Source organism: Parasteatoda tepidariorum, chromosome 3, assembly GCF_982258835.1.
Source record: "Parasteatoda tepidariorum strain Cologne lab strain chromosome 3, Ptep-v5.0, whole genome shotgun sequence".
NCBI classification, from domain to species: domain Eukaryota; kingdom Metazoa; phylum Arthropoda; class Arachnida; order Araneae; family Theridiidae; genus Parasteatoda; species Parasteatoda tepidariorum.
Window position 1 is genome coordinate 65,430,724 of NC_141757.1, and position 288,358 is coordinate 65,719,081.

General features: G+C 27.3%; 8 protein-coding genes across 16 annotated transcripts; 4 read left to right on the forward strand and 4 right to left on the reverse strand.

Annotated features, from left to right (window-relative positions):
• The first annotated feature begins 328 nt into the window (after window positions 1-328).
• On the forward strand, window positions 329-17,738 carry LOC107441978 (ADP-ribosylhydrolase ARH3-like). The gene is made up of 7 exons (XM_043047984.3): window positions 329-600; window positions 2,769-2,874; window positions 4,098-4,317; window positions 4,596-4,769; window positions 12,282-12,375; window positions 13,806-13,888; window positions 17,439-17,738. Exons 1-7 carry the CDS (start codon window positions 444-446, stop codon window positions 17,637-17,639), a joined length of 1,035 nt encoding a protein of 344 aa, XP_042903918.2. The 5' UTR covers window positions 329-443; the 3' UTR covers window positions 17,640-17,738.
• Window positions 8,515-40,327, forward strand: LOC107441976 (ADP-ribosylhydrolase ARH3). Of its 4 annotated transcripts, XR_011636729.2 has the most exons (8): window positions 28,192-28,415; window positions 30,178-30,283; window positions 33,540-33,759; window positions 34,202-34,375; window positions 35,572-35,665; window positions 36,396-36,478; window positions 39,583-39,837; window positions 40,194-40,327. XR_011636729.2 is itself a non-coding variant. In XM_087159471.1 (7 exons), exons 2-7 carry the CDS (start codon window positions 30,216-30,218, stop codon window positions 39,781-39,783), a joined length of 840 nt encoding a protein of 279 aa, XP_087015597.1. In that variant the 5' UTR covers window positions 8,515-8,591; window positions 30,178-30,215; the 3' UTR covers window positions 39,784-39,954. The 4 variants fall into 4 exon arrangements, 3 of the variants coding, with proteins under 3 accessions (XP_087015597.1, XP_015910882.3, XP_042903910.1); XM_087159471.1 differs by lacking the exons at window positions 28,192-28,415; window positions 40,194-40,327 and adding an exon at window positions 8,515-8,591 and having other exon boundaries at window positions 39,583-39,954; XM_016055396.4 differs by lacking the exon at window positions 40,194-40,327 and having other exon boundaries at window positions 28,194-28,415; window positions 39,583-39,954.
• A 4,138-nt stretch (window positions 40,328-44,465) lies between these two features.
• Window positions 44,466-119,683, reverse strand: LOC107441964 (putative ATP-dependent RNA helicase TDRD12). The gene is given in 34 exon segments (XM_087160136.1): window positions 44,466-44,617; window positions 48,478-48,562; window positions 48,645-48,804; window positions 50,601-50,714; window positions 51,873-52,375; window positions 53,895-54,159; window positions 56,079-56,192; window positions 56,273-56,423; window positions 58,749-58,947; window positions 60,067-60,303; window positions 61,207-61,581; window positions 62,912-63,052; window positions 64,208-64,395; window positions 68,153-68,290; window positions 68,431-68,665; window positions 71,409-71,464; window positions 71,467-71,521; window positions 73,277-73,408; window positions 74,421-74,609; window positions 77,657-77,776; window positions 79,627-79,690; window positions 85,024-85,364; window positions 87,104-87,319; window positions 87,431-87,473; window positions 90,437-90,555; window positions 92,293-92,411; window positions 97,083-97,238; window positions 99,507-99,562; window positions 100,447-100,566; window positions 101,198-101,245; window positions 101,336-101,418; window positions 101,814-101,963; window positions 110,962-111,036; window positions 119,546-119,683. Coding segments are annotated over 33 exon segments (5,169 nt in total). The 5' UTR covers window positions 111,031-111,036; window positions 119,546-119,683; the 3' UTR covers window positions 44,466-44,489.
• Window positions 119,684-119,839: 156 nt separating this feature from the next.
• On the forward strand, window positions 119,840-128,280 carry mRpL21 (mitochondrial ribosomal protein L21). Its single transcript, XM_016055384.4, has 6 exons — window positions 119,840-120,029; window positions 121,599-121,778; window positions 123,302-123,465; window positions 124,825-124,877; window positions 126,193-126,290; window positions 128,119-128,280. The coding sequence occupies exons 1-6, from the start codon at window positions 120,005-120,007 to the stop codon at window positions 128,223-128,225; spliced, it is 627 nt and encodes a 208-aa protein (XP_015910870.1). The 5' UTR covers window positions 119,840-120,004; the 3' UTR covers window positions 128,226-128,280.
• A 999-nt stretch (window positions 128,281-129,279) lies between these two features.
• LOC107441979 (adenylate cyclase type 2) lies at window positions 129,280-191,639 on the reverse strand. Of its 2 annotated transcripts, none has more exons than XR_006225820.3 (26): window positions 191,414-191,596; window positions 189,016-189,170; window positions 185,298-185,438; window positions 183,656-183,858; window positions 172,335-172,512; window positions 171,008-171,157; window positions 168,244-168,389; window positions 167,164-167,275; window positions 166,631-166,758; window positions 164,198-164,356; window positions 163,191-163,335; window positions 160,021-160,140; window positions 156,225-156,295; window positions 154,394-154,477; window positions 152,749-152,916; window positions 149,665-149,761; window positions 149,451-149,585; window positions 148,470-148,559; window positions 148,176-148,345; window positions 146,291-146,375; window positions 144,964-145,137; window positions 141,067-141,216; window positions 140,170-140,262; window positions 134,266-134,382; window positions 133,301-133,425; window positions 129,280-129,590 (listed from the first exon to the last, which is right to left on the reverse strand). XR_006225820.3 is itself a non-coding variant. In XM_043047931.3 (26 exons), exons 2-26 carry the CDS (start codon window positions 189,148-189,150, stop codon window positions 129,435-129,437), a joined length of 3,342 nt encoding a protein of 1,113 aa, XP_042903865.2. In that variant the 5' UTR covers window positions 189,151-189,170; window positions 191,414-191,639; the 3' UTR covers window positions 129,280-129,434. The 2 variants fall into 2 exon arrangements, 1 of the variants encoding a protein (XP_042903865.2); XM_043047931.3 differs by having other exon boundaries at window positions 134,266-134,392; window positions 191,414-191,639.
• Window positions 191,640-216,219: 24,580 nt separating this feature from the next.
• LOC107441997 (transmembrane protein 64) lies at window positions 216,220-233,530 on the reverse strand. Of its 2 annotated transcripts, none has more exons than XM_016055430.4 (3): window positions 232,518-233,530; window positions 221,473-221,634; window positions 216,220-218,383 (listed from the first exon to the last, which is right to left on the reverse strand). In XM_016055430.4, the coding sequence occupies exons 1-3, from the start codon at window positions 233,142-233,144 to the stop codon at window positions 218,165-218,167; spliced, it is 1,008 nt and encodes a 335-aa protein (XP_015910916.1). In that variant the 5' UTR covers window positions 233,145-233,530; the 3' UTR covers window positions 216,220-218,164. The 2 variants fall into 2 exon arrangements, 1 of the variants encoding a protein (XP_015910916.1); XR_015432588.1 differs by lacking the exon at window positions 216,220-218,383 and adding an exon at window positions 219,279-220,811 and having other exon boundaries at window positions 220,916-221,634; window positions 232,518-233,517.
• A 5,133-nt stretch (window positions 233,531-238,663) lies between these two features.
• Window positions 238,664-267,124, reverse strand: Prp4k (Pre-mRNA processing factor 4 kinase). Of its 4 annotated transcripts, none has more exons than XR_001583806.4 (20): window positions 266,976-267,124; window positions 265,171-265,734; window positions 259,401-260,003; window positions 258,364-258,471; window positions 257,463-257,550; window positions 257,028-257,129; window positions 254,851-254,968; window positions 254,699-254,757; window positions 254,048-254,135; window positions 251,901-252,048; window positions 250,671-250,808; window positions 247,441-247,594; window positions 246,964-247,078; window positions 245,202-245,440; window positions 244,728-244,932; window positions 243,569-243,701; window positions 241,595-241,663; window positions 240,346-240,438; window positions 240,024-240,089; window positions 238,664-238,840 (listed from the first exon to the last, which is right to left on the reverse strand). XR_001583806.4 is itself a non-coding variant. In XM_016055406.4 (16 exons), the coding sequence occupies exons 1-15, from the start codon at window positions 267,044-267,046 to the stop codon at window positions 244,729-244,731; spliced, it is 2,799 nt and encodes a 932-aa protein (XP_015910892.2). In that variant the 5' UTR covers window positions 267,047-267,124; the 3' UTR covers window positions 243,349-243,701; window position 244,728. The 4 variants fall into 4 exon arrangements, 1 of the variants encoding a protein (XP_015910892.2); XR_011636735.2 differs by having other exon boundaries at window positions 238,664-239,145; XR_006225816.3 differs by having other exon boundaries at window positions 241,570-241,663.
• Window positions 267,076-284,888, forward strand: LOC107441966 (nudC domain-containing protein 1). The gene is made up of 9 exons (XM_071180619.2): window positions 267,076-267,333; window positions 269,175-269,329; window positions 271,039-271,209; window positions 273,371-273,566; window positions 276,718-276,897; window positions 278,902-279,112; window positions 281,627-281,771; window positions 282,625-282,741; window positions 284,351-284,888. Exons 1-9 carry the CDS (start codon window positions 267,225-267,227, stop codon window positions 284,819-284,821), a joined length of 1,755 nt encoding a protein of 584 aa, XP_071036720.1. The 5' UTR covers window positions 267,076-267,224; the 3' UTR covers window positions 284,822-284,888.
• Window positions 284,889-288,358: the final 3,470 nt, after the last annotated feature.

A 288,358-nucleotide genomic window follows, 5' to 3' on the forward strand; every position in this document is an offset into this window, starting at 1 on the left:
AACTAAAAATTATCTAAAGTCTCATTTTCCTTAGGTCTATATTTAGACTTGCAATGACAGGTCTTCAAATGACGATTCTTATAATGATTCTTTTTTTAAACACAAGTAATAAGTCTGGTTACAAATACATGTATACAAGAAATATTACTCAAGAGAGTCTCAAAACACAATGATCCCGTTGTGAGCTAAATGGCTTCAAAATACACCGGAAATAGTAACCCGTAAGTAGGCAGTAAACAGCTTGAATGCATCCTAGAAAACACCATCCATGCAAGTTAGGTTTAAGCGCAAATTTTAGTGACGAACAAATTTTAATAAGACACTGTCTCAATCAATAATAGTAAAATTATCAATGGAATTGTAAAATTCTACTCTTGATTATATCTAATTATCATTCCCATGACATATCATAAAGTTATGTAATTTTTTTAAAAGATACTTCAATGGCGACTTCAAAATTTGAAACTGTTAGCATTACTGCTAAGTTTAGAGGATGCTTGGTTGGGGCTTTGATTGGTGATTGTTTTGGTGCTCCGTTTGAATTTGCTATCGTTTCAGACAAAAAGCTGAAAAAGTTTTTCACTGGAATTCTTAATGGAGGTAAAAATATGTTGCTCTGAGAAGCCAAAGAATTTTTGAACTTCTAATATATAAAAATAAAATATATAGCTGTTTGATTGGGTAGCTACGAATTATACTTCTATTTTTCTTCCTCGTTTTTCGCGTGCATCTGTTCAGAAGTCACAACTTGGTGATTATTTTAGCTCTGGTACCGATATGGTAATCATTCCAAATATTTCTTTGTGGGAAGATGGCACTTGGAGTCAAATGAATCTTTGTGGCTAATTGGTTTAAAATTTATGGTTTAACATAAAAATTACCTTTACCTTTGGGAAGATTTAATTAATATCCTTAATAAGTTATATGATATTTTATTTAGTATTACTTTTCATTTGTGTTAAAAATAACTGTTTCGAGTACTTGGCCTTTTATGTATGTCAGTGTTTCCCAATTCAATCTAAGCTGAGAGTCTCTTTTCCTTTCCAATTTTAGTGTTAAATCACTAAAAAGGGGGGATTATCACCGTAGTTATGATAAAAATCTCGTATGTTTATTTATAATTCTTTTATTTTTTATGTACAATAATGAATTTACTGATTGTAAAATGTCCACTTACCTTTGACTGTCTTAACCAAAAACTGCTATAATGTAATAATGGAGTTGGTTGTTATGCTGAAAATAAAGAAACATGTTTTCATTTGCCCGCTTTTACCTTTTTTTTTCCTTCTTTTCATTTTTATTGCTTCTGAAATTTTTCTCACTTCTCAAACTTTTTAACCAATGAATTGTATTCTGTAGATTTTTATTGAAAATTGTAAAGTTCCTTAAAAAATTTAATTTCAGTGAGGAATTTTTTCCACTTTGTGGCAAAATTCTGCTTTTTTTTTTTTTTTTTAATTTAGCAAAAAAGAAAATTTTATCTTGTCTTTTCAAAGAAAATTCGGCTTTCTCAAATTCTTAAAAAAAAAAGGATTTGTTTCTTACACTCTTTTTTACTATGTTAACATGATTTGAAATTACTTGTACACTATTTAAGGTCACATATTGCGATTGATATCAATGAGATTTAAATTATACATTGCAATTCTTATTCATATGATTCAAAAATCTCAAATTGGAATTCATATTCACACTTTAAAAATCTCACATTGAGATGTGTATTCATGAAATCTTTAAGAAACCTGTCGTAGAGATATTTTCTATTTAAGCATTGATATTATTTATTTATATATATATATTATATATTTTTTCCCCCTGCTAGAATTTCAGGTATTCTTAATTTCTGTTTTCAGCTTTTTTGGTTTTTTACATAACTCATTCCTGTTATTTAAAAAATAAACTTTTTGAGAAAAAAATAGTTGTAAGCTTTATAAATCTCCTAAAGAGACAAAAAGTTGCAGGTCTTTCGCACTATTAAAGATAAGCTAGCCTATTGACAGGTACAACTAGTCTGCTTTAAGTTTAACTCTGAAGTATGTTTGTTTCAAACAAAAAGCTTTTTTGCTTTATGACTTTTCAAAGTTGCTTTATATAAGGTTAATGTTTTCAATTATGTTATCATAATGTTATTTCAAATATAGTCTAACTAATGTAAATGTTATGAACTATATTAGATCTATTTATGGTAAAAAATATGAAGATTTTTATTGTTTAAAGTCTATGCTAATGATGCTCTAAAATAATCTATAGTTTTTTATTCTTTTTAATTTTTTACTCAAAATGATGTAAGAAGTAAAATTGTTCACCTTCACAAGATGCTCGCAAGTAGATAAGTAGATGTAATCAGTAAAATTAGTACTAGTATCCTTAATAATAAAATGTAATTGATTCTGCCATTTGTATCAATTACATTTTATTATTCTTGTTGAAAATATTTGTTATTGTTATATATTAGTTTAGGTTGTAGTTATTTTTAACATTTATCTTTTTTGTTCAATAACTAAAAATTATTTAAAATCTCATTTTCCTCAGGTCTGTATTTAGACTATAAGATGTATAATGACGTTTCACTACAAACCACATAATGTTCCAGAAACCACAAGTGGTAATTTCTATTAAAACCTCAAGATTAAAGAATATCAAAATCTTATTAATCTAATCTGTTTAACAATTATGTCAGATATTTTTATTAATAATTTTTTGTTTGATTTTAGTTGTGTATTCTTTGCATGTAACCTTTCTTGAAGTAAATATTCTTGTATTTACAGAAAAAAGAAGAGGATATCCTTATACAGATGACACTGCAATGTCGTTATCAGTTGCTAGATCACTGATTAAAAATAAGGAAATCTGTCCTATTGACTTGGCTAAAAGGTATAAATTTTTTTTAATTTCTTCAAAGTTAGCTGGGTCTAAAAATTTTTATAAAACTCATATTAAATTTTTTAAATTACTGCATGAATTTCAATCCTTGAGTTTCTCACTAAATTTATTTGACAAATAAAGATTTATTTTATTCCATGTTCTGTTTTGGTCAATAATAATTTTGTAAATATTCTTTAAGGAAACATTTCATGTGACCGATTTTCGTAATCTGTTGTTATTTCAGGAATGCGAAAGCAAATTTTTGTCATAAATTTTAGTATGAGGACTAATTTTAATATGTATTTCTGATTTTATTGCGTAATATGAACCTTGAGATTTGCTGAAATTATGTTTTTTACTTTAAATATCATTTTTATTTAAAGAATATGATGTTAAAATAATTGTTTGTAGAATTTTTTTGTTAACTAGAATTTTGAATATTTTCTAGAATAAATCTTTTGAATATTTTATATTATTCACATCCAAATAGATATTTTTAACTTCAGAAAACTTTGTAGACCTAACAATTTTTTTTAATTAAAAATTTTTTCATATTTGATTTCTTTCTGCCGTCGGCTTATACACCGAACACCAGAAATTTGCTATCTCATAATGAAAAATAGGGGAAATCTTTTGCACTGGGGTGTAGGGTAGTTTGATGTTTTATTTAAATTGATTTTTTTTATAGTTCTAGCATTAAATTAATAGTTTTTGTTTATAAAAGATCAAACATTTACTCAATTGAAAAAAAATTAGCTTTGCAGAATTATTTATTGTGTTGCAAATTGTTTATTTATAATAGCTCTAGAATTTAAAATCAGCTTTTGAAAAAAATATGTAAAGTTAGTTAACAATAAATTATGAATAAGACTTATGAATTTAAAATTTGAATTTCATTTTTAAATGCTGCTTTAATTTTCTAGAATTTTATAAATTGTGGTTGTATATATTTTGAATATCTGATTAGTACTTTATTTTTAATAGCTGCAATTTATAGCATTATATATATTATTTAATAACTGAAATTTATGTAATCACCAGTAATGAGAGTATTCTGTTTTATTTATATACGAATTGTTATTATTATATCACTTGCTGTGAAAATTTTAAAGTGTCTTTTCATTTAATTTATATTCCTTATTTATTAAATTCATTTTTATTTATTAAATATTTCCTAATAGTTTTAAAATACATGTTTTTATATTTAAATTGTTTCTTCTTCAATCATTTAGATTTGTGCATGAATATTTTACTGACCCTCAAACACCAGCACGATCATATGGCGGACATGTTCGGAATGTATTTGCGGCTTTAAAGAAGTCAAATTTTCAAGATGTGTTTCAACCTGCTAAAAAGCAGTTCAATGGAGCAGGATCTTTTGGTAATGGAGCTGCTATGAGAATTGCACCTGTTGCTTTATTCGTTCATGATAAAGATGAGAACTATATAAAAGTAATGCATTTTTATAAAACTTTATTTTAAGGCAAACTTTTAATAGTTTTGTGCTTGCAGAATATTTTTTAAAAATTGAATTATTTTAACTAATACTGTCTGACATTTTTACTCTTTTTAATTTGTTGACAACTCTTTATTTTATTTCAAAAAAAGTATGCATTATTGCGTTAAATTTTATTTTAATGTAATTTTTAAAAACAAAATATTTATTTTTATACAATTTTATTTCTTTTTTTCTTGGTTGCCGTTTAAAAATTTTTTATCTTTCTCTTCAGAATGCAGTGGAACAATGCTCTTTTGTTACTCACACTCATCCCAATGGCTATAATGGAGCTCTATTATTGTGTTTAGCTATACACTTAGCTCTAAAATTAGAACCTTCCAAAGAACTTGATCCTATGAAATTCATTTTGGATCTTGAAGAGAAGATGAGAAGCTTTAAGAACCAGGTGAATATCAGAAAGATTATAGAATGAAAGGAGAGTTTAAATATGAGTGTACAAAGACTTTTAATTATATATTAAGAATTTCTAGTCATCTTGATTATTTTTACACAATTATATACTTGTATTAACCCTCTTAGCATTAGTCCTAGCCTTCTCTTGCATTTAAAAAAAAGTGTTCAATGGAAAACAAGCATGTAAGAAGAAAATTTCCCAGAGGTTCCAATGCTTGGAGAGTTAATACACAATTTTAAATGTTATTGAACAATTGTGGCAATTGTATTAATTGTAGATTTAAAGTATTAGTGTTTAAATTACTTAAAAATAGAAACCTGATTTTAAAGAATCATTATATAATATACATCCTATGCTAACGTTAAGACAGATAATATATCTAGTACAAAGTCCCATGTCAGGATGTCCATTAACTCGACATTTTTTTACTATCAAAATAACCAAATATCTTTTCCTTTTTCAAGAAAGTTTCTTTCTTTCACATTTGCGATTTGTTAAAGAGATATTATTAACAAATTGTTTCTCTTTCTTCCTTCTTACTGCTTTTCATATACCTAAATATTATTCTACTTTAAAGTTGTTGAAAAGATGGAATCAGATAAGTTAAAAGAAAGTATATTTGAATGAGAAGAATAAACTATGAATATTAATGAAACTGAATATTAAAAGTTTTTAAAAAGAACACCTGCTTACAAACTTTGAGCTTTGTCTCCTTTTAAATAATAAATGTCTTTATTAAAAAAAATCTATGCAGTTCTGTTCCTTGCTTTATATTATATATATATATATATATATATATATATATATATATATATATATATATATATATATATATATATATATATATATTTTTTTTTTTTTTTTTTTGAAATTGGATTAATTTACTTTTGGAATATGAGGGGTTTTTTTATGTTATTTTTTTCTGATTATCTACCTAGCTAATTTCTTCACAACAAAGGGAAAAATGAAAAATTATGATTTATTCATGAATGAGGAAGTTTAAATTATTGTCTGCTCACTTTCATTTTTTTTTTAACCAGTCAGAAAATGCTGTTGTATAAAATTGATGTTAATTATCATGAATTAGTTATTATTTTTTTTATTGAATAACTCATGTTATGATGCTTGTTTATCTTAAAGTTCTATCATTCAGGAAAATCTATTTTCTGAAATTGCGGAAGTCCCAATGACTTTGTTTATTTAACTTTCCACTGTATATCATTAGTAGTAGAATTTTTCTTACATTTTTTTATTGCTATTTTAATTTTCTTTCGTTTTGCTTCCTAACATTTTCTTTTTAGGAATAATATCATATAGTTTATAAATTGTCTTCATTGCAACAATGTGATTTATATGCATACTATTTATGAATTGCATGTCAGGATTAAAATTCACATGATTTACAGATCACATGTGGTGGTATATGCATCGCACATGATTAATGTGTTATGTCTACCCAAAGAACTCTTTTACATCATTATGTACAATAATATATATATATACTACCCTACAATAATGGAAGAGACACTTTTTTTTTAAATATATATTTTTTTGAATTTCTCAAGAAATACTTCAGGGGTTTAGTTATTTTGTAATTTTAAAAGTGTTTGGCTCAAGTGATTTTTCATATTTTGCAATAAAGTTAAAGCTCTCTAGGGTTTTAAAGGCTGACAATAAACTACAGAGAAACAAGTATTTTTTTAACACCCTATGCCAAAAATCTAGCAATAAACTTGTAACTTGTATCAATTACTTTTTGCAATGACTGCATAAAATTTCATAAATATAGCTTAAATATTTAGGGAGATGTGAACATTTTAATGAAAAAGTAAATTTTTTATCTCATGTTTTTTGCTATATAAAAATATTCAGTAAAATTAAAAAAAATTTTTAGTAAATTACAAAATTATTGTTTTAAAATTTGAAGAAATTTGTTAAAAATGTGCAAGATACAAGCATTTAAAAGAGTTCTTTTGTACTATGCTTGTACAGAAAATTTTTTAAATTACTTTTTCATAATTTTATTGTGAATCGTATTCAGAATTTGATGGAAAAAATTCTATTTAAACTTCTTAAAAACGTAAAAAGTTGCAAGCAATTTTCTAAGTAGTTTGCTTGATTTTCTGGCATAGGATGTTCAAAAATACTTGTTTTCTTTCGTAATATATTGTCAGTCCCTCAAACCTCTGAAAATTTTAAACTTTATTGCAAAGTAAGAAAAATCATATGAATTAAATGCTTCTAAATTTGCAAAATAGTTTTTTTAAGTACTTCTTCCAAAATTCAAAAAAATATCAAAAGCTTGAAGTGTCTAACTAAAGTCAAAAACTAAAGTGTCTTCCATTGTTGTAGGGTACTATATATTTGCAGGTAGATTTGGATGATTTATGAAAATAATTATTAAATTTCTATTATTAATCAATATACTATTGTGCATTACGAAACCTACTTTGGTACACACTTTACATATATTTGATGAAGTAATTAATTTTGATGTTAATTAAGACAGAAATGAAGATTTAATTAAGGAAATATATCATTATTCCCCCTTTATAATTTTTTATTCTTTGTTATATAAACTCTTTTAAAATAAAATCATGCAAATTAAAAACATTCAGCAGCACAATCTTCTAAATATTAGCTCAGAAATGTTCTTTCTGATTTACTTATTGTACTAGTTTAATAAAATTTTGCTACTCACACACGTTACACATGCTGAAAAAATTCTCACTTTATTTAATTCAATTTTCTTCATAAAATTTATATATTTATTCACAATACATATCTTTATGTAATATATTAAGCCCAAGATTTTTTTACAAATTGAAATTTATGTGTTCTATTAATAATAAAATTTTTGTTTTTTACTCTTTGAGTATTAAAAAACTGTAATGATTGCTAAAAGACTTGTGATCCAGTGGTAAATTAAATTAAAAAGCAATTAAAAATAACTCATGTTGCCATTTTAAAAAAAATTTTATATTGCTCTATTAACATGACATTCAAGATTTTTTTTTCTAAAATATTTGCAAAAACTGCATAAATTGTTTAAAAATTATCTACTTTGAAATATCCGCTCAAACTGCACATAGTGGTGCAAAAATTAAATTTTGCATGAAACTTAGTCACTAGTCACTTCTTATTTATGTGGGCTAATAAATTCTCTTGCTTGATATGCTAACAAAAATAGTTTGTAATAATGTCACATTGCCTGTCAATTTGTCCAGATAATATATGCCAGATATCCGGCGGAATGTCAATCTCCAACTACCATTAGTTTTTGTTTATACATTTAATTTTTTGTTTTCAAAATCATTAGTTTTGTTACATTAATATTCCAGTTATTTTAATAATAGTTCATGATTTTTTTTTTGCTGTTAAAGAAAAGTTCAAATTAAATAAATTTTTAAATGACCTTTTGCCTTCTTTGTATTAATTCCTATTCTTATTTTCCTACTTTATCAAAATTGACCAGTATTAATTTATAAGAGTAAGTGTAACCAAGTTCTGCCAAAAAATGCTGACTAAAACAATTACTATTTCTGCATCATAATTTATCAATCATAAAAATTACATTAGTTTCAGTTTCTTATTCAATTTTCTTTGCATGATAAAAATATTTTCTTAAAATTATTAAAAATAAGCAGAATATGTTTTATTCCTTATTTAATGTTACAATTTTTGTTATAGTATTTAACGTATTTTTCTGTATATAATTTCAGGCTGGCTTTAATGCCAAATAATTGTAATATCTGGCTACTGTTGATTATCCGGCCAATTGGCCACATATCCCAGGGGCAATATGTTGATCAGGTATTTGTTGCATCACTAATTTTTAGTTTGTCGCAGCTAATATTTTAATAAGTTCTAAATAGCAAAGGTCATCTTATATTGGAGAAATTCATGTTTAAACTGTTATCTCATTAGTACTTTATTTTGTAGAACTTGATGGGTTATCTGTAGTGCAAATAGAAATCATTGGACACTTCTGTTGCAACGTATTTGAAACAACTCAAATTAATGCACGTATAGTTGATTTTCAAGAGGGTTGAAAAGTTTATTTATGACGTATTTTTTAAATGCTGAACATTAATAAAATTAATATCTACACTATTGACTTAACTGTCTAACTAATTTATATTTGATGCGGCAATAAATTTATATATTTTTGTTAGGGTTGGGTTTTTACCAGAACATGGTAAAAACTAGTTATTTACTGGTAAAATCCATGGGAAAAACCTGGTAAATACTATTAACCTATGTTTGTTTATTTACAGATATAATGGTTTATTATTTATAACTGATTGGAATATATATTATTTTCATATAGCAAATATTAATAATATAATATACATATGTGTATACCCTATTCTACAATAATGGAAGAGGAACTTTGATTTTTTGACATTTTTTTAAATTTCTCAAGAAATACTTAAAGGATTAATTTATAACTTTAAAGATGTTTATTTCATGCAATTTTTCATACTTAGTTATAAGATTTAAAGCTTCCAGACTTTTGAGAGACCGACAATAAATTACAAGAGAAAGCAAGTATTTTTGAACACCCTAAGCCGTAAAATCAAGCAATGAGCTTGTAATTTGCATCAATTACTTTAGTTGTTAATTGAAACAACTGCATGAAATTTCATAACCTAGAGTAAATACTTATGAAAATATGGACATTTTTATTTTAAAAAAAATTGCTTTACGTTTTTTTACTATAACTTTGTAAATATTCAGTGGAATCAAACAATATTTTTGAAGCAATTTAAAATTAATTAGAAAATTATTTATTTAAAATTATTTTTTTTAAAAAATTGTTAACAACTGCACAAGATATAAAGTATTTAAGGTAGTTCTTTTATCCTACGCTTGCACAGAAAAAATTAAAAAATATTTTTCTTCATTTTGTAGTGAATCGTATTTGGTAACTAGAGAAAAAAGTTTGATTGGAATAGTTTAAAATTTTAAAAAGTTTCAATAAATTTTCAAAGTAGTTTTTGTACTTTTTAAAACAAAGCTCCAAACCATCAGGGGTTTTCCAAAATTTCATTTTGTTTCATAAAACAAAATTTAATAACAAATGATAATACCATGCAATTATCATCCCTAAGCCAAAATGTGATGGTAAAAAGAAAGAAAACGTACTTCTATGATAGATGATCTCCCACAATGCTGTTCTCATTTTAATAACTCTTGTTTCGTAGTTCAAAATGAAATTTCAGGAAAACTCCTTTGAGCTTTCTTTTAAAATGTACAAAATCTACTTAGAAAATTGCATAAAACTTTTTACATTTTTAAGATATTTAAATCAAACTTTTTTCATTAGTTGCTTAATACAGTTCAAAAGAAATACTTTAAATACTTATGTCTTGAACAATTTAATTTATTTCTTTTAAATTTGAAATAAATAATTTTGTAATTAATTTTAAATTGCTCCAATGAATTGAAATATTATTTGATGAATTAAAATGATTTAAATATTATTTGATGAATTAAAATGATTGAAATATTATTTGATGAATTAAAATGATTGAAATATTATTTGATGAATTAAAATATTATTTGATTCCAATGTATTTAAAAAGTTATAGTAAAAAAAATGTGAGGCAAAAAAAATTAGTTTTTTATAAAAATGTCAATATCTCCTTAATAAATATTTACTCTAGGTTTATGAAATTCGGGTGTTCGAAATACTTGTCTTCTTTCGTAATTTATTGTATGTTTCCCAAACCTCTGAAAGCTTTAAATCTTATTGCTAAGTATTGAAAATCGCATGAACTAAACATCTCTAAAATTATGAAATTATCCTATAAGTATTTCTTGAGAAATTTAAAAAAATGTCAAAAACTCAAAGTGTCTCTTCCATTATTTTAATGTAATGTATATGCATATCAGCAAGTAACAAACCATTGGACAAGCTGTATGATGTAAAAATGCAATTGTAAATCTAATTATTCACATAACCAGTTGAGGCAAATCTTTTCAGTATTAAAATCTTAGAAAACTATTATATTTTCAATATGAGCCAATAACCATTAATTAAAAGTTAAAATCATATTTTCAAATCACATTATTGTATTATATCTCTCTATATCATAAATTTATTACAGCTGTATTTATATACAGAAAATAACTGAAAAAACAGAAAACTCAAATAAGCATAATTATGGAATTTTGTAAAAAGAAAAAATAACTTTAATTATATAATTTTTTTCTTTCTTTTTTCAAAAGGATAATTGAAACATTAAAAAGTATATAGTAGTGATAAGGGTATGGTAAAACAAGGAATAACCTTACCACTATTTTGTCATTTATTTTTATTAAATTTGGTAAGGAGAAAAGTATTTTACTTATTTCACTTTGTATGTACTTTTTTAAGATAAAAATTTTCCGAAATAATCATTTGTTACAATGATTTAAAAATATATATTAAAAAATTTATGTAATAAGTTTTCAAAAATTAGAAGAACAACAAAAATGAATATCAATGATGTATACATTAGAAATTAAGATAAAAGTGTTATTATTAAGTCAGAAGACAGGACCACTGACAATATATAAATTCACAAATGTTTTGTTTTGGTCATGAGTTAGGTTAATTTATAAATCAATATATTATAAACATTAAAAAAAATATATCTACGGCAAAAACAGGCATCGTTAGTGGTTTGTATAGAAAATCGTTCGAAAATAATACTAAAAGAAGCAGAAAAAAAAAGGACTGGACAAAATCGAAACAATTTTCAGACAGAATATTCTTTTAAAAAGATGAAGCAAGAAGAAAAATTAACTTAGTTATAATTTACAAAACTTTTCATTCAAAAATTAAGATAGATTTTTATTTTTTCTAATTTGCTTTTGTATGCAATCTTTTTTATAGGCATTTTTATAATAGCACAGCATTTTTAAAAGTGTTTCTGATAGACTGTATCTCATTTAACGTTTTATAGATACTTTTTTTGACGAAAAAAATTTGACGCAAATTTTGTTTTAATAATTAGGAGGATTTTTTCCTACTTTTTTTTTCACCTTTACAACTTAATTTTTTTTAATAGTTGTTAGTCAAGTTTTTATTCATCTTAAATATTTCTAATTGTATTACAGTTTTTTCCTTTTATTCTATACCAATAGTATAGTTAAGTTTTGATTATTTTTCAAGAATGACTGAACTTGTTTATAAACAAACATTAATGTTTAATAAAAGTTTTTTTTTAAAACAAAATTTGCTATTTGGCAGCGGAGTATTTGGTATGCGGCTGATTTTTTGGGTCAAATATTCGGTATTTGCCTGTTTGGTCCAATCACTATTAGTTACATCCCTGATAGCAATGTTTAAATTAGACTACAGACAACATTTTATCACAAAACTGCACATGAGCCTCAAAGTAGTAGTTTATCTTATCTGGTACATTGATTTTGTGACAAAAAATTCATAAATTAATTATTAATTGACTTTTCATGTATTTACCTAATTAAACAAATTATTTTTTCTTTAATTAGGGATTTGGACAGTACTATTTTAGCATCAAAGGAATAAAGCATTGTCTCGAACAGAAAGAGGATCTCACTCCCGTTGATGTAGCTTATCATTTAGGTTTGGACTTTTTTTTTTTAAATTCATCAATTTTTTTACTACTTTGTGCTGTAGCCCTGAAAAAAGTATTGAGCTAATATTAGTAAAATGTCTAATATATAGACTTAGAATAAATTAGGAAGCATACAATTTGTAAAAAAAGTGTTGTAAGTTGCATAATAATTGTAAAATTTTTTAGAGTTTTTGTAAGAAAGAAAATTTGATATAACTGTGAACAGCATTTTATAACCCTTTGTAAGCTTCATAAATTTTTCTGCTTATAAATTACTTAGTACAAATTTTAACAATTGGGTCTATGTGCAATTCTAAAGGAATTTAAGTTCATTTTAATTATCCAGGTCATAAATTATTCTTGTTTAAATTATAACCTTTATCCAACTATAGCCCTCAAAGAATGTATATGTGTCTATTAAACTAAATAATTTAAAATGATTGGTGATTGAACTGAGAAATAAGTTATGTACTTAAACGCAAAATTAATATTGGTGAAATGACTCTTATTCATTTAAGAGAAATATAAGAAATTGTTACTATTATTGCGCAATTGAAGCTTAATTTTGGTAATAAGCAGTACTGGCATCCTAGCAATTGAAACATTTTTAATCGGTACCAAATATACTAATGTAGCTGCAAAGATATTACCTACCTATATTAATGTATTTGGTATCTATTAAAGCTGCACCAATACTGTCAGTAATAGGTATTGCTGAAGTAGGGTTTTTAGTTCCTCAGAATGGGATAAGTTCTGAAGAAAATTATTTGATTGTGGTAAGCTGATTATTATGGGTTTGCTTTGAGAAACAGCGTCATGCTAAATGATACTGAATACAGTTTGTAATTTTTATTTTGATGGGATGGACTGTTAAAATGTGTTTTGTTTAATCTAATAATGCGAAGCCACTGGGGAAGGCACCAAATAATAATAAATCAAAAAAAAATTGGAATTAATTTGACTTCATTACTTATGTCTGAATAGACTTTTCAAATTTATGAATGATTTCATAGTGTTGATCACTGTTGATGTATTCATTGTTTACTCTTTTTTCACCCTATACAAAAATAACTATAATCAGCATTAACATTAACGTTAGGTAATAAGATAGCAATCAATAAGACTTAAAAAAATTGTGTCTTAATTTTCTTTATTACATACATTTAAGTGATGTATTATCCTGTTTTTATTATATTTGTTGGTTTTCATTATTATTATTCATTTCTATTATTTTAACACATTTCATTAAGTAACATCTGACTTTCTCAGTTTGTGTTAAATGGATGTGATTTGACCAAACGAATTTGATTTTAATTGAACCAAAATGTCTAGACGAAAATTTACTTAGATAAAAAACAAACATGTATCAATTTTTTTAAAAATAAGAAAATTTTGATAAATCAATAATAAATTTATAAAAATTTATTTTTGTAAACAGGTAATGATGTTTCAGCCTTGAGATCTGTTCCTACTGCAATTTATTCATTTCTCAGAAGTTTGAAACCTCTTCCATATTATGAGGTGAGTTTATTTTTAAATTTAATGTAAATAAAAATCATCATGCAGAATTTCAACTGTAATGTTGAAGATTTGCTTTTCAAATCTGCTTGTGGATTTATGTTACTTAGTCATGAATCTACAACAGGGGTGTCAAACTCAAAAGCTAACTCGGGCCAAATAAAGAATTCTTAACTTTAGGTGGGCCGCAAAAAAAAATTTATGTTCATAGAAAACAAATATTTTTATTTTGAATTGTAATAAACATATGTAAAGTTAAATTATTGTTTACGTCCTGGTACTTGACATCTCTTCTCTGGTACTATCTTTTCTATTTTGGGAGAAATTTTATCAGCCTATTTACTTTTAAAATTGACTCAACGTGAGTGTAATTAATACGGTTTTGGACAGGAGATTTATTTCCATTCATAACAGAAAATAATTGCCCTCTCTGATAAGTACTTCCAAACATGAAAATAATTTCATATGCGAATTTTCGAGTATTTTCAAACCTTGCCGGTAAATATTCATAAAATTCAGGCACACCCACTTCAATGACTTTTGCCTTCAAATTTGAGTCGCACTGAATCTCAATCATTTCCATTTGCATGTAACTGGGTAATGAGTCTATATTTATTGGGAAAATCGAAGAAAACAAGTGAAATTTGTCTTCCAAAGAATTAAAATCTTTAAATCTTGTTTCAAATTTTATTCTAAGATTTGAAATTTTTTTCTGCGTATTTTTGATACGATGCAGTATCAATTCAATTAGATTTGTTCTTGTTGCACATTGGGAAGTGCGTTAGATCTTTATTTTTCAATTGCCTTTCACAAAGAAATAGTTTACATTTGAATGCTTTAATTATGTCAAACATGTTCATAATGATCTGGTCCGTGCCTTGTAACAATAAATTTAAATCAGATAAGTGTTTGGTTATATCAGTCATAAAAGATAAATCTTGCAACCATATTTGATCAGAGTACAAGCTACACATCTTGATCTTTAGTTTGTAAAAACTTACATATTTCTTCTTTCAAATCCCAGAATTGTTTGAGTACCTTGGAGCAAGATAACCAACGTACCTCGCTATAGTAGGATAAACCTGAATATGTACTATCTAATTGATAGCTTAGTTAGACTCCATTTCAGCCAATTAGAATTTTACATTTTCGCGCGTACAATTTAAAATGATCCGTATAGTTTATAAATAAAGTATATTATAATTTTATATGCTGGTTTCGTTTCTAATTCGCATTTATATTTTTACTTTGCTTCGGATATATTGAGTGGGTCACAAAAATTTTCTTCCCCGGCCGCGAGTTTGGCACCCCTGATCTTTAATATTGGTAGCCTTTCAAGGAATAAAACACACGGAAATTAAACTCTTTCTCTTTCCTCTTCTAAACGTGTATTTCAGTATTATTGAACAATATATTACTGTAAACTATATCTAATTAACATAAATATACCAATGAATTGCTCTTGAAAAATAATTGCTGAATCGCAATAATTCTTTGAATTGCAGGAGCAATTTTGAACGTTATGTTTGATTATGAATTAAAAAAGAATGTGAAAAAAACTGTACTATGATCTTTTTTTTTCGACCGAATGCTATTTTTTAAAAAATTCTGTTCATTATAATTTTGCAATAATTTCATTAGTATAATAAAAAAATTACTTTTTTATTGAATGAGATGTAATTTTTTGTTAAGATTTTCATCACTTCATTATAGAATAGGATAATACTTACAATAATTTTTTATAAATCGTTTGAATCAATTCAATAATTTCATTTTATGTTATTAAAATGATTGATTTAGTGTAGAGGTGCACAGCCCGCATCCCGCAAAAGCTTACAAACAAAATTACTGTTTTGTTTTGTTTTTAGAAAAATAAAAAAAATTTCAAACATTTAGAAGCGCACATTTGAGTCATCACTTTATAATGAGCTAAATTTGCACTGATTCTATTGTAAATCTATGTTGTTCGCCTTTCCATTAGTTATTGCATTGAAATTTCACATGGTTTTAAAAGACCCAATATTTTTAATTTCGAATTTGAGTAATTTTTGCCAATTTCATCATAAATCCAAGTGACGTTTCGATCGTTTTTTTGGCGTTTATAATTATTAAAGTCCATATGTGGTTTTTAAGATACTAATGCATTTATTACGATTTGTGAGTTATAAATGCGTTTTTTTTTTGTGAAGTTAGTGTGAGTTATAAATGTTTTTCTTTATGATTTTTACTATCCCGATGTTACTATGACATGCGAATTTCTAATAACAAATATAACTATTCACGGTTTGATACAATTTATATGTGCATATTTCATTGTACAGATAAGTTTTTTTTTATCGTTTCATTCGTTGGTACCATGCGTGGTATTTAGAATTCCAATATTTTAATACAATGTTATTGTACCATGAAAAATTCGAAAACTTCAGATGCGTTATCTTTCCCTCTTTTTTTAGCTTTGACAAACTAATTATTAATTAAGTAAATCAAAAAGTTGGATTAATTATTGATAAAATTCCTTAAAGGTAATAAAACCTTTTGAGAACCAATCGTAAAATTGATATTTCTTCTAATCTCGCTATGGTTGTCTTCTATTTTGACATAAGATAGAAAATAAAATTGAATGTTTTCTCCTCCCACTGAGAATTGCAAAGATAGTAAGATACTCTCTCCTCCCTCGGAATGACATATTTGCCAAGGTCTTTATCAAAACTGGTGGGTGGATGTCACTTGTGGCAAATTGTGATCAACATTTTAATGGATATGTATGTATATATATATATATATTTATTTATAATAATAGTGTTGAGTCTTTTTTATAATAAAAATGGCAGTTTTTAGAAAAATCAACATTTCAAATGCATTGTTAACATGAAAAACTCTGCAATTAAATTAGACAAACATGGTAAAAACAAAATTTCCTGGTACAATCTCACATATCATGTTATCTCTTCAACAATACCGAATTATATATATGTTGTTTTTTTATAATATCAGTCATGGTCCTTTTTTTAAAATAAAAATATTAGTTTTTAAGAAAATCAACATTTCAAATTCATTGTTAACAAAAAAACTCTGTCATTTGATTATTGATTCATAAAAATAAAATTCAATCACAAACTTAGGCTACTATTTCTATGAAGAAATAATACATTTGAATTTCAACTTGGTATAACTTTAGTAGATATTGCCATTAGGAAAAGCTTACAAAAATACTTTAATGTTAATTAAGTAAATGTTATAGCCAATTTTATAAAATAAGAAAGTCTTGTTTAGAGGAGAAAATTTCCAAAAGTTTTACCTAAAGCTGTAACAGTAGAAGAATTAACCAAAAACCTTTCTTACATCACAGTTGCTATTTCAGGATTATCCTTTAAAAAACATGTTCATAGAGTCAAATATCTAATGAAATAAATACCTTCAAAAAAAAATTCCCAATGCATAATTTTTTTTAAAGAATGTATTTTTCATCCATCATATATTGTAACCCTTCTACAAACTGTACAAAATACGTATTTGTTAGTTTTTCAAGATAATAATTTTGTACCCTTTCCAGACCACAAATCCATTTATTCGAACCATCTACTTTGCTATATCAGTTGGTGGTGATACTGATACTATTGCTACAATGGCAGGTGCTATTGCTGGTGCATATTATGGTGATGACATAATTCCAAAAAATTTTAAGAAAGTTTGTGATAAAATAAAGGAAGTTGAAGTATTATCAGATGAACTACTAAAGGCTTCTCAAGCTTGAATTTGTTTTTGATGAATTTCATACTGAAAGAAAAGTATACATATGTTTTAAGGATTCTTTTCATACTGAATGAAAAGTATCATATGCTTAATTTAAGACTTATATGTATATTTTTAGATTTTATTTTTTTATTAAACTTTTGCTTTTAAATAAATTATTAATTTCATTTGTGCTTCATCAATTTGAAATTCCAGTGTTAAAGGCAGAATGTTTAAATAATATTTTTAAAGCAATATGTTAGTTTCTTTATTAAAAGTGTATATGAATTTTCTGTGTTATTTTCATTGAATAAATTTCTAATTATAGGTATGCATGATTAATCTGAAATGCTTATGTAAGATGTGGCTATTAAAAAAGATTTTTTTAAAATATCTCTTACTGAATAATTTCTGTTTTTAAAAGTATTGCCCTAAAATATAAGGATTATTAATTATAAATCTCAAGTGTAAGGGTTGTAGGTGTTAAATAATAAACATAAGAGGAAAATGAAACTCCTTCTTTTATTGGAGTGTCAGTTTGCAGTAGGTTTTGTTGTTATCACTTTTATCCTGTAAAATTACAATGGTTACTAATGTAGTGCAAAATGTTTCAAAGATTATGTTTGTTAACACAATACTTGGATTTATGATTACATAATAGAACCATGATAAATATGAATTCTATTCAATAAATTGAGAGTGAAAATTCAAGGAATTCTGATGAGCAATTTATTGATCTTAATCATGTTAATTAATCAAATTAATGCTTTAAATCCTTTCAAGAATTCTAGAAGTAGAATTCTTTATTTTAACATTGTGCTAGGATACAAAGCTTTGTTTATTGATTGTTTTTGTCTTAGCATATCCACCACATTCACCTAATTTGCTCATGTGCAAGGGGTGATCAAATGAAAAAGTACAAAACGACACTGTGGGTACAAATGTAGACTTCATTCAAAATATACACCATAGGCCTGAGCACAACGATCCCTCTGATGAACAAGCTGCAGGATTCCTTGTTCCCAGAATTCCTGTGGCCGTGACGAGACCCAGTCCTTCACAGCGTCCTTGAGTACGTCGTTCGAGTTGAAGCGCTTCCCTTTCAGATGTTTCTTCAGTGAACCAAACACATGTAAATCACAGGGCGACATGTCCGGACTGTAGGGTGGATGGTCCAACGTTTCCCACTTGAACTTGGCCAGTTCCATGTGTGTGACTCTGGAGAATGTGGACGCACGTTATCATGGAGCAGAACCACACCCTCCACGAGCATCCCCCGTCTTTTATTCTTGATGGGCCTGCGTAGGCGTTGGAGTGCCTCACAGTATACATAGGAGTTAATGGTTTTCCTGTGCTCAAGTTTCTGTTCTTCATACGGACTGCCGCATTTGGACGCGCTTTTGATAAGAGCCTCTGCTCTCTCCTGCGCATGCGGGAACCCGCGCATGCTCCGATCCCAGTTAGAGACTCCAATCTCATCCCGAGATGTCTCGCTACATTCTCCCATGGCGGAATATGCAAATATTTAACTGTTGCATTTTTACGTCGTTTCGTACCTTTTCATTTGATCACTTCTTGTTGTTTAAAACCAAGCTTAACTTAAAACAGGGTTCCCACACTCCTTTAAAGTCTTTAAAAACTGCTTAATTTTTATTTTGGAGAATAAGGGCCTTAAAAATGCTTAATTTTGGTTAAAGGTTTTTAAAAGTCCTTAATTTTTCATAATCTCTATGGTTGATAGGAACAATTTTTTAGTTAAATTTTTTCAAACAAAATGTTGTTCTTTTATCGCTTAGAATTAGACCATGCTTTGAGGGTAAAACATTTTAGAGAGAGTAAAACATTTTAATGAGGGTAAAACATTTTAATGTGGGGAAGGCGGCTGGCAAGGGGAAGAAAGCATGTCCTTTCATTAATATATTGGTTCTTTCATTAATATAGTCTGTCCTTTACCTCAAATGATACTCTATGAGGAGAGTGAAGCATTCTAAAAGAAAAGAACAGTATGGATCTACTGGTAACGCATCTGCTTAAGGGAATGAATTAAAGCGCTAAGAACAGAAGTATCAGAGAAAAATTTTGAACTAGAATCCATAATGAAAACTTTTTCCTAAAATCTTGAAGAATGAAATAAATTTGTATAATATTTCAATGCGTGATAAGTAACTGAAAATTTATATAAGGCATAAATTTTTTTAAAATTCATGATTGTACTAAACAGATTTGTAAGAAACAGGGCTTGAAAAATCCCAGCTCACCTAAGTTTTTCATCAAAAACTTGGGGTTTATTGGGTTTTTGATGAAAGCCAAGTTTTTTTTTCAAAAATACTTTTAAAAAAATTTCCTGAGTACTAAATAAGAAAACATGATTGGCATCTAACAAGAAAGTTAAATGTTTGGTAACTATTTATAATTTATTTTGTTGCAATGTAAAAATTTTTTAAAGTTTTAGATTGTACGCTATTATTTTTATTTCTAAACAATAAGCAGATTGTTACATAAAAATTTAAATCCACTCAACTTAAAGATCCTTAGATTTAAATAATTATTTTATTCAGTTAACATTACGACTTAATATACTGTTTTTAATTTTTGTTCAAATTTTTTGGTTGTTTTAAAATTAGTTCATGTTTTTCGCCGAAATGTTTAGTTACATTATGTAAAGTTAATTCTTAATAATAGGTTCGGCTAGAAATGGTTTTGTTTAAGTTCATCAGGAAAGTAAATATAACACATTTGCTGGTCTTGTAGTGAAATATAAAAACTTGTTGAAATAATTTTATCAGTGTTTTAGACAAATTTCTTTATTTAGGTACTCTTTTTTTTAATGTGCATGAAAAAAATTGCAAATCTTAATTTCTTCACTTAATTTTACAATTCAATTTCAATGAAATTATTAAAAATGGAATGCAGATTAGTTTCATAAGCTAACTTTTACAATCTGAATGACGTTAACTTTTAACAATCTAAAAATGTTTTTTAGAAAAAATCCGACCCGGTTTTGCAAAAATTTCCTGGTAATTCTTTGGCAAGCCCTGTTAATTAATACAATTATATCAGCTCTTACATTATACATAATAATGTTCTTTACATAAAATTGTTTTTTAGTATTTTTTTATTGAATGATTTTTTTAGGAAGTTATATTCGATGATAAACAATCATACTATTTTTAAAGTCCTTAATTTTTCAAAAAAGTACTTAAATTTTTCAAAAAAAAAGTCCTTAAAAGTGCTTAATTTTTGCTTTGTTAAAAGAGTGGGAACCCTGTAAAAAGAATTCTGTTATGGAAAGGAGAAAGTGTGGGAAACACTCTTGCAACAGCTAGTTGTTGGCCAAGGGAGTGATGGAAGTTAAGTATCCACAATTTTGAAACCCATGACATAGGTATAATGGTGGTAAAGTTGTTAACATTGCACATCAGTAACTTCAGACAAGCTGATAATCATTGATCTGCAAATAAATAGTCTTCTACCCACCACCCTAAGTAAAACCCTGGTCTTTCAAAATGACAGCTAAGTCATCATGTCTCAAAAAGCAAAAGTTCTAGAGCTTATAAAAGAAATCGTTTGCTTCCTGTACTGTTTTCAGCAATAAAAGATTTCTATTAACTCGTGTCGGTATAAGAAAGGTACCACCTTACAAAAATCGCACAAACTTTTTAAACTATTTTAAATTTTTTAGAAGCCACACCTCGTATATCTTTTTTAATGTTAAATAGTAAAAATTAAATAAATATTAACTTGTTCTATCTTCATATAAAAATGTATTCAATAAACCTTTAAGACTTCTATTGTATTTTAATCTTTTGTCAAAGTATTCATACATTTACAATCATGGTAATGAAATAGTTAAATGTTTTTAGATCTTTCACATTTCCATTTTATTTTTAGCAAATAAGCTATTACAGCTTTACCTGTCGCAGTACTTCTGTTCTTGTCTTAAGAAAATGTGAGTTTGAAAATGATAATTAGTAAAAATAATATAAATAATACTTTGTTGTTCTCACTGTAATTTAGACTGATTTTTTTTTATTTAGTAATTATTAAAAAAATCTCTTTTGCCTTTATTGTTTTTTAATCTGTAGACTAAATGTTCATACATTTAAAAATATGCTAATGGAATAGTTAAATGTTTTGAACTCTGTAATAATCAGATAAGCTTTATTTGCATAGCTTACACCAGTAGTCTTGTTGACCGATTCCAATCTAGTGAAAAATGTGAGTTTAAAAATGGCAATGAGTAAAAGCAACTCAAATATTGTCTTGCTGTCCTCACTTTAAATTAGATTGAAAAATAATTTTATCTAGTCATATATGCAATAAATCCTTTATGTTTTTGTTGCATTTCAATTTTTTGTCTAAGTGTTTGCACTTTTAAAAGTATGGTAGTGCAATAGTTAAAAGTTTTTAAATCTGTAACATTTGTATTTTATTGTTTAGAATATAAGCTATAATGGCTTAACCTACATTTGTAACTTTTTATATGCTTCTAATCTAGAAGAAATGTGAGTTTAAAAATGGTAATTCGAAAAAATAACATATATATTAACTAGTTATTCTCATTTTAAATTAGACTGAAAAATATTTTTTTCTAATCACCCATACATTAAGAAATGTTTTCAACATGTTTTGCATTTTTAAACAAATAATGCATCTTTATAATCAAAACCAAAGTATGGTTTTATTTTGAAGGTTTCATTGTTAAATAAAAAGTTTAGCTTAACATATCAAAGATAGTAACAGTTGTTTAGTGATATATATTAACTTTTTAACAAAACTTTCATTCATATTAAAGGTACAAACATATAATAGACTAGCCATTTTTAAATCCAATTTCTTTTCAATTTTCAAGCTTGACTAAAATAAAGTAGTTTCTCCTTTTTCTTACCAATAAGAAAAGTAATTGTTTAATCATTTATTAATTTATCATTTATTTAAGGTATTGAAAAACTTTGATGCAGAGGTTAAAATTACTAGGTATATTTTATTTATGTATTTTTAATGTATTTAGATGTTTAGATTCCTGCCCCTCATAATAGGACGGGTAGGTTCAATCTGGAAAATATATTCCAAATAGTTGAGTCTGGAGAGTAGTTAAAAAATTGAACCCCTTTATGATATTTTTACATTTGGCACATTTCTCTCTATATATATCGAAAACTTTGAATTGGAAGATTTTTGCACACAATTATAAAATTCGCTTATTCAAAGATAACTCCGGGTAAAAAAATAATTTTTAATAATCATTTATTATTTTATTTAATAATTATAAAAACATTTTGAATTATAAGGCATGCAAATTTTTACATTTTAAAGTAATATAATTTTATGTGTCAAAATGCAAATTGAATGAAATCGGTCTATTTATTCTGAAGAAATCAAATTTTAACTTTTTCTGGAGAAATCAAATTGTATGACTTTTTAAATTGGATAACTCAAGCAATTCGACTGATTTAAGTACATTAAGTACACCATTACGCTTTATATGGTGAGAGCTGAATTCAGACCACTCAATATTGCATGAGCTGTGTACAGTTCATGCAATATTGAGTTTTTTAAAATAATTAATAACGAGTTACATTGAGAAGTTTTTTAAAAAAAGGGAATTGAAATGAAACTTTCGTAAATGAGGTAGGAAAAAAAGTTTAATTATAGCGCACACTATATCTTAGTTTTCTATAAATTTTTGTTGCTAGAAACATTTTTCTAAAAATTTTTTTTTACAAATAAAGTAGTAAAAATTTCTAACCACCCAACACCACTATTATTTTTTTAATAATTGTTGAATTGTTATTTTTATTAATACTATGTACAAATTCATTATATGGAATAAAATTTATTCTAATGCTGAATTTCTATATCACTGTCCATACAATAGCAAGTAAGGACAAAACGCTCATAAAAAATTCAATTACTCATTAAAGTGTTTTGTTATGCAGCAAAACATTCTACATGAATTCTGACTATTTTTACATCGTTGAAATAATCTCCATAGTAAAAACCTTTCTTTGAAATAATTTTTGGAAAAGTGAACTAATCTGTTCTGATACAATTATTGTAGCAACTTTGTTTTTTATTCTTCTATATTTCATTACACCATTTAAAAAAAAAAAAAAATTAGCATTCAATTAATATAATGTTTCTTGTACATTAGGTTGAATTGTTTCGTTATCACACATATTAGACAAAGTCAAAGTTTTGAATCAAAACAATGAAAATGAAAGACCAATTTCAAATGATACTTTTACTTTATTAAAATGCCAATTTTTAGATTCTTCCTCATATTACCATTGAAATATAAAGCTAAATATTCACCACGTTGTATTCAATAATTCCTTAAAATTAACCAACATTAAATTTATGCTTAATAATTAGATTGGTTTAATTGAACGAGTTAATATAACTAGTATAACCACTTTACATATCTATAGCAATACATGCAGAGAAACTCACTCAAAAATAGCTTACAATGCACAATTTTAATTTCCTTATATGATTCATATTTTCGGAAATCAAATTTTTACAAAATCATAAAAATTGTTCACAAGTTTTTTGCACATCACATTATATGTAGCTAAATTTGACTTATACACTGTATTTGATGTATTTTAAAGGGTTTAAGCTGGCTCTCAAAAGAAGTGAGAATGTTCATAAACATATCCTATAACATATCAGGTTTGAATAAATGAATTACCGAAATATAATTTCACTTGCTCCTATGGATTATGGTCAGAAAATTTAGATACTCTCTATATAAATGTATGAATACAACTAGTCACCTGCATATTCTAAATATATTTATATATGTAGTGTAAATAATGCATTTGTACTTGTAACAATGCGATTAATTTATAATAATTTTCACTATTATTATACTTATGTATGCGTATAAAATGCACAGCTAAAACATTTATACTTATTATTGAAGCTGAAAACAACCGGTAAAAAAGACATAAGCACTTTTTTTTTTTTTTGCTTTGCAGCTGCTAACTATGACCCATTAAAGGGGCAATGAGTTACGTTGTCCGTTAGTATAAATGTCTTTGAGAAGATACTGTTTTCTTAACATAGAATACAAATATTTTTAATAAAGTATTGAGCAATATTTTCCAATAAATTTATGCTAAAAATATTTTTAAAAATTGATAACTTTCTTATTAAATTTTAAAATATACATTATTCAAAAAGAGATTTTTATTTGTAGACATTGATTTATTGATGTAAATTAAACCAAAATCGAGCATCCATGTTCACCATTCTTCCAGAAAAAATACCTTAAACCCAAATTGAGCCCTTTTCCTTGATTTTTTGGTATTTGAATCCAATTCTCAGTCACAGCTTTTCTCTGTTTTGTGGTCACCCAGCATTGCTATAAAAATGCTTATTTTATATTTCGTTCAAAAAGAAAACGTTGAAGTTTTAAATATCATTATGAATTGCTATTATTATATGTTTAGTGAAATAATGTAATGATTGTATGTATAATAGATATAATGAATTTATAAGGTATGAATGAATACACATACATATACATTTATAATAAATATATTTGTAAATGTATTTGAACATTCCAAATAAATATGTTAATGCAGAATAAATGTCGAACTCTTAAAATTTATTTCATACACTTTGAAAAGTACCAATAACTGAATCCTTAACAATTAATAATTGAAGCAAAATTACACATAATTTCTTATAGATTTCTTTTCAATTTGTTAAAAAGCCTAGCAAAGTACTGTAACAGAATGGATAAGGAGTGTGCAAAAAAAAAAGTGGGGGCCGTAAACTTTTATAATTCTTGATCACTATATGATGATTGGATTTTTAAATATTAAGATTTTCATCGAATCGATTTTAATGATTTGATGAATTAATCTAAAATATACTAAAATACTTGTGCAGACTACATTTTAAAGCAAATTGAATTAAAAGTAGGAGTCCAGTAAATGTTTAAAAGGGTAGTTGCAATCTAGAAAATCCCCATTCATTCGCGAACTCAACGTTTGCAAGAGAAATTATCCATGGATGAGCTATCTTTTCTTCTCTTTTTGGTGAAATTCTGCTTTTTATTTGTACATTTATTTTCGTTTATTTCTATATTTTGGTTTATTTATTCTTGAATTATTTTTTTAAATAAAAATTCTGCTTTCTTAAGTCAAGGATAAGTTTTTTCACTTGGCAAGATTCCGCTTTTTTTAAAAAATGAAAAAAAAACGTATTTTTTTCTTGGAAAAGTAGATTTCTTTAAAAAGAGTTCCCGTTTTTTTTATTTTTCTATCCCAGGAAAAGAAGTTTCTCCTTTTTAGGGCAGAATTACAAATCATTTTCGCTTAATGCCACATAGAGTTACGGCTGACCATTACCAAGCTTACTTGAATACCAACTCGGTAGCTTTATTATCTGCCTCCATTCCTTCAACTGCTTACTTCCCTGCGGATGACCCATATGGACCAAAGGTATAAGCCCCCACGAAGTTTATGTTCTGGAAAGCACTCCTATGCAGGGCCCGACTTAGCCTAATTGGGGCCCCCTCTACTGCACTGCTTCAGTAATGAAGAACCTAACTTTATGGAGGTATTTAAATTTTCACCTGATTATACATCTATAACAAGAAAATTGACTGAAACCTAAAATAGCTATAAAGTCCCCCCCCCCTTTCCAATGATCAAAAGAAATATCGTTCTGTCCGTATTTTGATTTTCTGACAATTCTATCTCCATCATGCCGAAGGCAGTTTTCTGATTGTTAACTTTGTCATCTAGCTGCGAAAAATTCATATCCTTGCTGACATTAGGGTGGAATTCAGCTGAATTTTTGGAACTCAGATGGCTCAATGAAGCCAATCCGACGCCTCTATTTTTGTAAACATAACGCATTTTGCTATATGTAAAAATGCAGGCTTTTAATTGGCCAAATTTGCCCAGCATAATTGCGAAAATTTAGCTGAGATCCGCACTAGAAAGCCATGGATTTACGAAATATAAATGGTGTTTTCTACACTAGAGAACGCTGCAAGCTCCATACCGCCTATACATCCGGGTTACTGTCTCCGGTGTATTTTAAAGCCATTTGGCTCACAACGAGAACATGGTGTCTTGAGATTCTTGCAAACGTGGTATGATTACTTATTACTTGTGTTTACAGTGCTAATGGTGCTAACGCTAACATGGTGTACAGCTTGCTAACAAGAACACGCAGAAATAACAAATTGAAAGGGACCAAATCAGGACTGCCAAAAAAGAGAGTTATTCAAAATCTAGCAACCATGCCACCTTTTCTTAACAATATACCTATAAATAACTGAAACAAATTTTCACTTCAAACTCAGCAGAATTACATAATAACATTTATATCTTATGAAATGCGGCAGATTTGAGCTCAGAAATTATCAATTTATTTCTTTTATTGAAAACAAAATTATCCGTTTGAAAATATCGCCTCGCAGAATAAGCTGTAGAAAGCAGTTGCAAACTTTTTAACCGGAACTAAAGCAGGTATAGGACTCGGGATTGTTATTGTTTACATTTATATTGAAAACACCATCCCAAGATTTTTTGGGTTCCTACGATAGATTAATGAGGAAGTTAACATAACTGTCGGATTCGACACTATGCTGATATTTTGTTTAAAAAAAGTTCATTAAAGAAGGAAACATAAAATAAACTTTCTATTCGATTTGGGGCCCCTCTGATGTGAGGCCCGGGGCAACTGCCCCTGTCTTAGTCAGGCTCTGCTCCCATGGTCCACATTTAAGTCGTTTCGTTCCTCCTCATAAGTTTTTCTTTATAAATAAAAGTTGCTAAATTCTCCTTTTTAATAATAGGCTGAGGAGCTTAGCAATGAGATCTTCACAATGTATATTATATTATATTGATACGTGTTAGTAACATAAATTGTGCGCAAAATGAGAAGAAAAAAACCCCACAGGAATTTAATTTTTCTGAATAAATATTAAACATACCTTTTTATAATGGATTCTGATCCCCAAAGTATAGAAATTAATTGTAAACTAGGATGTATGGTTCCAAAAGTTTAGACTCCTTAATATTAACTTTATTTGTTGTGTATTTCGCCATATCTCGAGAGGCATTTTGACCTGCTTCCTATTCAATTGACGTGGGTTACAAGTGGCGTGAAGCAGAACTCTATACTTATGGTAACACTTCGCATGCTTTCACCAGTACCGTGTGGAGAGTCATAGGAGAAGGAAGTACGTTATGTTATAGTAATTTCTGTCCGTTTTCAATTAGATTAAAAGGGTAGTTGTTTCAAACAAATGCCTTTCAAGTTAGGAAACTATATGGAACTGAAAACTAAGTATAGTTCTGAAAGAAAATGTCATGGAAATTTTAAAAAATAATTTTGGCAAGTAAGCGCGCAACATTTAAGAAAGGGAAAATATCGTAGTACACTCCTATACAATTGAGAAGAGGAAAAGAAAAGGGGGATGTCAAGACATGGAACCGATCTTTTCTCCAGATGGCGTATTCGAGTGTTGCGATCATGAACACCACCTATAGCTGCATGATCGAGTTATTCGAAATAAAGTTAGGTCAAGCGTAAATAATTTTTCAAACAAATGCCTTACATACACCTCGTAATTTTGATCTTGGCCAAGATTTAAAGATGTAAATGGCGACTTCAAAGTTAGAAACAACTGGGATTGCTGTAAAGTTTAAAGGGTGCTTGATTGGCGCCTTGATCGGTGATTGTTTTGGTGCTCCATTTGAATTTTGTACTAACCTTCCCGTTTCAGAAAAAAGGCTAAAAATTTTTTTTACTGAAATTCTTAATGGAGGTATATGAAACTTCACTTTCACTTCACTGTGGCTTGTCACTTTCATTATCACTTCACTTGCGCGTACAATTCAAATAAAACTCCCCAAGAATAAAATATTTCAATTAAGAGCATGTTCGAAACACGTCAACTGCCAACTAATGCTTATTTTGATTACCCAAAAACGGGGTGGGGGAGGTTTCGGGCAAAGTTTGCATTTTTGACTTTGTTTGAATAGAAGTCTATTAAAAATTTGTCAAATACTTTAACCACGTGTTTCCGAAATCCTGCTTTGAGCAAATTTTTAGTACCAGTAATTTTTATTGCCTAGTAAAATTTTTCTCAGTTCTCGAATGCTATAACAAATGAACTCTGCTTTATTGTTTCTTATCAGTAATCGCGAAATTGCTTAAATTTTTTTTATCTCGAAATCAATTTTTTTTAAAATAGTTATTAGATTGCACATTTTTGCAAATTTTATCATCATCACTGTTCATGGTAAAAAGATATTCGAAATTTTCATTGTTAAAAGTTAAATCTGATGGTGATTAAACCAAAAAAAAAAAAAAACAGTATAAATTTGATTTCTTAGAACAGAATGATTTGAAAAGAAGAATTAATCAGTCATGTTGCTGTTATTTACATTAATTTTATTTTATTGTTTTTAGCAGGGTCTGGTTTCTGATCTTAACAACTGGTTTTTGACATAACACATCATAAACTGTTGAACTTCCATAAACTATTAAATATCTAGAAAAGTTTCTATTCTGTCATTGAGCTCTTTTTATTAGTTTAATCACTGTTTAAATCATGCAATATATTTATATTACATTTACTAGTTATGATTCAAATGGAATTTCTTTCAAAAGAGATGTGGCTGCAGCTTGTGCACCCCTAAGATAAACTAAACAATATTTTTATCACAAGAAATTGCAACCTTTTGAAAGCATTGACATTTTTCATACCCACTAATGACAAGAGTCTGATAAAAAGTACAAACCTTTAAAAACTGAGAGGAAATTATGAAGATAGTATGTTATGTATTTCAAATTTTCAATGTCTGATACACAATGTTCTGATAATATCTTGGCAAAATTATTTTATATTCATCCTGTACCTGAGCAGTATTTATAAATCATGATTATAATATATTGCTGATAAGAAAACTGATCATAATTTACAAAAAAACGTAAATGTTTGTTTAAATCTATTATTAATTATTTTCAATTAATCATAAATCATCAAAAAATTAAATTGTTATCAATATTTTGTATAATTATTATAATATATTTCCTAAACCATGTTCATTTTAGTATATTATAATAGTTTTACTTTAATTATGTAAGCTTATTAACATTTATAATAGATTATGCTTTTCTACATCAAAATTGCACATTTTACTCTAATTGTCCAAACAATACAAAATTATTAAGGAACATAATAGATTAGTCACTTGAAGTCTTATAAGCACTTTTATTTATAATTATTTCATATTTATAAGGGCTAATACACCTTTTTTATTGTTAGATACTAAAGTTGATGATATTTATTTTTGATGTTTATCTGCCTTCTTGTCCAATATCCAATAAACCAATCTATGGGATGTACAATGTCTTGGATGTTTTACTAAGAATCACTGTATGACTTATAATCATGTCTTAATTTCAAAATTTAAATTTGAAGATCTTCTTACCAATCTTATTTTTTGACTAACAATTTTTTAAATTCAATATTAGTTTTGTTCTTGAAATTTTTTTAAAGTAAATATTTTTTATATTTTCAGAAACAGAACAAATTTATCCATACACAGATGATACTGCAATGACTTTATCAGTTACTAAATCACTCATTGAAAATAAGAAAATTTGTCCTATTGACTTGGCTAAAAGGTATTTTTTGTTTAATTTATTAAAAATGATCCTGTATTAGACCTGGTTGATATTTGAATTTTTAATATCTGCAAAAAAATATCAATGTATTGCGATATTTTCAACATAATTTATTTACATGTTTCTTATATTGGGCAATGTTTTCTTGCTCAAATGAGGAAAAAAAAATGTATTTTTTCTAAAACACTTTTAAGAATCATAATTTTAAAAATAACCAAGTAATTATGAAAGTTTAATAATTAATAATCTAAAAGATAGAAAGGACTTGGCTTTTGTGTTCATGTATAAATAAAAATACACATTTTTATGCATCAAATAAAAAAAATTTGGGGGGCGAGGGGTTATTCTTGATCTATCCAGAAAAACAGGTTAATCTATATCCAGAAAAACAGGAGAAAGAAAACAAACAATTTCAATTTAAAATTTTAACTATGCAAATTTTGGCAAAATATGTATTAATGATTTAATGTTACTTTCCTAATGTTTCTTTTTATTTATAGTTTGAGAGAGAATCAGAATTTAAGATAAACTAAATTAAACAACCAATTTTTTTTAAAAAACAAATTTAAAATTCTTGTAGCAAACAATAATTAATAATTAAACAAATTTATTAAAGAGGGTAAATAGGTAATTTAAGATAGAGATTTATAATACTATCTATCTTGAATTTCACTACTTATAAATATATATTTTTGGCATCATCAGCTCAGAAAATTTTTAATCAATTCTAATGAGGCTTTTTTTATCATGTAGGTAGATTGGATTTTTCAGAAAAAATCAACATTTAATATTAATCATTTCATTATTACCCTAACAAAAGAAATAGCATCAAGCAAAGCAAACCTTAGTAGCTTATCTACTTATATCTTTTAAGTATGAAACAAAAAAACACTGTGTAAAGAAAAAGGTTTTCTTCTCTCTTCTTCACGGAAGTGCCATCGTTCACATTTTACTCATTGGGTTACGATATAGTCAGTATATATCAAGTGTTGGTTTTTATCCAATATTCCATTGTCTGTATTTATTAAGTCTCAATATTTTTCCATAATTATTGCAAGATCAATATTTATCGTATTCACTATATATCGTAATAATTAAAAAATATTGATATTTCAGATATCCCAGCTCCATCATGCTCCTTAAATTTATGTATGAAACTCATTGGAAAATTCTTTAAGCTTGCCTAAAAAAAATTTGGCCATTGAATTTCTCATCAAAATTATTTGAGTGATGAAGATTCATTTGAATTTCATGTTCTATTTTTGCTGAAAATAATATGAATAGATTCTAAGGGAAATTTCATGTGTCCAATTTTCTTACATTCTTACTTGTTTTACGATATAAGCATCTACATAAATATCTCAGAAAATTAATTACTAATTTTGGTGTGATTTTTTACTAAAGCCTTGTTTTATTAAGAACTTTTTTTTTCCTTAGATATCATTTTAAAAAAATGACATATAATATTTTTCATTATTCTTTTATGGAACTTTAAATTCAAACACATGTTATTTTGGGTTTAGGCTTTTTTGGCAAACCATTTGATCAAGAGCAATAACGATCCCTTTACTTTAGTTTAATCAAAAGTTATTATGCTTGATAAATTTCAAATTTATTAAATAATTTTTCAATTGGTTTCAATAACTGAAGCAATATTGCAGTATTTTACAGGCCAGAGAAAAACATAGAATTTGATATTACAGGAAAAATTTAAAGAATATTTAATAATTTTCGATAACAGCTGGAAGGATGACCTTTTAGAATTGTTGATAAACAGACAATAAAATTCAAAGTAAATAATTTCCTCTTATTTCAAATATTTCTTTTGCTTTAAATATTAGGTTATATTGTCATTATTTTTTTAAAGTCTGCATCAGGGGTCCCCAACCTTTTTGCACCTGAGAGCAAATATCAGAATATCGGTCGAATGGCGGACACCATTTGTTTTTTCAAGATAAATTTATAATTGATAGACATAGGTAATAACACACACTATATATAATGCTGAAAAATTTAATTTTAAAAATTAATTTAACATAAGAATATAATTAGTATTAATATTCTTGTGTAAAATAAATGATTACTAAATTGCTTTCAAAATATACGAAGTATAAAAACTATTTATAAAATATATAAAATACAGCCAATGTGATCTTTGCATATTTTGAAAATAACTGAAATAAGAAGATTGAAATTTTTTTTATCATTTTATCATTAATAATTTGAAATGCATATCCTTTTCATTGTTTATTCAATACTTTGTTATTTGAAAAATTATGTAATTTTTTCCAAAAAGTAAAATTTTTTTTTATTGGAATTTTACTTTAAATAATATTGTAATGGCAACCAAAATCTTAAGTAAATAAAGGATTTTAGATTGAATCTAAACATAATTAAGAAATTCGAAAATGTGAAGAAAAAAAAACTTTAAAAAAAGTCCTAACTCTTGAAATCCGTTAAACTCTTACACCGAAACCTTGAGTTCCGCGAAACATCATTTGAGAACCACTGGTCTACATAACCAAACCATTATATCAAAAAGTGAAGTATAGAGACTGGAATAGAATAGTATGTTAGATAAGAGAGTGCAAATTTTTATTGAAGTTTATAGTGTTTGGAAAGAAAAAAAAAGAATTGTATAGCTAAAGTGTACTAGATATTGCCTAATACACTGTCAATTTGTTTAAAAACCAGCCAATTTGTCTGGATTTAGCTACTTATCGTCATCTGATTTCCAAGTAAGAATAGTTTGCATATGGTATTATCGAAATTTCTTTAGTTATTAGATTCACCATCTCAGTTATTTGAATCAAAATAACTTGGTATTAGTTATTCATTGAAATGAACTTATAGTGAAATAGAAGCACTGTGTCAGAAATGTCCAGCTGCAATGTTTTGCTTTTGTTGTTCAAGAAATAATCCATACATTTCTTGACTTATGAGTTCTTATATTCTTCATCGGGAGACTTATAAAAAATAACGAATTTTGGAACCATTCACTTATCTTAGGCACATTATTAGCAAATGCAATTAAAAACTTATTTAAATTTATGATTTCAAATTTTGTTTAATTTCTTTATCATTTTATTTAAAGGCAATTTGAATTATTAACAATTCAATAAGCACAAATTTGTTAAAGTGATAAATTGAAAATAAATTTGACAATGCTAATTTAATTTTGACACTATGTACTTACCTTGAAGTAATTGAAACTCTTTTTTTTTTAATCATTCGATTGAAATGATATTGAATTTAGATTTGTAAATGAGTATTTTACTGACCCTGAAACACCAGAGCGGTCATATGGTGCACACGTTCGGCATGTATTTGTGGCTTTAAGGAAGTCGAACTTTGAAGATGTGTTTCTTCCTGCTAAAAACCAATTTGATGGAAAGGGATCTTATGGTAATGGAGCTGCTATGAGAATTGCTCCTGTTGCTCTATTCGTTCACGACAAAGATGACGACTGTATAAAAGTATTGCATTTATTTTTCACTCTTTAGTTTGATAAATTTTTATAGTATGTTTGTCACTTTTAATATATTTTTGAAATTGAACAATTTTATGTCAAAATATTAACCTAATTATCTTTGTCAGTTTGAAGCATTTTTTTAAAAAAATAGTGTATTCTGAAAGCAGTTAATACTATTTTATAATGTATTCTGAAAACATTTAATGATATTTTATAATGTATTCTGAAAGCATTTAATGATATTTTATCCAAGCTACCAAAAATTAAATTTAAAAAGATATTAATTGTTATCATTAATTTTATAGTTATTTATTTTAATCAAAAATACTTATGGAAATTTTATTTAATATAAAATTTAAAAATTACATAAAACGTTTTATTTTAAGTAAAAGCATTTCTAATTTTTTTTTCTTAGTTGAAATTTAACTGTTTATTTTTCTCATTAGAATGCAGTTGAACAATGCTCTTTTCTAACTCACACTCATCCTGATGGCTATAATGGAGCACTATTATTGTGTTTAGCTATACATTTAGCTCTAAAATTAGATTCTTCAGAAAAACTTGATTCTATGAAATTCATTTTAGAACTTTTGGAAAAGATGGAAAGGATAGAAAATAAGGTAAATATGATACACTTATATGGCAAGCAAGTTTACATAAGAATATATGAAGGCTGTTAAGCTATATATTTTTTAAAATTTTAATTTGTCATAGTTATGTTCAATTAAACACATGAAACAATTTAAAATTATGCGGAGTTTTATAAATTGCACTTCATTTTTTAAATTCATATGTTTTACTGATTACACACTGTAATTTTTTGTATCACACATCACCCCAGTAGCAGAACTTGTTTACTGTGTCAAACTGCATTTGAATTTACTCTGCATATTCTTTTTCTTCTCAATGCAAATAACAAATTTTCAATATTTATAACAGATGCTGTTCTTTTTCTGCAAATTAGTGTAAATACAGTAAGTTTCTCGTTGTTTCATAGGCTCTGAGACATTCTGCTAGTGTTGGCACTGACTGTGACCCCATTTCATTATCTACATCAGAATAATTTTATACCTTTTCAGTCTCTGCACTATTTTTTTTTTAAAATTAACTCCATACCTCAAGATTAAATATTTTCATCAACTGATGCATAAACATCAAACCTTGTATATGAAGTGTTTTCCCCAAACTGTAACAAATCCTCATTTTGTTCATCAATAGCATCCAAAGTTGCTGTTTTTCTTTGAAAAACGGAGTAACCTAACTTTTTTTTCTTCTTCAAATATCAGTAAATTTTCTAACTGATAAAGGTGGGAATCACAGCTTCAGAAACAATCTAAACGAGTATTATGTTAATATTATAAGAATAGCAGTTATGTTGGGCAGGTAAAACATGCTGATATTTAAAGGAGAATGAAAGATGCATGAATAATGGATAGAGGTTCAAATGCATATCTATGTTTGAATGATTGATTTGTAATGATAGGTAAAATAATTTAAGATTTATGCATTATAATATACATGTTATCACCTGTAAGAAGAGTTTCTCAATTAGCTCTCTAGTTGACAAATATACAATAAATTTGAAGCTTAATATATAAATGAAAAAACTAAAGTTACTCATTTGGATGAGTCTTTTTAAGTTTTATGCTGAACCCATGTAGCATACATATCTAAACATACTTTATTTCAATAATGTTTTATTTTTGAATTATTATTTTTTACATTGCGACATTGAATTTGTAGGAAAAGGCATACAATCATTGATTATTTTACTTTTCACATGTTTATTAAACAAAACATTTCTTTCTTCAACTAGGGAAACAGTCCATACTGTGATAGCTTAAAGAAAATGAAAAATATTTTTGAAAAGAAAAAGGATTTATCGCCTCAAGAAGTGGGTGAAAATTTCGGTTAGAACTTTTCTGTTCTTTTAATATTTATTTGCTGATGTTGGGCTAATTTATATTTAATATAATAATGCATGTTGTGCTAATTTCATATTTGGATGATTTTAATTTACTTATTCTCCAGAAGTTCTTCAGATTTTAAAAAGTCAGTAGTATAATAATAATATTATGTTTGACTAAAAATTTTACTAAGGCATCAGTAGTGTGATTTACAGTTCAGAAGTTTTCACCATTCTTTAGTATATTAACACTTTGTTGACTGACAATTTTTCACAGAAACTATATCATATAAATGGCTATTATTTTATAATTGAATGTAGAAAAACATTCTAATTATGGATTTCATGCTCAAACGTTGTTGACCAATGATAAATTAACTCTACATTGCAATTAAAACTAGGAGTCACTCCTCATCTGTCAACAATATTTGGGCATAAAAAGACAAGTTAACTCATCACTTGTTAACAAAGTGTTAATATTTGTGAGAATTCGATTTCTTATTGGTTTTTATTATATTTAGTTGTTTTTATTATTTTACTTCATTTTATCAAAGCTACATCTTACTTTCTTAGATTGTGTTAAATAAATATGGTTTAAAAATTTAAAGCTTGAATGTCTATAAGAAAAAAAAATACACCTAAAAATTATTACTGATTTTTATATAAAAAAAAGGAAAAAATTTTTAAAAGGCATTCAATAATAAATTTTTTAAAAAAATTTCTTTTCTAAACAGGTAATTCTGTAATAGCATTGAAATCTGTCCCAACTGCAATCTATTCATTTCTCAGAGCTCAGAAAAAACTCCCAAATTACAAGGTAAGCTTAATTTATAATTTAATGTAAATTCAAATTTTCACGCAGAATTTATAATGCAATATTTTCAATACAAATTTGAATGTAGATTTATGTTAATTGATCATAAATATTGGTATTTTTATAAGGCGCAAAACACACTAAAATTGAGCTCAATTCTTTTCCCACCCCCAAGTATAGATTTCCATATTTATGAACAAATTTGCCAAAAATCTTTAAATGAACAATTACAGTCAATTTTTTTAAATCTTAATGCATTCAGAATCCCTCAAAACTCCAGAAAACTTTTATTACTTTTCTAGAGTAATAATTATGAAGTTATTTTTCGTTTCATCACTTGTGTTCATCTGCTATTCGTTTACAATTGTTGTGCTGTGAAAATCATTACGTTCTTGTTTTCTTTTTAATTTTCGTAGTTAAATACAACTATTTAAGATGGTAATTAGTTATGTCAGAGAAAAGATATGTATAATAAATTGTGCACTAATGTAATGAAAATGTGAGCTTAATGTTAAAAAAATATTGTTAAATATCAATGGTACCCACTGAAACATTGTTAATAGTTGACGAAATTTCCTAGTTCTGAATATTTAAGACTTTTTGGTTCAGTAAAAAAGGTGTTAGAATAAGCTCCGCATGCCTCATATTACTTATTAAAATTATGTGTTATAAATACAAAATAAATTTATTCTTTCATTTTTTTTCAACTTTGTTAATTTTAATTTTTAAAGTATATTTCAAATTCATTTCAGAGATTTATTTTCATGTTAAGTGAAAGAAATGTTGAATCAAATTTTTTATATAGAATAGTATTGGATTTTAAAAATGTAGAAAAACTCAAGTTATTTATTTATTTATTCTAGCTTGAATTTAATGCAGGGAATTGTCTTTAACACAGCAGTAGCCTTTTAAAAAATGCAGCAAAACATTCCATTCTTTCAAAATAAAAAAGTTTTTAAAAAAATTCATTTATTACAGTACAGTTTATTATCTTTATTTTAATTAGGCTAATCTATGTTAAAAGAGAATTGAAATCAAGCATATACATTTATTTAGTTCTACATAACAGAAACAGGAATTAAATTTTATAACTACGTATAAATTTTTTTTTTATTCTAAACGCCATAGCTAAATTCCTATTTACTCAAATAATAAATATGTTGGTAAAAGATATCAACAGTTTTTTCTCTTTAGCATTAGTAATACAAAAACATCTAGCTTAATGACTTTCGTTGAAAATACGTGGCTAAATTAAATTATATTAAGTAAAATTTTAGGTATAAATATAGACTTTGGTGATGATGATGGACAAATATATTTCAATGGCTCAGATTCGTGAAAATGTTATTTCCTTTTCGGCAATACCGAATGCGTAACTTGTGATTTTTTCTTTAAAAATGTATAATGTATTAATTTTACTATTTTAAAATTCATCTTTGCATTGACAAATAGTTTGTAGAAATAAGTAAAAATTTAAAAATAACCATATTTTGCAAATACTATATTGCAGAAAGAGCAATTAAAATTTATAAATTAAAAAAAAACAAACAATTTCCAACTATTGCAAAATTTCTATTTACCCAAAGAAAAATATTGAGAATAGATATGAGCGTTAATGTGTACTTAAATATTTAATATACAGTAAAAAGAAACTACATTAGTATATAATCTTTAGTCAGTAATCTTTCAACTCTAGTATAAAAAAAAAATAGATTACATTACCTGAATTTTTAAACATACACACAGAAATTGTAATGATACACGGATATTTTTCAATTTACTAGATTTATAAAAACACTGATTTGTTCCAATGCAATACCAAAAATTATCCACCCTCTAAATGTATACTATTTTTATCCAATCTGCAATTGATTTTAATCAAGTAATTAGGCTCTAATAAAGCATTTTTTTAAACTTAAAAATAAGAGGATTAAAATAATATTTTCTACGAACTTTAGCACCACTGATTTTACCCGAAAAGAAATGTTCGCTGGAAGTGTTGCATAATCATTTCTTCAGCTATTTTAGGATAAATAAACAAAACAGTATTAAGTTTTAAGAAATCTTTCTTGAACTTTGCAGACACTCTCAAAACAAACTTCAGGATAGAATTGAAAATAAAAAAAATTAAGAGATGCTTTAAATGTCCATTGCAGAAAAGCATTTTATTTAGAAGCAGTAGCATTACGTTGGATTATGATTAAATAAATTTCATGTAAAAAAAAATTCTCTGTATTGTCATTTAAATATATCAGGATATTTTGTCAAAGAAAAAACAAAATCTTTGCTAGAATTCTGTTTATCATAATTCTGCAGTATTTCCATTTGCATAAATGAAGAATTAACACTTTTCTTACATGAGAACGAAAGTAAAAAGTTTTAGAAGCATCAAGAATTTTTCATAAGTTGTCTTGAGTTAAATTTATAATTTCATTTTGAATTATTAAATTATCAGAGTAAAAAAGTTATTACTAAACTGAGGATATAAGCACTAAAATAAGTAGGGTCAATCAGGGCTAATAAGAGATTTGAATGTCTCTTATTAGTTCTGATGTTTTAAATTCTATTTTTTTAGTTGAATCTGGACCAAAATTAAAAAAAATACTATAATCAAAGTGTTAGTTTTGTATATCTGTTTATGGTTAAAAACATTGATAGTCTAAAATATAAAACTGAAAGCACATCAGAGCTTCATATTAACCTCCAACAAACAGGGCTAAAATAATACATCTCTGAAAAAAAAAAAGGTATTTCCATTGATGTGTATTTAACGCCAAGATTATTTCAGCACTAAAGATTTCTACTATTTTTAAGCACTAAAAGATAAAGAAGCAGATGCTCTAGCAGATGTTTTAGCAAAAAAAAAAAATTTTTTACCATCAATTTTGGATATTTCTTTTGAGTTCACTAAAATAAATACATTCCCTAAATCTATGAAATGATAATTTAAGGTGAAAACATAAGAAAAATAATTTTCTATATTTATATAAAAATTAACAGTTATCTCATTATATCTCAAACTAGCCCCTTTATTTTGAGTATCTGATATTCATATGTATACACACTAATGTATATTAACATAAAATATAGCTACAATTCTTTTCTAGAATACAAATCCCTTTATTCGAACCATCTACTTTGCAATATCAGTTGGTGGTGATACTGATACTATTGCTACTATGGCAGGTGCCATTGCTGGTGCTTATTATGGTGATGACATAATTCCAAAACAATGTAAGGAAAGATGTGATAAAATAAAGGAGGTTGAACAATTAGCAGATGAGCTACTGAAGGCTTCTTACGTGTGAATTTGTTTTTGATGAAATGAACTGAAAGAAAAGTATACTCACTCAAATTGAGAGGCTTGTAAATTTTTTGTATATAGTTATTGTTTTTAAGTAAATTATTAATTATAAGTGTGCTTTATTAGCTTGAAATTCCGGTGTAAAAATACAGCTAATAAAAAAAAATTTTAAGCATTGTTTTTTGTTTATTAAAACTATATATTAATTTTTCATTAAATAAATTTTTAAATATATTTAAAAATATGTGTGCATTATTTATTTTAAACTCCGATTTGAGATGTGGTTATTAAATGCGATTTCTTTTTCTCCCTTTACTGTATTAATCAATATTTTTATTTTGTACAGATTTTATACAAAATTTGTTTTTAAATAAATACTATTCAAAACTAAGAATTTGAAACCATATTTTATAGGTGTGATGCCAATGCCTCAACCAAAGTGTAAACGTGACTCAAAAGTGAAACGGCAGAGCTTATGAAAGAGGTATCACTTGATGACATAGTTTTAAATGTATGACTGTTGTTTACATAATCATACATTTAATAATTTGTTTAATGTTTTTAAATCTGTAACACTAGTCTAACTATAACAACTTAGCCAGCACAAATAGTCCTGTTGTTCAATTTTAATCAAGGAAAATCTAGTTTAGTTTTTCTCACTTTAAATTAGACTGATTAATAATTTTTTTTTTGTTATAGTGCTACAAATCCTGTTTGTTTTTAATCTTTTGTCAATATTAATATTTCAAAAATGTGTAGGGAAATTGTTAAATATTTTTAAATCTGTAACCTTTCTATTTTATTTTATAGCAGATAAGCTATAACGTCTTAGTCAACTTCAATATTCCTCTTGTCTAGTTCCAATCTAATGAAAGTGTCAGTTTAAAAAATTTTAAGATGTATTTTAAAAAAATTGGGGGGGGGGGTTAAAATTTTATTCTACTTTATAATCTATAGCAGAGGTGGCCAGCCTGCGGCTCGCGAGCCACATGTGGCTCTCGATAAATGTACCCAAGTTCTCTTTTCATTTTTGTGCTATTATATTTTAAAAAATTATTATTATCGTTCCGTATGTGTTTCAAAATATCATTTAAATTAATGAGAACAAATATGAAAGACTAAGTGCAACATTGTTCAATTCAAGGTGAGTTTTTGATTCCAATATAATTATGACGCAAAAAGCATCTGGAGAATTAGATTTAATAGAGATGCAAGAAGATCAAGCTCTACAATTAAAATATAAGTCGATGCCGATTACTGAATTTCAGAAATTTGTACCAGAATCGAAGTATCCTGAATAAAAAAAGGCTGCTTGTCGAATTATTTCAATATTCGGAACAACGTACTTGTGTGAATCATTTTATTCCACTTTAAAATTCGGTAAAACCAAACACCGATCAGTATTAACTAACCAGCATCTGAAAGAATTACTGAGAAGTGCTGTCACCAATTATTCACCAAATTTGAATGAATTGTCAAGAGAAGTAAAATAAATGTGTTTAATTTTTAATATTAAAATTCAATCCACATATTTTGTACTTTTACTTATTTGTTCTCAATAAATATAATTTATATAAATAAAAAAATTTTAATACCTCTTTTGTATACCTTTTAAATACGTATTTAATTGCGGCTCCCGAAAAATTTCAAATTTTGAAAAATGGCTCGACTATGAAGGAGCTTGGCCACCCCTGATCTATAGGTTCAATTATTTAGCCATAAAAGTTTAGATAAAATTAGAATATATAAGTAAAAGAATCAAAGTTATTTATTAAACTTATGTTATAATGGTTATAAGTAAATTCAGAAAATAATAAATGAATGTGTTTAAATAATTATAATTCAATATGTAAATTAATAATAATAAAAGATGGTGTCTCATAATTGTAGTGAGAGGTCTTCAATTAAGGCTATTGCTACTGTGTGTGGTTAAAAAATTTGGTTGTTGTGTAAAACTTTGTGAATTAGAATTAAAAATATTGAACATTTCAACACTGTAATACTTCAGGGTAAATATAATTTTAGTCAAGCTAAATATAATTTTAGTCAAGCTAAATATAAATTAAGATTTTGTTGGTCACTTTTCTTTTTTTATTAACTCCTAAACAGTCTATCTTAATTCAAGGTATAAACTGCTGGTTCAGGATACCACATGTTATTCAATGGAGATACTCTGACGTGATGAGACTAGATATTTATTAGATACTCTATTGATATTATATACTCTAATGTGATATTTCTTACTGATGTTGTGTAGATAGTGTTAAGTTTAGTCTACTGATGTCGTGTAGAAAAAGTATTTTTAAAATATTTCATGGTTGAAAAAATATACATTTTTATGTATTTTAATATAAATTTATAACAGACACAAAATGTAAATACTGCTCATTAAAATTATTTTGACTAAAATATTGCCCTATTTCATTAATAGAAAATTTTTTTTTCAAATATTGTTTCAAAATATTTTATGTTTAGAGATAACACATTTTTATAAAATTCACACAAAGTAATGTTTTATTCAGGAAGTTTCAGAACAAATTTAACCTAAAAATCAAAGGTCATCTGCAGTACAGTTGTATAAATCCCTCCCTTTTAATAAATTTTAGCTACATGAATAAATATTTATATTTAATATGCTTGCCATTTTTTAATCCTATTTTCTTTTAAATTTTCAAGTTCTACGAGGAAAAAGTAGTTCCTCACTATACTAATAACAAAAATAATTTTTTGATTATTTATTAATTTGTATTCATTCAATAAATATTTTAATGTTATTTTGCATTATGTCTTTAAAATTACTATGTGCAACTTTATTTACTGAATTATATATATATATATTTATTTTCATTTTTTACGGTTCATTAGTGTATATCATTTCTGTCAACTGGAGAGTGAGAATTATCTGCTTGTTGATGAATATGTCTTTCAAACTTATATTTTTTTGTTTATTTCTAAAAAAAAGTTGTCAAAATAAGGCAACCATTTTTAAGCAGAATATTTTATAATTATCTGGATAATTTCTCAATATTTTATATACAAAATATATATATATGGAGAATTTTTGTTATCTTTTCATAATTTTGTTACAAGGTCTAGTGCAGTTAATTTACTATACAAGTTATAAATTAATTAGTAAATCTGAAATATAAGGAAACTTAATATCATATTAAATTGCTATGTACACGTTAGTTAATTTGCAAGCCGTCATGATACAATTAGCTCGTCACCAGTGGTGTGAGCTGAGTTAGTTGATTGCAACATCACAGTGTTTATAAAAAAGACAAGATAGATACAAAGCTATGATTAAAAGATTTGCATTATAAAGATACAAGAAAAACAAAATACAAGAAAATAGAGATAATTTTGAAATATGGATAGATTAATAAAGAACAACTTAAAAGAAAACTATAATTAAATGAGAAGTAGAGCACAGAGTGCTACTTTAAAGGAACTCAAATTTTTTTTTTAAAAGAGATACAATAAAAAAACTTAGTATATTAACTTTAAGTTCAGTATACATACTAAAAACTAACAATAACCCATATACAACAAGAAATATTCCAACATTTTGATACTGCTGAAGCTGTTTGAAATCCATAGTTATATATAAAATAATCAAGCACATTTGGGCCAGTTTAAAATGCATAAGATATAAAAAAAAATGTATTACTATAGAAAAATAATCAAAAGTGTAAATTTTGCAATGAACACAAGACTGTCATGGAAAAGAATTATCAAAAAAAAAAAAAAAAAAAAAAAACTATTCTTATAAAGAAAAGCCCCGTAATAGTTTAACACAAAAAAGTAGAAAATACAGTTTTTAAAATTTACCATTAATAAAATTCTTAAAAGATTATTTAAGTAAAAATATTTTTAACATTTTGCTGCTGCTCAATTTATTTTATATAATTTTATTACATAACTCTAAATGTAAATATTTAATATGTCTTCACAGAAAGATTGATAAGGCAAGTGAAGAAATATAAATACCATACATTTCACTAACTATGTACAAGTCCACTTTTCAAACCCCCAAAATTTTACGAAACTCAGAAGCTTGACTTATTCACTAGTAAAGTCAGGCATTCATTGATCTGAAGATCAATGTATTATAAACAATGAGATAGATATTATTAACTCTGTATTAATTTACCCATTTCAAAAACCTGGGTTTTTGAAAAGGGTAAATAATCTAAATAGACATTATTAACATTATAAAAATAGCATTTGTGACAGGACGATACAAAAGGGAAAGTAAAAGATTCAGATACAGTAGATTGAGCAAGATACAGCCATATTTTGCCACTGAATAAAAGAAGAAAGAAAAAATTTAATTTATTGCGTAGGAAATCTCAGTCTACCTCTGAACTCAGTTCAGTGATGATAAATTAATAAGTTGTCATACAAAACACATTAATTAGCAGTCAGTAAACATTAATCATCGCAAATACCTAGAATCAAAATTTTATTAAAAATAATTTGATATATATTTTTGAATCTGTTATAAAATTTCTTCTCATAATATTAATCTGGTTATACATACAGGCACATAAAAAAGATCTTTTTTATAAAAAAATTATGCATATTTACAGTAACAACAGTTACAACACTAAAATATACCTATTTGACATTAGGTTAAAAAACATCACAAGATAAAAAAAATAAATAACAATATGTAAATGCAAATTGCACATCGTTACCAAGTTGCTTTCAATGCAGAGGATCAAATGGATCTTTATATTCAGCCAAATGTTTCCATGGTTGTACGTAAGTTTCTTCATCATCAGAAAATTCTTTGTCTTCCTCGTCATCTTCACAAGGTAATACTTCAACATTTTCTGCAATATTTTTAAAATTTCTATTTTAAAAATTTATTTAGAGTATTTAAAATTGCTACATTCCTTAATATTATAAATGGCATTAATTTTATTATCTAATTATATTTCAAGTTAATTCTTAGTATATGTAATTATATATACATATTTTTAAGTTAGATGAGTTTTTAGTTAAAGAAATGTTAAACACATTACGTTTTCATCACTATGTCACAATTTTAACATTTTTAAGGAAATTCAGAAAAATAAGGCTTTTAGTTCTTATTTTATTTCTGATTGTTTATGCAAAAATTTAAACGAAAAAAAAATGCTTACAATACAAAACATTTTCGGTTTATATTTGAAGTTTTTACAAGTGACCTAGCAACTTATCAATTTAAACACTACTACTAACTAAAATTTAATCAATGAAAGCTATAATATAAATCAATATCGCTAATAATATTTTATATTTATATATATAATTTAAAAGCTTACTTAAAAAACTTAACCAATTCATTTAAATCTACACAAAACAAGTAAATTATCTCTTAAGAAATACGTTTGGATTTTAGTTTTGAACCTATCATGAAAAGTACATAAAAATATTCTAGAAACCAGATAAAAATGATACTGTAATTAATGAATTCCGCGTTCGGCTGACCACCTGACCGGAACATCTGCTCCTGCACCCCAGAGCCCAAGGTTAAGAAAACTGAGATGGGCACAGTAGGCCTTGGCCCTCTGCGGGCTGTCGCGCCGCTGAGTTTAGTTTAGTCAGTAATTAATGAATGGTTCAAAATAATATAATGTGTAGCTGGGTGTCCGACATTTAAACAAAAGAAAGCTTATGCTGCCATTATTTCAATTTCTAAAGCCCATTAACCATAAAAACTATTCCACACACTTTATTTTATCTTCATTTAATTAACTTCAATAAAATTCATTAAAAATATTATTATTAGTTTCATTAAAAAAATATTAAGATGAATAAACTGTAAAAAGATGTGTTCTACCAAAGTAATTATACATTATGAATGGTTGAAACTTGCTTATTCATTCTTATTAACCATTTTCAGTAGTGAAAAATCAAGATAATTATATATAATGTAATGTTTCTTTTTAGCAGGAGTGGTTGGCACAATGTTTAAACAACACTAAATTAAAATGCAATTGAAAACAAAACTGTTATAATTAATCCTATTCCCTTACCAGAATCAAAATATTCAACTTCACCATTTTTGTATTTGTTATTCACAGAAAATAGTCTAACTGATTGACTAACAAATAACTGACCAATTCAGTACTTTGTCAGATGACTTACAAAGAACTTATTTATAAGCCAAGTATACATCTGTAAAATTCTTATTAGAATGAAACCAAGCTTAAATTAAAGAGCATGGTCAAAAACATTAGGTATAGGGAAACAATTTTCTGCAACTGTGGCACATCAAAGTTTTAGATCATTATTAAAAATGAAAACAGTTAAGAAAGATTTGTACACGAGGTCAAATTGTAAAGAGAACCAATTCACAGCTATGATAGAATGACATTTCTATCACAGCAGATGACACTTTTAATTTTCATTTCTTAATACTGAAAAATGAGTTTTTTTTGTGTGCTTTTAATTGAAAAATCTGCTCATTAAATTTTGTAACTATTTAAAATGTTACTTTTTTAGTTAGCTAAATATGATTTTTTTAAAGTTATAATTATTAATAAATTAAATTGCTTTTAAATTTCATTATTATAAATTGTATTAATTTTTTTAACTAATTGTTTTTTCTTACTTAAATAAAAAATTATTATTTAAAAAATTCGAATTTCCCTTTTAATTATTTATTCATTAATAATAAAAATAAGGCTTTTTTTCCCATTTAAGAAACTTAAAGTATTTTAAATTACAAATGTTATACAATAATTTATAAATGTTTTTATGTTAATTTTTAATTATAAGAAAAAAGAAGTCTTCTTCAGGAAAAAAATATAAATTATTTATTTAAAAAAAAAAAAAAACACATTTCTCAATCATTAAAAAAGTTCATAATTAATGAATTTTTGAAAGAAAAAAAAATCATTTATTCTTATTGAGAAAGTAAAAATTTTTTATTTGAAAAATTTAAGCTTTCACACAAAAATACATATTTTTCTTATATATATTAAAATAAATAAATAATAAAATAACACACTTTCCAGTATTAAAAAAATGAAATTGAATAGAGTTACCAGCTATGTTTTCGACTATACTCTTTAATTCACTCTTTATTTCATTTCAATAGAAATTTTACATGTGTACTCCCCTTGTACTTGGTACAAAGAGTGTGTTCTATTTTGTAAGCCCTGTGTACAAAACATCTTCCTTATATTAAGTTAGTGATGCAGAAATTCAAATTCTTATAACAACTACAAAGGACTTTTCAGGGACTTATCCCCCCTTCTGGTCCTCGATTTTCTTGGGGTCAATGGTCTGATGGACTTTATCTGATCATTGGAGGATAAGCTACAACAACAACAAGTAACTATACTTATGACATTAGTAGAATTTCTCAATAAAGTATGACATGAATAATAAAGTATGAGATAAATGAATATTGAGAGATCAAACCTTTTTTTTTTTTTTTTTTTTTTTACAGGTTTTAAGTCACTGGAATGACTGACTTGAAACTCAAGGTATCAGCCAAAACTTATTTCTAAATTTTTTTTATTAATTATAAATTTAGCTACTTTTATTATCATTTTTTTTTTACATATTTACAAACACATATGTATTAAAAACCTTTAACCATTTTTAAAAAACACCCAATTTTTATGTTTTTGTTAAACAACAATTTCTATTAAAATAATAATTAGAAATAAAAATAATTAGCGTTATAGATTCAGGGATGATTGTGAGCCCAACTCAAAAGCCTTGAAAATTTCTTGAGTAAAATCATTAATGATACATTTCTAAAAATGAATGTCTTTATAAATTTAAATCATTGATATTTCCAAAACATGAAATTCTAAATAAATTATAGGCAGCATAATTTTAATGAATAATTATTTATAAGTTTACTTTTATCTCTAATCACATTTATTATTCTACCACAAAAAATAAATGAAGGAGATGCCAAGTATAAATTCTAGTTCTAATATTTTTAAATAAAATATACAAGAATTTTTATACATAAATGTGATCGATGATTTCTTGAAACTTCTAGACCATTGGATTTCTGGAAACTTTCGGATCGCGGTTTGAGAAAAATCAGGATTTTTTCTGGAGCAAATCTCTGTAAATTTAATATTTAAAATGTTTTTCTAGTATATGATTTATTTATTATTTATGGTTTAAAAGTTAAATTAGCATTTTTTTTTAAATTTATAGAATGAAAAACTAAATTTTTTCTCCACATCAAATGGAATGGTGCTTTCTAAGAAACTGCTTAGGGTGATATTTAGATTGTCAAAAGAGATTTTTAACAAATAGTTGGAAACATTTATAAATTTATTTTAAGGCCACTTGGGAAATAAAATGGTTACTACATTATAGATTCAAGTATATTAGTCAAAACATATAATCCTAATAAAAGAAAACAGGATGGATGATAAGAAGAAAGAATATCAAATAATTAAAATCTTTTAAAAATCTGATACTTAAATAAAAGCATTTAAAATATTAATGAGAGAATATTAAGGGTATAAATATTGGTATGTTAAGGCCACTAATTTTTCAAAAAGAAAAAGCTAACTTTTTGCACCCAAGTAATATTTTGGTTTTATAATTAATTCAAGTTGTCTAAACATTGTATTTTCATGTGGGACAATGTAATATCTTATACAACCAATTGCATGATAGCAAAAACATTTTAATTGTAACAACTTGCTTAAGTTTAATCTCAAATTACCTCTTTGAACATAACTTCTTTCAGGAACTGGGTCCTCCGAATCAGAATCATCAAGGTGATCAAAATCATATTTAATGTATGGACACTAAAAGATCAAAATTTATCAGAAATGAAATTAAAGCATGAAACATGTTTTAAATAAAGAAGGTATAACAAACTCAGTGTACTTTTAAACTTTTCTGTATTAAACGAGGCCATTTGGAACGATCAGCTTTAAATATGGAAATATGCAAGCCAGCTGGAACAGTATTTGAGGAGTTTTCTTTTGACAATACTTTAGAGAAAAAAGCTTCTTCAATAAAGTAATCTGCTGTGTTTGTAGAAGACCTGAAACCAGATAAAAAATATCAGTTAAATGCAATGCTATGAACTCTAAAAAACATGAAACTTAGTTTAGATGTATATACACTAAAGAAGAATCTTTTTTTTTTTTTTTTGCATTTCAATACAAATTTTTTTTTTTTTTGGCACTGGTGGAACAGAGAGTGGTTACTCTTGAAAGGTCTTATTATATACAGAGTATCTGGTACATTTAAGATTTTCAAATTCATGACTAATTCCAAGAATTTTTCAAACGAAGTTATTATTTTCTCCAACAAAAACAAAACAATAAATCTAAAAAAACATTATAATGACATTAATTGAAATGATAGGTATAAATAAAACTGTTACACTTGGCATCTTCATGTTTGTAGATTTTAAATTTAAAAAATAGAGTAAAGAAAGAGTTGAAGCAATAAAATAACCGGAAAAAAAAGCAAATAATTATTTATTTTTTCTGAAGAATTATATTCTAAAGATATTTTTTCAGTTCACCCAAAAGAAAAACTCCTGATTTTTCTACTCTCATTTCCGAATGAAAAAAAATGACCAATTACTGGCTTGCTTCAGCTAGAATTTTAAATTTATAAAATAAATAAATAATTATAATAATTGTGAAATCACAAAAGTTTAAAAGAAAATTTGCTCTAGAAAGGTTTTCCTTTCATTTTTTGAAAGAACACAATTTTTTTAAAGAACATGATAAAAAATTTTTATAGTTTAATAAAATATGACTGTTAGTGGGGATTTTGTTACAAATTCAGATATTCGGAATACCAAAAATTTGGAGGGGGTAGTTCCATTTTAAAAATAAAATTTTTTGGCGACCTAAATCAATGACGTTCCATGATTATTTTTTAAAAAATAGTTAAAATTATGACATTTCATGACAAATTTTGCTCAATACCAAAATTCATGACTTTCCAGGTGGTATTTACTATATACCCTGTATATAATAAATTATACCATAGACAATTACTAATGTATGACTCAGAAATAATAGAGATTAAGAAAAAAAAAGTATGGAAGAAATCAAAGCAGGTAAGATCATATATTTCATATTTATCTGGAACCCTTTGACAAAAAAAAAAAAAAAGTTTTATTCTTTTTTTATTACATAGCAGCACTTTTTCCCTAATCAACAAACATTCCTGGCAATGAGGAGTCTTTAAATGGTGTAGTTGGAATAGATGTGAGCATTATTAAATTAGGACTTCAACAGTTGTTTATGGTTACAGCTAATTCCAGAGTTCATCATTTTTATTTTGATAACTAGAGTAAAATATTCTTTTAGTGTTTCTGAAATTTTTATTTCAAAATGAAATTTCGTTGCAATTTCAGGGCTTTTCTGTTTTGTTCGGAACCCTGTATAGATAGACAATTTTAGGATAATCCTGCATAAACTAATGATTTCAATTTATTAATTTTTTCTGCTCACGGAAAGGACTATATAAAATGTCTAACGTAGAAATGAAAAAAGCTAAATGAAAGGTGCTTACTCCCCCCCCCCAAAAAAAACACAGGCCCATACGTCCTGGTAAAAAAGACAGATCCTCGAAAAATTTAAAAATTTATCAGCATGCAGCCTCAGAAATAGAAACGTAATAATATACTAAATATAAGATACTATATACTGATAGGGTATATTTTATTAAAATTAAACAAGAAAAGTATTTTAAGAGCATTCAATGAAAAACATTAACTTGCTGAAAATAGTAACAAATATTTAACAGATTTTTAAAATACAAAAATTTAATTATTCTAACATTTAAAACTTGAAAAAAAATTTTTTTATTACTTACTTGAATGAAAATCCATTGTCATTTATATCAATTTCATATATTTTTAAATCTTTCATCATAATTGTCATATTTACTTTTTCTTTGGTATCCCACCAAACAATGTGAGGCTTCAATCTAGAAATAAGATTGGCCATAGTTATTAATAATCCTCATAGGGAGATAAAATATGGGAGTTTTTAACAATTAAATAAAATAAAATAATCTGAAAATTTTGAGCAAAAATATCAGCTCACGCAGCTTTCTTTTGCAATTTTTTTCCCGGTCATTGATATTATCAGGACCCGGTCATTTTATTTATACTAAATAAAATATTTTGTAATTTGTATTTAAATTTGCTTAAAGACTTAAAACAAAATTAATTAGTAATATTATTACTCAAATTTTATTAAAAAAATTCACAAACAAAAAAGTTTATAAAAATGCTCTTAAATGTTCAACTGCAAGCAGGTCAGTAACATAAGCTGTGGACAACCGTGTTTTCAGGTTTACTGCTCTGACCAGTAACTTTTTTAAAGGTTTCCAAACTTTACGTTTAATGTGCAAAAAATTCCATTGCATTTAAAAATTAATATGAATAAAAAAAAGTTCTGAATGTTTAAAATTTATTTGTCAACTGAAAGTTTAAATTTAAACTGTTTTGAAACATGCAGCGATATTATAGTTTGATACCACTCGTAATTATTTTTTTCTTTATTGTTCACACATTTTACATCATACTAAGAAACATACCTACATATATGTAAAATAAAAAGTTAAGAATTTCACTATTTTAAAAAGAAAAAAAAATCATTCTGTTATTTTTTATAAAAACTTACAAATAATTACTAGAAACTATCAAACTACTTTATTAGTTAAACTAATATTCACTGCTACAAAAAAATTAAATTTAAAGGAAAAAAATGTTTTTCTAGGCTGGTCGAAATTCTATCTTTAAAAAAAAGATCAATACATGACTGAAGAAAAATAAAATAGTTATGAGATATGGAACGACCAAGTTAAATACTCTAGCAAATGTTCAATTTATGATAATTAATCGTAAAATGTTAGGAAACTTGTTGATAGATCCGCAAGCAATAATTACAAAATAGATGTAAAATATGAATTTCTCAGTAATTAAAAATTACTGTGCAATTAAATTTTAAATTACTTAAATAACATACTAAAATATTCACTTCAACATAAATATTATATAATTCAAAATAAACTAAATGATACTTCAAACTTTGTGATTATAAGTAAATTTGAAATCTACTACTCGAAAAAATAAATTACATTTTTTTCCGGCACTTAGATCTTGTCTTCAATAATTTTCGTATGGAATCAAGTGGAGAAAGAGTTTTATCACAGGCTTTTCTATCATCAATATTTTCAGCAACCTTCAGATGATTATTATCAGTCATACTTGCTAAATCACAGGGTTTTTTCAAGTCAACATTTTTTAGAAGTTCTGTAATTGCACTGTCTTGTTCTTTACTTAATTGTTGATCACCAACTAACATCAGTTTAGCTAAAGCTACACAGAACAAAGCCCGATCATCTTTCTCGTCTGTGTCTAATTCTTCATCGGAGGAAGATACATTATATCCAGGAGGAATGTCATCCCAATATTCTTCTTTTTTCTCCTCTTCTACAGGAAAAGATATAGAACTGGAGACTCTTTCTTTTTCTTCAACTAAACCAGTTTCTAAGAGTTGATCTGATAAAGATTTTTCCCCATTCCACAAATCCACAACGTAATGATTACCACCAGTATAACTTGGAGATTTAGAGTATGCCTATAACAGAAGGTAAAAAATAACACTTGGGATAAAACTTATCACTTGCTTTCATAATATACAATAAGGAAATATCTTTGAACAAATATAAAAACAATATCATAAATTAAAGCAATTAAACATTAAAATTTATGCATTTAATTTTTTTAGAGTAAATAATTTAATCAAATCAGTAATTTTATTTGTTTATGTCATTTAATGTTGGAAGGTACTTGTTTTTCTAGTCAGCTCTATTGTTTGAATATCACTGTAGCTCCTACAGAAACAAAAACAGAAGTTAGCAAGTTTGTTATGGGAAGAAAAAAAAGACAGATGATGGAACTCACGTGCAATTAAATTATGAATTAAAAATGAAGATGTTAATCCACCACCTACAAATTCTGAAATGAAGAATGTGATGAAAGGGTTGAAATGTGAAGTATAACACTGTTCTAATGGCTTTAAAAAAACACTATAATTACGAACAATTTTTAAATGAGCTTTGATTAGGAGAAATTTAGGAAAAATTTTAGATAAATAACAATTGATGATTTTTATAAAATTATGAATAATATTTATATTTTAAAAGAAAATACAGAACAAAAAAATAAGGTGAGTTTTGTTTATTTATTTTATTAAATTTATTTCCAAACTCAATATTTGTGATGTGATTTGGTAAATTTATCTAATTTTGTGATTCATTTATTGTTATCAAAATCACTATGTCCCAAAGTTATAACATTAAGCAGACACTATTGTAACTAAAAGTATAATTTTTAACTATTTTTGAATGATAAAATATACAAAAACGACCAATATGTTATTTTTTTAAAAAAAAAATTCATACTTTCAAACTAGTAAATTTAATTAAATAAATAAATAAAAAAAAAATATTGCATTATTCGAGTCTGAAAAGTAAAATAATCCATGAAATAATTATTTATTTAAACTATTTTTAACCAATACGAAATTATTTATTACAATGTAAATTTTAGATTTAAATATTATTTCGTTTCCTTTCTATCAGTCTATATTACTCTTATTTTTATAAATAAATAAATAACTTAAATAGAAAAACTAGTTAGATTAGTATCTTGAAAACTATTTTCAAAGCTAAAAAAATAGCAGCATAAATAAATAAAAATTAATTTAGACACAGTTGTTTATAAAAACTTGATGGAATATAAACTTGATATAAGGAATTTCAGTAACTGCTTTACAATTAAGTGAAATAAAGTATAAAAAATATATTTCAGTGACATGAATCAAAATTTTAGACAGCATCATTGCAAATTAATGAATTATAATATGAAAGTTTCCTGTGCACGAGATAAAAAATTTATTTTGAACAGTCAGCAGAAATGACATAAGAAATATTTATATAGATTTAAATTAAATCCAGCTTGTGAAATGTATAAAAATGTACGCAATTAAAATAAGCATAATTTAATTTTGACATTGGTTAGTAGGGATTATAAATGTTGCTTCTTAAAGAGTATGCACCAACAAGAGAATAAATAAATATATACATATATGGAACCTTTAGTTGCAAAACTTTCATATCACCAGCATTATCCCGAGTGAGATTATAAAAGCTGTCAGTAGTTTTATCAGTCCATCCACCATGAACAGCTTGAACTCCATCCAATTCACATTCAATTGCTTGAAATGGCAGAAGCGAAAACTCAGGAAGCAAATTATAAATCAAACTAATTTTTGAATAGCCAGTATCACCAAAATCAACATAAAATAACTGCACTTCCTCTTTGTCCAACAAGATATCTATCACTTCAGCTCTATAGTATCTATAAAAAAGAATTTTATTATCTGTTAACTATTAAAACAAAATAAAATTTGGCTGGGGAAATTAAAAATGGAAAAATTTACAAATTAAACTAAAAATTATAATTTTTATCAATGGGAAATTTATACATTTCTATGTTCATGATATTTCAACAATTACATATTAAAGTATAAATAAAATTCCAGGGATCTGTCTAGGTTTTTCTGAGAGGTACCTATTTTGTGAAAATTTAGACATCATTTGTGAAAAATTAAAAATTATATTAAAAAATCAACACAAAAATATGGATTTATCGTTTCTTAAGGGGATACAAAAATAAAATTTTAAGAGAAAGTATTTTGTGAAACTACCGTTTTTCCTAAAGTTGAATTTGTGAAGGTACCGTTAAACGGTAGTAAATTCGGCCTGGACAGACCTCTGAATTCATCAAATTATTTTAAGAAATTATACACTATTTTAGGATATTAATTAGTAGAGAGGGATATTATTTTTTTGATATTATATTATTTTATTAAAATACTTATATTTAACAACATAAAGATTTCAATTTTTGACACAGATTTAGGTAATCCTTGAGTAATAAACCACAATAAAAATGAAATAAGCTTCAGAAAAATGGTAAAAAAATTTTATAACTATTTTTACAATTATCTGTGACATTGAAAATAAATGTTACGCAAAAATTTCAAATTATAAGAAGGCAAGATAATTATTTTTTTTTTGAAATAGCACAAGTACAAGTCAACAGTATTCCATTTTAAAATCCCAGTGATTAAAAATTGAGATGTAAAATTGTTTTAATATGAACCACGATATCAGATTTTTAAATTGCATGAATGCAAATCATTATGTTTAATTTTTAAACTATATGATTATGAATTCTGCTATACAATTTCAAATGGGTAAATGCAAATTCTAATTTTTAAATCACCTGAAAATGAATATCAATGTATGACTTTTAAAACTCGTGAATGTAAATTACAATGTGTGAAACACATTTAATCGGCATTTTGGTGAACCAAGAAAATCAACAATTTGAAATACTTCTTTTACTTTTCTAATCTACTCTTCCAATTCAGTATTTTTCATTTCTCTATAAAGCAGGTGCTACTTTACTTCAAAAAAATGCAAATATAAAATTAGCCACTTCCCTCCAACAAAAAATAAAACAGCCCAAATAATTCATCCTACAGAACAGCAAGAAGGAAAAGGAAGAAATGCCATTTAAGATTAACTCAATGAACGAGTTGGTTTGACCTTTGTCTTCTCCAAAATTTATATTGAGGAGTTTTAATTCAATTTATGAGATCTTGAGTAGAATATTCTTCAGCAATTGCTTGTGTTCAAAAGTATTGACCTCTGAAACTCTTTGAAGAAATTCATTTTAAATTTTTATTCAGAGTTTTACATTTTTACGCACGTAAATTGTTAAATTTTTTATTTTCCTTCTTTATAAAATTTTTTTTTTAAATAATCAGATTTTTAGTCTTAGGTAAGCATTCTAAACAATTTACAAAGATTTATATCTGAACATATTAGAGTGGCAAACATTTTCTTAGAAGAGTGGATATATAAATACTTCGCAACAAGTGGTAATATAGATTAGCTTTTTATAATATTCAATGAGTCAAATTTGATTTGATTAGAAGGTCAACATTTTAGATGGTCAGACTAAAAAAGTTTCCTATGTTTAAAAAAAAAAATATATGGAAGAATAATTTGGAGACCGATGATAACAGGCAACCTAGAAAAGTGATCAACTTTACAGGTTCTACTATACTGTAAATAGTAAACATAAGTAATTTTTAAAGGACTGATCCAATAATAATCACATTCAGTCATGTGTAGATAAATAAATTTTATAATCTAATTTCACTTAAAACTATAAAAGCGTAATTGGAGATAACTAAAAACACACACCTATTATCTTCACTAAATGGTGCAATACAATGCATTCCCTTTTGAAAAGTTTTGCATTTCTTCAACATATGGTTCTGTCTAAACTCATCTATTTTATCCAGAAGTTTATCTAAACTAAAATTAAAATAGCAAAGGTTTTAAATTCAGTTTGCACAAATTGAAGAAAGTAAAAATTAATGAGTTCTCTAAATTACCAATTAACAAATTTTTCTCTTTGAACGTAAAACTGATGAGGAGAAACTACACTAGAAACATAGACATCTTCAAGAAGATTCAGTTCCAAAAAAGCGTGAAAAATTTCAGTTTGTTCTGGTTCATTATAAACATTAACCTGTGTAGAAGTATCTAAAATAAACAAGATCAATTTAAATTGAGCAGCAATTCCCTCTTGATATAGAAAATCAAAAATCAGGAAATATTATTTTAAAAGTACAATTATTAACTTAAAGACACATTAAATGTCTAAAGAATATTCATTTTACTTTATTTGAGTATGATACAAAATTAAAGGAATCATCAGATTTTATTCCTCAACAAAAGTAAATAGTTTTAAAGGAAGTATTTATTCAATTAAAACACACGCATTAAAAACTTTACATTTATGCATCAAGCTTAACGCGAAAGAGTAGTAATTCACAACATCATTTTTCACTTATACACCTTCTTTGTGTAACATTCTGAAAGCGTAATTAGATACAAGTTACTATGCATCAGATTCAAGGCATAGATTTATTAAATTTAATAGCCATTACTCTTTGTTTATGTTTTTATAGGGTTTTCATGGTCATGGATCAATTACTCACTTGGCTTTTGTTTCTTTATTTGATGAATTAAAACTTTTTCTAAGTCTAAAATAATCAATGAAGTGTGTATTTGAATTTTTTAAAATTTCACTTAAGCTAATTAATTAGGAATAGACTGGGGTCTAAAATAGTAAATGCATATTTTTCGAAGAAAATTACAATGATTAGAAATTTAATGAGCCAATTACTGTATATAATAGTTAGTTATTTAATTCTAAGTAGTATGTTTTCTTTGGTGCACTGTAATTTCAAAATTAAAATAAGTCTAAAATACAGCTTTTCACTTTCCATATTTGAAAGGGCACCAACCAGACTACTTGGCAGAATCAATCAAGCTTTTTAACAAGAAAGCTCAGCTGTCAAAATATGAAATTATTATGCAGCTTAAGTGGAAAGTTGAGTTGCCATCGAAAAAACTTAATTAAGTTCTCTAAGTTAAAAAACAAAAATTATTCTCCTAACAACTAATATATATATTGCCTCAATACATGAATGACAATTAAATTACTATGAAATTCTAAAAAGTATTGTAAGTCAGTAGTTTTAATATGTTTATGTTGACACCTTGAAGGCAAAGGGAAAAAAATTATAAAATTTCAAAATTCTAATTTATGGCTATGAAAGATTAAAGATTAATTTTTCTATAATTTCAGTCGTACATATAGGGAAATAATCATTAACTTTCTTCCGTTCTGATGAAATATATTTCCCTCCTATGTATTTCCAAAAATGTTTAGGAAAAGAGACATGGGCATTCAAAAAGTTTTACTTTTTTTAAGAAATTAGTTGTTCTAGGTGAGTGTTTCCCAAAGTGTGGTACGTGAACCTCCAGCGGTATGGGAACAGTTTAGCGGGGTTACGCGTTCTTATGCGAAATATCTTGCAACAAATGAAAATTTCAAAAAATTTTATTTAAAAACAAAGCTAGCCATGAAAATTTACAATTACGTATTTTTCTATTGGCTATTTTTTGCAGAATTAGCAGTTAATAATTAGTGGTGTCAACAGCCAGTTGTGATTTTTAACTCTTGTGCAAGTTTTTATAGTAAAAAATGCATTCATTTTTTTTTATCAGTGGTACACAGCATTGTGAAAAATTTAGAAAGGGTACACAAAAGTAATAAGTTTGGGAAACACTGCTCTAGGTAGCTATAAAACATACTACATAACCATAACTTCCCATTACCCATTCCTTTTTGCTATATATAGAAACACGTGATGCAACTTGTGATCAAAGAGGGAAGAATGGCCAAAACTTGAGTCAAAATAAAGCCACAATTAATCTAATTGCAATAAAAAAGGTGATAACATTCAATGCCTTTTTTTTAAAAAACGAAGTTTTTATATAGAATTATTTTTGAAATCTTATTTCTAATCAGATCAGATCAAAGAAAATCCTCAAATTTAAAAATAAGTTTTATACATCAGTTGGTAATTGCAGATTTGACTTGGAACTTTTCAAGTACATAATATTTTGAATATTTGTGTTTTTATAATAAATTAATAATTTGTACATTTGAAACTAATCTAACACATATTTGGTAGTTTATTACAATAAATTAACAATATACAATTTTCATCTTGAAATGTTACCAAGAAGTTTTTCACTTATGGCAATCTTTCATATATATGCCTTTTTTTTAGTGAAATCTCTTATTTCTAACAATAAAACAAAATCCTTCTAGAAACCATATCTATTATTGAAAAAAAAAGCACACACACTGAAAGCTTTTAAATAAAAACTAAGAAATAAGGAAAGGTGAGGATTTATAAATGCAAATAACAATTTGTATCACTAGTAGAGAGGAAATTTAAGTCTATGAGTCTAAAAAATTAAACTAGCTTTTTTTATTATTTAAACACACACCTGCAATTTTCGGAAAGGATACTAAGCCTTCACAAGCTTTATGAAGCAAAGGTATATGCTGCTTATTTTCAACTGCATAACCATAATCCTTTAGTTCTTTACTAACTGTCATCAAATTTAAGTAATCATTAGCAAATATCAGTTTTTCTCGAAGAACAATTGGATTCAACCACAAAGTATTGTCAAGACAAAGAACAATCTAGAACAAAACCAAAAACAAATTTAATTTAAAGACATGGAAAATATATTAAAAGTTTTATATTACAACAAACTTACATTAGAAAAAAGATATAAATATTCTCTTTAAGTTGCCTTTTATATAACAAAAAATTACTTTTGATAAAAAAAAATTATATAGTTCTATCTATTTAACTATCTACTACAAGGAATAACCAACAAAATTTTAGCTAATTTTGTGTTTTCATAATAAAACAAACATTTTGTTTGAAAAAAAGAGAGATTAAACTAAAAACTTTTTTGCTAAATTTTATAACATTGAAAAATAATACAAGGCTTATAGCTGCCAAAAAAATTAATTAATAAAGAATAAATAAACAAAAACAGGCTTTGTTGGAGGTCAAAGAAAAAAATCTAATCATTTTTCATAAAATCAATACAATTATTGAAATAATATAGAACAGCAGACTACTTATAAAAAAAGCAAACAACAAACTAAAAGAAAATATAATTAGCTGTATTAAAGTACAATAAATATACATTTGCTCCTAAAAATTATAAAATATCTGTTTTTAATTTTAAAATTACTTTGCTTAGAACAGAAAGTTTTAACAGTTTTCAGTATAATTTTAAATGGTGTACTGAACAACTTATACCATAGTTTGAGATCAATAGATATTAAATTTTAAGCGCTATTGCATTACATAAAATAACCAGTCTCAGTTAATACTCTCAAAACTAATATTTAATTTAGATTTATAAATCAGTTCAAGATTTTCTTTATCAGATAAGTAGATTCTTATTGATCTTAACACAAAAGCACAGTGAATATGAAATTTAACTTTTTTAAACAAAAGTAATTTAGTGAATGATATCCTAATTTGCCATTTAGAAAATTCTATAAAATGAATACTTCACTGTTGATTAAAATTGTAGATTTTTAAAAATTATAAAAAAGACAAATCAACAATTTTTCTAGTATTAATTTATAAAAAAATGTTTCCTGCGTAAATTAACAAAAAAATAACAATCTTTTGCATATATATGCACAAAAATAACAATGTTTTTGTCCATTAAAAAAAATCGTAAACTGAAGGGGAAAAAATAATTATGTTTTAAAACAGAAATGTATGCAATTTACTTTTCCGTGAACTTCCTTTCCAAAGATCATTTTATGGATAAAGTGTGATGCTTGAAAATTCCAATCTAAACACGAATCTGGAGGCGTCATACCACATAAATATACTTCAGCAGCTACAGGAGCAGGCAAATCTAAATCTCTAACATAATACAACTGGCAGTTAGTATAAGTTTTGACCCATCCTTCATCTTGAAATCCAAACGTTATCTCTTTTGGTGATTCAGTAATATCTAAAACCTGAAATGAGGATTTTGCAATGCAAAAATTAAATTAAATCAGATTTAAAAATATACAACACAGTTACAGTCATCAAAAAATGTTCATACACACAATATTTTGAAAAATTGATGTAGCAAAATGCAATAAATTATTGCAATTTACGAAAAAAAATGAAAATATATTTAAAAAAAAAAAATCACCACTAAGCTTAAAATATTAAAAAATATGATTGAGAGTAGTCTTTTTAAAATTTTAACTATTTAATACTTGAAACAACAGTACAAATAATTTCACAAAAACAAAATTTTAATTTTTTAAACTACAATATAATTTATGCTTGCCTATTTGAAATTTTAAGTTTTACTTAATCTTATATATTCTTAAAATATATTCAAAATATTTTCACTTTTTACTGAAGATCAATTTTTAGATTTTCCTCTCTTTTTAGTAATTTTTTTACACACCAAATAATTTTAATAAGTATATTTCAAACATCAAATTATATCCATTTCATATTACATAAATTTATTAGTTATTTATACACAGAACAGTACAGAATACAACTTAATTACAACAAATTTTTTTTTTTCTAATGATGTTATTAGGTTGTGACATTAACTGTATAATTTACAAATCATTTTTAGTATTATAATCAATGACCAATGAGATTTCAATGCACATTTTCATCATTTTACAAAATCAAAGTAAAATATATAAATGAAAAATCTGAATTATTAACATTTATGTTCTTTTCACATATTTTTGAAGAAAAAAAAACATACCAGAGAGATAATTTTAATAAATATTCACAATAACATGTTGAGTTTTAAAAATAGTGATGTAGAATTTAAAAAATTTTAACAATCAAATTGCACCTTGAAAATTTTAATTTAAAAAAAAGAAGAGAGAAATTATCATTACCTTAACTCGGTAAAAAAGCTTATTTTTATCTTCAAGAACATATTGTTCACCAATCTTAACAGAGTTCACTTTTATTTGATTTTCTTCCATAGAATAAAATTTTTTCAACGTGAACCCGATTTTGGCATATGTAGCACTCATTGACACATGTTTGGGGTTTTCTTCACTGGGTGATATATACTTCAAAAGTCTGACATAGTAATGGGTGGCATCAAACACATGAGTTATTAGACATTGAATGTCACCTTCTTTAGGAATAATTGAAGGCCTATCAGCAACAGAATCAATATGATGTCGTGATTCACAATTAGATACACCACATTTACCATATGCTTTAAAATTAGAACATAGAGATACATCTGAGCTTTTCAAAATCTAAAAATAGAAATGTTTTTTAAAAGCATGATATTAATTTATGTCTAAAAATCTTACAAGTAAAATAATAAGGAGAGCTTTGCTTCATAAAAAATAAAGTTAGAAATATGTTTAATTTCTTAAATGTACACTTAGTTTCTCGATATAAAGAAAATTGATATGTAAACACACATTAACTCCACACCATTAAAACCAATGTAAACACTATTAAAACTACAGATAAAAGAAATCAATACATTTTAGTTTACACATAAAAGCAATTTGCCATTAAAGCAATTTATATTACATTTGCCATTAAAGCAATTTATATTACACATGTCAAAAAATAATTTTGCTTTAATGAGTTTTTTAAATTAACCACGGTGATTATAACCCCAGAAAAATTACTATAGTGAAATTTTAACATTTATATGTATGTTTTGACAAATTAAAACATTTATTAAATAAAATAATTGATATTTTTATGGAGAAAAAAAATTAAAATTAAAATTGCAATTTAATTTATATTAAACTATAATAATTTGTATTATAATTTAAGAAACATCTAAACATGTCTTTTTATCATTATTTCTTTTAGAAATATTTGAATTTTTTGTTATACCTAAGAGAATTAAAAAAAAATTTCACACATAAGCTTTTTTGCTAATTGGTGAATACAATTTGAGCTGCAATTTTCAAATAAATAGTTATAATGTTAATCAAGGTATAAACACATTTACGTACCTGGCTCTTCATCCTCAAATTTAAGCAATTAAAAACTAATTATTTAATTCCCCTGGTGTTTAAAAGGGTACTAATTAATAAAGAGCAATATTTAACCAAGTTCTACGAAAAAATTGAGAATAAGTTTTTAGGTAAAAAAAATAAATACATATTTTAAAAGACAGATATGAATACAATTTATCAAAAAATTACTTTTAAATCTATATCTAGGAGCAATATTTAAAACTGAGAGTAAAATAAAAAGTAGTTAAGTTCTGAAAAGAGAGACGCATCTATATAACATCTCTGAAAGCTACATTTATAGAAAATATGGTAGAATTGTTTGATATACTAATAAAACTAGGTTTAAGAATGCAGTTTTTATTCTTTACTTCAGTAGCAATTCATAAACTTTTCACTTAACATTATAACACAGCAAAAACATTACAATATTTGGTATGAATTATAAAAACTATTTTTTAAAGAAAAAAAAAAACTATTTTTTTGAATTTCGATTTTAAAGTTTCATAGACATCAGGATGAGTATCAGAGGAAATCATAAGCACCCTAACAGTCAAAAATTCAGACACACAAATTATTTAAATAAAAGTATTTAAATGGCTGTTACCTTTGGTTGTTTAGAAGCTATAATCTTCAGTTCTTTGGAAACCTCTACACCACTTCGACTGATGATCTTCAATAAAGCTGCAGCTTGATAAGAGCATTCTTGAGATATAAGAATATGAACACTGCAATCTGATTTGTAGTCCTTAAAAAATTAAAATTATTTAACTTATTCAATTGTACACGGAAAACAGAATACAACAATCAACACTTCTAACTATTGATACATAATTTTCCTCCTTTTCTGCAAATCGTGTTATATTTATGAAAAAATAAAATATATAATACATATATGTTTCATGGAGCAAAGTAATAGATAATAAAGTGCTTTTTAAATGATTTCCTTTAACTAAACATGTGGTGGGGAAAAAAAACTTATCTAAAAAGGTAAAGCACCTGTGCAACAGCCAGTTATGAGCCAGGAGGGCCATGGAGACTAAGGTTCCACACTTTGGTGACCAACGGCACCAAAGGTTGTTGTAATACGGCCAGCAGTGAGCACAGGCCGCATTTACTTCCCAGATAAGCTAGCAATAATTTCAATTAAAGCTGGGCGAGCTTCAAGTCGTGGGGATCAAACCTCAGTTCATCACAATGTTTATCTTAACCACTGAACCATTGTGATTCCAATTAATATATCTATTTCCATTAATTTTTTATTTAAAAAGTGAGTTCAAATGTTAGTTGCCTGTTATATTTACACAACTTATTAGTAAATTCCTAGTTAGACATATTTCAGTATACATTGTATATATAGTAATTCTAGTATACAAAGAAGTATTTTTCTAGTTCATATAATAAATGTCAAATGATTCTTAACACATAAATGATAGAAATTTTCTGCTTAAAGGAAAGAAACATCTAAAAATAAGCTCTGTTGTTAAGTAATTAAAAGTTTAAATTTATTTAGGGTTCCCTGTCATGAGCATTGCCAGTAAGTCACGAAAATATTTTAAATTTGTGTTTTGAGCACCATCTATGGGTAATAGGGATAATTGTATAGTACATTAAATAAAATTTCTTAAGCAGATCAGCAGTGACTTTATATTTGCTGGTAGCCCTCTATGATTAATCATCATTATTAGGTTTTTTAACATTCTATGGAGGCGGTGAATGCATTAAGTAATCTCAACAATAAAATATCTTAAATTTCAATTACTGGTTCCAATAATTATAGTATTATAAAGTTTTACTCTTTTGGAACAAATTATATAAAAGCAGCTAAACATATGCAATTAGGGCACCATCTAATTTAAGAGCAATATATAAGTGTGTGATATAAAATGGTACTTTTACATACTGTTGTAGTGGAGCTTTCAACAACACAGCCAAATCGGTTTCCAAACTGTGAACGGGATAATTCAGGAATGTCATAATGAATGAGATGGTTAGCATTACTAACAGGCATATCAATCAAAGCTGCATCAGTAATAACTAAACAATTAGGTACAGATGAGAACTGAACAGATTTCCAATCTTTAATAACCTCTGCAAAAAAGTATCAAAAGCCAGTATGTTAATTTTTTTCACAACCTTTATGAAATTTAAACCAGTTAAACAGAAAGGAAAAATTAGTTATAGGCTTTTCAGATTATTGTTTTATTCTTATATTTTATAACCGTCGTTGAACAGCCGACCCAATTTTTTGGGTTTATGATTACTAATGTTCAACTCTGTAGCCTTGTAATTTTGATCAGGTTGTACACAGAGATAGGCAATTACATTTTTTTTAAATAAAGGTTAAATTTTAACTTTCAAAAATTTTAAAATAAAACATTTTCTAAGTTAAAGTTTATTTTAAGGTAACAACATTTGGATTTGTAGACTGTTATTGAATGTAGTAATTTATGCCTAAGCAATTGCAATTATAAATTTTTTTTCTCCAAATTTTTAAGATTTCCTTTAAATTTACTTTGTAAATAAATTTAATTTTTTTCATATAGCTAACAAGCACAAATATCAAAATCTTCAGAAAATTGAAATTGCTAATTTATAAATTAAATATACAAGTCAAACCATTCCCTTCTCATAAAAAAATAATTCTTATAGTATTTCCATTAAACTTTTTAATTACATTAGTGATAAAATTATAATTTCTTAAAGAGCACATTTCAATGAAAACAATTGTATATTTTTCAGATTTAAGAAAACACTTTAACTTAAAAACACTTTAAGAAAACTTCTTTAAGAAAGAACATGAACAAAAATTTGAAATTGAACTTTAGATAATAGTAAGAGTAAACTTTTACTAATAAATGCATTTAATTGGTTTTAAGTGGCCACCTTTTGTAGCACTACAGAGATGCAAACAGTTATTAAATTTTCAGCAATAGGCCACAAGTCTTTTACCTTTGATCTATCTCATCATGCCAAAGCAATTGTTTTAGGGTACAAACTTTTATGCGGTTTAGTGCAGGCCCAAGACTCCGAAATTAACCACACTCTGTAATCCATAGGATTGAGATTTAGTGAGTAGGAATGCCATTCTTCATGTTGGAAATAGTTTGACAAATCAATTGGATCTTTCTTTGTATTACACCTTTTCCTAACTCATCATAATGTAAAATCAAAGTTCGCAGTTATATTATCTCATCATAACGTAAAATCAATGTTCAAGGTTATATTATCTATCCAAAGGAGTAACATACCTTCTATATAACTCATTAAATATTTATTTGAAGAGAAGGATTACAGGGGTAGCAGCAAAGTTTTTTAAAATTTTAGGGTAATTTTAGGAGCTTTTTTCAAAAAATTTTAGGGGTAATATATGATTTTGCTAGGATAAAAACAGATCACACGGTAGTTTATTACATAACAGAAGATTATTACAATTCATCCACACATATCATAAATAATTGCAAGCCATAAAATAAAGCTCTGAAATTTATTAAGTCAAGTAATGAAATCTCTAAAGTGTAAAAATGAAATTTCAACTTTACATATTACCTATCAGAAATTAAGTGCATAATTCAGGAACAGGCAAAAGTGAGAATAAATCAAGAGAAAAAATAAATTAGCACCAACTTGGATTTTTATTTAATTTTTACCTTCTTAATCAAAACTTTATTATTACCCTTTACCTTACTTTATTAAGAAAAACTATTGAGCGATATTATTAGATTTCAAACCAGCAATTTATATTAGAAGTTAGAGAAAAACAAATTAATCATGATCATTTTTCTAATACATTCTTGATATGATTTGTGAGATTCTTTTACTGCCTTCAATAGTGTTGTGGTGATCTTCAACACTCCTCCATTATTTTGAATGGTATCTTTGATTAGTCTAAGAGACATAATAGTATTCTCATGGTGACTCACATTAAGCAATGCTTTATTTATCGAAAACCTCTCTCAGGATCAGAATTCCCATGTGGCAAAATTAAAGCAGTTTTAATTAATGTAGTTAAATTCTTATATCTTAGATTATTGCTTTTTTATTTATATTTAGCCTATAACTCTAATTTTTTAGGAACACCAACAAAATTTTATCAAATTTTTAGGAATTTTAGGGTTTGCACATAGTTTTAGAAATTTTATGAACTTTAGGGGGAATGCGACCCTTGGGATTAATGCAACTAAACTTGTTTCTTCATTTCAATGATATGCAATTTTGAATTATAGATTCATCTAAAAATAGTCTTCATTAACTAGATACATAACTTTTTTCAACATTTTATTTGGTGTAAGGACTTGGGCCAGGTATTTTCTTAAAAACGTTGTGTCCAGCCAACCTACCTTGATTGCCAACGCCAGGTGTAATAGTAACGCCATCATTGGAAACAAAATGGTTTACTTCTACATGTCCGTAATTTTTATCAAGTCTTCTGCATTTATTAGAAATTTTTTCCTTTGATGAGATGATAGCAGAGCAAGAGAGTTCATCATTTTCACTATCTGATGAGGAAGACTCTTCCTTTGGAATAGCATATTCCTCATGGTTAATTATGAAATCATCAACTTTCGTCTCCTGAGTCATTTTCCGTTAGTGTTGAAAATATTCAAGCGCCTCCCTAAGTGTATCTTTACAGTTGTTTTTATTCTGAAACATGATTATTCAATAGAAGAGATTTCCAATGCATAAGTTTACATCAGTGCTGCCCGTCTTGCTATTTGGGAGGATTTGCAAAATAAAAATCCTGTGTTCTGATGACGCCATGGAAGTATTTAGCAAATTGTAGAATTAAGTTTGCACTCCCTTTCAGATCAGTAATTAACATTGTTCTGCCGTGATCTTCTCTGAACTACTCGTCAGCTCCATTCAATAGTAGAAAAACAACAGGATGAAAGATACAATTCCAATTCAAAGTTATGAACGATTCATACTTTATAATTGAATCTTCTTATCAATACCCAAAATTATTAATTTGTAGAACTGACATCATGATTTAAGAAATTTCTACATAACAAAAAGAGAAGAAAAAAAAGTAGAAGAAAGAAATATTTCTCATCCCTTATTAAAATGCAACACATACTTTTAGGAACTGGGTCAAAACGACATAAACACCGCAGTTTTAGGTATAAGTGTCAATAACTAAACATTCATTTAAGTAAGGCTCATAATATTTCCATGGTTTGTGATAGATAGAAAATTAGTAAAAGTCAAAAGTTTTTGTCCAGTTTTGTTTGTAACTTTCTGAGAAAAACGATAACAAAAACGATTTTAGGTCAAAATGACCCACTAAAAGGTTCCACTGTTTTTTGATCACACGAAAAGCTAAAATAAGTCCAAAATAATATTTATCAGGAAAATCAGGACAACTATGAACCCTGCTCTGTATCACTACAGAAGGCCACCACTTTAAAACCAACTGAATTTAGTTATTAGAAAAAGTTTACTCTTACTAAAATTTGTTAATTAATTTATTTTATTTTATTTAAGTTATACGAAAAATTGTTTGTCCAGGTTTTTCCAACATTTAGGATTTCAAAGATTACTAATTCAACATTGAAAAATCTGGATGCATATTTAAATGAGTGATGAACTAGGTTATACTAATATATATAAAGCGGGATAACATGTCAACTAATGTCAAAGAAGAAATTAAGGCTATAAATAATGGATTTTATACAGAAAAAATGAATACAAAGGGAAATTCATAATCTTTTGAAATATAGTGTCTCATAGATAGTAAAACCAAATGAAAAAGTCTAATAATAATTATTTTACAGTTTAAATATTATAAAGAAAGCTATAAATAATAGATTTTATATGGATACAATGAATTAAAAGGAAAATGCATAACCTTTTGAAATATAGTGTTCCATATCATCAGTAACTAAAAAAGATCTTATGCTTTCAAATTTTAAGTGAGAATGGACTTCTAGAGCTGCTTCTTTATCACTGGTGCAAATAATTGTCCTGACAGCGTTTTGCAAAATTTCTAAAAAAGAAAAAATACATAGATAGATTTCTTTTAAAAATCATTTGTTGTAAAAATATCATACAAAGTAAACATTAATTTGACAATATCAATGCAATATGATGCAATTTTATATTACATTAATTCAATAGCATACTTACCCACTAATTTATCATTCTTATTGTCAAAACAAACATGGCCAAACATGGGTATTTGAGCATAAATAGCCCATTCTAAAAATGAAGTAAATAACAAGATAGGATTGTTCATGAATTTTTCCACAAATGCTGATATACTTTTTGTCCATCTCTCAGCACACACAATGATTTGAAGCGAAACAGACAGTGGTACTCTAGATCGAATACTTTCAACAAATGTTAGCATTAATTTTGTTACCTATAAAAAAGAATTAAAATAATAACTAACTTGAAAAAAATATCTCAGCAGGGTTGCAGAAAATTATGAGAGCCTAATATTCCCTAGAACAATTTTTTTTTTGTCAAATTTCCCAAAATTATATAATTTTTTTTAAAAAAAAAAAAAAAAAATAACTTTAAAATATTTCTAAAAATTTGCATTTTGTTATAAAAATTTCACAAAAAAAAAAAAAAAAAAAAAAAAAAACATTAATTTGATGATAAAATTTTTTTTTGAATAAACTAGCATATGCTAAAAATAATAGAAATCAAAGTAGTCAAACCTTCAAGTGAACCTTATAGTGAACCTTCAAGGGATCGAAATTTTGGTTCACTATAACCAAGAGTTCACTATATCCGTTACGTAGGCAATTTAATGTGATCTGCTTTTCTCAACTTGTTTCTGCCATCGAAATTTTTTTCATGAGCAGAAATTATTAATTGCCTATTTTTCCATATGTTACAAACTGCAGATTTGGATAGTTTATATTCCCTGCAAATATCAGCTTGATTGCACCCATTTTCAATTTTTCTGATTATGTCCATTTTTTCATCAATGGAGAACCTTTTACGTTTACTGTTCGCCATAATTAAATTTGAGACAGTTTACAGGATTTTTTTAAACTGAGCTGAGAGCAAAAAGGAGTTGAAATGAGGGCCTTATCAACACATATTAGCGTCCAATCCTTCGACCAATAATGAATAATTCCTCATTCCCTCTGACAGAAAATGCATATTGATTCCACTGACACCTTACAGGTGCATCATCTGGCTGAGTTCATCTGCTTGGTTTGTTTAGGGATGGGAAAATGAGATAAAAGAAGCAAACAAGAAAAAATGCTTATCGCTACATCCCCCTCTATATTTGGTTTTAAAAATCGGTGTATGTATTAATTTTGAAGTAGAAATTTCAAAATTATCACACAAAAAAAATCACCCAAAGACGGAAAAAAGTTCATTATATCCAACTTCCTAACTTTTTTTGTTCACTATATCTACAAAAAATAACATTATACGTGTATAGCAAAGCACGGGATCGAACATTTCGTTCACTATAGTGGGGTTTGTCTGTATATTGAAATAGTAATAATTCACAATTATAATTTGCAAAGCCACCCATTTTTTTTTTAAATTTACAATAAAAAAATTTGAAGCAGTTTTACTTTTATTTAATTTGACCAATCTTTTTTCAGAGCTGCCTGAATTTCCCTCACATTAAAACAACTATTATGCAAATTAAGGCAATCAGTAGTCTGGTTTGATAATTTTTAAATGTGAAAAGGCAGTTGTACATAACTGTGAATTAAAAAAAAGAATACAAAAATATCCCTCAACTGATTTTTAAAAATGAAACACAAAGTAAATTTTACATAGTCATATGTGCTGAGCTTTCTAGGTGAAATTTCGATGATTTAAATCAGTACAGTAGAGAACCAATTATTCCGGATGCTCGGGACCATCGCTATCCCGGATATCTGAATTTCCCGGTTTTCTGGATCGACCAAAAAGTGTCGTTAATCGATGTTTTATCGAACCCGAAGTACATGGAAAAAGTGTAATGCATAAAGTAAGAGAAAAAAGAAAGGTACTCCTAACTTTAAAAAGAAAAAAAAAAATGGCAGAAATATAACATTTAAATTTGCAAGTTTAGACAAGAAAATCAAGTTTAAAAAATACAAAATTCTCATATTTTTTGAAAAAGATTACAATTCCTAAGTTAAATAATATAAACAAAACCAATGATTAAATAACGCAATATATTTCATACCTAATTATACGGGGAGAAACGATAAAATAAAAGGAAAACTTATTAATCTAAATTGAAACACTTGAAAATTGTCGAACCGAAACGATAGTTAAAAAAGGCACTAGCATAAATATTAAAACCCGGAACAAGGCAAGATCAACGGAATTCAAAAAAAAAGGAAAAAAAACCTAATGATAAAATTTATGAATAAAAAGAATTAATTAATTGAGTGCGAAATTTATCGCGAAAAGAAAAAAAATCAAACGTAGTGAAATCAGAAAAACAAAACTGCAATCTGCTTCATAAAATAAACCTATGTTTAAATTAATAAACAATTCTCCTTTTATTTTATTTTTTTTGTTGATAAAAACAAGAGTTTTAATTACAGCAGATGTGATTCCACACCAAGAAAAACTTGCAATTGATACTACACTTCCAAAGAATGAGAATTTATTCAAAAGAAAAAGATTTTATTTTTATTAGTCGATGTCAAATAAATATATTTTTCTCTTTTCTTTTTCTGTTCACTGATATGCATGCAATGCATTTTCCCCACCCCTCTCGTAAATCAAGCAGAAAACGAAATCAGCATGCCACACCCTTGAGTTTGATTGACGGCCTAAAGGAAAAAATAAAACATTTCTCCCTTCCCTGCCTTCAAGGTCACGGAGGAAATGACGTTTCTCTGGGTAAACAGGGGGGGGGGGAATTTCCCCTTCCTTACATTTTCCTCTACTCAACTTCAAGGATGAGTCCAATTTCTGCTTTTTTCGTTCTAGTTTAAAATGGCGGGAAAATCGAGCAAAATTTTTCCCGGTTATCTGGATACCGGTTCCACAAAGGTCCTTCACTGTATTTATCAGCTCCATATAGTTATATTTAACATCTTATTCTACTACATTACTTCTTTTAAGAATTTTAATCAACTAAATTTTCTGCAACTAACTCTTTACAATTGATGTGAGGTACAATTAACTGTTCCATCCTCTAAAATAAAATGACAACATAGAGATATCCACAGCTTTCTCTTTAAAATAGAGAGGATGGAACAGAAATTATAACATCACATCCACTTGTTAAAGTAGTTATCTGAAGAAAAAAAATTAGTTGATCTATAAAAATTTTAAAAGAAAGTAAACATGTAGTCAGAAATCCAAAGCATGTTAATTTAATTTTTTATGGGTGTGAATAAAATTTTAGTGAAAGGTCCTGTTGTGGAAAAGCTACTCAAAAATTTCCAACAAGGTAGCATGCTTGTGAAAATCTTAACAATATTACTGAAATAAAAAAAATAAATGAACGAAAAAAGAGTAATAAATAATGGTTGAAGAAAAAAATTTATTTTAAACTGGGCCTATTTAATATTGTACAGTATTGTGATTCTGATCTAATCAAAGTAAAATGTTTAAGTTAAATAATAACAGAAAAATAAATAGATTTTATAATTATTACAATATGGGATCATGGAATTAGGCAGTTCAATCGTCACTATGTGTACTACCTTATCATATTGGCAATTGTAATCCTGCTATAATAAAATTTGAATTTAAATTTTTTTACATTTTAAAATTATTCAATGAAGAGTTGATTATTCTAAAATTTGGACTCCTGTTTAATCCTAACTTTAATGTGATCCTGAAACTAAAACAAATGAAACATAAAATGTGATAGTAAAACTTCACAAGGAGAATCAGCAGTAGCAATTCCAAAATCTTTAACACAGTAAAGCAAAATCTGTTTTTACATTTTTAAATTAAGACAATATAGCCGTAAACCCAAAGGTTTTACGGCAAAGGTCTACTCCTAAAACCTGTAAAACCTCAGAAATACAGAAAATTTTTCCAAATTATGACAATAAAACTGACTAAAACAGAAAACCTAGCAAGATGTGGTGAAAGTCACATCGTAATAATAGTAATTCAAAAAAATCCATTTTCAAACATGGGGGAAATATGTAGCAATAACTGCTGAAAAAGTAATGGTCAAACCTAATGAATTTAGAATAAAATCATTGTGATTCTTGCAATGTCAAAAAGATATTACACAAATACCCAACTCAGAAAATGTGTCACAATATTATGGTATCAAAAATATTGGGATCTTAAAAACCAAATAGAAATTATTGTAATAATTGCCTAAGCCATGTAGATCTATGATGAAAGTAGTCACAAATCGAGTGCTTCCATTCCAAAAGTAATTACTCAAATGTGCATGTTGTAATACTATTAAACTATTAAAAACATTGAAATTAAAAAAAAAAAATAAAAAAAATTTAGCAATTACTGCTTGAAAAAAAAACACACAAGTAAAATAGAGGAACATAAGAAGAAATTGTCATAAATTAAGTGCCTTGAAGTAAGCAAATACCTGAACGCGTTATTCAAATGCGCATATGGTGAAATAATGTGAAAATCTGGCATAAACAACTGCTAGAAAGCTATTAAAATATCCCGAAAGTTTATGATGAATAAGAAACTTTAAAAAAAGGCTAACTTTAAAATTTTTTTCGAAAATTGTATGCTGTAATAATTTTTTGATAAAAAAATATCAAAACTATAAAAATCACATCAAAGTCAGTTGGAATAATTGAAAAATAATTTTGAAGCATGTTTATTTATGTTGGAATTAAACACATTAAAAAAAATTAATAATTTTGGGTTTTTGATTTTGACCTCTCTATTTAATTACATTAGATATCAAAAATTAAGAATTTTTAAACCTCTGAGCAGCCTGGATTTTTCAGATTTACTATACTATGTTTTCTAAACCAATATTATAGGAAAAAATAATAGCAAAAGTTATTCACAAAATCATAATTTTATGAAATACAGAAACTAATCTTACCTTAGCTCTTTTGCTTATGCCATCAGCAAAAAAAGTGACAATTTTTAGTTTAGATAACGCTCCAAAAGTGCAAAAATATTCATAAACAGCTTGAACTTTCTTCCATGAGGAACACAGTATTATAGCTAGGGGCTGAAAGAAATAACAATATATATATATATATATATGTATTTACACAACACGAATACATGCGCATACCCACACACATTACATATATATATATATACACATTGTGACAGCCTGATCTTAAAATCACATCTCAGGAAAGTAGTAGAAGCAGCCATTTATAGTCAAAAAATTTTCAAAACTGGAATTATTTATATATGCCATTAAATTTTCTTCCGAAAACAGACTTATGACCACTGGATACTGAAATAAAAATTTATTGTCTGTTTCCTTTGAACAAAAATAAGAAGCCCTCAATATGTTTAGTTCTAAGGCAAATAAAGTTTTCTTTCCCTTTTATAATTATTAAGGAATCAATGAAGAGAAGTGACTTTTATTTGTTGCTTAACCTTACTAATAAATTAAAATTGTATCACTTAATATGATTGATATCTTATTTAAAATCTGTATATGTAAGCTAATATTTGATTGCATTTAAACAAGAAAAATTGTGAAATATTATCTTATTACTAATGCGAAATACCTATTAAGTTATTGGAATCAGTCATCTATTAGAATCCAAACTACTGCAATCTGGTTTGAGCGTTATCACATTAAATGCCGTGCACTGTGCGTGTATAAGTATATATATATAGATTACATATGTATATATACACATACATAAACAAACAATAATGTAAGTTCTTATAATAAGAAATAAGAGCCGGGATAGCCTGGTTGGTAAGGCACTGGGCATACGTCCAAGAATTTGTGAGTTCGATCCCCGCCGGCTGAAGACCCCCATGTAGCAAATGGTGACTGATGTAAGCTAAATCTGTTGAGTCGCAAAGTCCTTCATGTTCTCGTAATAAATCAATACCTCTGGGAGTACTGATCCTTGTCTTCTGGATTGGTTCAAAATTACAAGGCTACAGAGTTGAAAATTAGTAATCGTAAACTCAAAACTGGGTCAGCTGTTCAACGACGGATATAAAATATAAAAGAAAAGAAAAAAAAACAGTAATTATTTAGTACATACTCCTTTTCCTTTAGGTATTTTACTATAAAAGAACCCATCGGTCATATTTGATACAAGTGGCAGAAGATAACCAACAGTTTTTCCAGAATGTGGTGGTGCAATAGCAGCTAAATTACGTGATCTATTCATTGAAGGCCAAACAACAGACTGTATAGAAGATGGACCATAGAAATTTATAGTTTCAAGAATCTAAAATGAAAGTAAAAAAAAAATTTCGTTCACAACATTTGAAGGAAAAATTACTGAAAGCAAATTTTAATCGTGATAGTACATTCAAGAATGTTAGTTAGAACATATAGAAGATAAAATAAACTGCCTGAATTAATTTTTAAATATGCTTGGTTCAATACTGATGTACAGGAAAACAATAATAATGAATTGCAAGAAAGTTTGATAGTTAGTTGATAATAGGTTACAGGCTAATCTGATTACATTTTTTTAAAAATGACACTTTTATCAAAGATCTTAAAAAATGTAACTTAATATTGCTAAGAATTTAAACTGGAAGTTTCTGAGCAAAGTCTTAATTAAAATGAATTAAATTTATATTTATGCACATTTAAAAAGTACTACTTTTATAGAAATTGTTGTAATAAAATTTCAATATGATTGCATTTGTAGTAAGAATTTTTAAAAAGATAATGTTATGTTTAAAAGTGTATCATCTTATGCAAAGTATTAAACTATTTAAAAAAAAAAAACTTTATAGGGGTGTTAAAATGGTTTCACTTTCCTTAAATAATAAGTATTTTTAGTTTGAAGTTCATGATTATTTTAAAATTATTATATCTGTACATATAGTATTGAAGAGAAAATTTTTTATTTTTGCAAACAATTATTTATTTAATAACAAACACTAATGCAAGCATATTAGATTTAAATAATTACATTTCGAATATTAGAAAATATTTTACATTATGTACACTAAAAAATAAACTTAAAAAATAATTTATAACAATAAAATGACGAGTTAGTGCTGTGTAAGTGTCTCTTTTATAACGCCAGAACTGTTAGTGCTATCGTCCTGAAATTTGGACAGTATTCGAAAAGGGTCATTTAAGCCCACATTTCTAAAAATGGAAAAAGTGGAATTTTCTTATTGGGCCACTTACAACTGACCACTGATGTAAATTTAACTGTACTTTCAAATAATTTCAGTGAAGTTTGCCAGCTTATAGGTGTCATTAATGAAGAAAAAAGAGTTTATTACACATTCTTTAATATTTGTTTCTTATTCATTATGTCAGATAAACTTAATGTTCAATACTTGAATATCCATAGGCAAACTAAATCATATATTAGTATTTCAAAAATTTATTTGAAACCTGTTGTGTGTTTTGTTTACAGTTGCACTTTTAAAATGCATTTATATAAAACTAAGTAAAATAATTTAAAATCAACGGTACTTTAATTTAAAAAAATGTCTACTAAAAGTAAAATTAATGAAAAAATTATATTAAATGATAAAAATTTTTAGTGTCAATGATGATTAATTAATTAGATAAGAGGTTCTAATTGAAATAAAAAAAATAATCAGTATACTAAAAAGCAGAAATAATGAAGGAAATATACTTATTCCTTTAGAAAACCATAAAAAAAAAAGCTGCTTACTAAAAAAAAGCCAAAATTAATGGAGAAATGTTATGAGTTCTTTTAAGAGAAACGTAAAAAATTTCCAAATTATTATTGATGCCAATGATGCTTATTTAATTTAGATAATGAGTATTAATTGAAATAAAAAAATAAGCTATATATTAAAAAGAAAAATTTATAGAAAAATAGCACCAAGTTATTTAAGAGAAGTTTAAAAAAACGCCATGCTGACAATCCCAGAAGCAGAAAGTGCCTAAAGCTGTGACGTACGTCGCAGAACGAATCAAGTCCTGCAGAACAATTTGTATCTTGAATAAGTGACAGCGTTTTCCCGCGACCTCCCCGTCAACCTGCCTCCGATAGTTTTGCAGAACAATCCCCAACCCTAATCTCATACATTCTTTTAAGGCAGCCCTTATTTTAATTTTCGGACCTTCATAGCATAGGCATTTTATTAATAATTCATCGTCATTGTCATTAGCAAAAGTTAGTACTTCAAAGAAGTGATTGAAAAAGTAACAAATCAAGAATGTTGGTCTTGGTTTAAAAAATAATGTAGTGTATCTGTGCATGATCCTGTATTTTAATAAATGAAAATATAATATTTTAACGTTAAGTTGACCTCTTTTCGCTGTGAAATGCTTGCAGAACATTTGTATAAATTAATAAGTCCTGTTGCAGAATATTTGAAAATATTCTGCTTATGGGCTGACAATGATGTTTAATTGATTTTGATAATAGGCAGTACTGGTATTATGGTAATTGGTGCAGCTTTAATAGTTACCGAGTATACTAATACAGGTACAATTAGTATATTTGGTACCTATGGAAACTTTGTCGGTATTGTGCAGTTTTCAGATACTGAGGAAAGATTTTTTTCATGGCCTCTCGAAAGAAATAAGAAGAAATAATTGAGGAAAATTTTCTTACCATGAGTTGACTAAGAGCAACATCTTGCCAAATGATACTGAGTATAGTTAATCTTCATTATGAACTAATGAACTATTAAAAATATCTTTTGTTTAACTTAATTATATATAACTAATAGGAAGGTCAAAAAATATTAACATATATATATAAAAAAAAATTTTACCTTCATTGATTGTTTCGGTTTATGCTTTTCAGTTTTGTGCATTATTTTATAGTGTTTTTCATCAACAATTTATTAATTGTTTACCGTTTCCAATTCGATTCCATTACGAAGCAGTTGTGCAGTACGGTATTGTGCAGTTTTCAGATACTGAGGAAAGATTTTTTTCATGGCCTCTCGAAAGAAATAAGAAGAAATAATTGAGGAAAATTTTCTTACCTTGAGTTGACTAAGAGCAACATCTTGCCAAATGATACTGAGTATAGTTAATCTTCATTATGAACTAATGAACTATTAAAAATATCTTTTGTTTAACCTAATTATGTATAACTAATAGGAAGGTCAAAAAATATTAACATATATATATATAAAAAAAAATTTTTACCTTCATTGATTGTTTTGGTTTATGCCTTTCAGTTTTGTGCATTATTTTATAGTGTTTTTCATCAACAATTTATTAATTGTTTACCGTTTCCAATTCGATTCCATTACGAAGAACAAATAATTCAGGTAGTTAAAAATTAAAAGGAAGAAAGAAAGAGAATGAAATTACTTTTCTCACTGCTGAAGTAAATGTTGTTTCATCAACAGATAACACAGGATTAGGAATGGCTTCTCCAATACATTTTGCAGGAACTTTAAATTTTTCCCAAATAGCCTTAGGGCCGAAATCCTATAAAAAATGAATTATAAAAGCTGACAGAAATAATAAAAAAATTATATGCAAACTAGTTGAGATTTAAAAAAATTAATAAAATTACTATTAATTGAAAACACTTTCTGGAAAAACAGTATTTTCTAGACTATAAGTATGTAAATTTTTTTCTTTTGACGTCTTAAATGTTCTCAATGCTTCTTCACCATCGAAAATTTCTTTTGCTTTCTTATCAATTTAAAGACTGTATATAACACAGCAGGGGTAAAAAAAAGAGCACAGAAATATAATCTTTGAGGTGATCGTATAAATCAATTATTTATTAAAACAGTGTATATCTCAACTCCATAGGTCCTCCTGCCCTACAGGTATGCATTGCTGCGAAACCCAGTTTACTTTCAAGGAGGTATTAACCAAGTTTCCTATCAAGAGATGGGCAGGTGTTAGGGGGTGTAAACCTAATTGTTAAAACAGACTGAGGTCTAAAAGCTCCTATTTGGTTTCATATGACTAACTTGAATATCTGCGTCAATGGGAAAATTATATTCATTTATTTGTAGCTACAGCTAGAATTATGTATTTATAACAAACTTTTTCACATATTCTTTTCGTAAACAAAAAAAAAATCTGTTTTAAAGTTTAAATGAATATCCTTGCAGATTTTATTATTTCTATATCTTTGAAAATATTCCAAAAACAATCTGCAATGTTAAACTTTGTTATTGGGGTACCCTTCCGGTAAACCGACAATTCTCGAAAACAGACATTTTTTTCGGTCCTAAGAACGTCAGCTTAACCGAGTTTTCATTGCATATATATATCTTTATATAATATAAGAAGAGAGTGAAATGATAAAAAATAGCCAATCACAGAACACTTGCGGTTAGTAACGCACAAAAAAAGTCAATTAAAATTGAGAACGCATGTGTGTGAAAAGGTATTAATTTTTTATAATGCTGCTTGCTAAAATATTACAATTAAAGTTACGATCTAAAGCTGAGTGGATCCAGGTTTTCCTCATTCATTTCAATATTGCTTTGGTTGTCATCAGCATAAAATTAACAAAAGTCGTAAAGGTATTGTTTTCCTTTAGATATTTTTGTATCCCTAATTTAAAGTTATTTTCCAGTACAGCTATTATTGGCAAAAATATTAAATTATTGTTGTAAACTCATCAAATTTGTTTGAACAATATAATGTTATAAGAATATAAATGTTATTTTTAAAAATGATTACTTTGAAAAATCACTCCGGTTCACCAAGCGATCTAATTGTTTATAATACTAATAGATAGTAATATTTGGATGTGAGAAGTAGAGGCACAAGCGTAAGCAAACAGAATTCCTTTTAGTAAATATATGTTAAGTGAATAATTTTAACTTTAGAAAAACTGTTTTCTGCCAAGAAAAGACAATTATTGTGAAGGGTTGGTGAGCGGCAGCGAACAGGGGGCTCAGCCCCCTAGTACATATATATATATATATTAATTTTTCGCAATAAAAATGCACTTTTAGAACTTTGATTTTTAAAATTGTAAAAATAATAATCCCTGAAAATAAGTAATGTGAATTTCTTCATTGATTAAAATTAAAGTCATACGTAAATCAAATACATTCAAATTTTAATCGAACAGGATTGGATTGGATTGAATGTAGAAGTTTTATGGCACAAGATCCAAAGGAGGATATGCTGCGCCTTTTAATCGAACAGAAAGATTATATACAATACAAAGAGAAAGACAAATTTACTACTGATTAATTTTTTTCATATTAAATCACCCTTTTTATATTTATTTTTTCATTTCATATTCATTTTTTTAAATATATAAGTAATCACCGTAATAATAAACAAAGTAATAAAAAGCTTACGAATGAGACGTTTGCTTCACAGTTGTTATTATATCTGACACTTAATTTTCTAGGACTAGAAGAGCTAGAAAGACAAGAGTTTAACAACTTGAGTTTAAATTATATCATATTGCAAAGGAAAATTAACCAATAAAAGAATATATCAGTTTTTAAGAAAGACAATAAAAATTTTCTCACATGATAAAAAAATTCATTTTACTAGAACTATCAATGATGAAAGCTGTTCTCAAAATCATCAAAACTTATCTTTCAAAAATTTAATCATTCCACATTTAAATCTAAAATTGATTTCATAATTTAAATTTGCTGTCCTCTGAAAAATCTTTAAAGGCTAGGAAAGTTTTATCTTCTAGTTTTTCTTTGTATTTACTATAAAAAGATTGTTTAAAATTGTTAACACACTTTAATATTGGAAGAATTTAATGCTTTCAAGGATATCTCATATATATTTTTCATTTTCTTTTTTGTTAAATTAAAGGAGCCTTATATTTAGTGATGTCATCTTTCAAAAGCAATTATCAGCCAACTAATGAATCTTTAGACTTTCCTTTCTGAGATGTGACAGGGAGCATAGTGCTTTTTGGATGAAAACAATTGTTCCAATTTAAAATATTGTAAATACTTTTCATTAAAAGCTAATGTTGAAGAATAAATTCAACATTAATCTTTTGCCTTACATTAAAAATTTGAAGGTTTTTTATTTTATCCACAAATTGTTAAATTTTAATAAAAAAAAAAAAAGTAGCTCAACCGTACCTCGCAATGTTGAGCTAAAATTCTCTACTTGAAAGCAATGGCATAGCATGTAGACCCACTAAAAGGCAAGTAAAAATTTGGAACTGCTAAGAAATTCCATGCATGATATTCAATCAGTCCAATATGCAGTTTATCAATTTTTGTACCATACCATTAACAAAACCTTTTTTTTTTTTTTTAAAGTTGACTTTAAAATTAGCTAAAGGTAGGAGAAAAAGCATTGAGCCATAAAGTAGAACAAAGCCTTCAAAGCCATGCTGTCAAGCAAGGTCAATGAGTACCCACATGCAAAAATTTCTCAATAGAAAAATGGGAGGGAGAACCATTTTTATATGTGGAACTGCAACTAAGTGCATTCATATGCATTTTATTGAAATATTGCATAATTAGTGGAAGATAAATGTATATCTTATCTTAAGAATATAAAACGCTTTATCTTTAAACAATTTTATAAAGCGCTTTTTTAAAGGATATCATTTTTATGAGAGTAGAATAAACCCTTTCCACATTTTAACTCAACTACTTTTTGTTAACATAATAAACTTTTTTCATGTTGTTCAATAACTAACAGTATTTAAAACAGAAATCATTCGACAATGTTGCAAATTAATTGAACACTAGGAATAATTAAATAAATAAAAAATATTACTTACATAAACACTCTTTTAAGTAAATCATACTTCCTATATACAGGGATGAGAGTAGTCAGAAAGTATAAAAGAGGAAATCCAAAAAACAAAAAGAAAGAAAGAAAAAAAAAGGAAAAAAAAGTATATATATATATATATATATATATATATATATATATATATATATATATATATATATATATATATATAAACAAAAATTTGACAAAAAAGTGCGATTTTTAAACTTGTAAACCATGTGAATATAAATCCCGATATGAGACTTTTAAATCACGTAAATATGAAACTCTACATCGAATTTAAAAAATGCGAAAATTCAAATCATGATTTTTTAATTTTTTATCATGATGCATAATTTTTAAATCGCGCAATATTACAACCACAAAAACGAATCATGATATTGGATTTTAAGCTCACGTGAATACGAATTGCTACATGGGGCTTTAAAAGCTCGTAAATACAAATCGCGATATTGATTTTTTAAATCTCGTAAGTAAGAATCGCACTGTGCAATATTTGAATCGCCTGAATAAGAATCGCAACGTTCAACTTTTAAATCAGGTAAATACGAAAATCGAGATTTGATAATAAAATCGAGATTTTAAAAATGCATAAATACAAAACACGATATTGGATTTTTAAATGTCGTAAATAAGAATCATAATATACGATATTTAAATAGCTTAAATAAGAATCGCAATGTGCAACTTTTAAATCAGGTAAATACGAAAATCGATGATTGATATTAAAATCGCGTGAATAAAAATCGAGATCTGAATTACGAAAATACGAGCTATCCAGCCGACGGATAAAAAATACGGAAAATCTTATTTTCTGTGCGTGAAATCGGAGAAAATAGCTAAAATAAGTAAAAATGCGGAAGGGTTAGCAGCTAGGGCGTAGATTGAATTTTCTGTTTATCTTTGAAAATCGTAAATAAATATAATTATTTTACTTTAATGACTGAATTTTAAAAAAAACGGGATATTTATTTTAAAAAAAAACGAAACTTTTAGAGAATCGGAGTTTTTGATAAAAAGGCTGAAATTCGAGAGACAAAAAAAATCTCATCCCTGTATAAAGGTCAACCAGTTTTATCCCAAGGAAATGATTTTTAGAGAAACTTTAGAGGGAGGAAAAGGGACTTCAACAATTTCCCTTCGCGGAAAATAAAATTCCTCATAAAACATTTTAACTTGGGCAAAAAAAAATTTCAGCGGAAATTAGCGGGAAAAATGGAAAAATCTGAAAAAAAAAGCGGAAATCCGCGAAAGAATCTCATCCCTGTATATATAGAAAAAATGTTTTTTTTTTATATCTTGGCTAAGAGAGTATTAGAAGGATGGAACTGCTTTGATTTTTGCTTTCTTTATTCTTTTACATTTAAATTAACATAAAATTGCTTTTTGTATAAAATTCAGTTTAAATAAAGCAGATAAATGAAACAACTGTAAAGACTGGATACAGCTTTGATAAAGTATAATGCAGGAAAGAAGAACTTTAAACGAATTAAAAACTTTTAAAGATCTCATGTGTGAGTCAATTGAGACTATTCCGTGAGTAACAATTTTAGAGACAGATAATTTTTTTTGTTACTACTTTATGGGAAAAAATATCAAACTTAAGTAATTTTTAAATAAAATTAAACAAATAAAAACATGAAAATGAACAAGAGAACCTAAATTAAATTGGCAAAACTGATGACTTTACAAAAATTAATTAGTGATTGATCCAATCGTTAAATAACTACCCAACTTTATTGATGATATAAATAACTTAAAGTTCCGTATGACTAATTTTTACGCATATTGAAAAAGGCAAAACAAAATGATAAGTTTTCAATTTTCCAACATTCTTCAACAAATAGTTTTTTTTTTTTTAAAGATGACATTGAAAAATCTTAGAATTTATTTATTTTGCCAACTTATCATTCTTGATTTCTTTTCCCCACTAAATCTAGCACACATCAACTAGCAAATGGAACAAGTATTCTTATGGACAGTGAAAATTGTAAGTTAAATCTTCCATGCCTTCCATGTATCAAATTATTGTTTTTAAAATTTTTTTTAAAAAACATGAAATTTCATGACAAATAATTTAAACATAAGAAAATTGTTAGTCAGTGCTAAGATTTACTATAATAAAATAAAGCTTGAATATTATATGAAAAATAATTGTTATTTATAAATTAAAGGTACATAACTTTTGAAACTAAACGGTAATTGAAAATTGCATTTTATTGAAGTATTTTTTTTTTAGACTGTTGAAAAATCATAAAAAATGTACTGAATTAAACTATTATACTAAATCTGAATAAATTCATTCAATGAGAGATAATGGGAATATTTTAAAATATTTATTAATATTATAATATCCCATTAATGAGCTCTTGCACCTTAAATCAGTAAGTACACATTTTAATTCCAATGTACGGAAACATGTACGTTAATAAGGCGCAGATGTTTGTTTAAAAAATAATACTATCAATACAAGGCTGAAAAACAGTGTTTAATAAACAGAACCAAATTTACATTTCGTGTAATTAATTTAACTGAACATGTGCACATACATACTATTTAAATCAATACTGTTGTATAGCAATACAAACATATCACACACATTATTAAAATTTCAAGGAAAAAATCTTATCCATAACAAATTTTACAGCAATTTTACAATGTAAAATTACTACTTGTTAATTTTTTATTAAATTAAAATAAAAACCAAGAATTTACAGTGGATTTGAAAGAAAATTTTCTGAAATATGAAAGAATATTTACTTTATGTGTCTACTTTGCTAGTAGTCTTTTTTGCATGCATTAATTAAATTGCCACAAAAGGCATTTTCGGTTGGCTATATGACAAGTATCATAATTGATCTTTTTAAGTGAAAATAAAATTAACTTGATTGGAACTTAGGAATAGTAAAAATAATAATAAAATCTACTAGAATAGATTTGAACAAGCAAGTGTCTGGTTTGAAATAGATCTTCAGAAGTAATCAGTGTGGAGAGTAGACTTTTTAGAGTGCGAAAAATTACTACAGTTCCTAAAATAAACTGTAAAATCAAAACAAAAATTTCCTTCCATAATGAAAAAGAAAACAATATCAAGATCTATTTGGCAGTTGTTTAAAAAAATTAATTTGCAAAAAATACATTTGGAAATCTTTATAAGAATATAAGCCAAGCTTTAATATCAACTCTTAAAAAGTTATTAGAAAATGACTAGACAAGTTTTATTTTCCTTTTACAATAAGAAGACATTCGAAGGCTGAATCATAATATGAGTCTATTAGTTAAACAAGCGATAAGTTGAAACAAAAGGAAGCTAAAAGAAACACTGAAGGCAAATGAAAAATCTTCGCACCAATGAAGAGTCTCGAGTAAACTGTGATCCTCACATCAAAATTACTCTTCCAAGATCAATTTTCTTACAGTAGACGGACAATAAAATGTTTTCCAGTACAAAACTACAAATGAAATTATTTACCGGCATGCATACATGAAATAAATCAATTGCATAAAATTACCTAACAATGTAATTAGAAAAAAAAGCAAATGAGACTAGCCATAGACTATTAAGCAAGTAGGAAAAAAAAACATTGATATTAAAATAAAAACATTTTAATCAAATAAAAAAAATAATTAATAAATAAAACCTAAAATAAGGTTGTATCATGCATTAACAGTTTGAAATACAGTAAATTAATAACATTATGATGAGTCTTTTTTATTACTCAGTCTTAAAAAAATAAAAGAAATGGGATAATTAGTAAAATGCCACAATCAGTCTTTAAAAAATATTATAAATGACACACCAATTGTGTTCACAAATTAATTAATAGACAATATAAATTAGAATTAAAGCCTAAATTCCAACTCAAAATCTATTGTAAACAAAAAAAAATAATAAATAAATAAATAAGTGCAGCGTGCATTTTTGCTAGTAACCAAGTAAAAAGTTGAGATGTCCTTTTTACACACAAACATACCTGCTTGATTCGGTCTCAGAAGAAATGTTTTTCTTTTTATCAGGATCAAGGGCACACTGCAACAAATCATCAGGATCATCAACATCTGACATAACACTTTTAACGAATTTTTCCAAAGAAACTGTGTTTTGATTGGTTGTTTCACTTCTGTTATTAACGTCTTCTTTGGGAGTCTCAACAATTGAGTTTTGATTAGGAGGAAAAGAGGCACTTCCAGACTGAGAATTACATTTGAGATTCGGAGAAGTAGATTTTCTTTTGGCTGACAAAAACTTTTTTATAGTATCAAGTTTTGAATGAGCATTTTGAGAAGGTGACTTAATATGAGATCTGTCAGTATCCTGTTGGAAACAAAATATATCATCAAAATTTTATCTGTGACTGATTAATTTCAGATAAGTTTATCAGTAACATATAATTTAAACATTTAATTTCAAAATCTTCAAAAACATTCTTAATGCTCTTTTGTAAAACAAAATAGATTATTTAATAGATTTTGTTACATAAAATTAATTTTGTGAATGAGATAGAATAAATCCAGATCTAAATATATTTTATACTTCCTAAGTAAGCTTTTATATAGATGAAGAAAATAAGGTTAATTTAAAATTTGTTTCTCTTACAGATTTAATTTTATTGAATCATAGTTTTGCACTGAAAGTATTTCATAACTAAAAGATACTTTTCTTTTTTACAAAATCTAATTATTAATGAAATGTTCATTATTTAGTCGCCAAATACCAAATATTTGGCACTTTATCAGGCCAGTACTTAGTATTCAGCCATAAAATTGCTATTCTTGCATCAACGGATACACATCGTATTCTTGGTAGAGATGCAACGGATATCTGGCATGCAGTATCTATCCGACTACTAGGCCGGATATTATGATTATCCGGCAGTAACATTTGGCTTGAAATAAAATATTGAGTAGAAAGGTGAAAATGAAATATATATATATAGATAATTCATCACAATGATGGTAGAAAATGTAATTTTAACATAAAAATCAATATTCTTTTCAAATATAATTTTTCTTATACTTATAGTGTTTATAAAATAAAGAAATTACACTTAAAATATGTAATAGGTTTTAGTTTTTATCTTGTTCACGCCTACAACAGCTATGTTATACTAACCATTGATATAAATATTCTTAAAGTATGTTAGTATTTTGAAAGTTATGTAATATAACATAGTATGTAGTATATAAAAATATGGTATACAATTACAACAGAATATATTTACTATACGGATATACATATTTATTATATTATAATTATATAATAGCCAACCTCTTTGATTTTTAAAATAAAATGAAATTGGCAATCTTATCAAATAAAAACATATAAATATTAACTAATAAATAACTAATTTCATTAACTTTTTTTTTCTCTAGTTTCACTTGATTTAAAAAATTGAAAAGATCTGAATGGTTGGCAGTTATATTAAAGACAAATATTAGAATAAAGTAATAATCGATCTGAGGAATTGTTTTATAAACACTCATTTTAAAAAAAAGGACTGCGACTAGATACCGGATATCCGGCTCAAAGATTGGCCGGATATCCGGCCAAATTAAGATCTGTTGCATCACTAATTCTTGGGTATCATTTTAAATTCGCAAAACAGTTAAATTCTACAATACTTTGTTTTCGAATAATACAAGCAAGATACAATAAAAAGAAATAAATTTTTGGGAAAGCCTATTATATAAAGAGGGTTATAGAAAAGTGTTACCCGAAGTGGGTAGTTGAAGATTTTGGTTTAGAAATTATCAGTAACTAATTAAATATGATTTAAGGGAGAAAAATCCAGAAATTATTATTTACACAAAAATTCTGAAATATATAAAAAAAAATTAACTATTCAATTGTCAATGTCAAATGTTAAAAGAGATAGCTTTCCTGCTCAACAGACTAGTTTTCCACAATATATCAAATTGAGCATTGCTCATCGGGTTAAAATATCATAAAATAAAAATGGCAAATATAAATGCAATGAAATATTTTAGAACAGGTACATGATTAAAATTGCGCTTATCAAGAGAAATATAAAACAAATGTAAGAGTTGAATAACCTTATTATCTTGCTCCGTACTCGAAGCCTCTGACGATTTTTTATTGAAGTCATTCGCCCCTTCAGAGCTACAAAAAGATTCTGGCAAACTTAAATCACTGCATTCAAGATCAACAGATGATTCATGACTTTTAACAGATTCTACATCTGAGCGAGCTGATAGAAAGGACTTGATTTGACGATATTTATCCAATTGCGAAATTTTTTTATTGGATTTCTAAATCAGGGGGAAAAATAAAATTAGGGAATAGCAACAAACTAGATCATATGAAAATTATTCAAATTAAATTTATTAAACACCACAGCCAATTTTACTGAATATACTTACAGGTACTTGATTAGTTGTAACCTGAGAAAATACATCTTTTTCCCTAAAAAAAAGAAGAAAAAATTTCCTTTTTCAGAATTAAAATTGTTGCAACATTTTCAGTATTAGTATTTTATATTTTTTCATAAACTTTCTAATTAACACATTAGATGATAAAAGAGACTAGGGAATTAAAAATAGAAAAAGTTTAGTACTGAGAGAGAAACAAATTAGTTGAGAATTCAAAGTTCAGTAGAATGAAGTGTTCTTGTTTTTATGGTGAAAAAAATTTGAGTCTGTTTTCATAGCTATTATTTGAAGAAAAATAATGCAAATATGAGGCGAATTTTAAGTATAACCACAATTTATATTAGAAACTTAAAATTAAAATTCATAGATAAATTCAGGACTTTTATTTATATATTTTACTATAATCTGAAGGGGGGGGGGGAAATGCAAAATACAGACAGGGTTCCTACTCAATTTCAAAATTAAAATTCCATGAGTTTTCCAGGAGAATTGAAAATTTCAGACAGCAATTTTGCTATACATGACAATATTTGCACAGAAACATAATATTTTAAAAATTCAATCAGCAACAAAACTTAAATTTTAATTAGAAATTTGACAAACATTGAATTTTATATTTAAAAAAATCACTAGGCAAAGAATTATCATGTAGGTTTTATAACATTTAAGCATATAAAAAATTATAAATTTCAATGGAACAGAAAAACAAAGAGTCACCCCAGTCATATATCTTGCTTGTAATTGAAAACCAAAATTAATATATAAAGAAAAATTAATTTTTAAAAGCTTATTTTTATTAAACTGCAAATATGGTTAAATGTAAGAAAAAATTTGAAACAAGAAATTTTTAAGGAAAAAGTATTTTTCACAAATTATTCAAATTTTAATTATCTAAAAATTTTATCCATGTTGCAAACAGAATTTTTGAAATAAATAAAACACATACTATTCTTATTTACTTTGAGCAGATATTATTTTTTTATTTATCACCAGGTTTCTTCCAGATTCTGGCTTAAAATTCCCACATTTTCTGGTTTGACTGTCGACCTGGGAACTATGGCAGACATATTTTTTTGCTTGATAAACTGATTTTTCATGCTAAGTTATTGGCTATACCTGCACAGCCTTGGAAAAATTAAATGGGATGTAGCTTTTGTACAAGCAAGTGTTACAAAGATAAAATTAGCACTTCTCCCTGAATTTTAAAATTCTTTATATTTGATTGCAGGAAGAAATTTTCAGGAATTTTTTTTTCTCAATATATAGTTTTAAGCACTTAATTTTATTTTCTTATTGAATGTAGAATATAATAAAAAAAATATATGTACAAAATGCATGTTGTATGCAAAATGTATGCATGTTTTATGTACAAAAGTAACATTTGAAAAATTTAAAAAGATTAAAGAACTTATATTTTAAAAAACTTATTTAATAAATTATTTTTATCAACACATAAAAGAATATATATATGTAGCAAACACTTACATATTCCTCCTTTTTTGCGATTTCTGAGTCGTAATCGCATAAAAAAAATTAAAAAAAACACTTGAAAACATCAGGGGTCTGTCCAGGGCAAATTTACCACTGTTCAGCAGTACCATCACAAATTCAACTTTAAGAAAAATGGTAATCTCACATAATGCTTTTAAAAAAGCAAGTTCTAAGATTCTTCTCCCGCTTCTTAAATTTTGTTTTTGTATCCCAGTAAGAAACGATAAATCCTGGGTCAATTCCCTATTTTGACTTTCAATGGAACCCTCTCACAGATTGCAATTTGAATTTCTCATTCAAGAAAATATTGAGATTTAAAAAATCATGTGGGAATCAGTGGCAAAAATTCCGAAAAAGTCGAACAAAAAAGTCTTATCTTCGTGTCAAAAAGTGACTAATGAATGCTCAAATTGAATTTTGAACGTCGTAATGATAAAGTTTTAAAAATATAAGAATTTTCAAAAAATAAAACTTTTAGAAATTCGTGACAATTATTGGTGATAAAACGACTGCACCACCTGGATTTACGACTATATCAATGCAAATTCAACATATCAAAAAGTGATTACTGAAATGCGAAATTTCCATGTATTTATAGCATATTAAAAACTAAATTGATCTAACTGTAACCAAATAAAACAGAGAACAAATATATCACTTGATTAAATAATTCTTCTATCACAAATTGGAATTTGCAACAAAATTGCTACTAATTAAAATATAATTTTTTTAAAAAAATTAGAAAAAAAATTTTTTTTTTCTAGTTAACAATCTTTTAAATATTTGCCACTTCGGAATTACTTTTTAGATTATCAATCTTGTGTTTGCCTGAAGCCTAAAATATTTTTAAAAAAATTTCAGTCTCATGTTATCAAACTTGTGTTTTTCTCCAAGTGGAAAAAAAAGATGTAATTGCAAGAGGATGAGAACTTAAAAAAAAAAAAAAAAGAAGAAGAAGGAGCTTGTGAAGGCAGAATAAATGTCTCATTAGTAAAATTTTGCATAAGTAATGAAATTTAAAATTTGGATTAGTGGAACTCTGAGAAAATTTTACCAGAATATAAATTATTGATTTGCGAAAGATTAAGATTACCAACAAATGGTCTTGTAATTTGTGGAATTTCATGAACTAAAGGAAGAATCACATGCCTGCATATATATATAGACCTTACTTTTTCTTGAATGATATGTAACTACCCTGTTGAATTTTAAGGAGTCTATACATCTCTTGTTTGAGAATTTTAGACTCTAGTAATATCAGTCTTATGTCCATAAATATTATAACAATCAATATGTTCCTTTTTTTTTTTTTTTTTTTTTTAAAAAAAGCAATATTGAAGAAAATGTTATAGAATATAAAAAATAAATTGTTTCTTTAGAAGTAGGATTACTATACAAAAATATAGCTATATAACTGCTTTTAGTATTGGTAAGTATGTCAATTGAAATAAAACACTAGCTTATTTAGAGTATTACAAATAATAAATACTGGTCATAATTAATTACCTATTCAATTCATCCATATCAACAGCAATGCGGCCAGTCATTCTTCTTCCAATTTGATTATTGGAAATATCCTTCTTCCTAGGCTCACAATTTTCAACTATTCCTTTAGAGGTTACTTCCTTAAAATAATTTAAGCATAAATTTATATTTAACAGCTGAAAATTATAATTAACTAATTGGAGCAATTGATATTAATTCTGGAATGTTGAAAAACGATATAATTATGACTAAAAATCTACATGTCTTTTTAAACTAATTTATTAGAAATAATCCAATCTATTAAAACGGGGTAGCTACTTAAATAGATGAACAGAATTCCTTGACTTTTCCAGGTTTTCCAGATAAGATATATTTTTAAAAAATTCCAGTCTAATATCACAGTTTGTACTGACAGTGCTGTTATCAAAATATACAGTGAACCACAAAATATTAATATCGATAATTTATAAAATAATATTGCATAAAATATAACACCAAAATACAGAGAAAAACTAGTAAAGACAACTAGTAAACTAGTAAAGAAATTTATCACGTAACAGAGGGAAAAAATATTATAAAAAATAATATTTTATCAATAATAATATTAAAAATAAATACTAAAGTTTAATTATTAATAAATTTATTAGTATCTCAGCAATACACAAATAATCCGCCTCACACAAAAATCTTTCTCAAAAAAATTAAAAAAATCTTTTTGAAAATACTAAATCATTTCACAAAAGAAACTAATAAATACATAAGTATCATGAACTGAATAGTAATTAAAATCTTATTTACTCAAATAAATAAAATAATAATTTAAAAACAAATATGCAAAATATGACAACTGGATAGGATTTTCTTTTTTAGTAATAATGTTTTTTCCTATTTCTATTTCTTTCTTTTTTGTATATTGATTAAAATATAAAAGCAAATTTGTTAAAAAGGAAGCAAATAAAAGAAATTTGACCCTTTAGTATAACAAAAGAATCAAAACACAAACATTATAGAGAGAAAAACACTAACAATTTATTAGAAATTTATGACTTTACTAAATGAAAGAGCTTAGAGTAAAAGCATTCAAAAATTTTTAATTAAAATATTGAAAATAATGTAAAAATTAATAGGGATTAAACCCTATTAATTATCCAAAAGTAAAATTATCCAGAAAGTAAGCTTTACAGTCCTTGAATCTTGCAGACAGGGTATATGTTAAAGAGTAAATTAGAAAACAGAAAATTAGAACAGAATGTTAAAAAAAAAACTAAATTTATTTTACTCTCTGTTATAAAATAAACAATAAATTAGAGATATAAACATAATTCAGAAATTTAAAAAAAACATGAATGATATTAAAAACAAGGCAGAAAAAACATACAGGGAAAAAAGAAAAGAAAAGGGAAAGTGGAAATTACGTAACTATCTTCTATTATCTTTAGATGTAAAACATAAAATAGCTGGAAATAAAAATAAAGGTATAAAAAATGCAATATAACTGTCCATTTATTATAAAAAATAAGTAAAAATTTGTAAAGCATACCAAGGGTTGAATTCTAAAAAACACTTTCACAAAACTCAAATTTGTAAAATCAGTCCCTTCACAAAATTCAAATTCAGAAAAGTGGCCTCTTTACGAAATTTCCCATTATAAAAATAACCTCACCAAATAGTTCTGCGGGGGATTCCCGGAAAAAACGATTGGTAACAACGTGATTATAAAACATCGTCATGAATCTAACGTGTCTAAATAATTAGATGGTAGATATTTATACAAAATTAACCCGATTACTAGGCCACTTTTTAAAAGAAAGAATAAGAAAAACAAACAAAGACAGAGCAATACTATTTGTAACAAAAAAGTTTAAAATATAAAATACCTTAAAACTTTTGGAAGAACTTGTAGAAGAAATACTTTCTGCAGAAGAATAGATTGGTAACTTAGCACACGGTGTTGGTGGACGAGACCGCTGTTGCACATAATTTTCTAATGTTATTACTGAATAAGAAAAGATAGAAACAAAATACATTACATTTATTCTGAAAATAAAATAAAAAAATTATTGACTAAAACAATCTAGTTTTCTAATGGCAATCGAAGAAATGAATATATTTTTATTTAAAATGCAATTCTTTTTTTTTTTTAAACATAAAAAAGAGGTAAATAACACTTACTACAAAAAAATCTAAATAATATAAGTTCAACTATTCTAAAATAGTTAATGTATTTTAACACAAACACATAAATATACAATAAATAATAGAAAAGGATTGAAACTGCAATTTTTTTAAAAGTAGTAACCTATATAAATGTATAAGAAGTTTTTTCTACCTGTAAAATACTCCCTATCTAAGACAGAAATATGCATAGATTTATAAAATGCAAACTTAAAATTATACAGAAAAATTATTATTACAGAAATACAACAAAAATTTTTTAACTATACCTCACCATAGTAGGAATGCTAACTATGTGCACTGAGCAAAAAAAAAGGACCACTGTGTATAACTTTTGATCTTTGATGATTGGATTTCTATGTTTTAGGACACAATCTTAATAGATCGAGGGGGTGACTCCAGGTATGCTAATTAATAAGTGCAGATGATATTTTAGGCTACAAAACAGACACAAAAGGGAACTTACTCCGAATAAACACGCCTTCTTTTCTACATATTCAGATTTCTGACACCAAAAATATAGCTGAGATCTGGGAAATATGGTCCCAATAGTTTGGAACCAGTAATGTTAATTTTACTTCCTGCATATTTCACTATATCTCAAGAACTTTTTAAGTGAATTTAAAATATTTTTCACACAATTATAAAATTCAGTTATCCAAAGGTAATTCCACGCAAAAAATAACTTTTATTAAAAATTTATTATTTGTAATATTTTAATTAAGAATGGTCGAAATTTTTTTTTTGCATCATTTTAAAGAATCTAATTTCATACCGCAAAATACAAAATTTGAGCAAAATCGGTCGAATAGTTCCTGAGAAATCGAATTTTAAGTATCTGACTTTCTTTTAAATTCAATTCAGGGCAAAAATTATGTCCTCCTTCACATTTTGTAAATAATCACAGCTTAAAAAAAAAAAAATCAAATATCATGAAATCCGTGGTAGTAATTGCCGAAAAAAAGATTCATGACGAAATCACGTGAATCGGACTCCTCAAATGCGTGTTTCGTTTCGAGATTATGTTGTTGTAATAAATAATATCAGATAAAAGAAAAATCGAATTTAAAGACTATGGAGAAATCAATAGCAATAGCTGCCAAAATTTCTATAGAATTATTGCCTTAAAGAGTAAATATTCAAATACATGATTATAATTTTCCATATTGTTAGAAACATATCAAGATATTTAAAATTCACATGAAAATCAATATCAATAACTGCCGAAAATACAATTGAAACATTACATCGATTTACAATACTATTGGCATAAATTGAGCGTGTCAAAAAGTGATTATCTAAATGCATAATTCATGAAAATTTCGGTTGAAAAGAAATATTTTTTTACTTTTCAAAAGAAAAATCTTTCTGCAAGAACTCAGTAACGTTCTGCGACAAAGTCGCTGTGCCACTGCGACTCTGCCACCGGGATAGAAACTATTCGACCGATTTTGCTGAAATTTTGTAGTTTGCTATATAAAATTACATTCTTTAAAATGATGCAAAATATGTCTACCTTACAATTCAAACTTTTTTCAACCATCATAAAATAAAATAATAAATATTTACGAAAGGTTAATTTTTGTATGGAATTATCTTTGGATAAGCGAATTTTATAATTGAGTATAAAAAATTTTCAGTATGCATAAAAATTTCTTGGGTTATAGCGAAATACAGTAGAGTCTCGAAAGTTCGAGTCTCAGAAGTCCGAGGTTCCGCTTAATTCGAGGTGCCAAATTTTACCACTAGCAACCAAAAGCGGTCTTCCCATTTCCTCTCGCAACCGAAAGAATGCAAGTGTTATTTTTCGTTTCTTCCTGGAAAGAATTTCAGTAAGCCATCACCTTTTGTTCTCTTTGTTTTGGAAGGTGGCTAGGTAGGGGTTGGTTTGAAAGGAATTTTCAAACCAGATCTACAAGAGTTTTATTCTTCCAAGTTCAATTGTACTAGTAGCTTAGATGCTAGCTAGGGACTCAATACACGTGCTTGATCCTTATCATTTTGGAAACTTATTGCTGTTGAAAGTGTTGCATTAAGGTGCCTGCTGCGAAAATGAGTGGAAAAAATAAGAGAAAATTTGTATCTATGACAACTAAATTGAACGCTATAAAAATATTAGATGCAGGTGAAACAATAAAAAGTGTTGCTACCAATTTGGGTGTTGGAGAGGTAACAGTTGGTGACTGGCGCCGCAATCGAATAAAAATTGAGCAGTTTTGTTCACAGAAGTGCAATGAGACTCCATGAGAAAAAAGAAAATTTATGAGAACATCAGACTATGAGAAAACTAGCAAGGCTTTATTTCTTTGGTTTACTCAACAGCGTAGCAAAGGTACTCCTATAAGTGGCCCTATTCTTCAGGAAAAAGCTGTGTTTTTCAGAAATCAGTTCAAAGAAGGAGAAGAAGATTTCGCAGCAAGCGTTGGTTGGTTAGACCGTAGGAAAAAACGATATGGTGTACGTCAACTAAATATTTGCGGTGAAATACTCTCGCAGATACGTCAGCTGTGCAGGCATTTCAAAAACGGATTGAAGACATTATATTGACGGAAAAGCTCACACCTGACCAGTTATATAACTGTGACGAAACAGGTTTGAACTTTAAGATGTTGCCCTCAAAATCCCTTGCTTCAAAAGAGGAAAATTCAGCTCCAGGTCACAAAAAACGGAAGGAACGATTAACTATTTTAGCATGCGCCAATGCATCTGGAAATCATAAAATGAAACTGACTGTGATTGGGAAATCTGCCAAGCCTAGAGCCTTAAAAAGCATCACTAAAGAAGCCTTACCAGTACATTACACAAATCAGAAAAGTGCATGGATGAATCGAGAAATTTTCAAACAGTGGTTTCTAGAACATTTTGTTCCAGAAACACGGAAGGCATTGAGAAAAAATGCCTTGCAAAGCAATTTTGTTTTTAGATAACGCTCCATCTCATGCGGATGATGATAAGCTACGTTGTGGTGAAATCCGTGCTATATTTTTTCCTGCCAATGTTACAAGTTTGATTCAGCCAAAGGATCAGGGCATATTGGAAAATTTGAAGAAAAAATATCGACACCGTTTGTTACAACATTTAGTTCAGTCTGATGATGAAAGTGTTGCGGATGTTTTGAGGAATGTAAGTCTGAGAGATGTTGTCTACTGGGTAGCAGATTCTTGGGAATAAGTTCAACCTACGACAGTAATTAAATCGTGGACTAAGTTTCTACCTGAATTGGTTACGCCTATTGAGAAAATTAATGATGATGATAGTGAAACAATTGTTTTGAAAGATTTGGTGAAGGAATTACCAGGCTGCGAAAACTCTAATGCAGTTGATCTAAATGAATGGCTAAATAGTGACGACAAGCTGGAAATAACAGACTCAAGTATTATAGAAATAATGGAAGATGAGGAAGAATATGAAACAGAAGAAAACGACTATCCGTTATCAGAAGAAAAAAAGTCTCATAGTGAAGATTCTGCAGCCTTAGAACTAGCCTTAAAATATGTAGAACAGCAAACTGAAGCCACCCCTGCAGATGTTTTGCTTTTGAAGAGTTGGCTGACTATCGCATCAACAAAGAGAAGTAATATACTGAAGCAACAAAAAATTGACAATTTTTTTAAATTGTAGAGAATCTTTTACGTCATTATACTAAAGAATAAAGGATTTTAAGGTAATATGCTCATTTTATTTAATTTCATTTGTAGTTGTTAAAAATTTTCTACTTTTTCGGAAAATCCGAGTTTTCAGTAATCCGAGGTAGTGACAGCCCCAATTACCTCGGATTTTCGAGACTCTACTGTATATATAAAGTAAAATTAACATTAAGGGGTCCAAACTTTGAAGTGCTCTCCTGACAAAATTTGATGTTGAAAATAAAAGCATGCTTATTCAAAGAATGTACGTCTTGTGCCTCATTTCATAATTTAAAATATTGTATGCACTTTTTAACTAGCATATTTGAGGTCACCCCCTCGAACCATTAAGATTAAGTCTTAGAACATGAAAATCTGATACTTAGATCAAAAGTTAATCAGGGTGGTCCGTTTCTTTATTGAGCACCGTACATTGATGAACTATAACGACCTCCTCCACATCTGCTAATGAACTCCTTTGGATGATGTAAAGGGCATGTGATTAAGTTGCAACGGTATTTAACTGCTGCTGGAGAATGTAAGCAATCATTCTTGCATTCACTCTAACGAGTGATGGAAAAGGCTACTGATTTAAGAGAATTTGACAGAGGGCAGATTGTAATGGATCGAAGACTTGGAGCGAGTATCACGGAACTGACATGACAGCTAGATTGGAACTGCTTAAGAAATTTGTACAACCTGCTTCCATTTATCTACCAATATCTAGTAGCATACATAAGGAAGGTTGCAGCTGTTTTTAATTAGAAAGGTGACACAACATATTATTGAGTAACTGGTCATAATGTTTTAGATCTTCAGTATGTTAAACATAAAAAAAAGTAAAAAGAAAAAACTTTTAAACATACTTAGTTCTGAACTATCAGGATAAGCACGAGCAAATTGTTTCCCAATCAGTTCATCATTAACGCAAATAACTTCACCATCACAAAGAGTAACATAAAGAGATCCAACAAGCATATTTTTTTCAACACCTTTTACTTCAATATATGCTTCCTCCATATCTAAGTTCAAGGAAGAAGGGGAAAAAAAGATTAAAAATAACTACATTTACAAAAAAAAAAAAGATTAGTTGTTTATTAGGGGTGATAGTGACACAAAGTGAAAAACCCTGAAGATTTTATGTGGTTCAAAAATTGGATAACAAGATATCAATTTCTATACTATTCATATTTAATATAACTCTTTGAACTAAGATTTATACTTAAATTACCTACCAATAAAAAATATCATACTTTTATAGCAATTAATTTAAGAAGAAAACTTAATTTTTGCAAGGATTGCAATGTTGGATTTCAGAATGCGAAAACACAAATCACAATTTTGGATTTTTAAATCGCGTAAATATGAGTCATGATGTGTGATTTTTAAATCCCATGAATATGACTAGCGACATTGGACTTTAAACTCACGTGAAAATGAATCACGACATTGAGATCAAAAATGTGCAAATACAAATCACGATATTGGATTTTTAAATCACGTGAATACAAAACGCGATGTACGAATTTTACTTAATTGTACAATAATTAAAAAATCACATGCCCTGCTCCTAGTTCCTAGACCTGGAGGGATAATACGAAAAATCTGGAATTCCAGAGTATACTGGAATACAATCATCCCTGTTTCATTACATATAGTCAAGCATTTTAAATGACCATTAAAAAATTACAAATACACATCAACCATAGAATACTAGGGCAGGCTATTTTAGTCCATTTATCCAACCACATCCATTGAACAACAAGAGAAAATGCATTCTGTGAAGCCACTAACATAAAAATATGTATAAAAAAAAAACTGCTTTCATTATAATTAATAGTCATATTGATTCTGCTTAAGAAATTTTTCTACATATTTTAAGGTTGAACAAGAACTTAATTTCCTAAAAAAAGAAAGGTAGCACAATATTTTAAGTATAGATGTTGGTCGGGTAAATACACAGTGAGTAGGGTATTCACAAATGGGTATTTACCTCCGCCTTAGATTAATACCCAAAATCAGGGTTTTTATAATTTTTTGTCCCTTATAAAGCACATAACCATCATTAATCTTGGTTATAGTTCTGGAAATAATACAACATCTTTTATTTTCAAAAATAAACAACAAAACTCAAAGATGTATAAATTCACCAAAATATTACAAAAAACTATAAATACTCTGCAGAGGAGAAAAGTTAATGTAAAAAAGTTTGCAGTCACTAAATATTAATGTAAAAAAGTTTGCATTGTGCAGTATCACAAACAAAACTTTATGTTAAGTGATTTATGTGAAGGTTAAACACTTTCCAAGAAAAAATCATTTTTTTCCAAGACAATAAAATCGAAGAAATGAATTATGAGAAGGATGAAATAGAAGAAACGAATGAGTGCAGGGAATAAGTTTAAAATTTCTTAAATGAGTTCATTTCTATCAGTTATATAAATTTAATATAAGTGATAAAAATAAAACTATAAATTTCATATCCAATTTTTTATTTTTTTAAAATAACTACAATAAAATAAATTATAATTTTTTTTTTTTAGTGTAAGTTTAAAATCATTTGATATTTTGTTTAAGCAGTTTCGTTCTGCATCTGATTAGAAGCAATAATAATTTAGGAGTCAGTTTTGAAACCATATGTATTGAAAATTATGAATAGAACTGTGAACTTTAAGATTATTAAACCACAGCTACTCTCAAAACTAAAAAGAACAATGATTCCAATAATTTACATATTCAAATGAAGGAATTTTTCCTCTTAGTAAATAAATAACTATAGACAATGAAAGGAAAACTTAATTATACCCTAAATATACATAGTTTTTCAAAAGCTCAAAAGAAAAACATAATCTTTGAATTTTCAATAAAATTCATAAATATCCAGGTATTTATGAATTTTGGGTATTTACATGGGTAAATGCCCAGGGTATTTTCCCAAAGCTATAAAAACCTGGGTACTTTATATCTTTAATTTAAGGTACTTTAAATACTTATGATAATTATTCTTAATTCTGGAATAACTTTCAATGAAAACTTTGAAAATTCAAATTTATATGCAGCAATCAGACTAAAAAATTTTTTCCTAGACATATCTTTGCAGGGATCCTAAAATCTTTTATAAATTCTAATTTTACAACCTGATTATTTTGATTTTTTCCCCCTAAAACAAGAATAACACTATATTCAATGATAGCACAGATAGAATTAATTCAATATTTAAAGTCAAAGTTGGAAGTATCAATTGCTTAAAAAGATTTTAAAATAAGATGTTTTGTTGAAAATAGAATTACCTCTTTTCATATTTGTAATATAAGATACAGAAGAAGGATCCCATGAATCTACAGGACTGAAGAAAAAAAAATCACATCAATAGCATTAACAATTAAATAGTTAAACAAAATTGGAAACATGAGAGAGAGAAAAAGCAATGATCCAAGCAAATTATGGCATGTCACCATAATTTTAATTCCATAATTTTAACAAACTTACCGCTCTTTCAAAAAATATTCAATTGATAATAAGAATTTTTTTACTTATAGTTACATTGACAAAACTGTTCACTTTTTGTAGAATAATGTAATTTCTCATTGAAATTCAATATATTTAAATAGAAGTCAGTTATTACTTTTTTAAAATTTATTATTACTTTTCATCTTAACTGCCTTAATCTGTTGCATTTCATTTTCCAATCAATAAAAGCAAAAGATATAACTAAACTTGAAAATAGATAATCAATAATTTAGTTCATTAACTTACATGAAAATAACCTTAGTATGACCAGCATTCACAATAATTCATTAACAAAAGACAGAGAAATCAGACATATGGTTGATAAAATCTGATGTCCCCGATAATCCTTTTATCCTAATCAATCAGTTAAAATTACAAAAATATGCAATTCTCCAACTTAAAGGAATTTTCTAAAAGTATACAAAAACCAAGAGAACTTTTAAAACAGGAGAAATTGCAATTATCCAGTAATTTACTAAAAATTCAGTTGAGTTGGTAGTTATATTGAAGCTAATAAAACTAAGGCAATAAAAAGTTCCAAGTGTTCATAATATCACAATTTTATTGTATTATTAAACAAATCATCACATTAAAAAGTAAAGACAGTTTAATTTGAATTAAGTTCAAATTAAATCATGAAATATGGGTAATCATGAAATATTCTATGAAAAAACAAAAATTCATAAATCTGGTAAAACATTCAAAACAAATATTACTTACCCATAAGATAGAGTCAAATCTGTTGAATTCACAACTAAGCTAATTGGTTCAACATCAAATAGTTTAAAAGTAATTGCTTGGAAAGGATGTGCCAAAAAATCAGAATTAATTTCATATACACTGAAAATAATAATAGTAATTACAAATAGTAAATAACAAGAGTGTGTTTGTTAAGTGCCATATTACACTATAGGTTTATAAATGTTTATGTTTATTCATAAACAAATTTGATATTCAATAAATCTATTCACACACTATTATTTGATTTTAATTGAAAACAATATATCCATTTAATATATGTTCATAAAAATATAAAAAATTCATAATTAAGTATAAAACAACTGCACAGCAACAAAAAAAAAAAATAGAATCAAGAACTTGTTTATCAAAAAACAAAAAATTCCAAAAAACAAAATAAAATCTATAATAAATCAAAAATTTATCATAGAATCACCTTCAACAATTTTAAGACAAGTAAGGTAAAAATAAAATTAGTACTGAATTTTTGAACCAAATCAGAGAGAAAAGAGGCTATGAGAAAACTGAATAGAAATTTAAATTAGACTCACACATTACATTTCTTGATTTGAATAGGTAAAACACTGGCAATATCAATGACACAAATATTTTTCAACAATATTTTTCAAAAATGGTTTAACTAGCAAAGCAAATCAAATTTCATCATTGTTGAATATAAAAATAAAGGCAATAACCAAATCCCAAAAATAAGACACTAATAAAAAAATCCTACCAAGAGCGAGGTACAGTGCATTCTTTCCCATAATCCAAAAGGTAAACTCTGTAATAAATGAAAAATATTGTTTAATTTGTGTGAATATACACACATATGAAAGCATGGCCACTGGTATTAGGCACAAACATAACTTACTTAAAAGTATATCCTCTTGTTGTATTAATTATGCTTTGAACTTGAGCACGGAAGAACTTCTTGTTAAACAAAACAATCACAATCTGAAAACAGTAAAAAATCATAAAAACAAATAAAGAAATATTATTTTATTGTATCTTAAAAAGTAAAGCATTTAGAAAATAATTAACATACATACATTTAAGAATTAAAAAAGAAAAGAATAGGAAAAAGTAAGATTAATTTTCATTGGATTTACTTCAAGAAAGCTATATTTTTTACAAAACTTATAATATACTTTTGTAGAGTGAAAGCATTTAAAACTATATATATATATATGTAGACAGCATTATTATACAATGTAGTAATGTACATTAATAACTAACAAATAAATATTAAATGCTAAGTTATAAGAAATTTTTTCTTCTCTTCTTTCAGAGAGTATTATGAATAATTACAGATGTAGAAAATGCATGATTCAATGCACATTTGCACTTACTGTATCCTTTAATGGAATTTGGCTAAATGGCAATTCTATAGATCTATAATAATTTTGCATCGTTTCTTCAACTTCAATAAATTTAATAACTTGAAGCGAGGCTCCGATACTTGCATATTCTTTAACAACATAATGTGCAGGATCTTTTACCTAGAGCAAAACATAAATGTTAATAAACTTTACTCAACGTCTACAAAATAAAAAAAAGGCTACATAACTAGACATTTGTTGGGAGAAAATTTCACTGTTATTAACCAATACATATGAATGTGCATACGTATTGATGAGTAACAAAGGCAGAGATAGTAGGTCTGCCTAACTGGTTTCTGCCATAAGAAAACATACGAATATCAGAAATGAGTTTGAAAATCTTAAATAAATTATTACTAAAATAATTTTAAAAAAGTTACAACCATGCTTTGTTGATTCCAATCAGCTAAATTTAAATCTAATGCATTTTTTCAAGATATGAGATATTATCAATTTAAAAATTTGCTAAGTGCTTAATTGGAGGGCTTAAAATTTTTATTGATTTATGAAGTTTTAAAATTTATTGCTGTGTTCAACTAGAAAAATTACATTAGTACTCAATGTCATTTTTATAATGATATTTTGAACTTTTATAACCTGTTTTGGATTTCTCCAAATAGAAACTAAGAACAAAGTGAAAATTTCATGTAATTTTTTAAATGTAGTTGAATGTACCATATCCAGAATGGGGGACAACATTCAGATAATAGGTCTTTAATGTAAGATAATAGGTCTTTAATGTAAAAAAAAAAACATTAAATTAATGCATTATATTTAAGAAAAAAATAACAGATGATTATTGATGTCAATTTTATACAACAAGGTTTCCTGACAGGTTAAATCACATTTAATCAACAAATTGTTAAAAATCAGGGTTTGAAAAAACCCGGGGATTTTTGAAAAAACCCAACCCGCCTGGGTTTTATTGAAAAAATCCGGGGAAAATTGGGTTTTATTTGAAAAAACCCGGGGAATTTGGGTTTTTTCATTTAGTGCTCATAAATTTCACTGTGAAAATATTTTTATTCATTAAATAGAGTTGTATAAGTAAACACTAAAATTTCATCTGACTTTTACCTGTATTAAAATTAAACTGGAATAAATATTTAATGGTCTTCCATGTTTTTATAATACGATTAATAGAAAGTGAAATTAAAATTACATATAATTATAAAGAGTATCAGTTACTTGCCCCTTTTTTCAAATATTTAGATAAATATATGCATTTTTAGATACATTTTAACTTTATAGTTTCAAAAGACAAATTAATCTTAAAATACATACACTAAAAAGCATACATAAAAAGTTATAGCTTATTTTTAAAATCAGAAAATAAAACTTTAAATTTGTTTATTATTGTTTAATGTATCACTTAATAAAAAAAAATTTTTGTTTGCTTTCAATATTTTTAAACATGATTAAAAGTAACAAAATAAATTGTATTCAAATGAAATCTTAATATTTAAAAAATTTTAAAAGTAATATTTTAATTTTTAACTGTTTTTTAATTGTGATAAACTTTCTCCAAATAGTTAAAAATTGTCAGCAGATGTTAAGAGTTAACTTAAAAAAAGGTCCATTTTTTCCCTTATTATTATTATCATACAACAGATTCAAAGAGTCTACATTTCTCTCTTAGATGGTGATACACTTTTACGAGTTTTGTAGCTTTATCTATTCTTAATCTATTTCGAAGTTTACTCTGCACCAAACCGAAAGTTGAAAAGCGTCTTTCGATAGAGACAGAGGATGCTGGTGCTGAGTGCAAATAAAAAAGAATTGACAGAAACTTTGTGGAAGCAATGAATTTTATTTACTTTTTTTTTTTTTTTTTGCCAAAATTTTCCACTATTTTTTGATGAAAACTGTTGAATAACAGTGTCGAGCATCATTGATTTTGGAAAGTATTCAGGATCGGAAATTTTGAATGCCATAACACGTGGCAGAAATTCTGGATGATGCTTAGAAAGACAGTTTTCTGCTAATTGGTCTTGTTCATCATTTAAAAATTGTCTCCTTGTTTCGAGATCCAGGATGCATATGCTAATAAATGATGTGGCTGAACAGCCTGATTGAATCTTTTTACAAAATGTTTATGGGGTTCTAATTCATCACACGATAGTAAGTTAATTCATATTTAAACAGCTTCTGAAATTGAAATGCTTTCTGATTGAAGCTTTTTTAAATCTTAAGAAACAATTGATATCTGTTTTTCCCAATTGATAGTTTATTGGTAAAGCCCAACATTATTTATTATGGTAAAGCCCAACATATCATTATTAGATTCATTTTGATGTTCAAGAACAATCTCTTCATATTTATGGTAATTATTGTCAAAAGTTTTTACCTGCTCACAATATGAATTCCACCTAGTATCATTTGGTCATCAAGCAGTTTTTTTTCATTTGCCCATCCATGTGCTTGATGCATATTTCTAAAATATTTGTTAACTTCAATGATGTGTCCAATGATAGTATTAGGAGATACTTCTTTTTGAACCAAATTAAAAAAAAAAAAAAAACAATTTGTGAAAAAAAACACCAAGTGGGTTTTTTCAAAGTGGGCCCACTTGGGGAACCCTGGTTATATGTATTTTATATTAAGTTTAAATAACGCATTATCACTACATATTTGAATCTTCTTTATTGTTAAGTACATTATGTTTCATAATTTTTTAAATTAGGAATTATAAAATATAAATGCAGTAACATAAATGGAACAAGTTTATTAATCTTTTTGTTTTTACACACATTTATTTACTATATTTATTAAACATATGGATATTACCTATTATAAAATTATAATCAGTAAATATTTATAATCAGTAAAAACTAAAATTTTATCTGACTTGAGTTAAATAAAAAACTAAAATAAATATTTAATGGTCTTACATGTTTTTATAATAAGGTGAAAGTGAAATTAAAACTACGTATAATTATAAAGAGTATCAGTTACTTGTCCCTTTTTTTTTCAAGTAATTAACCCTAGGAAAATGATTGCATTTTTAGATAAATAATTTTAAAAAGTTCTCTGATAAAAAGTTTTAGCATTTTTTTTTTTTTTTTAAAGCCAGAAAATAAAACTGTTTAAATTTGTTAATGTATCACGTGGTAAGAAAAGAAAAAAATTGTTTCTTTTCAATTTTTTTAAACATATGAATTAATAATAATAACCTGTTTATTAATATATAAAGCATGCAACAATATTTGAAAAATTGATCTTTCCAGAGTATATTATTTAAATTTTTATTTCATTTAATATCATTAAAATATTACTTTTTGAAAAAAAACCACTTGAAGTTTTCAATAGTAGGTACCTACTGTAAAATTATATGAAGATTCGAGTTTCTTTTACTTTACTAATATTAAAAACTTAATCATATAAATCATGCAACTCTATTTGACAAATTTATGCTGCACAATAAATTATATAAAAGTAAATGCGAAACAATAAGTTTTAGTAAAAAAAAAAAATGTTTTTTCGAAAAAACCCACTTATCGTTCCAAGTGGGTTTTTTCAAGGTGGGCCCGCCCAATAAAACCCGGGCGGGTTTTTTCAAAGTGGGCCCACTTGGCGAACCCTGTTAAAAATGAAAACATTTTTGCATAAAAAAATAAATAAAAGTGAGCAGAAGAAAATTTGAGCTTTCTCTTTCACGAATAAAGACATTTCCTTCTACTTTTTTATTTCAATTTGATGTGCGGAATTAAATTAGCAAATAATCCGATATAATTTATAAGTAAAACAATCTGCTTAACTTAAAGAAAAATTAATTTAAGACAGAGAAATTGATATTTAGATGAAAACATTCATAATTTGAAGCAAAATAAAGCTTGTTTGCTAGTGTTATTTTCAAACACTATTAATATGCAGCTTTTAAATATTCATAGTTATATTCTTCTCGGTGAAACAAGATTATTTTTCTTTTACTTGTATTTTAAACAACTTTTTTAATGTGCTTTTAGAGACAGAATAAATATTTAGCTATCCCAAAAGCAGCAACAATTACTAATACTAATTTTTTACTAATACTATTTTTTTTAACAAATCGTGAATATAGAAAAAAAAACTTATTTTTGATTGCTAAAAAGTGTCTAGAAAATAGACGCCAGATATAAGTGTTTGTACACTATACTATAAAAAATTTTATAGGTGAAAAAAAAAGAGAATAAAAAAAACTAAAATTTAAAGAAAAATCTACAAAATCAAAATTGTGACTTTTTTTTAATTTAGCCAGTTTTAGAGGGTTAATAATTAATGCATTTCTTTTCAGTTATTAACAAATTTGAAGTATACATTTCTATGCACTAGTATAAAATTATTGACAGTATGCATCTCAACATGGTAAAATAGTTTGAAACACATTATGATGTTTTCAATTATAAACTGCTGTTTGTAGAAAATGCAACACCATGAAGGAATCATCAGAATCAAATGAAATTCGCAGCAAATGTCAATTATAGGATATTATGCAAATTAATAAAGTTTCAGAGCCATCGCGCGTGCGTGGCGCGCGCAGCGCCCTCTGAATTGATGCTGAAAGCGTATAAATAAAGTGCTGTAGCGGGACGTTGAAAATAGTCTATGATTATTTGTTAGTGGCAAACGTTTAGTGAGACCTGAGTATGCCTCCACGACGGAAGAATAAGAAATTCAAGCAACTTACGGAGTTTGAACGAGGGAGGATAATCGGCCTTCGAGAAGGAGGATTTTCCTATCGCGCAATAGCAGCTCGTATGCAGCGGAACAGTTCCACAGTGATGCGAGTTTGGAAGCAGTGGACCGACGAGCACCGAACAACTCGAAAAACAGGCACTGGACGACAGAAGGTGACGTCAGAGCGCGATGATCGACACCTGCTCCGCATGGCGGTGAATGATCGCACAGCTTCCTCCAGGCAGCTGGCAGCACATTGGTCTACTGCTACAGGTGTACAATTGTCGGCTTCGTCAATTCGTCGTCGTCTGCTGCGCCGTGGATTGCGTGCAAGGGTGCCATTATACAGGATTCCCCTCACGGCGGATCATCGACGGCTGCGTCGGCAGTGGGCTCTTGAGCACAGAGACTGGCGAGCTGATTGGCACCAAGTTGTCTTTTCAGATGAATCACGCTTCAATTTGTGGACCCAGGATGGCCGTGTTCGTGTTAGACGTTATGCCGGTCAACGCTGCCTTCCTGAGTGTATTATTGAACGACATAGTGGTCGAACACCCGGAGTTATGGTCTGGGGTGCGATTTCGTATCATGGACGATCCAATTTGATACGAATTGAGGGTAATCTCAATAGCAACAGATACGTCCGTGAAGTGCTACAGCCCGAAGTCGTTCCTTTCCTTCAAGGCATCCCTGGAGCTATCTTTCAGCAGGATAATGCACGCCCACATGTTGCGCGGACTGTTAGAGACTTCTGTTCAGCACAACGCATGCAACTTCTTCCTTGGCCTGCTTATTCGCCGGATATGTCGCCTATTGAGCACGTGTGGGATATGGTTGGTCGGCGTCTCACTCGTGATCCGCGTCCTGCAGTTTCCAAAGACGAACTTTGGTTGCGCATACAAGCGATATGGAATTCTCTTCCTCAAGCAGATATTCAACATCTGTTTGACTCCATGCCACGTCGTATAGCAGCACTTATTGCAGCGCGTGGTGGCTGCACCAAATACTGATTTCGGACGCTTAATTTGTTTCTTTTGTTTTGAAAATTTCATCATTTATTTGTATCAGTACAAGTCGTTTCTGCATTAAATTTCATTTGATTCTGATGATTCTTTCATGGTGTTGCATTTTCTACAAACAGCAGTTTAGTTATACTTATAAAATTTCATTCATTATAAGCTACATTTTTTAAGCAGTGAAATCGCCATGAAAGTCCCCCTATATGTAACAACCTCCTATACTATAGGTGGAGAACCTGCGGCCTCCGCGAGGTTCTTGTGCGGCCCTTTGCCACCTAGTACAAAATGGTAGAGTTCGTTTCAAAAAACAACTACTGTACATCAACGCCATGACAGTTGCGCGAAAAATCCCGCCAAAGACTGAAAATTCCACAATGTTTATGTAATTTACATATCTAAAAGAAACGAATAATGTTCTATGTAATATTTATTTGAAAATAAATTAAAATTACAAAATACTATTTACAAAATTTGTTGGTTTCAGATCTCCCATTTGAGTGTCACACCTTGCTTTGGCTTCTCTGACTCGAATCTCTCAACGCTTCCCTGTTGCGATCTGCAGCAAACTGTAGTTAACAGTGCGTGCTTATAACAGTTACACGGCTTATAACAGTTGTTAAAGATATTATTTGATATTCGTTTTTTTATCCATCATGTCAAATAGTAAGAGAAGAAAATTAGGTGATGAAAACAGAACATTTAATGTAGAATGGGAGTTCGATTTTTTCTTTACTGCTGAGAAAGATAAAATGATGTGTTTGTTGTGCAAAACAGTTTTAAATACTTTAAAAAAAGCGAATGCAAATAAACACTATTTGACTCATAAAGAACATAAATATTTCGCTTTAGAAGGTGAATCAGGAAAAGCTGCACTTCAAAAGTTGAAAAATGAGAAGCATCATCAGCAGGCATCTTTTAGTGCCTTTGTAAATCAAAATTCCGCTGCAGTTGCTGTTACGTATAAAATAGCATATATACTTGGAAAAAGGGGCAAACCATTTAGTGACATTGAAATAATTAAAGAATGTATTGTTGAAGCAGTGAGTATGTTAGATCCAAGAAATGTCGACAAATACAAACAATTACCTCTTTCAAGAAGAACTGTAACAGATCAACAGCACGAATTAGCGCAAAATGTAACAGAGCAACTTTAAACAATTATACAAAATTAAGATGTTTATTTTTCAATTGCTTTAAATGAAAGCACTGATAAAACAGATTCGGCACAAGTTTTATATTTTATTCGTGCTATAACTAAAGATTTTCAATGTTACGAAGAACTACTTGCGTTGGGTACACTAACTGGAAGAACTCACGGAGCCGATATTTTCGAAAACTTCAAAGAAGTATGTAATAATACAATTGAATGTCAGTAATTTAGTCAGTGTCTGCACCGATGGCGCACCTTCCATGAGAAGCAAAAAAGAAGGATTCGTTGCTTTGTTAAAAAAGGAAAACTTAAACTTGAAAAAATTGATATCATTTCACTGCATTTTGCATCAGCAAAATCTTTGCACAAAATCTACCATTTTGCAAGACACTCTGGATAGAACCATTGCCATTGTCAACTATATTCACGTAAATGCAATGCGTCATCGTGAATGTCGGCAGATGCTGTCTTTAGATGAGGAAACGTATAGTGTTGACCTACCATACTACTGCAAGGTTCGCTGGCTATCAACAGGTCAGGTTTTGATAAGAGTTTTGTCTTTACGACGACAAATTTTTAACCTTTATCAAGAACAAGGAAAACAATGTGATCTATCAGATGAAGTATTTCTCAGAAACCTTGCATTTTTGTCTGATATGATGACAAAACAAAACAATTTAAATATTTGCCTGCAAGGTGAAACGAGGTATATTTATGAAATGTGGCAAAAGATCCAAGCGTTTAGAAAAAAATTATCATTTTTCAAAACATTGCTTTGTTGATCGGAAATATCTGCACAACACTTCCCGGAGCTAGCTAAAATGTTAAATGAGCAGAACTGTAAAAATAAAATATTCGATGAATATGTAGGTGTCTTGGATTGTTTAATAGAAGAGTATACTAAAAGATTTTGTGATTTTGACGAGCACACTCCTGCTATGAAACTGGCATTTGAACCACACTTAATAGATATATCGGAGGCTCCTGCAGAACTACAAATGGAGTTAATTGATTTAGGGGAAGATAGTATCATCAAATCCCTTTTTAACGCTAAAAAGGATCCCATAGAAATCTGGAAAAATGCTGTTGAATATCCATGCCTTCCAGAACATGCTCGACGTTTACTTTCCTGCTTCAGAAATACCTACTGTTGCGAGACAACATTTTCTCTCATGTCAAAAATAAAAACAAATTTACGAACGCAAATTACAGATGCACATTTAGAGGATCAATTAAAGCTGTGTGTTACGAAGCTTGATCCAAATATACAATTACTGTCAAACAAAAAACAAAGCCAAATAAATCACTAACTTAGTTAATAAAAAAATATTTTTTATTGTATTTTTTTATAATATTTTTATATTATTATTTTATATGTATATTATATTTAAAATCTTGTAGTATTATATTTTATTTTTTCTATACAATGCAATAAATTGTTAAATCTATAGAAAAACTATAATAATTTCACAAAAGTCACTTTCTTAGGTCAATCAGCTTATGCGGCCTCTCTTATTGCTGCCTAATTTAAATGTGGCCCCTAATGGTAAAAAGGTTCCCCACCTCTGTCCTATACAAACTAACATCCTCTATTTACGACCACTTTTGGGAAGCACTAAATTTTTCCTTATAAACTTTGTTTTGAAAAAAACCTTCAAAAGAGACCATCAAAACTGTTCCCAGCAACCAGGTAATTCTCACAACAAATGCAGAAAAGGTTGACTAAGGAAACACTAAAATGTCCAAAAAAAAATATTAATGAAAAAAAAAAAAGCAGATTAAAATGTTTTCAAAATATTTGTGTGAGACTCTTATTTATAGAGCTCTTTTAAATGATCTCTGAAAGAGATCTAGAACCTCATGCTGCAGCCAGAGTGCACTAAAGATGATACTATTATGGTTTATCTTTAGAGTTAAAAGTTAAATTAGAAGAAAGAAAAACTTTTTCTGAAGAATCTAAGCATCTTAAACAAACAAGCTTTAAGGCTAACTAATTTTAATGATAAATTAAATGCAAACTAAACAAAATTAATTTTTTATATATTTAAAAATATGTCTAACTTTTATAATTGGTGATTTTGTGTACAATAGAAGTGTACAATAAAAGAAGGGATATGAGTAGCTTCGCAGTAAATTTTATAAAAAAAAGGACAGAAAGCAAAGTTCAAACAAGTAATCTTACATCGATTATTGTTACAGTTATATTATTGTAACAGCGATTATCATAGCTAGCAAAGTTCAAATAAGAATTTTAAAATTTAATCACTTAGGAAATTGAAAAATGTAATCTTACATCGATTATTGTAACAGCAATCCTTCCAGACCTCAGGTACTGAGTCGATATAGTGCTTTGTTTGAACATCCTGACCTATTAACAAAAAGATGGCAGTTAGTACAAAATATTAGGTATAAACAAAAAATGTATAAACAAAAAATAATTTCCATTTTGGCACATGTTTGCATTAACTACAATTCCCAAGACACCAAAAAATTTTAAACTTACAAAAAGTGAGGAAAAAATGTTGGGCTATACTGGTTTTCCTAAGTTTCAGATTCTCCAGCTACATCTCAGGGTTCCCACTCTATGATGAGATTGAAATTCAAGGACTTTCCAGGACTTTTCAAGGACCTCAACAAAATTTTCAAGGACCTTAATCTAAGTGTCACTGATTAGAAGGTCCAGGATAATACCAGCACTATTTAATAACATATTTTATTCAACAAAACAACATCAACAATGGTATACAATTAACAAGCAGACAAACATAACATCTTACATCCAGATCTCGTACGTAAAGGCCAACTAATCTAGAAGTATTTGGGGGAGGTTATCCAATGGATGCGCGCATGCGCTAACATATAAGTTTCAGTTCGTATTTCTAAAAGTTTCACTTCGGATTTTAACTTACCACACTAAGACCAATTTTAAAAATTATTCTCTTCTATTTTACTAGAAGCAACAATGCTTCTTGTGGCAATAATTAATTTCCAATATAATACCTAAATGCTTTGCCTATATAGAGAGAAGAGAGTATATGTATTATGGACTAAAATTTATATTTTTTTAAAAACAATCCTACTGGTTTTACATATTAATTCACAAAATCATTTTCAGCACAATCTATAACTAATGGTAATGAGGTGTTAATGGTGAAATCCTTTAATTCTGTGTATTTCCATGTGAAGGCTGCATGAAAGACAGAGCTAAATCTTAGGTATTCCATATTCCATGACTATTCCATAACCCCCTCCTCTCCTCTATTAAACATCGTTTCTGAAATTATTCATCCATAATTTACACAACCTTCTCTAAATGCTATGCAGCAACAATTCTTTCTGAAAATAAAAATTAGAAGGAACATATCCCATTTTCACCATGTTTAAAAGCATTATTCGTTATGTGTAATGAATTGCCAATGAATATGACCTGGTGGGAATATTTCTCTTTTAATTCACACTGAAGCTTCTAATAGAATTTCCAATTGACATAGGGTCCATCCATGGATAATTGAAGTATTTTAGAGAGCTTTTAACCATCATCCATGCATTTGTAAAAAGAGGACAAAATATTTTCTGCAGTTCCATGACCCATAAATTGGGAGGTAAGATACTTAGTGCAAACTTTATTATCAATTCCTTACCATAATGTCCATCTGCTTAGATTGTAGAGACTGATTTAACGTCTCATCAAAGAGTACAGTGTAGCAATCAACATTCTTCAGCTCATTTATAAGAATCCCTTTGAAGTATAGTGCCAATCCAAAGGAGCCCAAATAGGTTCACTTTGTGGCACTACAAAAAAATTGTCTCGCTATACAGCTATCAGCAAACATTTTAGAGAACAATTTACTAATCCCTTCACAGGAGTTACATGAATAATTACTAGTGATGCACTTCAGACTCCAGAGAATTTCAGCATCAAGCACATTCCTTTTGACCAGATAAGAAGACAATGTTACCTCGGCCACTAAAGTTTCTGTTTCACATGGGGCACACAATGTTGAAGGAGTATTTACACCAGATGAATTAGATGTTGATGTCTTTGGAAAAAGAGAACTCAGGGCATGAGACTGCTTTTTTGTTTTACCTTTCTTGTTGACAGCCGAGATTCTCGCAGAATATCATATTTGTCATGTCAACAATAAAAGAGAAACGAAGTTTCTGAATAAATGAGTTTATTTAAAAACATTAGTAATAAAGAATGTCACAAACAGAGTGACGAAAAGAAAGAATACAAAATGATCTGCTTCAACAGAAGCTTAAATACAGATAGCAGGTGACGTCATGATCCACGCAAGAACGACCAACAGCAAATGAAAATAAACTGGCCGATCCCCGCAGACCATGATGTCACCGACGCAAGTTGAATGCATGAGATCGACGACGGAAAATCGAACCTCATACCTTTTAACTTCTATTATTTGTCTAACATGCGGCCCCCTCTCATGCCTTCAACTTTTACAAAAAAATACACATATACAGTTTATCAAAATCTTCACTAAACTAAAGAAATATTTAATTTCCTTAAACTAATACTTAAGCTGTTTCAGTCCTGAAACCATCCAAAAGATTAAACTTTCACAAATACTTTTGAACAAAAATTTTCCACTTCTAACTTGGTTAAAGGTTTTGTAAAAATGTCCGCTAAGTTAAATTTACTCTTAACGTGCTTAACAGCAAAAAATTTATCATAAATTAAATTTCTTAAAAAATGATACCTTACGTCGATGTGTTTCGTTCGACTATTTTCAATAGGTGAATGAGAAAAATCAATTGCAGATTGATTGTCACTAAATATAATACAATCACTTAAATTTATGTCCTCTAAATTTAATTCTCCACACTCATCTATTATTCGCTTAATCCATATTACCTCTTTGGCAGCGTCAGTTAAAGTCACATATTCTGATTCCATTGTAGATAGACTCACACATTTTTGTTTGAAAGTTTTCCAGAATATCGGAGTTTTATCTAAAAACAATATTATACCGCCTACTGATATTCTGTCATCCCTGTTAGCAGCGAAATCTGAGTCACAGTAACAATTAACATTTAATTCTTCAATATTTGATAATTTTAAGAAATAATCTTGAGTATTTTGAACATAACCTAATAATCTTAATAAAGTATTCCAGTGTTTTAAACCTGGGTTTTCTTGAAATTGTGACAATATATTTACCGCATAGGATATATCCGGTCTTGTGCGATTAGCTATATAAGCCAAACAACCCAAAATGCTCCGAAACGGCAATTTCGCCATTTCATCCACTTCGTTTTTAGAAGATGGACAGTCAGCTTTTGATAATAAGTTACCCTTAGTAATCGGCAACGATGACAAAGGAAATTTAAAGCTAGAAAACATTTTACGAACTTTTTGGATGTAACTCTTTTGATGTATTAACATCTCACCATCTTTTTGAACAAATTCAACACCTAACAACTTACGAGTTTTACCCAAAATTTTTAAATCAAAATTATCACCTAAAAGTTTAATAACACTGTCTACTTCATTTTTTGTTTTAGCAAAAATAATTATATCATCTACATAAATTATAAGAATTACATTTTTATATACATATGTACAATTACACCACTTCAGTCTTACAAACTTTAAATTTTCAAGTGTATTATCCAGTTCAAAAAACCACTCTCGACCACTTTGCTTGAGTCCATAAATAGCTTTCTTTAAATGACAGACGTGGTCTTGCTTATTTAAATGAACAAAACCTTGAGGTTGATACATAAATACATCCTCATTCAAATTTGCGTAAAGGTAAGCACACTTTATATCTAATTGGGAATGATACCATCCTAGCATACAAACTAATATTGTGAAAAACATTCTTACAAGAACAAAATTAACCACAGGACTAAATACTTCATCATAACTTTCACCTCTTATTTGTTTAAATCCCTGTGCAACTAAACGTGCTTTGTACCTTACAATTTCCCCCTTTTCATTTACTTAAGTTGTATAAACCCAACGGCTTCCCAAAATTCTTTTATTTTTAGGGGTTGGAACCAAATCCCAAACTTTTCTTTGTTTCATAGTAGTAATCTCGTCAGACATGGCTAATTTCCAATTTTTAACTTGAGGAGATTTTAAACAGTCTTTATAATTTTTAGGAATTTTTATTTCAATATGATTTGCTTCATGTTTTATATTATGATTAACCTGAAAATTTGAAACTTTACCCGAAAAAGCATTTTTCCCACTGAAATTAAATAAATCCCTATCATACTTAATATTGTTGCTATTGCAGTAATTTTCTACATCGTTATAGGATCTTAATCTCATATTTACTCCTTCAATGTTATAATAAATATCAGTTCCACTATTATCTGGACGGGGTACAGCTTTTCTAATCCATGAAATGTTTTTACACGGAATTAAATCGGGTTTTAAGCTTGAATTACCTATGTCTTCATCTGAAGAACTTCCGCCCAAATCGGGACGTTCCGGTATAAAACTAGCAAAATTGCGTTTAATGAATTTGGTGCCCAGTACAGCTTCCACACCAATTACACTTTCGTCAAAACGAACATTTATTGTTTCTACAAGTTTCCTTTCGTTTTTAAACCAAATTCTATAACCCTTCGTATGCATTGCATATCCTAACATAATCCCTTCTTTAGCTCTCATTTGAAGTTTATTACGCAACTGTTTTGGTTGACCCACAAATGCTAAACAACCAAATGTTTTCAAATGAGTGACTGATGGTTTTCTTCCACTATACGATTCAAAGGGAGTTTTAATTTGGTTTTTATGGCAAATTCTATTAAAAGTGTAAGTAAAGCATAGTAAAGCTTCAGCCCAAAACGCATCTCCTAATTTACTAGATTTTAGCATAGCTTTTACATTATCTAAGGCAGTTAAATTATAGCGTTCACTAACACCGTTTTGCTGAGGCGTATAAGCGTTAGTACGCTCAGCTCTTATACCTTCATTCTCAAGAAAATCACTAAATTCTTTATGGCAAAATTCCATACCATTATCAGTTCTAACATTTACAATTTTACAGTTTAAAAATCTTTCAGTTCGCTTTTGAAATCTTATGAAACTATCAAACACATCAGATTTCTTTTTAATGGGAAAAGTAGTAACTTTTCTCGAAAAATCGTCCGTGATAGAAAGAAAGTACCGACTTCCACCATGTGAAATGACGGGCATTGGACCACATAAGTCCATATGTAAAAGTTCCAAAGGTTTCTTAGACCTTATACTTAAAATTGGTTTAAACGAAATTCTTTTAGATTTAGCTAGTTTACATTCTATACAATTATTGTCTAAAAAATTGAGATTAGGTAATCCTTTCACACTAGAATTTTTACTTGTTTGAATTATATAATCACAATTTATGTGGCAGTACCTTAAATGCCAGATGTCTAAATCATTTGTCTGAACAGATACGTTAAACAATTGCTCATTCGAGTCACTAACACTTCTGTCAATAACTAAATCTTTATCAGGCTTAGTATAGGCATTTGGTTTAAAATAATACAAGCCATTAAATCTTTTACAATAGAAAATCTTCTCATTTACCCGATTATACACAGAAATACAATTTTTAACACCCACAAAATAACCTCCAGCTTTCTCTATTACAGAACCAGAAATAAGATTTCTTCTGAGTTTAGGAGAATACATGACATTTTGTAAAGTTACTCTGTGCATTTTACCATTTAACTTATTAAAAAATTGCACCTTTCCAATACCTAAAATTGGGCTCTCAATGTCACCTATGGCTAAAGACATAGAAGCATTTTCTACAGTTTCATATTCAAAGAATAAATCCAAATTATTACAAAAATGTGTTGAAGCGGCAGTGTCAAAAAGCCAACTTTCTTTCTCAATTTCATGACTCACATTGCCAACATTTGCTTCAACGATATAAAGACTATTATCTAAAACATTTGTAGTTACATTACAATAAGAATTATCACTTGCATTTTGTTTAAATTTACTCTTTATACTCTTTGAATTATACCTTAATTTTTGCTTACAATCTGATATTAAATTACCATATTTGTTATAACGATAACAAGGTCCTATCTTAGATTTATCACAACTAGTTTTGGATTTAGACTTAATATTAGCAGATTCTAAATTTCCCTTACTATTAGAAGAACCAGATTTAAACTTATTAGTTATGCTTAACTTTTCATTAAAACTTGAATTAACATTATAAGCAATATCACTAACATTATTTAAATCAAAATTAAGTTGCTTAAGTCTACTCTCCTCCAAAAGTAATTCGTCTAAAATGTTCTTAAATTTAAATTTAGTGTCCTCCCATCTATAAATAATCTGAACTATACCTTGAAAGTCCTTGGGTAAGTATCTTATAAGTTGGAATCCTTGGTATAGGTCGTCAACAGGATGTCCTGCTTCTTTCAATTGAGAAACCAGGTTCTTTAATCTTGCAGCGAATATTCCAACCTCTTCTCCTGGGGTGTATTTCAGGTCGAAGAACTGGTCTAGGAGTTGAATAACTCTCGCTCTCGTAGTCGGCTCAAAATGTTGTTTTAAAATTTCCCAAGCTTCAGCACCATCCATTGTCGCTGAGATCAGACTTCGGTATTCAGGTTCCACACTAAGAAATATTGATGTGTACGCTTTGTCCCGTCTCCAGAGGTATTCTTGACTTTCTTTTCGACTTGCTTCTGAAGGTAGGGCAGGCTCAGTTTTGGAGATAAAACTCCACACTCCTCGGTCCATGAGGATTACTTTCATATTTTCTTTCCACGTACTCCAATTTGACGAATTTAGGAAATCTATATGCAGGTTCGAAGATTCCATGATGAAACAATTATGACTTAAAGATTCTTTAAAAGCAAAAGGGAGTATCACTGCTCGTTCTATACTAGATACCAAACTTCGTAATCTTTAGCAGTAGCCATCAAATTTGGATGTGCCGACTTCAAATTCCGGTCTAAAATTCCTTAAATAAATTCTTACTGTTAGTTTTGTCAACTGGAGAAAAATTCTTTAGAAGCATCATATTTTCTTAAATGTGGTATTATTTTTCAAATCCACAGCACCTTGAAGTACTCCATAGCAAACTTGTGATTTAAGCTGACGATTCACTTCGCAAATTTGGCTGGCGGGAACGGCCCCCATCTTTAAGATTCTCCATTTGAAGTTGACAAAGACTCGTCTAAATCCAGGCTAATGCAAAACTAGATATTCAGGACGATAGAACATGAATCCCGGTTATGCCATAAACTCGGCCCATAACCTTGACAGCCGAGATTCTCGCAGAATATCATATTTGTCATGTCAACAATAAAAGAGAAACGAAGTTTCTGAATAAATGAGTTTATTTAAAAACATTAGTAATAAAGAATGTCACAAACAGAGTGACGAAAAGAAAGAATACAAAATGATCTGCTTCAACAGAAGCTTAAATACAGATAGCAGGTGACGTCATGATCCACGCAAGAACGACCAACAGCAAATGAAAATAAACTGGCCGATCCCCGCAGACCATGATGTCACCGACGCAAGTTGAATGCATGAGATCGACGACGGAAAATCGAACCTCATACCTTTTAACTTCTATTATTTGTCTAACACTTGTGTGATTTCAGAGCAGATTCTTCCATTTTCGCGATATCGATCTCCTTCATATATAATCGGCACTTGGCTCTGAACTTCTTTTCGGGCATCGATAAAATCCATTCTTTATAAGCTTGATTATCCATCCATTGGGGATTAAAATAGCATTTCCCAGGCATAACTAGTCTAAACTACATAACACAAATACAAAGTCGTGCCTTTGCAAATACGCTTTACAATAAAGTTTTGAAATGACGCAAACGTAAAGGACAAGTGCGGATGGTAAAATGGCAAATTTATTGAAAACTACAAGGTAAATATTGTTACGAAATTCGAGAGTATTCCAGTTTCGATAAGAAAAAAGAAGATCTAAGCATATGCGACAGAAGATGAAGTGGAGTCTCGCCCCGAACGCATTGATTGTCTGCTGTGCTCCGCGCGCTTGGCAGACACCAAGACGCTAGGCCCGGTTAGAAACGGTGCCGTTAAAAATCACGTGAGAGAGCTCGGGAACAAAACAGAAAGAACGAGAAAGATCCGCGGGTGTTTTATAAAAAGGGCCGCCGGCAGTATCAAGTTTTTCAAGGACCTAAGACGTTTTTCAAGCACTTTCAAGGACCTAAATTTAGCAAAAAAAAATTCAAGGACTCTCAAGGACCGTGGGAACCCTGCATCTGTATCAGTACAATCCATGACTAACTCAAAGGGTATAATATGCAGTCAAACCCTTACATATACTTACTATATACACTTATATTTTTTAACTTTTGCACATACAAAAACCCTTTAGGGATAGTGAAATATCACTGCCACGTGTTATACCGAAGTTGATTCTCTTCTGTGATGTCTCTTAACTTAATCTTTTAATTTATATATTTTTCAAGCGTTTTGCCTGACACTGACCAGTCATATTTTTTAACAGGTGTAAACAATTCTTTGCTAGGATGTCTTAAACAAATAGAGATTGATAAGGTAATCTTCCCAGGAAGTTGTCAAAACTTAGATTAATTAGGCGCGGGTACTAAAGTGAGTAACATGTTTATCTTCCTCAGTGCAGAAAATATAAAATTTTGATCACAAGATGTTGTTAAAATTAGATTATTAATTTAGGCATTCGAAACTAAAAACACTTCAGTGTAAAAAAAAAAAAATCATGGCTCTTCAAAGTTCTACTTTTTAACTTCCTCAAAAGTAACTGCACCATACACGTTAAAATTGCGAAAAGCTACATAAATTTATAATAATAAAAACTATAATAATCATGCAACTTCGGTTTTAATGAGCTTCTTAAGAGACAGAATTAATTTCGCTAACATACCAGTTAAAAGTAATTTGAACACCAGAATAAATTCTTTTTCTTTTCTACCAACCCATACTTATAATTCAAACAACGAGCATCGCATGCTCGAGTACGTTTTGAACAATATTATTCCATTTGATTTGTTTTTCTTCTTTGCTTTTAGCTTTCATAACTTCCATTGCATTGCCTTAGGTACCATTCAGACTGTATAAAAATAACTCCTGTATATAAATTTGGATATGCGAATTAGAACTTGATTGGATATTTAGCCGAGAAAGAAGCGAGAATAGCCCTTTTTGGCGATGTAACTGCAACTGTAGTTTTACTTAAAAATAAATAAACAATAGGTCCAAGAAAATTTTCATTTCAAGATTTAAACTAGATTTATTTAAAATATACTTTGATGGTTAACAAACTAACAATATTTTTTTCATAAACTATTGAACTAAAATTATCTGTCTCGCATTTGTAATAAAGATGAATACTTTAAAAGTTCTACTATGTGAGTATTTTAAATTTTCATATAAACATTTTATAAAGCTTATTTTTACTTCCCTTCTTTTCTACAGTCTCAAATTTTGCGTATATTCTATAAATTGTTTGTTCGTGTAATTCCTGAGTCCGTTTTTCGATTAACAACAAAATTGTTGTAATTACTGGAACATAGGTAACTGTATTATAATGAAATGTCCTTGACTTAGTGATTATTTTATCTGGGAAAGGTAATAATATTGTTTTTGTAAAAGTTTGTGATATTACATTTTCTAGAAACTGACTGGAAAAGTTTTAATGAAAGGATAGTTTTTTATTACTGAAGTTTCTAGTTTTTTAATAAAGGATATTTTTATATTACTTAAACAACTATTTACAAATTATACAATCATATATTAACAAACTAAGCATTTGATTAGATAAAAGATTAAATTAAGAAACTTACAAAGCATTGTTAAGCTGCTTATAAGATAATTTAAGTTACTTTCCTTTAATTCTTTGAGAGACAGGGGAAATCAAGATTTTGGCACACATCTTCGAAAGCCAGCTCTTTTGTATATTGTACAGAAATATAGAAATAGTTTCCACACTTTTAACTTCATTTAATGAGAGTTTATAAACTTGAGAAGGAAAGTGTAAGTGCTACAGTCGCCAATCTAACACATAATTTTTCATTTTAAGTTTTTGGAACTACATCATCATTTTTTAATTCTAGATTATTATTTTTTCCCCATATATATCAGCGTACCTAAAAAACTTGAAAATAAATAATTAAAAAATCTGCTAACATTGAAGCAAGATCAAATATGATAGATATAATGTAAATCAGAGCGCATGTTTTCTTTTTGTTTTAAGTTTGAAAAAAAAACTAATAAAATATTGTTATTACAGTTAATAAATATGAACTGTCGCTTAAAATTACTAAAATAATGCATTTGATATTTTTTTTATTGAATTTATAACAAGAAATTATAATGATCACGAATTACCCTGGTGATTAAAAATTACTACACTTATAGAGGGTAATGTTTGATGTACTTAACTGTTGTTAAATTTAATTTTTACAATAGATATGAAACAACTAATCAAAATCTTAGCCTTTTTATCGATGAAATATGTAAAAAATTACACAATATTTAATTATTTTTAAGAAGAGGAGAAAAAAATTTCTAAAATTTTGCATATTTAAGAATTTGTTTTATAAATGGCAAGTATAGTAAGTTTAAAGGATGCTTTATTTTATAAATTAAACAACCTATTACAATTAATCAAAAAGTCTATATTTATACTAAAATTACCTAGATTTCTTGTCCATGTTTAAAAATTCATCATGATCAATTTTTAAAATAAAAATTAGGGTGATCATTATTGTCCCATGAAATGTAATCAGGAATTATTCTGGTTCATTACCACATTTTATTAAGTATCATGGACATCAATTATACTTTGGTGATTTTTTGAAGCCCTTTAAACAAGTAAGGACCAAATAAATAGTAGGCACTGTAGGAAATTGTGTCCCATTGTGGATTAATTAAGTTAAATTATTCATTATTTAAACTACTTTTACTCATTTTTTTAGGTATGAGAAATGTGTCCAAGCTGTCAATAAACCAAGTGGTAAAACCTTCCTTAGTTCAATTTTCTACTGTCACATCAAAGGACAATATTCCTGAAAAAAGCAACAATATTCAATTTTCTAAAATTGCCAAACCTGTAAATGAAGAAGTGAACCCTGTAGAAGCTGAAATTATCACCAAAGGTTTGTGCTTCAAATTTTTTAAAACAGTGATGTATTGTAAAAAAATAGTCTTTTTAAAAAGACTAATATTTGCTAGTTGTTAAGATATTTATCTTCAATTTCATTTTCTTAGTGGGCTTTGTGATGGATTGGTTTATTAAAAATAAAATCCTCCATGAGGAATGCATTATTATAGGTTTAAATCTTTTTTTCTTTAATTTATTTATTCAATATTTTGAAAAAAGTAATATGGTTTGATAACTTAGGTTGGCTTTATAAAAAGTAGGAATCCTTTTCTTATTTATTATGTTCATGAATTAGTTATACTATTGAAATTTAAATTATGCTAATTTCTGTTTATTTAATTAATAAACTTCCAACTATGTTTTATTTCAAAAATTAAATTTACATCTTTATCTTCTTGTATAAGTGTCATTCATTGCAAAAGAAGTTTGACTCCTTGTTCTTAAATTTTGTTTATTTTGGCTTAATTGTTTTACGTTTAATCATATCTTTCATTATAAAAGTAAAGCAACTCCAATAACTGTGTAAACAATATAAAATAGATAGTGCTGACAGAATACTCCTATTTGTTTTCCTGCAGGAAACTTTTATTACAGGAAAAGAATACAGGAAATTCCTATATTCCCAAAACATATATTTCCTGTATTTCTTATAATTGTTTCCTGTGTAGAGTTACAAAACTTTTATTATTTAAAAATTTATTTGCAGGAGGATAATTCACCATGATCTATTACCTGTATCACTCTGTAAAGTATAATTCAAAAGCAATAAGAAAATCTTTGTCAATAAAAAAAATTTACATTTTTTGTATTACAATTAAATTATGTAATAAAAGGATACTTTTACAAAAGATTTTCTTTTCAACACATTTTTAATTTGTTTAACGAAAGTAGTAATTAAAAATTAAACCTTCCTTGCAATGAGCTCTTTAAGATGTTAATAACAATATTTATCCCAATAAATTAATACAATTATTAAATTTTTGGCAGTTCTGGTCATTTTAATTCACATGTTGTTTAGTTTTATTAATTTTATAATTTTTTTTTTGTATTTAAACAATTTTATTGTGTTTCATTTGAAAAGAAATCTTAAAATAAAATTAATTTCCTTTGAACAGTAAATTGTTAAATTTAACATTATATTTATTATCAGATACTCATAAATTCAATTTTTTTTCCATTATAAAGTCAGGCTTATGATTTTTTTTGTATACCATACCAGGCAATATCAGTATTATTTTGTTACACAATATTTTGTGCTTAAAACTTATGTATCAGTTTTGGTAAATGTTCAGTTTATTGATACTCAACTATCTTTAGAATTAACATTTGTTAGTATATAGTTAAATATTCTTTTGGTATACAAATACAACATATATTTTTTAAAGTAAGTGTAGGTTATTGAAAAAAATATTATTGATGTCAGAATGCTGAAATAGCAATCACGAATTTTACATTTGATTCTATAAAACATTTACACTGATGCTATATAATTTATGACAAATTATTTTATATTTTCAGATATTCTTTCAAAGATTAATACACAAATCAAAGAGAAGGCACATAGTCGCCTGTTTGCAGTCATTCAGTTCTGTGAAAATCAGTATAAAATTACTGCTGAAGATATCATCTCAGTAGGATCTTTTTTTCCTGCTAAAGTCGGTGAAAAAATTCGCCTTGAGAAAGTGAGTAATACAGCAAATTTTTTAGTTTCTTTAAAAGCGTAATTCAACTATGAGCCAAATTTTCTTCTTAATTATTTTTCTATTAATAGAAATTTTCTGTAATGTTGTATATTTTTTAATTACCATCTAAGCATTTTTAATATTCAATCATACTTGTGCCGCCTTAACTTGTTAGCAAATGTATTTATAAGTTTTTTTTCTAAATTCTACATTGCTTTATTAAGTGAAACACACAAAGTATAAAATGATAATTATCTGTTTGATGACTAGAAAATAAATAACATTGTTTCGATTTTATGTTTCAGATATAAATACCAGATAATTAATTTTTTTTACATATCAAATAAATTTATTGTTTTCTTAATTTAATTAATGACACATATCATATTATTCTGATTCTACCTATCATATAAACTTAATGTATGATTTAAATATTTTGCAAAATTTTATCTAAATAAAAAATTTCTATTTTTAGCCTTAGGCTAATAAAACTTCTTGAAACTCTTATTATATTTTCTTTTTTTTTTTTTTTTAACTTTTCACTGACAGTGCTTAACGTGATAACACCTGCTATTCTGGTCCATCTGTTCCACCCAACAAAAATGTTGACCAAAAATCAAAGTTTATCTTCGGTACTTTTAGGTTAGTCAGGCATGATCGAAAAAATCGCCAAAATTGTTTGTAATCCTCCACCAACTTTTTTTAAATATTTTTTTTAATTAAAAAATGGTAGAATTTTCTTGTGCAGATGATAGCCACGCCAAAATATATCTTATATTCTGACGACATCGAATGTCAGCCGACAAATGTCAAATTTTTGTAAATTCTGTTGTAACTTGACACTTTTCACCAGAATAATTTATATGTTTGAAGTTGCTTGGTATATTTTTAATCAAAATTTAATATTTGATATGGATTTCTGGTAAAATTATGGAATTTAAAATTTATGGATTTAAGTAGGAAAATAATGTTCTGAATCATTATTGAGCGCCTTAAAAATTATCTTAAAATTTTTTAAAAGTATTGTCCTAAAATTTTCTGAATTCCACTTTAAACCCTCTACTCTATAATAATAATAAAAAAAATTATTACATCATTAGCATGGAGCCTTGGGCAACAGCTTCACTTTCTTTGCCCTTATGATGGTTCTGAGCATTTTCATAAAATTATTTTAATTTTCTCCAAAAAGAGGAAAAAATGTGCCAAAGCAATGCTCTTTATTATATCATGCCACTATACAGAAATTTTCTTGGAGCTCATGTTCATATTAATCAGTATTTAAAAACTTATGTTACTTGTTGTAACAATTAAAAATAATTTATCTTCTTAAATTTTTTCTGAAATTCATATTTTTTTCAGGTACTGCTTGTGGGGAGTACAGATTTCACTTTGTTGGGGCGACCATTATTGAAGTATGTTTAAAATATGTTTTTTCTTTCTGAATTTCTTTTATGCTCTAAAATTTTATCTGTATAACTTATTTTCTTTTTTTAATTCTTTAACAGTCTTTCATATTTAATCTAGTCTTATGCTTTCTAGAACAACTTAGATAATTTCACGTTTTTTTATTGAAAACTTACTTTATAATAAGGATGTGCTAATAAAAATCTTATGAGATTCTGAGGGAGGTTAGTTTGAATTTTCAGAATTATTTAAAATTAACATTTCATAACCGCTATCTAAGTATAAATAATGTTAAAACTTTTGTATTAAATAGACAGACATAAATGAGCTATTATCATCAGAAAATTAATTAAATGTTATCATTCACTCTGTATAAATTAAATAATTTACTTACCGATGATAGCAACTGGCCTTTTAACTTAGAATTTTGATAAGATAAACAAAAAAGAAAATAAATCTTATCACCCTTCACAACTTTTGATCTAATAATCGAATTTTCCTTTAAAAGCTTACAGAAGTTGCTTCAAATGTGCTAATTTTAATGTTATTTATAAATTATGTTACAAATTCAAGCATAAAAATGTCTTTGCTTAAATATATTTTTTTTTCTTCAATAGATTTAGAGTTTTGAAGCTCAGAATATGCAAGGTTGATACAATTCAAAAATACATTTTGATTTTTTATTTCGCAAAAACTATTTAGCTGGTCTTGCCAGATTTAATATTATTTTAGCAATGAAAAATTCTTTGTTAAAGAAGCTTTCAAAATTTATTTACCTTATTTAAGATTTTTTTTTATCATTTTTGAATTAAAATTTTTATGTTAAATTATACTTAACAAGTTTTATAAATAGATGTAATAATGTTTTCTTTAGCATAATTAACTGCAAATTTATGGTGAAAAATGCAAAAAATACAAGTAACATTTAAGAGATCAAACTCTAGACTGTTTTCTTGACTGAATAATTTGGATCATATTTTCTAAATTCTTGCCCCATATTTAAGGGCACTAAATTAGTTGAAAGGGCACAAAATTTGTGGAAAATTTGTTGTATGTTCTGTCGTACATTGACTAGTACTACTTGTTTACATAGATAGCACTAATTAATTAAGTCCTTTGTATCAATGATTTTATCTTATAAAATGATAAAAGAAAAAAATTAAGTCAAACGTTATTGGATGTGATACCTTGTTTTTTCTTTACTCACTATACATATAAATTTTTCTGATTTTTAGAAACTTCTTTTGTCTCTGTAATAAGCTGAGATAATTGTTGCTAAATATAAAACTGCCAATCTTAAATAGAGTATTTGTATTTTTTTAGCAAAGATTTAGTCCACATAGAGGCTACAGTTATTGAAAAAACCTACATTGTTCCAAGACCTATTTATCGACATTTTAAACAATATAGAAGATTACATTGTAAGTTATAAAAATATATTTTATATTTCTACTTACTTTTAATCGACTATTTAACTTTTGTTAATTTATGGAGATTTATGAATTGTATAACAACTTTTATATAAATATTTTAAATTTCAGTGAAGTTTAAAAAAATTGCTATTTGTTTTTTTAATCGTATTACAAAGACATACATTTTATTTAATTGCAGTAAAAATGCAATGGGCAGACAAATGCAAAAACAACAGAAAAAATATAAAGAAATATGATTAGTTTCTCATATTACTTTTATTGTTATAAATTTATGACAGCAATTTTTCAATATCTCAAAATTCATATATATATGTACACTGCACGAAATAAAAAACAAACCACCATGAATGACTTTTGATCTAATGTTCGGATCTTTGTGTTCCTGAACTCAATCTTAACGGTTGAATGGGGTAACCTATAATGTGCTAATTAATTAGTGCAGACGAAGTAATGAAATCAGATACAAAACGTACTTTCTCTGAATAAACATATCTTTCTTTCCGACAGATTCCAAGTTTTGGCACCCAAGACATAGGGGTAGCTGCAATCTGAGAAATATAGTCCTATAGTTTGATCAAGAGAGAGGTCCAAAGCTTGGAATCCTTAATATTATTTTAATTTTTTGCGTATTTTGCCACATCTCGAGAAATTTTCAAAAATTCTTTGCACACAATAATAAATTGTGTTTATCCAAAGAAAATTATAGCTTTATTATTTTATTTAATAATGATCGAAAGAATTTTGAATTGTAAGGTATGGAATTCTTTACATCATTTTAAAGAATGTAATTTTTCATAGTAAAATACAATATTTGAGAGAAATACTTCCAGAGAAATTGAATTTTAAAGCAGCCATATCTTTAAAATACAATTTCTCGGGAAATATTGGTCCGAATTTGCTCAAATTTTGTATTTTGCCCTTTAAAATGATGTAAGAAATTACGTACCTTACAATTAAAAAAATGTTGGATTATTATTAAATAAAATATAATATTTACTAAAAGTTACATTTTGCATGGAATTATATTTGTATAAACAAATTTTATAATTGTGTGTAAAATTAACATTAGGGGGTGCAAGCTTTAGATGGCTCTCCTAGCCAAACTATGGAGGCCGTATTTCCCATATTGCAATTACCCCCTATATTTTGGAGATCAGAAATCCGAATCCGTCAAAAAAAAGGTATGTTTATTCGGAGAAAGTACGTTATTATGTCTGATTTCATAACTCAAAATATCGTCTGCGCTAATTAATAAGCATATTTGAGATCACCCTTTTAAACCATTAAGATTGAGTCCTAGAACATGAAGATCTGATCATTAGATCAGAAGATATTTAAGGTGATCAGTTTTTTTTTCTTTTTCCACACTGCAAATGGGTTATTTTCATGTATAACTGATGCGTGATGATTTATGTATCTTTTATTGGAAAACAGTGTTTGTTAAACTGCAGTTTATAACAAAATTATACTAAAATGTTATTTCTTTGCTTTTTTACTACAGAGAAATTACTTTTTAAATTATTACTATTTATTAACTTATCATGCTAATAAGGATTCATTCTTTATTAGTTTATTCTACCTATCTTCATTATTTATAACCCTAAAAACAAGTTTCTTCCTTATCTTAAAAGAAGCTGTGAGCGACTAAGTAATATTATAATTTTAAATGCAGAATCTATATTTTAAATAGCGATTATTAATTTTCATTCAATGTGTCATTTAAGGCATTGCCAATTCTTTTATTTAATTAATTATAAGATAGATGTAAAATTTTGATTATTTTTCTGTAATGCTTTTTTCTTAATCTTTTTTCCAGGGTTTCGTACACCTTATTGTCTTATTAGAATAAACAGCATAGAATTTTTAAATACACTAGATAGTTTACCTGATGTGGAGGGACTTCAAAACAGAGTTATATATTAGTTATTTTGTATGTATGCATTAAGAAGCTTTAATAAAGTTTTCTTTTAAATCCAAATACTTTTCATTTCAAATATTGACATCCAAATACTGTTTTTTATCAATTCATATACTATATCATTCATACAGCATCATATAATAATTCACTCAGTATCAATTCACGCATGCTATATTCATAAAATGTGGCCATATGAAGTATATTTACACATATTTCATGCCTATTTGAAAGAAAAATATGTGAGAAGTATGTTAATTCTTAAAAACATTTGTATAATTTGCCTGTAATCAATTCATATACTATATCATTCATACAGCATCATATAGTAATTCTTACAGTATCAATTCACACTTGCTATGTGCGTAAAATTTGGCCATATTAAGCCTATTTGCACATATTCTATGCTTATTTGAATGAAAAATATGTGAGAAGTATGTTAATTCTTAAAAACATTTGCTTGTAATCCATTATCACCAATCCACTTACTAATTTATTAACTATATATTTTTAAAAAATGTGAACGTTTCTGAGAAAATTGGTTTTCTGTGAAGTGAAATTTAAAAATTGAAATGAAGTTTTCTAAAAGCAGGATTGACTGAGAGTTAAATTATGTTGTTTTTGTCCAATTAAAATTCTAAAATTAATAAAAAATATCTATAAATGTTATACTAAGAATTTTTATTTGATTTATAATTTAAAAGTAGTTACCTAGTGGAAAATCACAAAGAATAAGTGGCAGTTTTTTTGTGAGTTAACGAAATGCATCTTATGGTAAAATGTATTACAAAAAAACTTAAAATTACTATTCATGATAATATGTTTTATTTATATTTAAAATAGTTGTATATAATATACTATGCATGCTCAAATTTTTATGATTTTTCACATTTGTGCAATTTGGATGTTATGTATCCAATGAAACTTTGCCTAAAAAACATTTACTTTTGATTTTGAACTATTTTGTTTACAGTTATTAACAACTTTATAAAAATCTTAATTTATCTCCTTTTTTGAATTGAAAATTGTGAAAAAAAGCCCCTTCTTCAAAAAAAGACGAAATCCTAGTTTAAAAAACTTTTATTTATATTTATTTAGTTTAAATGAAAAATATGATTTAAGCTAGTTTTAATTGACATCAGTGAAAGGATTGAAATGTTGCAGTTTTAATGTATAGTAAATGTCAATACATGGGAAATTTCAAGAGATATATTTGTTTAAAGCTCTGTTGTCTCAAAACCTGGCTCATCATAAGAAGTTTTTAGCAAATAAGTTGTAAGCTTTCCTTTTCCTTTGACAAAAATTTCTCCTCTGCATTCCATTTGATAAGGATTGTCTGCAGTAGACAACAAATCAGCAACTTCTTTTGTGACCTTTAAAAAATAATTAAATATATTTATTATAATTGTTAGATGACTTTATAATAAGAAATGACTGTAATGATAAAGGAAATTTTAGAAATGTTTGATTTTAAGTGTTGCTGTTCTGTTTGACGTATTGTTAAAGAAATCTAATCATTTAGACCCAGGGCCATAGCCTTTTGTTGTTCAAGTTTGATTTAATGGAGAAAAAAAGGACTACTCGGATTTTACTTTAGCTTTTACAGTACAACGGTTGCAGACTATTTTAAAAGATTTTAGAAAAGGAAGAACTTCTTTAATCAGCTGCATTACTTTAGGGACTATTTATCCAATAGCAATACTACTTTTTTTTAATGAAACTCTTGTGATTTTACAAATCAAATGTCCATTTATGTAAAAAAATTTGTCGGCATCATTTTGTGCTTGTAAACAAATGTGCTAAATGCTCAGTTTTCACTTTGGTTTTTTTTAATTAAAAAGGAAACTTCGAAGAAATAAGATTTGCAAGCTCATCTATGAAAAGAGATCGATATTCAACTATATAATTTGTCAGCTAGACGTCATAATTGACAACATAAACAAAGTTTTCAATAATTTAAAAATAGGTAAGACTTCTTTCTGAAGATTTGGAAGAAAGTTTTTTGCGGTACGGTGAACACACTGAAGAAAAATAAAATGAGTGTAGTGATCTTTTGTTATAATGGACTTAAATACCTGATATACATGAGTTGAATTTTTTTTTTTTTTTTTACTTTATAGTGTATCCAGCTAGTATAATTATTTCTTAACAAACTTAGCCCCCACAAGGTTGAACTGAAATAAATATATTATAATTTTATATAATACATTGTAACACACGCACATATATATAAAATAATTGAACTGTTTTGAAAAAAAATTGTTGAAACATGTTCAATATTCTGAAATTCTGCATGTAACTTATTGAATTAAACAACTGTCTTACTCATTTTCCCTCTTAAGATATATTTTAATTTTTAAAGTAAATTATCAGAGTAAATAAAAATTATATATTGTTAGAATAAATCAAAACTAAATTTCAAGAATGCACACTGTCCTTACTCTCTCAGCATCTTTTTTTAATTTTTTATTTTCTTGCTTCTTTGAAAAAATTATGTCAAAATAATATTGGTATCAAAAACATTTTATTAATTCAAAAATATCTTTCATGAAAAACTAGTTTTTTTTTCATAATTTTCTGCATAGTGTTTTTTTTTTTTTTTGTAAGTTTTTACTTTATTTTAACTGGTGATACCCTGATTAAAATACTCTTTATTTAAAGCACAAATTTTGAGTGAATCGTTGAAGTTTTTTTATACATTGAGCGTTATTTTTATGATAATTACTACCCAACAATTGTTTTCATTACTCTTGTACTTTTCAAATAAATATTTTACATGTGCTCGTGGTAACTGGTGAGTATGCAGTCTAAGTTCTTATAGCCGAAAGAAATTACTCAAAATAAAACCGCTCTTCAATTTAAATAAAAAGATTTTGAAAAGTACATTAAACTACATAAATAATAGTGAAAGGATAAATGCAAAAACTTAATGCTAATTTCTGTGATGCTCTAGACATGTGCAATGAATGCATTTTTATAAATTAGTCCTTGCCTTTCTATGAAATGTCAGATAAATGCCTATTTTTTAGTAATGAGAAAATTTTAAGCACAATTTAAATGTTTTTGTAAGTATGAGAAAAACTGTTTCCTTATACCTTTTCGGGATATCTTTTGCATGTTATCTAACATTTGCAATTAGAAGTTTGTATATGTCGTGTGATCAATTAAAATCTTTAGGAACGTCGAATGCTCCATTTTTCAGCGAGTAACTAATCGATGTTATGTTATGGCGTCCTTCATTACATAAGTATAAGAAAGGGATTTATAATCTGAAAACATTCAACTGTAAATGCCTTAATTTCTTAATTTATCATTTTTGTAATGCTTTTTCTAAAAAAAAATTTTCTTCAAGGCAAGATTATATGTATACAGTCGGACTTTCATTTAACAAACTTCCATTTTGAGATTTTTTTTCGAGGAACCAAGAACGTTTTGTAAATTTTTTCGTAAAATAGCTTCCAAACAAAGAAATGAATTTTCTATTTAACGAACTTTTCTTTGAGATCCACTTTCCCTATTTCCCAAAATATTTCAAACTTGTTAACGCATTTTATTTGGGAAATGACTTTGAATGGATTTTCGAAACCACTTAAAAAGCAGTAAAATTCCTTTCTCTTTTTGTTTACATTTTAAACGAAAAACTCGGAGAAAATTAACGGATTTTATCAGTAGCAATTAAACTTAAGAAAGCATGTGGTAATGTATGTTTAAAATTACTTTTATAATAAATGCAGCTATAATTTTATGCATAAATTTAGCTTTTTTTTTTAGTTGAAAATGTATGTAAGATGATAGTGTGCTGGATAAAGTTTTGCTCTATTCTTGCTTTGCATGCAGATTTTTTTTATGGTTAAGATTTATAAAATAAATGGTAGATACTAGTTTACAAGATAAAGGTGTATCAATTGCTATTTTAATTATGTCTAGTGTTTATGAATTTGAAACCTGTTTTGTGTTGTTTAAGTATTTCAAAAGGCGATTTTCTATTTATCGAATTTTCCACATAACGAACTTATTATCTTGATTTAGTGACTTCGTTAAATAGAGGTCCGACTGTATATATATATATATATATATATATATATATATATATATATATATATATATATATATATATATATATATATATATATATATATATATACAGGGTGGTCCCGAATTCATGGTACAAACTTCAATGGTAGGTACAGGACATTGTAACAATGATTTATTGTATAGGAATGTATAGTCGCAAGTGACGTGGTGAGGCGTAAACTGGAGAAATAACGGCCGAAAGGAAAAACAAAGATTTTATTGAAAGCGTTGTTGACAAGTGTCTTGTTTACAGTAAGTGTTCAAAATTGCGTCCACCAGAATCGATACATGCTTGACAACGTCGGTGGAGCCATTGGCGTACACGTTCAAAGATGCCTGGTATTTCATGCACACCTGCAGCAGCTACAGATATGCGAGCGACGAGATCCTCATCTGAGTCAACTGGAGTCTCATAAACAAGATGCTTTAGATGTCCCCATAAAAAGTAATCGAGGCTCGATAAATCGGGAGATCGGGGTGGCCAAGGGATTGGTTCACCACGCCCAATCCATCGAGCACCAAACTGCACACTACTGCCCTCTACCGGCAATGATACCAACCGATCACTCCATTTCTCTTTCCTTTTCTTTCCCCTGTTTACGCCTCACCGCGTCACTTGCGACTATACATTCCTATTCAATAAATCATTGTTACAATGTCCTGTACCTACCATTAAAGTTTGTACCATGAATTCGGGACCACCCTGTATATATATATATATATATATAGTTTAAAATCAAATCATCGCATAGCTTCAAGTTTAAGACACTTAAACTATGGCTTTTTTTATTTTGCTTGGCGACAGAACTTCGAAAAATGGCGTTAAAGAAGACAAACAGAGAAGTAATTTTATTAAGCAAATCATATAAATGTCCCTTTGGAGCAAAGAGGTTTTTTGAAGAATCTGTTATGTTTCTTTGAAGCAACGGTAAGTTAACAGGAATTATATATTGTTGTATGTAAAAATGGTAGTGTTTAATAAATAAAATTTATAAATTTAAATCGTAACCTGTATTCTTCCGGGAATGCCGGTACTGTCCATTCGACTTGCGACATTCACAGTATCTCCCCAGATGTCGTATTGAGGCTTTACTGTTCCAACTACTCCTGCCATCACGGGGCCAACTGAAATGCCTGAAATGTACATTTATTTGGTGATTAAATGTTAAATTGTGCTTAGAATTAAAAAAAATTAAAACTATTTTTCAAGTGGACTAAAAAGAAAGATGTAATTTTGTAACCATTCAAACAAGAAATTAAAGGGAGTTTATTGCGCTTCAAATTTTTTGTTTTAAGTGCGACTAAAATAAATTTATATTCTCTTTTTTAGTCCATTTAAAAAGTAGCTTTAGAAAGAATTTTTTAATTATTTTTTAACTTAATTTATTGGCGATAAAATGGATAAATTTTGCTAGTAATAACTGATTGAAATTTATATTGTCAACCTGATCCTGCCACAGAGCTCCAGTCGAAGAGCTAGTCTGGAAGTAATAAAAATTTCGATTGCAATTTCAATCACATCGATTCAATTCTAATCACAAACTGTCATAAAGACGTGCTAATTGAAGCGTGGTGATAAAATAATAATCTAAAAGTTATTTACATTACAAATTTCTTCGCTTTTTTTTTTTCTTTTTTTGCAAAATAAAATCAGGATCCTTGTCCTTTTTGTTTCTAAAATATATTGACATAAACGGTATTAAAATATTACATTCTAGATATTGATTGATATCTTAATTACTGAGGTTATTTGGCCCATATTGCTCTAATTACTTGTTTTAATCTCGATATGAAAAATTAAGGCTGAAAAATTCGATTAAAAATATCACATTAATGAATGCTGCTTAAAAAGTTATAATTGTGTATTTTCTGTTACAGTGGCGAATTCCTCAGAAATGCAAGCACAATCGTACACATTCGATTTTTCTAAAAAAGTTATTTTCGGCAAATTCATCAAATTAAATTGTTTCTCACCTGCTCTGAGTTGAAAATCTTGCATTGCATCTTTATTAAGTTCATGTAATGCATGCATCATGGCTGCGGCAAATTTAGACAATGTTGCAACATTACCGGTTGGATTTTCTTCTGAAACTAAAGAACCCTGAAATTATTAAGAAAACTTTGCTGTAAATAGAATTTTTTTTTCAATGCATTGCGTTTTCTCACATATCGGCATAAACAACTCAATAGTTGGCCTATTAAAGCATTGAATTGCTGATCATCGGCTCACACAACCCTGATTTATTATCTAATGTTTTCGATGTATTTTACTTTCGATGCCAGAAAAAGTGGCTTGATGCGCTCTAAATGTCCGGGTTATTGATACCTTAATTGGAATAAGTAAGTGATATGAAAATTAGATCAAGCATATGTATATCAAGTGTATCGCTCATCCTGGAGAGCATTAAAAATCATCATATCCGGTCATTCAATCATTAACATAGCAATAAAAATCATCATATCCGGTGGTATGACAGCTCTGTGTGAGCCAGGGCCCACCCAGAGCTGTCAGATGCCTTTTCCAGATATCTCTCCGTTTGACAACTGTCCTCCAACATTTTGTTTTTTGAATATCCATGTCTTTTTCAAGACAGTTAATCCATTTTATAGAGCCATTTACTCCAATAAGTTTTGTCCTCATTTATTATTCTGGATTTACCAATTAAACCAATATAAAAATGCTATGCAAGGCGTAAAATAAAATATGAACACCTTGAATAACTTTGGTTTAATGGTCGGTTAATTATTTTTTTGCATGGAATTATCTTGAATAAACGAATTTTATTACAATTGCGTGTAAAAGTATTTTGATTCGCTGAAAAAGTTTTCGAGACACAGCGAAATACGCGAAGACAGTGAGTAAAATGCAAGCAAAGTAAATGGTCACCCTCCAGACCAAACTACAGTCTATCTATGGAAAGAACTCCCGTTGCCTTTTGTCTGGAGCAGTGACTGTGACTATGGTTACAAGGTTTAACTGTTTCATGTAGAGGAGTTGGGTCAATATTTAAGACAAGGCTCGGGGAGCGAGAGAATGGGGGAGAGAGAAGCCACACTCTTTAAAACGCACTATTTCTTGTTCACACAGCAGCCTTAGTCTTTGTTTCAAGGGGAGTCCTTTCTATAGACAAACTTTACTGGGACCGTATTTTTCAGATTACGACTGCCTCTTCATATTTTGAGATTCAAAAATCCGAATGCATCCAAACATAAGATCATAAGTTGTTCAGAATGTTAACTTTTTTATTTCGCTCATTATGCACTGGGAGAATCACGTGTACTTATTTTTAAAAGAAGAACTTAAATTTTAATAATCTCGGAAATATTTTTTAAAGTCTCGGAAGTTGGCAATAAACTTTTTTTAATTTAGTATATTTATTTATTTATTTTTTTAGTGCATTCGTTTTGAAAATCATGGTGCCGGTAATGAATAACAAAGATAAAAAAGAAAACGAAAAAACTGCTTAGTTTTAACGTCAAAATTATTAACCTTTTATTAATTATTAACCTATTTATTAATTATTGTTTTTATCAAATGTTAGGGAATTATATAAAATTATACATTTTGTAATACAAAATTGATCAAGAAAGCTATTGTAAATTGTAAGGCTATATAACAATCTCAAAGTAATCAATTCATTAAGTATATGACTTTTACTTACTTACACTACCATTTATTTTGTAATTTTCCAGTGAAACTTCTTATTTATATTTACTTTATTAATTCAATTCTGTTCATGAAAATTAATTTTTTAACTAATAAATTAAATATCTGACTCGTCAGTGATAGATCAAAATATTTTCACTTTAATAACGGGCTAGTTGTCCAACTTATGCTTTCGTTTAGATTGAGAATCTTTAGGCGAAGTTATTTTAATTCATTCGAAAGCTTCATATCGATTTTCATCTGTGTTCGTTGCAAATTTCGGATAACATCATATACTTTTTCATTTATCATCTGCTTAGTAAGGTTAAGCGTGAAGACAATCGCAACCACTGTACATGGAAGACAAATGGTGTTGAAAAAGAATTGATTTTAATTTCTAGTGGGCGTTTTACTGAACTTTCACCAATATTCTACTAACAGTTCGATTAAGGATTTCATTCACTGTTAGAGTAATTAATATTGGGGCAAAAAAAAGCAATTTTTCGATTATGAGAATATAGAAGTGATTATCTTAATTTTTTATTTATTTATTTATTACTCCTTTTTTTCTTTTTTTTTCCTTTTTTTTTTTTTTTTTTTTTTTTTTTTTTTTTTTGTAAAATTTCACTTTTGTAGAATTTGATACTTAACACTAGATTGCTAAGGAAGTCATTTTGACTGCTCTCAATTTCAATTAGAAAAACAATGATGTATATAATGACACAATTTCTTAGAATTTTGTGACTTTTTGTACAACATATAATTTTTTTTATTGTTAATATTTACAAATAACTTGTTATATAACTATAAATAATATAAAAAATGTTAAAAATTAATTTTAAACGAATTTATTCACGCATTCACAATGCAGTCATTTTGACTGCTTTTGGGCAATATAGGTATATACTAATTTTCCGTCTTTCTAGTGTTAAGAAAGAGAAACTAAGAATAATAAAAATCACAGTTATCTTTATTTATATTATAATAATAATGTATACTCAATTGATATTTTTTTAAATTAAAGCATTTACTAAAAGTGTAATTAATACAGATGCGAAAAAAATAAATCGTTGCTAATAGTAGTTTTTTGATCTTGAGGATTATAGAGAAGAGTGATTGTCTGAAGGTTTTTATAAAATTCCATTTGTGTCGAGTTATTTAGAAGAAAAAGCCTTAAAAAAATCGAAGATTTCTTTGTTCCTTTATTTTATAAAAAAATTTATTGGTCTAATTTGTTATGATTTATGTATTTTCGTAAATTGTTTATGGAATATATAATTATTATTTTTAAATTATGAAAAAAAAGTTTCCCAGATTACTTTCTTATTTGCAAAAACTAATATCTAGTCCTCTGGAATAATAAGAAATTGAATTTTCATTATAATTTAGACTAATAATATATGGCATATTAAAGATCAAATTTTGACTATGTTTTACCTGTACCATTAAGGTTACAAACAAAATTAATAATTTCCAGGAAATTAATTATAGTTATAAATTTATAATGATTTAAATACTAAATTCAGTAACAGAAACAGAATCTTTTTTAATGTTATTTTGGCTTTTTACAAACCCAAAATAAATGAATGACTCGATTTAACAATAAAATATTTCGCATTTAAAATGTAAAATCATTTTTTGATGGTTTATTGTCTTAGTAAAATCACGAAATCGATAAAGAAAATTTACAATTTTATCTGAGCATCTTTTTATCACTTTCCTTCAGCTGAGTCTTGTATCAATATATATAAGCTGACAGTTGTTTTAGTAGCTGTTGGTAATTTTTTTCTAGAAATGTGAAGGAAATTCCAAACTTTTTTTTTTAATCATAATTCGCAAAATGCAGATTATTATTTAAATTTATTTTTCTTGTTAAGTCATCTTTATATTAAATACCTATATATCTTTAACTCCTTTTATTTTCTTCATTTTTTTTAAACTTCTCTTAAACTTGATATATTAAACAAAGAGTTTTAGAGTACTTTGGCCTGTTTTCCGTTTTCAAAATTGTTCGTTTATCTCATTTCTTTAGATTTAGAGTATCATTTTTGATGACATAAGTTAAATAACAAAAGCGTAAATATTTTGATGTATACTAATTATTTTACATTCGCAAATAATTTAAAAACGTAAAAAATACTTCAACTGTTTCAAAACGTCAATGTGGAATAGTCAAAAAAGTTCCATGATGGCCACTTTCAGCCTCCGCTCAATTTCATTTGAAACAGAGTGGGGGGAAAATGACAAAGTTGACTCACAATTGCTAGTCTACCTAAATAGAAACAATGCTCTGGTAGCTCTTTAAATAGGTCTTACAAATAGGTATTTAGTTTGATAATCCATTTTCAATTCAACCAATTCATCTTGCAAAGCATTATGCAAACAAACTAATTCTAACTCTTCACTATACGATACATGGGAATATTCTTAAAATTTATTTTTTAAAGATTTGTAATTTAATTCACCTTTTCTCTCCGAATTGGGTGATCAATAAAACCTGATAATATTAACCTATTATGTAAAAGCATTAATATCCATTAATAATCGAGTTACCATCATCGGACATAATATTTTATATGTTAAAATTAATTACTAGGAAATTTTTTGTAATTTTAGAAATTCGAAAAATTTGTTACATTTAAACATGATGAAAAATGTCAAAAAAAAATTTAAAAAAACTATCAAAATCTAAAATAATCTGGGTTCTAAGGAAAACTCTTTTAACAGTTTGCTAATTATCATTTTGAAATTATTTAATATTTTACCATTTAAATTTAAAGGTTTTTTTTTTCTTTTAAGTGACACAACCTAGTTTTGATGCATATCATTTTTTTAAAATATTCTTTTTAAAAAAATTGATTTTTTTACTCACTAACATTAACATAACTAACCCCATAACATGGAATTGGAATAGATAAATGATGAAATTGACAACTTATATTAAACCAATTGATAGAATTAATATTTAATATATTAATATGACCATATATAATTAATATTTTAAATTTCAAAAAACTTAAAATTAATTAAATCATTAGTTTTTCCTAAATTATCGAATATACAAAAGCATTGAATTTATTAAGTTTTTAATTTTTTTTCATCATTAAAAACTAAAATGTAAAAATTTGCAAAGAAATTAAATTCTTTACAAAATTAATTTAATATGGTAAATAAATATTCTAATGTGAGAAATGTTAAGAATTAAAACACAATTTTACCATAAGAAGCTTAATATTGGAATGTTCAAGGCAAGGCAGACCCTAACACAAACAGTCTTGTGTCCACAGCCCTTTTGAGTCATTTGTGATTTTCCACGATCACTATCGGCTAACCCCTTCATGATCTCATTATTTTTGCTTGTATTTTTATATTCAAGAAAATTATATTTAAAAAAAATTTAGTACAATATATATATTGGTTTTTAGAATTTTTTTAGCTCGAGATTTAAAATTCCATATGTACTGCATATGTCCATGTAACTCCGACTCCATAATGTATACACACAAAACTCATACCACGTGTATTCACAAAAAGTGTAGGTAGCTGAGCTAAGAGAGTAAGAAATACTTATCAGAAATACATATATTTTGTTAGCGCTGACATCTAGTTTAAAATAAACTATGTTCAGTTACATTAAAAATAGTCCATCTAATAGTGCAGCCATCTAGTGTGCAAAATGATAATTAAAAAAATTTTCGCATAAAAGAGGTGGATATATTTAAATCTTTCTGGTGCATAATTTTTGAACGTTCTAGCCCGGAAATATTACGGGCACGAGAAATATGAAGAAAAAAACCTCGTGATTTTGACGGGAGCGAGAGGGAAGGAGTTAATTATCAGTATTATTATTAAAAACGATGAATACAATTAGTCTAAAGTGGCAATTAAAAGAGCAAATCAAGAAATGGCTTTTCGATCATCAAAGCCTTGTCTTTTTAATTTGCTATTTAACAATCAAGTGTACTGTCTAGCAATTTCAAAGGAAAGCGTAACAAAATTTTTCTAAACAGCCAAATTTACTGAGTAAAATAGAGTAAGAGAAATGAATTCTTTTCGTGAAAGTCTTTAATTTTATTTTTGTCTCCTGTGTAATAAACAACTGTCGTATTTCCTTAGTTTAATACACCACCATAAGCAACACAACACCGCACCTATGTCTTAATTTGTTGCAATGACTTCATTTCTCTCTTTTATTTCATTTATTTATTGGGAATGAAATATTAATTTCTTACTTTTTCTTGTGTTTGTAACCCACATGCTGCCATGTAAGTGCTGCCTATAGTTTTTATTTTTTCCACGGCTTGAAACTCTCTTTGACGAAGAAGCTGAAAAGAAAATTTTCCAAACATTATTTATTCCATTTGCTAGAATTAATTTTTAAAAAAATGGATTTTTCCAACAACAAATTATTTTTATAATTAAAAAGGGTAAAGCTCGTTTGGTTATGTATATTTTTAATTTTATCTCTATAATAACAAAGATAAAATTATATTATTTTTAACACTTTCGTTACCAGCGTTGTATTAAGGTGGTATCCATATAACGCCCCCGTTTTTACGAGAGTCGTCTTTAGCCGGAATCCTTGCGATGCCTCTTTGTGTACGAGCAGCGTATTGATTTACTTGTGAATGTACTTGTGTGTACGAGCACCGTATTGACTTACTTGTGAATGTACTTGTGTGTACGAGCACCGTATAGACTTAAGGCGACTTACTTGTAAAAACTTATATACCACAATATTCTTGTTACTAATATGCGTTTTTGTAATTAAATATAATTTTCTCCGGACTTGCCTCCGTTTGATTATCACCAATTCACTGCCATAAAGAAGTTGTTTGGAGCTCATGAAGAACTTCACGGAAAATGAGGAATTTCAAACCACTATGAAAAGTTAGTTGAGATCGCAGGGGACTGAGTTTCCGCTGATAAAATTGGTGACTTAGTAAAACGCTATGAATTTACATATATTGAAAAATACAGTTCTGCTGTATCATTTAGATGTAAATAAAAATAAATAAAAAATTTAATTCCATGTGCGCTTTCTAGTTACAGCGAAAAGAAGTTTGTCTTCGTATAATAAAAAACATATGTTGACTTCATAGATATAAAAAGAACGTTCTTATATTTACTTTATCAAAGTCACATATTATTTCATTCAGGAGCTGAATGCATCGTAGTCCTTCTTCATTCTGCTTATCTTCATAATAGAAATCTGCAAAACTTGGAATAGATGCAAAGAGAACAGCAACGGCGCAACGTTCTTCATGGAATGATCCCACCTGGAATATGCATTCATATTTTTCGCATACATTTATTTATGAAAAACATTCACCTATTATAATGGAACAACTCAATTTGCATCAAATGTTTTTAAAGGGTAATTTAAAAAAATTCTCTCTTAACATAGAAAATCAAATTATGAAAAAAAGTGAAATAGAATTATTTAAGAATTCATTTGCAATGCAAACTTTTTGCCTTACAAAACGCACACTAAACTCTACTGGTTATATAATTAGAAATTTCTCGGAAAAATGGTTAAATAAAAATTTATTTTATTTATAAATTTTTTTTTTACCATATTCAAGCAAAACAGTAAAATAACCATATATAAGATGGTATTCAAACTGTTAATTGTAAGAAAAACCGTTTATTAACTGATTTCACCTAATATGGTTGAGCAACCAGTATTTTATCCCAATAACTAGGCCCGACTAATAAAGCCACTTTGTTACTCCCAAATGGGAACATATTATAGCTCAGGAGGACTAATCTGCCAATACCGACAAAACGAGGATTCGAGTCCCAGTGTTGACACCGCAATATTTCCTCCATTCCCTTCTTATGAATAGTTTCCAGTATCCTTTCCTCCTCAATTTGTGACTGCGGACTATTAGAATACAATTTCTTATGTTAATGTCAATGAAAATTCTATCGCGCTCTAAAGTTGCTAAGCTCTTTCAAAAGTAGAGTTAAATTTCTTTTCCATGTTTTTAAAGTCATGGTAGTTGTAATTGGTTAAAAAAACAGTATAGTTTTGCATTCATAGTGTTTTGATCAATCTAGATGTCAGTTTCAAAACCATAAAGGTTAAAAATGTTCTTTACTGTAAACTTCACGGTTAATTGAATGGACAGATTGCTACCGGTTATTTTACCATAACTTTAGAATGAAAATTCTTACAAAGTAATTCCATGCTTTTCTCACACTACAAAGCATAAAAATTTAAATCGTACGTAACTAATATTTAAATTGAAGAATCTAGCCATAACTAACTATTTTTATATAGACTACCCGTCTGTTTGTTATCTTAATAATTAATTTTTAGTCTGTTTCGATAATATATACATATATATCTTAATTTAAAAAAAAGTTTTGGGAAACTTTTTATCGATTTTGCTAGCAAACTTGTACGACGAATGAACTTCAATTCAATCGATTGTGTTTTACAACTCCCTGGCACTTCGTTAAACAATCATTAACATACATTTCATCGGAATTCGATTTTTAAATATTTAGATGTGGTTAAAACTGGTCAGCACGCATTTTTATTTGTTAAAATTACCGTTAAATCTTATGTGCGATCAAATGAATATTGGAATTATTATTTTTAGCACTCATAGCAACGAGATAGGGAAAAACAAGAAACAACGCATACTATCTTTGAATAATTTAGTTTTACCTGTTGTAAATAGTTATTATTTAGAATTTAAATTTGAACATAAACAACGTATTTTTGACTACTAATGATCACACATTTTCAAAGTACTCCTGAAACTATTATTGTTTATAGAATAAGTTTATGATATAAAAAAAGCAATGCATTTGCATTTTTATATTCCTTTCATTCCTTCATTTCCCTCATTTTCCATTCCTTTTTTTTTTTTTTTTTTTTTTTTTTTTTTTGACAAGTTCGGATTTTTGGTCTTCAAAATATGAATAACGCAATCTGGAAAATATGGTTAAGTCCGGAAAGCGGTGTAAAATTTGAGCCCCCTTGTTAGAATTATTTGTGTGTGTCTGTGTCACTATTGAAACTATTTAAACATTATCTTGGAACTATTTAAACTTAACATAAGAATTTTGCACGCAATTATGAAACTTACTTAACCAAAAGAAGCGAATTTTATGATAAATAAATAAATAAATTTGTAGAAATTATTATTAATTATTTAAGAAACGGCTTCAATTTAAATTATACTATTTTAAGAGACAAAGTCCAAAGTTAAAACGGAATCGTTCTATAAATTCCTTAAATACAGAAATGTGAACTCACGATTATTTTATAGTTTTTTGCTCACAAACTAATTGATCGATTCCGTTCAAATTTCTTGAATTGTTTCATTAAAAATTACATAGTTTAAAATTATTCTGAAATTTATATACCTGACAGTTAAAAAAAATTTTTAAATTTTTCTTTATTAAATTAAGTGTTAATAAATAATAAAGTTTTGCATGGAACTAACTTAGGGTAAACAAGTTACATTATTGCATGTAAAATTGTTCTCCGTCGTATAAATAATTTCAAAGATTTGGCTAATTACTTGTAAAATGAAATAAGGGGTTCTAACATTACATTGATCTTCTGACTTAACTATTGGAACCATATTTTAAGGGTTATTAAAATTGTATCTTAATAAGAGATAGGCTATTTAAGGCTATTTAAGTATTTCCTTTTTTATTTTGCAGTTGTATAAAAATATAAATTTATCCAATATATTATGGATCTAACATATTTCAGAACAAAATAAAATTGAAAACATGCAGTATTTAAGACGTATACTCTATAATAATCTATTCAATCTAATAATTTTATACAAAATTTAATAAAATGAAGTAGATAAAAGACTTAGTGGATAAATCACTCTTTTCATTTCTGTACAGCTTTTGTTCTGTATATAGGTACTTCTGTTTATTGAATGTTTTTATAACTTTTAGTACTATTATTGAAATTTTATAACTTGAACTTTTCAGAATTTCAATAATAGACAGAACTTATTCTTAAGTCAAATGTTATGCTTCGATAACAAGAGTCAAAAGGTATTACTTCCAAAAATAAATTCTTTGAGAGACGATATATCACCACGTTAAGTTCTTTTTATCATTAACTTCTATTAAGGTCAAATCTAATCACATTTACTTCTTTGCAGATCATAAAAATACAATCAATCACTCAAACATATAAATAAAATAAGTTAAACGATTGCTAACAGTGCAAGGTCAATTTTTTTATAACCCTTTAACGACTTCATCTTAAAATTTACTGAAATTTAAATTTAAACAAGTAAAAATACATAGATGTAATATTTTCAAGGTGCTAAAAAATCATAAAATTAGAAGAAGTTTTGAATATAATATTTAATCATTTAATGATCTTTTTTTCTTCCTTTTTTTTGATATCCAAAGCACGAAAAATAAAAGAGACTGGGCCTGAAACCAGGATGTTCGAAAATTAAATCTACGATAGATTTTATAGGAAATAAAAAATAAATAAAAAAAATGCAAAATTACTTATTCGCTCTATTATCCCAAAATGTGAAAGATTATAGTCCTTCCTGTTTTTCCTTAAATCAAAAGTACATTAAAATTACGTTTCAAGTTTCTGATAACGTATACAAAACTTTTCATTAAAAAAAAACACATTCACGATATGCCTTTTTTAAAAATTAAACAATAACCGAAGTTTTAAAATAAAAAATTTCATAAATTGTGGATTTTTAAAATATATATTTTGCTTTGTTTATATTGATACAATATTAGAAAGCATTCCTTTTCACGGATATAATCGTGTGAGCTGATGAAGAGATAATATCTTTTCTTTATTTTGTTTTCCGGATTTATAATTTTTTTTTACATAATTAAAAAATGCATATATATATATATATATATATATATATATATATATATATATATATATATATATATATATATATATATATATATATATATATATATATATATATATACATATATATATATATATATATATATATATATATATATATTACTTCCCAAATACTTTGATTTACCTCCACTCGCTGACCATGACTTTCTAACTGCATGGTGAGATAAAAACGGGCAACGTGTGGAGGTAGAATGTTAAACAACAAAATACGATTCAACATTTCCATTGTTTTGACTTCCTCTTGCTCTGCCCTTAGCTTGACCTTCTCCAAAAAATCCAACCGACAAACATATTCTATCTGAAAAATGTATATTAAAAAATTAACCCAAACAATGTAGAGATACAAAATTTCATATTTACAAATGTATTTTGCCAGCGAGAGTCCAGCAGTTGTTTTTACATAAGTTTCAATATTGAAACAAATCCAGTTAATACAGGAATTTTTCTTCAAACAGATTGATTTAATACCATAATTCAATTTTTTTAAACTTTTTATTTTATTTATTTATATTAAAATTTGATTTACTTCTTGTTGATCAACTCAAGAATCTCGAGTTGCAGCTATTAAACAGGAACGTAAAAATACGAAGAACAATTTGAATACTGAATTTTCTGCGATAATTGTAGCTATAGCCGTATTTAAGTCATCTCCGTTTGACACTTAAATGAGGTGGGAAAATTTTTCACTTTTGTAAATTTAGAACAACAACAAAATTCAGAAATTTTGATAAATTTAGCGACTTGTCATCATTTGTTGTCACATATATGCATATCCATTTGACAATAAATGATAAGAAAAATGTATTTTTCAGAAGTTTGTAAAATGAGATGTGATAATCTTGTATTTTTCTTTCTAATACTAAAACAGCTAAAAAAATTAAACACTTGGAGTGTTTTTTTTCTTTAGAATGAACATACTTTAAAATTGAATTATATTTAAATGAAAAACTGTTTTAAAAAGTAAAATATATATTAGTAAATGATAAAAGGCAAACCAGCGTTTTTTTTTTTTTTTCAAAAATAGTTTTTTCATCCAAAAAATAATTATATTTTTATTTAAGTTCATGTTGAGAGTGTATTTTACTTATTTATTTCATGTCAGTTAAACAGTTGATGCTCAGACCGATACAAAAAAAAAGTATTCAGAACGGCCATTGGTAAAATGCTATTTTGTACAACTTTTATTACAAAAATTGTGCATATACGCGATTAAAATATGTGTAATGTGTGTATATTGCACTAATTGGGTACATACGCAATGACATAAAATTTAAAATACATTCAGTGTTTTTTCTTCTGAATTACTTCCTTAAATTAGGCCCATTTTTAATAACTCACATCAGATTTCGCCTTTCAAAGGAATTTTTGGAAATCCTTGTATTTTCCATTTGATTATAATAATACCAAACAATTTAAAATTGAAGCATTTCACAAAGCAAAACATGTCATACTTGTCTGTCTAAGATATGAAGAATGAGAAGGACAAATGTTAAATAATAGCAATGACTTCGATCAGCCGGAAAGCCGAATTCTTCCCTATAAGAAATGAAAAATTCAATAAAGCATGTTTGAAATTGATATATATATATATATATATATATATATATATATATATATATATATAAATACAAGAAAACACGAAGAAAGTTAAGAAAAACAATAAGTTTCATTTATTGCTGTTTTGCGGATATAATCGTGTGGGCTGAAGAAAAGATTATATCTTTTTTTTTCCGGTTTTTTTAAATAAAATTTCATCCTTTTTCTTTTTTTTATTTCTTTTTTATTTTTTTATATATAAACTGTTTGTTGTTTTTTTACTCATTATTTCCCCCCTTTTTTTTATATATCTATAATTTTTCTTTGTTTTATTCTTCATTTTGAACTTATATATATATATATATATATGTATAATAAATAAATAAATACAAGAAAACACGAAGAAAGTTAAGAAAAACAATAAGTTTCATTCAGTTCTTTTATACTGTTTTTTCTTTTTCTTTTATTTTATTTTCTGTTTTTACATGTTATTTTTGCTTATTTCTACTTTTTGTGTTTTATTTTATTTGTTGTAATTTTTGTAAAAAAATTTTTTGAGTGCTCCTCACACTATTGTATTAATATATTTTGCTTTAGCTTTATTGATACAATATCAGAAAACACTCTGTTTTGCGGATATAGTCGTGTGGGCTAATGAGAAGATTATATCTTTTTTTCCGGTTTTTTTTAAATAAAATTTCATCCTTTTTTTTTTTTTTTTTAAACTGTTGTTTGTTATTTTTTTGCTTATTATTTCCCCCCTTTTTTTCATTTGTCCATTATTTTTCTTTGTTTTAGCTTCATTTTGAACTTATATATATATATATATATATATATATATATATATATATATATATATATATATATATATATATATATATATATATATATATATATATATATATATATATATATATATATATATATATATATATATAATAAATAAATACAAGAAAACACGCAGAAAGTTAAGAAAAACATATGTCTATAATTTTTCTTTGTTTTATCTTCATTTCTGACATCTGTGAATGATTGAGATTTTCATAATACAATAGTCTAGAGTCATTGTAATCAAAACCCGTAGTCTTTCAATGTGTTGAAGAAATGGAAAAAATAATATGGGTTGAACACTGGGATTCTATCTTCTGTTTAGCCGGTCATGGGATTAACAGATTAGACCTCACCACGATAGTATGTACCCAGCTGCACTGAACTTAGTGGTTTCATAGGGTGGGCCTGATTGTCACGGATAAAATTCTGGTTGAAAGTTTGAATTGTAACGCTTAGTTTGAATTGTATACAAATGTTTGCAGAATTTTCTATTAAACAATTGTAAATGACGGAAGTCTTAGTTGGAAAGAAAGTGATCTAATAGTTTTCAATAGATTATATTTCAACAAAATTGTATTTTTTAAATTTTTTTATTGCTTTTTGAACCTTTGTTTAACGTTTAGCATACTTATCGCTTGAAATCCTCACACGTAATATGTTCTGCCTTTAATAAAGTTTAAAAAAATAATAATTAAAAAATAAATCATGTTAAATTTATGCCAAATAAGTAATTTGTGTGGGTTTAATATTTAATATTTATTTAAAAAAAAAAAAAAAAAAAAACATAATTAGGTTTTCTCTTCCTTCCTCTCAAAATACAGAAGCCAATAATGAGTTAATACTAGGTTTACAAAATGCTGTAGATTCAGTTTTTGTATCGATAATTCACGCTTTCTAACGCGAAACTGTGAAGGTAAGACTAAAATTATTATTGAATTAGAAATTATGTTAATTAAAAAATAATCTTACCAATCACTTAGTTTTGCAGATGCTTGTTCGAAAATGTCTTCTTTGCCTTCGTCCATCCTATACCAAATAATTGATAAAGCTACTCCATTGAGAATGAGTTTCAAAAGGAAATGGATTCTTAAGAATACAGACGTTGTTGTCATGGCTAGAGCTGCACACAGTGTATAGAACTAAGTAATGATTAATAATGTTAATAATTGTAATAATATTTATTGCTGCATAGATCAAGAATAATTTCTACTTCTGTAGATTCCATAATTTTAAACTCTTCGAGTTAATTAGGAATATACGAACCCAAGGATATTCGCAGCCTAAATCCGAAGAAAACTTGACTGGTGTTGAGGATGAATTTCCTCGGTGAGCGGGATTAAAGAAACAATCACTCTGGAATCAGAAAGAATAATATTTATTTCAATTTAAAACATCTCTTAAGCTTTGTACATGAAAAATAAAGATATCTTGTGACAATTAGTTGATTTTTTTTCCATCAAAAATTGTTTTGTCACGTCACAATATAGGAAATCACAAGCAAACAAATGTTTTAAACATAACGTTTTAAACGTACTTTTATAAGTTGAATGCCCACAAGTTCGTACTAAATGGACGATGATCAGCATCATTCTAATTCATACCGTTTCCCCAAACCTCATACCGTTTTAAAGATAGGAGTTTTAATACTTTATTTTCATATCAGGTGGCGCTGTAATCGGTCGTCGCTTTATAGTACAAAGAGACACTTGGCTATAAAGAAACAGCATTTATATAACTATGTCTCTGTAGTTGCTCAAATGTTTAAAGAGGACTGATATGTATTTAAGTAAGCACCTTTAGTAATTCGGAAGTAAAAAGTATACACAATAAGGCTTATAAATTAATATTTGATCAAGAAAAATAAAACAAAAATGTTATAACACTCTAACAAATCATTATTGAGATCAAAGCAAAGAAGGGGTTAAAATCTTCAAATTCATTTATAACTGAAAAAAGATTTTTAATTGAGGACGGACCCATTCCAGTCTTGTAAGACAAACAAGCACGATATTGAGTATTTTTTATCCTACCTTTGACCAGAAATACATCGATAAGTATTTCACAATTGAGCATGATAACATGTTTTTTTTTATTCTTGTATGATTCAGAAATTAATTTAAGATTCCTTATGTTGCGAATTTTTTAATCAATATTTCATAAACATTCTTAATATCGATATGAAGGGTGGTTGCTTTGAAAAACCCAGTACGTTTCACCTTTCTTATAGCTTTGAAAAATACTTACTAGTCCTTGAAGAGAGCAAAACAGTACGACACTGGATACAACAAACCATATCGTCATTCGCAACACTGTAGATTTCCATACTGTTCGAGAAACTTTCAGAGCTGATGAGTTTAGTAATTGATCGTTTTCATCTTGCTGAAAACATTTAAAGATAGCTCTTAAACTTTCTTTAGATAAACTATTTTTATTGAGTTTAAAAACTTAATCATCATACCTTTAGATATATCCAAATGTATCCATACCAAGCAGGAACGCATGCACTTATAATAAGCACAAGAGCTGCCCCATAAGTAAGCCAAAACTCTAAGGTACTTTAAAATATGTAATTACGTACAAAAAAAATGTATTAAAGTCATTAGCTTAATAATACATAATATAATACATAATTATAATACATAAATATAATACATACTTAATTATAATACATACATCGTAATTTTATCTAGATTTTCGTACAGTGTTAGTATAAAGCAATTTTACAACAAAAGGTGAAATTATTTTATGTATTAAAAAGTGTATACTAAAAAGAATTGTGTTAGTTTACGCTTCCCAGGTTCAAAGATTTTCCTTAGGATTCTATTAAAATCTGTTAGGGAATGTGGGGAGCATAAAAAAAAAGTACGGCGATCTTAATACAGCTCTCCCGGCTTCTCACAAAACAGCAATGAATTAACTAGTGGTATCCCATTCATCGAATTCTATCACAGATCAAATTTCCGGTGGGGGAGTACTGTAGTGTATCTACCACTACAAAAATACAATTCCAATTCCCTTGTATATATCAACAATGTCAACCTTCATCTATGAAAATGTACCCCAACATAGAATCGAGTTAACATGTCTTATATACTAGAAAATTGGAATTGTATTTTTGTAGTCGTAGATGCACTACAGTGAACCTAAACAATTTTGTCCGGTAATCATTTTTTTTAAAATAACCCTTAAAATTGCAGATTTATTGTTATAACAAATATGGGGTGTTCACAATTGATATTCAGTATTTTCGCTTATTAAACAGGTTGATTTATTAAATACAATTTTGCATGCGTCATCACATGCAGCTGATAGTTAAGTTCAAAATCATTTTGCGAATCTCTTTAACGGTAATTTATTATAGCATAGTAATGTAATTTACATCAAACAATAATACAAATTATAAGTTAATAAGTTTAGAAACCGTTTATCTGAGATAAATGGTTAATAAATTAGATAATAAAGCCATTATCATAGAATTACGTTATAATAACGACATAAATCTTTAGTTTTAATCTCCTAAATTAGAAAGAAATTAAAATCAACAACTTAATAATACCAGAGTCGAGTAAGAAAAATAAATATTATATATCCAAATGGTATAGTGGATTTGATATTAAAATGTTCAGTACAACGTACAAAAAAATAATAATAATACAAATGTGTTAATTATCTCAGATGCTTTTAATGGATAATAAAACAAATCAGCAACTTTGTTAAATAAAACTGTGCTTTTATTTCCTATTATTAAGCATGCAAATCAATGAATTTCATTTGTAAGAGTTTCTTTCACCAAAATAAAAGAATTTTAACTGTTATAAGATTAAAAGTTTTCATATCTAAAACAGTAAACAATAGACCTTAAAGCAAATTTTTTTTGTTGAAAAAATCAGCTTATTACCATTGTTTCAGATCTGAAACACAGCATAACCAAGTAAATGACTATTTACAATAATAAGTAAAATCAGTCTTTACATCCATATGGCATGTTTGGTAATTAAAATAAACTTTTGATTCGTAATCAGTTTTATTTAGCTCTTCTAAGCCAACATTAAATATTTGTTAACGTTAAAATTTCTTTCTTCTTAATATTTAGACCCAGGATTTAAGACTTAACTGATCTAGGCCATAAATGTGAGTACACAAACGTATAATTTTATCTTTAGCATCTAGTCACTGTTGGTGCCCAAACTCTCGCCATTAAAAATTTTGATTATTTTTATAAGTCTTATGATATTTATTTTCGTTTAAAAGATAGCGATATGTAGTTGAATTTGAAATTTGTGTTTAAAAAAGACGTCAAATCATAATAATTATTATAAATGTTTAGCAGCAGAAAGTTTCAGCATTAGAAATTAATATTTTTAAACACCTTGAATCTGAAATGTTGTTTAAACAAATAAAAATAACCATATTTATGCTTAAAATTATAAAATAATAATTTTAAACATATTAATGTTTAAAATTACTTGCTACAGGAAAATATAATATTTATTTAATTTTGATGACTTTACTACAAAAGTTATAAAAAAATTTACGGTTATAACGCGTATTTGTTTCTAGCTCGCGTTTTTGCTTCAGAAATTAATCATGAGATCTTTAATTAGCTTTTTCATTTTTCCCCAAGATTCGTCTACTTTATTTAAAAGAAGAAAAAAAAACATTTTGCAGCCATGTTGTTTTGATGACAGTGCAACGTTAAGACAATGGAAATGCATTTTTCAATATTGTATGCTCACAACTCAATATAGAGGGATAAAAAATATTGCAAAATGATCACAAAAATATTAGCAATTTGTAACAAAAAACGCCATGCCAATCAGTGAAGCCATTTAAAAGATATAAGGGAAAGTTTAATCTGTATTCAACAATGGAATTTCGTATTTTCGATATTGCGTCTGGAGTAAATGACGCCGGAAATTGGTGGTAGTTTACGAACCACCCTATATAAATTTTCAAACTCTTAAAAAGAAGAAAAAAAAATGATCCAAATCGGTGCTCCAATTCTCGAGTTATTAGAGAACATACATACAGACTTTCGCTTCTATATACGTAGGAAAGAGAAAGAGACATCTTTCAGGTTATTGTTTAAGAATAATTTTTGACCTGAAAAATGTCTACACTTATTTTTTTTTATTTCCTAATTTCCCGAGCAAACAATTCCATGAATGGCGCTTTTTCGGCATATATTTTTTAAATTGGAACTTATGTTTGGAGTAAAATATCCTACATGAAAAATAAAAGTCGGTTGACAAGTTTTCACGCAGAAAATACAGTATAGCTTTTAAGTTGCGAGTAGCTTTGAAGCTAATTTTAACGCATTTCTTAGGTAAAATGGAAAGGTAAAGTTTCTTAATACTTCTTTTTAATATTAGGAGACAGCAGTGAGACAATTACTTGGTTTTGTTTTTATTAGAGAAAAAATAAAATAAGGACCCATTAATCAGCTGAAAATCTAGCAATCATGTTTCAGGTAAGGTGAAATTCTCATACAAAATACTATGTAGTCTCAGAAATATTTCTAGACAACAAAGTTTATTCTTACCTGGACATTATGAGTAAATGAATAGTTGTTAATCCAAGAAAAATTACAACCACACAGAGTAAATAATGTTTGAAGAGTGGATCTGGCTGCTCCAGATACGGTTTTTCTTTTCCAAATTCTCGAAAAAACAATAAGAGAGGATGAATACCAACACTGCTTGACCACTGACTGCGAAACCAAAAGAAGTTTATTTTGTAATAATTATTATTTTAATTTGTAAAGAGCTGCTCATTTACTTATTAGTCTTTCAAGGAAAATCTTGTTATGAAACTGACTTCCTTAAAGAAATATGAAAAACTTGAAATTACGATTGAGTTAATATAAATTTTTGTATTTAGAAATACTGAGTAATGTTTGTTAGTTTGGTCTTAGCGAATTGTCAAAATAATTCAAATACACATGAATCTGGTATCGATAAGCCGCTCAAAGCTTTTTGAAATATCCTCATATAATTGATTACAGGACAAATTCCTCGAAAAAAAAACTATTATTTTCGCCATATTTTGTTATTATTTTTTATTATATACCATTTAATTATTCGTGAGTAAGAAGTCGATCATCATTTAGAAAATTTCCAAAGATTATTCGTCTGGAACTAAGTTGCCTAATGATAATTCGTCTTTTATTTTACTCTTGTTTTTAATTGGAAAGCCAATATATTTCAAATTAATACTTAACGTTTACCAATTTAGATTTAAAATTTTTAACTTTTTGCAATTCTTCCTGAAATGAAGGAAGCAAAACATTAAAAACAAAACTTAAAAAAATTAAAAGCAAAACTTTTTTCTCATTTAGACCTAATACATGGACAAAATAATGGAAACATTTCTATACTAATAAATTTTTTCATATTTCGCCTGAAATATTTAACGAATTATTTTATAGCATCTGAATTGATCATGCGATTTCTCATGTATATCTCACTAGTAAAATATGTACAATGTAAGTCATTTGATTATAATAAGTATAATAATGTGAGTAGTATGATTTTATAATAATGTAAGTAATATGATTACAATAAGTATAATAATATAAGTAATATGATTATAATAAGTATTATATGTATAACCTTATAAAATAAGAATAAGAATTTTTTAAAAATTATGAATAATTTATTAACCATTATTCGAATTTTCAATAACTCGATCAATTTTCGACCTCAGATCGAGTTGTCAAAGTTTCATTAACCCCTTGGAGACGGTTGATTCAGAAAAGCATTCGTACAAAATCAGAATCAAGTTGTAACTAAATAAAAAACGATAACTTAAATGTAGTCGTTGCTAATTTGACAGACTTACTTTGCTTTTACTTTAATTATTGTTAGTTTAATCATATATATAATCAATGTTAATTCAAAGTATAACTAAATAGTTTTATTTTGAACAAAGTAATGATGAATTAAATAAATCAAACAATTATAACTCCGCCCACAAATAAACTGCTAAAGAATTACTTTGATTACCAGTTTTATCTTTTTACCCTGATTGATACAGTTTTATGCTGGCACGTATTTGTGACAGTCGGTCCGAAAGGGTTAAACATTGAAAATATGCAATGCATTTCATAATACTTAAATGCATTCCTTGCTTATTCTACATAAATACAAACCACTAAAGAGTGATAAAAAATGGGATACTCAACTCACTCTTTTTTGCTAAGAGCCATCTTATAGATAGTGTTTTCCATTATTTTATTTACATGTCGCACCATCTTTCTGAACTGGTTTAAACTAAGGGTGAAAGTTATAGTTTTTAGATGAACCACAAACTGCGTAAACAAAACATGCCATAAAATACTTATTTTTCAAAGAAAAAACAGTAATTTTAAAAAGAGAAGTGAATGAAACAATGAAAACTTATTTCAAAAGTGTTACTCAAATAAACTAATTTTACAAATATGATTGAAAAAAGTGGCCTAACGTATATATTTGGTTATATTTGGTATAAAGTAGGCGTTCTGTTTAATGTTATGCTTAAGTTAACGTTTTATAAGTTTCGCATCTGGCTCGCACCAACCACAGTGCAGACGTCAAATATCCTTAGTGGTAGAAGAATCATTGGATAGAGTCATTCTGACCGTGGCAGGTTCTCGTGGTCTTCCTCTTCATGTAACGCAAATGCGGGTTAGTTACATAAAAAAAAGTCCTCATCGAAGCCAAATTTCTCCGAATACTTTATACAGGAGTTCTCTTGTCTTCCAGATTAGGTTCAAAATTACAAGGTTACGGAGTTGAACATTAGTAGTCGTAAACCCAAAATTTGTCTCGGCTGTTCAACTACGGTTCTAATATAAAATAAAAATAAAAAACATTAATAGTTAGAGTGTTATTTTAACAACTTTATCCTGAATATTTTACCCCTATCAATAAACTGATTTAATCATTACTAAATTTCATTGTCTAGTATAGTCTCATGGACTAAATCTCATACATTTAATTATGACTAAAATCTAATAAGAATCTAATCATAATAGGAATCTCAAACTAATATTTAAGCCAATAAAAAAAAGCTATCGAAATTTAACATACAGTGTGTGTGTTTGGCGAAATAGAAGGCATCGACATCTGCTTAATAGTTGGAGAAAACAAGAGATAGAAGGCTATTTTCATAAATATCTACACGTTTTAACGGACAGTCAAACTAATTTTGGTACTCTTCCTCTCGCTTTTCTTGCTGTACGAAATGCTTCTTCATTGTTTTTGCTTCTTTATCGCACTGGTGCGTTTATACTTTTTTAACTGCATTTCGACAAAAATGCTAAAAATACATATTATATTTGTATATATCTTATAAGAATAAATTTACATGCGCAAGAAATGCATACGTAAGGGAGAGTGGGGTAGGAATGGGTTGTAGGGTAAAACCGGGTACAGCGGAGGACAACGTTATTCAAGGCTGAGCAAATGTCATTACGGGCTCCATGACAAAATTTATTGCGGTACTCTTTTTTAAAGGATTAATAAAACCTTATTTTCACATTTTTTAGAATTTTTGAAGACTCTTTATGCAAAATCATAGTTTTTATATAGCTATAAAGAAATTCTCTGCAATTTTCTTTTAAAAAGGCTAATTAATAAACACTATATTTTTTGAAAGAACAATTGTCCCTTTCCCTCCCCCTTGAAAACGACCTTGATTACGTGACATGTAAATTTCATGCATCATTTTCTTAGATATGCATATAAAATGTATATGGTTGTTAATTTTCGCTCAAATTCTAGTATTTCCAAATTCTCCATAAAGTGTACCTGGTGTACATGGATTTACTCCAATAGTGGGAAAGGACTGGGTGACTTCGAGAAAAAATCATTTTTATAAAAAGCTGTGCATCAATAGCATTTCAGGAATGATATATTGTGCACAGCTAAACGATGAACTTGGTTAAATCTGACGGTTTATAGGTCGAATGGCTTAGCTCGAATCTCAGGTACCCGGTATTATTCCACTTTAACCTCAATATACACATTTTGAATTTACCTGTTGTCTGTTGTAACTGTGCTTGCACCACGTCTATGCAGCGGTAGAAGGCTTTCATTGCTGGACTGCCGCTGGAAAAAGAAGAAAAAACTGAAAATGCGAACAAACTATTGAATTTAACATTTTTAAATTTATTTCTGAAACATGATTCGTTTACTAATATTTTATCTATTTAGAGCTATTTCTCTGAATTTTTCTTTATCTATTTATAGCGTACTCTACCTCTCTTTATTTTTCTTCATTAAAATTAGAAAAAGAAGAGAAATCATTATAAAAACGATACAGTACTTAATATTCATGCAGTACTATTTTCTTTTACTAACATAGTTAAATTTTATTGATTTAATTTAATCTCAATTTTTATTTGTTAATTTTATTTTATTTTATTTCATTTGAGGTAAATTTTAACAAAAAATAATCGCAATTTTTATTAGAAATTTCTTTTTATAACTTTGAAACTCAACAACTTAACAGAAACTGAGACTTAACTGAGATTGTTAGCAATACCAGCACCTGTTAAATTAAATGACCTACTCAAAATGATTATACTACAACTATCAATTGTTTTTTTTACAAAAAGAGTTATTCATTATTTTACTCACATAGTGAGTTTAAAGAGCGTTTCAAAACAAATTTGATAAGCTAATTGACTATGGCGTTGATAGATTTTCAAATGATGCCGATGATACATTTAGGTTCTGCTGACTTGTATTTTTAAGCTATATTAATGAGTTATTGATTTCAAATTTGTAAATAATAGGATAAAATTTAAAAAAATATATTAAACTGCATTTTAATTGTTCTTAAGAGGAGAAAATAATTAATATTTAATCATTCCTACAATGAAAAACATAGGGCTGATCACTTCTGGTGATTTTTGGTGGAGATGAAATTTAATTGGGTATTTGCACTTCAACCAATACCCACGCATGTGACCTATGACGTCAGCACCAGCTAATCTATATCAGCAATATGGAGGATCAAAGTTGAGTTAAGTTTCGCTACATAACTTGAAATGATAATTAACGTTAAGTTAATTAAATACAGAGACGTATATCACATCGAACTTGTTTAAATATAATTCTTTCTAGTCCACTTCTTTTACTTTACTTAGATTTATTATTTGTTTACGTATTTAATTGTAACTGTGATTTATTTTTGTTTTGTGTATCTGGCAACTTCGATGCGTAATAAATTTGTTCATGTTCCACATGGCTTCGCTGTGTTAAGTCTTTGTGCAAATATGTAGAAGTAGAACTGAAATCTTAGTGAACGAATTTTGGTGAAAATATAGGCTGCGTTACTTAAGAGAAATGGTACGAGATAAGTTTGGCTTACTCGAAATAGTATGGAAAGAAAGGTTGCTAGCGTAAGCAAATGTCACGTTTCAACAGCCAATCAGGATCGAGATACCCACAGTATCCCATTATGAAGATATTGCGCCTTGCACCCATGATTTACATTTTAAGCATTATAGGTTCTTTCGCTTTTGAAGTTTACTTAAAAAAACGTAGTTTAAAATATTTAATAATTTTTCGCCATTTAAAGTTTAAGTTAATTCGTTTATTTTTTTAATGACGAAGAGTAATTTAAATTGGCAATGAGGAGTAGTTTCAATTCCAGTAATTTCAATTGGCAATGAAAGAGAGAACATTTTGCTGTACTGCATTTAAGAAATTATTGTTATTTGAATTATCATCTAATAATCATGTTGAAATTTGATCAACATCTTTTTGAAATTTGAGCAGTAAATAGTCTGGAAATGGTAGACATTTGATTAAAGATAATTTGTATTTAGCGATAAATTCTGTTTGTACCAGTCAGAAAACAATTAAAACTTATATTATCATTGAATATTACAAAATGTTAAAATTGGAGCTTCGTGCTGTCATCCAGCACAAAACTACAATGAACATTTTTGTGCTGCTCGGAAAGTGGCCGAAATTTTCATTGAAGATATTATTCACTTTGACGATAACATTACGCTGAATTCCGAGCGCAGTGGAACAGTTTTTAATGAATTTGATCTTATTAGATTTGAGAGCTCTCACTACTGGAAAGCGGTTGATTTAGAATGCTAGATTCTATTATTGCAATATGAAAATAGGTTAATAAAAACGTAATTGAAAAATTGCAAGTTTTAGAGATAAAATTCACGTGTTTAATTGTGATGGTAAAGATGCATTTTAGAATTTCTTCGAATTGATTCATAAAATCATTTACCCAATTATGTATTTAATAAATCAAAAAAGATATTGGAAAGTTTCAATGTTTTGTTTAATTTTCATTGTTTGTGTTTAACTGCATTTCTCTATTAAAATTACAAATACTCTAATGAATTATACTCGATTATCAAGCCCTAATTTTTAACAATAATAAAAAAAAAGGTAAAATTGTAAAAATTGTTAAGTTTTTTTTTTTAAATTACGGATTAAATTATTTAAATTAACATAGAACATTTATTGGTAATTTAAATTTATAACATATTTATAAATTTAAGTTGATAAATGAGAAAGAGTTAGGTAAAGAGGAATAAAAAATAAATTTTTGAATGAAGACTGTAAAATGTATTAATGATTGTCTATGTAAGTGCTATAATGCTACGCAATATGTCGAGGTTTTATGAGTGTAAAATTTTTTAAAGAAGAAAACGCGAAAGAAATGCTAAAAAATTATAAATTGTGTGCAGTTATGAGCTATAAAACAATATATTATCAATAATTTATTATTCCAATTATATTATCATTATTCTAATGAAGAAGAGAGACGTTCCACATTATTATGTACAGTGCATGTACAGTGCTCCAAAAAAATGGGCTACCCTGTATAACTTTTGATCTAATGATTTGAACTTTACGCTCTTGGACTCACTCTAAATGGTTCAAAGGTTTCCTCAAATATGTTAATTTCAAAGAATTCGAATATTTGAAATTTGGTTTCTCAGGAACTATTCAACCAACTTCGCCCAAATATTGTATTCCGTCACAATTACATACTTTGAAATGACGTAAAAAAATTTATACCTAACAATTCAAAATGTTTTCTACTATTATTAAATAAAATTATAAAAAATAATAAATATTAACTAAAATTTATTTTTCGCGTAATTTACCTTTGGATAAACGATATTTATAATCGTCAGAGATTCAATTCGCTTTAAAATTTTACGAAAAAGTGAAATTAACATTAAGGAATCCAAACTTTGCATCGCTCTCCTGATCCAACTATGGGGACCATATTTCCCAGATTGCGACTACCCCCTATATTTTGGGAGTCAGAAATCTGAATTCGTTAAAAAAAAAAAAAGGCATGTTTATTTAGAGAAAGTACGCTTTTGTGCCAGATTTTGTAACTTAAATATCGTCTGTTATAATTAATTAACATATTTGAGGTCACCGCCTAACACCATTAAGATTGAGTCTTAAAAAGTGAAGATCCGATCAATAGATCAAAAGTTATTTAGGGTGATTATTAAAAGTTATTTTTTGGTGCCCTGTACCAAAAAATAGAGTAATTCATAGAAGTACGTGATTAATAAATCAGTCATAAGATCAGTAAAAATAAGTGTCTAATGAATCAGATGATTATGTTCTAATAAAAAATGTTTGCTTGCATTTAAAAGTGAAAAAAGGACCTTTTTGATAAACAATGAAAAAATTAAGTGTGAATTTAAACAGAGACAAAAAAAATTTATATTTCTTTATTTCTTTAACTTTAAAAATAAAGGCATGTGTTTTAAGCATGTAAGCTACTTTTTTATTATTTACTCAAATTTGAATAAAACCATTATAATTACCTTTGTAGCTGCATTAAGACTGATTTTCGAAATTCCTCTTGATATTTGTCGTTGAAATCGAGCATTATTCGATTCTTTATTCATTTCGCTCTCTGAGCTATCTAAGCTATCAAATGCTATCTGTTTTTTTAAAATAAAAGTGATTAACTTTGGCTGGCAATACAAATAATCAAATTAGGTCTAAACTGAGCATCACTTACTAAACAGTAAAATATAAAAATAAAATTAAATACATTAAAAAAATACAGATTAATAGTTTTAAAAGCCACAGAGTTGAAAAAAAAAACTAACTTCAAAAAACAAAAAAGCGAGTTAATTAAAATTAACCTTATTCAGTTTCTTTTAATTCTCCTATTTTGAAAATTCATAAAACTTTTTCGAGCTTGAGAGAATGCTATACCACGGGAGAAACTTTTTCTGGCAAATTCTGCTTTTTTTTCATTCGTAAAAGTGAGTTCAGATATAGTGTAAACTATGAAATTCTAAATGCTGGAAATTCTTTTTAAAAATTTCTAAATTCAAAGAAATTATGGGAGAATTAATTACTTAAGATTACGCAGGTGGTTTAGTTAACCTGCAGTAATTTGTTTGAATTTTAATATTTTAAAAGCATTTTTTTTTCAACTTTTGAAACGTTATGGTTTACTCTAGGTTCACTCGAACTCACTTTCCTCTTAATTCTGAATTTTAAAACGCCACTAAAGGAGAAATGGAATTTTCAATGAGCAGTTTTTCCAATGGTATAGCATACTCTTAAGCTAAACCAGAAATTTTATTAATAGCTCTCAAAAATATTTTAAGAAATAACGAGAATTTTTAATAGAGAAAACATTATGAAACTTACAAAAGTACAATAAACTTACCTTATTATGTGAACTTCAAAATTAATGTTAAATATATTATACCATTAATAACAATTGAAAACTTTGACTGAAATAGCATTTTAATTATCAAATTGATGACTAATCTGAAAAATCATTTTTAAGAAAACTTCAAATTTGTCACATCATTTAGAAAGGTGAAGACTATCTCAATGTTTATTCGTGATCTTAAACCTGAAATATTAAGAAATTAAGATAATAATTTTGAACTACCATGGCACTAAAACTTTAAAAACAATTTAGGTTTGCGGTTGATAAATAAATAAACCACACACATTTAATTAAATTAAATTTTTTGAATAAAAAAATCTTCACTAATACTTCAATAAAAAGTAAGTTTTATATTGAAGTTTTATATATCAAACGTCTCTTGCATTTTAATAATTTTATTTATTTATTCTTTAATTATGCACTTTTAAAATTCAAACGTGTATTTCTAATTTTGTTCTTAAAGGTTTCATTTGTTATTTTATATTTAGGGAAAAGAAAAGCAATTAATTAAAAAGTTAGTAAACAGTAAAAATGTGGTTATAAAACGGGTTTTCAAACTTCGAAGATGCGAGTTTCAATACTTCATATTTTTTCTGCGAGCAAAAAGATGAGTGGAATTACGAAATAGAAAACCAAAATTAAAAAATTGAAAAAAGAAAAACAAAAGAAAAAATTTTACAAAAATGTTTAAAAAAAAGAAAAGTTATTAATTAAATAGTTATCAAACGGAAAAAAAACTAGTAATAAAACTACTTTACAAATTTCGAAAATGAGAGCACATATGTTTCATGTTTTTAGACAAACAAAATGATAAAAGGTATTAAGAAAAAGAAAAGCTCCCTGCCCCAAAAAAGAAGTAAAAGAAAAGCAATTTATAAAATAGTCACCAAACGGGGAAAAAAAACTTAGTAACAAAACGCGTTTGTAAGCTTCAGTGATGCGAGCATCAATGCTTCATGTTTTTTCGGTGGACAAAATAATGAGTTCAATTAAGAAAAAGATAAAATTTAGAAAGCGAAAAGCGATTAATTAAATTGTTCCAAATCAAAAAAGAAGTAGCTATAAAAAGCATTTGCAAATTTTGAAGATGTGAGCACAAATGCTTCATATTTTTTTCAACAGACAAAATAACGAGTGAAATAAAATCATAGTAGGTGAAATTTGCTCCGGAGGATAAGAAAAATAAGTATCAAAAGCTTTCCCTTCGTGCTTCACTTGCGAAGGATAACTGTACTGCAGGAAAGTTTCATCTCTTAATAAGGTAATGCCTTACTTATTAAGTAAGAGAGCGCTATACCGCGTAAAATTCTTTTCACAGGAAATTCTGTTTCACTTCCATGGGTATTTTAGAATTTAAAGTTGTGGAAAAAGCAAGCTCAGGTAATTCTAAAGTAAACCATGAAGTTTCAAATGCTGAAAAAATGTTTTCAAAATATCAAAATGCAGCCAAATTTTTGCAGGATTACTTTTCCATTGCATATTCCCAAGTTCTCCTGACATAATCTGTTTGATTCTTGCTATCTTTTTTTTTTCTTTCATCATTTTAAGTTTCATGGTTTAACCTTAGTTTATTTGAACTCCTAATACTTGAATAATTTTTATCCTTTATTACAGATTATTTTTAATTAACAATTATTCTTCCCACTATTGCGGAAAACTCAAATCACAAAACATTAGGATAGGATTTAATTTAATGAATAAATATATCAGGGTTTTCACACGGGACTATGAATATGCAAAACTGGCCGTAAATGAAGGGGATTTTGATTTTTACTTTTTTTTTCTCAATGTTAGTGCTAAAAAATTCTTTGCTAGTTAAAAACCTATCGTAGAAATAATTTCTAAAAGAAAAAAAATCTAAACTGCATAATTTTTGGTAAGCTTTGCGAATTTATAACTAAAATTAATCTATTTAATAATTAATCTAGCCTTGAAATTTTGCTCACGTTCCCTCAAAAACGCAATCAAAAATATTAAAACATGTACCTAATATGCAAGACATATTGAATAGTTTTCCCACACAAGTGGGAAAAATTACGAACAGATATTCTGCTCCATTATTTATAACTTCAAAAACTGAACCAGTTGCATAAAATATATATATTCTTAAGATAAACAAAAACAAAAAGTCAAAAAACTTATTGACTAAAAAAAAACTGACAACATATTTAATTATATTTTATATTACTATATTATTTCTTTAAGATATGAATTCTACTTAATATATTTTCACTTTCGGTATTGTTAATTAAGATATAAGCGTACATTACATAATTTGAAACAGCGTGATTATAGTACCTTCAATGGACGAGAGGGACGTATTAAAAATGTTTCGATTTCTTCCTCTTGTAAATAACTGTCACGTAAATAACCTTCTCCTGGAACAATATCGTAATCAGTATCAATTAATTGCTCTTTTGTGCTCCTCGTGATATGGACCTGGCTAGGAAAGAAGAACACTGTGAAGAAATTTTAATTATTGTTAATTCGACGCATGTATTTATTAAAATTTAAAAATATTTTTGAAATGTTTCGAATGGTAAGTATCTTATACTACTAATAATTTTAGATTAAAAATAATAATATAAATTATTTTTATACAAGGAAACAAAATTTTTGAAAATAAATTATTTTGACTAACAATAATGTTATAATTTCTAATTCAGGCTACTTTCAAAATGAAATTTGAAAAGAAAAAAAGTTTTAAAAAAATATAAATAAATAAAAGAAACTGTAGTATATAAAGTAACTATAGGAAAGTAAATAGTAGTTTAAAATACTTGAAGGACATAAAAGTAATTATTATTTTACGCATAATCAAATATTGTTATAATATTACAACAGAAGATAATTGAAAATGCATCTTTTTTTATTGCAATAATATGATTAGTTCATTTCATAATCACTCATCAAAACTCTTTGGTAAAAAATTAACGAAACTAAATAAAAGAATCTTTATCTGAGTGCAATGCTATGTAAGCAGTAGCCATGAATTGTTAAGCTCTTTGAAGAAAAAAAATTCCACATGTAAGTTTCTGGGTAACAGTAATTTGTCTTTTATGCCTATTTAGCAACATAAATCTATTAAAACATGTTAATTTCATAAAATACATTAATTTTCCAATAATAACTGTAAAATTGATTTTTCAAACTCTACAGTTTTTAGTACAAACTGTCAAGCGTAAGGTAACAGAAAGTCTGCAACAATTAATTTTTACCTTATTTCTTAAGTGATATAAACCAATAGAAATAACACTTGAATTTTAGAATTAACTTTATTTACTTGCCTAAAATCTCATACGTACCCTGGCACCCCGCCTTGCTCCATGTGACTAGCAATCGTAACGTCTTTTGACCATATGTCGAACTGCCATTTTCTTAGTCCAAGCAATCCTCCTAAAATATTACCACTATGTACACCTATGCGCATATCCACATTAACATTCCTTCTTTCACGAACCCTCCTATAAAAACAAGAGAATAAAAAGATACGTTTAATCTTTAAATAAAAGAAGAAATAATTTTAAATTTACTGAAAGGAATTTGTAAGAAATTTGATAATAAGAACAATTTGACCCAAAAAACTAATTGAAAAAAAAGGATGAATTCGTAGAAAAATTACAAGAATAAATCTGAAACAAAAATATTAAAATTAAATAATTTTAAAATAAATTAATAAGGTAAGGAAATTAATTGTAAAAATAAATCTGTAAATAATATCCATTGGATTCTGATCCAATACATTTTTACTTTAACTTGCATTCAGTTATTTCTTCTTGGGTCTGTTAAAAAAAATAATAAATCGTTAAGTTTAAAACTTATAATATTTTTATGAATGCTACATTTTCTGTCAACTTAATATTTCACTTTTAAAAAATCTTCCTTTTTGTGTAGTAACAATTTCTATAGTCCTATTAAAATTTTAACCGATTGATTTTTTTTTCATATACAATTATAATATGGAGTACATTATAATCTTAGCTGCTATTGGGCTCCCGAAAATTTTATTTTTGGATGTTTTTTTTTCTACATCTGGCAACAGAAAATTAAGAGAATTTTCTAAAAACAACTCAATTCACATTATAAATTATAAAAAAACTAAAAACAATTATTGTACTTTCGTTAAAAAAATAATAAATTAAGATTTAAAAGCTCATTTATACAAAATATATATTAAATAAAGGATGTTATTTAATAAATAACTTAATAAAACAGCTTTTATGTATTCAGTTGGGGGTTTTTTCATGCAAATTTCTGTATTGCAGCTTTTTAACAAATAAAATTTTCCTTTACGTACATAAATCAAAGTTGATGCGTCTTTTTAGAATTAAAGAATCACTTTTGCAGTTTTAGATTTAAATTATGTTCTTAATTTGACATAGTTTTCTTTTTCTAATATGGTTTTTGACATTAAAAACCAAGCAAAGCTTCCTTTAAGGAGCTATAACAGCATTTACAGAAATGTTTGATTCCACTTGTTCAGAGCTTTTTTCTTCTGAAATCCAATATAAAATATTTTGCTATGGGCATGAAATAAATGCATTCCAAGTTTGTATGTTTTGTTATTATAATAACATAAATGCTTTTGTTATTACTCTTTACAATCCCCATAAATAAGAATTATTCAACTTTAATGATTCCCTTTACATAAATTCATTTGTTATTTTTAATATTAATATTAAAAATAACAAATGAATTTATGTAAAGGGAATATATTAATATTACATAGGAAAAGGGACTATATATATAATTTTTAATATTAATATTACTTCGTGAGATCCTTTACAATAATGATGCATTGGAGCTTGCGGATGCTGCTTTGAAGGCACACGAGGCCATTTAATTGTCCATGGACACGATAAAAAAATATTAATAATAATATACTTATTAATATTTCAGGATTTTTCACTGAATTTCAAAGCACAAATTGTTTTTTACTATCAAAGTATTTTCAAACGTTTATTATCTAAAGGGAAAATCATGAAAGATTTTCACACTTTGAAATAATTATTATTCTACGAATCATTCAATAATCATAGGCCTTTAAGTATATTTTCAGAATCCTTTTCAAAAATGAAGTAATTAACTATACACGGATTACGTTTTGCAAGTAAATATTTAAGAGGGGGAAAAAGAGTGAAAAAATATGATAAAAACAGGATTCAAAAATAAAAATTAAGCTTATTCCTGGACATTAACTAAAAAGTTGTGGGGAAAAAAAGAATCATTGGAAATTCTTTCCACTTTTATCCGATAACTATACTGCTTTGATGTTTTTTTTTTTTTTTTTAATGGCATGTACTGAACTCTCGTTCTTTGCCTCAAAACATGCCGGAAATATTGCTAGCTTAACATTGCTTTAGTCACGGAGGCGGGCAATATTAGCCACACGATAGAAACCAGTTCAAAGAGTGGGACTCATTCACACGACAGAGAAAACATCCATGCCCCGAGCGGGATCCGAACCTGCAACCAATGGCTTCGCAGCCAACCAAGCTAGCCACTCGGCCACACGATCATCCTGCTTTGATCTTTTTAATCCATTTTTCATAAGAATTAACTAATTGCATTTGACATATAATAAAGATTCGATACGTTTCTAATGCGATTTTTTTTTTCTTGACGAAGGATTCGTGGCCTCTAATGCATACATTTTTTCTGTAATTTTTGACATGGATTTTAAAATTATATTTTAAGGACGATGATTACGGAACACTCTTTCTGTAGGAAAGACTTGCCTAATGGTCTCAATCATTTCAAGTCCTGTCAAAACACAATTATCTGCATGCTTGGAAGTTTTTTCTGGAAAACCGCTTACTAGATAGTAACAATCTCCGAGAAATTTTATTCTCATGCAATTATTTTTCTGTAAAAGAAAATAATAAAAATTATAAATTCGTTTAATTTATAAACAAATCAACATTCAAAAAGTTTATATTTTCAACTTAATTTGCAAAATTAACATTATATTTATATCAAATATTTTTCTAAACATAGCTTAAAATAATTCAGTTAAATCAATATCAAGAAATTAATTTAATTAAAGACAATGAGTTAGCTGTGTTTTAAGAAGAACGCCTTTATAAGTTTTTTTTTCTTATTTAAAATTCCTTAAATTTAATTCTATTAAATGTAATGTCTCTCAATGTTTGTATCTAGGGTGCTAATTAATAAAGAAATGTAATTCTAAAATAATTAACTATTCTTTTTTAATAGAATTGGTAATTTATTTAATTTTTTAAAAGAATGATTTAGGATATAAACTTTTTACCTCTGTCAATTTGTCAAATCTTCCAAATAGATCATTAAGTGTTGCAACCAAATCCGATGCCTTAAGACTTGCAGTAAGTAGCATGGAATTCACTATATCAGCGTACAAAATGCTAAATAAAGAAAATGTGTTTACAAAGATATAAATAGTTACTTGTGAATAATATATATATAGCAATATATATATAGTCTATCTATAGTCTGCACCAAAAAGATAGATATACATATACATATATATATATATATATATATATATATATATATATATATATATATATATATATATATATATATATATATATATATATATATATATATATATATATATATATATATATATATATATATATATATATATATATATGTATATATATATTGTCATACATATATTTGTATATATATATATTGTATATATAATTGTCAATAATTAAGTAAAATTATGTATAAAAATAAAATTTAAGACAAAAAGAGGTTATGCAAAATTACCTCTTTAGACTCTTAGAGGTTATACAAAAAAAGATTATCAAACTCAAACGAAACACTAATGAAGATGTATGGAAGAAAAACAACAAAACCAGTTTGATTTTATGATAAAATTTCGTGGTGTGTCTCATAACCGCCTTTCATCTCCTTTCTGTTTTTAATGTCATCAAACATGCATTAATAATTTTTAGTCCCGCTTTCCCTAGTAGTGATTCGACAGATTTTGATCGTGTTTTCTTTTTTCCTTGCTCAATCATTAATTTACGTACCCTAATAAGTGTACATTTCACCACTTCATTTATGAAGAACCTAAAACTACAAATTGATGGTGTTTCTTATGAAACAGTCTGCATATTTCTTTTTTTTCTTTAAATTTCCTATTAATTAACGTCATCAGTCAACAACAAAAAATAATACTTTTTCTTGCGAAAACGTTTTTTTTTTTTTTAATTATAATGGCTAAAATATTTTCTCTTATAGATTACATATATTTTCTCTAAAAAATAAAATGGGGAGTATAGTTGTAATTTAATTTTAATACGACGGCAGAGAAATGTGTTTTAGAAATCAAAATGAAGTTATGTTTTATGCTTCTCACCTGACACCTTTATGCTTTTCTACATAGAGCTTGTTAAATGGTTTGTGAACAATGCGTATTTGATTCGCATTTTTTATGATATTCCTTAAATCTTCACGAACCTCTCTGGCTATATGCACTGGAAGAATACTTTGTAAAAACAATTCCTAAAAAATAAATAAATAAATAAACATAATGTATAAGTCGTTGCATTTAGAAATATACATTGCATGTTAAATTTTTGCTTGTTTTTAAAACAGAATATTTGTAAAATTTATAACAGATAAAAAGTCAATATCGAGAAAAAATAATGTTGTAATTGATTAATGGTTGTGACATTCAAATTGCTGTTCTTGAACTGAAAAATATTCACTTATCGAAGACGATACTTTGTTAACAGGTTTATTATTTATTTATCTGTTTTTAAGTTTATTAAGTTCATTTCTATTATTGGGTTATCTTTTTGTTCATTTGGAAGAGGTTTTGTTCACGACTCTAATAGAAGACAACAAAAAAAGCAGTGTTCTTTCTGAGAGGTTTAATATTTGAAGTTTGAGCTAGCTGAATACGCATTAACCGTACTGGGTGAAATAAAAGTAAACTGTCAATAACGCATTACTAAACAAACACCACGAAAAAATACACGAGACTGAAAAATATATGCATGCAATTCGTGAAGCTGAAATAAGACTAACTTTTTTCTTTATTTATTTATAGTACTTTTTGTCCTTGCCAATGGCTTTAAGTTTAGATTTTTAAAAAAATACGTTTTTAGTTGTTCATCCTATGAAAATACAGATCAACTTTATTCAGTATATTTATGGCATGATACTGTTGCTTATAAATGATTTTTTTTAACCTATTTTAGTATTAACAATTGCACTCTATAGTTTCAATTAATAGTCATTAAACAAACATAAGTCTCTCGTAGGGCTATAGTTTAAGCACATAGTAGTGGGGCAAGTGTGGACATGCTTTAATTGGATTTTTTTATAAAAATAAGTTATCAATTTTAGTTTTTTTTTCTTTTTTAAGGCGCAATGAAATCAGATGGATTTTAAAAAATTTAAACTTCTTGACAACACTAACTAACGATTTGGCGCTAGTCAGATGGATTGCGATTAGGTAAATCAAGATAATGATTTGGTGCTAGTCAAGTTACCTTTTTTTCGAAAAAGAAGAAAAGAAAAAACAATGTTGTGCATCATGTTGGTATAGTGTAAGTTGTTCATAGATTTGGAAATTATGATTTCCAATTCTTAAGGAAAAAAATGGACGTAATTTTCATAATATTGATTCTATCGTTATTTTGAAGTATAAAAGACATTTCTCAAATCACAAGTGAAGAAATATTTTCCTAACTTCCATCACAAGTAACTGGTAGAACAACCAGAATTACATCTTAATACACATTGACATACACGTTGACATTTCAATTTTTTTTCATAAAAAAAATTCAAAATTTTTATTAAATAAACCAAATTAAATAATAGTTGTCAAAAATATTTATTTTCGTTCAAAATGTATTTCCTAGAATAATGAAATGCTCTGTTATCTATTAGTATTTTAAAAACTATACATCAATATATATAATACTACAATGAGGCTTAGATTAAAATTAAATTCGATTTGGCTTTAGATTCACCTTTCTGAGTTGTAATAAATAACTATTTAAGAAGTTATCAAGTTTACTCATACTTGCCTCGTGTAGTGGGGCTAATATGTACAAAAACAATCTTAAAAAAAAAACAATTATGGAAAAATTCAACAACTTTTTAATTTCAGATATAAACCGGAATGCAGGAAAACGACCAAATTATTGTTAAAAAGTAATGCCCACACTTGTCCCCCTCTCTCTTATAAGTCGTGCAAAATGGCAATATCTCGAGAATGAAAAGGATAAAAATGAAAACGATAAAAATGAAAAGGATGAAATGAAAAGGATAAATTCATATTTTCATTAAGTGCATTTACTCTGATATTCTAACAAAGCATTCATGTAAGTGTTTAGTGTTAATAATGAATGTCTTTACACATAAAATATTCGCGAAAATAGTTGTAGAAAATTAATCATTATTGAATTCTTAAATTTTATTTTTATGTGTTACAACTTTACTCACTTTGTTACTTAAATCTCGGGATAAAAAAAAATTCCTGAAAATTTTAAGTGCAAAAAAAGTTCAGGAAGCAGGAGGAAGAAATAGTTCATAGTAAAAGATGAAGAGATAGTCCATAGAAAAAGAGAAAAGTAAGATAGTTTTCTCTGTAACTATGATTGGGATATTCTTATCTATGATTAAATATTAATGCATATAAGTAAAAGTAAAAAATGTATGTTTCACGTTAATTACTTGGACCGAAAAAAATCTAACTATTATTTAAAAAGAAATCTGTGATAATTTAATAGCTGTCAAATTGTTAGTTGGTTTAAATTTTAAAAAATAAACTTCTATTTTTAAAATGCATCTTTTATTTTTCAATAGATAAAAATCGTTGAAATATATAAAGAGCATAATTTGGAATGTTAGATAAAATATTAACAGTAATTGTTAGAGAAATGATTAATATTATTGTATCAACCCATTATTTTTATTTTCCTACTCTGAAAAATTTTCTTAGTTTCATTTCATTTACTTCAAAACTACAAAAAAAAATTAGTTTTTATTAAGGTGAAGCAAAATTTGGTATGGGAAGTAAATGTAAAAAATATTTCAATATTTGACTAGATTTTTTTTAAATATAAAATTTTGTTAATAGATAATAAAAAAGTGCATTTTATACCAACCTCTTGATTTTTTGCTGTTTCTATCTTAATCTTCGATTCAAGACATTCTCTTCTATCTAGAAATGCACGCCTATTCATGATTTCTATGATGTATCTAATGAATAAACCAACAAAGAGTGTCGTAGTCATGAAAGCTAAATCAGCAAGCAGCTAGGGGGGAAAATATATCGTTTATTTTACTTTAAAATGATTATAGAATGTTAAATTTGTTAAATATGGACAAAAACAGAATCGATAAAGAAACTTCAATTATTTCAATAGAATCGAGATAATTTATTATATCATACACACCAAAACACACAATCCACAAAAACAAAAGATTTTCCGTCTTGCCAGTGAGGATGACGCTTGTTATAGAATCGAATTAGCAATATGTTTTTAGTCCAACCTATTCGCTCTTTAACGACGCTTTTCCCTTAATAAACACTCGTGATCATCCTTAGAAAATAGTTTATTGACAATTCGTTTTGAGGATGAAAACGTAATTGGTCATACAATATTTTTAAATGAATAGTCCCAAGAAGCTGAAACGAATTGTCAATGAAAAAACTTAATGAACGTAAAAAATTATAGGGGGAAAATTCGACATGTTTCGAGCGCACGAAACAGGCGTACATTATCAAGACTCATCAACGTATGAATGATAAAAATAAAATAGATTATTTCATTTTATAAGACTAATCATGAAACAGATGAATCTGTTTTGTTTTCATTATTCACGTATTGGTGAGTCTTGATAATGTGTGCCTGTTTTGAGTAAACCAGAACACAAAAATTTGTATAGTAGCTGTAATTTGTATTTGTCTTCTTCATTAAGATGCTACTATGCTGCTACTAACTGCACAACTGAAATAATGATTTAATGACGCATTTATTGACGAGAAAATATTTCAGTTAACTTGATGCTAAATAAACAGGCTTCTAATACAAATTTTTGAAAATATGTACTTAATTTAATCTCCTTTCAATGCTTTTTTTTTTGCATTTATAATTTTTTTTACACTTTTTATTTGCAATTACACTTGAATTTTTTTTTTTTTTTTTACAATTTTCGATCTTAGTTTTTTTATATTTTATAAAAAAAATTAAAAGCATAATTGAATTTTTTTGGTTTAAGCTTTCATTATTAGTTTCTTTTATGAAATTAATATATTTTTTATTATTATATCTGTTATTTGGACTACAGAGTACAAATTAAGAAAGTTATTTCTATACCTATTAGCAAGGCGCAGGTTGTATGTATAGAAACTTTTTTGCTTAACCTGATACATATTGAATTTAAAACATATTCGGATAAAATGAAATAAAAAAAATCAAGCAAACTTACAACTACTAGTTTATTAGAATTGAGTGAGCTGAAAATTGATAATGTGATGTCAATAACTATGACTGAAGCCCCTGATATTGCACTATAAGTTTTTCTAGGAAATGGTAGGAGTACACACGTTGTGAGAACTACGTAGTATGTTTGTCTCATTGTAGGTTCTAGTTCACCCTTTGTGATCCTGCAATAATAATAAGAAACATTTATATCAAAAAACTAAAATATTAAGGGGATATGCATATCTTTAAAAGCTACCAATAAGTGCAAAATTACATCTGAAAACATTTTTGCTTTAAATTGAAATGCTTTAAAGCAGTTTTGAAATTTTAAATATCTTAGCAAAACTACTAATATACCATTAAATTATATTCTTTTGCCTGAATATTTTTTGTATACGCCGAGAAAAAAGTTTAGTCCAAACTGCCATAGTATGGGGAAATTTACCATGTTTTTAGTTCAATGGAAACACCAAGAAAGTTTTCATTGAGCTAAAAGTTGAGCTTTGGTTATGATTTTGTTTTATAATCGTTCTTGAACAGCCGACCCAATTTTGGGTTTACGACTACTAATGTTCAACTCCGTAGCCTTGTAATTTTGAACTAATCCAGAAGACAAGGAAACTCCTGGTTCAGTACCCCCAGTGGTATGATTTGTTATGGGAACATGGAGGACTTTGTGACTCGACAGATTTAACGTGCATCAGCCACCATTTACTACACGGAGAGTCTTCGATTGGCGGGGATCGAGGCCACGACCTCTTAGACATTTGCCCAGTGCCCTAACTACTCGACTATCCCGGCCCATGATTATGATTTTGGAAAAAATTGACAAAAAAGTATGGTATTATAGTATATGATGTGTGTCAAAATTTAATAATTTTATCATGATAACTTAGAGTATGGCATACAAACTATTTACTTGGTTAAATTTACTTTTTAGTCTTGTATTTTTTACTAAATGTATGGTAATAAAAACTAGAATTTTGAAAAGCAAAATTTTCGGTAAACTGTTACCTTATGAATTTATAAATAACCAAATGAATGACTCAAATGCCAAATATTACGGTTTCATTCATCGGAATTAAGGTTTTTTTCTATTTATTACTTTTTTACTAGAATGTTATTACCATACAGTAACATAATTTTACCAGAATTTTTTTTCACTGTGTATATTTAAGGAGTTGGAATCTATATACAGAAAGCATGGTCAAACTTTTACATAAAACAATTTTTGTGTAATATAAATTAGGTAGTTTTTTTTTAAAATTAAAATATTGTATATTTTGACACTATGGAGTGTTCTTTTTAAATAATGCTTAATATTGAAACAATTTTTGGTTTATCCTTGTAGTGTTAACAGCATCGTAAAACTAAATCTCAAAATCGCTGGGCTCGATATTTCAATTCTTATAACTGATATTAATTTTTTGCAATTTGTTTCATGCTTGTTTTATTTATTTTTTTTAGAGAAAAAAAACAATGTTCAACAACCATATGATACATTTTTTCTAAGTTTTTCTAACAGCAAGTAACTGTAAAACCAACCAGATGATGAAGTATTGGGCTTTCAGGAAAATTTATCCTGATTATCGATTGGTCGAGTCTAAATAAAGCAGAGTGATTGGAAGCTTTCTGAAATACGTTATCACGAAAATCATCGCTTCCTGTCAGACAATTTAAAGACAGCAATTATAAATGAAAATAGCAATGCTTCATCACAAAAATGCGTGGCCTCACGTGTCAGACAGAAATTCTTAGAGCAATGTTGCAATATTTTATCTTATTCAATCTATTTATATATTATCTTATTATTGTATCTTATTAAACAGATTCAGTTTCGTTAGTTTTTTGGTGATTTAGATCATTATAAAATTCCCTTAGCTTAAAAATATATATATATATTCATTGAACGTGATTAAAACTAATGTACAAACCTTTTTCTTCGAAAAACATAAAAAGTCATTAAAGGGTAGAATTGCCCTAAAGGGGGAGATCAGAATGAAATTTTTATAGTTTAACAAATTTTTACAATTGTTTAATGTGTTTGCTTTCAATTTTCTTTCGAAATTGATGCTAACTTTCTTGGAAACGCAATATCAATTTTTGAACGTTTGAAAGTTCAAAGTAAGGGGAGCTTGCAGGTATAGGTTATAGGAAGATACAGTTCAGGCGTTTGCCTTAAAATTAGACAAATAAAAATTGTATGACTTTTTTTAGTACTCAGAGCTTTTGAGATAAGATATTTGATATAAGATATAAGATATCTGTGAAGAAACAAGCTATCATTGTATTAAGAAAAATATAGTAATTAACTTCTTAATACTGAGTCTGAATTAATGTCTGTCAGATATCGGATTTTCTTGACAAAAATGGGAGTGGTTTTACAGTGCACAAAATCTGTTTCAAGTTTTCCGCTCTCTTTTTAAAAAAGAGTATTACAAAAAACTTAATTTATAATAATTAAAGGAATAACTTGCGAGTCTAAGTGTTCCTCTTGTAACACCAGAAGCATTTATACAAAAATCCTGAAATGTGGACAACAGATGTTAGGTGCAGTTTTAGCCTTCAATCCAAAAAATAATTTTAAAAAATTAATTTTTCCAATAAAGAGAGATTTATGAAAACGGATTTTTCTAATAGGATTAGCATTGAGCACTGTTGCAATTAACACTGCTGATATTTTTTCTCTTCAAATATTTAAAAGATAAAACCAGGGTTGTTTTCTAGTTTACGATTTTTTTTACATCAAAAATGAGCTTCACTTAAGTTTATTGCACGTCTTTAATAATTATTTATTGTTCTTTACATTAGGGAGAATGCAAGTAAAACCCATGGGGATGATATCTTGAAGTAATATAAACGAATTAGTATTTTAAATGATATGTGAAACTACGTTTACAGTGTTAATAATTACGCTTTTGAGACTAGTTTCTATATATCTAAATCTTGTAATGTCAACGGCAATTGAAATTTTGAAAAAAATTAAGTTACATACTAAAGTGATGATTCGTCAGAAAAATTGTTTGATTGGGCTTGTTAATATTATTTCTCCATACTAATTATAATTTCTATAACTCAATAGATGGCGCTCTGCGCAGCAATGTAAAATCAGTAAGTTTCTACACAGTTTTCCTCCATAACACTGTAACATCATCATCATCCTTCTTGTTATTAAATATATTTTATGTTAAAGGCGTTTTGTAATGAATGAAACCCCGAGATCTGAAAGATCATATCACCGTATTTAAAATTGGCGCACCAACCTGGAGCTAAGAATTTGATTAAAGGTGAGTGCACTTGATTTAAATAATGGATTCATACGATGATTTGAAAAATAAAAGAAAAACAATTCGCTCTTTAACAACTCGATTAATAACAAAGATTGAAAATTTGATGAATGATGATAATGTTGAAACTAAAGAAAAGATCGAAGAATTAATAGATTATAAGGAACAGTTAATTGATAAAAATAAAAGTTTAAAAGCAATAAATAATCGAATTGAACCACTAATTGAAAGTGAGGAAATAGAAGATGAAATTACTGGAATTGAAGAATATTCGGAAAAAATAATAAAGTGGCAATCTCGAATCGCAAGATTTTTGAAAGAAAATAATAAAGAAAGTAGAGGAGAAGAATCATTTAACAGCGCACAATATGAAAAATCTAAATTTGTTCCAGACAGTAATGCAGTTAAACTTCCAAAACTAAGCATAAACAAATTTTACGGAGAAACAACATTATGGCTTGAATTTTGGAATCAATTTGAAATCGCGATCCATGAAAACGAAAGTTTAACTGAGATACAAAAATTTACTTATTTAAAAACCTTACTGGGTGGAATTGCTTTAAATGCTATTAAAGGGTTTGCTTTGACTAAAGAAAATTATATGAAAAGTATAGAATTGTTAAAAGATAGATTTGGGCGCGAAGATTTAGTGATTAATAGTCATATGAATCGTCTATTAAATCTTGATCCCGTAAAAAATTCTAGTGATATTAGAGCATTACGGAATTTATATGATAATTTAGAAGTAAACATTAGATCTTTAGAAAGCTTAAATGTAGTCTCTGGAACATATGGACACTTATTATGCCCTATATTATTAAAGCTAATACCAGAAGATTTAACTTTAGAATACAACCGCAAACGAAAATCAAAATCAGAATTCAATGTTTCGGAATTAATTCAATTTATTAAAGAAGAAATTCAAGTACGCGAATCATCTACATTATTTCATGATAATGTTAAGAAAAATAAACACTATAACTATTATAATCCCAGGGAAGTAATAAATAACAAAAAACAGTTCAGATCGAATATTCCCACAGCTTCAGCATTGGCTACTAATGTAAAATTTAATTGTGTATTTTGTAAATCAGAACATGATTCATTTATTTGTGAAAAAATGTCGGTTTCTGAAAAAAGAGATAGATTAATGCGCGAAGGTCGTTGCTTTAAATGTTTCCGTAAATCACATTTAAGTTCACAATGTAGGAGTAAAATTAGTCCTTGTAAAAAATGTAATAGTAAATCTCATCACGAAATAATTTGTTTTGGAATTCCGAAAACTCAAAACGAAAGTTCGCAAGAAACCGCAGAGAAAAATACAGTTGTAGCCAGCGTTTCTCATGTCGAAGAGGGACAAAAGGGGGAATTTCAATCAGTGTTCTTACAAACATGTGTTGCGAATTTACATTTGGCAGATAAAACGCAGGAGATAAATATTTTATTTGATTCCGCATCGATGAGGTCATTCATTACTAGAGAATTAGCTCAAAAGCTTAATCTCCCGATAATAAGAAAGGAAAATTTATTAGTTTATACTTTTGGAAGCCGTGAACCGCAAGAAAAAACATTTGATATAGTAAAGGCGAGTATAAGCAATAAAAAATATCCTACTCGAAGGTCAGAGTTCGAATTATTGGTTTCAAGTACCATAACACGTGCTTCTTTCCCACCGCATAATAATAAAATAAAGTTGCTGCTTGAGGATTTTGCGCTTACTGATGTATGCCTTTCGAAAGGAATAAATTCCATTGATATATTAATTGGAGCAGATTATTATTGGAAACTCCACACTGGGTACATAAAGGAGTTGACTAAAGATTTGTTTTATGTCGAAACATTACTCGGCGGAAGCGTAACTGGGATTACTCATTCAGATTTAAAAAATGACTCTATCATTGAAAATGTATGTTATTGTAAGGAAAAATTTAATTGTGAGGAATTAACTAATGAAAATAATTCTTGTGATGATATAAATTTACAGTTACGGAAATTTTGGGATATTGAAAGCTTAGGCATAAATGATAAAATTCAGAATACACCTTTAGAGCAAGAAACTTTAAAACAGTTTGAACAAAATATTAAATTTCAGGATGGCAGATACGTAGTTAAATTACCATTTAAAGATGAGGTAAACATTTCTGACAATTTTAATTTGTCTAAAAGAAGGTTAAGTAGTTTAACATCGCGTTTTAATAAGAATCCTTCTTTGCATGATAATTATACTAGTATTTTTAAAGAACAATTATCGGAAGGAATAATAGAACCTGTTAATGATAAATCAATAGTTCCAAATATGGTTTATTACTTACCTCATCATCCAGTAATTAGAAATGATAAACAAACTACAAAGTTACGGATAGTTTTTGATGCTTCGGCTAAAGAAAAAAATTGCTACTCTCTAAATGATAACTTATTATCGGGTCCCAATCTAAACCCTAATCTTTTAATTTTACTATTAAAATTTCGCGAGTTTAAGATAGGAATAATTGCTGATTGTGAAAAGGCTTTCCTACAATTGTTAATTGATGAACATGATAGGGACTATCTTAGATTTCTTTGGTCAGAGCAATTCCCTCCCAAGAAAATTGAGGTTTTTCGCAATAGAACCGTAACTTTCGGAGTAAAATCATCAACATTTTTACTGGCTGGAACAATAAAGTATCATATCAAAAATTATAAAGAATCTCATCCTTTGGCGTGTAAGGTTTTAAATGAAAATTTGTATGTCGACGATCTTATTACTGGTACAAATACGATTGAAGATGGACTACTATTATCCAGGGACACTAAATTAATATTAAAGGATGCATCAATAAATCTTAGGAAGTGGAAGAGTAATTCTAAGGAGTTATGCCAAAAATGGCAAGACACAAAATTTGAAAAATATCCTAGTGAAGAAACAGTACCTTTAAAGGTTTTAGGATTAATTTGGAATACTTTAAGGGATGAATTTAATTTAGATTTAAGTTCTTTAATTGACTCTTTAGAAAATGTGAAAAATACTAAGAGAAGTGTATTACGCATATCATCGAAATTATTTGATCCAATGGGATATATAACAGCATTCACGATTAGAATTAAAATTCTTCTTCAAGAAATATGGGAACAAGGCTTAGAATGGGATGAGGAATTCGGAGATATTTTAAGACTGAAATGGGAAAAATGGTATAAGGAAGTAAATGTATTAATGGAACTTTCACTACCAAGATATTATTTTCATGAAGAAGATAGCTGTTCCGAAGTAGGGAATTATAAGATAATTATATTTTGTGACGCAAGTGAGAAGGCGTATGGAGCGATTGCATATATTCGATATGAAAGAAATCAAAATTTTTACGTAAGCTTCGTTACTTCAAAGGCACGCGTTGCACCATTGAAGAAGTTGAGTCTACCAAGATTAGAACTGATGGCCACTCTTATAGGTTCCAGATTATTGGATACTTTAAGGAAAGTGTTTCAAATAAATAACAACTATATTCTATATTCTGACTCAACCATAGCCCTTAGTTGGATTCGAGGAAATGCAAATCAGTGGAAGACATTTATTTCAAACAGAGTAAGTGAGATCCAAACTTTAACAGATCCTACTAATTGGAAGTACATAAAGGGAAATGATAATCCAGCTGATATCATATCAAGAGGATGCAGTGCTAATGATTTGCTCTCAAGTGCAATTATTTTAATGGACCAACATGGTTGACATTAAGCGAAGAAAAATGGCCGAAAAATGAAGAAAATTTTAGAAGAGCAGATGTAGATGAAGAAAAGAGATCGAAATTTATTGCAGTTAATTATGCAAGTGAAAATAATGTTAACGATTCAATTTTCGATATCCACAAATTTAGTTCTATTAAAAAGGTTTACCGAATAACAGCCTGGATTAGAAGATTTATAACAAATTTGAGAGCGAAGAAAGAAGATAGAATCAAAAATGTTTTAACTGCAGAAGAATTAGAAGAAGCTGAAAACCTTTGGTTGAGACACGTACAAGCAAAGAACTACAGTAAGGATATAGATTGCTTAAAGGAAGGACAACATTTACAGAAGTGCTCAAAAATCAGAGACTTAAATCCGTTCATTTCTGACAAAGGGATTCTACTTGTGGGTGGAAGACTACAGCACTCCAATTTGAACTATTATGAAAAACATCCTATACTATTACCATCAAAAACTAAATTTACAGAACTGATAGTGAAGGAAGCACACGAAAAGACCCTACACTCTGGTATTTCAGACACATTAACGCAGGTACGAGAGAAGTTTTGGATTCCGAAAGGTCGGCAATTTATTAAGTCAATAATTGGAAGATGCGTCTTATGTAAAAGATTCAATGTTCGAGCAGGAAGAGAAATTATGGCTCCTCTTCCTAAGGACAGAATAGAACAGTCACCTCCATTTTCAGTTACTGGCCTGGATTTTGCTGGACCCTTATTTGTGAAGGACTCTGACAGTAAGTTTTACATCATGCTATGCACCTGTGCAGTTACACGAGCGATACACCTGGAAATTGTTTCCAGTTTAACAACTGAAGCATTTTTACTTGCTTTTCGTCGCTTCATTTCCAGAAGAGGACTGTGTTCTGTAATTTATTCAGACAATGCTCAGACGTTCAAACGAGCAGAGTTTGAATTGAAAAAAATGTGGACTATTTTGAGCAGTTCTGAAGTGAGTGAGTTTTATTCCTCAAAAGGAATAAGGTGGAAATTCATCGTTGAAAGAGCACCCTGGTGGGGTGGATTCTACGAGCGAATGGTTCGTTCAATGAAAATCATTCTTCGGAAATTACTGAGGAAAACATCTTTATCTAGTGAAGAACTCGAAACAGTACTATGTGAAATAGAAGCTGTGATTAACTCGAGGCCTATTACTTACGTGAATACAGACTCTCCAGATACTTTTCCTCTTACGCCATCCCACATGCTACTTGGAAGACGATTAATAAGTTTACCGTCAGTCAAGTTATCCGGTATTGACTGCATGATTGACAAAAAAATGATAATTAAAAAATTTAAATATCGAGAAAGACTTATAAATCTATTTTGGAAGAAATGGAAAAGGGATTATCTTTTAAATTTAAGAGCTGTCAATTATGTAAATTTGGATAAAGGTAATCAAAATTTTAAGGTAAATGATATTGTTTTGATTCATGATGACAAACTTCCAAGGAGCATGTGGAAACTTGGAAAAATTGTGGAAACATTTCAAGGACGTGATAACAAAATAAGAGCATGTGCTTTGAAAACAGATACGTCAATAATAAAACGTCCTATAAATTTATTATATAATTTAGAAGTGAACAATTAAATTAATATGAACATTCTATTTGAACTTTAAATTCACATTTATTATTATTTGAACATTTTATTTTAATATATTACTTAAGATAGTCATTTAACTTACGAATTAAGTTAATCTTAAGATATTATTTGAACTTTTTTGATTTAAAGAAAATATGCATACATATATATTTTCTTGTTTAAATGCATGTTTGTTTAAAATTGAAATATTTTGCATGTGAAAGAATTTGTGTTGTGAAAATTGCTTGATTTATTATTCATGATATGATAATTTAATTTCATCAATTGATATTTACTTAAATTTCATTTTTAGGTAATAATTTGTTAAAGGTTTGAACTAATGCTCATGAAACATATTATTTTAAGAATTCAATTAATATTATTGCATTATAATCTTTATATAATTAAGAAGGGCTCATATTGTAAAAAGGTAAGATTATATTATATTTTAAATATTGGTACCTTACATTTGAGAAAAATAACTTTGATTAATATATGAAATGACTAAATTGTTATGAACTAAGAGTTCATCGGGGGGAAGTGTGTTAATATTATTTCTCCATACTAATTATAATTTCTATAACTCAATAGATGGCGCTCTGCGCAGCAATGTAAAATCAGTAAGTTTCTACACAGTTTTCCTCCATAACACTGTAACATCATCATCATCCTTCTTGTTATTAAATATATTTTATGTTAAAGGCGTTTTGTAATGAATGAAACCCCGAGATCTGAAAGATCATATCACCGTATTTAATAGGGCTAAACCTTGACTATCATCATGTGTTGGCCATGATTTTCAGTTCCTTAATCTTCCGAGTCTATAATTAATCAATTAAATTAATTCAATTTAGTTAATCTTACTTTTCAGGCATTGAAATTACAAAAACATTTTTGCTTAGTTTAATGAATCAAAGTTTCCCAGAAGGGTCACAAATAATAATAAAAAAGGAAATAATTTTAAATATTTAAAATGTACAGTATATGCCTTTCATATTTGTTCATGACTGCGTAAAATCTTATAAAACCGATTTATGTTTATTTGCTATCAGCGAAGAAGAGCGGAAATTCAACTAATAAATAAATAAATATATAATTTTTATATAAATATTATTTAGTTACGGTTCTACGGAAAATGATTAAGTTTAGCTAAAATAGCTGAAATAGGAGCAGCTGCAACTTTCATTCACTTTTATGAGTTTGTTTTGAGTGAATGGAAAAAATCAAATTACACCTAAAATATTTAGATATCGTTGAACCATGATGAGACATATAATTGAATTGAAATATAATGGCCTTTTAGTTTTATATTAAAGTATGATTGTTTAAGAAAGTTCTCTATAGAATATATCTTTTGTTGCATAAAAACAATTATATAAATTTATTTACAGTATTTTAAGTGCTAAGTAAGAAAAACTTTCAACTAAACTCAAAGTAATTTAGTAGTTCAAATATTACGCTGTTAGAAATAAACTTTAGGGCGTGTTAAACTGTAATATTATTTCAAAATTGTGCAACCTTATTATGGTGCAAAGTTGAACGGAATTATCGTATTTTTGAAGCTTGATTACACAACTATACCAACTCAAACGAAACAATATTTTTTGAACACTTTAAAAAGGGTTGCAACAAATTCACAATTAATATTAATTAATCTAATTAATATTAATCTAGAATTATTCGAAAAATTTATTATTATAACGGTGAGAGAAAAATTCTGGTATAATACCGTACTGTATGATAAGGAAGTTTCTAGTAAAAAAAATTTCTTGAATTAAAAACCAAAATATGTGGTATTTAAACCATTGATTTTGTAATTTTTTCGTTTAATATGGTAGTTATCAAAATACAAATTGAAAAGTGAATTTAACCGTCTAAAAGGTTTTTATGGCATGCTCTGAGGTACCATGAGAAACTACCAAGTTCAACCACATTTACCAAATTTTGTCACTTAATATAAAATCCTATTTCATTGTTAATTTTACAAAAATCATTACCAAAGCGTTTTTTGTTGCCCCATAGAGCCTGAAACATGGTAAATTTCAATCCGTGATTTTGGTAGTTTTGACCATACTTCATACTTTTTTTTCTCAGTGTAACTTCATAGAGAAAGAACTCGCCCATATAGGAAGGATTTTCAAAAACATTTTCTAATTTACAATTTTCACTTTTTTTACACTCTCAGAGAAATTGGTTCTTCGTTTAACCATAATATACGTACCGTGAACCGCAATACTACTAATAAGTTGCAAACTTAATAAATTGTTTAATTCGTTCCGTTTGTGTTTCCGTTCAAGTTAAACTAAAAATATCGTGGAATCAAATTTAAGGAATAATATGTTTCAACTAGTTAATGTTGAAGTAAGTGCGTAATGCATGAAATAACAATGAACGTTGCAAAAAATATCAGTCGCTAATTATTAAATAATACTATATCGTTAAAATGAAAAATAATTTATTAATCAAAAACTAGCCGCGTTTCAAACAAGATGCATCCTCATCTGTAGAAAAAACATTGTTCCTGTTTTTACCAGTCACGTTTTCCTGCAAAGGAAGTTGCACCTTGTTACACACACCGAAAAGCGTCCAGTTTTCTAATAAATAAATTCCATAAATTGTTAGTGATTTTAACGTTGTGCCCAGCTGGTATCCTGTTTTTTTAAGGCATTTCTTGCAAAAACTACAAACTTTTTATTCTTAGAAGAACTTAATCTTTATTGACTTAAACCAATAATTACCTGTAAATTGTTGTTGCCATTTCTCCTGTGACCATGCTTCCCAAGACAACGCCGGCTACTGTAATTTTTGTGTAAGGACTTTTAAACAAGTTTTCTTTACAGTAAGCTGCTATGAAAATGACAAGATTCAGAAAGAAATTAAGACTTCTGCACCATCGTCCAGTCTTTACAGCGCCAATAGAAACCTCAGATAGTGAGTCCAACTGTTAATATGCAAATTATTTTAACGTAATTAAGTAAAAAATTTTAATTAATAAAAGTAATTTTTAAGTTTAATTTGTAATTTTGTCACAAATGAAAGGAAAGTCAAATATAATAATGTTTTAAATAATGTCAACAATTTTCATTTCATCTTCTCACAAAATGAATAAAAAACTAAAGTCACTAAAGCCACTATCATGATTTGTTTAGTGATACATATGGTTAACTGAAGTTAAACTCAGTTATTGAAACAATAAAGGTAAACAATCATACGATAAATCCAATTTTTTTATACGAATTTTGTACAAAATATAACATTAAACTTAAAACGTTTTCTTCATAATTGATCTTAAAATGCCTGTCAATGCATTGATTAGTCTTCCAAACTCAAAATTTTTATCAAAAACAAAAAAAAAATTACATTGAGTAAATAAATACTTGTTCCTGATATTCTAAAGTATAGTGGTGCCTATTAAGTCTAAAAATACTAAAAATTGGACCAAAAATCATCCCGATTTTATTTTATAGACTTTCTCGCTCATTAATGAGTTAAAAATAAAAAATAATACATAATTTTAAAAAAAAATTATTACGTCTGAAATTATCTTTACGGAAATAATTTTTATAATTTTAGACTAAGTCAGTTTGATATAACACAATATTTCCTAAGATAAAGCAAAAAACAAATAATGATGAATTAATAAAATCTTTTTGTTTGTGGGGTTAAAATTTTTGTTTGTCATCTTGCCTAAATTAGCAAGGCCCTATTCTTTAGAAAGTAGATGGAACAGCGGCTGCAACATGGTAATAAACATTATTCAACAGTTTTTATTGAGTTGTGTAGAAATATGTCTCAAAAGTTTCAAACCGGACCACTAGATTAAAAACCTTTTAAAAATTTTAGTTTTTCCTTAATCTAAATTGAAATCATCGACAAATTATGTTGTGACATTTTCAGACAGACTCTCGTTGTTGTGACAACCTCCAGGTAATCCAGAAAAAGAAAAGAAATATGAGTAAAATTATGTTCGCGCTCATATTGCTCATCATATCAGATGCTCTTGATTGGATTTATTGGACATGTTTTCATGTCCTCCATTGGAAATAGAGATGTTCAAGTCAGATGCTGAACTATATCTGTGTTCCACTATCATCCAATCAACTTCCGTTTACATTATTCTTATTGGACGATTCATATTCCTATACCAATAGAAACGTATTCCTATTGGTTGTATCTGTAACTAATTGATCATTAATGGATTGCGATTGGATAGGTAAGTAAAGTGACCTCAGCTTAGACATCTCTAAATGAAAAAGTACTAAAAATTGAAAGTACTCGAATGCTTCGGTTCGTTTAATGAATAAACTTTATAAAGTTTTGTAGAAATAACAATGAAAGCAATACTCTTAAGAGGTGATGACTTCAAAATAATTGCATTACCTGTGGCAGAAAAAGGAAAGCACTAAATGATAAGGCATTGTATGCTAAATTGAATACGAGGAGTTCAACAAACAAAGCATGTTGTATTCTCATTTGATATTTTCTAAACAGCTCTTGGGAATTTTTCAGTAAAAGTTGTTCCTAAATAAATAAAAAATAACAATTAATAATGAAAGAAATAAAATTAAAGTAAATTTAATTCTAAAGAAAATTTAATTAAAATATAAAAATGCGCAAAACAATAAAAAATTGATTACTATAGTATTAATAAAAAATTTTATAGTTGCATTCTTTTTAAAGATAAGTGAGAACAGTTTTAACACAAACTAAGCAAACTGGTTCTAACCTAGAAAAACCTAACTATTGCTGTTTGGATGGTGATAAAATATTTATCATTCGGGTGTGAGCTATGCACAATTACTAATACAGTAGGTGTGGTATCCCAAGTGTCATTTGCCAATTACAGCTTTTTATCTTTTTCTTCCTTTTTTTATTTTATTTTTCATTTATTTATTTTGCTGTTTACTATATATTGGATGCCTCCAAATATGACCGATGAACTGAAAAATCAAAACGTAAGGAAAAAGATGATTACGGTTTGCTGCGTTCCGCTTAGGAAAGAGTGTTATTTAGTCTCAAAAAGATTTAAAATTAGTTACTCACCAGTTTCTGCTCACCAGGGGCATTGGTTCTGGCTTTGGTTCGCCAACCAATGCCACTGGTGAGCAGAAAAATTTTTAAAACAGTGTTTTCTGCTGCGCGTTCTTTCTGCTCATAAAATGGGGGCGTAGTTGGTTTGTGAATTTCAGTTTGGTTAAGGATTTTAGAAAGTAGTGTGCTTTGGTTTAACAAAGGAGTATTTTTAAGTACGGTTTTTGAACATCGTTTTCCTTTTGTATTTAGTTTATGTATTTTACTTTAGTTTTTGTATTTTGTATTCTTTTTTTCTCTCTTCCTGAACTTTTTGCAAAACCTTTGGGTGTACAGAATGAGCAAATTTTAGACATTTGTCGTGCTCTCTCGATAGAAAAGGTTTTGTATTTTTATGACTTCCGGGACTGGTACCCCCTAACAACGTCAGCTTCAGTTGTTATTATTATATTTTTCACTATTTTTATTGTTTACTTCTTCAAAATTTTATATTGGTTTCAATTTTCTTATAGAATTTTTTCTGTGTTCCGTAACTTTCCTTTGGAATTGTAGTATTTTACTGCTTTATACAGGATTTTTAATATCATTTTATTACTATATCTTCTGCTGCATGTCAGACTCTTCGAACTTAAATATTTTCATGGATTTCCGTTAATTTTGTCCTCAAACATCGTCACTTCGTTTCCGCAAATGTTTGTTCTTTTGAAAACTTTGTTTTGCAGTTTTTCTCAGTTAACTGCACGATTTATTTGCGAACTTTATAACGAAATTCGAAACTTATCGGGAATAAAATTCTAGTTTCCTAAGCAAGACGCAGCAAATCGTACATTTCCATCTCCTCCCGTTTTTCTTTACACAATTTTTCATACTTTCGATTATTTTTGGGAAACTCAGTAAGTGATTTCCAGAATATTAAACTGATGAATGAATGCTCATACATTAAAGATACGTTGAAGAACGTTGATTTTGTTAAGGAAAACAACTTAGAAAACTTTATGTAAAGCAAGTTTTCTATAATATTTAGCAGACTAAATTTGAACATAACATGGCAAATACTTAATCTATATCTTAGAGAGAATTTGGTGATATATTTGCAATTTTTTCATTAGAATCCATAAATGCAAATTTCCAAAACGAATTTGGCTCTATTTCTTTCACGTAAAAGCATTCTTTACTAGACAATATTCATCATGGTTTAGGAGTAACACAATTTACAACTCATTTCTCAAGATTATTATTTGTTTAAAAAATAATTCTATTTATGATGATATTGGGGCTCAACGTGCATTATTTTATTTAAAAATAGTTCATAGACAAATGAGATAAACTGGGGTGAACTAATATTTAAATATGCTAAAAATTATGTCAAACAGTTAAAAGAAAGGGGCAGCATGCATTACTTAAAAAAAAAACTTGTTATAGATTTATTTTAACTGTACGTTTGTTAGTTTGATAATGGGTAAAGGTCAATCAATAACAGTGTAGTTAATTATATGAGAGCAAGAATTACTTTTCCTCGAAAAATAGATATGCTATTATATATTTTTTTAAAATAAAGTAAAAGTAACAGTTATTGTTTTGTGTATGAAAGAATAGAAGCTGATAATACATAATATGCTAACTCTAACTCAGTAATGAAACTGAATACTTTGAAAACACGTACCATTTTGGAGCTAAGTAAATTGTAATTCGGCACAAATTACACTATGCTCTAGTCAATAAAACTTTATCAAACCAATCAAAAGCATTAATAAAATTAATTAATGTCTTAAATTCCTGCAGTCTTTGTTTGATCTAAAAATACTTTTTTTAGAAGAAAAAAAAAGAAGCAGAAAATGTTTGAAAATTTTCTGTAGTAAATTTGGAAACTACTTTTGTAATTTAACTAACAACAAATTAATGCAGATTTAAAAAAGTATATCACACAGAATTAAGTTATTTTTATTGCAATTATGAAATAAATGAAAGGATCAAAAGCTTTAAACAGCATTTTAAAACCGTTCTAATTGCAAATCCAGAAAGGTCAGAGGCGTATTTAGGGAACAGCCTGAAGCTCTTGGCCTTTTTTCAGAAAGGTCATGGATAAATTCTAGTAAATTAGTAGTTTCTCTCAAACATAAACTATTATCGAGGTAAAAAAAATTTCAAGTTAACAACAATAAAAATATAATTAAAATAGTTATACATCTACTTATTAAGTGGAGCATTACAAAAAAGTAACTTTCGACGCTTTGGCTTACCGTGGTTCCTTTGTTTTTATTACCGACTTTAAACATTCGATTCAAAAAGTGGATGTGCCACTAAAATTATTTTAAATTTTCAATCTAACTTGGAAGACAAATTAAATCTTGGATTAAGTATTTAAGATCAATATAAGATCCAATCTGCCATACCTAGGATTTGAACCAATTTAATTCAATCGAATTAAAATGGTTATAACACTCCGACCCAACTCATACATTTAAAGTTATTTCTTTCTGAAATGAGAATTTTTTTAATTAAATTATCATGGCGAACATCGATTAGACTTCTTCCATGCATACATTCTGTGTCGTTTATAACTTAATATAAAAAAATTTATTTTGCTCTCTTACGTACTATAGAAAGAAATGAACAAAAAAGACGAATAATTCAAGAAGAATTTATTTATTTATTTATTTATTTTTTTTAAATTTCTAATTTCTAACGAAATGTTTTCCAAGTTTCCATTTTTCATAAATAAATTTTTTCTCAAAGCAAATATGTTTCTACTCATTTTTATACCTCATTTGTACAACAGATTTTAAAATAAGAGTAATTAATCTGATATTTATCCTATGATTTGAAGAAGAAAAAATAGATAAATCAAATGTGAACGGTTGTTAAAAACTTAATAAAAAAGTAAACTAATAATTTTAGAGTATTAAAATTTGGCTATAAATTAAAAAAATTTCATTAGCTATGTTTGCTTTATTCAGTGTTTACCACAAATCCAAGAAAACCATCATATTTTAAACTCATAAAGTTAATGAGAAAAGATACATTTAGTGGAAGGATGTTGTTAAAACATCAAATTCTTTTTACTAACCCTGAGATAAGAGAAAGACCAATTCCTTTCATCGTCGTCTCTGCAGTAGACTTCGTGAAAGTAGATTTTGGCAGCTTCAGCATTATTTTCTATTTCAGACTTGCTGTCTCGAGCAACGAGTTCCAAGCCTGACATTTGATATCCAAGGTCTAAATCTTGTAAATTATGAAATAAAATAAAGTATTTAACAATATGATTATTTACACGCATACGTGTATAAACAATATATCAACATACAAAACTCATAACTTAAAATGTAACTAACAATTAGAAATCAATTTTGTTATAGTCAACTTTAATACCTATATTCCAGTAAAATTGTAATTTTATAATGAAATGGCATACAATAATTATTCAGCAAATTATAAGTATTGTTTTTATTAAGCACGAAATAATATTATTTATTATTTTCTTTTGTAGTAATTTTTAAATGAATTCAAATATACTTTTTGTAATAAAATCTGTGGTTTAAAAATGTATATTGCTTGAAAAGTTTTCAAAAATATTGCCTTTCGATGAAACTTATGAGTTGATGAAGCTAGAATTTCAAAATTTATATTAAGTTTTCGAAAATGTATTTTATGTCTAGAGAAAATTAGTGTTCACAATTTAGTCCTGCCATTTTTATCAATTATTATTATTATTTTGAAATTTTAGATGTTTTAAAATAATAACATCTTTCATTAAAATACATTAAAATCGTCTTTTATTAGATAAGTAACCTAATTTGCAAATAATTTTAGTAACGAAAGTAAACTTTAGCAAAATACCTCTATAATATGCATTCAAAAATTTCTTTTTCTGATTTTTATGCAATTATTAATTATTTCTTGTCTTGAAAATCATTAAATGAACTGTCAGATTGTGCACTTAACTTGAAAATACTAAAGTCATTAATTTTATCAACTTGTCAGATATGTCAGTACGTTTTAAAATGAACATGGTACCAATTTTTCTTGGGTTCTATTATTTTTACTTCAAATGCTTCCATTAAAATTTAATGTAAACTTTTTATTAATAAAAAGTAAAAAAGAAAACCCAACTCAGATCGATTAACATTTTATTTACCTTTAAATACTGTTTAAAAAAGCTTTTATCCTTGGAATTTACAAGAATTCTCACAATTGATCACGTGCTTGTATTTTAAATATTTTTTTTTTATTTTAATTTTCGAACTGGTAGTTATAAATTCTTTTGCATTTCTATCTTAATTATTTTTCTCAGAAACGCTAAGTTAATTTCATTGAACTTTCTTTATCTTAAGTAAAGAGAGGAAAGGTGAAAAATAATACTCGTTTTAAGCGGTCATGGAATGAAATCAGTTGCTTAAGAGCTAAAAATATAAAATAAAAAAACTCAGATAAAATTTTTAACAAAACAAAAATTAACCTAAAAACAAATCTTCATTTGCTTTTAAGATTAGTTATTCAAAGTTAATAAGTATTTCTGACATTATTATGATAATGATTACAGTTCAACGTGAAAAAAAATCTTTAATGGCTCAAATTATAATTCTAACTTCTTCGTAAAACAAAGTTTTAGATGGTTTCTAAAAAAGTGTTTTTTTAAAGAAGTACAATCTCTGATTAAATTTGATTTGTTTTAAAAATCTTTTTAAGAAAACAACATATAAATATTAAAAAGGAATAAATTCATACAAATTTGAATTTGAAATCAAAAAATCAAAGTGCAAAACTCATTAATTTTTATAAAGATAAAAAAGTTAATGTAAAAATTTCGCTATTATATAATATAAAAGTAATACAATATAAAAGTTGCATAATATAATATAAGTGATATAATATAATAGCAATATAATATAAAATGTAATATAAAATAAAATATATAATATAATGTAATAGATAGACAGATAGATAGATATAGATATATTCCGTAATTTTTTCCATGTTTTCTCTACATTTTGAACTTTTTATATATTTGTGTCTAAAGGGGACAGTTAATTAAAATATTTTAAAGTAATTTTACTATAGATATTGCAAAATACAGAGTGTATCAAGTAATTATAACATTTAAATTGGTAAAATAAGTAAAAAGCAAAATTGGCAACTTTCGAAGAAGCCTTTAGCCTAATGTAAAATAAGAAAACACGTTTTATTTTATCATTGTTACTTTTCCTGATGAAAAATAATGCTGACAACAAAATTTTTAACCCAATGCCTTAAAAAAAAAGAAGCTAAAATTAAAAATAAACAACAAAATATCTTAAGTAAACAAACTGCAAAAAACGCTGAAAATTAAATTTTTAAAAAACTTATCAATATTGTAAAAATTCAAAATTTCAAATACTCGAGCTTATAGTTTACGTCTGGTACAGCTAAAATGTGAAAAAATATATTTTTTGTCTAGACACTGGAATAAATAAAAAAAATTTGCTCACTTTAATATTTTATCCCACTTTAAATTTTCTTAGACTGCAATTTCAAAGTTTCATTTACTTGGATTATATGATCTTTGAGACAGTAGTCTCAAATTTGTCGATAACTGATTGTGTTAGCATAATCAAAATCTCCGATTTCGGAAATAAGTTCCTCTCTTCACTCTTTTCAAAAAAACACCTTACTGTAAGTATCGCACATCACATACAATAAAGGGTCGATTATTACTGATAAAAGTAGATAAGATTTAATAACAACAAATTTGATATCATAACTTCATTGTGTGGCACATTTTCAGACACGTAAAATTTAATTTAAGAAATAAAGCTGAATGATATATCAATGGCACAACAAAAATTCTTATCAATGTAGGTAAATGATATCAGTTCTTTTTTATTCCTTTTTTCTTTTTTGTAGAAAAAATGCAAAATCCTAATCCGATGTTAACACTTTATTAATAAAAAAAACTCTTCTAATTTATAAGTTTTTGTTGTTGTTTTTTTTTAATGAAAATGCTTTTGCTTTATCAACTTTTTTTATTCCTATACATGTAATTATATTAATATATGTAGTTATTTCCACATATTATGTAATCAGAAACGTCTGAATTCTTTTCATATCACTCCACCTTAGACTTATTTAATAATATCCCGGGTTTTATTTCTAATTTTAAATATAGTGGCGACACTGTAAAAAATTTCGATCAAAATTACGGTACAAAGCACTGACTCTCTGAGTGTCGGTACTTTTTACCGTAAAATTCATTTCACCGAACAAAAAATATGTTATTTCGAGATTTTTACAGCAATAATTACTAAATCACTTCAAGTAAAAAAATATTACTGTAAAAGTTACGATATAAAATTTGATTTTATTTTATAGCCGGCTTTGAAGAGTCGACGGAATGTGGAGTTTACGACTACCAATGTTCAACTTCGTAGCCAAGTAATTTTGAACTCAATCCAAAAGACTGGAAAAGATTGGAGAAAATTTGCCTCCGTGGGGGACTTTTAGAGGGTACTACCCGCATTTGCTTCACTTGGAGAGGAAAACCACGAAAACCTCCCGCAATTAGCCTGACGTCAAGGGGACTCTAACCCATGATCCGTCTACCACTAAGGATATTTTACGTCAGCAATGTGGTTGCTGGGAGCCAAGTGTGGAACTCGCATCAACTAGCCATCACTGGAATTTCAACCCGGGTTACCTCATTGAAAGGTGATCGCTTTATCCCTTGAGCAACCACGGCCCGGTATAAAATTTTGCGGTTAAATGGATTTTTGGGATGCTAAACTCAGGGTGCCAGTACCAGAATTTGTTAGAATGTAGCACTTACTGACTATTGCTCGCCAACCTATGCAACTCCTACAATGCCTCTTATTTTACTGTGCAATCAAATTATTTGTTATCAGACGTATCCTAACTAGAATCCTAACTAACGTGAATAAATTAATTTAGTTAATTAATTTTAATTCTAAAGATAATAACTTTCTAACTAAAACATTCTATAAAAAAATATCAATTTCTAGATAGCAACTGAAGTTTTTTATTTCCATTCTTTATTTACGCTTCGATGATGATGCTTGTTTACAGTAATTTTATTTCTGCATTTTACGTTAGCTACTGTTTAATTTATTTCAACACAAAGATATTATTTTTTTAATAATGACAATCTAAAACAACCTTGGTTTGATTGTAAGTATTACATAAAAAGAAGCATAGTCCCAGATAATTGTTTAGTTTTCAAATTACGTAAATTAAAAACATCGCTCTGAGAAAAAAAATATTGTCAAAACTATCAGAATATGATTAAATTTAATATGTTTCTGACTTTAAAAACTTAATAATTTTTACTGTAGCTCTTTGGTGCTGATTTTGGTAAAATTAAAAATAAAATATGGTTTTCTAATTTGTGATGAAGTTTGGTAAATGTTGTAAAATTTGGCAATTTCATCATGATAACTCAGAGAATGGCATAAAAACCATTTATTTGGTTTCAGCTATGTATTTTTTATTAAATTGTGTGGTTATAAGAATTATAGCTTTGAAAACCAGTATTTCCGGTAAACCGCTACCAAATAAACGGAAAAACTGCTAAGTGAATAGTTTAAATATTGTATATCACATGTCATTGCCATACAGTACGGTAATTTTACCAGAACTTTTTTTCTCCTTTCACATTTTTGTAAACAGAAAAGTCAAAAATTGCCCGAAATTTTATTTAAAAAAATATTGTTAATTATAAAAAACTTGACATTAATATTCGGATAGTTTTAAGTCCCTTACTTTCCGTTAAAATGTAAAATACTAAATTCGAGAAAATTTAAAATTTAAAATTTTGTGTCACTGCTTTTTCTCAGAATGTTATTTATAGATAAGAAAAAAATTATATCTTTTGTTAGGTTGCTATATATTTATATCTGCATCATGCTGCATCATATTTGTATTATGATTAATTTATTATAATAATGAAATAAAAATATAAGTATCTTAATTAATAATTACTCTGGGGAACAAATTTTTTTGTTGCCTGTATACCAATACTTGATCTTGCCTGATTCGAGTGAGGGGATTTTAAATTAAAAATTAGTTTTGCTCTAAAGCTACAGAATTTTTTAAAAGAACATTTTTAGTCTATTTTTTGTCGAAATGCACAAATTTTAAATAATCTATATATAACAGGGGATTACGTAAATGTTGCAACAAACTTAGGAGAGTTAAAGTCATCAGAATTGAAACTGCTTAGGAACTTGTTCAGAACCTGTTCCTGTATCTGTTGAGACGCACACGAAGAAAGAGTTCATAGTGGTTGAAGTACCTTTAGCAGCGTATGACGAAATTTCAGGGCATGTTTTCTTATGCAATTTTGAACCTGATAACGTACCCTAACTTCGCTTGAAATTCGTCGTAACATTTATTTAATCCCTTGCTATTTATGAGGTTATTAAATTTGTACATTTCGGCAAAAAATTCCATAAAAAAATTTTAAAAAAACTTTAGCTTGAACAGAGAAACGAAAGTATCAACAGAAAACAAACAAAAAAAAATTTCCCTAGTGTTATTCTTAATTATTCAAATGTATCTCCAAAAATTAATAAATTTCAGATATTGTTATAAAAACCATAAAACATTAGACAATTATAAAACAGAGGAGGCTTTATTGTACTTTGAATAAAAAATAATATACTTAACTATGAATATCAAGTTGAGTAATTTGGCAATAAAACATTCTTCTCTTTTTCCTTTTTATACTGGTTTAAAGTTTTTAAGTCTTTGGTTGTTGTTTTTTTAGAACACAATACACAAAGATTAAAAAACATTTTGTATCTAGATAATTATTTTATAGCATTTCTTTTCATAAGTTTTCATAAAGATTTTTTTTAAAAAAATTTCTGAAATGGAAGATTTTAGATAAATGTGATTAAATGATTTGGCAATATTAAAATTTATAAAATATATAAAAAAAACGAAGCATTTGAACCACTTACGAAGTAAAATATTTTTGTTAAGTTCATTGTCTGTATGACTCATCACTTATTTCATTTTATATTTCTGCATTCCATTTCTAATTCTAATTAAATTTTTAATATGTGTTTATTTACAACTTATTTAATTTAATTTATTAATAATATTTATTTTAAACTATAATTCTTATTTTAAACTATTTTCTTATTAAAATAACTATAAATTCTGTTTAAAATATATAAAGGGAAATGTACTAAAAGCATTTTAACCTTAATTTCATTTTAACATTATTTTTTTTCTTTAAAAAAAAAAGAGCAAGAAGTAAGACGTAAATGACGAAAATACAGAACAGCAAGTTTTAAATTAAATAAATATTCGAATAGAAATGTGTAATTCATCAATATAATTAGTGATTTTCTTTGTTAAAACTTTTTGCTATGGCTACTTTCAAGAAGGAGAAAGCGACTTTACTTGTACTAATTTACATCATTTCTGCACACAAAAAAAAAAATCGAAAATTTTTGTTAAGCTTTGTGCTTTATAAATGTTAATTAAATTGAAACTAAGCCAAAAATACATGTAACAAAATTAGGTCAACATCGCAGATAACATAAGCATCAATTTGAAATATATCAGTCTTTTAAAAAAGTAAGAGTGTAATTTTTCTTATTCACAGTTTATTCATAAACATTTTCTATAACGAAAATACTTTAAGTCATTTGGTTATGTAAATATATAAGAAACAAACCATTATTGAACTGCATTTGAACAGTTATTGTACTCATGTAGGCATTAGATTAGATAAGTTGTAGTCCTAGATTAGTTATTCGTTCTTTATCGGAATCAGATTAAATGTTTTATAAGAAAAATTAACATTTTGTAAAGAAATCGTTTAGACTTATGAACCAAAAGGAAATATTACAACTGAGAAAATAAGCATTTTCATTAATATTCTTAAGAAGAAATTTTCACGGCTACATGATGTATGTTTTGTGATATCTAGCGAACAAAGAAACATGAAAATACTATTTTGTTTACTTGCCCATTATCATTCTGTGCCCAAAGAAACCTCTTCTTCGTTTAATTTTTATGAATAAATATTAGTGTAGAAACCGCAATATTATGTTAACATATAAAAATAGAGTTTTATGATTTATTTCCAAATGAAATAAAGTTATCCAATTTATAAAACAGAGTTTGCTCCTTTGCTAGGAACTTCGTGAGTTTTGTAAGAGCACAAATTAAACATCTCTTAAAACCTCAACAAAAATAATTAAGATAATACTCTTAATTCATATATTTCATTTTAAGGTAAAATTATTAACCAGCAAAATATGTTTTTCCAAAAGGAAAAATAGTGTAGCATTTTAATAACGGACAAAGGACTAATAAATGAGCTACTTTCAATTTCTTAACATGCTGGTCATGATCTTTCAAATTTTTGAACTTGTATAAACCTCTGTTTTAAATCCAAGTTCTTTTATTTTATATTAATCGTAGAATAACTTAACGAAATATTTATTTTTTGTTATCACGAAAGCTAAAGTAACGCATGAAAAATTTGATGTTCATGATATGATTAAAGAATATTAATGGGAGTTTTTCTAGTAGTTTTAGTTTTCTATCTTACCAAAATGAACGAAAGATATTCCCAAACCATCATATTTCATTTTCCAATGTTGAAATTTATGTTGTGATATGACAGGCAAACTGTCACTTAATGAATCAAGATGATTACATCGAATGTGTTTAAGCAGAATATCTTTGGAAACAGAAGTGGTATTTTAAACAGTACCTGAGTTTCGAATAATTTTATTAAAGGAAAAAGGTAAATTTTTGGAATGTGCCCACATTTTAACATGACATTAGTTAAAAATAATGTTCAATAATAATGAAAAACCGTGTTTTTTGTTTTTTTTTCCTTTTTTATCGAGTATTTTCCCTTTTAAGCACTAATATTCACGCACTAATTTATTTTGAATAAATATAAAGGCACTTCTAAATTATTGTCTTGCATATTGAATATAATTTTATATATATTTTTAGGCCAAAACTAATTCGAAAAACGCAAGTTTTTATTTGAAAAACATAATTTGAGAAACAATAGTTTCTTAAATTGGAAATTTAAAGAAAATTAGTTTATATTAATAAGGAAAAAATGCTATCGAAAGCTAACGGATCACCATTGAGGAAGGGAAACTCAAAACAACATAACGGAGACAAGTTGAGACAAGTCGAAAACCGAGACAAGTTGAAAAGCCGTTATTAGGAACACAGAATTCCATCTAGCAATCAAGGTGGTTTTGGTATTTATCATTCCGCCTTCTCCACTAGTGATTCAATAGATTTCGAAGAATTTTCTTTTTTCTTTGCTAACATTACAATTCTTGATTCCTTTGTGTATACTTTTTTTTACTTCATTTTTAAAATGAATCTAAATATATGTATTAAGTAAGGTCGTTACAGAACGCTCTGTATTTTTTATGCCTTTCCTCACTCGGGAACTTTCTAATTTATGCGATGATTGTAAATAAATTTACGCATTTAGAGCACATTAGATTAGGACAACATTGCACTAAATATTATCCAAACATGAAAAGATATTATTTGAAAAAAAAATCCCCATATACGCAGACGTATTCTGCAGCAAAGTCTATTACCAAATCTCTAATCCTCTTGCAAACCACAAAGCCAATGCCGAAAATATGTCTGTCTTTGTTGCAATTATAAAAATTTTTGATTGATTATATATTGATGGATTAAAAAAAATTAAATAAACAAAAAAGCATTTATGAAAATAATTGCAATTTTAAAATTTTATAATTCAAAAATTATTAGACCGATTTCAGTCAAATTTTGTATTTTTTATTTAAAGGATTTTACTTTAAATTGATATTAAAAAAAATGTATACCTTACAACTTAAGAAAATTTCGACTATTATTAAATGAGAGAATGATAAATAATAAATGATAGTTAAAAATCGTTTTTTACATAGAATTATTTTTGAATAAATGAGTAATATTAGCATTAAGTGATCCAAACGTTCAGCCACTCCAATTAACGCACAAATTAACACAAAAAATAAGATTAATCTCTTAAATATAGTTATTATCTGCATTAAGTTACACAGATGTACCGGAAAATATGTCTTAAACTATGAGGACAATATGTTTCAAATTGCGGTTATTCTCCATATTTTGATGCTCAAAAGATAAAATCTGCTGAAAAAAAGAGTATATTCATTCAGAGAAAATACGTTTTGATCTGATTTTGAAACTTAAAATTTCTTCTGCACTTTTAATTCGCATATTTAAGGTTATCCCCTTGAATCATTAAATTTGCCACTTAATACTTGAAAATTCAAGAATTAGATCAAAAGATGTTAAAGTGTTCTCATTTTATCGTGTACACTGTACTTTTTAGAATTATGTAAATGCACGAATGTTACGAAGTCTTATAATCTTATATATTCAAATATTATATATTGTATAGTCTTATATATTATATAGTCTTATATATTATATAGTCTTATATATTATATAGTCTTATATATTATATAGTCTTATATATTATATAGTCTTATATATTATATAGTCTTATACATTATATAGTCCTATATGGGTGATTCTCACGAAACATGACAATTCGGACCAAAAAGTTTCTTCAAATTTAAAGTCTTCAAAATAATTTTAAAAAAAATTTTGTATACTTCTTTAGCTACACTTATGAATATCTTATAGACAGCAGTGTAGTTTATTGACATTTGCTCGAGAAAAAAAATAAAATAGAAATTCACCAAATCTTGAATGCCAGGAAAATGATATATTACCTTAGAAGTTTAAAAAGCAGTCATTTTAAGTTAAGTAAGTAATAGTAAGTATAGTAAGTCATTTTAAGTTAATAGTAAGTAACTCAACTTAAGCCTTTATGTTAGATGGACCATAAATTGCTTAAATTAACTCTTTTTATCCACTGTAGAAAGAAACAAAAAAATTTTTGTTGCTGATATGTACAGAATAAAAATGTGTATAATAATCAATCATTAAATAAATAAATAACTTTGATTACATCCAAGCATATTACGATCATACCTAAACTTGGTTTTAGGTTAATATTTACTTTCCCTCTTTACAGTAATAGCAGTTAAAAGGAATTTCTGGTAACACTTCAATGTCCTGGCATTCATAAGCCAGGAAAATGACAGCCAGGATAATGACAAATTCGCCATTTATAGCATATAACTTTACTTTAATTTAATATTTTGGCCGAAGACGTTTATATTCTGCAGAAAACAACAATATTTCTTAAAATAACTCAGATAAATCTATGTAGTTTTTGTTATTAATGATTTCAAGAAGCCAGGAAAATGACAGCATAAAAACCTACTCACCTTAAAAAAATTTTTGAAATTGATTTTGAGCCAGAAAATTGGTTTTTCATTCATGCAACAAGACATGTTCAGATAGGAGGGTATCTAATCAATCTATTAACATAAGATATTGATTCCTGGAGCTATCTATTTTGGTTAAAAATCACTAAATAAAAGTAGCCAGGAAAATGACAGATTTTCATGGGACAAACAAATTATAGACAGAAAAATTTATTTTAAACGAAGTTTTAGTAAACAATACCCTCTGCGTATATTCTAGAAATGCTTACACCGGTAGAGTTATAAAAAAATAGATATTGAAAAATTTATGGGAAGTTTTGATGCTAGTTATAATTGGAAATATTGTTTGGGACATGCCAGGAAAATGACATTTTGATATTCATTTAAATTTTTTAAGTATACAAAACAGTCGATGCTAGTGCAAAGTCATTTTAAAATGCTAACAGCAACGCTATTTATTAATTTTTTTTAAAAAAAAGTTTTTTAGTATTATAGTATTAGATCTTGGAGCAAGGGACAGTGAATTGTCATGTTTCGTGAGAATCACCCATATATTAAAATCTTATATATTATATAGTCTTATATATTACGAAGTCTTATAAAATTATGACTTGGTGCATGAAAATCCGATCATTAGATCAAAAATTAATCAGGATACTCGTTTCTTTTCCCACACTATACATAATTCATTAAACATGCAAATGCTTAAGTTTCAAACAAAATCATGCCGCTGTATAACATAAAAACTTAATGGCAAAGAACCATTGTGCGAAGTTGGTGCTTCTCTTATAATTTTTTCTGGCGCTCTAATTACAAGCAAAAGTATATTTTGGAATTTTTAAATTATTAAAAATAGAATATTAGAATTAGATTTGTACTTAATTATGAAGTCCAAAAAAGTAGTTTGAAAATGTTTTTTTACTTATATTCAAAAATTCATCAGTTCTTGACGAATTTATAAATTAAAGAAATTTTAATGACGAATAACTGCTTCTCTTAAGTATAAATAACAGCAAATAAGTGCAAATTTGAACAAATATTATTTGGAAATGACCCGTGTTAGGAAGATTTTACCTATAACGCGGAAAAATATTCCGATGTCTCATAAGTATCTTATTATATAAACGCTAATACGTACGTATGTATGTATCAATAAAACCGATGATATTTCTTTTCTCGCGCTGGCAACAGTTCTCATTTTTAATTGATTGGATTCGGCGCGCAAGAGCACGTAGTGAGCAACCAGATAACAATAACCAGAGTGAGCATTATCAGGTTGTTCAATTCAGATTCATGCACTAAAAACATGACAATATTTAATTTAAACTCAATTAGGAATTAATTAATTAATTGAAGTGAGAATGCTTTAAAAGGCCGCTGTTGAATTGATATTTTTCTACTGGGAGCTACCTAAACGTCTAAAAAACGTTTAAGTGTTTGTATTGAATGCATTGAATTTTTTTATATTTCGCGTTTATTTATGCACTGAATTTTCACGCTTTAAAATGCAGAATATTAGTGAAGTAATATTTGATAATTTATTTTGCTAATATGTTTCTTATTTAGCTAATGTTTTGATTTTTTCACCATGTACAATCTAAATAGCTAATATACTTTTTTAAAAGCCAAAAAGAACATTGGTAGAATTCTTCTACATAAGTACAATACTATGTCTTTGATGATAAAATTCTATGTCTTTGATGATAATATATTATGTCTTTGTGCTAGAACATTGTGTTCATTGGCGAGCGAGCGCAGCGAGCCATGGTTCACGGCGTGAACCACATAGGATTGCGTAGCAATTCTCGGGGGTTGGCGAGCGTTAGCGAGCAGGGGGTGGAGCCTCCTAGTGAATAATTAAAATGCTAAATATCCACTTATTAATGCTAACTTTCCACTTATTTTGACCTAAATTAATATTGATACAAAATAATGTAAAACGGTATGAAAAATATGTTTCGCAAAAATTCTGAGTCAAAAGGTAAGTATTCTAACAAGCGTTTAATAAAAAAAAAAAATTTAAAATAAGCCAATTTGAACTTTTTCAAATGACAAAAAAAGCATATTATATCAGACGTTTAAAAATGTGACTTTGGCTTTAACTTCAAAATAGATCTATTATTTATTCAAAATTCGGAAACTTTTATTTATTTATTTCAAACTCAAGATTAAAATTCGAGTTCAAAACAAACAATTCTATTTTGTTATGACTTTTCCAGTTCAGTTAACACAATCGACCTCGAAAAGAAGTCTGTAAACTAGTGGGACGTAACGGTGAACAAGCAAAACTAAATATGCACAAAAAATTGTTCCTTCCGGGTTGTTGAAGTACCAAATTAGCCATTACTATTGATGAATCAAGATCACGGAACGGGTTTCCCGGGATGGTGATCGGGTCTTCGGAGGTCATTGACTAGGTTCCTTACCTACTCCTCAAGAACCTCTCTGTTACTCTAGTTAGTTACAATCACGATTTTCTTGAAGTCACGGATCGTCGGTGTATAATATGTCTCAAGCGCGTAATAATACCAGCACGCAAAAAGTATTCTACAATAACATGCTCGGCACGGAGCAAAGTGAAATGCCTATTGTGATTTCATAAAATATTACGATTATGATGAATGGGGCTGTTTTTTATGAGGGTGGAGATGGAAAAGAATACACGCTTTGATAGCACTAACCGTATTTCATATTTTTGCTTTTTCTTTTACCTTTGTTGAGAAGAATATCGCTGATCCTGATTCTGAAGAAGATGCATAATAAAACATACATTGCTCTCTTCATATTTCTTCGTATATTTCAACTTGAAAAAAGAAAATTTACTGTTATTTCGTAGAGAGAAAAAATTTTCAAATCATCTTTCCTTTTAACGATTTTTCAAATCTTCGTCAAAATCTAATAGAGAAACTTGAAAAAGCAATTTAAAATTATTTTTTTGCTGAATATTTAAATTTTATCAGTATAATATTTAAAATACTCATCATTATCTTTCAATATCTTTATTGTAATGTTATTAAAAGTGTAAGAGTAATTATCCTAGTCAAAATTCACACTTAGTGGCACTATCGTAATATTTTAAAGGTATTCTTCTAAGGTTAAAGTCGTTTCTGCATAAAAACTCGTACTTTGATGCATTATCGTAAGATTTTTAAAAGTATTCATCTAAGGCAGTGTTTCCCAAAGTGTGGTACGCGTACCCCCCCCCCCCAGGGGTACGGGAGCAGTTTAGCTGGGGGTACGCGCTCTTATGCGAAATATCTTGCAACAAACGAAAATTTCACAAAATTTTATTTAAAAACAAAACTGACCATGAAAATTTACGATTACGTATTTTTTTATTGGTTATTTTTTGCAGAGTCAACAGTTCATAATTAGGGGTGTCAACAGCCAGTTGTGATTTTTAACTTTTAAGCAGTTTTTTTTAATATTAAAAATTACATTCCTTCTTTTTAGTGGTACACAGCGTTACGAAAAATTTAGAAAGGGTACACAGACGACATAAGTTTGGGAAACAGTGATCTAAGGCAAAGTGCTATTTAATTTTATAGTTGAATAGTAAGTATGATAGCTTATAATACATCAAAACTAATGTTTTTGTAGCAGAAAATTTTTCTTAAGGAAAATAATTTCATAAAGTAATATTTTATTGATAATTTCATAGATTTTAAAATTAATCATTACTATATCACTTTAACAGGTATACAAGTGTTTAAATTTTTTCTTTTGAAATCGTTTGTGTTTTAAATTTATTTAGAAAGAGCATTGTAAAAATGTTTTAATAATCAGTGACAGAAAATACAGTTTGTATTTTAAGGGCCAGACAGTATTTTTAATATTTTATTCAACTGTATTTAAAAACACTGCAAAATTAATTTACAGATTTAATTTATTCAATATAGGTTTTGTATTTTAAATACCACTTCTTACAAATGAACTTTTTTGTTGTACATTTTTTTTAAGAAATACAGTTTAATTTGAAGTGCAAAATAAGTGTACATTGCAAATTAAATGTACATTGAGTTAAAAAAAATATACTATCCTCAATGAATTTTGCTTTAATGATTGAATTTTAACATAGTAAGTGCCAATTTTAAAGGTATAAAGAGCTGAAATTCGGAAAACATGATCCCAATAACTTAGTCAGGAAAGTGGTAGAAAGTTTGGCTCACTTGTCTAATGTTAATTTCACTACCTGATGCACTAATTTTGCACCAAAATAACTGAAGAGAAGCTTGGTCAAAATATGAAATTTCCATAAGGAAGAGATCGGTGCTTAACTAAATGTGGTTTATGTAAGCCAAATAACAAAACTTGAGTAAGGATTTAATTTTTTAATTGGAAGATTAAATTTCTTAAAAACGAACCTTGGGAAAAATTTATAATGTTTTCAAATCTGCATTAACTAATATTATATATTGGTACTTTTATCCTACAAATATTTGAATAGCATGCATAAAATTGAACAATATTTGAAGAATATATGTAAGATTAATGTAATAATATCAAAGATATTTAATATTTTATGTCAGATGTCATTTTGAAGTTTTAAATTTTAAGGAAATGTACAACCAATTCCAGTTACAAAATTTTTTAAGAATCAAAATGTTTAGTTAGAAAAACTTACTCAGGATTTAGCTTTAACTATAAATAAGTTCCGCATGAAATTTTGAAATTATTTAAGAAAAATCTTGCGGTTTAATTTTAACATCGACCATCCCCAGAAAACAGAGTAATGGCAGAGAAAAATGACAAATGAGAGAAATATTCAATAAGATAAAGGAAATTAGAGTTTAATTAGAAATAAATTAAAATAAAGAAACAAAGCTTCAGTAAAAACACAAAAAAATACAAAATAGAGAAGTACATCAACTGGGAAATGAGAAATGAAATTTCTGTTATTTTATAGTGCAGCATTATGATTCTTATTGTTTAGCAAATAGAACAGAAATCTAAATTATTCAATTATTTTAGTGTCAAAATTTTCATTTAATCTTCCATAAATAGAAAAAAATATTGCTAATCATTTTGCGAAAGATAAATCTAAATGAATAAACATAATCAATAATTTAACAGCTAAATTTTATATATTGAATATAATAAGTCAACTAGCATATTGTTTTTCTGCTTACTTCCCAGCCAATAAAATTAAAATGGTATAAAAATTTCAACCTTAAAGAAATTACATAATGTTCAATCAATTACACAATTACAATCCAATAATATAAAAAAAATGTACACATACAAACAAATTAGATGTATTTTGATTTGAGAAGTTACCTTAAAATAATTCGTCCAATTATTAGATATACTTCACTTTATTTAACACAGTTAAATGAAACCTGCGTCTTTCACAACTAAACACTTAAAGCTTTAGGTCGCTAATAAATAAATAGAACAAAAACATATCCAAAAAATAGACCATCTTATAAATTGTGCGATGAATTCAATGTATTCAGTTTATTACCTTTCACATCCGGTGCACTCCTTAAAAATTTAGAGATCCTGCTGTTTTGCTTTCAATTGCAAGTTTAATGAGAAAAATATTTTAGGAAATAAAAAATAATAGAACGTCTCGTAACACATATATTAACACTACTTAAATTATCTAATATTTTATTGTTACATTACATTGATAACACAGCTCTTTACGCAACCATTCTTCCAGGCTTAAAATTATGATGTTCTAAAATTCTTTTGTAATAAATAATTATTATGGCATCTTACAATACATAGATATTTACCTCACTTAAGTTATTATCTTTTTTTTCTTCTTATTTCCTAGACATAGTTGGGTACTTGTTATTCGAGGAAAAGGGATTTTGCTTCATGTTGTGATTGAAATCAGATTTAATTGGATACCTATAAGCGACGTCACGCATGTGTGTCAAACCTGATTGGCTTCTGAATCGACAAATGCCACAATTTACCAACGATGACGTCCCTTTCAGGTATCCAATTCTTCAAGCGAAAATGTTTCCGAGAATAAAACTATGGTATTAGAGAATTCTTCTGTAATAAAGAAATAATAGAAAATTTTATAATTTATTACTATGATATACCACAGATTGAGAATTTTAATTTTGATGACTTATTTTATAAACTTTTGACTTCAGGGGTTAACTAATGTTTATGTTCTAGATAATTAAGTACCCCAATAATCTTCACTCAAATTCTCTCGTAAGAATTTAAATTACATTATTTTTAGAGTTCTTCGTGTAAACTTTTCCCTTACATTAAATTAAAATATTTGAAAATTCTTTCGTATTGAAGAATTATGAAGGCATCTCATATTAGCTACATTAATTCCACCTAAAGTATTTTCTTAATAATTTGTATTACATTATTGATAGAATTTTTTAAGTAAACTTAATCCCGAGAGTAAAGTTATAGCATTAGAGAATTATGTAATAAAGAATTATTCAAACATCTAATAATACACACCTCACTTCACGTAAATTGTCGCTTAATATATTTTATTATTAAATTATAGATAGGATTTAATCAAGTTTGCTCGGTTATTTTTAGATATTTCTTATGCAATATAGATAATACATTAACTACATCTCTAATATTTTATAATTAACTTATAATTCTCCTAATATTTCATAATTAAATTATTGATAGAATTCTAGCACAATTGTTCCCTGATCTAAAGTTATAGTATTAGAGATTAATAAAGGATAATTGGAGAGCATTTAATATTATAAAATGCGCAAGTAAAATTATTCTCTAATATTATATTATTAGAAAACTTATAATCTAATTTTCATTTAATATATAATTAGATATGTAAAATATATATTTATATATAATTTAATAAAATTGTTAAAATTACCTTTTCAATTTCACACAACTTACAAAATATTGAAGATCAACAAATTTTAATTCATAAGAATTTATCAAAAGCATTTTTAAAAAAATCTACAATTGTAATAACATGATATAAATAGAATCCCAAATAAGGGTCTATCATGAAAGGCTCTTTTTTTTAAATATGCATTAAGTATTTTTTTCTTTGAATTTTTTGTTTCAATTAACAATTAACACTTAATTCTTATAGTGTAAATGATTAATAATCCATTTAAATAAAAATTGAAAAACATTAGTAACTCAATTATAATAGTAGAAATAACTTACCAGTTGAGGATAGAGACAATATAGCAATTATAAAAGTATCTTTTACAACCACGAGCAATTAAAATATATTCGTATCTTAATTTTAATAGGTAAAAGAACAAAGAAGCTATGCAATTTAATAAGAATACAATTCTGAAATATTGGCTTTAAGAAAAATCATTCTTCCACATGCCTTTTTATAGCACTAATATCTCCACAGTTCTATTGAAAACCTTAAAACTATAGATTATTATTAAAAAAAAAAAAAAAAAAAAAGACAGAGAATTTTAAGTTTAAATTTTAAGAACGAATTTTTGAAGAAAAAAAAAATTATAATTTATTTGATTGTTTTCGTCATATTTGAGGTAAGTTAATTCGAGATCGCAACGCTCGAGTACGCCCTCTAGCGAATAGATTATTTTCAGGCTTTTATTTATTAAGTTTTTATTTAGTTCCATCAGAATCATTAGCAGAGTAGGACGCCATTTTTTTAGCAGCAAATGAAAAGCAAAACTTCCTTAAGGAAAAGGCTGAAAAACTTGAAAAAACGACCCAGAACATTAGTAAATCTTTCTGAAACAAAACGCACCCATTATTTGAAGAAGAATTTCTTAATTGTTTTTACCGTTCTATTATCAACAATGTAACTTCCGATTTCGTTATCGTAGCTGTTACAGATGTGTGTATTACAGTAAAATAAATTTTTTTAGTCTTCAATTCATTACAAATTGAAGTGAAGTCAACATTGCTTACTTCATTCCAATGAATAAATGTAATTTCAGAACGTATAGAATTGTAATGGTTATAGATTCTTCTTCTTCTTTATAGAATAGTATATATTTCTGTATCTATATAACTCAAAAAACAACAGTAAAGAATCATCCGAATTACTTGAAATAGTATAATTTGTGTTGATTATTAATAAATTTTTATCTTTTTCTTGGTAAGTATTTTTTTAATTTTGAATGATTTTTTAATTTTGATCGAAAAGTAAATTTAACCGAGTATATGGCTTTATACCATGCTCTAAAGTATCATGTTAAAATTATCAAAATGCTCTTCAGAATTATCATGTATTTTACCTTTTATGATTTACCAAATTTCACCACATTTACTTTCAAACAGCAGGGTAATAAAACCATATTTTATTGTTAATTTTTATCGAAAGTTATAACCAAAACGCTTCAGTGAACATTACCGTGCTTTTTGATATTCCCATAGAGCCAGAAACACGGAAAAACTTTACCATATTCTGGTAGTTTTGACCATACTTTCGTGTACAACTAGAATAATTATATTTCCATGAACATATTTACTCACCAAGCATGTTGAAAATAAAGAATATAAATTAAAATAAAAAAATTTCGAATGAATTAAAAGGGAAAAAATAATTATGCATCAAATTAAGTTTTTTTTCCTAACTGAGTAGTTATCCTAACTGATTTGTTAAAAAAAAAAGTGTTAGCGAGTGAGAAAGATTGAGAGGAAATATTAAAAGAAATAAATGGTGCAGCCGTACAATAAAGACCTGTTGCAGAAGATGGAATAATACGTTGAAGGGGACTTCGAAAGATAACCCGAAACTTGTTTTTATAAGGGTTGGTTCGTTTTATTCATTTGTCATTCGTTTTGTCATCATGCCAGTCAACAGCAGTTAACAATATTTTATGTTTCTTTTTATTTTTGAAAAATTAAAACTATTATTTGTCAGAAAACTTGAAATATGTGCCTCAAATAATATTAGTTTTCCTCTAATGTATAGACCTTACCTGTTTTTTGAGTGGCATTTTTTTATAAATCTAATATAAATAAAAGTTTAAAAAACAAATGTTGTAAATTTTAAATAAAAACAATGTAAAATTATTATTTGTACAATTAATATAATTATTACAAATAAGTAACAATCTAAGACTTTTTTTAAATTTAATGAATAAAAAGAATTTAACAATAATTTTATATATATTCCCAAAATTCATTTATAAAATTAAAAAAATTCATAGCTACTAATAAATTTATTATTTTTAAATAAAACAATTTCATTTTATGATGACATTTTTGGCTTAGAAAATATATTATAATTGTTGTTGAATTATTATTGTTAAAGGAAATTTTCCTTAGTGTAAATTTAAAGCAGAATAATAAAGGACATTAAAAAAATATAAACAAATACTTCCATGTAATTGGATGGTATAACAGGGGAATGAAAAACCAGTTAGTATAAGAAAATTATAAAGTAGTTTCGTATTGTAAATATAAAAAAAATCCCACCTATCCTTTATAAAAATTTTATCTTCAACTTTGATTTTAATTATGGTCATAAAAATCACTTTTTATATTTTAATAGTTTGTTTATCTGATTTTTCTATGTTTTCAGTAGATTATTAAAAGAAATTTTTGACTGTAAATTGAAAGAAAATCAGTAATTTAAAAATAAGAGAAAGAAATTTTAAGGAATTGTCTATAAACTTTACCACATTGCTCATAAAGGACTCCCAAATAACGACAGGCCCAGGGCCCCTAAAATCATAAAAACGGCTCTGGAGTAGGCTTCTAAATGTCTCTTTCCAAAACAGAATTGACTTTTGTTTTGGGTTATAAAGTGGTATGATACCACCTCTGGTTTCGGTGATTTTTAAAAGTTGTATTAAAAAAAAAAAAAAAAATTCACGGTGGCAAGTTATCAAATAAACACACTGTATATTTTCAATCAAATTTTCATTCCACATGGCAACCAAAGACAACTAACTGTAACTAAAGAAAGAAAAATCAAATGATCATATTAATTAAATTAATTGTTTTTAATAATTGCAATAAAAGGAATAATATTCAATCAGTGCGAAACATGTTGCTGTTTCCTAAAAAAAAAAAGTTCTTCGATTCTAGGGTCCATTGTACTAACAGCAACACAGAGGCTAGCTTTCAGTTCAATTCCGCAACGGTACTTATTTTTAATTGCCCCTACTGTTGATAACGTTTTTTTTCTCTCGCACAAATACGTTGTTGTGAAGGGTAATAATGTCTTTACAACCTTTCGACTTAATATTTGATTCTCGTTTTTGATTGTAAAACAAAAGTGAATTATTGCTAAACCCGAAAAATTAATTTTGATTGTGCCGTCGGATGTTAATAGCAATCAGGAAACGATTGAAATTCTTATTTTTCTTTTTTCCAGCTTAGAAATTCAAACAATATATGAGTGTTCTAGCTATTCGAAAAGCTGTCAGAATTTATATTGACAAACAATTCCTTTTAGTGAAAATATTGTTGTAAATTCGGATTGTAGTAACTAGAAAAGGATTTAAACTTATATTATCATCCGGGACATTTAAAATTAGATTACCTAAGCCATGTGGGGAAAAAAAAGTCGAGATTTTGATTGACCATAAAGTTATTTTGTCGATAATATCGTGATAAATTATGTTCTAGTTATCTGGAAGCGATTGAAATTTGAATTGCAATCACGAACACAACTTCTATAGAGGCCATTTTTGAAAAGTGTTCGTACTTTTGATTGCAAGATTTTATCGTCACAGACACGAAAGCGAGTTAATAAAAGCGTAGCAAAAAAGGTAAAATGTTTCCGAGTGTAACACATTTAAAATAATTATTTTTCCTTCATAACAAAAAATATGTGTCTGATGTTTATATATATCTAAATATTCGAAATGAGTTTCGTAATTATCTTCAGAGAGTTTTATCCTCTATAATTTAACCAAACACGATCCGGACAGTTTTACTTTGTGCAACTTAGAATCCTGAATCCATATTTTTCAAACTGTTGTCACGAATGCATTCCTTCTATTTGCGGTCAATTTTGCCAAATTATAGTAAAAATATGTCATTCTTGTTTAAGTAACAATTCAGTTCATTGCTTTGTTTTCAGTTATTTTTTTAGGTAAATCATTTTTAAAATGGAAATTAGTCTTAAATTTTCAACCAAATTCTTTTTCATATATAATTTTATTTTTGTATTTAAGTCCACGTTATAACTACAAACTTTTACACTAAGTATTTGTTTATATTGAAGTACTTTTAACTGGGATTTTTCTGTCTTCGGGATCGTGACATGCCTGTACCCAAAGTGTGATTTTTATTATTAAAGTGCATAAGTGACCATGCACTTTTTATAAAATAGAAAAATAAAAAAGTGCCTGATCCACTTCAGCAGTCAACAGATAAGCGAAAAACGTTTGATCAAATTATAGATGTATTTATCGTTTAATATTATTACTTATTTGTAAAAGAAATATCTCGGCAATTGCACCATGGAAACCCCTTAAATCTAATATGCTTAAATTTCAGATCTTCCCAAGTTTTAAAAATATCTCAAAATTTTCACTTGCCCCCTGAACAACTTTGACATGCTCGAACACCTTCTTCGATTTCACATAAATAAAAACATATGAATGTACCCATTATTAATCTGTTGAAAAAAATGAATTTATATATACTTCAACATATATACTTCATCATTATACATAACAGTATAAATCAGAAGTATTAAGTAATATTAGCAAAGAACTATTTGGTATAATATAACAAGATAGTATTAAGCAGTGATCGAGTAAATACAGAGTATTATGTATGCTTAAATGCATGTGTGTATGTATGTGTGTACCTTATACAAATCTTCAATTATGCACCGATCCTATTGTTCAACTTTTGTTGTTTAAGGAGTTCTATCAATTCAACTTTCTAATTTTTTTTATCAAAAACCAGTCTAGAGATATTTTATAAAAAGAGTCTCAGCAATTACCCTATTTATGTTTCCTTTTTTAAAAATAAAACTTTAAAAAGTATTCTGCAGATGTTGTAATAAGCTGCAACGATCGCTGTCGTGCAGATGTGTTTTCGATACACCAATAATAGATACTAAATATAAAATAATTATTACCAAGGTACTGTGGAAAGAGGTATTTCTAATACAGCGAAATTTACAGGCAAACATTGTTGATTACGGTATTTTTCGATTATTAGGAACTGACCTTGAGCAATGGCATTATACCATACTAAATAAAATTAAATTAATCTTTATTATGATAGAGTGAACTTTTATTATAATGTGTTTTGCGTTAATTTCATAACATAAAGCCACCAGGAAGTTCACCAAATAAAAATAATGGAACTATTTTTGTTGAATTAATTGTTTCGATATATGCTTATAAATAGTGTGCATGGTTGATATCGAATTTTTGATTATTTACTATTTTTTTCTATTCGTACAAAGAACAGGTATTCAGCTAGTTAATAAAAAAGAAGAGATATCAAAATTACCAAGTACTAGAGGCATGTTTACATCCTTTAACATATTACATTTAAACGATATTATTAACTTTTATATCAATTATTTTCTAATACGCAGCTATTGCTTCCTTTTCCTTTCTTTTCTATTGACAAGTGCATGCTCTTCAACATAGCTATGTCAGGCAAGGAAATTTTTAGGACTGATATTTTCTACTTCCAGGGCCTTATTACTGCATGAACCCACAAGACCTGGACTCTGGTTATTGATTGAGTAGCTCATTTAATATCTGCTGTAAGAAACATTTAATTTTTTTCTTCTAGATTATTTCTCAACTTATCAATTAATATTTGTAATGCATTCTACTACATTTTGAAAAACATTGTTATTATTCTTATTCAACACTGCAAATTATTGTTATTCACATTATAATCAACCGAAGTCTTTAAGTTCCTATGCTTTTGCCATATTTATATGAATAATATACTTTTCAGAATTCTTATATACTTTCGAAAACAACCATTGATGTTTTTTACTAGACTTACTCTTAATAGAAAAAACAGTAAATATTTTTAAAATGCATGATAATTTCGCAACCCTTTTCGATTTCTTTAAGTGACTTTTTAATTGAGACTTTTTAACCTTAAAGACAAAAAACACTGCTATGTTTTAAATGAGACACTAAACGGAAGATGAGGCCCTAGGCCCAAGTTCACCATTGTCGGACCTGGTGAATAAATAACAGAGATATAAAAAAAAATGTACGATATAATAATGAATAAAAGATAAAAGAAGCATATTAAAAATTGTTCTTTATTTGTAAAATAGGTTACAAAGAAAAACTCAAAACAGAGTCCATTTTAGTGTTCACAACAATTTTACAAACACACTTAAAAAAAAGTGTCACCACAAGGCAAATACAAAGGAATGCTTTCAAAAACAAGATTTCTTAAGATACATAAACACAGAATGACATAAAATCTTTTTTATAGGAACTATCAATATCAATAAGCACTGACCACTTTTATAGCAGTATTTCTCAACAACTGTGGTATTTCAGATACATATTTTAGAATATTATATTCAAAAATTAATTTAAGTACTTCATAAATAGTAGGCGTTAACTTTCAATATAAGTTAGATTCATTACTAGGCAACAAAATAATCCCGAACAATAACTGAAGAGACAGGAAGAGCATGTAAAGTGACACTAAGAAAACAATCAAATTTTTGAGATTAAGAACACGTTATTTAACTTATTCCGTCAAAATAACATGCACAGAGAAACATGTTTAATAACGTGTTTAAGAATATGTAATTTAACCTATTCCAGCAAGACAACATGTACAAAGAAACATGTTTACAGAACGTGTTTAAGAATATGTTATTTTACATATTCCGTAATGTCATCAAAAAAGCTATTTTTAAATAATGAAAAAAAATTATCGATGTTTAATATTATCTAACCACTTTGCTATAATCCTAATCTAGTTTCCTTTACTTGCTTTTTGTAGTAACTTGTACTTCATTTTTGATTTGCTAATATAAGACGCAACAAAAGAACATATTTAAATACCATATTTAAAGAACATGTTATCTAATTTCTTTTGTTAAGTTTTCAAAAAAAGAAGGTTTTCAAGGGATAAAAGAAAATGTTTTGCAAGCAGTTCATTGATGTTTAATTCCTTCTTAAACTAATAAAAAAATAAATATAAGACTTGCTAAAATATCACATAACATCTTCCACTATGCTTTTCAATTGAGATCTTTAGTGCTGTGATTATTAAAAAGTACTAAAATATGTAATCTAAATCTCTGAAGGTTTCTTTAAATTTCATACATTCGAAATATTAGAAAAATGTCGAACATGAACTTCATATTAAAAAAAAAACATTAGCCATTGTTTCACAATTATTGAAACTTTGAAATGCAGAACTCAAATAAATTGCTAGCTTTAAATTGTATTAAAATCTTATAATATGAACTCAACTAAATAAAGAGAATCTGTTAAACATCGCCAAAGTTTAACCCATAAGTTGTATCTTTAGGTAATCAGTGTAAAGAGAAATTCGTGTAAAAAGGTTAAATGACCAATTAAATTAAAAAAGATGATATTGAAAGAAAATTATATAGGTCCATTTCAAGTCCTTAAACAAATTTCTAACAAAAAAAAAACATATCTTCAGAAACCAAATTCAAATAAATGAAGTTAAATGTTATAATTGATTAAGGAAAACTTATTATTAAAAGAAAAACGAAAAACAGGTTAACAATTTTAAAAAAAATTAATGAAGAAATTAAATTTTATTTTGTTTTGAAAAAGCAGTGTTGTTATATAACAATACATATTAAAATCGTTTGATTATCTGTGTCAAACAAACGATAACAAAAGTAACAGTTAAAGTGGAAGTAATACTTAACTTTTCACTGTCGTGTTTTGATGAAATATTTGACATTGAAAAATATTTCGTTAGGGCGAAAACGAGAATACTTTCCTATAAAGTTAAGTGGACTTTTTTATTTCTTTCTTTATATAGGTAACTTCTCTCTCAGACTCGAATGGTGTTTTCGCCCTCCGTGTGACCTTCACCTGGTAACCGTGCATAAGTTAGAAACGCAGGTTGCATTCTGAAATGGCCTTTTCTTCCATCCGGATGAGGGCTGGGTGAGGGATACGATAAAAGAAAAGTTCCGGAAAAAAAAATTATTTCGAACAACTTTTGTTTTTTAATGAAGGTATACATACGTTTTCTATTTCCGTGCCAGTTACAGGCCGAATAATCGTTTAGTGTGGCGAATAAAAATTCTTTTAGCATCCGGTATGCCGCAAATGATATTTAGAATTTCATCAGATAAGAAACATTTCGACCATTTTATTGGTATAAATAAAACAAACAAAAGAAAAAAATTAACAATGAAAACGTTATTTTGTCCAAACATTAAGTAAAAGTAATGGGTACAGTTATACCCTAAACATATGTGCCTCCACGTTGTAGTAAAATAAAGAGTATTGAAACTAAAAAACTTAAAAAATTTCTATGAATTAAAAACATTATTGAAAAATAATGGTAGAAGTACTACTTTGTAAGACACTTGTGGAATCCGGTTTTTTGTAACTCACATTACACTTAAACTTTTTTTAAATGAAAAGAATAATAAAATGTCTCAAAACATCATATTTATTAATCCTAAACTCTGACAACAATTTTCATCGTATATGATCTTAAACCTCATGCAACTCACTAGAAAATTTAGAAAAGTAGAAACTGCAATGTAGCGAAAAAGAACTAGATAGATTAAAAAAAATTCTAAATATGCTATTTTTCAAAATAATTATAAAAGAACAATAAAATTTGTTCAAAATAGTTGTTTAAAAAATACCTGCAGCAGTGAATTATTTCATATAATTGTAACTTTGCTAATAAATTACAGAAACCTAAATACAAAAACAAATAAATAGTTTATAATAAATCCTGAAACATGCATGTGCTAAAACTAAACCAACAGAAAACGAACTTTATTTTCATTTTATTTTGTCATTAACTAATAAAAAAAAAAACGCTATCATACACAAATATCTTCAACGAAAGTTAACAATTTCAATAGCTATTTCTACAAAAACGCGTTGACAAAAACAAAAATATACCACAAAACATTTAGTTTCAATAATTCCTGCATTTTTAAGCGACAAGAAAATAAAATGATTAAATGACAATGTGCTTTTTTTTTATACATACGAGTTTTTTTAGTTCTATTTACGACAACCTTCTACTTTTTCTAAACAATTTCGATATCTAATCATACAAATTAATTTGATTGTCGTTAAATATTAGCGTAAAGTTTAAATCAAGATTAAAACTGCAGCAAGATAAGAAGTGCGCGCTTTTTATCAAACTATTAAAAAAATTAAACATTGGTGTCCTTGGCCGTTTAAGTAACTGTATTTTTGATTACCTTTGAAATTCATTAAACGCATTCACGCTATGTAGAATTCAGCATTCATACGAAACAATTTTTGGAAAGTTTTAAGGCAGTTCATATTTCCTACTCAAGATGAAAGTTTATAGATTGCTTTTCAGAACAAAAAGAATAATAGGTTAATACCGAATCAAACTATGAAATAAAATAAAACATCTGTGTCCTTGACCATCAAAGTAACTGCATTTTTGATAACTTTTTAAAGCTCAAAAACAAAAAACGCATTAAGACTTCGTGAAAACATACAACCATAAGAAACTTATGAAACGAAATAATTTTACATTATTCCATGACAATTTTAGAAAAGTTCCACTGAACATTTCTGGTCGATTAATAATTCCTATTGAAGTAAAAGTTAAAATAATTTTACATTATTCCATCACAATTTTAGAGAAGTTCCACTGAACATTTCTGGTAGATTAATAATTCCTATTGAAGTAAAAGTTAAAATAATTTTACATTATTCCATCACAATTTTAGAGAAGTTCCACTGAACATTTCTGGCCGATTAATAATTCCTATTGAAGTAAAAGTTAATAGATTGTTTTTCAGAACGAAGAGAATAATAAGCAAATACAGATGCATTATTTTAATTCTAGAAAGAAAAAAAAACATCGCCAAAATAAGAATGTAACTTTAATACGTAAAACGTGAAATACATGTGGATAGGAATTTCGCTATGTATAAGTAATTGCAGCTGGACCCACAGTAAAAGATGCATTTAATATGTCATAAAAATATGAATTGCTTTCCTAGGTAATATAACATTGGTGGAAAAACAAACGCTCAACGGTAATCAATACAAGTGTACAGAAAGAACAAAGGAAAAAAAAATATTTATTTTCTTTCTCCAACTAAATCTGAAATCTTACAACTTATAAAGAAAAATAACATGCACGATGTTAGAAATTTAGGAAAAAGAAAGAATTATCATTTTAAAAACAATATAAAGGGGGAAAATATTTATTAATTTTAAAAACATAGCTTGTTAATCAATTAGCATCATGGAAGAAGATCTAGTTTCGTTCTCAGACCATACGAATTCATGATTATCTTAGAAAAAAAATGTAAGGAAAAATATTATTACGTCACATTACAAAATCACTAACTCCATAAAAAGCAATTTCGTCATAAAGCAAAAATGCATAGAAATTTTACTTTTATGCATTTGGGTCGAATTTTTCCCTCCTTGCGACGAAACTGGAAACGGAAAATCATCCTGATTTCGTCTATTGTTAAATCCTTCTCTAGGATGTCCCTACATTCTCGCAAAATTTGAATTTCGTGCCATTAGAACTTCAAAAATGTTAGGAACAATGAAAAAAAAAAAGATTGGTAGTTAAAAGTTACGGGCTATTAGAAATGAAGCGCTACACGAAACTACAACAGTGCTTTTTTATTCTTAAGCAATATTTAGAGCACCGTCGTACCATTTTCAGAAAGCGTTTTTTTTTCTCCTCTTCTTGGTGAACAAAATTAGCTGTCCAGATTATGCAATTTAACGCTTGTTTAACTATTTTTTGGGGTTGTATTTCAAGGTTATACCACGATTATCCTAGCTTTGGAAAGATGAAACTGAGTGGCGAAATTTAGAACATTTCTACAAAGTGATTGAAAATTTTGACGAAAGAGTGCGTATGGGACAGCAAAAAACCAACCCCTATTGTCAAATATGATGTTCTTAACATAACCCTATACCGTATAATACATAGTGAATCAATGAAAAAAAATCACACTTTTCAATTAAAAAACCTGTTTTTTTTTTAAATCAGAATTACATCTTGAACAAATTTTAGGACAATTTGTAGATAACATAACTTTAAAGTAATTTGAACGAACGCTCAGAAAGTTTGAAGTAGTTTGAAGCGAAAATTGGCAACATTCCAAGAAAACAAGCAGGTTTTACCTTTAACTGAGTTTGGAATCGACTGTTACAGAAATAAGTTTATTTATATTATATAGTTTTAAGCAATATTATTAACCAGAAAGTGTCAATGTAAAAATCAAAGTTAAATTTGTTATTAAAGCTATTACCCAATCCAAAGGAGTGCTTGTCAAACGAAGTCAGTCTAAGCTGAGTTTTAAATATAAAGCGGATAAACTACTTAAATGTCATACATTTAACCGTCCATCAAAAATTATGAAGTAGTACTAAATTATATTTTTCATACGTATTAAAAGAAAAATAAGACTCGACATGAATTTTTAAAAATAGAGAGCTAAATACTCATAGAGTCAATTAATGAACTTAGTACAATATAGGTTTTAAAAAAATCTTTCTAATAATATTTTTTTAAACTCTTCATTTACATCAACAGTACATCTAACCTCAAATAACCTTTAAATAGTGTATTACAATTCAAAGAAGGAAAGCTCAGGAATTCTTTCCAGTGAATTGCCTCACACAGAAAGACTTCAAAGTTCAACAGTAATAAATATGTAAAAATTCACAACTATAATCTCTTAATATAAAAATATACATTCAATTCTTAAGACTATCTCACTATATATAATATAAATATTCCATAAGCATTATGGCACACTACATGTTGAAGGCAGCATTATATTCGGTGTAAAAGACAAAGGCGAGACGATTGGTTTCCATTACACGAATAAGGCAACGTTTTGCGAATATAGTTGAAATTAAAATCTGAATTCAAATCAGAAATAGAACTCTTATTTCCAACAATTATTTCTTCAAGGTCTCCTTTCACAGATTTCCGTAGTTCTTGTCTGGCCCGCCGCAAAATATAAGTCAGTAAGGCAATACTAAGAACAACCTAGTTAAAAATGAGAATAATTCATTAATATAATAAATATATTAATAATTGAAATTACTTAAAAACAAAAGGCTTGCTTGTAAATTAAATACGCTGGAAATGGCCAACAGTTCTCTAACTCAAGCCTCGTCAAGTTTTCTAGTTACCAAAATATAAAGCAAAAGTGATTGGAAACAATCCCCACTCCTTCAATTTCGAACTCATATCTTTTAACGATTTTTTTTTTCAAACTTTAAAATATTTTTATTAACAATTCTTCTAAAAATTTTAATTTTCTTGTATATTGTAGTAAAAAAACAGTAAGTATAGTAAAAAAACGTAAGGTAAAAAAGTTCGTTTTTTTTATGTTCATATTTTTATAAATATTTAAGTTAGGTTTACGAAATTTTAAGCAGTTATTTCATATGACAATCTTATATAAGTAATAATCTTTCATAAGTAATTGGTTACAATCTTATAGCTATATTTCTTGGCATAGAGTGCTCAAAAAAAAATTTTCCCATCGTAATTTATTGCCGGTAAAAGCTTTAAACTTCATTGATATGTGTATAAGAATCTCACGGCTTAAACACTTATAAAATTTAAATAAAAATAATTCCACATCAGTGGTTACCAACTGGCGGGCCGCATACGGCTCGCGAACCTTTTTTATGGCCCGCGAACTATAATATATTAGTTGTCATTTTTTTGCGGACAATTTTTGTAAAAAATCTATATGGGTTTAAAATACTTTTCTTTCTTTAAAAAAAGAAGAAAAAAAACTTATTTCTTCGTTTCTGTGAAATTTAACGTGTCAACGGTGCAAAAAAATTTATTTCTCAAGTTTTGCATTCAAGAAAATATTTATTCAAATACAAAAATAATCGTGTATGTTGCTCTTTTTTTACTTCGTTTCTTTTTTTTTTTTTTTTTTTTTTTTTTTGTGAATATAATTTTAGCATGTGTGTATCAGAAATTTTCTCGAAGATATTCTCCGATGTAACTTTTTGAAACCACTCATTTTGGACGAAATTATTTACATTTGAAAATTTTGTAGCCAGAATTTTTTAATATGCAATCAAATATTTTTTTTAAATATATTTCTTATTTTAATTTGTAATTCAATACTTTTGTTTTGTACAACTCGATAAAAATTTGACAGTACTATTCAAGGTTTCCTTCAAACATAAAAGAGTCTTATATAAAAGTTTGACAAAGTTGAGGCCTGCCATTTGACTGGTGTTTTTAAATGCGGCCCCCGGCCGCATGTAAGTTGGAAACCCCTGTTCTATATTTTTCTTGAGAAATATGAAAAAATGATTTTTAATGTAGACGCGTTTTTATAATTCTGTCCTGTATCTTTTTTGGTTAACTATTCATAATTTTAAAACTGTTTAAGACATACAAAAGTATTATTTTCAAGAATCAAAAATTAAACTAAAATAATTTTAATATTTTCTTATTGTAACTAAGCAACGCCTTAAAAAACTCCATAATATTTTTTGTAATAGAAAAAATAAAAAACGAGCATTATATGCTAGTTACTTTTTAATACGCATTTCTTTTACTGATAATATTTAAAAACAAGGTAGAGAAACATTTGAAAGAAAATGTTTTTGCTCTGGAGATTTCATTAACTTACTTTGATAATAAAAACCCCAAAAGGGTACATCTAAAATTAAACTTAGTGAAATTCTTCCCAAGGATGAAAATACCATTAACAGAACTTAACATTTTAATATTACAAATGCATTAAAAATACCATTAACAGAATTACCATTTTAATATTATTTCACCGCTATCATAGTTATGGTAGGGATGAAACAATATTAAAATAACTAATCTTCAGATTCTAACTTTCAATTCGTAACAAAAGAGTAAGAAAAGTTTTAGTTTATTAATTTCAAATGCATTAAGTTCATAGATGAACAGAATTTAATTTTTAGAAGTTTTAACCTTTTTTTTCAATCAGTCAATATTAGCTTCATTGATTTTTAAATAAAACGCTAAAGAAAAAATCTAAATTTTTAATACCCCATTTCGTAGAGTAGCTAAGACAACCACTCCCCCTCCCAAAAAAAAAGATTAAGATACCGTCTCTATTGTACAGTTTGGTTGTATTGTTTATCCAATGTCAAAAAATTATGAGATGATTTTCAAAAATCAATTAAACAAAAACTAGAGGAGATTGAAATTTACGACTTCTAAGTTTTGCTTAGGAAAGGAGATTTAACCTTTTCCTCGTCGAATTTTTAAATTAACTACTAAATTCATCAACAAATGGTACTGTTGATTGGAAACAAACAGAATACAATGTTTTCTGTGGCATGTGAGATCATTTCAACTGAAGTATTTGCACGGCTATATGTTAATCATGCCCTCAAACGTTAAAACTGTAATTGATGGTAATTTTAAAACCGTTGTTTTATAGTTTTCCCTGCAACACGATCTGTTAAAAAAATTTTTAACTAACTTTAAACTCGATGAAAATAAAAACAAGCGATCTAAGCAGTAAGCAGAGCCACCGTTGTTTCATAGTTTTCCCTGCAACACGATCTGTTAAAAATTTTTTTAACTAACTTCAAACTCGATGAAAATAAAAACTATCGATCTAAGCAGTAAGCAGAGCCCGGGTGGTTACGAACACTCAGAAAGAAAATTCCCTGATTTTTTAAGTCTGATTTCATCGAATTTCGCTGATCTTCGTAACTCATGGCACAGATTTTATTATAAATTTTTAAATTATACTTTATTCTTCAAATTAAAATTATAGAATAATTTTTTTAGTAAATATTCCACTTTCAGATACCTCAAATAAATTTATTCCTTTCTGAGACTTTTTGTGTATTTTAGTTAAATTCCTTGACATTTCCCAAATGTTTCAAGACATTCCTTGACATTTCCCAAATGTTGGTAAAATTCCTCGACTTTTCCCTGTTCTCCATAATTTTCTTATTCTTTTGACCAACCTGAGAATGCAACAAACTGTACATTTCTATCTCCTTATATTTTCCTGCACATGATTTATTCGAAAAGTTAATCTTTGAGACACGAGTTAATACAAGTAATACCATTATCAGCTCGCAGATCAAAGATATGTAAATGCATACCTGCAGAATAAGAACTCCATAGCCTACAGTAGCGGTGTTTTCATCTACTAAAACTTCTTCCATGGATCGGACAGTCGTGCCAAGATAAACACTGATGAGCTGGGTCGGAAAGAGACCCAAAGCTGAAGCTCCAACATACCTCCATATGCAGACTGGACTGATCTAAATATTAAATAAAAATCTATTTAGCATTACAAATGTATTAAAAATTAAAAGGTGAGTATTACTGATTTAATAAAATTACTCAAGAATAAAAAAAAGAGCTAATTGAAGAATTGGTGGATTACTGTTGAGTCAAAGCCCGCAATCAATTCGTTATGTAATTTTAAATCTTGGTTCACATTTGCAGATAACATAAAATATATAACTAAGAATCTGCGCTAAGTTTGTGTCGCTGAAAGTCATAGAAAAAATTCTTTTTACAATAATTAAGGCGTCACCTTAATACTTTTCTCGGAATCAGAGTTTTGCAACATTCACATTTTTATGAAAAAAACATTTCAAAATAAAAATTAAGATTTTTTACTTAACAAATTACGCGACAAAAAAAAATCGTTTTAAGGAACATTTTTAAAATATACCTTCATAATAAAAATTTTTTTTTTCAATAATGAAAATATTTTTAGTAAATTGTTCATTCTTATATCGAAGATTTTTGTAGCCACACTATTTTCTAGATTAAAGACTAATATCGCATTCTAAAAGTTTCTAAATTAAAAGTACAGTAAAAACTTCTTGGCCATCTTTAGAAAAAATTTAAAATGGATAAATAAATTAGGAAAATAGGAAACATCATCATAAAGTTTTACTTTTAAAATTAATAATTTATTTAAGCACGTTTGTATTTTCATTCTTAAATAAAATGTTCTACAGGGGAAGAAAAACTTTCTAAAAGAAAAACCATCCAATAACCCCTATCGCCGCTAGAGTAAATGCGGGAAAATTTCGTACTATCACTCTCAATGTAACGCCAATGCGGATTAGATATAATCAAGCAGCAACGAAACGACCATTTGGAGAAATGGGAGAATTCCTGGTGAGTTGCCCAATTTTGAGATTTTTAAAAAAAAGGGTCAGTTCAGGGGAAATTGTATAATAAAACAACATAAACTTAAAAATAAATTAATTTCTGAAAAATCTAGGCAATCGAATCAAATTTCACAATAATATGTTATAGAATACATTACTATTATATTATTATTTTAAATTTTACTACGGTTTCGGTCACTTTGAACTAAACTAATGTGAGACAGTGTCTCCAAAACCGCCAAACCTCAGAAACACCGTGAAAACTAACTTGCAGCGATACTTAACTTGAGCAACATTCTCTCTAATGTTTCACATTATGTGTAAGACCTATAGCAGGATAAGGAAGTAAACTTATAATGCTTCAAATATACATCTAAAATAATCAGTCCATCGACTATGATGAAATAAAATAAATCGAATATTATTTGCCACTTTGAGGAAAATTCCATTTTACGAAAAGAAACAAAGCCGAATGGTTTCGAAGCTATAATGGGTGATACAAGGAGAGCAGGGCATGGTTTTGAAAATGTAGCCAACAAAGCAGTTAGTCCCACTGATGTACAGTTAAAAAAAAAAAAAAAGGATTAGAGCCCCGCCTCAAAAAGTCCTGATCAAAAATAAGTTTTTCTATGTCCCAAGTCAATATTCAAAATAATTTTTGTTTTAAAAATTGAATGTTATTATTTAATGGATGATAATAAAATAAAATATATAAAATGGAATGAAGCCTATTTTTGAAAGAGCTTTTTAGTTAACCGTGAGAAAGAAAGTTGACTGCGAAGCAAGAACTAAATGATGAGGGAATTATTGACTAGAATTTTAAATACATCTATAGATTATATTTGAATGCGTCCAATTATCTTTAAAACATCTAAAAACAAATGCACATTTAGATATGAGGTAAGTATCAAACATTTTACAAAGGTGACATCACAATAGCTATTTTTTAAACTAAAGATCACGCAACCTGCTATAAAGATTAGAAGAAAAAAGATAATTTTACTATTTGTATAAAAGAATGAATGCTTTAATTGAAAGCATTTTGAGCGTAAGAACATTTTAATGATTTACAAACAGATCGAAGAAAGCTACGTTCTCCTTAACTAACCAAGCAAAGAGCAAATCCGTTTCAAATTTCAACATTTTTTTGAGGATAAAAAAGATTCTTTATTCATTTTCATTTTTTTTTTAAGAAATGAGCCACATCCAGGTAAATTTATTTTTAGTCGCAATGCATATAACTGTAAAAGTATTCATTATCGCTCCAATAATACAGCGAAACACATGATGCACATAATACATTGAAGCATAAACATCTTCTCACACAATCGGTGGTAGAGCCGTAACCAGTGTCAATATGTCAAAGAAGTTAATAAACTGTTACAGTTTGGTACAAAAGTGCCAGCCTATAGTCCTAGCTCTTTACAATATTTAAAGCGGTAGCGAAATAACAATTATAGAGACTTTGTTTATTTTACAAGTTTCTCAAAATTCTCATCAAAATTATCAGTTGTTTTTATTGCATACTAGCTGAGTACTTGTTCTTCACACTGGGTAAAAAGTAAATAAATATTAAATCGATATTAATCGGAGCTACAAAATCATGCACAAAACTAAAAGGTATACTGGCATAATAGATGAATAGATAAGATAATTCCAAGTGTCTTTATTCACTATTACTTTGTTGCCCTTCCCGGTGGCTTTACGTTATTAGATTAAGCAAAATACGTTTTTAGAAGTCCGTTCCATCAAAATAAAGATTAACGATATTCATTCAACGTAATGCTCAAGAATAACTCTTAATAGCCAAAATTCAGCACAATCAAGAATTTTTTTCGGTGCTTATCTCTTTTGAGAGGCCATAAAAAATCTACTACTACAGTACCTATATTAGCTACATTGGTACCAATAATTAATACATTTATTAATATATTTGGTACCTATAAAAATAGCATCTATGACCACAATACTATCAAAACCTAAAACCAAAATTAATTAAGCACCATTGGTGTCAATAATAGCATTGCGATTTTTTACGATTCTCCGAATCGAATAAGTACCTTTTGTCTATTACTTTCCTCTTAATACATAACTTATTTATATTTTTAACTCCATTACCGTTGATTTTAAATTATTTGTTTTTGTAAAAACACATTTCAAATGCGTAACGATAAACAAATTAAAAACGTTGCTTCAGAAAACTTTAGGGATATTGAGTACGCATGTATACTTTGCATATGCGACTACGTTCACGTTATTCATTGAGCTTATACGAAATAACGAATAAAAATAATTAAATATTAAATAAGGTGCAATAAACTGTTTTTTCTATTAAATAGAGCTATGAGCTACCAAACATCACTGATGTTATATTTAAAATATTTGTAAAAACAGAATCGTCTATAGTTTAAAATAAAACAGTGGTTAATGTAAAGTCATTCAGAAAATTCCACTTTTCAAACGTATTTCCTGTTTGATCAAATCGAAAACTTCGAATAATTTTTAGGATCGAGGGTTTAAACTGCCTCTTTCACCCACTTTCCGAATTTCAGGACGATAGCTCAAACCGCTCTGGATTCATAAGATCTAAATTTATCTGTCATGGAATTTACTACCACTTTAAACATTTAAGAAAAATTTCCTCTTAAAATGGGAGAATGTATGATAGTTCCATGATCATAAAAAAATTGCAAATCATGCCCTATCTAGTTAAAACAAATGACAAAAAACACGAGGCTCATAACTATAACGGATATATTTTTTTAGTCTTTTCATCAACAATGTTAACTGTTATAACAATTCTGCAAGGAAAAAAAAACCAAATCACAAACAATAACATTTTATTTTCATTAAGACATGTATAGGAGATTTAAAAAAAAATTGGTGATAGTGGCATAACATCTCTAATATAATGTTATAAATGTGATGTCATTCTGGTGGCTTCTATTACTAAAACCTTCATTTCGCTTGTTCAAAGAATTGTGATTATAAATTAAAAGACAATCGCTAAGTTCACATTAGAATATAAGTATTCAATTATATACAATTTTAAAAATTATAAAAACTTCTCGCAAATTCATGTGGCGAAAAGAGATAACAAGTAAAAAACAATGCTTAACAAGTAAAAAATTCCTTTAAAAAGTCTTTGTCTTCTTATCTTTAATATAATATCACTATTAAAATAAAAATTACCATGGAAACAGCCGTAATTAGATAGAATAAAACTAAAGCCATTAGATAAAACTAAAGCTTTAACGTCACGAAACGTTTCATTTGAAATAAGTTGACGGAAAGTACCGTGAAGAATTTTTTTTCTTCTTCTTCCTGCAATTAGATATCTGAATAACGGGGCACAACACTGTATTTGAGGGCTGACGAGAGTAATGTCCTAAGCTGCCATTTGCTTCCACCTGCCCTATTTTTTTTTTACTTCTAATGATTTTTTTAAGAACAAAATTACTCTCTTAACATACTAATTTAAGACAAAAACGAAGGACCTTAAACTTTTATTGAAGCTACAAAGTTATTTTGTATGTTTGCAACAAAAATATTACACTGATCAATAAAATCATCCAAGCAATTATTTTCATTATTTATTTATTATATATGTATAATATATAGTGCTATTTTTCTTGTTTGGAATATTTGCGTGTTTTTCATATTAGATTCATTTAATGTTTATTCATGCAAACATCTCACAAATTAAATGCAAATATAATCCCATGTAGTTATAGTTTTAAAACTCGACTAACTGATTTTGAAAAATAAATCAGGCACAGTAATCACAATAATAATAATAATAAATCAACTGTAAAATAATTTTGCATGCTTAAGAACATTTAAAAATCGCTGATTACGTTTGAAAAGTATAATGCATACCCTTCGTACAAATTTCAGTATGTTTTGAGTTTATTATCTACCGTTTTAAAATATTTATTCAATTTGATTTATTATCATTGACATAACTCAGTGAAATCCATTATAATTGGTTGAGATAAATGCCAGATACAAATAAATCTTTCCTCGAATAAATAAAAAAAAAATAGCTATGGTTTTAGGGTTAGATATATTAAATAAAATATTTTAAACCATTTTAGAAAAACAAATTAGTTTTTATTAAGAACATAACAAAACGTAACCCAAAAAAACATTATACCGTCACTCAGTTCTTGTTAAACTTATAAGCATTGTTTCATCTAAATTAGTGTGTTTTCGGAGAACGAAACAAACATTTATATTTAAATACTCAATAAATACAGTATTAAATAGGTATACTCTAAGCTCTGTATTGCATTATACTAATATGAAGATTTATGGTGTATTGTGAACATTAAAAGAAAATTAAACACAATATTAGAAAAAAATATTTTTATTTTTCGATAAATTTTTAAAGCGGACAGAAAACTTCTAAAAGAGTTACGGTATGTTCAGTGGGTTACATCAAAATCATTATAATAATAATAATTTTTTAAAAAAAAAAAACAGAGTTCGGTGATGAACGCATTTATAATTGCTAACTTGAACAGAGATAACTTGTTTTAAGAAAGGTGTTAAAAATTGTTTATTTTCCAAATTGGACGATGCGCTAAAAAAGGTTGTAAATGTTTGCGTTATACCATAGTTAGCTTTTAAAAATAATTCATCGACAGCATTAAAAGTGAAAATTTCATTTAAACAAAATTACAAGTAAAGTTGTAATTTTAATAGTCCAATAAAAAAATTAAATTTTTGTTTACTCAATTATTTTAATTCTGTGAAAAATTTTTTTTAAAATCCAGTGGTTCTTAACTGATGCTTCCATATGTGTAGCCAATCTTTGAATCATCAGAGAAAATTAAAAACAATAGTAAGATCCAATGGGTCATGAAATTTTGCAATAAGAAGATTCCAAATTATAATTGCTTTTAAAAGAGGAAGTTGATAATTTTGATCCTCGCTTTAATTTTTAATTCATGACTTACTATACAGTAATGTACAAAAGTCTCCGAAGCACATATTTTTTCTAACTTTTCTCGGTTTTTAGGTCTTTAAAGAAAAGAAATGCAAATAATTTTAATTTTACTTATTATTATAACCAAATTTAAATAATATAACATTCGTTCTTATTCAGTCAAATTTCGTCTTTATTATTATTTGGAAAGTGAATTGTAAATGGCCTAGTTATTAATAATTGAAGTGACTATAGTTTAAAAAGTAAACCTAAAAGTGGCTGATCAAGAAAAGCAGTAAGAAAGCTGCATAGTTAAAAGTGAATTTATACGTAGAACATCAAGAAAATTGCAACTCGAATTGCCCTGGAGTTATACAAAGAAAATATTGCGAATATTGGTCGCAGTACTGCTACAAGACGTTTACATGATGTTGGATTGCATGGACGATGTGTGTGACGAAGCTATTAATTAGTTAATAGATGACTAGACTAAAGTTTTTATTAGATTGCTTGAACTGGAATGTTGAGAATTGTAAAAAAGTATGCTTTCCTATTAAATACAAATTTAATTTACTCAAGAGTATTGCCAAAAAGTATATTTGATGTTCGACAAGAACAAGAAATAATGCTAAATAAGATTCTTCATCTATTTTGAGTATTTCGTCATCAATATGAATAAAAAAATAATCAATAATATGAATCAATAATAAGAATAGAAAAATATATCAAATTCCTATTGACAAACATGATAAAGTCAATGCTATGGATTGGGGTAATTTTCGGATCAAAGACCCAGACCATTAGTCCAAATTGATCGCATAATGGATCATTATATGTATATTTTGTCTGGAATGGTGCTATTAAATGCGCAGGTGCTATTAATGGTGCAGACGAAAAAAATTAAGATTTAAAGACCTTTCAGATTTTTTTTATTTTATTTTAACAATGTTTAAACAAAACGAATAAAAAAAAATATTGATAAAAAAGAATAATTTTTACTATGTTAGTTAAGTATTTATATTTCTGCCTTTTGCGCTAAAACAGTAACTAAAAAAATATGTGCACTTATATGAACATAATGGAATTAATTTATTTTTTATTTTATTATTTTTTTTCCCAATGCCCACCTGGTGAATGACTTACGTCATACAGGCATCTGAAGGGCAGCTTTGTTGGCCACTCTTTCAGGGGTACCATATTAGGTGGGCCAACGTTGCTCCCATAGTAAGGACAGATAGTACAGAGAAGGAAGGAGCATCCATGCCTCGCCCGGGATTCGAACCCAGGACCTTTCAGATGCAAGGGTAGTTCCCTAACCCCTACACAGGCCGGTCGGCATGGAATTAATTTATAATCACAAACAAATATTCTACCTTCAATTTCAGCTAACTGAAATGTTCGAATTCACTTTTAGTACTGCTGAATTCGATGTTTAAAGATGAGGAAGAGCTTATCGATGCGAAAATGTAAGAAGTGAAAATAAAAAGTTTGTATTATGCCAGGTGTGCCCACCCCCGCACAAAACTGATGGGGAGATCCCCCTAAATTTGAAAATTTGCCCCCTCATTTCCGCAAACAACAAAATGCAGATCAAACTTTTTACTTAAACAATTTTTCGGCTATACCTGTAATATTTTGTAAGACATGAGTTTTAGAAGAGGAAATTAATATTGTGAAAAAGAATTGGGACAAAAGAAAAAAAAATAGACCGTTATTCAAAACTGACATACAAAGTGATGTTGTGTTGTTCTTTTTAAAAGCTATATTAATTTAAATCTCAATTCTATTCAGGTCGTTGAGCCCAAATTTAATATTATTAAACATTTGTTCAAATGTAACAAGATATTTTTAAAAAAAATTAATTTATATACAAGGATAAATTTAAAATGGGAGGAAAGATATTTAAAAAAATTTATAAGTATGTATCAACAATGATAGAATGCAGCTCTGAAAAAAAGTATAAGATTTATGAAGAAAGTGATAAAACGTAAGAAGAAAGGACTTGCATGGTTTTACTTTATAATATAGCTATAGATTATGACATAAGTAATCAAAAATTAAAGAATTGCTATATATAACAGCCACAGGTAATTTTAAAAAACATTATTCTAACGTAAAAGGCTTATTCTTATTTGTAAAAGTGGCATTTCAATTTTAAGACATTTAAATTTATTAAACTATAAAAGAAAATTATTTTGCCGCCAAACATCAATATTACTTAATATTAATTTGTAAACACAACATTTTAATTATCTAACTATATATTATTATGATTTAAAAGAAAATATCATAGAATTTATAAGAATAATCATAATTTTTAACGGAGACGGTGGTTTGGTTTAATGCATTAAACGTACTTAAATTACCTGTTCGTGTTCTATATAATCATTAAAGGCCTAGAAAAGTTAGGTCTCAAATTCTGGATCTAAAATCTAAAAAAAAATTCACAGAAAAAAAATAAACATTTCGTCTAGGCTAAAAATATTTAATAAAACTGATTGGTAATCAACAAGTTTATATTAATTACCAAAACCAATTTAACATGTCATATGAATGCGCCCCGTGGCATAATGGTGGCGAGACGGCGACATAGTCGCAGAATATTACAGAGTTCTTGCAGAAAGATTTTTTATTTGGAAGGCAAAGAAGTTTTGGTTTTTTTATTCGCAGAATTTTTCGAAATATTTTTTTCTGCAGAATTTTTTTTCCCCTTTCTGCAGAATTATATTCAAATAATATCTTTCTCGCATATCGGAGGTGGAATCCTACCTTCCTTTTTTCCTACTTTCTTTTGAGAATAAAAAAATTCCGCAATGAGTTTCTTTAGCTAGAATTTCATATTTATATTATAAAAAGTAACTTCCGAATAGCAAAAATTTAAAAAGGTTAACTATACAAATATTTTTTAGAACAGGAGAATATCGCCAATATTAGAATACGTATTCTTTTATATTTAGATTTTTAAAAATAATTCTTACATTTATAATTAAAAAATTATATACTGTTCTATTCTGTACTTAAAGGCCTTTTTTTGTAAACAGAAAGCGCTTCTGTTACTTTAAATTAGAAACATACATATTTGCTTCTATTAAAAATGTATTTCAGAAAGATATTAGTACTAGATAGAATTGTTGCCAAAAGATGGAAAAAATTCTGCCACTGGGTGAATGCGAAGACTGATTTTAACTTTCTAACGTAAATACTCTTTTATTTGGTTATGCTGTCTTTTAGCTCTTTAACAGTGCCAATAAGGAAAATTATTATTTCTTTTAATTTTACTGTTTGAGATCTGTGCTTTCTTTTAACTTGAATAAATCTATAACAGTTGAAGTTTGTTTCGTTTTAGTGGGGGAAAAATCCTTACAAATTAAATTAATTGGCTAGCAAATTCATCTTGTTCAAAACATTCTTGTTGCTAACACAACGATAACAAAGTTGCTAATTTCTTTTATTATCCATTAAAAGTGCCATTGAACTAAGCATACGCGTTATCATATGTTGTACTGAATCATTTTAATAATAAATTCACCAAGATGCCCATTTTCATCAAAATTTCTCAAAACAGCCAAGATCTGAAAGTGCAAACATGTAAGAGGCAAAAATTAAATCCACCCTCAGTAGCGCAGAATGAGTTTATAGTTACATATCGTCCTGATTTTTGACTATATAATTATAAACCTCGAAATACTTGAAATTCTACTCATTTAAAGAGACGGACTAGCTGGTCGCCGTTAAAAAAATAAAATAAAAACACTGCTAACTGAATATTTGGTTTTAATTTTAATAAGAGGAAGAAAAATAAATTGGAAAAAAATTTCGATCCTAGAAATATTTTAAAGACGAAAAGCTACCGAAAAATAAATAATTTATTTTTAATTCACTATTTTAAATTTTAATTTAACATAGTGATAAATATATTTATTTTAATTTCATATATATACATAGATATATAGTACAGGGAACGACATTTTTATTATTTTTTGCGGCAGTATTACGTCTTTAGATTAGAAAATGAATAACAGTAAACAAAGTGTTTAAATTGTAGGCAAAGCATAGAAAAACAAGTCTTTTCATTTAAATAGAATGAAAGAAAAGTAATTGTTTCTTTCTATCAGCCATAATATTTACTTTCTAACATAACAGACAATTTGTGTTCTTCAATTCCATTCATCTATAAATAAGGAAAAAAAAGAAACATAATAGCTTTCATAGCTATCAAGAAACTGTAACTCAAAGAAATACAATGGTCAAATTTTCTTTCTCTCTTTCACTGAGACTTTACAATTTCAAAACAAAGAAAGAGTCTTTGACTTTGACATAGAAACAAAATAAATAACATTCCTCATTTTTTTGTGTTATAAAAATAATAAATCATTTTTGGGGAGGTGGAATTTTGGGGCAATTAATTACTGATGCTTACATTAATAAATTCATAAGAGCTTGAAAAAAAGTCGTTATTTTATCTGTATATAGTGCCAAAAAAAAAATATTATTAACTAAGAATAAAAATCTGTAAGTTTTAAGGAAGAAAATAAATAAAAAAAGGGGGTTATTAAACTTTTTCACTTTACCATAAGAAAAATCTTATATATTATAAAATACTCATTATTTTGAAGCACAAAAATATATTGATTGATAAAAATTTTGCATTTCATCTAAAAGTAAGTGTATATAAATTAAAATATAAGTATTTAATAAATTATAAAAAAAGGCGTTATTAATTAGCTCTCTTTAATTTCCATTCAACTTTTTATCTTTGTTTCATTTAATACATATTTACTCAAAATTGTGCTGTCCAAAATTAATATGAAATAGTCTTGTCGTGCTGTCCAAAATTAATATAATCCAACTGGATCAATTAGACAGCAATTTTTAAAAGTAAAATATATGCAAAAATCTTTTATTTAAAATTAAATTAATTTTCAATAAAATTAATATTTTTAAGCTTAGTTAAACTGATGACTAACCTAGACTCTGTGATAATCAATTTATTAAGGTTATATTTTACTATTAATTTGTTTCTCCTTTATTGGATTTAATAGTCTTTCCCTGTACACAATATAGAAAGATTTTAGAATATACTTACAGCAAAGAGTGCATTTTGCAAGCCAAATGGTATTGGTGTAAGCCTTGAAATAGCAATCAGCTTAAAAGCATGGGCACTTTGTAATGCTGCTACTGTTGCTTTGAGAACATCAGGCCCTAACAGTTTAGCAGTAATTGTTCCTATAAAGTAATGCTTCATAAGAAGATGAGCGGATAAAATTCCTACACTTGCAGCAAAAGCTGTCACTAGAGTACCAGCAATCAATCCATAGTGGTATCCACAGGCTAGGTTAAGTAACACATAGCCCCAGGTCATAGGAAATGACACTGCAGTGTATAAAATTATAAATACAATACAAACCACCCATTCTTCCTGATTGTCTAACCACAATAATCCATATTTAACATAATCTCTACACAGAAATAGAAAAAATGATAAAGCTGCTAATACTGCGCATGCAGGTATGCAAGAAAACAAGAATTTTGGAGAAAATAGTCTGGAGACTAAACACTTAGCACGTCGTCGAGTTCTTATTATCACATTAGACCCAGCTGTAGTTTTTCCATTCATATATAGCTTCTCATTTCCAGGAGTAGGGACAGAATTACTATCAGCTGGTTGTGCTAAAGCTAATAGAGGCAATGCCACCGGCGAGGTTATAGCCATGTCAATAAAATAATTTTAACTAGCATTATTCAAAAAGTAAGATACTTTTTTTGGTGCATTTTTATCACATTCAGGGTGTATCACAAACGCAACAAAAATAAACACATTTTGTTAAGAGTTAGGAACATCGAAAATTGATATAAATAAGCTTAATTCACAAAAATCTATCTGTGGATAAAACATTTTTAAGTGTTGATCATTCAAAATATGATGCTTGTAAAGATTAATGATTGGATTTTTATACCGCAGTCTCCAATATTATCCATTTCGCTGAGTATGTAAACAAACGCGATTGGAAACTTGCAGTAGTAAACGAAAACTAGAAACCAAAACACGAGAGTCGTCGTAAAACGTGTTTACTGGAATAAGAGTTGAGTGATATCTCCTCTGCACTCACGAATTTCAGAATTAAAGGGGCGCTTTAAAATGCGCGCCATCTGTTGGAACAAATTGGAGACTACGAATGAGTAGTGAAAAATAATACTTAACAAACTATTTTATTGGAAAGTCAGCTGCTCATAAAACTGCGTGTACTTAATATACTGATACCGAATAATGTTAATAATTGATCACTGATGAACAATATATATCAGGAATATTGATAACTTTTTTAAAACCGATTAATTTATAGCTTGTATTAAAATTTCCAGAAACAAAAACCAGGAAAGGGAAAATGTTGAAGTATATGTTACTTTTCTTGGTTATTTACATATAAAGTTAATTCAGAACTTGACCAAGACATTTTATTTTTAAACCTGTAGTGAATTCTAAGGAGAACATAACGGAATGAACAAAGCTGTACTGTAGGAGTAAGGAAAAGGATATATGTCCCAGAGATATAATTCGATACTAAAAATTAGTTTAATTTTTTTTTGCAATTTTAGTTATCTTCACAAAGTCGCATTCTTGGGATTGGGGGGGGGGAGGAGACTGCAGTTATTATTTACAGTTTTATTCTATGATATTCATTGCTTTTAAATTGACCATTTGTGTTTACTTAACTCAATAACCAAGTTGAAAAATTTTAGTATAATCAGCGAAAATGTATCTTTTAAAAATAACAGTTTTGAAAAATAGCAAAATAAAATTAGATTTTTTAATCGTTTGGCCCATATCATGGGTGAAAATACCTGTCAATCTATAGCATAAATAGATTTCTATATTAATACCCTTAAAACGATGGTATTCACTTCACTAGAGAGAGAACTATAAAAACTTAGGAAAGATAAACATTTATAAAAAAAACTAAATTTATTGTAAAAATTATTTCCAATCAAATGTAGTTTTTTTTAAAAATATTATTAAATTTTAACTTCTTTGGCATTCTAATGCTCTAAAACTTTAACAAATAAAAGTTAATGAATAAAGTTAATTGTTTATTTGAAAACTATAGTGTTCACAAAAGCCAAATATTTAATATAATATAATATAGTTAAAAATATAATTTCATAAAAATATTAAATAAAAGATTTCATGTCCTCTATCATTCATTGGATGTTCTTTTTGGTTGAATGACTGGGGGCAGTTACTGCCTGTAATTCAGGCAATTGAAAAATTAAGAGTATTTTATTTAGATTAAATTAGAAGGATTTAACAAGAGTTGAATTTTTTTTTTCGTTAATAAAGACCATACCTTCTGCAGAAGATCAAAAGTGTGAGGACATGTCTTCTGTTCATCCTCATGGATGTATACCAAACCGTCGCCTAGAACCAAATTGTGCAGCTCTAATGTGCCATAAACAAAGTAACTACAGCATACTTTAATGTGGCTAGTATTTCCAAAACTTATTACCTCTTAATTCCCTTTAATGCTCATTATTTATCTTAAACTTTTTTCTTAGAACTTTTATTAGACAATATGATAATCATCTTTTTTCCTAGGGAAATTTTGGCATCAGAAAAGCAAAGGTTTTTAAAATTATGAAGAAACATTTTTAATACAATTAAGCATTCCACTTAATAATATTCTGGTTTAAAGCTGTTTTATTAACAGCTTTGTATCTTGATAACTTGTTGATTCAGTTTCGAAAATGTAAAATACGATTGAGAATCAGTTAAGACTAATGATAAACTAGCCAGAATTGAAGACATATAAATTGCACCGAAGTACACATTCAGGGTTCCCACTGTTTTAACAAATCAAAAATTAAGCACTTTTAAGGACCTTCTTTGAAAAAATTAAGGACTTCCAGTGACAGTGCAAATTATTTACCTTTCTAAAAAATCAATAAATAAAAAACAATTTTATTATAATTTAAGAACTAAAACTGATATATTTGCATCAAGTAACAGGGCTCGTCAAAGAAGTACCAGGTAAATTTAGCAAACCCTGGTCAGGTTTTTTATCAAACATTTTCAGACTGTTAAAAGTTAACGTCATTCAGACGTAAAAGTTTACGTATGAAACTAACCTGTATTCCTTTTTTAATGATTTCATTGAAATTGAATTGCAAAACTAAGAGGAGAAATTAAAATTTGCAGTTTTTTTCAAGAAAGAGTAAATAACGAAATTCGTCAAAAACATTGAAATAATTATTACAAGCTTTTATATTCCACTACTAGATCAGCAAATGTGTTATATTTACTTTTATAATGAACTTTAACAAAATTATTTCCAACCGAACCAGTTATTAGGAATTAACTTATACATAATGTTACTAAAAATTCTGGCGAAAAACATGAAATAATTTTAAAGCAACCAAAAATTGAACAAGAATTAAAAACAGTATATTAAGTTGCAATGTTAACTGAATGAAATTATTATTAAAATCCAAGGATCTTTCAGTTGAGTAGATTCATATTTTATTAACAATCTGCTTATCCTTAAGAAATAAAAATAGCGTAACAATCTAAAACTTAAAAAAAAATAAATTTACATTGCAACAAAGCAAATTATAAATAGTAACAAAATACTTAACTTTCTTGAAAGAAGCAAATCATGCTTTCTTATTTAGTACTTGGGAAAAAAAATCCAAAACCATTAAACTCCAGGTTTTTGATTAAAAACTTAGGTGGGCTGGGATTTTTCAAACCTTGATTTTTACAGATCTGTTTATTTAGTACAATCAATGAATTTTAAAAAATATTATTCTTTCTATAAATTTATGTTTACTTATTACACATTGAAATATTATACAAATTCATTTCATTCTTCAAGATTTTAATAAATAGTTATCGTTATGGATTCTAGTTCAAATATTTTTCAGGTACTTCTTTTCTTGGAGTTTTACTTAATCCCTATAAGCAGATGTGTTACCAGTAGTACTGAATTTCTTGAATTCTGTCAATTTTGAAGTTTAGTGTCAGTCTTCTACTTAGGTACCTTAAATCTGCAACCCCCAAAAAAGCACTATCTCTTCCATGTGCAATATCCCCCATGTCCACACTATTCTTTTCTTTTAGAATGCTTCACTCTTCAAAAAAATAAACAATAGAAATAAAAATTTGGCTACCGAAGCCGATGTCTTCAGGGGGTACCAGCTCCGGAAGCCATAAAAACAAAACCTTTTCTATTGAGAGAACCAGACAAATGTCAAAAAATTGCTCTCTTAGTATCCCGAAGGTTATGCATAAGTCAAAGAAGAAACACAAAAATCAAATCAGAAGAAAAATTTTAAACAAAATCAGGAGAATAAAATACAAAAACTCGCAGTAAACTAGTCAAACAGCAAATTCATGAAACTAACTCAATGTAAAAGAAAACAACGCCCCTATTAAAATGCACAGTAGGAAGAAAAAAAAAGGATAGGAAATGTAAAGATTGCTTAACAGATTAATATAATGCTTAACTGGGGCTGCTCAGCCAAGACTTTAATTTTGCCCTGTTAAAAGAAAGAAATAATAAACTAATATTTCTCAATCATTTTCACAATCAAAAATTTAACATTACAGTAATTAAAAGGAAAATCATTATTTCTCAAAACACTCAACGTTATTGCAAATTTTTTTAAATCACAATTGAGAAAAAACTTAATTTTTGAAAATTTTACTGCACTAATTAGTATCAAAATTACAGAAAAAAATAACTTTCAATTAAAAGCCTTTCGTTTATCAAAAACAACAATTTAAATTTTTTTTATCAACAATATCAATTTTAAAATCTAAATATTCAACTTTTAAGCAATTCTCATTAGTTTTTTTTCAAAACGAAATCTTTAGGATAACTACTATAAATAAAATCATAATTATCACAATTAAATCATCAATATATCTAAAAGATTTAAAATCATTAAACTCAAGAAATTTATCTTCAAAAAAAAGTAAAAAAATAATAGCAAAAGCACCAGAAATAGAATTACCTTGTGGAATTCCAATAATTTGTTTATAAAAATCCAGACAATTAAAAAGTACATTCTCAAAAAGATTAAACCTACAAATATCCAAACAATAAGATTTATCAATATTTTCATTAAATAAATATTTATCAAAAATGCCACTACAAATTTCAATAATCTGTGCATGTGGAATACTAGTGTACAGATTTTCAAAATCATAAGTATTAATACTAGAAATTACATTATTTTTGATATAATCTAAAACATCAACGTTACTTTCAATAACAATATTTTTCTCTTTTTTAATTTTAAGTAAAATAATTTTAAGAAAATTAAAAATCTTTTTACTAATATCAAAATTGTAACAATTAGTACCACATGCAATAAACCTAAATTTAACCAGACATTTATGAAATTTAACAATAGGAAATAAATATGGAAAAGTAATCCCATTTAATTTAAATTTTTTACTAAATGCAATAATCTTTTTCAATAACTTTTCCTTCTTCGAATTTTAAATAAGTATTATTAGCGTTATATTCCCCAATAATTAATTTTTTAAAAAAATATTTACACATAATACAAAAATTATTTGAGGCTTTATCAATAACTGTAATAATAAATTTATCCTTAAGAATTTTAATTTTTCTAGACAAATCATAATCAATAATAGTACCACTAGGATATGAACAAAAACTGGTATTAAATTTAACCTTTTTAATAATTTTAATTTTCCACTCTGAAATATTGAAAACAGTTTTCCATAGTTTCTGACCATAATTTTCAAGTCGTTATCTTAAGTCTGTAAAATCTACACAACATGCATTAATATGCAGCATTTCTGTAACTTTATTATAATCAAAAATCAAATAAAATGAAGATTGTAACAACAGAATGCCAATACCAAAGATGAATAGACTGTTTTTGAAATAATATAATTTGGAACGGGCTATTTAGAGCATTAAATAATAACAATAGAAGTATATTCATTTTCATTTCCGTTTGCCAGCATGTAAAATCTCATAATTAATTGCTAGTACCTCTACGTTTAAATTGTAATGCAAATCATATGTAATCAATCAAAACTTTTGGGTATGTGCTCATACAGCCTTTTTTTTCTTAACTCACATAATACAATATGTCCTTTAAACTGACGAAGTTAAAAAAAAAACATTTTAATTTCCTCGAAATTAACCTATCTTTATGTCCATATAAGATGTTGTATACAAATAAAATGGATTCTCATACAATTCACAAATGCTTTATTTAATTCAATATACAAATTGTTTATAACAGTAATTACATAACATTCTAAACAATTCTTGATATTAAAATAAATATGTCAAAACTTTTAGTATTCTAAATTTCATGAACCAATGCTAAATATGTACAATTAGCATAACAGGCTTTGTAGAGTTGTTACTAAAAAGAGAGAAAAGAATTTGAATTTGATACGACAAAATTAGGAATAAATGAAAAACTTTTTAAAAAAAAGATCATTTCATCTTAATAAAGTTTTCATTTCATTGATTTAAATTTCCTTCAAGAGGTAAACCAATTAATTCAGATATTTGATTTTTGTCAGAAGCTAACAATTTTAAAACAAAAAGCAATAGAATAAAGATGAAATTATCATTACCATAATCAAAAAACAATAGTCCTGTATAAAAACAAAAAATCAGAATTTACCTCAATCTGAATCTTTTACATAGTAATACATACTACTTCTGCAGAAAAAAAAAGTGACAAAATATAAGAATATTTTATTTTGGTATATTAATTCAAATAAATTTTTTTAAATTTATTATAGAGATAAGAAATATACTATTTTTTTAACAAATAATTTATTAATAATGTTACAGTTAATGTATATTTTGTCGTACAAAAGTTTCATTAGAAATAAATTTTCTTAAAAGTATGAATAAAATAGTTTAAGGAATTATATTAATTTTGTAACTTTCAAAATTCAAGTAATATAAATTAAACAGCTAATTAAGAGTCATAGCTTGAGAACAATGCTAAATGCATAGGCTATTTCAATCAAACCGAAAAGCATTTTATTCAAAAAAAATTATTTGCCAAAAACTGCAAACTGCGTAATCAAATAAAATTTATTTAATGTTAAATCTAGTTTAATGAAACGATTGTCCCTCTTAAAAATTAATTTAAAAATTGGCAATTAATTTTTTTAAATGCAATTTTATTCTAAAGAGTTTCATGTCACAGTAAGATTATTGAACTGGGTTGCAACTAATCCAGTGTTGTTGTTTTTTAATCAATATGATACGTATATCGATAAAGAACTATTTCACCAATTCAGACAACTTATACTTATATTGACTGAATTAGTGAATCAATCTAAATGTGAATTTGTTTTATAATCATCTTGAATTAAAAGATTGATATGTTAAAAATGTATGATAAAGGCAGTGTAATGCGAACTAGAAATTTAATCTTTAAAAAATAAAACAGCAATATTAGTTTAAAATTTAAAAATACATAAAACAAATTATTAATTACTTCATTAAAGGAAAAAGTTTTTAGAAAAATACTAAGCAAAGACTAATGTTAAAAAGCATTTTTTTTTTTTAGGTCCCAGAAATACCTTATATCAAATGGGCAACCATCAAGAATGCTTGTAACTGTATTCTTCATCAGTAGTATTCTGTCCCTGAGAATAATGAAGTAAAAATATTTTCAGATTTTCATAATACTCTAAAAAATAATACACTAACAAACTGCTATTTAAAAAAAAAAAGTAAATTACGAGCCTCACTAGAAACATTAATATTAAATTACAACAGTATAAACATTTAATTTTTAAATAATTAGTTTTAAAAACGTTGTTATTATGATATTAATATAATAAAATGCACTTAAATTTGCAGTTGCTTTTTGTGTATTTTTTTTAACTTTTCAATTTCTACCTTCTTATATCAACAGGTTATGGACTGCAGTCTCTACGCCTCAATTAGTAAGGAATTGCCTGGTTCCATTATACATGAGTATCTTCTGGGAGCCTGGGAATAATCAATTAAATATTTTTAGATAATAACATAATATATTTAAAAACACAGTTAAATGCCCTGATAAATATACACATTCAAGGTTGAACCAATTAATCATTCGTTTTACATTATAATAGGATAAACTATTCAAACAATTTCTTAATAGTAATAAAAAGAGGGGAAAGAGAAAAATTCTGATTTAAGATATAGAAGTTTGGATTCTTAATACTATAACTTGATTAAAAACAAAATTATGAAAAAAAAAAAGTTTCAAGGAGCTTTAAAAGCCTTGGATCTTTAGGAGAAAACTGAGTAGTCAACTAAATATAAAGAGCTATTCTTTTTAATAAACATATTAAAAGAGAAAAAAACTACTGAACTTAAAAAAAAAATAAAAAGTATAAAACAATTAAGAAAAAAGTTTGGAATTTTATTTGTCTTCAGTAGGATGGTTTACACCTAAGGAATTAAGGATAAATATCTTTAATTAACAATTTCAATTATTTTTATTAAGATAAAAATCACAAATTAAATAATTATTAGTTTTCCAAACTATACATATTAAAAAAAGCAAAATTTAATGTTATTGTTTAAGATTCAGATTTATGATTATTGTTAATTGCAGTAAGTAATTTTAAATAGGACATAAATTAATGTTACTAATTATTTAAATTTTAGTTAATTTAGCTATTTTACGTTATTCAAAACATTGACTTCAAATAAATTTTTAGACAGCTGTAAGTTAATCTACAAATGTAAGGTTCATGTTCTACCATACACCATAAGAAAAAGTACAAATTATTTCATGGGAGGGAGAATTAAATTTTGATAACAGCAAATTTCATCAGAATCTAGGATTTACAACTAATATTTTCTAAACTTTATGGAAAAAAAAAAACATAGCAATTATATAGTTTATCTTGAATTTTAGGCTTTTATCTGCCATCTCTGAATATTACTATTTATTATCTTCTCAGCAAAAGAAAAATGCAATTAACTTTGCACTGAAAAACTAAAATGTCTTTTTTAATCAAGAAATCAGAACTGAAAGAATTAAAATGATACAACCATTCATAATACTATATTCATAAATTAATTAAAAAAAACATTAAAAAATGAAACTATAAACACGGATATTAATACCAATGAATGACAGAAAACGAATTACCACAAGCAATATACTGCTTTCTGTCAGCTTACATAGCGAATTTCTACAGCAATGCATGGCACAAATTACCTAATGAATATCAAAAAGAATAAACATGAAAAGGTACATTTAATAAAATCAGAAACATTATTTCCACAAGGCAATTCTAATCAGGTGATTATAAAAGTTCAAAAGTGATCTAAATTGTTTAAAAAGAAGTTTTAAGATTAATTGGATAATGACCAACAAATAATTATGGATAGAGGAATAAATTTGATCTAAAAAATTAAGGAAATGTTCAAATTAAGTCAATTATCTTCCTTTACAACATGTTTTTCAACAAATTTTGCAAATTAGGATATTAAAAGGAGAAATCATTAGTATTCATTTGATCTTGTTCATTCATTTAATATTAAAATAACTTGTGCAGAAAGAAATCCTTCTGTGCCAGATATTAAATATTTCAGTGCAGTTTTTTCCTCAATTTCTACTAAGAGGGAATTTAAAAATGTGTAAATGATTGAGAAATAGTCGCAGAAAATGTTGGAAAGCACATTAGAGATGAATTAACCCTGTTTATTAATATTATTTTCAATATGGTTTTAAATAGGCACAAACTTTCGTAATCACCTGATATAAAAACTAAATATATGACTTAAAAAATACATAAATAATTCTTTTTTTTTATTTGGAACTTTTATTAGGAATAATAAAATTGTATTATGAACTACTTAATAAAAGAAAGTAGACCAAGTTCTCAAGTAACCTGTTTTTTCTCTTGCTTGTAGAGTATACTTACTTCATTACTTAATACTTCGAATAAGCATCTATTTTCAAGTATAATTGTATGTTCACATAATTGAGATTTAAATAGTTTTGATCAATATTAAAAATTTAAGGCATACAATTATTTGATAAAAAATAATAAAATATAAAAAATAGAACTAAGGGTTGGCATTGTATTAAACATTGATCATTCACAAAGATGTATAAAGTGAACTATAGCAAGCTTTAGACGACCAATGCCTGCTTCAGTAGATAATTTAATTTAAAAATTAAAGTAAAATCTCACAGTTTCATTGGTAGTGAGAGGTTCCCCAGTGAGTAAAATAGCATATAGTCATAGCTTCCAACACTTTACAAAATAAAAGGCTGCTAATCCCTTCACTATAATTTAACAAATATCAAAAGTTTTCCAAGGAGCTATGTTATTTTAATGCAACTAGGACAATCAATTTTGAAACAGCAATTCAAAGGCAAATATTTTTAGTGTTCGAATGCAGCCTTTTGAATTAAAAATTAATTAGCAACTTAAAGAATCATCGCATAAAGGTTAATTGTTTGAACTCATTGAATGATCAACATATAACTAAATTTAAAATTGGCTATTGATACATTAAATTCATTTATAAAATTTATATAACTACAGTAGAAATAATTTAAGACTAAAAACATAATTGCAAATAAAACTTATACTTAAAAAAAAATAAAGAAAAAATTCATGACTTATTAAATTTTAATACATAAATCTCATTAACTGAATGATTTAAATACAACAACTTTTAGGGAAAAAACAAAACAGAATTTTTCAAACAATTAAAGGGAAAAAAAAAATCTTTTAAATGACAATCATTAAAAATTAAGTTTAAGTTAGTTAATTTAACTTCTAGACTGTAACAATTATTACATTATTTACTTCATGGCTAAAAATATCAAAAATACACATTTATCATCATTCAAAAAGCCTGAAAAGGAAGTTAAAAATAATGTAAAAATTTTCAGTATAAACACTATTTTATTAGCAAATGGGGAAAATTACATGAGGAAGAATATATTCAAAATATACATTTTAATAAGAATTAAATACACATGAAAACACTTTCTTTTGGGGGTAAATGAAAGTCCAATTGAATAGGGGGCATTTTGTGACAAAATGCGCAAGCTTTACTAAATAAGTTGGTAAAATTAATATGTAAGGAGAAACAGGGGACATACGTTTAGTTTTCATAACTCATTTGGGAACAAATAAATAAAAAGTTTTTGAAAAGTTGCAGATGTTGCTCAGTTGAGTGATGTATCTTGTGTTAAAATGTTTTCAGTTCAAAATCTTCACAGAAGGAAAATATTCCTAAAAAATTGAAATTAATCAATCAAGGGTGAGCAATTTCATTCACATAAATTATTATATTTGAAAAGGCAACAATCAAGCAGCAAATAATCAAGGTATTTTTTAAAAGAATTACTTTCAACAATATATTATTCATATTACACTTATTTTTCAAATAATTTTTCATTCAGCTCTGTCACAATGTCTGTTGATAAAGGAAATTCTAATTTTTTATTGAGCCTTCTAATATGAGCTAATCAGGACTCTGACCAAATCGGATTGAAAACTCGGATTAAGCAAATAGAAAACTTGAAACAAATAGGGTGCCTGATATAATTTGAAATCTACAAAAAAAGGTTAGAAAATCTAAATAAAGAAGGTTAAAAAAATTAAATAGACCCAATAAATAGATTATCTAGAAAAATATTTAATAACATTTGTAAGATTTAATTTAGGTCTATAGTATCTGAGTTCCAATGTTTAAACAATAAAAAGTATTTATTTAATTTGAATTTCACTAATATAAAATCAGAATGTTTTTAAATATAATACATTACATTATATGTGCCAGTTTAACAGAAAAAACACCTTATTAAGAAAAATTAAATTACATTACGTCTGCGTAAATCTGTAAATATCAATGTATAGCGATTAATGACCTCTAATTTATTTTTTATTTTTAAGCAATGCAGGTAGAAGGTAAAAAAAAATATTTTTAAGTTAATAAAATTTAATGTCGACTTGCCTTAAATCTTCTGATGATGTTTCATCAGAATTCTCATAAGGTACAATACAGCAAAATTATAACAAGGTAATTATCTCAGATTTCTGTTATAACAGTAAGCATTCTTTTTATACAGTAGGCATTTTTACTCTCTTTAGAATGATACAGGGTCATGATTTAAATTACTAACATCTAATACTTTTACCACATACTTTACATTTAAATATTACAACAGCATCTATGAATGAGTTATTTAACTTCAGTTATTTAACTTTAATTATTTATTCTTTGAAAAAAAAAAAAACTAAGTTCACAGCTTATACCTCATATCTTTTCTTGAATAAATGGATGTGTTAAAGCTTGATTGATTGATATTCTCTTGGCAGGATCAAGCATCAAAATCTTTTCTAATATATCTTTGAGTTGGCAAACTTTACGATATTGATCATCAGGTAAACGTTGGGAGCCTACAAGCTCTGCCTGCAAATCTCGACTTGGATTAATATTTGTTAGAACTACTACTTTTTCCTGCAAAAAATACATATATATATACAAATGCATACATACAAATATATCTGAAGATTAAACTATGATATAACCAACAAACATATGCATAAAAATTAATTTTACTATGCTGTGTTTTAATTACCTAAATATAATTAAAAAAATTAATTAGTATGGATGAAAGAAAAAAAATCAATAAGAACATGGAAGGCACAATAATAAATTTATCACACATCTAATCGCAAACATTAATAAAATCACATATACTATTCTACATATCAAATAAATCTTACCCTTTCAGTGACTTTGTCCACTTCATGTGAGAGAAAATTACAACTACTATTGAAATGTTGCTCTCGAAAAGCACCTTTTTTAATTATTTTGTTTGGGAACTTTCCTTTTAAATCCATAAAATGCTTTAACATTTGGTTATTGGATTTACCAGCAAACATTATTTTTCCTGTGTACAATTCATATAGCGTGCAACCAACACTCCATGTGTCAATTCCAAAATCATAATTCAAACCTAGAACTGCAAAACCAAAAATTAATAAATCACACACTTGTATGTGTATTATACTAATGTGATTAAAACAAATTATACATTTGTATCAAATCCTATTTTCAAAGAAACATTCTGCAAAATATTGGATTATCTAGAAAAATTATGCCAGTTTTAAAGGAAAATTGAAACATAGTACATTTAAATTTTAATAAACATCTATTAAATAATTTAATAGCTATTTTTACCCTGCAATCTGTCTATTTCCTCTTAATTCTCACATTGTATGAACGCTGAAGAAAAAAAAAAAAAAAATTCCCCCCTTGGTCAAAGAAAACCACTAAAGGAATTTTGTACTGATCAAAATAGCTTTTGAGAATGTGGAGCCTAGTGAAAAAGGTGGACAGAATAGCAAATTGCAATATAGCTCTTATTGAGTTATAAAACACATATGACACTGAGCGTGGGGCTGATGAAACAAGATGCAATTTCCGAATCCACCCTTTCTAGACGTTTTTCTTAAATCATTATCATTAATTCTTTTGATATCAAGTAATATTTTCCGAATTTACCATTTAATTGCTTGATAAAATCTTATAATGCAGGATTCCTATCCAATCTCAACTGATACAAAACATAAACTTCTATTAATAACAACTGTTGGTCATTTCAACCATTTTCTATTAGACCTTTTCACTGAACATTCTTACAAATAAATAATTTTTCATTTATCATTACTGCCTGTGTTAAAAACAATATCTCCTTGTTGAAACAGCAAGTCGTTAATTGAAATACAATGTTCCAGATACGCCTCCGTTAACTCACTGAACATATGCTTCAAAATGATTTTGTTTATATAGCCAAGCTTCAAAACACACTTCTGAATGGTGGATTTTAATACTTTTGGTATTTCTCCTAGTTCATGCACCATGGAAAGGGAGTTACTTGGGATCAGTGCTTTAATTTGATATTCATTTGTGGTGAATAACATACTAAGATTTATTTCATGTTCAGGGTTGAACTTATTAACTTTAAACTTAGCAAACTATTTCTGGAGTGTTCTTTCAGTTAAAGCCCTTTAGTTGTAAACAAAGCATGTTGTTTTTCTCTAGTGCAAAGTTTTTCCTTTCTAGTAAGGAAAAAAAAAAACTTAAATACCTTTAATGTATTTTATATCCTTCCATATTTTAAGCTTTTAAAGCCAACAATAGTTAATATGTCATAAATTATTTTTCTCAGATACATGAAATTCACTCTTTCCTGACACAAATCATTCAGATATTTTAAGAATATTTCCTTAAAATTAAATTCCTAATATTTCGTAATTGAAATTAAATTTTATCTAGAAAAAAAAATTACATAAACTCCTCTCCTTTTAACTATCTAGTCAATAAATTTTGAGATATAATCAAGCTTCTTTCAAGCATAATAAAGTCTTTATGACTCTTATTTAAAGGAATGTTACAGCTAATAAGTTGAAACTGTTTAAATGAAAGAAGTTTTAATTTTAGTTTATATTTTTAAAAATAGCAAATACAGAAAAAAAAACTTACTAATTTCAGGTGCTCTGTAAAATCTGCTCACCAAATATGGTGTGACATCATTTTCAGCAACATGAGACGCAGATCCAAAATCACAAAGCTTTAAGACAAGCTTACGGTCATCTACCTGAAATATTAATTAGGCAGATGTTAAAGATATTTTGCATTTAAATGCAACTAATTTTAAAAATTAACACATCATCTGCAATCAAATGTAACAACAAAATGGAATCAAATATAAAAAATAATCACAATAATTATTTTTCTTCCCTTTACAGTGACACTGAAAAACAAAGTTACCTTAAGTTTACACAAGAAACATGGTTAATTTTAAAAATTAAAAAACACAACTATTGATCATGAGAATAAATTTTAAATAATAAACCTTAACATTTCTTTTTTTTTTTAAATAAAAAAAGAGTAATCAATAACATTTTTAAGCCATAATGCAGGTTTAAGTTTCATGAATATATAAATTAATCTTTTTACCAATATATTATCAGGCTTGATATCTGCATGCAATATATTACATCTTTTCAGTAGTTTCAAAGCCAAAAATAACTGTTGACTGTATGATCGTACTGCTTTGATATGTAGGCCAACATCTTTACCATATTTCTTAAGAACTTCCCTCAGATTCATACTGTAAAAAGAATAAACAGGTACATCTTAAAAAATAAATTTTAAAAAGAAATGTTACTAAAAACATTAATAGGTAATAAATAAATAGAAAATAACAACTCACTGGTTTAGATAGCATTACCAGGCACTTAAAATAAACATAAATTAAAAAAAATTGTACTCCTAATACATAAAATCTTCATTTCTTTTAAACTATTACTAGACCTATCGACTTTATTTTGAATAATTATGAAAAAAACAAAGCATAGAGAATGATAATTGTCTTGTCTAGATTGCGATGTTTAAATTCCCCCCTCCCTTTTAAAATTTGTAATTGCAATTCTAAAGGAAAACTTTTGATTCACTTTTTCGTTTCATATTTCATTTAAACAAAGGGCAGTACTCAGAAACCATCCTAAAGTTTAAGCACATGTTTATACTTAGGTTAGCACTAAAGGGCTGCCATACATATTCAGATGAAAGTATGAGATTGTGAACATAGTAAAATTATATGATTATTTGGTAAGTTAATGGCGAAAAAATATAGATTTACAATTTTATTCATTAATATATTGTCTTTTATAGTTGTTAGAACTATGCATATGAAAGGTATTGACAGTTTTCCTAATATGATTGAGTAAATTAATTAATTTAAAATTTTTATAAGAATTTTATTCTAAGAGCTACTTGTTGGAACACAATGGTGGCCTTAATTGTATTCAAGTTGTATTTTAACATTAGTCTCTTCTAAACAGGGTTCGTGATTTTTTTGATTTTCTTAAAAAAAATCAAAAAAATCGGATTATTTTGATTTAAATCGGATTTTTTTTATTTAAATCAGATTTTTTTTATTTCTATTCAAAAACACTATAAGAGCTTTAATTTATGATTAAAAAAACCTTATAAATGTTTAATCAAAATTAAATTAATATTAAAACTATATTATAACAATATTTTAGAAGCTCTAACTTACTAAAATAATTTTTCATTATAATGCATAGCGACCATTTTGATACAAGGGCATGATTGAAATTAAAAGACAAGATAAAATAGATAATTTAAAGAATACTACTTTAACTAGTAACACAAAGTTTCAATTAGCACACCATAATTTCAATTTAAAATTGTTATCTCTTTTTTTTTCCTCATGATTTATAAAATGGCAGAATAAATGCAACAGATTGTGTTTATAAATGTTGTCATTCATCAAAAAATAAATACTCAATCTATAAATTTTTATGATAAAATATTCATTTTTAATCCTATATCAAAATACATAAGTTAAGCTAAAAAACATTTTAAAAAAATCTATGTACTCATTGGAATTTTTTTCACAAAAGAAAATCTGATAATTTCAAAGATACAGTAAACATATTATAAGAAGAAAAAAAAATACCAGTTTATAAATCCTACTGCTTCAAATAGACTTTGAAAGGGAAGAATGACACTATATCAGGAAAAAATATCTGAACTCAGCTTCTTTTTTTTTTTTTTTCTATTTTTGGCATATTAAGGTAATTTCTTTTTAATATTACCTCGAGCTTTAGAAACATAGAAATTTCCATCAATAAACTATAATGTAGATTTGAATTCCATGCTTTTTTAATCAATTTGCTTTTTTTCTTTTTGAAAAAAAATCATGTTTATTTACTTTCTACAGCTATGCAAGTCTATATTAAGACAGCATAAATATTTACTTTAATCTGTACTTTCAATGTTAAGAATCAAAAGATTTTTAAACATGTAATTTCAAATGCGTTTAACACACACCAAGAAAGAAAGTAATTTCGCTAACTAAAATTAATTAATGCAGCAATTTATTTATAATAAATTTTAAAACTAAGAAAAGAAAATAATAAAAGTATCAATACTTAAAGCACTGTTTTTTAACTTTTAAAATCAATATAATATATATATATATAAATTAGTTGATTTAAATCAATGATTTTTTTAAAAAAATCATTTGATTTTAATCATGATTTAAATCGTGATTTAAATCAAGCTGATTTAAATCAACGAACCCTGCTTCTAAAGCTGTAAAATATGTAGTTTTAACTTTTTTTAAAATGAAATATGTTAAAAAACTAAATACGTAATGTTTAAGATATTTTCAAATTAATAAGAATTCGTTTTGACTATGCTTAATGACATTAGTCAGGTCTCCAAGCATGCTTAAGATTTTGGTGTTTGAGGTTTCCACTTTTTAAGCATGTGCTTATTCTAACCACAAATAGTTAGGTTTTTGAATACGAGCCAAAGAATAAAAATTTAGATTTTGTTATCTTCTTTCAATACTATAAAAATAATTTTAAGATTAAAATGTTTTAATACAGAATAATTCTAAACTATTGAAGGGACTCTAAACTAATGAATTGCAATGTTTTAAAAGTAAGCTTAAAGTAGTGTTCTTGACAACGATCACATGTGGGAGATGGCAAGATTTTCGCATGTCACACACATGACAAACTATTCTAATGACAAATTTAAAAATAGTTATATTTATATGACTAATAACAATAACAAAAATATGACTAATAACAATAACTACTAAATTATTACAAAACATCTACAGAAATTAACATTTTTATGAAAAAAATACGATTAAATTATTTTTTTCTTTTGGCTGAATTCATCCATATGTTTTAAAAACACATTTATGCAATTTTAGCTTCCTCTTGCACATGATATTTGGTTTAGTTGTTATAAATATTATATTTTGAGACTTTTAAAATAATCACTATTTTAAAAAATTTTGTGCATTTCATGGAAATTACATAAAGTAATTATTTTCTTTAAAAAAAAAAAGAAGAAAAAGTACACTGAAATGTAATTAATAAAGAAAATGCAGTTGAATATGTCGCACATGACTAGGGAATCACCCACATTCATAATGGATAAAAACCAAAACTATTTCCAGATTTACCCAAATTAGTTCCATGTTGAGCAGGTTTTTAAGATGTGGTCCTACATATAACAAATATTTTTTAAAACGCAACAAAAAAGAAATTATTAAAATAATTCATAAGAATAATACAAATTGTAAAACTTATATCGTTTTAAAATGTCACTTATAGTAACGTATGACAAATGTTACATACCATAGAGGTTCAAAAACTAAGCACAAATGCTGTTTATGAAAGAAGTGCCTATATAGACGTAAACAATGAAACTTATCATCGGGATCAGCATCATTCAAGCGCCGAAGCATTTCCAATTCTTTCAAACCAGTTTTATGCCTAAAAAATCGAGAAATTAAACAAAATAGCAACAGAAATAAAATAAAATTCATTTTTTTTAAAAATTAAGAAATTTAAAATTAAAGGTCAAAATTGTTTTTATAAAAGAGCTATAGAAATTATAAGACATAGTTAATAATAAAAGAGATACAAAAGACTAATGTTACTAACACCTCATAGCTAATCAAAAATGAGATTAAAAATATGTAAAAGAGTCTAATATGTATTCTCTATATATGCAGCTTGCTTTGTAATTAAATCTAACATTGCTTTTGCTACAGCAACAAATAATTGAACATTCCATAACTGCCTAAATTTACTGGGGAATAATTATGATGAAACTAATGCCAAGGAGCTGTATAATAATTAAGAACTTCAACTTAACAATAATTTTTATCATAATTTTCAATTATTACACATTTTAATTAAGATTCTTCGACGCCTTTATAATTTGAAGATTAATGTCAGTACTACTGTCTAACAAATTGAGTGGAAATACTGCAAGCTCATGAATGGGAATTTGAAGAGGCTCTAAATGAGAGGCCTTTATTTGAATAAAAGGCCCCTGCACTGAATATTGTTTCGTAAATAAGGTCTGATTGCAACAAAATTTGGGAAGACCCGGAAAATAATTTTATTTGAGAAATAAACAAGAAAATAAATATTCGTGTAGCAATTATTAATAGAGACAAGAAAGGGTTTCCTAGCGTATTAAAAAAAAATTATAAAAAAAGAGGAAGAAAATATAAATTTATTGAAGAGCTAATGTCACCAAGTTAATAAACAATGTAGGGGCTCTGTTCTTTAGTGTATTTGATAAAATTAAAAAAAAAAGAGGAAAAATATAATTTTATCGGAGAGCTAATGTTAAAGTTAATACACATTATTTCATCAAGAAAGTGAAGCATCAAGTTTTATTGTATATCTAGCAAAATAAACTATTTATGCAATAACTGAATAATAAAATATATCTTTATGAAGCAATCTCTTAATTTAAATAAGATTACAAGCAGTCTAAAAATTATATATATGATATATTATAACTTATTATTAACTATTTCTCTAGAAATGAAAGAATAAAACAAAGCTTACATAATTTCATTGTTCCTTATTATTTTGATTGCAACATCTTGATTACCACGAGCCATATCTCTTGCTCTGATAACATTACTAAATACACCTTGTCCTGTGTATCCATACACAGTGTATCTTGAATCGAGAGCTTCTCCAATTCTCACACCTAAAATGAGAATGCCAGTTATAAGAAAAAATACTTGAATTTATGCAAGCATCACCATTTCCTTTTTTTTTTTTTTTTTTTTACTGATACAGCATTATTAATAGAGTATATCAAGTCACATAACCTTGCACAAAAGTACCACTACAGGAGATCTTTCGAAAAGATCATAGGAACAGGATTGACAAGAGATAGGAACATACCAATAAATTTTTAGTTCATTAACTAAAGGAAGATACTATGCTGAATCGGTTAAAATATTAGATTACGCTATTGTCCAAGATTGTAAAAAGATCTTAATTCATATATGTAAATAACTTCCATTTGAAAAGTACCACAAGACCATCAGCTGTATAAATATTTTGAAAATTAGACTTCAGCTATAAGATAAATGCACTTAAACACGGATGTATAACTATTTTTAAATAAAGAGTCTCAAAAACTAAAATTATGCAATGTTGTACTCTCAGAAATTGCAATTTTTCTAGTTTTGTTTTTTACCTTTATTTTATATTTTTGCACAGGCAAAATTTTTGAAACAGGTTTTCTGTTTCAAAAATTACTTTTGATTTCCTCCTTCACGGTTGCACCAGTTTTCAAAAACTTGAAACACAACTTTTATTACCATCTTCATATTCTTTTTGAAGAAAATGAAGTTTTATATTATCCAATGTCAGGAATTCAAATTTAATTTGCAGGTTAGATAAATGATCTACAGAAGTTAATCTTGCTTTTTGCTCAAGTGCAAGGAATAAATAAATAGAAATATCTAATGCACGAAGTACACATATTAAAAAGAATCATAGTTACAAAGTAATTGATCATGACTAATATCTAGGTATAAACAAGAAAGTAGGGAAAAAAAGAAAAAAGAAAGAACATTAAAATTTTTATTCACTTTTAAAACTTAACTACAGCTGTTTCATAGATCTTTTTTATTTTTATTTACATATTTTTCTTTTTCTTCTTTCCTATATCATTTGTACAAATTCATAAATAATTACATATTATAGAAAGTTCTAAAGCAATAGTCAGAAAAAAACTTACAAAATAAAATGGTTGCTTTTAAAATCTTTAAAAGTGCTATCATCTAGATCAGTAATTTAATGTTACAAGGCATAACTGACACTTTTTGTTTTCTTTTACTCCTACTAGTATTTAAGATAGTTAAATAGTTGAAGATAGTTCAAGGGTTAAATTAAAGGGAGGTTGAGCATTACTGCATTAAAGTAGGTTTTTCTTACTGAAAAAAAATAATAATAATTACATCTTTAGCTCAGAATACTTTACGAAGACCATATTAGAAAAATATTGTCTTCGTGAACTACTCTGAGTAACTTCATTATATTTTTTTGAAAACTAATTAACTATATTAGAAACTGTCTGATGAATGAATGAAATCCAATTGTCAAACGAATTACTAACTTAACAATTTATTTCATATGTACATATTGGTTTTAAACACGTACAAAAAATGAGAAATAAGACCATTTCTTATACTTCTTTTAAATAACTAACAATGTGTATACATTAAATATGAAACTAAGAAGTTTTTGTTTTAACTATTTTATACTTATTTGTTTCAAAGTATTTTTTTCTTTTTTTTAATATTTTTATTTTTATAGAATAACAATGGTTAAGACTGAATTTTTCACCTTTCTGCAAGGAACAAATCAACTATCAATAGAAACTATCAATACAAAACATTTTTTATAAGCAGTTAAAGCAAATTTTTTACTGTAAAATAATTGAAACAGTTTTAAAAATAGCATTAAATTAATAATCAAAGATTACTTTGATACTTTGTGGGTACGATTTAGATAAAAACCAAATGCATTTAAACATTTTATATAATATTACTATCTGATCATTCATGATTACTTTTATTTAGACATTTTACATCATAAGTGATTTAATACTAGCAATTTATTTACAAAAAGTTCAAACAAAATTTCTACACAAATACGCAACTGTTTTTATAAATAATTAAATTTGTGCTTACGATAGTATCCTTCTGCATCATCCCAATTATCAGTTAGATTAGGATTCTCTTGGCCAGATGCAGATATTAAACGAGAAGTCCCTGGGCTCTAAATTTTAAGAGAATATTAACATTACTTATCATCAACAAATATATAAAAAAAATTTATTTTAATTTGTAAAAGAAATAGTTTAAAAGCTATGAAAATCACTTTTGTTTTCATATAAGCTACAGCTTGATGCTCATTATCAGGACTCATCTTAAACTTTTAGCTGAGATGAGAACTTTTTAAAAATTGTTAGATGTTCAAATTGGTAGTTCTTAAAATATAAAATGTTCAATAATTAGAATAATTTTTTTAAAAAATTACTCCATTAAATAAAACAAATCTAACTAATAAGAATTAAAAATTACATTAAAGAGGTTTTAAATGTTAACAACATATAGTATAAAACATGTAATTTTCTACAAAGTGGTGAACAATGGTTTAAATTTCATTAATTGAAAAACACTGCACTAAAAAATAATTTATGTGAATACTTCAACAATTTTGTTAAAACAGAGCAGAGTCATTTTTTAAAAATAAACATACAAATAACAGTATAAAAGATTGGTATATTATCTTGAGAACACTGTACTTAGCACATAAAAAATAAAGAAACATGTTTTTACCAGGTCTGAACAAAAATTATCTGCCTCAGAAAACATATCGAGCTTCTTTTTCTTCTCAGCTTAAAAAAAAAAAACAAAAAATTTATATGAAATATGCATAGATTTAATTTATAATACAACAAGATTTATATAATACAACAAGGATTAGTTACCATCAGATATGTTTTCAGCACCAGCTTCTTGCAAACCCATGATTTTTCTTTTGTCCATTATAGACGCTTCAAAATCATTAGACTGATCATCTTGCTCAGCCCAAAAATTAGCAGCAGCCTTAAAATAAAATATGGATTGAAACTTAATATTAAGCCAGAAATGCTGAAATTGCATTGCTTTTTAAAATTCATTAAAACAAGTAGAAAAAAATATTGGAAATTTTTTTCACTTAAAGACTTTTAATTTTAAGCATCAAAAAATTTATTCTTGATTTTTTTTCTAAAATTTAATTTCATGAAAATGAATGCGAATAAGATATATATATAAGAGAATTTATAGTCTCTTACAAAATAAATTATTAATGCTAATTACAGAATTATAACAATCAATTACAGCACAAGCAAAATTCTTAAACGACTACAAAATATATAAATAATTAGTGTAATATTGTCTTATAGCTTGCTCTATTATCAAAAAAGAAAAAAAAAATCGTAATTTCATATTTGATTACATAGAGGCAGTAATCTTTCTTTCCATTAAAAAAAAAACAAGCCTTGTTTACAGATGGAAAGTCTTTTTCTGAATGGAGGAAAGTTCAAAGTGATGTTTCATTAAGTTTGAGTAAATTAAATTGTAAGTTTTTCCTTCTTTTTTTAAGAGAATAGAAAGTAAAGATTATCCTTTGCCTCTACTTTTCATACACATATTCTCCATTAAACCCATAAATCCCTGGAAATCATATTAACTACTCATGTCATAATCTTAAAACTCTAGATTTAATTTTCAAGTTACCAAAAGAAAGGCTAAGCTTACTTGTACATTCATTATCTCCAAAAATATTAAAAATTGTCACTTAGTAACTTCATTTTCTTGAGATAAGTGGTTGTATAATTAAAAAGGAACCAAAATATAATTTTTCTAAAAAAATGTAATTTTGTTCAAAAATTTTACTTGGGACCTCTTCCTTAAAATAATTATGTTTAACAAATTGTTTCAGCAATAAAATATTATAGAAAATGACACATAAATTGAATTTTTTAAGCACAGTCCAACTATAAAAATAAAACACTCATACAAACCACAGTTGTTAGCCAAATTCATCACAAAAAGAAAATAAAAGGCTCTGAAATATAAACATGTAGATAAAAGTATATACAGTCAAACCCTGCTATAGTGAACCTTCAAGGGACTGAAGTTTCGGTTCACTATAAGCGGGAGTTCACCATATCCGTTACGCAGTCAATTTAACTAATGGTTCCTTAACTCCTCCCTTTTATTACACATTACAAATAAATGACTGAAAAATATTATGTAGCGGCAAAAATGTGTTATTTTTCATTACTTTTTGTCTTGCGTACAATAAAATTAGTAATCTTTAGCTGATGAGCAATCCTCACTATCAGATATGGAAACACTTCCCGACTCTCAGATAATTTTTCCTGAATTTCTGTTATTCCGCTTTTCAAACCTGTCAAACCTGCCATTCGAGCACATGAAAGTAGTTTCATAAAATCGCTTTGCAAATTCATCGACATTTGCCAGATACTGGAGGATTGCAGCTTCTTCGATTGGTAAACTTAGCAATGCTTCTTCATTATCCTTGTGATCTGCTTTTCTCAACTTTTTTCCACCATCTAAATTTTTTTCATGAGCAGAAATTATTAATAGCTTTTTTCCCATATGTTACAAACTGCAGATTTGGATAGTTTATATTCCCTGCAAATATCAGCTTAATAATGAATAATTACTCATTTCCTCTGAAAAAAAAATGCCTATTGATCTCACTGACAACTTACAGGTGCATCGTCTGCCTGGGTTGGAAACATCTACTTGGTTTGTTTAGGGATGGGAAAGTGAGATAAAAGAAGCAAACAAGAAAAAATGCTTATCGCTATATTCCTCTCTATAGATGGTTTTGAAAATCGGTATATGTATTTAATTTGAAGTAGAAATTTCAAAATTATTACAAATTTTTTTTTTAAAAAATCAGTCGAAGATAGAAAAAAGTTCACTATATTCACTTCCTCACTTTTTTGGTTCACTATACCCACAAAAAATAACATTATCCGAGTATAGCAAGGCACGGGACCGAACATTTCGTTCACTATAAACCGTGTTCACTATAGCGGAGTTTGACTGTATATTTAAAAAAAAAAAAAACTTTTTTATGCTTTACCTCATCACCTATGACAGCTGAATCAGGAGTACTTGTTCCACTGTTTGAGTGTACTGGAGAAGACATTCCACTTCCTGTTTGAGACTGATCAACACCTAATCTCTAAATTTTAAGAAAATTTTAATTAAACAGTTTACTTTTAATACTAACTTTACCAGAAAGAAAAGAATATAATAAAATTTAATTGCCTAATAATAATCTAAATAAATTATATTGTCATGTATGTATTAGAAGGTAAGTTAAGAGGGGAAAAAAACCTTAGTTATATTATTTATACCTAGGTTTGATTAAAATAAAAAAATATATATTCTTTTACAGTAAACAAAGTTGGCGTTGGAAATGAAATTCTAACATAAAGAGTAGAAAAAGTATAAGTAAATGAATATGAAATGCAGTTTATATTTATATAAAAAGACTAATATAATTATAAATTACTTTTAGAAGCTCTTGACGTTGCTGTCTCCTTCTTTGAATAACTGTTTCTTCATCCTCTTCTTCATCTTCTAATTCTAAATCCACATTTCTGTAAATTTAAGTATAAAGACTATTTAAAAGAAGCACTTGAAAAAGAAAAAAAAATTTTAAATCTAAAATAGTTGAGCCCAGAGAAGGAATAAAAAAAATTTTTTGTTTAATTTCTGAGGGGGGGGGAGAAATTTTTATAGATCAAGGGATCATAATAAACAAACAATTATTAAAATATTTAAAATTCAGATACTTCTAAAATCTATCTGCATAATTTTTAAAAAAAATTAGGCAAATTAATTTGCCCTAAACTTTTAACAATCATGTTATACAATAAATGTTTTAACTTTTATTGTATGATTAACTAAACTTTTTACAATCATGTTATACAATAAATGTTTAAACTAATTTTACAGCATGTCATATTTGCGTGATTGATGTTTTTTGAATTTTTTCTTCCTGATATTTCTTGATTCTGCACTGAACTAAACTAGTAATAGAAGTTCAAACTGATATATGAACAGGTTTCAGGCAGTAAACAATAAGAATTTCTGAAAAACATGCACACAAAAAAAGTATGTATTTAAAAAGTACGAGTTTTATTTTTTACATCTTGATATATTTTTTTAAAAAATTGTTTAGTGTTTGAAATCAATTAAATGTGCATGCAAAGCAACCAAAAAATTAATTCTTTTATTTTTATTAAAAAAATTATTCAAAGGTTACTTCTTAAAAAGAAAAGGGAAAAAAATCAACTTTTTTAAAAATGAAATATTTCTATATTCAACATAATATAAAATATATATAACCTATAAATCATTAAAAAATATATGAGTGATAATAATAACACATTTTTCTGTTAGATACATACTGGTCATCAGAGGATTCATCATGCTGTGCTTTTTGCCCTTCAGATAAACTATCTTTAAATTTATCTTTTTCACCTCTTTTATGTTTCCTATCCTGATCTTCTGAGTTTCTAAAAATATGGAACTTTTATGAGTTAACATCTAAAACAAAATTTTAGAAAGAAAAAAAAAACAATGGGACAATAAATTTCATTTGACCTTGGTAAAAAGAAAATAATTCAAAAGGCATAAGAACAATAGCCTAATAAGAAGCAACTCCAGTTATTCATAGCAGCTTTTTCATTGGCTGGCTGAAGCTTAGATCACATATAATTTTTTTTCGTTAAATATTTAATTAGTTACATTATAGATTAGTAAATTAGAGAAAATTTTGTATATAAAGAGTGAAGTAGTTTTGCATAAATAGAGAAAATTTTGCATAAATAGTGAATTAGAATAGAAATTTACAAAATTTTCTCACAAAAGCCTTTTACTCACTTTATCTTACAGAAAGAAAAAAAATATCACCTTTATAAACATTTATGTACAATTAAATATTTATATACTACAATATGAAATACAGAAAGCTTATATTTTACTTAAAATATGTCATGTAATAAATTTATAATTGAGGATTTATGATTTAATACATATAATAAAGATTGAATTATGAATAATACCAATATTTAAAAGTATAAGACATTTCTTCAAAATGTACCTCTTACTGCTCAATTACCTGCTTTTAGATTTATAAGTATGTTTTTAAACTTTTTTTCCTCAGTAAGTTAATATTTGTACAAGGTGTCTCAATATAATTCCAAAATAATATTAATTCCTTTTTATTCAACTTTGAAATTTATACTTATAAGCATATCAGAATTGGCAAGTTTTTGACAAGCGAGTATTTTTACTCAAATACAGAATTGTGGTATGAAAATATTTATTAAATCCTTGCCATTAAAAACATAAAAATAAATAACATTTTTAAGAAATACAAATGTCTTAAATTTACTTATAACCTTTTAATAATATTTAAAAAGAGCTAAAAAGAAAAGCTTACAGATTGTTAGACTTTCGTCGAGGACTATTACGAGAATTACGACTTCTAGGTGATCTATCTCTAGATCGTCTTCGATCTCTAAAAGATCGTGGGCTATGAGTTCTTCCATTTCGGTCTGGACTTCGAAGTCTACTATTACTCCCAGGTCGTTGATTATACCTATCATTTGGATGTCTAGGTGACATACGTCTAGGAGGAGACCTTCTATGCCTGTCTGGATAAAAATGGTCAGTAGATCTTCGATTAAGAGGAATCGGGCTTCTTGATCGCCTAGGACTACGCATTTTAGTATCCGGAGATCTGCGATTAGATAACATTGGACTACGAGATCTTGGTACTCTTGGATCTAGTCGGCCTTTGTCTGATTGTCGGTGATATGAAGCTCTAGGTGATGGACTACTACGATTCTGATGCCTAGGAGAAGGCCAATCTTTTCTTTCCCGTCTGTTTTCATATCGAGAAAGTGGAGAACGGCTTCTACCACGAAAATGACGAGACGCATCAACTTTAGGAATAAGTTCATTTCTTGAGGGTGAAAATGATTTTTTCTGTTTAGGTGATTTATCTCGTGAGTGAATACTTTCAGATGATTCATTCTTATCCCTAAAAATCAAAAATTAAGTCAAATTTAGAAATACTAAAATATTTCATTAAAAGAAATTCTACATTTAACTTGGGTGAAGACAATTAACATAGCTATACAGTAGCTACAGCTATTAAATTACACAACTGTTGACAAAATGTATTGAAAACAAAAGAAATGGGTAAAATGCACAGTCAATAATAACACGGCTTACAACAGAAACTAAATTTTCATTTATCTATTTTAGGCTCATTTGACCTCACAATATTACAGTAAAACCTGTCCATAATACTATGTACAGCAATACTGTATATAGCAATACTGTATAGCGATAAATCTGTTTATAACAATATCTCCTTAAGATCCTGATGAAATTTATATCTACTCAATATATTCTGAATCTGCTTACAGTGCCTGCTTACATAAGGTTTGAGAGACCCAGCCCTAGGGTCCCTCTAATATATTCTATTTGTATTTTTCCCTAAGAATCGTCTAGTAGAAATACAAGTTAACAAATAATGAAATTAGTACAAGCTAAAATTAACCTATGTTATAAAAAAATTTAAAAACACTTCATAATTAAACAAGTAAAATTGGTTTTAAGTAACAAACAGGGATCTTTCATTACTCTGTGCCTAGAGACCCCTCTTCTAGATCAGGCCTTGCCAGCTTACAATGACAATTGCAAGTTAATTTTCATTTGAAGTTTATAAAAAAAGTTTAAATTATCATTAGTTTTAAACATATATTTTTATAGTTCATATTGTCAATAACGATGACCAGTTTATAACAATATTTTATCTAGGTCATGGTTGCTACAGTATCAGTATTAGATAGGTTTTACTGTATTGATCTTTTTATTTACTACTGATAATTTAAGAAAAAATATCAGTATGAATTCATTTCATTACAAAAAAAATTTTGATAAAGGAGTACTGAATAAAGTTAAAAATTTTCTCAGTGGTACAGAGACATCCCAAAATTTTTCTAAGAAACAGATTATCTATCATAATTAGTTTGCATCAATTGATGTCTGTTCAAGGCGACCCATAATTCTAGCATCGATAATTGTATTAGAACATTTCATTTTATGTACTTCACTTCATTTCCGACATTTGGGTGTGAGGTTGTCAAATTTTACTTCTCATGTTTTAAATAAAATTGCATTTGTTAAATTGTTTCTTAGTGATTCGCTTAAAACACATGCATCTTGTACATTTCTTGGAGGCACACAGACGAGATGTTGAGAGTCTCCTTTTTTTAATTAAGCTTTCTATTGGGATAAGTTTTAAATCAAAATAATGCCTGTTCCTCTGACTCCTAATGCTGATGACCTTCTAGCGCTAAGAGATAGAGCGAGAACTTCAATTACTTGCATAAAAAACTTTTATCAACATGAGAACAAATTTTAATGTTGAACACATAAACTCATTACTTCAGCGCTGAGAATCATCATTTAACGACTTTTTTAAATTATGATAGTCGGCTTTCTGAAGACTGATTTGACCTAGCTCTAGTAGAACAATATTTGGATACGAAAGCGGCCTTGACTCGAGCGTTGAAAGACTGTGAGAGAAGGGCACTCCCTGAATATTGTATGTTGGGTGCTATCTGCTCCTTTCCAAAATATTTTATTACAACTTACTCAGCAACAAAAAAGTTTAGCTGATTTAGTTATTCCTAATATCAAGGCTTCTCACACCAGAGATTTTAATCTGCCAGAAATAAAAATATCCCAAATTTTCTGGATCTTACTTGGAATAGAATAGTTAGTTTCAAGGATTTATATATTTCGAATATTCACAATTATCAACGATTAGTACTAACTAAGTTCAGAAGTTTACATTTTTGAAGTCTCAGTTGATCGGCGATGGTGTTAAGAGTTATTAGACACATTCCTGTAGCGGAGGAAGCTTATGAAGAGGCTTGGAAGGTGATAGCACCATTTGATAAAAAGAAATTGTTTCATCATTGATGGAAACTTTGATTGGCATTCATTTCATCTGTCTACTCCTAATGAAAGGAAATGAAGAACGTTAGCAGACATCGCTGATGAAATTATTAGAAGTTGAAAAGCTATTGATGAAAAAACTGCATTATTGGACACTTGGCTTAATTTTATTTTCGGTCGTTTTTGAAATTAAACAGTTATGGAGTCAAAAGGTGTCTGATGAAGATTTTCCACCTTAGAAATATATAACACTGCAGCTCCAAAAAAAAATAAAAGAATTCCAGTATGAACAATTAAAAAATAAAATGTCCAATGCCTGCTAATGCATATTATTTTAATAAGTTCACAATCTTTTTTCAGTTTCGGATCAAAAGAATTTTGTTAAATGGAAACAATTGTGTTCCCATTGCTTTTGGGTCAACATTCAATTCATGAATGTACATCAACTTACAGGTGCGCAATATGTAAAGGCAAACATAACATTTGTCTTCGTGAAGCTATATTAAATTATCCAGTTGCACCAGAAACAGAATCGGCAAAATATATGTCAACTGGGATAAGTTCTAGCAGTTAGTTGCAAAATTTGAAACCAGCATTACTTCCAACAGCCCAAGTCTATGTCATAGATTGCGCTGGAAATTAACATTAAATAACGTTCTTATTTGATTCCCAATCTGAATGCTCTTTTATTTTACAGCATTGTGACTTATTGGATTTAAAACCTAAAAATATAAGATTTTTAGTTAAAGAAATCGGAGCAACAAATGCAGGTACAGTAATTTTCGGTAGATAGGCCACTGCCTAAACATGTTTAACAGCTGAACTGTCATGATGTGCGGCCTGTGTGCTGATGCAGCCTATACGAAAAATTCATTTTTCCCAAGCCACATTTGATAATTTTTCTATCAAGGTTGATTTATTCAAAAACAGATGTTTGACAAAAATTTTCCGAAATTACGAACCTATTTCGTAATGTTTGCTCAGAAAATGTTTTTCGTTCATATTTTTTTAAAATTAAAATATAGTTTGATTAACTAAGTTTTTAATAGATGAAAAACCGCATGACGTCATCTACAAATGGTGTTACGAATTCCGATTTGTTACTTAAGAATAATTAAATTAGTACACTCTATTTTTAACTCTCTTCTTTTCATCTATATTTTTTTTATAAATATTTTATTTTTAAATTGTCTCAAAACTAGAAAATAAACTCTTTCTGTTCTATGCATCGATTCTTTATTAAGGAGCTAAAATGTATTACAAAGGATAAGTCATTATAAAAGCCCCTTTAAGTCCATTGCTAGTTCTCATTGATAAGAAAGGCATTTCACGTGTAGGAGGACATTCGCAAAACTCTTCTTTAAAATATGATTCCAAACATCCCATCATTTTACCTCGTGAGCATAAATTTAGTGTGGTAAAACAATTTCATGTCTCTTATTTGCATGCTGGTCCAACCATATTCGCAAAGCATTTTGGATTACTGGATGCAGAAAATTAATACAAAGAATAATTCATAAATGCTTAATGTGTCGTAGATATAGAGCTTCTAATTCCCAACAAATTATGGGAAATCTTCCAACAAATAGAGACAAATTCAATCAAGCATTTTTAGTTTGTGGTGTGGACTATGCTGGTTCAACTAATCTTAAAACTCTACGATAGATACTCAAAATTAGTTAAGGGCTATATTGCTTTGTTTGCTATCCCACTTAAGCAGTTCATATCGAAGCTGTTAGTGATCTTACAACAAATGCATTTATTGTTGCACTTTGTCATTTTTCATCACATAGAGGTGCTCCTAAACATATTTACAGTGGCAATGCCACAAATTTTGAAAGGGCAAAACGTAAACTTTATGAAATAGGTAAAATTTTCATTGAAATAAATAACAGTAAGGAAATAAATACTTTGTTAACTCAAATTGTATCAGTTTTAAATTCCAGACCTCTAACTCCAATTTGTGATAATGATATAAATAATTTAGATGCATTAACTCCCTCTCATTTCTTATTAGGAGAAATGATAACACCCCCCTTTGAAAAATTAGACGATTCAGACAATATGAATTACCTATATACACTGAGAACTTATTCAAAAACTAAAAAACAGGTTTTGGAAATGATGGCATACTGAGTATTTAAATGCACTTCAGCAGCAAAAGAAATGGAAAAGCAAACAACCTTGTTTATCTTTGGGTGACATAGTACTGATGAAAGAGGACAATCCACCTGCTACATGGCCTGTAGGCAGAATAAATTAAGTATATCCAGGTAAAGATGATATTGTTCGAGTTGTTACAGTAAAAACTGCAAAAGGACTTTACAAGTGACCAATAGTTAAATTAGTCAAGTTGCTACTTGTGAATCAAGAATGAATTGGTGATTGGGTAGGAGAATGTTCAAGGTGACTCATAGGTGTGTCTAATTCCTGCATTTATAATTTTATCAAAACTACATTTTGTTTCTTGTACTTCACTTCTTTTCAGACATTTGTGACTTGAGGCTGTAAAATTTTACTTTGCATGTTTCAAATAAAATTATATTTGTCCAACTGTTTCTTAGTGATTTGTTTCGATCCCATGCATCTTGTACAATGTCAAAAATTTTTCTAAAAAATTGATAAAATGAATATTTCTAAAAGTACACATCAAATTATTATGTGAAAATGCTAGACAAACTTAGGGGAAAAAAATCGACATTTGTAAATGCAAATACATTTACAATTGTGGATAAAAAAAAATTTCTGATGTATACCATCAACAACAAAATTTTTTTCACTCTATCATCTTAATAATCATAAAAAAATATGGTCTCAATCAAAAAAAAATTCAGAACAATACAGCTGAAGAGATACAGAGTGTATTACGAATAATACAATCTGCAGTATAAAAATACAGTATAGTCTACAGTATAAAAATACATTACAGTTTGCAGTATAAAAATACATAGTAAAAATACAAAACATTCCTACAAAATAAACATAAACAGTATGTAAAATGTTTTTATGTTTTTACAAACACATTCTTATATTATAAAAATCTAAATATATTCTTACATTATAAAAATATAAATACATTGCTACAGTGTAAAAATATAAATGTTAGTTCAAACTAAATAATGAAATTATCAGAGTTCAATGTAGAAATACAGTGTTGAATAAAAAATTTATTATTTTCTCAGCATAAAACTATGAAATGAAATTGTTATAACTGAAATAATTAAAAATATACATACCGTCGAGAAATGCTTTTGTCTCTACTATCTCTTATGGAATTGTTATCTCTAGGCAAAATTCCAAGACGAGCATGGACTGATGGTTTGTCTTGAACATCTTTTGTACTTTTATGGTCTTTATGGCTGCTTTTCTTTCTAGGTTCAGTCTTAGCATTAGTTTTATCAGTCTTTTGAACAAGCCTTACCTCAGATGCAAATGAGGTAGTCACCCTAAGGGTCTCCTCATGCTGATTCATCAAATCAAACACAAATGGACTAGCTTCATCAGAACTGCCATATTCTGCAGAAACTAAAGAGGCCTGAGCTTCCACTTTGGCTAATTTAGCTTCTAATAAAGCTTTTTGCTTTTCAAGTTCTTCCAACCCCATATTATTAACTTCTTCTTTATCAATGTGAGTACGGTGTTTATGCTTGTGATGGCTGTCACCACTTTTTTTTAATTTATGAGAAGAATGCTTATGCTTGTGTTTATGTTTATGGTGCTTCTTTTTCTTCTTTTTTGAATTTAGGTCAGACGATTTATGCTTTGCTGCAGACTTTTCTTCATCTGACTCAGAGTCAGTACTGTAAAATTAAGGAATAATTAATTACTTTTTAGAATAAGCAAATAAACATACAATTCATTCAATTAATTTTTATTTTCCATTAACTGTCAAAATCCATGCTGACATATTATGTTAGAAAAAAAAAGTACAATTATTTAAATAAATAAAAAAAAAACATGCATTGCACATCATAATTTCAAGCAGATAAGCTGCAGCATTTATGATTTAAAATAAAACTTTAATTTTTGAAATGTGATGCATATTTAATGAGCCTATCAGGTAATTTTGCATATTGTAAAAAAAAAAAAAAACAGGCTTTCCAAAACCACCAGGGAATGCAATGTAGAAATTTCAACAAAAAAAAATTAAAGAACAGCTTGGATTTTCAATAACATTAGCAAAAATAAAGCATGTAAAAATATAAATAATAAATGTGCCAATTGAATCTTGCGTGTTGTAAGAATATATTAAAAATATGAGATTTTCAAAAGGTAATAGATGAGATTTTCAAAATCACATGGGAAAGAGGAACAATAACCGCCTTTTAAAAAAATCAAAACACAATTAAATCTGTTAATAGATAAAATCTGCACAAATAAAACTTGTCAAAAAGTAATAAATTAAATGTAAAACTTGAGTTGTAATACCATAATAGATGCAGTAGGATTTAAAAAACCACATAATATACTATAATTATAAGTTAAAAACGCTAAAAAATCAATCAAAGCCAAACATCAATTTATCATGAAATCGACAACAATAAAGCAAGCCAAAAAGCTATTACTTAAATTGGAAATTTGGATATTGTAATATCTTATTAAAAATATTGAGTTTCTTAAAATCGTGGAAAATTTCGTAGTGATAATCGCTCAAAAAAGAAACGAAAACAACGTAGATTGATTTACAATAGAATCTGCACACAGAGCGCATCAAAAAGTGATGAATTCAGGGTGCAAGTTAAAATTTGACCTCTTTTTTAGTTAAAAAACAAACAACTTATTTTTCATTGTGTTCAAAAGCTCTTGCACATGCTTCGTTAAATATGAAGTCAAAAAATTACACTAATTAAGATCGATAACTTTTTGTGCAAATAGGATGTAATTTCCTTATATAAACACATTTATCTTTAAATACGTATTTATATACAAATTTATATCAACTAAAAAAGATAACCAGCTAAAACATGTTTTAAATGGACAGAACAAAAATACTTTGTAAACTAGTTAATAAATTAAGTTATCATTTATATATTTATCTTACCTTAATATCATTTTACCGTTCGGAAGCAACATAGCGTCAGACATTTTACTTTTTGAATGATTGGTTGCCATTTAATTTTTGTTGATGATAAATTTCGAACGATGTCCGCTAAAGTCGATTTTTGGAGTATTAGTGAGTAATGTCAACATTTGAAATGTACTTCTACTCTCAAAAATTTGTGATTGGTGATGTGATGTTGTGATCTAGCGGCTTTTCATGGATTTTATTAAATAACTGTTACAAGATACAATGGTTGTAATTGATCTAAAAGTTAATAAAAGTCTGTTAGACTTGAAATTTGAAGGCTATAAATTGTCACTAAGTCCAATTCCTGTTCTTAAGCAACCTTTACTGGATGGTTGGTTAATGAATATATCTTAATTATAAACTACTCTGAAATTAACCCTTGTAAAATATATCTCATCAAAATATTATATGGAAAAGATCATATCTAATGAGAAAAAAAATTTTAATTAGTGTTTTTTGCTAGCATATCTTGATATATCGTTTTATTTATTTGATTTAAAAATAAAATTATCTGGAACATTTCATTTTATGTTGCACCATTATTTGTAACAGTGTATCTAATCAGAATAATTCAACATGTTTTATTATTGGTTATCATTATTTTAACGAATTATGTTGTTGATTTTTTAATATTTATTCAACATTAGTTAACTTTGTCAGATTGCTAATTTATGTATTAATTCAAAATTGTTACTATTACTATACTGCAGCATCTATTGGTAAATAAAGAGCTTTTTCTAAAGCAATGATAAACTACACATGTTTTTCTGTTCATTTTTAAAAATTTTTTAGCAACAATATAACAAACTTTGTTTTGATGAAACTAGTATTTTTGATATTTTTTTAACTGTTAGATGTTCGTTATTAGCACAACAGCCCATTGTGGGCCCTAGCCTGCCACACAATGTTTCTCCAGACAGCTCTGTCCCTAACCTTGATCTTTCACTTGAAGATCTTTTAAAGTTTTTAAATCATTCAAGACATGATCCAGCCACCTTTTCTTTGGTCTGCCTCTTGGCTTATTGCACATGGGCTTCCAATGTAACATCTTTACCACTTGAATGTCAGACGATTCCTCAATGTGATCAAGCCACGAAAGTCTCCGTGCTTTGATGAATTTTATTATGTTTCTATGCTTAATAAGAGCTTCCAGTTTAACAATGGTTCTTATTCTCCGATAATTATTAGTTAGCTGTTTTGGGCCATATTTTTTCTAAGTATTTTTTATTCAAAAATTAGTAAATCAATTATGCCTCTTTGTATCGCAGCCATAACAACAGTTAGATGTTAAAAAATATAGGGCATTAAGTATTTTACTCTGAATTTAATTAATTCTAAACGTATTTGTTAAAACGATACAAAATATTCTACAATTTTTAAAAGCATTAATATTTTTTTCTTCTTTTTTTAGTTTTTTAACAATTATATTTTCTTAATGTATTAATTATTAATACATTAAAAGAAGTTAAAGTTACAGTTGCTTTAAGTATAGAAAAGTTTTATTATTAACTTAACTTTTAGATATCACTATAAAGCAAAATTGCTTATGTAGCAATTTTGCTATTTTTATTCACTTATTTGCTTCGAAATATCATAATCCTATTATTTTTATAGAATTCATGTGCTTATTTTTCAGACGTTGAGGCAACAGAAACAAATACTGATTAAGTTTAGAACAGGACTTAACATTTGCCTGGTTGTTAAATTTTTACTTTCATTTATGAGTTAATAATTTACTATTTTCAATTATTTCTAGACTTTTAATTTTTAAATGACCTGCTATTTTGTAGACAAAGATAAAAATATTGTGTTCCATTGCATAATAAGGTGGATTTAAAAGAAAATAGCTCCAGATTAACTCATAAATACCTTAGATATTTTATTAAAAAGCTGAGAAAATTACAGATTAACTTAGATTAAAAAGGTTTAAAAGAGATTTATATATTTGATTTCATATAAATTTTAAAGATAATTTACAAAACCATAAAAATAAAAACCTGTGAGACTCATAATTTTTGTAAAAATTTTAATTAATTTTGCACAGTTTTCTTAAAATTTTTTTCTAAAAAGTTAAAATTATGACTTTTGTGAAAGATTTTTGTTAAATTGTTATTATTATTTTATAATATTGTTATTAGGTATATATTAAGTTTACCCATGTTTAACTTTCAGGTGTAAAATGTGTTGCATTAAACAATGATGAATATAGTTTTATTCAAACCCGTATGAATCTTTCTTTAAATCATTTATTTCAAGACCCATGGAATCAAAACAGTGTCTTTTATGTAAATGAAAGAAACTCTGTGATCTGGACTGCTTTAGGACAAGTATGTTTTTCTTTCTTCTTTTTTTTAAAATTTCGTTATGACAAATCATTTTTCTTGTTTTAGTATTAAGAATTAGTGTTTAGTAATTTAAAAAAAATTTATAAATACTATAAAAATGTATAATACTAAATGCTATCTTTTTTTAACTCTCTATTAATTTGCAGTCATAAATGTAGTTAAAATTAATAGAAAAGCAAATGACATATTTATATATTTCCCTAATAAGGAAGTGAGAAAAAAAGTTAGTAAGATTGTGATGATTTAAATTGGAAGAACATATTTTGCTTGAACTGTTGGTTTGATATCTTTAAATAAAATTGTGTGTGCTTCAAAATTACTTTTCAATCTGGTTTATTTTCATATGCAATTTTTATGAATTAAAAGACGTTACTAAAATTTGAAAAAGTGAATATCATACCTGTTTCTGTGTGCGACCAAACTTTTCTTAATCCTTCTCATTGTGATGCCACCTAAATTTTAGTCTCTCTTCCAGAACTAGAAAGAAAGAAAAAAACTTTTTCTTTATAAATTTAATTTTCTAACAAAATGTGTAGAATCTTTTTTCCTTTATAATATTCATAATTTATTGAATTGTTGAAAGTAAGTTCTATTTTTACCTTATAAGCAATGATGGAATTTAAATAATTCTAGAGCCAGTATACTTTAAAAATATTCACGATTTCTTAAACAAAATTTTTTTTATTATATATAATTGAATTTTTATCGGTTTGTTTGTGTGTGACGCCATCTATTTGTTTGTGTATGAAACCATTGATCTGATTGCCATGAAATTCAACACACTAATAGTTTGAAGATCATTTTTGATATTAGAACTTTCTGTGGAAGGAAAAGATAGGTGAAAAGCCAATTTTCTTATAGAATTACCATTTATTATTGAATGTTATTATACTGTTCAACCTCGTAAATCTCTGTGGTTTGAAAGGTCCAGATTTCCCAAATTTCCGAATTTTATATATTTTATGTGAACGGAAAGAATTATCAAAGCTCTGAATTCACCGGCTGATACCGCAATTTAACGTGGGCATGTGTGTGTGTTTACCTCCGACGTCTATTGAAAAACTTTACATAGATACACATGCTAAACAATAAATAGGAGATATTTAAAATGATGTAAAGACAAAAGTCATTAAATAATAATGTATTTAAATCAACACAATTAGTTACTGTTAACTAAATCTTGTCTTAAACATTTCAAAAATCATAAGTTGTTTCATAGATTTCTTATTGGAAAACTATGATTAGAAATTATGCAATTATTAATAAGGTTGATGTTTAAGTATGCAATTTTAATGATTTTAGAAAATTAATTTTTTTTTAAAAAGAGAGAGAGAGAGAGAAACATGACATATTTTTAGCCACAGGTTTGCCCGAAATGGATTTGCATTTGGTAAAAATTATATGAATTAATAAAGAAGTTTTTAGTAAATTTATTTATGATTTGCCAAATATATATATATACACACACAATCAGGTTTTTTTTACTATATAATTATAACTATATTTTTTTCCCATTTATGGGAGTAGCATATATGCTCCTTAAACTGATTATGCTACTCTTGTATATCATTAATCACACTCAGGTAATCACCATTTATAATTGTAGGATTAAAGGGAAATCTATAATTTATTTTTATTTTTAAAGATATAATTTTTAGTTTTTATATTTGTTCTTAATTTTATTATTGTAGGATGGACGTTTATCTAGTGCTCGATGTGTTTGGGAAATCAGTTCGGAAGTACTGGATGAGGGTAATATCACTATCTTGTTTCCTAGTGTGGATTGGGCTATCTTATGCAGTGGCAAAGGCTGCCTCTTTGTGCTTTACACTCCTAGTCGAGCAGCAGGAGAACCCTGGATGGTAAATTTAAAAATTGTATTACTGATTTTTTTTTAATTGGTGTAAATTATTAAAATTATCTGTCTTGTTAATTTTATGTGATATGGATTATTATTTAAAAATATTTTTAGTTTGAAAAAAGAATTTTAATTATGTAGGCATTGAGTTACTGTATGTCCAATTAACTGGATTGATCAAGATTCATGCACTTTTCCTCTGAATTTTTCAAAGAGAAAATCTCTCATTACCTGCTACACAGAAATCTAAAATCACCATATAAGGTGGTTACTTTGTGACAAGTGTGGTGATTTTGAGGCACACTAGATTTCTGGAGTTAAAAGGCATTTAATGATAACAGAAACAAAGATAATTATTCCAGAATTTTTTGTTAATTCCAAAGGCAGTACAGTCGAACCCCGCTATAGTGAACCTGGGATATAGTGAACACTCGGATGTAGTGAACTTTTTTAGCGGTCCCGTCCGTATTCCTATTTAAATAATGTTATTTTTAACGCTTATAGTGAACAGCTTAGAACTTGGAAACTCGGTTATAGTGGACTCAAATTTCATTTCTTTAAATATCTTTTTCAGTCCTCCATCTTTAAACTTGTAGGTGTTGGGACTGAAAATGAATGCATTCCTATAAAATGTGTCATATTACTCTCCTTTATGCTTATCACTTCTAACTATACTGTCATAAATGTCAAACAGATCATTTATCTTATACTCCCCCCTCCCTGACAAGCCTCGCTATATCTCTTTTCCCCAAGCTTGCTCTACAACTAGTTAACTTGGCCACCTGCTGAATTTTTGGAATTTTCTTATCTGTTCAAACCATATTCTTTACAAATCACCCCTTGACAATCAAGAAGGGGAACAATTTAACTCATTCTACAGATGCTCTCTTCATATTCTTACATTATCTATTTGAGACAAGATTTTTATTTCAAAAGCAGTGAAAATGGCAAATTCTCCAAAGAGAATAGCGTTTTCGATCGAGGACAAAGTTAAAATTGTAAAGCGTATTGATGATGGAACCAATCAATCGACACTGTGTAAGGAATTTTGCTTGTCAAAATCTACAGTTTCAAACATTTGGAAAAATCGAAGTGCAATTCTTGCGGCATACGACAAAAACATGGTTTCATCGAAAAAACTGCGTGGAGCTCAAAGAGAAAACGTAGGAGATGCTTTGTTAAGATGGTTCGAAATCTTGTTCAAAATATAAAAATCTTGCATTCTTTGCACATTGTAGATAAGAAAATTGATGAACTCAATTTAAAATCAAATTGTGTTCAATCAAAAATCACAAATTTTTTCATAAAAAGTGAAAATAAAACTAATATTTAGCGACGTAATTACTTTTTCCATCAATTTTTGCTTTATTATCTGTTAATTAGTTAATAATTTTTTAAATAACTTATGCAAAATTGCAAAGCCAATTTTCAATCATTCAACTGTCTTATGCAAAAAATATTCTTCAAAAAATTTGGATATAGTGAACCATCGGTTATAGTGGACACATTACTGAGTCCGCAGACGGTTCACTATAGCGGGGTTCGACTGTATTAGGTTATGAAACAGCTGTCAATTCTGTGATAATTTATACCCATTTATACAATTAAGGCCTTTTCAAGACCTCATGTGAGGAACTGATCACATATTTCAACAAAGCAATGCCTCAATACATTCTTCTCGTTCAACAAAAAAATGACCTTTTTCAACAAAATGTTCTGGTACTAAAGAGGCATGGCTTGAGCCCTAACTTAAATCCAATTAGGAACGTTTGGACATACATGATAGTACCTCTACTTACATGACTTGTAACAAAGATAAAAAGTACATACTTTTACTTGTACTTCATTACTTTTTAAATTTAGTACTTTGACTTTTTTTTTGTTACTTTTTTTGGGAAATAGTACAAGTATTTGTAACAAGACTGTTGGAAGAAATCGTTACTTATTTCTGAAATTTTTCAAAAGTTTTTCTCGAAAAAAATTATTTTTAGTTTAAAATATTTTTAAATATTGATTTATAATTTTGTATTTCAAAAATTATTACAATAGTTACAATTTCTGAAAAAGATGCAGCATTTACTGATACAGATATAAATTTAAATTAATGCGTTATATTGAATTCTAAAAATTTAATATTAATTAAATTATGTTTTTTCTCATTTTAGTGTTATTCTACTTTTGATCTAAAAATGAAAAATACTTGTTATTTGTTGCATACTACTCATCGTAATACTCCTGGAGGTCAACAGTTAGATTGTGTTGTTGCAACATCTGAACACAAATCGAATTTGCCAAATGATTGTTTACTAACAGAAGTCAATACTTTTGTTTCATTGCTGCAGTGGATCTCTTTAAATTGTGGTAAAAAAATTTCATTTTTTTAATCACTTTATTTTACCACAGTTCTTCCAGACGTCGGAAAGTTACTGCCTTTTTTTCATGTTTATGCACACTTAAAGTATTGAGTTTTAATTTATGAAACCTAAAAAAGAGTAAGGATTTTTATTAGAGGGTTTGTAAGAAAATATGCATAAAAATTTTCTCCATTTAATTTATATATTATTAAAAATGATCAATTTTAGTAAAAATTAATTTAAATTCGCACTAATCTGCATTGCCAATTATTTTTGAAATTCCTGGTTTTAAAGCAAGCCAGTTTTTATATATATGTATGGTTCAAAATAAATTTTCACCTAAAAATGTAAATTTTATGCCTAGAAAATTATATTGAGTATTGGCAGGTGACTGTGTCAAAACCAGATATTCAAAATTGAGCTATAACTTTTTTTGAAGTGTTAGATTCATGACAATTCAATCTTAATTCCTAGTCATTTTTATGATAGTTTATATTGAAGTTCGGATTTTTTTAGTCTTTTTCATGTGGTTTTTCAAATTCTGATATTTTTAACACTATGTTATAATGACGTGCGAATTTCAAATTTCTGCTATCACTTCTTTGTGCTTTTAGTTTGCAATGATCCTGTCGTAAATTCACAATGTTTTCTGATTGTCTTTCTTTTTACCATTTCTTCTTGTTTTTCTTATTCTGATAGTCTGTATATGATGTTATTATGACAAGCTTGTATTCCAATTTAGGATGTCACTTTTTGACGTGCTAAATTTGCAATGATTCTATTGTAAAACCATGTTTATGGATCATCTTTAGATGGTTATTTATTGTTTTTTAGCTATTTCAACGTATTTTTTTTTTTTTTTTCAATTATAAAATTTTTGATGCAGTGTTATGGCTAGCTAGTAAATTTTGTAGTAATCAATTCTTTATGCACTTGGTTCATGACTATTCTATTATATATTCACATTAATTTCTGATCGCTTTTTTGGCAGTTAGTTACTTTTCCTTTTTCAGCCATTTCAACGTTTTTCTAAAATTCTGATATTTTTAATTCTATTATGATCTTCAACATTTTTAAATTTGAGAATTACACTTATTTTAAAATTGATTTATGTAATGTGCGAATTTAGCTAAGGAACTATTTTTTACTTAATCTATTTCTCTGAGAAAAAAAAAAGATTTTTTTCATGATAAAATTAAAAACTTAACTTATTTTGGGTTTATTAAAAGCTATTCAAATTTTTATGAAATATAATGCCTTCTTTTGTGACAGGTGCCCTTTTTGGGGAATATAGTGCCCTTTTCAAAGTCTGAAATGAACTCTGAAGAAGTTTTATGCCTCAATGAAAATTACACCTAGCAGAACCATTTTCGTTCTTGAGAAAAATGAGTAAGAGAGAGTCAAAATAAAATTTCAAAAATCTTAAATAAAATTTTAAAAAATAATTACTATTAGAAAATTTAGCAGCAAAGAGATACAATCTCGTAATCAGCTCACGCGATTAAAATTGTATAAATAGAGCCAAAACAAAATCTATCAATACAATAGTGTGAGGAACACCAAAAGAAGAAAGAGAGAGTGGGAGAGAACCAATTAGTAAACAAAACTTTATCAAGTTAAAATATCTCAAAAATTTCAAATAAACTACAAATTAGAATATATAAGGCAAAAAGGGAGAAAGGATGTCATGTAATTATGAATAACTTTCAAAAATGACCTAAATATTCTCGTAACCAAGTTACCAGATCACAAAATATGAAATTAATTAAAGCATAAATAGAGGGTAGTACAGGGTTGCCACAGGTGACTAAAATGCAACTATTTTTGGCATGAGGCGACTGTGGCAACTTTTTTTGTTTGAAACGGCTAAAAAAGCAACTATTTTTAGGAAGAGGAGACTTTTCTGTACTCATAGCGATGTTATTTTAGCAGGAATTGGGTTTAAAATCTGCAGCCCATGATAGCTTTTGAATACACTGAACTTTTTTTTCTTAAAAAACAACATATGTTGAAAATTTTTTAATTGCAAATTTGAGTCTTCGCTTTCTAATTCCTTCAATCTGCAGATTCCTTTGTAAGTCTATTTAGTTTCTCGGTCGCTTTTTCAATGGTTATTGCTTCGAAATTCCGCATGATTTAAAAAAATTTCAATACGATATTACAATGTCTGAATTTGGAATTTGAGTAATCACTTTTCACAATATATATATGTGTGTATATATATATATTTCTTAGATAAATTATTGATAAAAGGGAAAATTGTGCTAAAACATTAACGTTTTTATAAAAATTATCATATTTACCACCAACTTGACTAAATGTATCATGGTATATTTAATAAGTCATTAACAAAATTTTAGCCATATTTTTAATGAATTTTTGATCTTATTTAGGCAACTATTTTCATAGTTTTCGGCAACTATTTTCTTGCTTTAGGCTACTAAAAGCAACTATTTCGTCCATTTCTTTTCTGTGGCACCCTGTAGTTGGATATATTTTTAAAGTACGTTCATTCTTAAGTAAAGAGCCACATTTGATTTGTCAGTTACTTTGATTGGCTCAAAAACTGGGTTTGCATAAGGCAAATATTATACTGAATTGTTCAAAGATTATAATTAATAAAAGGTTGAATTTTAAATACAACATTTTAATTCAGTGATTTTTATAGAAATTTTTAATATCTATTGAATAAGATTAATTATTAACTTAAATATTGTAAGAGGTTGTTTGTTCCTTTTCAAGGTTGGTTCCTATTTTTTCCTATTTTTTAAAAACATTTTAAGTACAAAAAAAAAATATATTCAACAAAATCTGTTGAATAGCTCCTGAGAAATTGAATTTAAAAAAAGTCTGATATTTGAAATTCTATTCCTCGGGAACTATTCGACCGATATTGCGCAAATTTTGTATTTTGTCCTGTAAAATTATATTTGTTAAAATGATGGGCTTGAAATGTGTGCTGTAAATGTGAAATTTAGCATTTTAGAGCGTCCTTTTTAAAACATATTTACTAATTCACCATGATACCAATAAAAATTTAAAATATCACAGAAAATTGTTTTTATTAAATTCAACAACAAAAAAGTTCAAAACAGTATTTCCTTACTGGATTTTTATTTTATTTTGATTTTTAATTCCTGTTTCATAATGCATTCTAGGCCAAAACAATCAGGAATGGATGATAAGAAGAACTCGAAAACTAGCTGGTCTATCTTTTCCTGAATATGTTGCGATTGATAATATTCAAGATGCTATATGTGTAGTTTCTCAGAATGATTTTGAATTTTACTTTGATTCTAATGGATCAGTTAATGTTCCTCAAGTTTCTGATAAGAAAGGTAAGCTAATTTTAGTATAACTTTTATTGGTATTGGATTTTTCAGAGGGTGCTTAAAGAAGGATAACTTTAAAAAAAAAGAAAAAAAAAAAAGAATGTACTTTGTGTTCTAAACTGTTATCAATTTTTTCTATGTCAATTGAATTTTTTCCCTAAAGTGTTTTCAACTCTAGTGGTTTTTAATTTTTTCTGGTTGTGGAGTCCTAAATGATCGACCTCCTCTTGGATGAACTCTAAGATTTAATAAATACATTTTATTAGCAATTGTGAACTTATTAATTAACAAAAGACTTATTCATTATTATGAAAATAATAATTATATAAATTTTATTAATTATTTAGTGAATGACTGAGGAATGAAATTTTTCATCATATCTTTTTGTAAATATCATTCTTAAAATTGGGTTTTATGTCAGACAGTTAAATTCACAGATCTGGAGTAGTATCTTTACTGTAAAAAATATTAGATCAAATAATGACAAGAAGTTCCGGAACTTTACTTTTTACCTTAAAATCCAATTTTACCGGAAATGATGAATTAACAAAATTTTTACAGTAATAATTACTGTAAAATAACTGAATCACTCTAATTAAGTAAATATTACTATAAACATTACGGTTTAATATTTTAATCCAAAAATGGATTTTACAGATGATGCATCCAAAGTGTACTTTATGCTGTAATTTGATCCGGATTTTTTTGCAATGTAGTCTAGTTCTGCATACATAAACTGAAAATGAATGAGCTGAAATATGGCTTAATTTTAAATAAAAACGAAATAAAATAAACGATGAAAATGGTTATCAGAAGAACGTACTTCTTTATTGGTGATCCATACAAATTACTTATGGAATATTTCCTAAATGGGCGTAAATCCCTGTGGCAGCTATCTGCAACAAAACTCTCTAGCTGTAATATCTTTCTGCAAGATACTTTTAATAATAACAAACATGTATGTTGCTAATTTAAAATAACAAAAGTGCCGTATTTACGAGAAAAAAAACTATTATAATTTATTTTAATTCATAATTGAACATGTAATAATTTTTTATTCTAATATTATGAGTGATATTCTCACATTTTGTTGGGGGGGGGGGAAATGTGCTAATTATTTCTTTCTTTGCGTTTTGTAAATAATCATCACAATAAAAAAATAATTAAAAATCATTAAATCTATATATTGCCGAAAAAAAGATAGACGACAAAATTAAGCAAATCAGACTCCTCAAAAAGGGGTTACTCAAATGCGTGTTTTGTTTCAAGATTAGGATGTTGTAATAAACAATATTGTATAAAAAATATGGGATTTAAAAACTATGAAGAAATCAATAGCAATAACTGCCAAAAATTTGATAGATTCATTGCCTTAGAAAGTAAATACTCAAATGCACGAGTCAAATTTTCCATGTTGTTTGAAATATATTAGGATATTTAAAAACCACATGAAAATAAATATTAATAACGGCTGAAAATTCAATCGAAATATTAAAACAATTTAAGATACTATCGGTGTAAATTGAGTGTGTCCAAAAGTGATTATATCTCATTTATTATATTGCTATTAGAAAAAAACATTATTTTGAAATTTCTTTCTTCACAAGCATTTCAATTAAATAATTTCGTAAAAATAAAGGAAATTTTAAATAATTCATCGATTGTTAATTAGATATAAATTTAATGACAGGTTTTAAAAATCATTATTTAAAAAATTTATGAATTATATTATTTATAAATTATTATAATATTGATAAAATTTGCTAACTCTCTGAACTCTTGTAACTTTTCCTTAGAACCCCAGGGTTTTGTTTAACACCAATTGGCAAACTCTAATCTAAGTAATCTATCTATGCATTGCGACTAAATAACTGATAACTTGTGACTAAATAATCCATTTATTAAATTACTATGTATTTAAATATTCCATACCTAGAAATTACTATGACATTTTTTTATACTATGACATAACTTTAAGCATAATCAAACAAATTTTTTTTTAAAATTCAGCCCCTGATTCACCTAAATATACCTACATTCAGACTCCCGATGATGTTACTGCTTACTTCCGTGTTCCAACTGACATTAAGAAGAGTGATATTCAGATTAACTTGCAACCTTTGAACATAGAAGTTTTAATCAGAGGAAAAAGTGTATTGGCTGGTCAATTCTCTAACACTATTGATTCTAGTTCTAGTACATGGATTTTAGATGGAGAAAAGTTAGTATAATTATCATAAATTCTAAAATATTATCAATATTTTAAGAAATAATATGGTGTCATTCATTATTATTCCTGTAATTAAAATTATTATTTTTTAATTTCTTTAGATTTTTTAAAGATATATTAATAGTATTGGTTTTATGATAATTAAAATTTTTTCTTTAATTTAATACTATCTTATTCAGTAGAATGTTAGAATTTTACTATTTGGAATGACTTCGTATTTCAATGATAAAAAAAAAATTTAAGCAGTTTTTCTAAAAATTTGATATGTAAACTTTTAAAATACAAATTAAAATCACTTAGGCACTCATAAATAATGTTTTCCAAAATCTTAATTTTATGATATTCTTTGTTGTTTAAAAAAAAACTTCCTATTTTATAGTATATCATCAATGTCAATGAAATGTATAGATTGTTTCTGCTAAATTTTTATAATTCAATTTATCACTTTGCCCAATTATGGAATCCAGATGTTAGTAGCAACCTTAAACATTGAAAATCATTTCTAAATTGTTTTAAAGCAAATAAAGTTAAAATGTTAACATAAGTTTATGTTTATGAAGTGCTAATGCATTTGGCTAACTCAAAAGCACTATTTTAGTTTGGAAATAATACTTCCATTGCCTAAATTGCAAAATCTCATTGTCATTTCTTCAACATTAAGTTTAGCTTATTAATTACTTATGTACATCAAAATGTGTGAAGAAAAATATTTATTCCAGTTACCTCTTTTTAAAGACAGTAAATCTAGTCCTCATAATTGGTTTTAAAATGTTTTTGAGGCTAGTTTTCTTTAGCTAAAAGGTTACAGGTGTTTTACCGAAAATAAGGTTTGGTTTTCTTATCAATGAATTTGCAATAATGAAGTTTGAATGTTTCTTCTTTTTTGCACTTCTTAAAGGATATTGAATATTTTATTATTCACTCAATATTTGATCATTTGCATATCACATGTGCCACAAGAGAAAGTGTTAACCTTAAAGTTCAATTTAATACTTTATAATCTGATACCAAAATTTGTTCATCGAAAAAAAAAAATTCGTTTTTCATGATTCATATAGTTATTGTCTCTGATGTTTTATTTTTCTTTACTTTTTTGTACTTTGCAATTTTTTTTCCTTTTGAAAAAATTTTCCAGTTCTCTAATATATTGCTCTTGTAAACATTTTTACAAATACAGGTGGTTATCAGAATAATAGAGACACCCTAGATTCAAAAGAAATCTTTTATTAATATGAGGAAAAACCACCTTTGGCACATATTACAATAGGTATTTGTCTTGGAAATAAATTATATAAGCTCTGAATAGTGATCAAAGGAATATTATACCATTCTTCATGGAGATATTTTGAAAGACGTCTGTGAAGGATATCGATTTTGGATTTAGCAAATTTTTGAAAAAAATTGGTATCGAGGATTATATTTTAATGCTTACGAAACATATTACGGTCACTTTTATTCACATATGTTTTCTTTGTGTATTTCTGCATGTATACCAAAGGGGCAAATATATTTCAGTAAAATTTATTAAAATAACTAGATGCAGAAAAATAGTAATGCTATAAGCTTTAGATATAAAGCTGTTGTTTTGCTAAAAATGTTTTAGATTTTAAGATATAAAGCTATAAGCTTTTGTTAAGCTCACAAATTAGTAAAAATAGCTATTTTTACTAATTTGACCAGCTAGACACGAATTTTAATGTTGGTATTTTCAAATTTTTAACAGAAGCTCAGAATTCAAGATGACAGCTAATATGCAGGCTATTTTTTTAATTTTACATTTGTCTCACTATAGCTATTTTCTTAATTCTAAAGATCCCCCATAGAGTTATTTTTGTTGCCGAAGGCATCAGACATTGTTATTGTTTAAATGAATAGAACTTTATTTACAGGGACTAGTATCATGTTAAGAAATATGTTAGCAATTATATAAACACAGATTATTTTATTTTTAATTAATGACAAAAATTTTCATTTCGCACTAACTTGTATTTATCAACATCTCTACAATTTAATTGTCATTATTAATGTTATTAAATGACAAATCAATGCTACTAAATTTCACAAAAAAGTAAAACTTTTTAAGAGTAAGATTTTTGAGTAAAAAAATGTGCATTGTATCATATTATCTTTAGTTATGTAAGCTGGAAGTATCTAAAAAACACAGGGATGTATTATTTCTCTCCCTCAAATTTTGAAGAAAAAACTTTGTATGTCAGGAAAACGGAGCTGCAAAATTGTGAATAAAGCCAATTGCTTCAGTTAGTTTAAAAATATATTTTATATTTATTTTAAGTTTATTTCTTAAAATAGCAACTTTCAATGTTTATATAAAAAATAAGGAAATTAAATTAAAAATTATTTTTTTTTATTAAACAAAAATACTTACTGTCAGTTTTAATTTAAAAAAGTATGAAAACATTTACTTGACATTTAAAGTATAAAACTATATCACTAAATGTAAAGGGTATTCTATGCCTTCATATTAATTTATACTATATTTTTTAGACTAGAAATTATTTTATATAAAGCAGAAGTTGGTTTAATGTGGAGAGAGCTTGTGAAAGGAAATAATGAAGGTGAAGAACTTATGGATAAAGCACTTGTTGATGAAATACATGCTCGACTTGCTCATCTAACTTCAAGTGAAGAAGTAAGTTATGATTGTGTGCACAGGTATTTTCTTAAATAGCTGAATCACTCAAATCTGTCTTTAGTTGACAAACTATTGAAAAAAAACTATGGTAATCTAAGTTTTATCATCTTATCTGATTTTTTATGAAAATTTTTGTATTGTTAAGTATCTAATATAAAGGATGTTTTTCAAATTTGATGGATTATGCTTATTTTTTAATGTATTTTAAAATTTCAATATGAGTTTTGAAGGACATTCCTCCAGATTACTTTCCTCCAATCCATCTTCAGGCAATTGCGAAAAATGATTTTTTGTGTTAATAATATGCTCAATTTAGTGTGAATATCTGTGAATAAGTAGTCAGTTTCAGTATGTTTATTATCCTCCTTTTCAGATTTATTGATAAATTATTATTTTCAAATTCAATCTATTCAATAGGTGTGTAGTTATAGTTGAAGGTAGCTGCTTAAACATTTTCCAAAGACTAATAATTATATTTGAAATTTAATTGTAGAAAAATTTAATATTTTATGAAGTGTTTTTCCATGGAAATATAACAAAAAGATAACATTTTATTTATTTTGGATATCAATGTCATAGTCACACTCATTCTCACTTGCATATGCTTTATAATTATTTTATATTTATTCAATGTAAAACAACTGTATGCAGAGTTTTAATAACTAGTTAATTTCTGATTTTAACATTAGTTGTTATTTAGAAACTTTCAAATAAGAAAAGTTATTTTTTTTAATATACAGCTATTTATATATTTTTACTTTGTTAAGTAAATGTATATTTGTTATTATTGAACTATTTAAGTATTTTATTATCAAGCATAGATTGTATTTCTATTGACTTTAATCCATAGGTCATGCCAAGTAGCAAAGTACCATTCAACTTAGATCAGTTAGAGGAATGTGATTCTTCAGATGAACAATTAACTTTTCAAAGAATTGATGGCAACGAGCATTGTGAAACTCATAAAGTATGTATTAACTGTTATATTAATTTTTGTATGACATTTTGTACAATTTTTAAATTTAAATATTTTATAATTAAGTGTAGTTTTTTTAATGTGCAATATTTTAGATGTGTTTCTCTCACAGCTTTTCTTTATTAATTTTTATCAATATGTTGATGTTTCTACAGTGTTGTTCTCATCTTAGTCTTACAATGAAGTTTCTTTAAAGCTAAAGGCTACGGCACTGAAAATAATAAAATGCTGTTTTTAAGCTTTAACCCGATAAGATAGGTTGGACATAATTTTAGGCAGTTAACAGAACAAATGTTTGAGATTGGCTTTTAGTATCTAAAATTGAAAATCTCTAACTTTAAGTAACCAACTTAAAATAGGTTTATCTTTCTTTCTATCTGTATTTGTAACTGGTACATCTATATCTAACAATAAATTCTGAAATGAAACGAGATTTTAGATTTTTCAAAAATTTTAAATGGATCAATATGATCCGTGATGATTTTTTTTTCTTTAAAGCTTAACATTTTTATTTAAGTGTGTAATCAAGTTATTTAGATATCTAATCATAAAAACTATTAACAATTGGATGTTTTGTATTTAATGAAATATGAGATAGTGCCTTTTTGAGTGGACTTTGTTGTAATCTCAATTTTGATGTAAAACTAAAGTATGCAATGGTACACATAATTTTAGTCCAGTTTCAATAGGTGAATATTTTGTTTAAAGCCTTTTGTATTTTAATTTTACTACACAATTTATAATCCCCCTTAAGTTTTTGATTTGTGCTTTTATAGTAAACGAAAAAATGCTTGCTGAAATTACAGCCATAGAGTTTATTTATTACATTAGCATGTCTAATAAAATATTAAGTAATATTATATTAGCATGTCTAATGAAATATTAAGTAATATTATATTAGCATGCCTAATGAAATATTAAGTAATATTATATTAGCATGTCTAATAAAATTTTAGTAAATAAAAAATATTCTACATGAAAAAGTTTAAGAATAAAAATAATTTTTATTAATTTTTTATATTTAACTAATATAAATGCAAAAATAAAATAAAAACTTTAGCTACTATTGTGGAAACTATGTGTTAAAGTATAATAGAATTTCGACAATCAATATGAAAGGATTGTAAATTCATTTATACAAGAAGAGAAAATCATTATTTTTCTGTCACTTTATCCTTCATATCATAAAAATAAGTAACATTCACTGATAAATACTTATTTGAAAGTAAATGAAGAATTTATTTATTTATAATAAATAAACTGTTCACCGAACAATTTATATTGTTCAAGGAAAATAAATAATTTTATAATAATAATGATATTTTTTGTTAGTAACTTAGTTAATTTCTTAGCATGTGCTAACTGACTGCTAAATTCATTCGTATTTTTTTTTTCTTATAACATTCATCTAAAACAAATTTTTTGAAATCTCTTTAGGTAATTTAGTGGACATAAATATCTTTTTTCAGAACAATTTCATCCTGAATTCGGAAACTTAGTTAATTTGATTTTTAATTTAACAATAAGACTGCTAAATTCATTCTAACTTTTCGTCACATAACGTGAATCTAAAATATTGTTTGTTTTTTTAACTTTTCAGATTAATTTAGGTGGGCATCAGTGGCTATTTTCAGAACAAATTCATCCTGAAAATCTTCCTGCTATCTGTCTAAGGTATGATGTTGATGGTATTCTGTGGCAGCCAAAAAATGTTTCCAGTGAAGGTGAATTAGAGAATTTCAAGATGGAGCACTCTACTACATTTTCTGCTTTGGGTTATGTATCAGCTTCTAAACAAGATAAAAAATTCACTGCGTGTTGTCCTGATTACCAATATGCAGTAATTTCTGACTGTGCACGTCACTTGTATATTTACTGTCAGCCTGAAAGTTTACATTCTGCTTTGGAGCTTCGAAATCGTAAAACTGGAGAATCCATTGCTCATATAGCAAAACAATATGTTGTATCTCTCGAAGAATGTGATAGAATTTTGGGTTTGCGAGCATGCTCTCAATGTATATTTGTTTTAAGTAAAGATACATTGTATGCTGTTAAAGTTGCATCAAAATGAATTTCATTCTAATGAATGTTTTTGTGTATAAATTTTAAGAACATAATAAATGCATTTTTTTAGATCACTTTCATAATTAGTTTTGTAAGTTACACATAGGTTTTATGCCTAATCTATCTGTGTATAAATGAATGTCTGTGTGTGTATGTCCTTTAAAGACTCTTAAACCATCCAAACAAAAGCTATGAAAATTGGCATACAGATAGATCAAAGCACGAGGAAGGTCATTAGAACATTCTACGACAAATAGTTCTAGCAGGATCTGCAAAAAACAAAATGGAATTTTCTGATTGGTTAATCGTTGGTCATTGTTTTAAATTTAAGAATCAATATTTCACTTATTTTGAAGATTCATCAGTGGTAATTGCTAGCTTATAGCTCTGTTTCATCAAAAAATTATTTATTTAAAATCAACAGTAATGGAATAGAAAAAAAATATTGATATTTTCGATAGCAAAAATTATTGGGAAAGTGGTTCTAACTCGTTTAGGAGAAACGAAGAAATCGACGCTAATGAGGCTTAATTACGCCAATCATGTTTCATTAATGTTGGTAATATGTATTAATTGAAATAAAAAAAATTAACTTCTGAACTAAAAAGTAAAAGTAAGTAGAAAAAATGCTTATTCGCGTTTTGGGTAACTGCAAAAAATCTGCACACATTATTATTGACTCTAACGCTCAATTAATATTGATAATATGTATTAATTGAAATAAAATAAGCCATTTGCTAAAAAGCTAAGCTCATGGAAGGAAGATTGAAAGGAAATTCGTTTAAGAAAACAGTAAAAAATCGCCATTCACAGATGATGCTGAATTCATACATATCACAAAAGTGACAAAATAATATGTACTACTGGTATTATGGTAATTGGCGAATTGGTTTTAAATCTGACGAAATATTAGGTAACTTATTTGCAATTAACAAGCGTTTATGTCACAGTTAGTTAGACCGAATGCTCTGTTCTTAAAGCAAAAGTTCAAGCTTTGCGCCGTCGTGACGTCTCAGGCAAAAATTTGAGGTTTGGCGCGGCAAGAGTTTCTGCAAAGGAGTGAACCAGCCTTTCTATTCTTTTTAGCCCTGGTATTAAGCGAGCAGTGAAAGGTCCCCATTATGTTATTACTTGCGATTCAGGAAAGGTATGTTTGCCTTGTTGATGTTAGGTCACACTTTTTTATAATTAAATAGAAACAAAATGCACCCAATTTATTTTTATGAATGAAGTAATTCTATGAACGATATTACCATGTTGCACAAGAGTATGTCGTAAACAAAAAATATTTAAATGCTAAAAAAAGTGTTTTGTTTTATTTTTCCCTGGTGCATTTGCTCATTTTTTCCCGTTTACATCGGTGTTAGTGATGTAAGTTAAACAATATGGGAGTTAAAATAACAAATTTGCTCCAAAACTGATTTTGTACAATTTTTCCTGTTGGTGATCGAAATGGGTTGCAGGTGGCATAGAGCAGAACTCTATCTACGGCAACACTTTACATGCTTTCACCACTAGCGTGTGGAGAGTCATAGGAGAAGGAAGTACGTTAGTTTCTGTCTTGATTTTTAATTAGATTAAAAACCTTCCTGTTTGGAAACTATATGGAACTAAAAACTGCATTGGACATAATTCCGAATCCCGCAGTGGACTGATCGTTAAGACACGGTTCCCAGTAGATCACCGAAGTCAAGCATCACTGGCTGCAGTCAGTGTGCGGGTGGGTGACCACTTGGATCAGTCTGCGTAGGGACCGAGGGTGTGCAGTATTAGTCCTCGTTAAACTGTTCTACCGTAAAGTGCTCGACTTCGCGTGCAGGTCGTCGGGCTACCAAAGCGGGGGTGCCATCCCCTCTGCAGAGGATCAAAATTGTGATGGCATGTCTTCGGATTATTCTGAGGGATGTTTCCCAGACCGTCGCCAGTAGCCCATAGTGCAGCTCTAGTGCGACCTAAATGAACTACAACAACAACATAATTCCGAAAGAAAGTGTCGTGGAAATTTTAAAAAATATTTATGGCCATTAAACACGAAAAATATCTAGAAAAGGGAAAATATCGTAGTACTTCCTATACAACTGAGAAGAGGAGGAAGGGTCAAGCCATGGAACAGTCTTCTCTCCAAATGACGTATGGATGGTCGACCGTGTAAAGATAAGCACAGATGGAGCTAAGGCTTAAAATTCGTTCTAAGACTTCTGAATTACTACTTCCGATTGATTTTTTTCGATTAATCTTAAAAATGCGCGCCATCGAGCATCATTGTGCTTTCAATATAACGCGTTCCCGCAATTTAACTTTAAACGAAACAGGCAGCAATCGTATTTGGAAGACTCCGCGAGCTTACTACGATGCTACCCGAAAAATAACAGACGGTTTTATTTTACACAAGTGTACCCAAATAAGGGATTACACTCAAAACGTGGCAAACCTTACTGTTTGTCTAAGATAGGTACTCTGACCGCCACTAAGTCTGCGGCAGTCTGGTGCTATGGAAACAAGAAGAGGGCATTTTAGGGAGGGTAACTTCGATGAAAGAGGTCTCTTCTCTCGCCGAAACCAGTCCTAAAAGAGAGATCCCGCACCCTTACTTGAAATTACCATACCTCGTTACCATAGTCACCGCCACAGCTCCAGACGAATGTCTGGCGGAGTACCTATCTTACACAAACAGAACACTTAATTTTTATTGTGATATTAATTTTCTTAAATTTGGTTTAAGCTCACGATCTGTTAGAATTCATATATTACAGAAAACTCTTATGAATGGTAAAATTACGCTTAAATTCAAATTACAATAATAAAACTTCCAAGCCTGTTCACACATCGCCTCCAAAGTTTATAATTTTTTTCCGGTTTTAGAAAGCCGTTATTGTTTGCATTCAGTCAACCATCCGTTCGAGAGTTCGATTGCGAATTTTATTAATTTCCAGTATTCATTTTAAAGACACTTGAAGGGAGAAAAAAATCGAGGAAAAGAAGAAAGAATTCAAGGAAAAAATTCTGGTAAAACTCAAGTTTAGGAAAAGAAAAAAACGAAAAAGAACATTATTTGAATCAATGGGCATTGTTAATAATATATTAAAATAAAATAAATTTATTATAATATATTAAAATAAAATAAAATAAAAAAGGAAATTCAAAAGGAAATTAAAAATAGTTAAAGAATCATTTTACTTTCAAAAATTGTAATGATTTGTTGTAGTTCATTTACGTCGGACTGAGAATTGAACTATTGGCAATAACTGTATGGGAAAATTCCCTGAGGATGATCCAAAGACCTGTCACCACAATTTTGGTCTTCAGAGGGGATGGCACCCCCGCTTCGGTAGCCTGATGAACTGCAGGCAAATTAAACGAAAATTGGAATGAATGAATGGGAAAGAAATTGAATGAAATGAGTGTTATGTGTTTATTATGATTTAAGTGTTATGATTTTTATAATAAAAACACTTTACTTGTAAATAATTTTTTTTTTATTTTGATGATAGTTCTCTACAGATTGATTTTTTACGTCTTATTTAGAACTTTAGGAATAAAAAGA

Excerpts from the sequence above, each read along its gene's own strand:
- LOC107441978 (XM_043047984.3), top strand. The coding sequence starts at position 444 with ATGGCGACTTCAAAATTTGAAACTGTTAGCATTACTGCTAAGTTTAGA. Across the intron at positions 601-2,768 it reads CACTGGAATTCTTAATGGAG|AAAAAAGAAGAGGATATCCT; the intron begins GTAAAAATATGT and ends TTGTATTTACAG. Across the intron at positions 12,376-13,805 it reads TGATGTAGCTTATCATTTAG|GTAATGATGTTTCAGCCTTG; the intron begins GTTTGGACTTTT and ends TTTTGTAAACAG.
- LOC107441976 (XM_016055396.4), top strand. The coding sequence starts at position 28,250 with ATGGCGACTTCAAAGTTAGAAACAACTGGGATTGCTGTAAAGTTTAAA. Across the intron at positions 30,284-33,539 it reads CCTATTGACTTGGCTAAAAG|ATTTGTAAATGAGTATTTTA; the intron begins GTATTTTTTGTT and ends TATTGAATTTAG. Across the intron at positions 36,479-39,582 it reads AAAAACTCCCAAATTACAAG|AATACAAATCCCTTTATTCG; the intron begins GTAAGCTTAATT and ends ATTCTTTTCTAG.
- mRpL21 (XM_016055384.4), top strand. The coding sequence starts at position 120,005 with ATGAATACTTTAAAAGTTCTACTAT. Across the intron at positions 120,030-121,598 it reads TACTTTAAAAGTTCTACTAT|GTATGAGAAATGTGTCCAAG; the intron begins GTGAGTATTTTA and ends TCATTTTTTTAG. Across the intron at positions 124,878-126,192 it reads TTGGGGCGACCATTATTGAA|CAAAGATTTAGTCCACATAG; the intron begins GTATGTTTAAAA and ends GTATTTTTTTAG.
- LOC107441979 (XM_043047931.3), bottom strand. The coding sequence starts at position 189,150 with ATGTCAGGCTTGGAACTCGTTGCTCGAGACAGCAAGTCTGAAATAGAA. Across the intron at positions 148,346-148,469 it reads TAGGCTGCGAATATCCTTGG|TTCTATACACTGTGTGCAGC; the intron begins GTTCGTATATTC and ends ATCATTACTTAG. Across the intron at positions 134,393-140,169 it reads GGTTACAAACACAAGAAAAA|GGTTCTTTAGTTTCAGAAGA; the intron begins GTAAGAAATTAA and ends TAATAATTTCAG.
- LOC107441997 (XM_016055430.4), bottom strand. The coding sequence starts at position 233,144 with ATGGCTATAACCTCGCCGGTGGCATTGCCTCTATTAGCTTTAGCACAA. Across the intron at positions 221,635-232,517 it reads TGCAAAATGCACTCTTTGCT|ATCAGTCCAGTCTGCATATG; the intron begins GTAAGTATATTC and ends TTTAATATTTAG. Across the intron at positions 218,384-221,472 it reads ATGGAGTTCTTATTCTGCAG|GTTGTTCTTAGTATTGCCTT; the intron begins GTATGCATTTAC and ends ATTTTTAACTAG.
- Prp4k (XM_016055406.4), bottom strand. The coding sequence starts at position 267,046 with ATGGCAACCAATCATTCAAAAAGTAAAATGTCTGACGCTATGTTGCTT. Across the intron at positions 260,004-265,170 it reads GACAAAAGCATTTCTCGACG|GGATAAGAATGAATCATCTG; the intron begins GTATGTATATTT and ends TTTGATTTTTAG. Across the intron at positions 252,049-254,047 it reads TGATGCAGAAGGATACTATC|GTGTGAGAATTGGAGAAGCT; the intron begins GTAAGCACAAAT and ends TTCTCATTTTAG.
- LOC107441966 (XM_071180619.2), top strand. The coding sequence starts at position 267,225 with ATGGTTGTAATTGATCTAAAAGTTAATAAAAGTCTGTTAGACTTGAAA. Across the intron at positions 271,210-273,370 it reads CAGCAGGAGAACCCTGGATG|TGTTATTCTACTTTTGATCT; the intron begins GTAAATTTAAAA and ends TTCTCATTTTAG. Across the intron at positions 279,113-281,626 it reads TGGATTTTAGATGGAGAAAA|ACTAGAAATTATTTTATATA; the intron begins GTTAGTATAATT and ends TATATTTTTTAG.